Below are 288,358 nucleotides of genomic sequence, written 5' to 3' on the forward strand. Positions count from 1 at the left end.
GATATAATCCTGGAAATAATATTCACATTTATGCAAAGCAGAGTAAAAATACTGATACATTCAGGATGTTCTCTCTGTTTTGTCGTCAAGACCGAAAGCATTTTGCATGACACACATTGAAAACACATTGTAACTCGGAAGCCACACAAAGCAGGTGACCAGATTAAATAACAGTAAGTAGTGAAAACATAATACTTTCATTTTTGACAACATTTGTCACGATTTAGGTGTAGACAAACCCATTTACAAGATAATGTACATGAACCCTACAGTGGCTCACATAGGCTACCGTACATCACGCCATGCAGACGCGTCCCTCTGTTTGAGAGAGAGACTGGTTTTGCGTGGTACGAAGGCTTTTGCTGAATAAAACAACAGACCCTGTTCCATGGGTTGATCCTTGAGACAAAATAACATTTTGTGGGTTTTGTTACTTGTAAACAGTTCCAGCGGTTGCCCACGGCGATGTCTGAAGTATTTCTGCCACTACCCGGAGCCACCAAGATGCTAAACTGTCAGCAGTGATCTCCTGGCTTTGTTGCACTAAGCCATTAATATTAAGCCACAAAACAATTGTTACAGGATATCCAGCAAATAGGTGTGTTCCGTCCTGTAGCTTTTATATTCGGTTATATTATGTTTATGGATGAATGTACGCAAAAGAGGATGGGTGGGTGGAGTGACAGGGGAAGGGTTTGTAGGATAGGGTTCAGGGATGGACAGCAACATCGCACTATTAGTCTACCTTTGCTTTACAGTTTATATGCATGTATGCATGTATGCGTGAATGGGTGGATGGGTGGATGGAGCGACAGAGGAAGGGTTTGTAGGACAGGGTTCAGTGGTTCGACAATTGGCAGCGCACCGTTGATTTTACCATCACTTTGCAGTTGTGGATGAGTGCATGAATGCATGGATGCATGGGTGTATGGGTGAGTGGGTGGAATGACAGACAAGGAAAGGGTTGTTAGGGCGCGGTTCAGTGAATGGACATTTTACAATGCAGTTTTGCTTTTCCTTTGATAACCAGGAACATGTCTACTCGCGAATGTGAGCATTTGTTTCATTGGCTTAAAGCACCACCAAATAATATTCTTTGAGGTATTGCTTTCAAGCTGATGTTTCACTTAGTAAGACTTAGTGTCAATCAATATTCCACATCTGTATGAAATCAAACCTTTGAGTAAAATGGGTGATTAAATTACAACTGGTTGTCTTATTGCTTCGCCGTGGCTGGAATATCAGGTTAAAGAGCTCTGATTGGTCATTGTTTTCAACACTGGAGCGGTCCAAAAGCATATTCCTCATATGCCAATACTATCACTGAAGTCGTATATACCATTGTTATCTAAATATTTGTCATGCGCGCTTTGGAACTTGTAATCACCTCGCCATCTTAACACCACCAGGGTGTTCCAAGTCCACTTTTTTCATGAAAAAGAACCCGAGTTACTAACACTGAGGCGCTAATCTAGGTTCAGGTTAAGATTCTAAAGAAAATATGCACTAGAAGTATCATTTTCAGATTTCTAAATTGTTTTACCTCCTCTAAATCAATGTTTCTGTAAGGACCACGCTGTTCTCAGCAATGGACCAATCACTGATGATTGTTTAATCATATGATCTGGAGATAAAACAGTCTGGTATTGACAATACCGATGGTGGTCAGCGTGCTCGTTGTCACTTAATTTGGAGACAATGGACTCCAAACATTCAAATCCCATTTTCGTATTTCATATAGAACATTGAAACGAGTTCCGTCAGTCCGTCCATTACACTTTATCCGGCGCACATCTCTTAACCTATACATGCTAGCTTCATCACGCTTGGTACACATATCAAGCCTGATCCCTAGATGCGCCTTTTGGTTTTTAGACCCAGATATGAATCTTAGATTTTGATGTTTCCATGGAGACATGCCTAAGCTTTGACTGTGAGGATGTCATCTTGTCCGGGGCAGATCTCCTAAACTACACATGAAAGCTTCACAAGGCTTGGTTCACATATCAAGCATGATCCCCAACTGTGCCTTTTGGTGGGTATACCCAGATATGATTATTTTTTTAGTGCAACGTGAGGGCTAAAGTTCCGATTTTCCATGTCAATGCTTCGTCTCTCACCTCTTGGCAAAGTCTGCAGTACATCAATGTGGCTTCGAAGAACTTCCTCATCCTTCATATTCACCTCACCTGGCCCCAAGCAACTTTCACCTATTACCTATATTGAAGGAACATCTCCGAGGAAAACGCTATGCAGGAAATGACGAGCTCAAATCTGCTGTACTCGTATGCCTGTTGCTTGCGAACTAGTTGATCTATTTGAATAAAACAACTGGAAATGCTGATGAAGAACACAATGTCGGAAACACTCCAAAGATTAGTTGGTGATACCAGTCCAGAAGTTATGTTAGCTTAGAACCTTTTGACCAACCCTCGTGTACTCAGGTCAATCTTGGCTCCTGCTACGTACGGTGGAACGACATATATTGGCGATATTTCATTTTGCATTAAATATAATTTCGAACGGAAGCGAGGGAAGTGCGTGGCCATCATTTGTCCATTATAAAGACTGGTCTTTTTTCTCTGTTGCGCAACTCTATTTCCGCTGTGATTTGCATGTGGTCGGCCATGAGAAGAAGTTTTGGTTTTCCAGTTAGAAGTGCTCAGTAATAATAGTAACAATGCGAGTATTGTGTGCCCATACGTTGTTTATCCTGAAACACAAAACAAGGTCCAAATCTGGGAACAAATGGCAACACCTTGTCACGGGGTGAGTGAGTGAGTTTATTTGCACTCCGCAATATTCCGGCAATATGGCCGCCGTAGGTAAATAAATGGACCAGACAATCCAGTGCAACTGGGACAAGATGACATTTGTCAACCAAGTCAGCAAGCCTGGCCACCCGATCCTGTTAGTCTTCTCTTCCAACAAGCATGGGACCTATTCCAACCCAGACGCACAGAGCCAGTGTATAATTGTATCACAGACACGACACCCATACATTTCGAATATGTTAAAAAATGGCAATTTTTCTTGTATGATATGATGTATAATTTAGTTATGTGGGTCTGTACTGTCCGCAGCTCCTGTACTTGAATAAAAAAAAATTAATCAAGGAGCCAAATCCAAGAACATAAAATGATTTATTAGGATGGAAATGCAAAATAACATACATCCTGGAAAAGTAAGACAGTTGGTTAAAAATACATGCTCACTTACATACACATTCCATCAGGTCTTTTAACATGGATAGCAAAGTTCTGGATTAATGAATAACAATGATGACACAACTTAAAGGCTCAATTTTATCAATACCAAAGTATAATAGAATAATACTCCAAAATACCCCAAAATATCCAACAACCACCCGCTCAGGTAAGAGGGTGCAACTCCAAGAATGTTCTCTCAACACAATTACATGTCTCATGTTGAGATACATTGTAACTTTGATATGAAACCAAGCATCCAGTGTCAAGTAAGACATGGAATATGGTAACAATTAATACAACACTGGCCCTAAAGCTAGATATAAAAAAGTGAAATGTATCTCGGGCATAGGCGCATATCTTTTATGCCATTAAAAGAACTAATTTTGACTTTGCCACATCCAGATCCATTTGTCCACAATAAGGGTGAGTGTCTGTAAGAACGAGTATGACTGAATCATCAACTCCTCAACATGTGGCTAAACTTCCCAAGCCGTGTTTCTGAGAGAGAAAAAAATAAAAATGTGTTCCTCCCTCATCACATTTTTCTTTAAAAATTTATTTTAAAAAGTCACACTACCCTCGTCACTTTTGGAAAAAAATGTGCCTGAGAAACATTTAATTTTTTTTATGCTGTCTAAAGGAACATACATTGATATAAATTAACAGAAATATGATATTTACAATGTCCTGTACAGAGTACAACCTAAGTCCAAAGGAAACCTCAGACTAACATACTCAGTATCTCTCAACAGATATTGTCCTGAGGTGCATGACATATAAGAAGTTTTAGTCTCAACCTGTTTGTGAAGAGTCTGGAATGTTGGCACACGAAATATACAATACTGGTAAAGCTGAACATAATACATGAATATGTATGCACTGAGGAGCAATAATTCAAGCAAATCATAAAGGAATTTGCACAAGTTGTTGACATAATATGACTTTAGACCACCTTAAGCTGTTTGTTTGCACATAATCAGCTATCAGTAAGCAATGCAACAGTAAACAATTGAATGGGTTCATTTTTAAAAAAAATATATTTATAGATGTCACTCTTCTTTGCCAAATGAATGAGGTTTTTCCATCTATGACAGTGTCCTAATATCTTAATTTCAGGAGTGAAATCTTGGACAAAATTTTGAGCATCAATCACAGTGTTGTAGCTGGGGCAGTATGACAGAGGTTTTCTTCAGCCTTCATCTTCTCCTCCTTCTTCATCCCGAATCACAGGAACACCTACAAACAGATGGTCTCAAATGTAGCCTCAGTGGCAGATATCTCAGATGCATCACTAATCAAATATCAGATCAGAGCAATTGTTGTTTAGTTGGTTCGCTATTTAAAGCCGCACCCAAACAATATTCCAGTTATATGGTGGTAGTCTGTAAATTACAGAGTTGGGACCAGACAATCCAGTGATTAACAGCAGGGCAATGATCTTGGCAATTGAGATAGGATGACACGTTATCCAAGTCAGCAAGTCTGACCACTTGATCTGACCGCCACTTACAATGGGCATGGTTTGCTGTTGACCAATTCTAACTCGGAATCTTCTAAGAACACACTGAGCCAGTGTATGACTGTATTACAGGCAAGTCACCCAAACATTTCAGGTAAGTCCAAAAATGGCTATATTTCTTGTATTTTGCATCTGACATTTAAAATAACACTTATTTTTCAAATAGTTCTTATTGTGTTTCCTTCTTGGAAATTATCCTTTTCTTTCCAACTGGAAATGAAAAATATAAATTGATCCAAGAAAAAACAATGATCTGCCCTTTTAGGTATACCTAGAGGAATAGGTATTTATATTTTCATATAAACAGAAGAAAACATTGCGTCCAAAGCATTGCAAACATTTTGTAATGAGAAATCATGTACACCTCTCAAAGTGTCTCCGGACAGAAACAGTTATAAATGTTATCAAAGGGAAATAATCCAAACATCATATGTCACACAATCATGATATGTGTTTCATAGCATAACAATGTTTTCAACAGGGAAAGATAAATAAGTTTTCCATCACAGTGTACTCACTTCATATGTACCCTTCAGAGGGTCTAAACATGTGTAATATTTAACACTGCACTCCAGTTAAAAAATGACAGTCTCTAAATAATCTGCTCCAGGTCCAGATAATCATATTGTCACCAAGTCCAACCACCTACTCCACTGTTACCTATGCTATGAACAACTGAGGTTGCTGGGAATGAGTGAGTTTAGTTTTATGCCGCACTCAGCAATATTCCAGCTATATGGTGGCATGACTTACTGAAGATCAATTGTAACTGAACTTCATGGGTCCATTGAACCAGAGTCACACAGCAGACACTGTACTGTGACTGGCAAAGTACAGGAATTATGATCATCTCAGCAAATCTCAGGAGACGAATCCGAGAATAGGTCTGACTAAACTGATCAATAATTGGAAATATTGTTGATAACAAAATTTTATTGATGAATATCGATGTGAAAATTGTGTTATTGATAATATCGTACATTTGCTTTTGTAATAGAAAAATTTTATGATTTTCTCCTACAATATGCAATTTCAGGACTTTATTCATGGTCTGCTACATCTAAACTATGGATGCTGTTTTGCTGATAATCCAAGACAAACATGTCATCACTTGCCAGTGATGTGAAATATATTTACGTCTTTCAGACATTTTTAGGCATTTTTTTCAAAGTTGCATCTTGGATAATCATTGAAATTCGATCAATAATTAGCTAACAATCATCAGTCTCTGTGATCAAAATCAATACCTAGGCCTATCCAAGAAACTGGGTTACCAGCATCCTCAATTATTTCCAGGGTACACATATCATTAAATATCCATTAGTATCCTGGATGCATCAACGGCTCAGCCTGAAAATTTATTACCTCCCTTTGCCAGATTTTTATCCAATCAGGTGTCTATGCTGGGAAGTTGAGCCTACCAACCACAAGGCTTCTATCCTAAATCTTTTCCACATTTTCGGTAAATAGTAATGTTAAGAGCTAGAGGGTTTCTTGCACATATTTTCTTAAGGTTTCAGACCTGTCCATTTGTCTGCATGATCTTTTCCGCTAAGTCTGAGTCGCACAGAGACCAAACCATTACGGCTGCAGCTGCCATCTTTGTTGACACTGGCAAGCTTGGTTGGAATGGCTTATTGGAGACAGCGGACCCAACAAAGGGAACTAACCGTAGATGTAACCAGGGTACTAGTGGAAATTTATCAGAACATATACCAAGGAGATTATCAAGGATGGGTTACCAGAGCTCAGATGACTTTTTGCAGATGATTTTGATGAGCAAGCAATACTCACCATCCAGTTTCTTCAGTTTGGGCAGCCTCTTTGATGCCAAGTCCCTCCAATCTCCTTCAGCAGAATGCTTCTCTTCAAGGGGATTCCCTAAAAATGGAAAATTCTCTCAAGTTTAAACTTGCAGTGTTTGCCATGACACAAAGAACATGTGTGTTTTGACTCCCCAAAACATGTCTATTACTCCCTCTCATGACATCAGGATGTCATGATGACTCCTAAATTATTCTGTCAAAGGCAAAGACCGACCTTGCAGTGGGCACGATGAGCAAATGGTATGGACACCCATTTACCCAACTACCTATTTACACTGTTGAAGGACTGTTTATTATTTTCAGATATTTCAAAAGATCTGTTTGTGTTGATCAGCATGTACACATAACACGATAATCTCCAGTGATGGGTGTAAAAATAGCACACACCGGCTATTGTATTGTACAAAGTATTCATTGTTGTGTACAGTATTGACATTTAATAGACTACTCCCAATTAGGAACCAAAATGCAATTCATAGTTCTCATGTGCACACAAATGAACTTTAATTGTCACAAATTATTGGATGGACAATATCATGACAATTTCCCCAGTAAATTTGTCAAGTCATCACATTCATGCAAAGTCACAATTTATAGCCCTAGTCTTGAACAGGAATGATTTACTATGGGTAGACATCTTTATTGCAACATATATGTTACCAAAAAGTTGCATTCATTAGTTTGTCTACCCATAAAAAACTCTTCCTGTTGGTCCTACTTGCTAAATAAGTCTTCCATGAAATTTGAGGTAAATGCTGGCAATGATCAAATTTTTCCAGCATCTGTCCACTTGCCCAGCATTGTTTGTTGGGCCCAATAAAACATTTTACTCACCAACCATCAAAAGATCCTCGAGACAAGGGAGGTCACTCTGAAATTAATAGAATACGATGAACTTCCTTACTGACTCATAGCTTCTGAATTACATACTCAAAGCCAAAGCAAACAGTATGAAAGGAAACATCCAACTTTTTATGAATTCCAGCAACAGCGCAACTCCCTGACTCCCCAGGTTAATACTGTTCCAATGTTGCCAGTATACTCTTTGCAACATCTTACTCTCAGTATGCGAAATTTGCACTGGTTCTGTGTCCCCTGTCTAGTAAAATTCATCAGGACCACTAAATAGTAAGTTTGCACAGGTCCTGGTGGCCATTGAATTTTGTCTGCCCGATAGTCAAGTAAATCTACGAATGTTAGTTTGGACCAGTGAAGTTCAGACAGGACCACTAATTACTGTCCACTAACTGGTCTTGTGGTCAAGTGGGAAATTATGAATACACATACAGTTGTAGTTTCTTCCCCAGTACTCCCTGTTCAATATAGGTGCGTCTCTGTCCACTATCTGTGTACAAAGAGTTTTTCAACATGATGTTACTCTATGATTCATTAAAATGCATTTCTTTGGTTCCAGTGAGGGAACAATTATAACTGAGTGTATAATTATCAGTTATGACATGTAGTTGTGGTCCCTACAATTTTTAAAATGTGAATAACAGTGAGGATTGTATTGAAAACATGATAGAAAATCATCAAAGCGATTGTATTTCAAGTTTATTTCAGTGAGTAAAAATATGTTTGTTGTTTTTTCTAATTAGAGTATAACATGTTTTGCATCACAGTGAACATGCAACATGGTTTCGATGTCTGATATATGTCATGGATTTGACATGAATAATGGCATGAACTTACACACCATCATAATTTGTTTCAAGGCAGATGTAGATGATTCTATCATTCAGAACAATCATCTACACTATGATTACAACTCGTGCAACTTCACTTACCAACATCTACTCTTCCTGTTGTACAGGGGTGGTAGTGGTTAAAATGTTTGTCTTCGTGAAAACCCAAGTTTGACTCTCCACATGGGTACAAATTACAATGTGTGAGCCCATTTATGGAGTCCCCCACCATAATATTGCTGGAATATTGCTGAAAGTGGCATAAAACTAAACTTATTCTCTCCTGTTCTACAAAGTCAGGTCCCAATTCAGAGTTTTAGAGTGGTCAAATCTACAGGTGCATGAGTTTAGTTTCACGCAGCTCTAAGCTACATTCCAGCTATATGGCAGCAACTGTAAATAATTGAGCCTGACAATCCAGTGATCAACAGCATGAGAGTCAATCTATACAAATGGGATAAGATGAAATGTTTCAAATAAGTCAACATGCCTGATTACCCAATCCTGTTAGTTGCCTCTTACGAGTAGCATGAGGTACTGAAGATCAATTTTAACAAGATTCTTCACAGGTTTAAATCTACAGATAACCCTTTCATGTTTCTTTTCATTCCACCTGTATTGTTTAGGAGATGCGCATGCTGTGTTTCTGAATGTAGATCAGGGGAAAATACTGATAGCCTAACTCTACATCTGAAGCACAGATGTGCATCTCCTAAATAATATAGGTAAAAAAAAGACTAACACCAGATGTTCAGTGAACACGTTGAATACTACCAACTACATATGAGAACACTCAAACATTATTCATACTTACCAGTTTGCCAAATTCTCCCCAATCCTTCACAAGATTGTTTGAGAGATACAACACCTGAAATCATAAACATTTGCTAGGTCAACAATTACCAGTGTCATGTGGACACAACAGGGTTAGTTATTTCATTGACGAAAAACTTCCTAAAACAGGATTGGACTATTACGTTGCTGCTTATATTATGATATGGGAGTTATGGTGGATGAGCTGTCTACAGTGCCAGGCTAGTGATCCAGGTACTTTAAGGAGCCATGCTCTAGCCCACCTGTGACTGGGTGTAAAAATGTTGGAGTCAAGTTCGTGTGCACACTCTTTCAGTGTTGTAAAAACCTCTAATATAGAGTATATAACACTGACAACTGCATCCACATATCTGTTGATAAAGGCATCAACATTATCTGTGGATAAATGACCAGATGGTGGCCACATGAAGTACTGTTTCCCGTCCACCCAGCTGTGAATGGGTACCTTGTAAGGATGGGAAAGCCACATTAACTTGGCGTGCCTAAATGGCTGCAAGAGTTGAGTGATCCCCAAGAAGTTGAGATTGAAAAATATGATGTGCCATTCAGATTGACATCCAATGATTGAGGAAAACACAGAGCTTTGAGCATGCATGTAGATAAGATCAACTATAGCGTGAACTATATAGTCCTTGACTTCAATACAAGATTTCATTTTCATAAAATTACTTGTCTGGAAGGTATTCTTTCAATACATTTAACCAACTGATGAGCTGAAAACGTCACATTCAGCATAAGAAATCAAATCAATAACACAGTTAATTTACATGCCAAAAACAACAAATCTGAGGTATAGATGTATACCTGACAATGGGTGGACAGGGTGCTTTACTGACCTTTAACTTTTTCAAAACATTGATGCCTTTGAGTTTCTCGATGAGATTGTATGATATCCAGAGTTCTTGAAGAGTGTCTCCCACTGCTTCCTGTTGGTGGCAAAAAGAATGACTTTACTCAAACAGTGCACAGAGGTAGATAGATGGTTGACAGGGATAAACAGATATTGCCCTGCAATGCACTGATAGGGATGCATGGATAGTGACTATGGTTGAAAAAGGATGAACAGATAGTGGACAAGGATGAACAGGTAGTGGATATGGATGGTTAGGGGACAAGGGTGAACAGACAGTGGACATGGAGGAACAGATAGTGGATGGGGATTAGGGAAAGAAACTATTAAAAATTTCCCACTAGACCCCAGGACCAGCAATTGGGCAATGATAGCCATCCTGTCTGAACTTCACTGGTCCAAAATAACATTCGTAGATTTACTTAACTATCAATACAAAATTCACTGGCTACCAGAACCACTGCAACCTAATCATTTAGTCGTCATGATGAACTTTTACTAGATAGGGTCCACAGGACCAGCATAAATCATGCACAGTGAGGGAAGCACAGACAGTGTACAGAGATGAACAGACATTGGACAGGGTTGCAGAGACCATGCATAAGGAAGAACAGATGGTGGGGATATAAGCAGTGTTGAGGTTTCCTTGAGGATGTCATTCTGGTACAGGACCTCTCATCTCTCAAAACTAAGCCACTAGTCTGTAACCTATTATAGTTCCTGTTCTTCAGATCGAGTGTTTTAAGTTAAAGCTTGTACTAGTTCACATATTCGACAATAACCTCATAAAAATAATGCCAGAATACAACTTCAGGAGAAAAGACATGCGAACAATTTAGCAAGAAGCAACAACAGCTACAGAACATGAAGATACATACCAAACCTGTCAAGCTTTTGATGTTATTTCTTCCAAGTGATAAAATTTGCAGGTGTTCTGAAATAAAAATAAAGACATTTCAGAAAATGTAGGAGCAAACAGTCATATTTCAATTAAGTCTAGCCATCCTACACACCAGAGCTCAAATAGGATCAGTTTCTATTTCCACATTTCATATTATTTGATTGTTTGTTGTTTTAAACTTCTGTAAGAGTGAGTGACTCAGTCAGTTTAGTTTAAAGCCACAGGCAGCAATATTCCAGCTATATGGCCGCGGTCCCTAAATAATCGATCCTGGATCAGACAATCCAGTGATCAACAGCATGAACATCAATCTGTGCAACTGGGAACTGATGACACGTGTCAGTCAAGTCAGCAAGCCTGACCGCTCGATCCTGTAAGTCACCTCTCACGACAAGCATGGTGGCCTTTTATGGCAAGCTGGGTGCTGAAGGCCTTTTCTACCCCAGACCTTCACAAGTCACTTCTGTATGAAATATTCCTTTGATATCACAAAGTCAGTGTTAACTTACTCAGTCCATTAAGATTTGCAATCTTCTCAATACAGTTTGTGGATAAGCTGAGTTTTCTGAAAAATATAAAGGTCTGGTCAGAATGAGTGAGTATTGTTTTGCGCTGGCTCTAGCAATATTCCAGCAATATCAGGGGCATCAGAAATGGGCTTCGCACACTGTTCCCTTATGAGGAATTGATCCATGACTTCGGCGTAACAAGCAACACTTTAACCACTAGGCTACCTCATCACCCGTCCTGGTGAGAAAACATGTTCATCGTCAAATAAACTGAAAGAGATGCTTTTCGTATTTCTACTATTTGATTAATTTGTTAATGAACATAAATATTTATCTTACCTCACACATGAATGTTGCTTTCTGATTGGCTAAGCTTTATTCTATTAATTTTTAAATGTACCCCGCTTACAGGCGATGTATTATTTTCAGTGTACATCGCTGGGAATTCCAAACTCCTCTGGTGCTTCATGGTAGTTCTTTCTTATTTCAAATAACATTGAATCATGCATCAAGCACGGAAATTAGCGATGTTTTGTGATTGAAAATCGATGGAAGGGAGATAACTCTAAATCTGTTCACCTTGTGTCATCTGTAAAATGGTGATTCGACCTGGATTCAACAGAAGTGCTTCAAACAGTTCAAAATTAAAATTCAGGTGTACGGTAAGATAAATACGTTTTTCACTGGTCACGACAGGGCCATGGGCTTATGTACCCTCGACGTCTGTTTATGTTCCATGAGCCCGCAGGGCAAGGGGAACATTTTAAAGCAGACCTCGAGGGTACATGAGCCCATGGCCCCCTCGTGACCAGTGAACAACTTATAATATGTGTTAGAGTATTACAACAACACTTCCAGTTGCTGACTTAATGAGTGAGAGAGTTAGTTTTATGCCACACTCAACAACATTACAGCTATCTTGTGGCATGGTGTAAACAATCAAGTCTGGACCAGACGATCCAGTATACAACAGCATGAGTACCAACACAAATAGGATACGATGACATGTTATCCAAGTCAGTGGGCCTGACCACCCAATCCTGCAAGTTGCCTCTTCCAACAAGCATGTCAGTTACTCATATTACACCTGATGTATTAACAACTGTGGAAAAACAGTTAGTAAAAGACCTTTCAGGAAACAAATATGACAAAGGTCTGTATATTTAATATAGCCAATCTTTTTTTTATGTTTACAATGTCTAAAATAATTGTTAATGTTATTCATTTATGACAGAAGTTTCAAAACCCTAATGCAAACATGTATGACCAGATTTAGATTTATCCTATCCTTCTGGAAGCTTATGAAATACTACCATTTTGACAGAAAGTAGCATTTATTTAAATGGATCTGTAATATGACTGCATTTTATTACCCAAAAATATCAGGGTTCATATTCTTCATACAATGTCATAGGTCAAAATAAAACTTTGTCACGGTGACATGACATCATGTCATGTTTCTTCTATGACTTTGTGTTCTACATGCGGTGACGGCGGGTAGCCAGTGTAATTGTTTGAAAGTAGAATTGGGTTGATTTACCTCTATTTGACAACGGTAATAAATAAAATATTATATCTATACCCATATCATACTATGTTTACAACACTTGTGCCTATATATCGCTATATCCCTTGCTCTCACTCGTACAATATCAACATTCAGGACTTGGTTGACACACGTCATCGTATCCCAAAGGTGTAGAGCAATGCTCACTGATTGATCACTGGATCATCTGGTCCAGACTCAATTATTTACAGACTGTGCCGCCATATAGCTGGAATAGTCACATATATGTGCACGCCACCTTATCCGATCTGCATAATTTCATGCAGCTATTCTGCAAACTGGTTTTACTTACGAACAGCAGGTTAGGGTGGACAGAGAAGCATCCATTTTCTCGATGGGTGGCATCTGTCCATACAACTTCACCTCCTGTGCCTCTGAGGCCTTTTGTTCATTTTTCTCCTCCTGAAATAACCAACGCAACATGTCATAACCATAATAATGAAAAATCTAAAATGACCATTAAGAATAAAATATTTGAGACAAAACTATCAGTGTTAACGAATGGTGTTTCACAGTAACAGGACACTGGGTCCTGTAAGCTTCAGATGTCTGTCTGACCCACTGAAAATTCACAGGACTCACAGAATAAAATTAAACACACATTTCAGATTCAACATTTCTCATCATTGACTTTGAAATTTTTATCATTATATAATGACAAACATTATAAACATAAATTTAGAAACAGTGAACAAATGTCACATGCCACAAATAACAACTTGACACAAAGTTACTGTGATATAATCAGTCAGACACTGGGGCCAGCAGGTTGGGGACTTCTGTCTGACCGTTGGCAAATCTGCCGGATTTGTCAGAAGGTCAGACACTATTCGTGAACACTGAACTATATGCAGCATAATGCCACATTTGAACAGAGATCATATTATTTGTAAATACTGGAAATGTATATAAAGCAAGGTGAGTCACTGATCTGACATGGGTTTCATAACGTTTCATAAAACCTTCTTAAAACCAGATATCTTGTGTTCAATATTCTGCAGAAATAACTTTGATACATTCTTCATAACTGAAGGTATTTATACAACTATTGGTCAGCAGTTAAAGCAATAAAATGCAAAAGTTCTACTCACCCACTTAGCAAGTGCCTCCTTGATCGTTGTGCCTTTTGCCTGAACAAAGAAATTCATAACTTTACTGGGGCTGCTAGGCATTCAGTGAATCATACCTGCATGAATTTAGTTCATTATTCATGATCATTTTTCTCACCTCTGTAATTTACCAAAACATGATAAAAACTGAATACATCCAGACTAGGCTGCATAATTGTCAACACCCTTATATACACACAGGCAAAAGTTAGTGTGATCAACACATTTGTTGATATAAATGACAGAAATCTTAACATGCATTTTAATATTCCTAGCAATACACTTAACCCATAACACAAACAGGGCCCTGTTGGTAGCTTTTGTTTTGCTGGTGTTTTTCATGCTTTCAAGAAGTTCATGGAAAAAAGGCATAAAACGTACCCTAAAGTGTGGCTCTAAACCTCAGATCATTGTCATCTAAATTATTAAGAGGTCAGAAAAACACAAATTAATGGTAGAATCTGCTTGCATTTCTCTATGCCATGGCAAAAGGATAATAAAGAAGGCGAGCCACTGGAATGATTGAACAAGAGATGCAAGCTGTACAAGAGATGTATGTGTTGGCGGGATGGCATGTTTTGAATGTTCTTGCAAGCATTACAACATCAGCAGCTATTGCTTGTAACATAATCTTTTCATGGCCATGTTTTGCAGCATGAACAACATGAAGAATGACGAGAACATTGGTTTCACCTTGAAGTATACCACGAATATCAGTTTCTTAATAACTGCCAGAGAAAAGTGAAGGCATATTCATCAAATGTGTCGGCAGTACCTGAGGTTTCAACTTTTGAACAGTGAGAGCTCAGTCAATAATAAAATGGTAATAGCTGGCTCTTTTGAAAATGCTGTAACATATTCGGTGAATCGAACTGCAGCTCTTCATGAACACAATTCGTTATTTGTGTACACCAGAACCAAATATGAATATTTATTTTTTTTAATCTGAGCATGCTTTACTGCAGCCCTTATTAAAGTGAGATATGCAAGAATGGAATATGTACTAGCATTGCAGTAGTGCACGTCATGTTAGTTTGCAATGGCTGCATATGGTACTGTGGACTACAACTATTAGTCTAATACATACCAAATTTGAGGTTGTGTCAGATCACTAGTTATTACTACAACAAATTAACAGTAAACATGGGGGTTCCATATAGTGCATGAGCCACTTAACTACAATAATATGTTCCTGAATAATTATTCGTATTCGTTACCCAATGTTCATGATACATATTATATTCATCACACAGGGATGGACCACTGTTCGTGCTGATCGGAGTCATCTAAATTATCCCAAATGACTCATGCATAATGTATATTCTAAAAATGGTTCTACTTCACTCTTCATTATTTTCAGCTCCTCTTTACCCCTGTTACAGATTTTTTTTAATCAGTCAAAATTACAAGAATACATAAAAGACGAATACTTTTCGTCAGTTTTGTACTGTCCACAAAATTTCTTTTGTAAAGGTCTTATGACTGCTCTTTCCCTTGTGTCCCATATTTACAATACGACTGTCACAAACAAAGTGAAGCATAATACAAAATTGCATGTATATGATTATATTGAATGTAACAATGTAACAAGGAAATAACATAATCAACATAACTGGCTAGGCAGTAAGCTGATGAGGCCAGTGAGTTATACAAAAGAAAGGCATGGAAGCCCATGATGTACAAGTTGTGAGACCCAGATGTTAAAGTAATATTTTAATCTGTGTAATTGTGTTTTTCAAAGCATATGCGCCAACATGCATCTTCGTACTCATCTTAAAAAGAGTGTTATTGGGTGATTAATGCTCATGGATATATATTTCATCATGGTCTTGACCATGAAGTCCAAATTCAATATTGTAACTTGTCATTTGTGGCATAACTGCCACGGTTCTTGGAAGCTAAGTCAATTAATGTTTCACCATGACTTTTCAACTTCTAATAAAATATTTTGTGAACAGACGATTAGTGCATTATCATCAGTCATCCTTGAAAACAAATCTCGCAACTAAACTTTGCTGAAATGGTATTTTCTAAATGAAACCGTATGGGAAATATCTAATCTGACATTTTTAAAATCGAATGAGGCAAAATTGTCAATGAGTTGAAATAACTTAACTGACCTGCCATTTTGGATAGAGGGTGCATTAATATTTGGGGAATTTTGAAATTAATGTAAATTGCCACTATTCCGGCCCCACTATTCCTTCTCTTTTCTTGTATCTGTAAATCATTAATCATGAAATTATTGGTTCGAAATGATTGCCTACGCAGATATGTAGGAGTAAAATAGTATGGCATATCGCAGGGTTCATGAAGACTGCACCTGTTACATCCTAATAACTTAGTTTTAAAATATGCATGCATCATAAAGGCAATATTGTTTTGACGAGATACTTCAGCGTGGAGTAGGAATTGTGAATCATCTGAGACCTAAATATCATTGGAAAGCATTTGTTTTCAAGAGCAATAATCAATCAGAACAGGTTACAAGTATGCAGTGACACAAAAGGACAAATATACATAAGTAACAACACATTTGAGGAAGAAAAAAGAGGGCCGAAGTCAACACGTCCACCTACCGCCATCGCTGTGCGTCGAGTAGCTTAGCAACGCGATCTGCGAGGCATTTTAGATGCGTTATGGTCCCGCAGAAACGGCGACTAAATTTCTTATGATTTTCTTATTTCGCCAAAATATGTTTGTAATGGGTTGGACATTTTGTAATATACAAATTTCCATCACGATGAAATACAAACTTTCAATTTTGTTCTCATAGCACATTCGCAGAAACTCATGCCTTCTAAACAAAATGGCTACCAGAGCCGTGGGAAGGGTGATCTTCCAGACTAAAATTTTAAATAATCGCGTAAGTACATCGTTTTTCCGGTAACAGTAATTATGTCGGCCGTGTATCCTTACAGTTAGTTATCATGAGTTAGTTATTATGGCTTGACGCACGCATAAGTTGACTGTATTTCGGTTTCAGATTTTACCGAGTGTATGTATTCAATGTGCAAAGAGAGTCGCACAGATACACCATCAACGTTGTGTTTGGAGTACAAGGTACTGTCAGCGTATTGAAAACATGGAAGCGAAAATATGCGCTAAGATTATCTTCGTCTGGTTTGGATTTTGTCGCCAGCTATATTATTCTTTTTGACTTTGTTTAGGGTACATTTCTGTTTGAATGTACGTCAGTGCAGAAAATGATTCCATGATTGTCTTGCCAAAAAGGTGTAAGTCTGCTCAGTATAAACTGGCACTTCTCATTACTTGGCTCCGGGTTTCTCAGCATGTACAACAGTACAACATCAGCTATTTAAAGTCTTTGAGTCAAGTGGAGTATGTCACTTTTTGTATAGATGAACATTCCATTCCCATCACAAATCTGAATCGACAAATCTAATGCTATGATTCCAATAGACTCGAAACCCTAGACCCAGTGAATCTCAAATAATAACAATCTGACCTTTTCATTGTGTAATGTCATTTTACTTGCAGACTGCCTCATGTGTCATCAGTGAAACACTTCAGCGCAGAGTCCCAGAGCATCAAGACACAAACAGAGGCCCAGTGCATCAAGACAGAGGTGAATTGTCAGGGCTTGATTTAAGCATTTTGAATAGGACTGTAACAATGCATTAAACTATTGATGGGTTGCAATTGTTGTGTCTGGGATAGCAAGTAATCGATGGTAGAAAGTAGAAACTCTTGATGCACCAATAGTGTGCATGTGTGACTATTGATAGTTTAGTAGTTGATTTATGTTGATAAATGTGCATCACAAAATTTTATTAAATATTTATGTTGTTTTTGTCTTGTTATTGCTTGGGTGCAGACTTGCAGATTCATTGAATTTATGTTTTAACTGTTTACTTGATCTAGATTTTAAGTTTCTTGTCAGTTATTAAAACTATCTATAATAAAAGAGACTGAAACTATTTCAACTTGTTTCTGTTTCATGTAAACTATACACTCATTTTGGAAATGACTTCAGATGAGGCATTCAAGGAGAAAAAATGACTATGCATTTTGCAATAGCTGGTCGCAGTAGTATGTAGGAACAGACTGTCACCATCGCAAGAGTTGTTGTCCCCTCAAAAGTCCCGTAATTTAGAGCCTGCACTGGTATAACCAGAAACTGCTAAATGAAGTCGCATATTTATAACAACTTGCAATATGAAATGTGAACATTAACATAATCATTTTGTGTAGGTTTTAACCTTTAACTGAAGCATTAAGTGTTTTCTTCAACATACTGAATGCTTTGAATACAAGTAATAAATGGTACATCAATCTTGGAATTTATCTTATTAAAATAATGTATTACAAAACAGATAAGACATCAAAAAGCAGAAAATGTTCGAAAAAATATGACTTTTTGGCATGAGCAGAGATGAAAAGCTGGAAACTAAGCAGCAGTACTGCCTGACTTTTGCGTATGAAAAACAGTATAATATTCTGTTCTGGTGACCACGAATAATGAATTGAATTCATGAAGGGCTGCAGTTTGAGTCAGTGAATGCGAGTGAATCGTAACAGCTTTAACAAATGTACTTACCAGTTTGTACTAAAACTGTCATATGCTAAACTGTTCTAAGATATATTAATTTTTCAAGGTTGAGGATACAGATGAAGTAGATGATCTGTACAAGCGAATCATCATTGAAGTCAAGGGTCATGATCCTGAGATCATCAACAGTTACACAAAATTTTTTGTGATGGCGGCACGGGAACTTGATATTCCGATTCATAATATGTAAGTATACAGTGATAATGAGATCATACTGCTATGTTTACATGCATTTGATAATTCGTCTCAAACTAAGGGATAAGGTTGCAAATCAGTGACTCCCAACCAGTGGAACCTTTTCGTGAGAAATACAGAAAAGTTAGATACAGGAAAGTTGGTGGTTACACTGTCTGATATAGTGCTGCGGCATTCTTATTTATACTTGGGGTAGTGGGGCAACTTTGTGTGTAAAGTGTTAGCTCGTCATGCCAAAGACCCCGGTTACATGCCCCACATGGGTACAGTGTGTGGAGCCCATTCCTGGTGTCCCCTTCTGTGATATTGCTGGAATATTGCTAAAAGCTGCCAAATTCCAAACTTAATCATATTTTAGCTTGTCAGGGGCTGTGGGGTATCCTCTTGGTTTATCAAATCAAGGACAGAGGTTCAGTGCTCCAAAGGCTACAACGTGTGAAGCTCATTTCTGGTGTTCCCCCTGTTGTGATATTGCTGGTATATTACCAAGAATGTGGTAAAACCATACACACTTGCTCACTTTAATATTGCTATATATAGGATGCTGCAGAACTGTAAAGCTGACAGTCGAGATTTATTAACTTAAAATGATTCTATCTTCAGACAAACTCCTGAGAAAGACATCGAAAGGCTAACACTCCTCAAGTCTGTTCATATCTACAAGAAACACCGAGTACAGTATGAAACAAGGACTCACTACAAACAATTTGAGGTTAGTACACAAGACAGGTAACTAGGTTCAGCATTTTCTAGAGAATCAAAATGTTTCGTTCAGAAGGGATCATATTAGCAATTGTGTAAGAGTCAGATTCTTATGGTCAAAGGGAGGTAAATCTGTATACTTGCCGTGAGTGGGGAAATTCTAATTTTGCTAAGTAATAGGGAAGTAGTCGTCACTGATGAGTTATTTGGTACATGTTGCTGGCTTTTTATCCAATCAGGTGTTTACGCTAGGAAGCTGAGCATACGAATCACAACTCATGTTCATTTTTTAAATTATCTGATTGATAAAACTTGGCAACACAAATGATTCAGGGGTACCTTGAAAGAGGTAGGAGTTCTTGCATATTTTGTAAAAGTTGTGGGACCTGTCAATTTGTTTGTATGATTTCCCCCCCAAATCTGAGTTGCACTGTAAATAAACCTTCGCGGCTGTGGCTGCAACTGCCATCTTCGTTGACACTGACAAGCTCTTTTGTAAGAAAGGTTTGGCAGATTGGCTACTGTGAGAATGCAGAGCCAGCAAAGGAAGGTAATGAAATTATCAGGCTGTAGATGCATCCAGGGTTTAGTATAGATATATCAGAACTTATACTCTGGAGATATTGAGGATAGGTGTATAATGATTTGAACTATTAAAAATCATTGCAGCAAGGTGAAGATGGCATGGTCTTTGGAGTGTTCTTGGATATTGGAATATGTTCATCAATACACATGCAGGTGACAAGAGATACCCAGCTGTCTTTTACAAGTATTTATCAGTGGTCTGGCTTTATGGCCTTGGTGGATTGAGTCATTGTTCTCCGATGGTGTGGATAGTTGCTTGCAGTAATAATTACTGGAATGTCTGCTCCAGACTCAACCATGGAAAATATACCATGATGTTGCTGTTTCTGTCTCCAGGTGCAGTGAAAATTGTTGAGAGAAGTGATAGTGTTGATCTTTCTAGTTCAATGGGGATGATTTCACTATGGAAGGGTGTTGTTTTTGTTAATGATACATGGTACAACGATATACAAGGAACCAGGTCTCTATGGTTAACCACCCGATCCACTTGTGGCACCTTATGACCAGAAGACATTCTTGGGGATTAGTTTTAACCAAGACTTCCCAATGATGGGAATGTCACTGACAGAGATGCCAACCCAAACGTGTTGCAAATAGTAGTTTCAGGCATCAAAACTTGTAGTTTGACCATAACATTAGTAGTCAACTAAATACTTAAAATCATGATGAATTCTGATAAAGATGACACTTATCAATGGAGAAGCTTTAATTTCACTTACCGCTACCAGCAGATTTCCATATTATCAGCATTACATTTCCTCTTGATGTCTCTTTTTGGCCCAAATGTATATAACTGACAAAAATATGATTGGTCTGTATATCCTAATTTTAATGAACTTCCTTCAAATTTTGCAGAATTTGCAATCATAATATTGTAGTTTGAGGCTAACATTTGTTGTGACTACAATAAAATCATAGAAGTTGGTGCCTCTGCAGTGGTTGTCCTGATAATCAGTGTTTCAGTAAAAGGTGACTGATGTTTTACTCTACAGCTTCAGAAGCTCACTGGCTCCACTGCTGACACTCTGCTGGAATATGTACAGAGGAACCTTCCTGAAGGAATGGCTATGAAAGTAACCAAGGTAAAAACCGGACACTTTACTTGTTTTCCACTTTCAGTTACACAATCCCTGATGTAAACCATCCTTCATCTTTCAGAGTAACAAGCTTTTCCAACACAATTTGAAGGACAGAGTTCTAGAAACAGCTGTTCCCTAACTGATCTTAAGTTACAGCGATTATTATGGCTATACTGGCATCCTGAATCATCTTGTTTCCAAGGTTACATCTTACATATGCAACACAAGGGCATAAATACTCCTTTGTTTTTGTAGTCCTAATCATTGCCAACTAATGTATCATTTTCAATTAAACGCAGTTCCTTTGTATGGTAGTTCAGGCAAGTTCTTGTTCATAAGGAATTCTGCTTGAAATCAAACGTGGGAAAATGGGTGGAGAGTATTCAGCAAATGAATGGAGTTGTAATTCAATAGTGATTGCTTAGGATGACTAGTCATCTGTTGCACATAGTCAAGGAGGCTTGTAACCTGAAAATGATTACAGACTAAATTGTGCACAGTTGCCTCCCCTGACAAAGGATCTGTCTATTTTTCTTCAATCCCTGATTCTGAACTGCCCGTATGCTCATGGGTGTTCCTAACATGTCTTAGTTGTAAACATCACAAAGTCTTCCACCTACTGCACATATACTGAAATTGTGTTCAAAGTTCAAATATGAACATCCTGTTCATCATCTGCATGTAGATTGTTGGCTTACATTTGACCTTGATTTTCAGGAACGTCTTGAGAGGTTGCCAGATCATCTTCAAAGCCCACTGAAAGGTTCCACATCAACACCAGACGCTGCAGAGTTACAGTCAGAAGAAAGTTGATGTGCGTCAGGCAGTTTGTGTGATAGTGTGTGATAAAATAGTTAATAAAATGCATTTATTGTTAAATTCTAGTTTTCTAAATTAATGACTATTAATATGTTGTGTTAGATTTTGCACCACTTAAGCAATATTTCATTACAGTACTGAATAGACTACACACATTGAGGAGTATCGAATCTGTGCCTTTGGCTCTAACCACTAGGCTGGCCCACCGTCCAGGCCCACTTTCCATCAGTGAGTGGAAGCTTGTATGGAAAGAGGGATAATCTTGGGAGCTGACGAACAGATGCTGAATGCATCATTTCTAAGCATTTCTAAGCACCTGGGAATCATTATATGCTCCAAACTAACTTTAGAGGATACATCGAGCAAGGGAGTATGGTTTTACACTGCTTTAAGAAATATTTCAGCAATATCACAGCGAGGACGCCAGAAGTAGGTGTCACATATTGTACCCATATGGGGAATTAAACCGGCCTTTGGTGTGATGAGCAACCACTTAGCTTCCCCACTGCCCACTTAGGGATGCAGGAAATCTGAAGCAGCAATTGTAAAGTTTTGTACCCTCTGTTCCCAGAAATCTTGGTACGAAAAGAAATAATATGCAACATTTTGACAGGTAGAACTCTATTGTCATCTGAGTGAGGTTCACTGAAATTCAATTTCACTGCTTGTCAGCTCATTTTTTCAACCAAAATTGATTGTTTTGATGCCACACTCAGCAATATTCAAGTTATGACAGTGGTCTATAAATAATGAAGTCTGAAACTAACATTGGTTAGTTAATCCCATGGTTGAAATGAGCATCGATCATAGGATGACATGCATCACAGAATTCAGCAGTCCATTCTCGTTCAAATGAGAATGACAAATGATATAATGACTCTAAATAAGAACAAGTACACAAAACATAAATAAGATACATGGTCCTGAAACCTCTGTACCCAACAACATCTGAAATCTGGCATTCTATTATCGATCATGGACACGTTTAAGAAACTATTATTGTGCCATTTTCTCACTTCATACAGTGGGGTGACAAATGGCTGATGGAATAGCACAGGCACACTAGACACAACCAGATGTAACTCTCAACATGTGATATTCAGCTGTTCAACCAGGCGTTAGTCACCCCTCCATGTGAAGCATGAAAAAAGAATGGGATTATGAGGAGATATCAAAAAGTATTGAGCGTCATCCGGATGATGATATGAATGCAACTGTTTTTATGTTTTATTTTTCTACATAACATATGTCAACCTCAAGCAAATTGGTTTGCTATGTTCTAGCTTCGCGATCAACATTTTGTTCGATTTTTATGTGGGTATCATCCCAAAACACAAAATCTGCAATAAATGCATCACAAACTTCAGGAAACAAAATATGCAAAATATTTGTGTGTATAAAATGGCAGTATGAAACTACAAAGTGTGAGCTCCCAATATATTGTAAACAGTGCCAACTTGAATATCTGAACACAATGTTTTTGAAAGATCATAATGGGGGTGTCCTTGAAAAACAGCCTGACTAAATGTAAATCAAGCAATCCAAATCTTTAGCTGTTGATTATAGGGGAATTCTTCCAATACCATTCTGAACATATTTTATATATCTGAGGACATACCATTATCCAAGAGTTACCAAATGACATTGTTTTCATTTTCTGCAATTATTTTACAAATATTATACCCCAATGTGTTGTGATGATGTATCTATCATGAATCACATTACCCACATGTGAAACTTTGGACATGGCTTTGCTAATGATCCCTTCAAAACAAAATGAAAACTTTCCAAATATTAGACATAAAAAATATAGTGAGGATCACTACTTTTTGATATCCCCTCTTAGGTGGTCAGGCTCACTGACTTGGTTGACACGTCATCAGTTCCCAGTTGTGTAGATCAATGTTCATGCTGTTGATCACTGAACTGACTGATCACTGATATTGCTAAGGGCACTGTAAAGCTCAACTCACTCACTGGTGTCCTCCCACAGCATGATATTGCCATACTGACATATAATTCCCGATACATATAAGTCACAACAACTGTCTTAATTAGACAAGCCCATGGTCAACATCATGAGCATCAATCTACGCAGTCAGTCACCTCTAGTAACAAGCACTGAGAACCAAAGGTAATCTGCATCTTTACAGATATCAGAATTTGTTGAGCCTGTTCTTGATATCATCAAAAGATACCTGGTAAACTTGCAAATCGCACATATAAAGAATGTTTTCTTTTGTGTAACTTTATTTCAGAGGTGCTGGACAGCTTGTAATACACAAATGAATTTTTAAGTTAGAAATCAAGCAGCATCAAATGTCCAGTGGTCACCAAATGTTCTTGTTCATGCAAGGTCTTCCTTCATAAAGCACTTGTCCATCATTCAGTAGCCAGTAGTTGTATAGCTCCATACTTGACAGTCTGCAAGAAAAAAGCATCACTAAATAACAATGGAGACAATGATTATGCAAGCTACGATCCAAGGATAGACATGCCCTGCTCCAGTGGTCCAAGAGCGCAGGCACTTTTGAAATAATTTAATATCAAGTTTGATACATTCAAACCTGTGCCTGGACAAAAACAAAGTAAGTCAGGTTTTAGGCGTCACACATTGTACGCATGTGGGGAATTGATCCTGGTCTTCACTGTGACGAGTGAACACTTTATCCACTTGGGTATCTACCAGCCCAAAACAACCATATAAACCACAAAAATCTGAGCTTAAGATTGAAACAGAACCTATATATAATGTAAAAGCATTTGTCATCACACAAATGAGAGGATACCTCCTTGGAGATACCATTTTGACAGTAGATTTTACATAATGCCCTGACAATGCAATGACGCCATGAAGTCACAATGCGATTACATTGCTGCACTGCAAATCTAATGGCAGCACTGTGTTCACAGATGTAAAGTTTTCTTTGAAAACTAATGAAGAATGACTTTGGATGATAAATAGAATCTCACTCTTGTGTCTAATGATATTAACTAACACTTATTGATAAAGGTAAAAATTTCCTCAGCAAGCCTCAGATATTTGTTACTTCATTAAATCATGTTGATTTATTTAATATCAGGTGACACCTGGGTGAGATTCTCTATACCTAAGGAGCAGCATGGTATAGCACCTGACTATATGGCACAACTAATCAGTGACTATATGCCAGCAAAACTAACATTTTCTTCAAAAACCAAACTCTGTTTAGTCACTAGGTTCAAACTAAAATTATTTCAGCTTGCTCAACAATAACATTTCCCTTGTTACTTTGACTGAACTAATAGTCTGAGTAAAATTTGGCTCAGTATTATTCGTTACACTGCTATATGTAGTCGAACAAACCCTAGAAGGCTGCGTCAGTTAACCTTTGAGTGACCTGTGAGTGAGAGAGCGAATTTAGTTTTACACCGCACTCAGCAACATTCCAGCTGTATGGTGGCAGTCTGTAAATAATCGAGTCTGGACCAGACAAGCCAGTGATCAACAACATGAGCACTGATTTGCGCAACTGGGAACCGATGACATGTGTCAACCAAGTCAGCAAGGCTGACCACCCGATCCTGTTAGTTGCTTCTTACGACAAGCATAGTCACCTTTTCGGGCAAGCATGGGTTGCTGAAGGCGAGTTCTACCCTGGACCTTCACGGGTCGAGTGACCTGTGACCGTCCAATCAAATGCGAGGGGGACGACCAGATTTAACCAATCTGAGAACGACTACTGGTTAGCATTTCGCGGGACTTCCTTCAACCTTGACAAAAACACCATTTTCAATTTCTGTTTACTCACGGTTGTGGCATGATCCATGTGTATCATAAGGAAGTGATGGTGGACGCAAATACCATTTGGAATCATTTGGGTACTATTTTTTTTTAGGTAAAAGTTCAAAAGGTTTGTAATAGTTTCACCATTTGGTAAGCTTTGTTCTGATTGGTCAACTGAAAAGTTTAGCCGACACAACCTTCTACAAAGGTTTGTTAGACTCAGTATAAGCAGTGTACCGAATAATACTGAGACTAGGTTTACTCAGACTGAATAAGCTAAATAATTTGCAGAACATGGATTTCTTCACTACACAACATAGTGAGCATTATTTCCTGATCTTTTACTGTTTGACAAGGAGATTTCAAAGACATTCCAAGTCTAGTGGAAATTACCATTCTGGAATTTTGTATTGCACCAAAGGGACACCAGAGGACTGCAGCTTGTTGAACTCTAGTTGACCATCTTCAGTGATCACGTTTATTCCACTTCATCGTCAACACCTGAAGCACAATTCAACAAAACAAACAGGGTAAGCTCAAAGCTCAGACACAGGCAAACTGTAGTGCAAACACGGTTGTGCAAGAGAGAGAAAATGTCAAGATTTCTTATATGCGAGCAAAGCAAGCTAAGGTTAGGACTGTACATCCCTTGCTTTGTTTCGCAAAATATTTTTCATGTCAAAATACAATATCGCCACCATCAAAGGTATACACCTATTTCTTCACGGGGTTGTGCTCTCAGATTTCCAACCCCATGTTGAATACTTACATTTATATTTTATTTAACATTTTAAGGGCACTGTGGCATATCATATCATTCTTCGCCTCCATTCCCAATGCCAGCTTCCAGTTCAACGACAAAGACAACCAGTATTTTGATACGTTTTTTGAATACCTGTTTAAATTATTTCCACACAGCCAGTAGGTAATTTTGACTTCAACTAGTGCAGTTCGGGCGCTAAAATATGGCGCAATGTGATGTGATTTGCCCAGCGGAATATCCAGTGAGATGTGTGGTTAATAGACATTGCCAAGTTAATGATGGGTTTCACACACACAAAAAAGCTGACTCTTGAGAGTTAAAGTTCACATGCAACGTAATACACATCTTTGCAGATTCGGTATGCACTTACCAAAACAAATCATTAAAACTGCCAATACAACCTATGAAGTTGGAAAATGTGAAGAAAAAAAAAAATTGCAGTTCTACTGATTCACTAATTTTCACCAAGCACTGGGGGGGAAAAAGTGGTTTCAACAAATATACTGCACTACACTCATAATGCATGTGCAGTGAATAGGTTCACGGAGCTTAAAATAGTATGCCTGCCCGAAGTATGAAGTAGAGAGCAGTAGTCTGTCTTGGTTGTGTACACAAACAAGTAAATAATGTACTCGTTACATTGATAAAAACCATGTTGATTGTGATAAGCAGAGTCTGTCATAGAGAAAACTCTAGTTTATTGACACTTATATGTACATAGTCTGCATGTCTGTCTGCTAATGACAAAATGCAATGCACAACTTCAATCACTCGCCATATGCGATTAACACCTATCAGGCTTATAAGCCATGAACGAAGAGCCGGCTAAGCGTATCAGCAAAGGAAACAGTGGCCAGTGTAAAAGCTTTATTACACTTGAGTGCACACTCACTGGCTCTGACTGGGTTCGGTAATGCGGCTGTTTCGTTTCGAGGGAGGTAAACCCATTAACAAAATATTGCACTTTTGATTTGTGATTATAATGCTTATAATTGTATTATTTGTCTTTTCTTAATCAGTAATGCATTTTATATATCATGAACAAGTGATAACTGTGTTTTAATTATGCTTGATTTTTTGGTTGCATGTGACCTTTAAATGACATCTGATGTTTTCATTTGTTTGAAGAATCGAATCGAAAATGATTGAATTGAGGTCTGGGTGAATCGTTACAGCCCTAGGCATATGACAACCCTACATAATGAATAGGATGCTGTAACATTCTGGGCATTGCCATATTTTGATAGTCAGTGAGTTGAGTTTTATGCCACTTTTAGCAATCTTACACCAATATTACAGCAGGGTTGCCAGAAATGATATTCACACATTATACCAATGTGGGAAATAGAGTTCGAGTCTGCAGTGTGACTAGCCAACACCTTATCCACGGGGCTATCCCACAGCCTCTTTGAACAGTATGTCAGCACAGAAAGTGCAAGGGAGACAGGTGAAAGAGAAAAGGCCTCTGAACAAATTAAACACACATACCACACTGTTATGTCTCCCTCTTGAAGTCCACTTCATTCTTTTCACACAGGATTTGCGATGTTTTCAGCTACAAAACAAAGTCACAGTTACAATGTTATATCAATAATGGGTCTCTCTTGCACAAATGTCTATTACAGGTCTTCTGCAAATGAAATTCTTGATGCAAAACATGTAAAAAGGCAACTGGTCTTCCAGTGGGTGGCTCTTTTCCAAGAATTGCCAAATAAAGGCAGAAAGTAATGAATGCTTTGTCCGTACTGTCTGCATCATTTGAAAAAAATAATCTTCAGCGAAGCTTTGTAAGCATTATCAGGTAACTCAGATGAAACAGATATTGACACTGTTCATCTAAGAATGTGCATGTTTGTGAATCACCCCAATCTAAATGACACATGTAATGCCCAAATACAAATTTTGGTCTCACGGTAGTTTTTAGTATAAATGAACGAAGTCTGGTTTGTTGTTTGACGCTGCATTAAGTGATATTCCACCTATATGGCAGCAGTCTGTAAATAATCCAGTCTGGACCAGACAATCCAGTGATTAACAGCATGAACATTGATCTACGCTACTGGGATACAATGTGTCAACCAAATCACCAAGTCTGACCATATTAGTTGCGTCTTATAAAAAGCACTGGTTTCTGCAACTAATTCTAACTCAGATCTTCACGGGTATGACATTCGGCGATTTCATTTTGAAAGGTACATATAGAAAGCACAAGATTATGGGAATAATCTCCCTATCGTATCTTCAAAACTTTACATATCAAACAACCTCAATATCTCCTGGGTATATGTTCTGATAAATCTCCACTATACCCTGGATGCATCGGCCCTTTGAATTTATAACCTCCCTTGGATGGATTTTTATCCAATCCGGTGTCTACACTGGGAAGTTGAGCGTACTAACAACAATTCATAAATTACCTAACTGATTAAACTAGGGAAGACAAAAGATAGAAGTTCTTGCATATTTTTAAAAGGTTTCGGACCTGTCCATTAGTCGGTATGAGTTCCCCAAAATCTGAGTCGCACTGTGACTGGAAACCTTCGCAGCTGCAACCGTTATCTTTGTTGACACGGGCAAGCTCGGTCGTAACTTGGCTCATTAGTTACTGTGAGAATTAATGAAGCTAGCAAAGGTAAGTAGTAAAATTATCGGGATGAACTGTAGATGCATCAAGCATATAATGGAGGATCATCGGAATGTATATCCTGGAGATATTGTTGATGCATATATCCAGTAGACAGACATGGACCTGCATCCTCTTCCTTTCATTAACCAATGTGAGAGTTTTAATCCAGCAAACTAATTTGGGGTCAAACAAGATTTCACAGTGGTTTATAGAAAACCACTGTCCCATGGAGTGGAGATACTTAAGTCAAGCAAGTATGGCTCAGCACAGTCAAAGAACCTTAACCCTAACCCACAATAAATCTACGTCTGAATCACCTCAATTCTCACACCCAAAAGTAATGTTTTACTTGTTATCAGGAAACATAAGAAATACTGTGAAAATGTCAAAGTGAGCTGAAACCACTGAATATAGAAAAGCTTTGGTTTTGAAAAATTCCCCAAACAGTATTCTGGATGACTTGCCTATCCTTCACAAAGGAGACTACTACCCACCTGAGAACATTAAGTTGGACATCCTCGGATTCTTGCATCTGAGCATTGCTGAAATCTTTCTTTCAACCCTACACGTCTTTACATTTGTAATATTCCAGCCTGTCTGTAAACAATTTAATATGAACCAGACAATCTACAGATTGACATAATGAACATCATTCTACTATTGGGTTAATTCAGTAAAAGAGTCATGCAATCAGTGATTCGGTGAGTTTGACTGTACAGTCTATTTAATTAAGGTACCGGGGTACCAATTTCTTTTACATGGAAATCCCACAGGCAGATACGAGTAAGTTTCTCAGGATGAATGTATTCATACCTCACATAAACCACAAAGAGACAAGCATATATGACTCGGGACCTATGTTATTACTAAGGACAGTAAGGGTGACTATTGAAGAGGAGACAACTCTGTTACAATAACTGACATGCAACTTGAAACCCAGATCAAGTAAATACATAAAGCATAAACTTATTGCCATTTACACTTTCAAATGCTGAGTCACACACCCTGTTGGGTCACCATGTTGGTTTAAGAGGTAACAGGGACAAATAACTCTAAACCAAAGTGAACAAATCATGTACTTCATGTAGTTTGCAATGCCCATTTTTCAACGGAAGTTAATTTCTAAACTATCAACAGTCACACATACTACTGATGCATCAGTAGCTTTTTGCTTCAACCATCGATTAAGTGTCATCAGAGACTCAACAAATACAATTCATCAATAGTTCGATGGTTTATTACAACACTAGTTATTACCAAAACTCCCCACACAGTGTCATGCATAGGATGCCAGAGAACAAGTCTCTCCTCAAACTTGTGTCTTCCAATCCTAGCCAAACATCTATCAACCTACAACATTGCCGTGCAACAATGTCAAGAAGAAGCACCTTACTCACAATGTACATTTAATTTGGCCCTAATATGCAGTGAATTATCAAATGTCATGTGAAGAGTTTGGATGTGAAATGCTGCCTAGTCTCACACAATTATCTAGGATACTTACTGCCCTCGGCAGGCAAAATTGAGAAACCTTCAATCCCATGCAGAGGCTGGTCGTCGAAATGCTAACTTTGGAATTGAATTTTTTTAAGTTTTCAAGTGCTCAAATATAACTACAATATTTCTTCTTGCCATCAATTTTTGAAGCTATTCACTACACCTCAGTGGTCTCTGAACTATCTGACCACAACGTCATTAAGTTGACCATACAATCCAGTATTTTGAGTGGATATTGGAGATTAGGACCAGTACTGTGTGTTGGTATCTGAAGTAGACAGGTGTTTTTTCCTTGACTGGGAATAAATGCTGGGACTGATGGAATACTTGGATGAGTGTTTAGAAAGAGTCCACTTTATACAACAGACATCCTCTTAAATCTTCACACTCACGCATGTCACGCATGTGAGAAGTTAATGAAGTTACTCTCTGTGGTAAGCACACAAAGCAGAAAACTGATTTGGACCTTTAGACCAGGTGAGCTGAAAGTCTGGACCATTGATCTTGAAGAGCTTAAATTCTACTGACCACTGTACAGAAAATTTTGTTAATTATAAGAGAAACAATTCCACCAGTTATAGCCCGTTTGGTCGAAAAGAGGAAGGGACAGCCAGGTGCTCAAGAAGCATGTGTACAATTGCCGACAAAGTTATTTATTCATTAAACTGTGCTGTGCCGTCACTATCCTTTCTTGCACACCTGGCTGTTCCTTTCTTAGCACTCCTCCCTCATAACAAATAGTGAACTGTATCAATATTTTAACGATTGTTTGTAAAACAACTTTCTAATTTTTGCCACAAAAATTCTGTAAAAGCCTCACAGAGTTGGTATGATGTTTTGATTATGATCAGTGTTTCATTGAGTATATTATGTTCATTAGTTTCCGAGTTAGACTGTAATTCATGGATATGTTTTTGAGCCAAACGGACTATACCAAAGGCCTGTTAGCATATGGTTAAACAGATGTGACTAATTTAAAGACCATACAGAGAAATTCTACCCATGTTGAGGCATCTAGGTTATAAGGGAACTAACTATCTAGAAAAAAGCAATCGAAACAGTTCACTTGAAACCAGAACTTTTCAAATATGGTATAAACTTCATCATGGCAAAAACAAGTAAAGTTTAATAAAGCAAAACAGTATCTGGTAACTTGTTCTACATGGCAAAGAGGTAGCTGTTTCAAAACATGTTTCATTTTGCTTTTTTCCATCAAAATGCTGCAATATTTTCTTCTCATCAGTATAGATGATATGAAACAATGATCTTAAATGCAAATGAGTCACGGTCGTTGTAGGTTAAGTTTAGCAATATTCCACCAATATCACACCAAGGACTCCAGTAATGGACTTCATATATTGTACACATGTGGGGAATCAAACCTGGGTCTTTGGCATGAACGTTTTAACCACTAGGCTACCTTCTGCATAAGAGTCAAATGAAGTACACAAAGACCTACACTCTTGAGGAATGTAGGCACGTGTAGTCTTGAAACGGATGGTATCACGAACCGCTTTGAAATGTACCCTTGAAGAAGGTCCGTGTAAGAAGCAAACGTATGCTTAAATATTAAACATCACACATATAACAATCGCAGATATTCTCAAATATCAATGGTGTCCGATTTATTACAGAAAAAACGCAGCGAATTTAATACATAACTATGAAAAGTAGTCAACACGATTGGTATGAAATATATAATTATAATGAGGACAACACTGGCGACTTGTAACAACATGAAAGTAATGAAAGGCGAGTTTATGAATCTACCGAAATTATTACCACGACCGCCATTGCTAAAAAGCATGAAGTAATAATTGTTCATGGGTACTGGTGTCAAGAGCTAGCTGTGCGAGACGCAATATGTCCGTATTGAAGAGTTTAAGTATTTTATCACTCGGAGCTCCTTTCTGCAAAGTCCTGATGCATTCATCGCAAATTCTTCGTCACGTTAAATCTTTGCGCCCGACTATGTCAGTATGGACCAGGCACGCGACTTCTCGGAGGAGATGACCGACTCGCTTCTGACGGGTGATGTGGTGGGAAACTGCACGTGCAAATCAAGAAAAGACCATTGGAACGCTTGTATGACAGCATCACAGGGGGCATACATATTACGGTCCTAGAACTTCAAGGAATTTGTAATAGAAAATTTCTTTCTAGGGCTAAATGCAACAATACTGATAAACCTTTCACTTCAACTGAGCAAGAGTTGAGATGAAACCTCACTTACTTCCTTAGGGAAAGTCAACTCAAAAAGCATGAAACTAGATCAGTGAAAACCACCACACTTCTTCATTATTGAAGCCAAATAAAAAACTATGATACAATCTAGAAACTGAACCAAATGAAATTTAGGACTGGTTATGTGGTACTAGACTAACATAATAATGAATGTTCTTCTTTGCCAACTTAAAAGACAATTCAAATTTTATGTAACGGCCGATCCCTGTCTGCATCCAGATCTTTAAGTTGAAGACAAATTTATCATCAGCAGTGCAACAATATGACCATTTCCATACCTTCATCAAATTGGATTTCATGAGGTTTCATGTGAGAAGAACATATTTTTGAAACTAGCAGGAACATTTTTACGAGTTTAAAATATCATAAAGCGTAAACTATCTAGTCATGATTTTCCAGCTATAAATTAGTGCTTGGGATCTGTTTTTTTCAAAAGTTTCAATGACCACAAAGCAAGAAATGACTCATACTATCAATAGCTCAGATACATACAGGTAATAATGCCACTTTGAAATAAATTTGCAAATCAACCAACAAATAAAAAGAATGAGAATTCAATAAAGATTTGCATAACTGAAGCCTTAAAACTACTGAATTTAATCAAAGCAAGTTTGTAAACTGAAAAATTAAAAAATTCCATAAACCAATATGGCAGCCAAGGCCAATATCAAAGAAGAACAAGTGAGTGAGGATGGGAGTCTGGCTTGATGCACCTTTGTATTTCAGTTCTTGCAAAACATGTCAGGTTGATGTTGACATGCATCCTTGATAATCTCCAGGGTATAAGTTACAAAACTCTAAATAATACTCTGGATGCATCTACGGCTGAGTACGATTTTATTACCTCTTGGCTGAATCCAGGGTGCTTGTGGAGATTTATCGGAACCTGGAGATTATTGAGGATGGTTGATATGCAACTTTTAGGAAATTCTTGCACAGGTTTGTTGGCAGACCAGGTAAAGTAATAAAAGCAATCTGTGTCTTTAACACGGGTAAATTGGCACAGCTAAGGGACAAAACTCTGAACAGAAAAATATGCCACCTTCAACAGCCATGCTAACCTAAGATGTCAACTTAACATGTAAATAAGGTTGCAAAATGGTTTTAAACTGAATTTTATTTTCATCAATACAACCCAAAATTACTTCACAATTCCAAAATCTGATCAAACGTATATATGCATGGGAAAGCGAATACGTGAACACATGAGAGTACAAGTGTTCTTTTATTTCTTGCCAGAATTTCACACACAGTACAATACAAACCTTGTGCAGAAACCTTTGAAATATATGGGAACACTTGTACTTCCATGTATTCCCTTATTCATTTCTATGAGTATATCTACTATGAACAATGGACTAAGCCTTTCACAAATTTGATTGTAAAGTTCATAAACTGCCGGGAATGAAATTAAGTTTTTTTCAAACGTGCCTCATGGGCACTGTCATGATAATGCAAGTGTGCCATTTTAGTTTCAGGTGTGCCATAAATTCATGGTCTATTCAACTGAACTTCAAATCATTATATGACTTGAAGTGAATAAATCATAGGTAACAGTGGTAGGTATGTATATTTGATTCTTTACTGGTCTCAAACTTTGAAAAGACATTGATCATTATTAGCTGTCTGTCTGATGTGTATATTTATCACTAGTCATTGTTCATAATGTCACTTTAAACCATCTAAAGATAATACGGTGAAAACAAGCTTTAATGCACTTTCGAAAACATCAAGTGTGCCATAAAGGCACGCTGGTAAGAAATTAACTGTGCCATTTCAATTTTAGATGTGCCATCAGAGGGATGGCACCAATAATTTCCATCCCTGAACTGGAAAGTCTCAGTGTCCATTATTTGAAAAGCTCTTGTTAAATTCATTAAGGATGGCAGCTCTGCCAAACCAATGGCACAGGTTTCATTTTCTGAGACAAGGAACCATTCCTTAAAATCAGATGGAAAAAGCCAACTTTGCAAGTTTGATCTTTCGCATCAAAAACAATAAACGCAAGATTAAATCATAAAAAATAAATTGGACTTAAAAAGAACATCCAAGAAATTTAGATCAAAGCAGTTTAGAAACCATGTGTACATCAGGTACTGGGAAAGGCAAGGGCCATGGGCCATTTTGCACATTAGAATGAAAAATGGCCCATCAAAATTTTGAAGTTTACAATTGATACAAAGGCAGTGGCCCATTCTAATTCAGAAAATGGCTTATATTCCTGAAAATTGCAAATTGTCAAAGCTTTCTATCCCAATCACTGGTACATTACAATCAAACTGCTAAAAAAGGACTATTTTGTATCAAAAGCCGTAAGTGATTACTGTGTTGGTTAGCTGTAAGCTGATTAGTAATTTCTTCAATTTAATTACACCACTACATTTTAAGGAAAGAAACTACTGATGTCCTTTTACTAGACCAGACCAATTTTGTTATTTTTTGGTTTACTGATCCGTCAGTCATATTTTTTTCAAGAATAAGAAAAAGAAAATCTTCAAGTTTCCATTGGCTAAAACTACGGAACCACTGAAGGGACTTGAGGATATAAAATTTATCTTGAGTTAGTATGTTGAACGCACAAGTTAGAACCTTGAGCGCTTACGTTAGTATGTTGTCCCTTCAGTGCTTCCATACAAACTGTAAACTTACAAGTAAACAACTCGTAAGAATATAGATTGTGTTTTGCCTCATATACACACTTCATAAATTGCCTTTTCAAAACCAATATTAGTATTGAAAAGGAATATTACTTTAACTGTCGATTATTAACCCTCCTACTGCCTTTCTGTTTTCTGTGAACAAAACTTTGTAAAATAAGAAATATAATTGGTCTGGCTTTATTACTGCAAAACATTATTTACTAGAACCAAGACATCTCTTTTGCTTTCAAAAATTCCCAAAAGAGTAGTCACTTAGGCACAGTGCCTGGTCAAGTGCTGCATTCTTTCTTGTATTTTATTCTCCTGGCAATAAGATCTAGTCTAATTTGCATGACACATCAGTTTGGTAACTAAGAATTCCCATATTTTCAACTTCCATATTCTCAGACATGGAAAACACAATTATTGTTTCCATGATATCTGCAGTGTGTAGAAGCTGGACATTACAACACTCAAACTGAAGCAATAATGCGGCAAAATGTCTCAAACATAACAAACAGGTCATAAAAGTCGCACTTACTTTGGAGACTGGCCTATTTTGGAAACATTGCTACCAAAATAATGAAAACAAAATATTGTCAAAAAACATTTGTTTATCACTTAATGCACAGTCATTCTTCTGTGCATGACTGATAGAATTTTTATCGACTTGAATTTGGGCTGGATAGGCAACACTTTGAGTGTTGATACACACGGTCAAAGAGGTCCATTAGACACAAAGGCTCCTGCAATAAGTAGAGAAATACTTACCGACTCCGGGCATAGTAGTTGTCATAATAGGTATTCCTGAAACAGCAAGTAACGACATACGTTTGGTCAAGAGGTGGGAGGAAGGGAGGGAGGGAAACAATCAATTTTTTACAAATGATCTTTGTTTCCAAAAGTGGCAATAATAATAACAGTGAGTGAGTGGGTTTACTTCAACGCCACGCTCAACTATATTTGAGCTATATGGCGGCGATCTGTAAATAACTGATTTACTGACCAGACCATCCAGTCATCAACAGAATGAACATCAATCAGAGCAATTGGGAACCTATCAAATCCTATGGTGGCGTGGGGCCCTGTGCATAAAGCTCAAGTCACAATCAGGTGAATTTAAGCAACAATGGGAGCAGGTAAAGTGTTCGGATGGGTGACTGGAACTGGAAGCTTAACGTCTGAGAGTTTCTAGGACTCCAGTCCTGCCCCACAACGAAGCACATGATGCATGTGGTCTCACCTTAGGCAAGTGAGTTTGTTCAAAATTGCCTCTGTTCCCCCAGCAGAAAATGAGTACCCGGAGGAATAAGTCATGTGACTATAACCTTGTAGTGCCTAGCAGGCAGCTTGGGTTATCTGGGGTAATAAAATGCCTGCTTTGACTGTTAACACTATGAGCATTCACCTCGAGAGTGGAGTTTGGTGCATTATAAATGTACATATTATTATTATTATTATTTTTTTTTTTTACAGATTAGAATGAAAATGCAGCAGAGAGGGTTCGGGTGATCCTGGCACAGTCAGGCTGGTCAAGCTCATCATCAGCTCAGGGCCCTCGCCCCCTCTACACGCAGCCCAGACAGCGAATGGGACTTCTCCCAGGAAACACTGCCTAGTCGAACCCACCAAGAACTTTCCGGAGAATATGGAGGCTCCCCAACACTGCAGCCTTCTGCATTACCCAGATTGTCAGAAGGGCTGTGCTCCCGGTGGAGAACCCGGGCACTCTCCTGATCTGCGCCAAGAGATCAGGAGGTACCAAACCAAGGGCACCGAGAACAATGGGGAGCCTGACGACAGTGTACTTGGGATGCAAGCGAGACATTTCAAAGGCGAGGTCCGCATATTTATCATGCTTTTCCTGAATCTTGCCAATCACATTGCTGTCAAAAGGGACAGAAAATTCAATGATATAAATAATTTCATTGGTTTTATCAAAAAGGACAAGATCAGGTTTGTTGGCTGGAATTCGTCTCAGGCTGTATATTGGCCTATTCCAGAGAAGTTTAAAAGCATCATTTTCCAGGACGGCTTGGACATGTTCAGGGTCATACCATGGATGGACCTCGGAGTCAAAGCCACAGGCATGGCGGAGACGATAATAAAAGCAGCGAGCCATGCCATCATGTCTTTTAAGATATGCTGTTTGTGCCAAGGAAGGGCATCCACTGACAAGGTGTTGGACAGTCTCTGTAAATTGATTGCAAAGACGACATTTCATATTGATGTTTTCTTTAAGAATCACATTCTGGCGATTTCGAGTGGGAAGTGACTGGTCCTGAGCAGCAAAAAGGAAGCCCTCAGTTTCACATTTGAGACCAGCCGACTTCATCCAGGCGAAGGAGTCGCTTGGATTGCTGTTCTGTTCCACACACTGCATATACACACACGATGCAATGGCTTCTCAGACAGCTTCTCCACAAAGGACCGACTCTGGGCAGACTTGGTGAAAGACTTCACCTGGTTTACTCCCATCACTGTACCGTCCAGCAGTACATCGCCATCAACAAAATCAACTTCAAATTTCGAATTGTGTCCAACAACCTTGGAATGCATTATTATTATTATTATTATTATTATTATTATTATTATTATTATTATTATTATCCTTGGCAACATCATATGTGATTCACTGTGGGTGGGACCTAAAGTTGATCATGTAAACATGATGCCATTTCATAATCTTTAACAGAGTCCTCTAACCATGTTGACAATGCCACTAATTTTGCCATCTTCAACAAGATGGACAGAGGCTTACCTTTGGGGTGGTGACCTCCTGCCATAGTATTCTGGTGGGGGCCTCTCATAGGGATCTCTGGCTCTGTAGTATGGATCCCTTAGGGGTGGGGGAAGTGGACGTCGATCATATGGGTCAGCATACGGCCTGTATCGATCTATTGGTGGAGGTGGTGGTAGGTAACGGTCTCGATAGTATGGATCTGCATAAGGATCCCTGTAGGGCCTTTCATATGGGTCAAAACCTCGTCTTGGTCCAAGAGGGGGCCTTCCACGACCTCTAACACTGAAACATACTGTCACGGTTATTTGAGGTAAACAGACATATTAACTGCTAATAAGTGGTGTCAAAGATTGGAATGAGTGGGTGAGTTTAGTTTCATGCCACACTAAGCAATATTCCGGCAATGGTTTGTACATAATCGAGTCTGGATCAAACAATCCAGTGATCAACAGTATGAGCATTGATCTACACAATATTTGAAATGAAGCCCCAGATTAAAAAAATATGACAGGTAAAAAGAACTATAAACACCCACTTGAAATTTGAAATACAGACTTAGTTTCAAAACTATGGGCATCAAACCCTCACGATCAAAGCTTATCTGGAGCTCTGGACTTTCTCCGTAAAGTACTATTCTAGTACTCAAGTCAGGTTGAGTCCAATCTTGATGGGACGAAATAATCAACAATATATAAAATCTTAAAAAAACGTAGGGGATCTTCATTTTCAATGTATGATTGATATCAATAATAATACATGTCCATGTGCACTTCCTTAATACCGTAGTTGTTTGTAGTACTTGTACAGTAATTAACAGATTAGTGTGTGGAGTACTTGTACAGTAATTGGTGTGTCATGTGGAATTTGCATGTGTACAATCTTCACTAAAAAATATAAATAAATACAAAAAAAATAAAATGGCTAGAACCAACACTAACAACTGTGTAGTGCAAGATGACTGTAAAACAATTAATGCATAAACATCATATAGCATCATGTTTAGGAGTGGTGAAAAGGAGAAATGGTGGTGTGTTCATATGTCTGCTTTTGAAAAGTTTGTCAAGACAGTGTTCGCGTTAACACAAAAACCTGCATTTTCATGCAAGAAAAATAATAAAACCACGCAAAACATATTTTGCATGCATGTTTTGGACGCATAGATTCTGATCTACATAATTTTTAAAAGTACCTTAAAACCGCAACATATGGACAAACAATAAATTTTAACATGATTCAGGATTCTACTGAAAATTTCACGCGCAAAACATCTGGACTACATATTTATAACTTTATTTCTGCACACACTCGTACAGAATCTACCACAATCACTTATACTTCCTATCCAAATTGAAACTTTGAGTTCCATAACTTTTTTGTGGGAGTATAAATGGCTTGGTGACACCAATGAGCAAGGTATAATGCAAACACACTACTGTTCCAAGAATACATTGGGTGAGTAACTCTGAACAACTGAAGCAATGTGAGAGGAGAATTATTAAAGAGTGAGTTTAGAATCAGAGTCACAACTAAACAAAACATGGACTTGGTTAATGAATAGACACTGCCATTAGAAAGTGATCAAATGTAACATATTATATCTGGGATAACACTTGCTCAGTAAAGTACAGATTCTGAAACTTGAAAAAGTACTAGAATCTGTACTTTACAAAAAAAACTGTTATCCCAAAGATTATATATGTTTCATAAATGGAGAAGGTATACTGCTAAACAAGTACATTTTGTCACAATTTCATTTTCAGATATTGATATGGCTTGATCAAAACAATGTCACTCAAGGTGCCTGTTAGTACTTACGGTCCTCTTGGACAGTCTTTCGACCTGAAACGGAAAAGAATTCAGAGGCATGATTTCATGTAATATTTACCAGTTCAACCAAACTCAAAGAAAAACAACAAACATGTTAAAATGAGTGTTTGCCTCTAATATTGCAATTTTCACCCGAAATTACTGGCGTTTGCGAAATCACCCAATGTAGGCTGTTGACATAACTAAAGTCACTGGGTGATATGTTTTATTAGACAATGTGTTAACACAAGTTTTGAAAAGTGGTCGAAACGTTGTCATGACCATGAATTACATGGTAAAGGTCACCCAAACTAACTGGTGTCTGTGTAATTGCCTAATGTAGGCTGTCACCAAATTTGAATATACTGGGTACTACAGTTCATGAGATACCACAGTAACAAGAATCAGGATGTGTGTACAAACACTGCTGAATACATAGTTTAGCAGAGGGCAGTAAGTGGAGAATACAAAACTATTTTGTGTTTAAGATGATTAAGATTATCATCTCCATCTGGCAAGACAAGGGGAGGTAACAATGCACAGGGAATTGGAAACTAAGCCTCTGATGTCCCATGTTGTGCAGGGAAATATTTGTTAGTTTATGCCAGCAAGACAAGTAAACAGTCTCCCAGAAAGATGTTTTATCATGCTTTCAATAAACTGGCTAAAAAATGTAGAAATACCCTTACCAGTGTCCTTCCTTCCCACATCTGTAGCAGTCTCCCTTGCCTCCCATCCCAGCTTTCTGTCGGACCTTGCTATGAGACAGCTGTAACAAGAAGAAATCAGTGAGGGAGGGAGGGAGGGAGTGAACGAACAGTCTGTAAATAATTGAGTGTGGACAAGACAATCCAGTGATCAACAGCATGAGCATTGATCGACACAAGTGGATTATGATAGCATGTGTCAACCATGTCAGCAAGTCTGGCCACCCAATCCTGTTAGTCACCTCTTATGACAAGCATGGGGTACTGAAAATTAGTACTATCCCGTACCTTCATGGGTTGAGTTAATGAGAGAAAGAATGAAGACAGTAATATTCAATCAACATCCTGATCACTGCAAATACTGGTCATGGAGGCTACCCATGCCAGCCATGTACACAGAGAGCCAGTGATGGTCTGACATTGCAAGTGATGGTATGTCCAACCATTCATGACCAAAATCAGCAGGGACATTTTCTGACCCACAGAAATTACAGATCAGTGAGTGAGTGAGTATGATTTTATGTCACATTAAGCAATATTGCAGCAATATCACTGTGGGCAACACTTGAAATGGGCTTCACACTTTGTACTAAAGTGGGGAATCGGGGAATCAAACCCAGGTTTTAAGCAATAACGAGAGGACACTTTAACCATTAGGCTACATCACTGCCCCTCTATAGGAACAGAGACGAAATATACCTGATACTGATATGAACTCAATATCAAGGTTTTGATAACAGTAGCAACGGAGCTTGTAGTTGAAAACACGACAGGAGTGAGTGGGTGAGTTTAGTTTTACGCCACACTCAGAAATTTCCAGCTATATGGCGGCGGTTGGTTAATAATCGAGTCTGGATCAGACAATCCAATGATCAACATCAGAAGCATCAATCTGCACAATTGGTAACCGATGATATGTGTCAACCAAGTCAGCGAGTCTGACCACCAGATTCCATTAGTTGCCTCTTACGACAAGCAGAGTCGCCTTGTATGGCAAGCATGGGTTGCTGAAGGCCTATTCTACCCCGGACCTTCACAGGTAAACATTCGTCTCTACAAAGTATAGCTAGCTCCTACCCTCATTATGACTTTACAACTCTCTTTATCTCTTTACGACTAGAAAAGGTAGAATTATATCATTCTAAGGTCACAATGAAATTATGATAGAAGACACAAATGAATGTGTTACTGGGAACAGTTCAAATTCAAATGTTCATCAATCTGCTTTAGAAGGAAAGAATGACCTGCCTCAACTTTCAGGGCACTGCCACTTAAATCAAAGCCATTGATCATCTCCACGGCAGTCTTTGCTTCATCTGGATTTTCATAATGCTGAAACAGATGAACATACTTGCAGCCTACAAACACAAAAATCTGTCAATCAATACAATACATGATGCTCACTTGCAATGAAGATGATTAAAAGATGACAGCTTTGATAACATGCAGAACCCACAACAATTTTACAAAGGACATCTTTCATCTATTTTTATCTTTTGTTTCTTTAATATTTTTACTTCTACACTAGAGGCACTGCAATGCATTAGTTCCAAAATGTTAACAACTTCCTGTTCAAACATTAACCTAGATTCCTTGACCTAACTAAAGTTATCTCCTTAACATGCTGCAGTAAGAGAGTGAGTTTAGTTTTATGCCACACTCTGCAATATTCCAGCTGTATAGTGGCATATGTATATAATCTGGACCAGACAATACAGTGATGAACAGCAGAGCATTGATCTGAACAAATGGGAACCGACAACATCTGTCAGCCAAGTTAGCAAGCCCAACCACACTCTACCCTAAGTCACCTCTTAGGACAAGTATAGGTTACAGAAGCCAAATTCTAAAACAGATCTTCATGAGTATTTCGGCTGGTAAACATGGTCACCACTGGAATAATGTTGACCATTTGAAAGCATAGCATCTTACCACAAACGCGTAGTTCTGTACAATGTCACACTCCACAACAGTTCCATACTTTGCAAACACAGTCTCCAGATCTATCTTACGACATGTCTCAGGTAGATTGCCAACATACAGCTTTGTACTCATTTTCAACAGACCTGGAAAGAAAGTTTTAACATTAAGAACAAAAAAAAATAACATAAAACGGAAAAAATAATGTATAGAAATAATATGACAATGAACATTGTGATAAATTGTACTGGACAAGCCACATCCATAGTACAAACTGTTTCCATGGTTATCTGGAAAAGTAAAATGACAAAAATTAGTTAAAACCCACTTCAGGACCTGTTTGAGATATCTGAGAGGGCAAGAGTTCCACCTTGTAACACCATTTGAAATGTATTCTATTTATTTGGATTATTTCGAGGGTTTAGGCTTTTCGTTGAAAAAAAAAACATCTGTTGATAAGAATAAAACGATAATAAAAAAGCGGGATTTGACAGCCGAAATCCGTGCTCTGAGAGTTATTGTATGAAACAATGTACATTTGTGCTACAGAGTTGTGCGATGGAAACGACAATCAAACATACAGACATGTCTTGCATTGATCAGTGTTGATGTAACGATTACAATATAATTTTCCTGTTGATATTATTTCCGTTCATGCGGTCTATGTTGTGTCGACAAAAGAACACCAGTTAAAACTGGAGAGCAAAAATAACGCGCGCAAATAAAGATGAGTCCCATAAACAGCAGAAGTGTGAACATCGAAAACTTGTCCCAGCAACACTTGAGCTTCGCAGTGAGACAGCTTTGATATTTATTTTTCAGATATTATGTTCTATATCTGGTCTCCATTATATAAAAGACACATACACAAACACGTCTGCTGTCCCTCGTTCTAACTTCGTCTTTCTCCTATCTTTCTTTCGTACCACGCTGAATTAGTTTTCAGCGCCACCTAATCATGTTCAAGGGAACCAACTCCCGTTTACCAAAATATTTGGTTATTCCATGGATGGTAAAGGATAACAAAGGTCTGCGAGCATTAGATAGGTCAACAACAACATTTGTCCCTGGGAATAATTACTGTAGTCATGCGACTGTGAGCATAAAATCTGAACAGAACTAACATTAAAACATATGTATAACTAATGTGTTGAATAACTTGAATAAGCCTTGTAATATTGTTAGCTCCCTTGCTCTTCCAACAGGAGGCGCTATCAAACAAAGCGTCAGTATCGATCGAGAAGCCAAGACAGAAGTGTAAATATTATGATTTCAATTATTTCCATTCACATATGATTTATTTATGTTATTGTTAAACGCAAGGAGTGTGTTTGGATAACTTGATAATGTATGTGGAAGGGTACGTGCTCGATGATCACGAATTACGAGAATTTAACGAAATTTGTCACATGCCGATTTCAAAATGGAGGGTTTGGTGCACATGCAAGAGAGAGTTGACGAAGCGAAATAGTATTATCAATAAGGGAAGCATGACTTGTCGATGAAAGCTCAAAACTTCTAATTGTGGTAAAGTTGCTTGTACATAAGAAGAGCTCTCTCAGTGATTTGGGGAAAGAAAGTCGCACGCCTCACAGACAAAAAAAAAAAGATCACGGAAGAAAAACCGCAATATAATACACTAAGATATGTATGTGTGGGTTGTAAGAAACGCTATTCTACTTTTTCTCAACTACATCCATTGCTTAGTATATTACATTGACCCTACATTGATTATGCTATGTCTATATTGTAGTTACTTGGGCTGAGGGGGTCGTCAGCACAGGTACTACAGAAATGTACCCCAGGTACCTCTCTGTAAACAGAAGTGTACCCTAACCATGGTAATTGTAAAGAATCGTACCCTAGGACGATCCCATTCTGCATCGCAATCAGCGCTGAACCAGTTTCTGGAACACATATTGTCTGTCAAAAATTATGCATGGCAGTGACCATTGTGACTTTTCGTCACGAACAACAATATACCTTTCTTTGGTTGTCAGCATGGTCAGTTGTAAAATATCAGCTCCATATTCGATTTTGTTTGAAATAAGGCGAATAAAACAATTTTTAATGCCCAGAAACCGCTCAAAGTCAGGCGATCTGGAACAATGCCACAAACTGGCTTTGGTTTGGGCTTGAGAAAAGTGTACTCGTCTGCTATTTAGGGTACTGGGTACGTTTCTGTACATTTACTTCGGCTAGGATACATTTCTGTATAAAGAAAAGCACCTGGGGAACATTTCTGTAGTACCTGTACTGACAACAACCCCTTCATCATTACTTGGTGGATGGCTTTTCAGAACGTTGGTGAAGGCACACACCCAGTCCTCTCGAAATGAATATGTAGTGTCAACTATCATAGTGCATTTTAAACATTTGAGGATCTATGTAAACCACAGTTAGCTATAATCTTTTGTATGTGACAATTGTCTGTTTATTTACCAAATAAGAAAACATAGCATTAGCTGCTGATTCTGACTGAGTGATAGAACCAGTACACCATATTTCGTTACTAAAATGTTCTTTTACATCTGTCGCATCAATTTTTTCCTTTCACATTTCCATCATGGATTTTATTAGGAGCACAAGAAAGACGGTTTGAAAGTAATATTGGAATGACACATTTACAGTAAGCATAAATTTAGTTAATGTGACTATGTTTCCTATCCAAAATTATGACTCGCTCGGGCAGACTCATAACTGCATCCAAACAATCAGGCAGTGGAAGAAATGTGTTCCTCACTAACTCATTTTACACGTGAATGATATTTAGAAATCCGTTCTGACATACAACAATGAGTGAAAGTGCTGTATATTGACAAATATGTCAAAAGGAGGCAAAGTATTGCCATTCTGAAACCATAATCATGATTATTGCCATTAGTATTGTGCACATTTGAACGTAAACATTTTGAAATTGAGTGGCACAACAGTTCATGCAGGTCCTATTTTCTACTGCATACTGAGGGTCTAGGAAATGTTAAGGCAGCTGATAGTAACAATCTCAAAATACTATTGGTTATTTAAGAGTACTATCCTATTTCTTTGTCTTATACTATGTATAATAGACCATATGAAGTAGGCCATTTTGTCAATGAATTGCAAATTTACATGTTGGGAAATAAAGTGAGAATGTATTGTGACTTACGCTCTAGAAGTAATCATTAAACATTTTGTGTCGAATATACGTTACCAGAAGAAAATATAGCAATGCATATTGTTTATAAAGAGCATTAGGTAAATAGAGGATACTAAACGAGCTTCCGTGTAGTACCATTTTAATTAAACGAGTTCATGATTTGGTATCAAACGAGTGAAAGCGAGTTTGATACTAAATCTTTAACGAGTTTAATTAAAGTGATATTTCACGGAAGCGAGTTTAGTATTCTGTTTATTACTCGCCAACATAAATTGACAGAAACTGCCGTGAAATTCCGTACAATGTGATTACTCTCAGCTTTCCGCGAGTCAAGCAAGGTCTAGTAAAATTGGGACATCGGCATTAGCATTGTGACGTCACAACTTTGAACCATTCTGACGTCATACGTCAAGCGGTATTACACTAGTGCAATATTGCCGTAAAAGTATTACACTGCAGTATCTTAAACAGGCGGTAATAAACTGGTAATATTGTGCATTCCATTTGTATCATCGTTTTGTGAGCTTTGGATCAAACTCAGCATATATAAGGAGACAAAACTCAAGATTGATGTGTTTGTGTTGGAATGTTATGTACAAATGTTTGGGTTTGGAGGCCATTTTGCTTTTTACTTATTTCTTATTTTACTTATTTTCAGATGTCAAGCAAAGTACCTACAAAGGTGTTTGTTGGTAACCTCACAGAATCATGCTCCAAAATCCATTTACAGAGAATCTTTGAGGCATATGGAAGTGTCGTGGAGTGTGACATCATCAGAAATTATGCATTTATCGTAAGTAACTGGAATAACACTATTCACTTGATCACCTGAATCACTGACAAAGCGTTTACAGTGTCATCAACAGTTTTATGTATTGAACAGGTTGCATATTAAAATGAAGGTAACTTTTCTTTAAATTATAACTCTTGACTTATGTATAGAGTGGACTTCAGTATTGAAGGGAAATCCTGGTGTAAATCCATGGACCTACAGAGTGTAGACACCAATTTATGCCTAAGATATAGTTGAAGTCATTTCTGAAACTACTAAGTTTGAAACTAACACTACTGCCATAGTCCCTTCCCATGAAGGTACCAGGGTACAATAGGCCTTCAGCAACCCATGCCATAAAAGGTGACTGTGCTTGTCATAAGAGGCAACTAACGGGATCAGGTGGTCAGGCTCGCTGACTTGGTTGACACATGTTATCGGCTCCCAATTGTGCAGATTGATGCTCCTGATGTTGGTCACTGGATTGACTGGTCCAGACTCGGTTATTTAGACACTGCTGCCATATAGCTGGAATATTGCTGTGTGCGGCTTGGAACTAAACTCACTCACTCACTCACCCCATGCATGTGTCCAGTACCAGTGATGATCATGATGATACAGCTTATGCCTGGTCTTCAATATCCCCATGCTGGTCATAACAGGTGATTACCTGGTTCAGGTGGTCAGACTTGCTTACTTAGTAGACATGTATGCCTATACTAAAGTTATACCCCAGTTTCATATGTTAATTTTATGCTCATGATGTCAGTCATTGGATTGTCTGGTCCATATTCAGTTATTTAAAAGAAAAGCACTGTCATATGAGTGAAAACTTACTGAATTCAACATTTACCAGCAGACAAAACAAATTTTCTTACCTCACACGTAAATGACGCTGTCTGATTGGCTGAGCACTCTTCTATTATTTTCAATGCACCCCATGTAGAAGCGAGGTGTGTTACAATACACCCTGCTGCCAATAGCAACTCATTCGTGGTAGTTATCTCGAATAACATTGCATTACGCATGATGCATGGAAATTACCGATGTTTTACCAATTTATTACCAATGTTTTACAAATGCAAATTGATGGAAGGGTGATAGCTCTAAATCTGTTTTTCTTGTGTCCACCGTGTCTAGTGCTGGCTGTGAAAAAGTTTGCCTCGCATTCCAATAAATTTTGGCAAACGTTCAAATGTAGTCCCTATGAATATTATGAATGGGAATTACATCATGGTGACTTTACTAAGACAGTACAGGAAAAAACTGCAAGATATGAATCGTTTGATTCACACAGGTTGGCTGAAGTGTACAATCCAATACCCATGCTTCAAACAGTTCAAAATTCACATCATAATAATAATACTTTATTGCCTGACAAGGGAATTCCTTTCACAACAGTGAGGCATACAGCATGGTTAAAACAATTCAAGCAAAGAGACTCGATCACATTAAAGAGACACAAATGAATAAACGGCATGAGAAAGATAACCAGTGTATATTGTAAGAGACTGGTAGGCAGATGCCTTTACCGTTGTGGCTAGGTCTAACCTTCATTTAAAAGTTTAATGCTAGCGGGTATAAAAGATGTTTGGGACCTCTTTGTGCGCACTTTAGGGACGAGGTATCTATGTCCAGAAGGTAAAAGCTTAAAACAAGAATGTAGGTCATGAGACGGGTTGGATAAGATTTTGTTCGCAGACATTAAAACACGCTTCTCATACATATAACAAAAGGGGTGCAAATTCATGCCGACAATTTTTGAACAGGTGGTTACAACTGTTTGCAGTTTGTTTTTGTTTTGAAGAGAGAGGGCACCGAACCAACACTGAACAGAGAACAATAAAACAGATTGGATACAGCAGTTATAGAAGATATTCAAAATGGTGTTGTCAATGTTAAAAGATCTGAGCCTTCTCATAAAATACATCCGTTGTTGACATTTCTTGTATGTAGCCTCGGCATTGTGGGAGAAGGTGAGTTTACTGTCTATGATAGTTCCGAGATACTTGTATTCAGTTACAGTCTCTATCGTTTCACTGTGGATTAGCAAAGGGGCACAGTATGAATTTTGCCTAAAGTCAATTACCATGTCTTGGGTTTTTCTAGTGTTGAGCTGAAGGAAGTTTCTGCTACACCATGTTGTAAATGCCGTGATTTCGGAGCGATAGCCTTCTTCAGAGTCTGTTAGGAGAGCAACTAGTGCAGTATCATCAGCGAACTTGACTGCTGAACAGTTATCTGTAGCGCTCCTGCAGTCGTTGGTGTACAGAATGAACAGTACTGGGGAGAGTACACAACCTTGTGGGGCGCAAGTGTTGATAGGGGTGACGTCAGAAAGCACGTTGTTGACTTTAACACGTTGGGTTCTATGGGAAAGGAAGCTGGAGATCCACCTGATGATAGTAATGTTCACGGAGAGATCAAGAAGTTTCTGAAGGAGAATATTTTACTGTATGGTATTGAATGCAGAGGAGAAATCAACGAACAAGATGCGAACGTAGGAGCGTGGTTTCTCAAGGTGTTCATACACTCTGTGAAGGAGACTCAGTGTGGCGTCCTCTACTCCATGCCGTGACTGGTAGGCACACTGGAGAGGATCCAGTTTGTGGCTAACGTCACTGAGGAGGAAGCTGAGAACGATTCTTTCAAAACACTTCATCAACACGGACGTAAGTGCTACAGGTCTATAATCATTCAAACAGGATGGCTTGGATTTCTTTGGCACGGGGATTATTTCGGATAGTTTCCACATCTTAGGGATACAATGGTTATCCATGGAGCGTTGAAATAATGTGCAGATGATGTAAGCCAGTTGATCGCGGCACTCTTTGAGAACAATACTGTCCACTTTATCTGGCCCTGCCGACTTCCGAATGTTAATTTTCCGTAGACAACGGGTGACGTCACGCTCTGAAATGATGATGTCATTGCTCTCCTGCGGCAACTGATTAAGTATGCTGTTTGTTTCTTCGGAGAAGTCATGACAGTCAAATCTGGAGTAGAAGGAGTTCAGATCACTGGCAAAGGTCTTGTCATCATCTCCACATATTAGTTGTTTAGTACTGTCGCATCCTATCATCTTCTTGACACCTTGCCACACTTGCCGTGTGTCGTTCTGTTTCAACTGAGACTCAAGCTTGTTCTTAAAGTCATTCTTGCACTGATAAACTTTCCGATTAATATCCTTTTGGACGTTCTTCACCCTGATTTTATTGTTTTCTTCAAAGGCTCTCTTTTTTTCATTTAGTAGGTTTTTTAGTTCTTTTGACACCCAACGCTTATTATTCGGATAGGTCTTGATTTCCTTGACAGGTATTACAAGATCCACACAAAAATTAATGTAAGAGGTTACGGTGTCCGCTAATTCATCAATAGTTTCTGCATTCTCCAAGAACACAGCCCAATTTGTGCACTCGAAGCAGCCTTTCAACCGTTCGAGTGAATCCTCTGTCCACATCTTTATAATTTTCTTCGTTTAAGGTGTTTGGTAAGATAAGTACATTGTTCACTGGTCCCTCGGGTGAAGGGAGCATAAACAAACATGGAGGGTACCTCAACTCATAGTCCCAGAGGGACCAGTAAACAACTTATATAATGTTTCCTTAGAATTAGAATTGATTGCTTAGACCTAAAAGAAAAAAATGTGATTCTGACCCTTGAATTCTGGTGCCGACCATATTTTTTTAAGTGGTTTGAATAAAATAAGGTTTTAGGTACCAGTCTTTTGCCCGGCATGGAGAGACATCTGTCATTCTGGTGCCAAGAGATAGAGAAAATCACAATGATAACCGTAGGCTTGATTGAATAAACAATTACACATTGACATGTGTGTCACTAGTTTGTACTTGACTTTTTAAAAAAAATGTGAATAAAATGATTTGGTATATCGTAACGGAATCCAAGAATTTGGTATTTTCACATTTCGTTCTGTCATTTCATTAACCTTTTTAAACCTTTCTAAAATGGCTAGAAATTGAGTCATTGTGTCAGAATATGTCTAGGTTTGGCTCTTCTATTTATTTTCTGCATTATGATCTCATATACCAAATCAAAGGCCTTATATCACAATGCCTCTCATACCATGGTAAAAGCACACTGTTTCATCCCTAATACAATATGGCAATAATTCCGTGTCATTTTCACTGGATAATGTACATTTGATTATACAGGCAGCGATGCTGTTAAAAGACCTCCAAATATATGAGTTCATTTCTGCTGTTTGGTTATGTTATTAGTTGTGTACTCTTTCAGCTTAAGTTTTATATTTTTTTTGTAAGTGTTGTAACAACTTGTGTGTTTGTTGTAGCACTTCGCTGATGCAGATGAAGCTAGAACTGCTGTTGAAAACCTAGATGGATCAAACTTTGAAGGATCAAACATTAAGGTTGAAGTGAGTTGAATGTTATTTCATAATTTGACTGTCGTGTTCTTCCACCCTTCTGCAATATTTGATGATTAAAAAAAGAAAGGATTTCTAGACTTCTATGCTTGTTGTAAGAGTCTGAAGAGACTAGGTGGGTTTGTTTGTGAGTGTAATCATTATTCAAGGTTTAGTCATCTGGACAACATTTTGGCTGTTATTCAGATGGAATATAAACAGTGTTTCCACATCTGGTATATGCCTGAATTTGACTGGCACAAAGTTGGAATGTCCATTACTTTCAGTGATTGTCAATCATTATGACAGGCTAATTCTTAAATCAATATTACAGTTACCTCTGTCAGTTTTATTGCTCATCAAAGAAGATGACGTTTTCACAGTATCATCAAGGTGTTGTCAAATAGAAAATGGCAGCTTTAGAATAGAAATTAAAATGGCCGAAAATAGCTGCATTGATCCATTGCAGTATCCTGTAAAGGCTTCATGCACTATGAAAAGCATGATCACTTGACCAGTAAAAGTAACAAATGACCAGTATTTATAATATTCGCCGGTGACAATGTCCAGCTTTGAAAAAGTGCCAGCGGTCAAACTGATAAGGTCTCACTAGAAATGACGTCATGGCCAAAGACAGTTGGTCGTTGAAGGGAACCCAATATGATTGATAGAGAAAAGGGGTGCTAAATGACTACACTGTCATGTGTCATACTGTGTTTGTGTCAACTCGCCTGTGCCAAGGAAACTAAAAAAAATGTGAAACTTTCATAAGATCAGGATGAGATACATGCTTTAGCAATCTGTATGTTTGCTGACAGTGACTGTTTGAATATGTTTCAGCTGTCACATAGCAAGGTTCGACAGAAGCCAGGCATGGGAAGGAAGGGTGACTGCTATAGATGTGGCAAAGAAGGACACTGGTATGTATGTCAGTGGTCATGATTTGGATTATGCTGTGATACTTCCTGTGTTAGGGCAGTAGGGTAGCTTAATGATTCAAGCGTTGGCACATCATGCCAAAGACCTGAATTTGATTCCCCACATGGGTACAATATGTGATTCGGAGGCCCATTTCTGGTATCCCACACCATGATGTCTCTCTCTCTCTCCCGACCCGTGAAGGTCCCGGGGTAGAATAGGCCTTCAGCAACCCATGCTTGCCATAAAAGGTGACTATGCTTGTCGTAAGAGGCGACTAACGGGATCGGGTGGTCAGACTAGCTGACTTGGTTGACACATGTCATCGGTTCCCCATTGCGCTGATCGATGCTCATGTTGTTGATCACTGGATTGTCTGGTCCAGACTCGATTATTTACAGACTGTCGCCATATAGCTGGAATATTGCTAAGCGTGACGTAAAACTAAACTAAACTCACTCACTCACTCTCTCTCTCCCTCTCTCTCGCTCACTCACTCACTCTTGCTCACTCACTCACTCACTCATTGTGTTTTGCAAAGCATTCATTATGTTTCACAAATCATCTAATATGATGGAGCAATGTTTCAGAATGTTCCCACTGTCATATTTTGAAATCCTCAGCCACTCGTAAGTCAAATACACAATCCTATATTCATGTATATTCATATTGATTTGTATGAATAATCATGATAATGCTTATATGTGTTTCAGGTCAAAAGATTGCCCTAAAGGACCGTAAGTAGAACACTTTTCATCTGTTTATCATCGATGTAAATTTGTCATCCAGAGAAATATGCATCTTTATTTTTGTATGGCCTAATGGTACTGTTATTTGCAATTTATTGCAAGACCAGCTCTCTGATATGTCATGTGTTTAGATAGAGTTGTTACAAAAAACAAATTCTGTGATATACAAATTTAGGTGCCATTCATCTGACTTGGATTATTATGTAAAACTACATTGCTTAACAAACTACTGGATTTTGAGGCACCCAAACTTAGTTTACGACAACACCACAAGAGGATGTGCAAATGCATGAATTTGCCCCTGTCCTATAATGATAGGTTTGAATCCCACATTTATCATGATTATAATTTGTGGTTTGTCTTGACCAACCTTGTCAGAGCTCCAGATAAGGCGCATATTTGCGCATTTTACTCAACAAAAATCACATTTACTCAATTAATTACAAACACAGGAGTACAAAACTCAGAAGAACCACCTAAAACCCAATAGCTCTATTATAGCTTGCATACTTTACTCAATTAACTAAACTGGCTTTCGTGTGATAGTTTGTTGTGTCGCCCAAACTCTATAATAGTGTTAGCAAATGTTAAGTGATGATTATATGTTATACATATACCATTGTGGGCGTAATCACCCTCCAGAGTTTACTGTAGTACTCACGTGACTTCCATGTTAAGTGTTTGAAAATACCTTCCAACTATTTGGCAACACAAGAATTACTAAAATCTTAGGCCTATTCAGAAGCATTTGTATTTATGTATTTATTAGTGTTAATTACCCAATAAGGATAAAAGTACTCAATTCTTTAAAATAGTGGGAGTACACAAAATATTAGTTACGGCTTAAAACATGCAATTACTCATACATAAACCGAAATGGGAGTAAATACTCAATTGCGTGAAAAAGTGTCAGGAGCCCTGCTTGTCATTGTAAGTTCCACCAAAGTGGTGGGACCTAAGTCAAGGCAGACTTTGTTCCCAGATGACCGTGAATCTCCTAAATAACCATGGTGTAAAATACACAGGTAATGTTTGTTTACTGTAATGTTACAGTTTGTAATAGTGTTAGCATAATTTTCCATTTCAGATCCCGACCTCCTCGCAAACCTTCTCGTGATGATCCATACAAGTCTCCCTACAGAGATCCCAGAGATCTAAGAGATCCTTACTACAGAGATCCATATGATGACCCCTACTACAGAGACCGTTACTTGCCTCCTCCCCCGATTGATAGATACAGGCCGTATGCTGACCCGTATGATCGACGCCCCCTTCCCCCACCCCCAAGAGATCCATACTACAGGGAGAGGGACCCCTATGCCAGACCCCCGCCTGAATACTATGGCCGAAGGTCACCACCCCCAAGGTAGGTAGCAGTACACGTTGCAAAATAAAAAAAGTTCTAGACACTGTTTCATATGAATGGAGTGAGTGAGTGAGTTTAGTTTTACACCACACTCAGCAATATGAGTGGTCTGTAAATAATCAAGCCTGGACCAGACAATCCAGTGACCAACAACATGAGCATCGATCTATTGGAAACCGATGACGTGTCAACCAAGTCCGCAAGCTTGACCACCCGATTCGGTTAGCCACCTCTTACGACAAGCATATGAATTGAGACTTTATTGGATAACATTGGACGGAAACTTTTGCAGAAGTCACATAATTTAAGGTAGTTTTTATTGTCTGTACCAATTTTGACATTATTGCCAGGACTGTATTAATTGTCATGTATGTTTTAATAGAAGAACCCGTTAAGATATGAGTGGAAATTGTTCTTCAGCATCCCTTGCTTGTTGTAATATTCAAGGACTTTACAGTCAAGTGGTCGCTGACTTTGATGACACGTCTTTGTATCAAAACGAGTAGATCAATGCTCAAAATATCAGTGGATTGGCTGGTTCAGACTTGATCTTCACTGACCACTAGGCGGTTGTGTAGTCTTGTGGTTAAAGCGTTCACTCATGATGCCAAAGATAAAGCTTTGTTTCTCCTCACGTGTATGATGTGTGAAACCCATTTCTGGTGTCCCGTGTCAAGATATTGCTGGAATATTGCTAAAAGTGATGTAAAATCATGCTCACTCACTCACTCACAGACCGCTGCCACATAGCAGAAATATGCGGAGTGCAGTGTTGGAAAACAAACTGTATACAGAGATGTTGTTCAGTTACGATCAAGTGATAATCCTCAAGTGCAAAACACCCCTATGTATCAATAAACATGTCAAATGCACATTTTCCTTGCCATGTGAGTCAGTCTTTGTCTAGTTCGTAGTGTTGTAAAACTATGAATGTATATTTTGTTTTTCAGAGATCCATACTTCGACTACTATGCAAGAGAGAGACCGTGAGGAGATTTCTAGTCTTTCATGTTTGTTAAAGAATGTCTAAGGCAACATTTAAAAGAATGTTACATTAAACAATTACACCAGTTTGAATAAATGGCAATATTGTATTTGTAGTAACAGGATAAATATCTGTTGTGTACATTGGCAGATCATAAGTAACAGTATTTTGAAATGATCCTGACTGGTCTTTTAGGTATGAAATTGTTTTACTTGTTCTTGTTCGAAACTGATGTTACAAGTGTTCACTTGTTTCCCATCTGTTTATTTTTTAGAGAGATAAAACAGATATTTTAGCAAACTTTGTAGATAACATTTTTGATATTCCTCTATGTAATATGAATGATACAAAATACAAAGAAAGACGACATTTTGAAAATGAGTTTTGCATGACGTCATGATACATTTTTTCGTAACTGTTACAAGAGAAACGTGGGGCATCGTGTTAATCAAATCCACCACTTTAGCAAGTATGATAATTGTTGAGGCAAGTCGTTCAGCCACTTGACTTTCTGATCGGATACCAAATTTTTCGCTCATAAAAATTCTGAATGTGCCAAATTCATATCGCTTTGAACGCTTTACTGGAGCTCTGTAATATACAGTGGAAGTATAAATCCTGTTTTTATTTGCATATACAGCTACCCGCCGCCGCCACCAAAGGCAAATCGTGCTTCGCCAGCGATTGCCCGCGTGCCTGCGCCCTACTGAATCGAGTGCGAGGATAAATGACGTGCGAGGGGAATGGTTTCGTCATGGAATCGATCTTAACACAGAATTTTTTGTTGTCATACAAGAGTTTAAAGACTTTGTTTCTTCATGATCCCACAAATTATGAAATAATTCGCTGACGTGGCTGTCCCCTGAAGCGTTGCAGCATTCTCGTGTGTCAAGAGATTTTTAGTGTTCCATCAGTCTTCATTGTCTTTTAAGTTACATTAATGTACTTTGTATTCTCATATTTTATTGTCTCAGTATATTATTGTTATAAATAAATCGGTTGCGTCACAACAGTTGCATCTTTGTAGAATACTTTCAAAGACGTCAGCAGACAGTGTACGTTTTGAAGGAAACAGGAGAGCTGATGTAAGAAAATTTGGTTCGGAATATTTTTTTTCTAAATACAATAATGATATTTATGACTGGCATTTGAGCATTCTGTTTCCTTCTTGATGTTATTGCCGTGTAGATTTGACACACATCTGTGTAAAGAATCGCGAACGGCATCTTCATATGACTTTCCTCCGCTTGAGCTTCTTTGAGTAATTACCGCAGTTTTCGCTGATAATCCAATGGGGATTGCAATGGTTATTTTCGATGATAGCAGTAATATTGCTACGTTTCTAGAATTTTTATGGTAAGAACCTCTTGAATTTATGTTTTCTATATTTGGACAAATAAATTTCTAAATTTTTCACAATCTCGAACCCTCGTAGCAATATGTTTCCTTTTGGAGGAACGGAAACGCGATGCGTCGTGTTGCGTATCATTGCACCCTGGTGTTGCTTCTTTTTGCTCCTTGTTTATTTCATGATTAAACGTTGCAACAATAGGCAGTATTCTGAATCTGTTTACAGAACTGCATCAGGAGGCAGGAAAGGGACAAGGAGGTTCTTTATTAATCTTGTGTTTTGCCATGCACCAGGTCAAGGATGCCTTGGTTTTTTTTTTTAATTTGTTATTTGTAAGTTGCACACATCTGTCAGTATTAGGGTTTGAACTGGCACTCAGACCTCACTGACTGAAACAAACGTTCTTGATCCGAATATGAAGACATATATACTTGAACATGTTAAAGAATGGCATTTTTTGGCTACAAACATATGATGCACATAATATGGTGTTTTTCATATTGCATCATCAGTGTCTTGGCTAATTTGTAGCTAGTTCATAATTATACTCACACGCAAAAGAAACGCAAGTTTCTATCTGAACTGAAGAACCAAATTTGGACCCCTAATTTCATAATACCTTCTGTACATAGTGATGCTTGGCGATGCTTGGAACATTTTCTGTATCATTTTATAAGATCAATGTGATCACAACAAGACGAAAACGAATCGCCAAAATGCACCACTCAAATGAAGATGTGGACATGATGCACATTTCCCACGTGGAATTGAATATGCACGATTTTTCACTACCCGTAGTGGTTTTAAAACCGCCAATTAAAACCGCGTATCCTTCATTGTTCAACAATGCCGCGACTAAACCAACATGAGAGGAATCAGGCTATCGGACGTTTACACGCTGGAGAGTCTGTCCAACACATTGCTCGGCACTTTAACGTCAACATAACGACAATCTACCGTCTCCAGCATTGCTATAACAACGCAGTCAACGAAGCGGCCGACCAAGGGTCACGACCCCTAGGCAGGATCGTCTATGACACGGCAACACCAGCGTGATCCTTTCTTAACAGCAAGCCAAACTGCTCGGGATACTGTCGGGACACATAATCGACGCATCAGCCGTGACACCGACCTACGATGTCACCGACCAGCACGTCGTCCAATACTCCGACCACACCATAGACAAGCACGACTTCAATGGGCACAGGGTCATCAAAATTGGCGTCAGCGTGAGTGGAGACGTGTCATCTTCTCTGATGAGAGTCGCTTTTGTGTGTCACATGCAGATGGACGGGTCAGGGTTTGGAGACGTCAACGAGAGCGTTTTGCTGACCGAAACGTGTTGGAAAGGGATGCATGGGGTGGTCCTAGTGTCATGATTTGGGCCGGAATTGGACTTAATGCTAGGCTTGGACCAATGTGCTTCCAGAATGTGGGTCAAGGTCGAGGACGCGGCATCACAGCTCAGCATTACATTGACCAAGTCATCAGACCTCATGTTGCTCCATTTTTTGCCCGACATCGGAATCACATTTTCCAGCATGATAATGCTTGTCCGCATGTTGCAAGACTTACCATGGCCTTTCTTCAACAGCACAACATAAACGTCATGCAATGGCCGGCCCTTAGCCCTGACCTTAACCCCATCGAGCACTTGTGGGATGAGATTCAGAGGCGTCTCCACCAAGTGCAACCGGCGCCTGCAACTGCTGATGACCTGCGTACAGCTGTACTGGAAGTGTGCAGAATGATCCCAAGGGCCTTCACAAATCGTCTGATCAACTCTATGTACAGGAGATGTGTGGCAGTGATCAATGCTAATGGTGGGCACACCAGGTATTGAATGACGTAATTCAAATCATCGAAATCGGAAAATGCAATTGCTGACACAAATTGTAAAGACCTTATTGAGTATGGATACCAATGAACTGTGTTTGCTCAAATTTCTGTACATCTGACTCCACTTGTATTTGTATACTTAACTGTTGAAAAAGAACTACAGTGATGCTACATGTCAGACTTGCGTTTCTTTTGCGTGTGAGTTTAGTTCATCAAAATATGACCGACATAACAAACAGTCCTTCAATAAGTACAAGGATGAAAGGTTAATAAAATGTGTAAGAAGATCTATTGAAGGTTGGTATAACTGTTAATGAGTCCTTTTGTCGATATGTTTTGCACTTAAACATTTGTTTTTAACAATTACACCTTTAAATAAGCTCATTTAAGTGCATTCAGAGGCATCGCATTAAGGTGCCATTTTGTGTTTTTGTAGGGTTAGGCTTACCTAGTTGACATGTGAAGGATGCTATTTTTTGCATCATGTTCTACATCATGAAGGTATAAATATTTGTTTTCTTTTTCCTCAGTTCTTGAGACTGAACTAGCATGTGGCAGACTCCCATTCCTGTCCATGGAACCTTGACTGTGTCCTTACTGGATGGAACCAATTCTTGCTGTGTAAGTGATGTATGAATTATTCTTTCATTGTGCATGGGTAGGGAAAAATGTACATTGTTTTGAGCCAAAGAATTTTGCAAGGTATGTTTTGTGTTTTATGATTTGTGCTCATTGAGGGGCCATTCATTATTTATAGCTTGGGGTGTGATGATGATTTTTATGGAGAAGCCTGTACAATGTTCAATACCTCCCGCCCTAAAATTTATCTACAAAGTATACTGGCATCTCCTATTCTCGCGGTACTTACGGATATTCCCTGAAAAAAATAATACAAACAGTTCTTTTCATATGTATGCATGTTGTTTTTAAATGAAGAGATTCCCCCTCTAACATGTGCATCTATGAACTGCTTGATCCATCAGGTGTATTATCCCACTTTAGCTCGATGAAAAACATGGTCGTCCGCCGCCGAGTTTTTGAGGCGTCTCCCATTCTCGCGGCATAACGGGAAAGTAACGTTATTAGGTGTAAGGAAGGGGAATCTTATCGGAAAGAGCAGGAAAAAGTTAAAGGTTAAAACTCATGAATATTTGTTACATTGCAAAAATTTGATAATTCACAGACTTGGTAAATTTCCTTGTTACCGGTCAATGATGTAAACAACCGCTAAGTATCAAGCTTGGCGATCTTGGTAGAAAATGTGTTTATCGCGAGAATAGGAAACCTGCGAGAATAGGAGACGGTCCTGTAAGTGTGTCATGTAATCTAAATCAATTCTGAAGATCTAATGTACAGTGGAAACTGTCTAAACCGGCACTCACTTGGACTGAAGAAATAATCCAGTTCGACAATGTGCCAGATTATGGAGCTGATGATATGTGTACCGGCCACTGATGGGACTGAGATTATTTGCCAGTGTTGACAACTTGCCGGATTGGACAGATGCCTGTTGTGACAGCTTCCACTTTATTACATTCATTGACACATTTAAGTTCTAAAGGCCATATCTAAAACATCTTTCTGACTGCTTTGTGACATTGTTGATAAAAAATCTATTTTTCGTTATCTACTGTGCACACTTCTCAGTTAATTAACTCAAATGTAACATATTTTAGAAACGTCTACAAATGTAGAGAAACAACTGGTTATTACATTGACACAGAAAAGAGGTCTACGTAGGTATTGAAAAGGTAGTATATGTGCAATTGGTATACAATGACGTGTCATCCAAGCCTGACCACCTGACTTCTTTAGTCAGCTATTAGAAGCATATGTTCCTGAAGACCAATTCTGACTTAGATCCTCACATGTCTTTGTAACTCAAAGGCACAGAATGACTGGATTATTCATATGCCTCGATAATGAAGCTGTAAGTTTGTGCAGCCTTGAACAAACACACCTTTAGATTTATGTCTACATGGTCAGTTAAGAACTGTTCAGTGAATTTGGGTGTCACCTTCTTGACTGTGTTATGCTGTCGCAATAAACGGTTAAATATTGGTGTTTATCTTTGTCGGACAGGTTACCACAAGGGGACAAGTGTCTCAAGAGTGACATGCCTGGCTACAGTACTGTGCATTCGTGACACAAGCAAGCCTCAGCATTTGTGTCTTCGTTTGGGGAAAATCAGCTCACTATTGCCATTATGGATCAGCAAGGTGTTAAGAATGAAGTCTGGACTTTCAAGACTTATGACCGACACTAGCAAGACTCTAATATCTGCCTCCCAGCAGAATTACAGATCATAATACTGATGTCAGTCATTACCTTGTACCATTCAACTGTTTTAAAATATTAGGTTTTGAAGGTTCTTCACATGGTGACAAATATTCACATCTTATGGTGGAATAGAAAAGTTCCGACTGACATGATTAGAGGTTTATTGAAAGTGTGGATGTAGATGACTACTAATCGTAAGTCATTTCTTGTAAAAGTCATGAAATAAAATATGACAAAATTATTTGCTTTCAGACTATGTTGTTACTTTAAAGCTAGCCACAGATCCTAAATTTAATCTATTTCACAATGCATTCTCTCAGTCAGGAGGAGATAGTGACATCGTAGCAACGATCCATACACCATCAGGATACAATGACCAAGTCATAGTCTCTCAGACTTGTCCTATAAGCCACCAGCAGGTGCGAGGATACTTTACAACCCATCAAAAGTTCAGATTGGCTCTAAGCATTCACTGTATGTTATGTATATATATGTGGTAACATCAGAGATTGATTTCCAGACTAACCTTGGGAGTATCAACTGCTCAATGATCATGCTTCAAATTACCGAAAAACGTGCAAATATCATGCATGTGAACAGCAGCGTTTTGCTGTAACATTTTGTTTAAAATTTGCCAGTTTTTACTCATTTTCATCATTTATTGTGTTTTACAATATATCTACAAAATCTAGTTTAGAACTGCAGTCATTTTTTAACCTAAACGTGGTGAGGTAATTTGTACTCAAAGGTCAATGCAACTTTAATTGTCACTTAATTGGTACTTATTGGCACTTTAAACGACATCATGTTAGAACATGCAGTGAAGCAACAGATTCAATATACCTTGAGCTTGAGTGCAATCGCCTCAAACAGCGAAAAATAAGGGTGCTGAAACACCAGGACAATGATTCATTCCAAAGCCCAAACACAACAGTCTAGTGCATGCGAAGACAGACTAACCACGTTTCCTTTAAAGAAGCTGCAGACAGTAGTTAAGCCCCACAACCATGTCACAACGGAGACCGTTGAGCGCCCACGACAGAAGCAGGGCCATTGCATGGTTACAGGGTGGTGAAAGCGTAAGAGGCTTTGCTCACCGTCTTCAGGTGTCTCCCTCTGTCATCCACGTACTGAAGGACAGGTTCCAGGCGACTGGTAGAGTACAGGACAGACTTCGCCCTGGAAGACGCATAAAACATCAAGGGAAGATGACCGACATGTTGTGCTCCAAGCCCTTCGGAGCCGATTCACGACAGCCAGTTCCGAGGTTTCCGCAGACTGTTGGACATTTTCTCCTCCACATGCACTGGGCTGTTGTGTCTGAATCGAACACGATGCTGGTGTTTTTCGCTGTTTTTGACAGCGTTTATTTCACTGAAACTCAACGAACATTGAATCAGTTGCATCACTGCATGTTCCAACATGCAACATGTTGTTTAAGCACCCACTGAGCACACATAAAGTCGCCCTTACCTTAGAGAGTAGTTGACCTCACCATGTTTAAATTTGGTCATGATTATCAACTTTTAGGGTGTTCGCATGCTTTTTATTCGCTATATATTTTAGGTTTCATTAAACAATATTATCCCACGAATCCTACCGGTTTTGGGTCAAAAACGATCTTTCAGAAGACCTGTACGTGATTTATGACGGTTCCTGTTAAAATGATGACATTAGCACAAAAAAGAATAATATTTCGTATTTATTTGAAGCATGCATGATAAAGGCTGCATAGCTCAAATGGGTCATTTTATGTGCTGTAGTTTTGCCTTGTAGACCATCATCTTGTTGCACTGAAACTCAATACTCGTGGGTATAAATCTGCTATTTGCAAAGATTTTGATTCTTGCTATATCTGCACAGTGTCAACGAATGTCTTCCCAATGTTGTAATCATTTGGGTGCTCTTCACACACCAAGTGTAAAACTGTGAAATACTGTTGAATGCGCACCTTCTAGCTTGTGGGGGTTGGATGTGTGTGTGTGTGTGTGCGTGCGTGCGTGCGCGTGCGTGCGTGCGCGTGCGTGCGCGTGAAATCCCCATTATAGTTGTCCTGCACTGCGTAAAATGTTACGACCAATGTCAGCGAACAGCCCTTCAGCTGTACGCAAAGTTTCAAAATCGTTCATTTCTAAGGGTGGTTTCGGCCATGTACAATGAACTGAAAATGTTTCTGTTTGCCAGTCAAACTCTCTACCGGGCACGTCGCCATCCAGAGGCTGAATGTATTCAGGAAGCCAGCTTGGGTGGCATTTCCCAAGCCAACAGATCACTTGAAGATGGCGCTCTGTTTTCAGACTTGCTGGATGCTGCTCAAATGTTTTGTACGGGAGCCTCATTGCTAAATGATGCACAGTGTCATCACGGTAATCCTTCATTTCGTTTAGCAAAGCCTTGAAAAAGAAAGCATTAGGTTTCCCAATCAGAACGCCTAGGTTGAACACTTCCGGAAATTCTCCATGTTCTGGCCAATCAAAACTCACGACACTGTCGTAAGCAAGAAGATCGTCGCTGATTCGCTGTGTCCAGAAGACATCCGAATCCTGTGCAACACCTCCGTACCGTGACAATACGTACAGTTTACCTATATCAGCGTTGTGCGTCGTGAACCTCAGCTGATGATTGTAAATGTTATTTAATTCAGGCATCATCACATGCGTCACGTTTTCCTCCCGAATGAGTTTTTCGAAGAGATAATGATTCGGCCGTACTCCATGAAAATAAATCTGCTCAAGGCCAGCAACATACAAGGCGCTGAGAACACTCAGATAATTTCCGTACGAAAACTTTTTTATACCAAACCAAAAGAAATGTCCAATCCGTGGGACTAGTGTGTCATAGTTTTGGAGAGGCGTGATAACATTTGGATACTGATAAACGAGTTTCCGTGCTAATCTTCCAAACGGGGAGTCCATGGTCCAGATATCTTTAGGGGCAAGATCTGATTCCAGTACAAGACAAATAACATCGTTGCTTGTGTCGAAGTTTTCTTTAGTAGCACAATTGCTAACGTCAGAGTTTGTGTACACTGGGTCATTTTGTTGTCTTTTGATGTAAAGAAATCCTTCGTCGTTTAATGTCTTTGCAGATCCAATTGGGGAACTACTTTGGCGCAGATGAACCGGGAACTCGGCCATAATTGTGTTTGCACCAATGTAAATTGCAGACTGGGATTTCTCAAAGATGGCTTTCTCTATATCCATATTGCATGAAAATGTAGTATCAACTTTCTTTGTTGCCAAATTTGGTACCGTATCGAATAACAATTGAAGCCATGTATTGTAGCGATGATCGTCAATTTCGAATTCGTGCGTATGAAGTAAAATGATCTTGGTTGGTTTTACTACATAGATGGCGCTAAGTACACTTAAGTAGTTCCGAAACCTAAACACACGTGGGCCGCACCAAACGAAGTAAGCGTCAATAGTTTCAGCTAAAGACAGGTCGGAACCGGAAGTGACAAGATGGATACCCGGATGTGGAATCATTGCTGGGACTGCCCCAGAGTGTGGGTTTTGCTCAGTGCTGCTCTTTGCTTGGTCGTGGTTTCCAGACTGTAGGTGCTTAAAAGTGCGATGATTGCCAAGCCCAACCTTTTGGCATGGTGGATCCCGCCTGAGAAGGTAATTCAGGAGGATTAAGACTAGCACCATGTAGGTTAGACTACTCTTGATTGACCTAAATAATCCGCATCGTGGGTATCTGAAGGCCATGTCGTTATCTTGTTGATGAATCTGTCCCTCTGCAAAACCCAAAACGGATGTTAGTTTACATTTACTAGTTCCTGCTGAATACTTTACTGGAAGTTCGAAAATTGGACAACCATATTTCTGCATATTGTAATTGTTATTTAACGCTGTAATCCCTCGAAGTCTGATCAACAGGTAATATACTAATGTATATATAGTAACAAAGGAACATGATTTAATGGAACCTAATACTGTATTCAAGAATTTCATCAAATAAATGAAGTTGAATTTATTCTTCAAGATCACTATAGTGTTCTCGTAAAGATCAGGGTCAGAACTGGTCTTCAACAATCTATGCTTGTCGTAAGAGGCTACTAACGGGATCGGGTGGTCAGGCTGGCTGACACATGTCATCGTATCCCATTTGCTTAGATCGATGCTCATGATGTACATCACTGGATTGTATGGTCCAGATTTGATATCGAACGGTGGAAGAGACTACTGGCTAAGTCATTTGATCGTCACGCCGAAGATCCGGGCTCGATTCCCCACATGGGTACAAAGTGTGAAACCCATTTCTGCTGTCCTTGCGAAAAGCAGCGGAAAGCCATATCACTCACTCACTCACTCACTCACTCACTCACTCACTCAGGACACCATTATTCACATACCGCCGCCATTCAGCTGCAGCATTAATTTATTTGAACAGTAAAGCCAAAGTAAATGGTCTGTTCCATGCCCCATGAGCATCAGACAGTCTAAGTGAAGGTCTAAATGAAGTTCACGTCCACGCGCTTGGCTGATGGAGGGACCCCTTGCCGTACAATTTGGTACCATTTTCATCTGAATGTTTGTTTCTTTGAGTTTTGTTTGAGCCGCCTCAGCGATGTTCCAGTTATTCAGCGACGTTCTGCAATATTCGAGTCTGTACCAGAAATCAACTGATCAAGTGGTCAAGGTTCTCTACTCTGTTGACACGTGTTCTCATTTCTAACTTGCGTAGATTGATGCTCATGCTGTAGACCACTGGATTGTCTGAACAAAATGAACAAAAAGACAAATTCCTGTTGCAGAGTGAAGTCGTTCCTCAGTTCTGGTGTGAACATAATGATCATTCCTTGGAGTAATACCCACCATAACCTAAAACCCTATCAGCATTCCGTTCCAAGGAACTCACAGGTGTCACTTTCCAGAGCAGAAAATGCCTAAAGTCAAACTGAACACACGGGTACGTGTTAAGCCTTAAAGAAAAGATTTGCATGATGTAATGATGAAGAATATAACTGATGATTGGGTTGGATGTGGAAGCGAGGTACGTCAATGTCATGACATCTGTTAAAATCATCTATTTCCCATATTAAAAAAAAATCATACACACTTTTGTATCTGCCCGAGAGTCCACGATCACCACATCGTATCTGCAGTAGAAGCTCGGCTGCACTGATAGACCGATGGAAGCTTACGGTGTGTTACCTCCTATTTCCTGTCAGATATCATCAATTAATAGCAATAGTCCAGCGTTATCTCGACGGGGGTCATCAGGAATGGGTGTCACACATTGTATCCACGTGGGTAAATGAGCCGCGATCTTCAAGCATGACGTGCGGACGCTGTAAGCTCTTGGCTACCTTACCGCCCCTTTATGCTGTTACAGTGAGTGAGTGAGTTTAATTTTACGCCGCACTCAGCAATATTCCAGCCAGTCTGGACCAGACGATCCTGTGACCAACAACATGAGCATCGATCTGCGCAATTGGGAACCCGTGACTTGTGTCAACCAAGTCAGCGAGCCTGACCACCCGATCCCGTTAGTCGCCTCTTACGACAAGCATAGTCACCTTTTATGGCAAACATGGGTTACTGAAGGCATATTCTATAAGAGCAAAAGAATTCCTTCAAAACTTCCGTTGTAATCTACTGAATGAAGAAACTTGACTGTGATGAGGATGTGGAGATGTAACGAGCTTGGGGGAGGGGTGGGGGGGACCTCTTTTTGCACTCTGGAACATTCTGATATACTTGCTCCTGTCAAGGTACGTAGTGTTGCTCTACCGATGCCGTGGTAGCATTAATTGTGTCGGTTTGATAAACAAATATGCAATTAATGCTTTGAACGACCGCAAGACTGTGGCAAGAGTGTTATTGTTAGATTACCACAACTGCAGCAGTGACAACAATATTCACCCTTGATGCTGTGAACGTGTTCGGCGACCCATGCCAGCTGACACGAAATTATGGAGAGTAGGTATATTTCACAGACAAGAATAATCATTTTTCAAAAATAAAGGCAGAATATTATTATCATATTGAACACAATTTCCCCCACCTCTCAGTTCCCAATGTTTTTCATGTACACGTGTGTTTGTTCTTGTCCAGATGTAATTATTCGATATTTTACTTATTGTCACAGCAACTGTAAAACGGGAAATATTTATTTGCGAAAATCGTGTAAACTCGAATCTAAAAAATGGGCTCAAAAGTGTTCCTTTATAATTTTTTCCGTGATGTACAAAGCTTGTGAAAATACTTTGGAAAAAATTAATGAACATTTGTGCCTCATGTGATCCCTTATTATTTTCACTCAGTATATATCGAGTTTGACCATCGCTTCACTGCTGGTACTTAGGTTGGGTCCCATCCCGCATATCGCAAGGTGGCGCAATGTGTTAGGCGCGGGAACCAGCACTCTCCTACTCCTTCCTTGCGGCGGGCCAGCATAGTACCTCTCCCACAGAGCAGAGAGATGTGACGATACACAGTTCAAACAATATAATATGCAGATTTCATGACTGTTTTATTTTTAATGAGTCTACACATCTAATTAAACATCTTTGTTAGAATGATTCAGTTTCACTGAGAAATTATCATAAAACGTGTAACACTATGTTATGCTAAGTCATCGCTGCGCCGGAAGGGGGAAGGGAACCAGCTTATGCTGGCACTACACTTCAGTGAAGTGTCAGCGCTGCATACGCAGGGAACCAGTGTACCCGTTCCGTAGTTCAAGACCCACGGTGTGCCGATACCATTCCTCAAACTGTTGTCCGAAGCGACTTGACAAAGACCCCCGTGACCAATCATGATAGCAGCAGCTGTGAATCAGCAATTAATCAGTTTGGCGAAGCATCAAAATGGTAATCTTTCAGTTCTCCCTTTCAATCTGGCACTAAGATCGATCAGTTTACTATCTCTTCATCGGAGAACAGACTTTGATAAGGATGATGAACCACCTCCAGCGACATGGTTATGCTACTTGGAAACAGATGTCACAGTGATCCTTGAAATCAATACTACAGTTTATGTAACAGTCGAAAAGTTCATACAGTCAAGCAAAATATGCTTGATGGTGAACACTTCATCGGAAGAGACACACATTGGAGGTCCATGCCCATCCGTCTTCAAAAGATAGTCATGAGTAAAACGGTTGTGGCCAATACATTAACTTGATATTCCTTAACTACGGACACCTGTACTGCACATTATCCTCACCTTTGACGGCCGTCTGTAAATACATAAATACATTCATCCTTGAATCCTTTGTGCCATTATCGGGGCGGTAGGGTAGTAGCTAAAGCGTTTGCCGAAAAGCCAGGTTCGATCCCTTACATGGGTGCAACGTGCAAAGTCCGTTTCTGGTGCAACCGCCATGATGCTGCTGGATTGGTGCTAAACCCACAGGCCTTCGTGTCATTGCGAGGATTAAAGATTTTTGTTACATATATAAATTTTGAGATGACCCCGGACTTGAAACGTTTGACAGTACACTATTGCGAAGCGTTTCAAGTTGGGGGCATCTCAAAATGTTTATATTTTTTAAAAAATCCTCTCAGTGATACGAGGGTCTGTGGCTAAAACGGCCTGAACCCACGTTACTCCAGTTTGCAGCAATACCCTGTAAGCGCTCGTAAAATCTGTCGAACTTGTGTGTATCCACTGATCGAAGAACACAATCGTGAAGAGTTTCTTGTTTATTCGGTGACATCTGTTCCTTAGGATACATGAAAGAGACTGCAACACGAGCTTTGACGGAACGAGCTGGAACTGTACTAACTGACTTCTGTATTGCGTTTTGTAACATCAGAATGACATGATGACATGTCACATTATCCATTGCTGCTATATAACTGTTAAGAAGAAGCTGTTTTTTGTTTAACTTTGGCTGTAACGATGTATCGAACTATAGATGGATTGCAATTACTGAGTCGCTGATAGGAATTCATCGATGGTAGAAACGAAAAACTATCGATCCAACGATAGTTCCGTTGAAAAATGTTTAGCATACAGGAGATATTAGGTTCGTTCGCTCTGATTTAGAGTTATTTCCAGCCTGGTTCCCTGGGTCTGTTGCGCCTGTGCAAACGCTTCAGACCCAGGGACCCAGGCTTGAGTTATTACAAGCGACAGAAACTATTCATTGTTATTTCATATAAACTATACATTCACGACAGAGTAAGTCTAGTGATGGTGGAGACCACTATATCCAGTACAGCCCCACCCCCAACTGGCAAAGCGTCGCCCTGAATATTTGCATTGTCATAGTTCTATGATAAAGACCCGTGAAGGTCCCGGGGTAGAACAGGCCTTCAGCAACCCATGCTTGCCATAAAAGGCGACTATGCTTGTCGTCAGAGGTGACTGATGGGATTGGGTGGTCAGGCTCGCTGACTTGGTGACACATGTCATCGGTTCCCAATTGCGCAGATCGATGCTCATGTTGTTGATCACTGAATTGTCTGTTCCACTCTCGATTATTTACAGACAGCCGCCATATAGCTGGAATAAAACTAAAGGCACTCTCTCACTTTGATAAAACACGTCTCAATTCAAAGTCATGTGTTTTAGGATACTTTGTACATAAAAAACTCGTGTTCTTGCTGTATGACTTGTAGTATTCAATAAGCGAAGCTTGCCATGAAAGCATGTCTGATTTCTTCGATATACTTTTTTATGTAAACGTCAGATTAGCAAACACATCAAAATAAGAACTAACAAATCTCCGGTTTACAAAATCATTATTCCAGAAAGAATCAGTTGTATCCATCAGCATTTTCGTTGATATTACGCGAAACCTCCCACATTTTGTATCCCCGAGTCGAGTCTCCCTTTAATTAACCTGCTGATTAACATGCAGTGTTAGAATATGGGTTCCACAGTAGGGAGAGAATATGAGAGAGAACGAGTCACACAACCTATCTCCTCTGTGCCATGAAATATCTCTTCCTGTTTACAACCCAGGCAAGATGAATATAGTCTGTGTGTAACGGATCTGCAACAACAGCCGTTCTTGGCGCCACAAACATGTATTTTACACAAGCGCGGCATCAAGATGAAACCTCATCTTGTGCACGGGAGGTCTCGCTTTGTATGCAATGAGCATCCAATATGAATGATGCGCGATTTTAATTTGGAACAAATGGAGGACTGTCAGTGCATGAGTCGGTCATGGGTGAAGCGGTTACTTCAGTATTGCTGATTGTTTTTCTTTCAATTAACTATGCAGGGTACACTAAAGCGTTGTTAAGTCCCGGTGGTATCATAATAAAGATGTTGGAAGTGTTGCGTGTACCTTACCTAAAGTGCATCATGGTTTGATGTTAGATGGACTTGTTAGAATAGGAGTCTGCACACACTGTGGATGTGTGGCGTGTGTGTGTGTGTGTGTGTGTGTGTGTGTGTGTGTGTGTGTGTGTGTGTGTGTGTGTGTGTGTGTGTGTGTGTGTGTGTGTGTGTGTGTAGTTAGCGGACGGGTGAGTGAGTGGATGGGTGGGTGCGTTAGTGAGTGGGTGGACGGATGTGTTAGTGTGCGGACGGGTGAGTGGATGTGTGGGTGCGTTAGTGAGTAGGTGGATGGATGTGTTAGTGAGCGGACGGGTGAGTGGATGGGTGGATGTGTTAGTGAGTGGCTGGATGGATGTGTTAGTGAGCATATGGGTGAGTGAGTGGGTGGATGGATGAGTTAGTGAGCGTACGGGTGAGTGAGTGGATGAGTGGATGCGTTAGTGAGTGGGTGGATCGATGTGTTAATGAGTGGGTGGATAGATGTGTTTGTGAGCGGACGGAGGAGTGAATGGGTGGATGCGTTAGTGAGTGGGTGGATCGATGTGTTAGTGAGCGGACAGGTGAGTGGATGGGTGGATGTGTTAGTGAGTGGGTGGATCGATGCGTTAGTGAGCGGACGGGTGAGTGGATGTGTGGATGTGTTAGAGAGTGGGTGGATCGATGTGTTAGTATGTGGTTGGATAGATGTGTTAGCGGACGGGTGAGTGAGTGGATGGGTGGATGCGTTAGTGAGTGGGTTGATAGATGTGTTAGTGGACGGACGAGTCAGTGAGTCAGTGAATGTGTAGGGCACTGGATGGATGTGTGATTGAGTGGACGGGTGAATGCGTGGACGGCAGAGAGTGAGTGCCATGGATGGATGCGTGAGCAAGAGGGAGGGTGAGTCACTGAGTGGAAGGATAGGTGAGTGAGTGGGTGCATGTGTGAGTAAGTGGACGTATGAGTGAGTAGCTATTAGAGTGGAAGGATGCGTGGGTTACTGGACGGACAAGTGTGTGCGTGGACGGGTGAGTGGGTGGGTGCAACAGTGCGTGGACAGACGAGTGTGTGAGTGGACGCCTGAGTGAGTCGATGGGTTCGGTATTTGAGTGATTGTACGGGTAAATAAATGTTGGATACATGAGTGAGTGGGTGCATATATGAGTGAGTTCACAGTGCATAAGTCAGTAGCTGAATGTTGGGTTAGTGAGTTGATGGGTATCTAAGTGGCTGGATACGTGTTTAAAGTGATTCGTATCTCAACAGCGCCCTGTGACCCAAGTCAGACCCATGGCTACATTACTTTGGTGTGAGTGAATGAGTTTAGTTGTACGCCGCTTTTAACTATATTCCAGCAATATCACGGCGGAGGGCACAAGAAATGGGCTTCACATACATCTTAAAGAATGCAAATGAGTGAGGGTCGTTTTAGGTCGAGTTTAGCAATGTTCCAGCAATATCACTCCAAGGACTCCAGTAATGGACTTCACATATTGTACACATGTGGGGAATCAAACCTGGGTCTTCGTCATGCCGAACGCACCATTTCACCACTAGGCTACCCCACTACATTTCGACACGTCTGGTCGCAACAACCTTCATTTGACATTGATTCAAGTAGATGTTTGTAATGTAAACGTGTAGCTGATGTCCACACTGAGGTGTATTTGTGATGGAACTGAAGATACCACGGGGAATAAAGACAGTGCCTACTAAATTAAACCAGGTTTAGATAACCGGAACTGACTGTGTCGATGGCCCCAACGGGGCCCGTGTCTAAGGAAGTATCAGCTGTATACACTAGGCTGAACGTAGAACACAGAACTCCCTATTCATCGCTCTGTTCCGATCAGGTAGATGTAGGTCCGTATGACAGAGTATAATGTCTTGTCAACGATTATCTCTCTATTGCTATAATTACTGACCTCACTTTCTGTTTGCCTATTTATTTATTCACCCACTCACTCACTGGACAGGATTGCCTCAAACCATTGTCAGTCGACTAACACGACCTTCACATTAGAAAGGAACGGTAAAACTGGGTGACTGGCGGAAGAAGTCTATTTATGCATTTATCCATCCATCTATCCATCCATCGGTGAATTTACTTATTCATGTATCCACCACCCACCCACACTGCCATCCAACTATCCATCCGTCTATTTTTTCATTTGTTAATTTATTTATCTATTCAATCATTCATTGTGCATTTTATGTACATTGTATGTGTTCCAATACTTCATTGATTTATCGCCTTTTCAAAGTAATCTTTTCAGTGGGGTCTTAAAATGCAAAGCCAAAACCAATGCAATACTGCATGCAAGAGGACATGCTTCATTACATAAATATCCTATAATGATAATAATTACAATATCAAAGCATTGTCCAACCAGGACTTCCTCACGTTTGAGGCCCGTGAAGATCCGAGCTGGAATATAGGCCTTCAGTAACCCATGCTTGTAGTACCCGTGAAGATCCGGGTTAGAATATAGGCCTTCGGTAACCCATGCTTGTAGTACCCGTGAAGATCCGGGTTAGAATATAGGCCTTCACTAACCCGTGAAGATTCGGATAAGAATATAGGCTTTCAGTAACCCATGTTTGTAGTACCCGTGAAGATCCGGGTTAGAATATAGGCCCTCAGTAACCCGTGAACATCCGGATAAGAATATAGGCTTTCAGTACCCATGCCTGTAGTACCCGTGAAGATCCGGGTAAGAATATAAGCCTTCACTAACCCGTGAAGATCCGGTTTTGAATGTTAGCCTTAAGTAACGCATGACAGACGTAAGAGACGACTAATGGGATCGGCAAATGGGAAGGCTCGCTGACATGGTTGACATTGGGTCACAGTTATGCAGATCGATACTCTTGCTGTTGATTGTCTGGTCTAGACTCGTTTATTTACAGGCCGCCGCCATACAGCTGGAATACTGCGGTGTGCGACGTAAACCTAAACTCACTCACTTGCTCACTCCTCACATTCGAAATATAACTGTCAAAATAGATTGATTTGGTGCAAGGAAGCGTCACCTTGCATATGATTTCTTCAAGGATTACGAATGGAGTCAAACACCTTCCTTTGTTTCGTGGTTTGATGGTTCGAGCTTAAGGTTGTTTCGAAGTAACTGGTACTTGCACATTACTTCTGTAGTCATCATTTTTTATGTGTCGAACATTTGATAACTCGAAGTATTTTCGTCCCTTCAATTTCGACACATGGGTATCATTATTAACAATCTTCACAGTGATACAAAAACGGGTCGTGAAGTTCGTAACTCTGTCAACGAGTTCCTCTAGTCATCGGCTCGGGGTGAATTAGCTCATGATTTTGATGAACATTACGTTGACGAAGACAAATGAATACGTTGATGAAGACGAAGGCATAGTTTAGTTCGAACTTCTTTAGTTGGTTTCACAAGACATGACAAACAAGTATACATGAATGAGGTGAGCGGACTTCCAGCTCAACCCCAGGGGCCTTTCCTGCGAGCGGCATAATCCTGCGAGCGGTCGTCCCTACTAAGACAGTCGGAATGCCTGTCTCCACACTCACATCTCACCTGCAGTATAGATGTGAGCATACATATGTATAGTTTTTAACAATAGACAGGCAAAGATTCAACAATGGACAGATAGCGAAACTAATAGCACTTTCTTCCACAGTTGATGTGATGACAGACACAGCCAAGGGGGGTGACCAGTAAACTGATAAAGGCCATAAATGTCATATACAGTAATTAATTTAAGAGACAAAGAGGAGCAAGGTAGCTGACAAAACAATGTACTCTGCGGTAGTGATAAAGATTAAGATTGTAGATTGAATAATAATAATAACTAAATATCATACAGCCTGGCTGCAAAGTTTTTGGTCTGTAGAAATATTTGGACATGGCTGTCCTGAAGTAGACACTATAAAAACTCTATGGATATGACATATGGAGGACTACATTTAATAATTTGAGCCTGCCAGCAATTGGTAGCACCTGTACAGTAGTGCTATGAAAGAAGCGCAAAATGTCGTTGTTATTTCGTGATGAGGAGTAATAAAATATATCGTAAGCACACACAAACCGTGGTCGCACAAAATGTAGTTGAGAAATAAAGAGAGAGATAGAGAGAGGGAGACACACACACACACGCACACATCAGAACTGCTGATAACCCAGCTTTCTACAGCTCTAAAATCTCTCTAAAACATCATACAAAGTACCCTATCAAATCGGCTACGTATATTAAAACCTTCGCCCCCAAAGAAAAAAAAGGCTTAGATTCGTGAGATCGAAGACCGAAATTGCTTCCCTTCCAAGTTCAGCGTTGCAAATTGATAGCTTTGTGTCTTGCTAGGACAACCGTATCAGATTTACATTAGAATTGCTTGATGAAGATAATCACTACACAAACCACGATGCTCATCGTGGATACTGTCAAGGTTATTGTCCTAAGACGCTGTATTAGTGGAGCACTTGTTTATCCCGCCATGCCTTGAAGTGCATGTCGTTGCCGGGATCGTGTCAAAAGCTGCGTGACTTTTTTATTGATCGACGGTCAGTGCTTTGCTAATGAGGCATCACCTACAAACGCAACCTTCCAGCTAACTGCTGGAGAATCGTGCTGCATCTGTGTATAAGGATACCGTAATGTCTTAAACATGTTTCCGTTGGAAAATGTCTGCTGTGTTGATCGAGGAGAATAGAGTAATTTTTAGAATGTACTCAAGCACGAAAGGAAAAAAATATTATCACGTATGATCTTGTTTAAGCCACGAACACAATTTCCTTTTTTTCTTTGAAGAGTTTTATGGTAATAACGACTCAATATTCATCTTTATAAAGACACCAGTGATATGTTTTCTGAAGCTTTAAATAATGATAAATAAGCATAAATAAAAACGAACTAGTCAGGTATTTTGTTGGGTGGGTAGCCTAGTGGTTAAAGCATTTGCTCGTCTCGCGGAAGACCCTGGTTTGATTCCCCGTATTGGCGAGATCTGTGAGGCCCATTTCTGTTGTTCCCCGCTAATATTGCTGGAATGTTTCTAAAAGCGACTTAAAACCATACTCACTCACCCAGCCTTGTGTAACTGGTGTCATATGAATTAAAGATATATAGCAGATTGAAAGAAATAGACCATTTGGGCGATTCTCGTGATGGCATCGATCATGTCCTCGTCCATCACGACTGACGCACTGTGACGTAACTAAAATGTGTTGCCTAACGGCGTTTAACCAAACCACTCATTAACTCACTTAGAATTCATGGAAGAGATAGTGAATCTGCTCAAGGTCTGTGGAGGTCAAGGTCATTGGAAAATCGGAGCGCGCGGTGTAAAAGTTCTTTGTTGCACGAGACGACCTCGAACCGAGAACCTATATGAGTTAAATGGACAGAACATCAGATGTTTAGGTCATGCCTTATCAATTTCTAAAATCAACACGAGCTCCGCACATCGAAGAGAACATGCCAAGCACAAGATTAATCTGGAATCACTCAATGTTTTCATTAGAGGCAAACTAAAGAAAAAGCTTATAAGAGTGTTTTCTAGTGTTTTATCTACAAAGTACTACTTAATAACCAGTTTGATTAGTTTAGAAGCCAGTGTTAACCAAAGCCTGGACTGCAGTAGCAATCTGTCTTGGTCTAATGAAGCCAGTCTCCCATTATTAATAAAAGTAGATTATGTTAATGAAAATATGTCACAGGTATTGTATTATACATATATTCAGATAGATGAATAGTTTAACAGTGTAGCATAGCTATTTGAACGTCAGGTGATGACGTTTCATTGGGCGGTGAGGCAGCCTTGTGGTCCCAGCGTTCGTCCAAAATCCGGATTCGATTGCCCACACACCACGCCCACACACACGCACGTACGCACGCACGCACGCACAGTTTGTATTTAAAGTTGCTTACAAACAGGAGGAAGGTCAGGTTACGTCACAAGCCTTCATTCGCGGTGTTGTCACATGACCGGAAACCTCTTTCGGGGAGTAAGGCGATCAGAGTCCAATAATCACCATGGATATCAGCCATTGTTTACAAAAAAAAAAAAACATTTCCAAATGGCCCTGACCCTTTGAACAGTACTTGATAGTCTTCATGTGTATCCCTCCATGAAACCCATGTGCTTTAATACTATCGGGCCAAGAGACACAACTCTGTCACCATTTATATAGAGCGTGCGTGTTGTTACTTTAGGTTGTTGATTCAAGTAATGTAAGTTAACTCACTTTGCGACGGGGTAGACCACATGTTAAACCGTTTGCTGGTTATGCCGAAGACTTGGGTTTGATTCCCCACATGCTTTCAAAGTGTGAAGTCCATTTTTTTGTGTCTCTGGAATATTGCATTCTGGAATATTGCTAAAAGCAGCGTAAAACTAATTTCAAAGAGATACGCCCCCTACAGCCATTGTGGTAAAGAGTTCGAATCACCACCGCATTTACCCCATCTTGTGTTATCCAAATGACAAACATCTTTGACCCGAGTCACCTCATAGAAACCATATTTTACTCACTCACTCTTTATTTCCGATCGCTATTCCCCATCGACGTGATTTGACCGTGATCGCGTGACGCTTTATAGTGCCATACACAGGAATATTGAAATATTTACTAATTACCCCCATAATTGTCAATATTCATGCTCTCCCTGCCCCACATGGCTTAATTTTAATACTTTTTCAAATGACAGTTAATCAGCAGAAATCACATTAACGTCGTTTGAAGGACGAAAAAAACTGAGCACTGAGAAATTCTAGATAATTACACTTAACGCAGACAGAACGAATTATATTGATTTTATTTAGCTCGTGGTATGTTTTAATGGATATTTACGTGATGTATGGCAAGTCAAAACACCTTGTACTTGCTGTGTTTCCTTTCGCTCGGGCAACTCCATTTCTGGATGTAGGGGTGGCAGGTCTACGTCTTTAAGTTGTTATTTTACGGCGCTCCGGCAATGTTAAAGACATGTCCACCAGACACTGAATGATTAATAAAGATAAAGCAATATGAGAACATTTTCTCAATACACTTTTATTTGACAAGCAAAAATGCAATCATTAATGCAAAATTGCGATTGAAGACTTGCAAAAATCTTGTAACTTTTATAATGGAAGTTTAATGTCACTCAGTGTCATTACCCTACAGTTGTATTGAAGTAGCTATGGTGTATCTTTTGGTTATAAATAAGGAACAATAGCCGAAAATAAACCCGTCTAGTTTATGTTATTTAAACTGCGACGCAGATGATGTCTTGCACATGCACCGATGTATAAATCAATTACCATCTATCAGTGTGGTTCGGACAAGGTTTTACCCACGTTTTACATAATAAAATGAATTACGTTTTAACTGTACGGAATTTATGTAATAAATCTAAATTCTAAGAGTCCAAACCACATCAGTGAAAGTGACATGTTACTAATTCTAACGTTTCCGACACATGTACCTGCGTTAAATCCTTCAGTGAAGTAGTTCCTGCATGCACACGCCATTCATCTCAAAACAATGAAAGTACATGACTGGTCATGTTATAAATCTATCTTTCTTGTACACAAATACAAACATCAAATCCTTCAGTGAAGTAGTTCCTGAAGGCACATGCCTGTATATTATCATGTATTGAATCATTAAGTTTCACTGAACATCTTATCAAAAGAATTACATATCAGTACATCCGTGTACAAACTAGAAACTCAAGATAAAACCACACTTCTCAAGTGAAATGATCACAAAAAATCAGAAACCGTTGATGATGAACCGTTATCCCAATGCAGTCACAACTGCTGATTCACTGATAAGCAACGCTATTGATAAGTCACTACTGCTCACAAGAGCGTTGGTTGTGTCTAACAACTTGGCACTTGGCACATCTCCTATCAGAGACCCTTCTTTTTGATCTTGTCAAGTATTCAAGTCTGTTTTGTTTAAGCATTACCTATTAATCTTCTCTTGGTTGCACAGTCATTCAGTTTCCCAAAACCTTGCTGAGAGACAGAAATAAGATTGCCATGCAGTTTAATCATTTCAGGGACATGGAAAGCTTACATATGCATGTAGGGAGTGACATCCTTACTTTGACACACATGTGAAAAGGTTCTGACCCAGCTCCTATATTTATGCCCTATTACTTGATATTCACTTGGCTGGAATGATTCTTGTAAGAGAAGCTGAGATATCTGAGACAACTCAGACCACAAAAAAGCAATATCACATATCTTAGGGTGACCCAGTGTGAACTCTGACACCTTCAGACTTTCAGAAATCCTTCTATGCTCTGGTCCCGTGAAGTCTCTGAAACAAATTTGATCACTAAAGTTCGTACAAAATTCTCAAACTTAAACACATTTCCACATTTGGACCTACCTATCTTATTTTACATTGCACCTTTGAATGTTGTCCCTCTTTCTGAGCTCAGTGATCAGATGTTTCACTAGCTGGTCAGGTAATCGAAGGTACAAATGCAGCAAATCAGGCACTACTCTGGTTAAGAAAATAAAACTGAACAGGGGTGGATAAAGACAGTTGAAATTCTGACTTTGTTTGTGGGACATTGCTGTAATTTCCTCTACTGTCCTGGCTCTTTTCTGATCATCAATAAGTGAGCACTCTCAACTCATATCATGTCTGTCATAGTAAGGACATTTGCACCAAACACAGCTGTAAGTGCAGGAACATGATGCAATACCACACACCATGTTTAGAAACTTTAAATCTCCACCTAGGAAATATATAACATGAACCAGAGTACGTAGAATGTTCCCAGTGTTTAAATCTCCACTTAGGAAATATATAACATGAATGAGAGTACCTAAAATGTTCTGGGTGTTTTATGCCTTCGCCTCTGTGACTTTATCTTCTAGGGCTTTTCTGATATTGTCATACGTTCCATTACCTGTAAACATGGTCAACATATAGTTTCCCCTGACTGAAGTATATAGATCGTCATCCAATATATTAAAATCAAAATTTATCACCTTTTTTCTCCGCCCTAGTTCAGTGCCATCACCCTTGATTGTAACACTGACACACCGCTTTGAAGCATGGCCTGACCCTTCCCTGATGCAACAATGTTAGATACACAGTTAATAAGTCGATCCCTCAGGGACTGCTGTACGCCAACAGTATCATTTGGCGTGTCCCTGATCTTCACAACAACGTTGAATTCCTTAGCTCTTTTGACAGCTAAGCGTGGCATGCCTGGTACAACCATGGATAATTCATGATAAGCTTTGTTTGATAGGTTTTCAGAATCCTTAACATACAATAGTCCATCTAAATCAATGGAGGGATCATTCTCTTTAACCTCTGAAACTGAATTTTTATCCAGAGATAAACGTAACTGTTTGCCATCTTCCTGTCTCACATCTACAGAGACTGCTTCCATGCTGTACCTCCCGACAAAAGCCAAAGACAACCTACGGTCACTCACTTTCTTTTATGTATCTTAGATCTAGACAAACATGCATTCGGTTCTTAAACCTAAACGGTCCGACTGATTTACTGTTCTGATTTTGCAATAACACGCACTATGATTTTTGAGTCTTTTTCTGCAAAACATGTTTTTGAGTCTGGAGTTTCTTTGCCTGGTGAACAACTGAACATCATCTTTTAATCATACTCTTCCTCGGCTTTCTTCCCTGTAACACTTCTGCATAGCTGGAAGATGTCCATAAGAGACATCAACGGTCCAAATGTACTTTCCAATCTTCAAGTAATTGCCTATACTGTATGACCAATTTTTTCTGACTTTGTCATGCTTTGAAATGAACTTTTTCAAATAACTTTTAATTTTGGGTAAACGTTTGTCTAAAATGACATTGTCTTTTAAACATACTCTTCCTCGTTTTTCTTTCCTGTAACTCTTCTGCATAGCTGGAAGATGTCCCTAAGAGACATCAACGGTCCAAATGTACTTTCCAATCTTGAAGCAATTGCCTATACTGTATGACCAATTTCTTCTGACTTTGTCATGCTTTGAAATGAACTTTTTCAAATAACTTTTAATTTTGGGTAAACGTTTGTCTAAAATGACATACTGAAAGTTATGTTGACACACAGTCGACAAGATTGCCTGACATATATCTCACTTAAATGACTTAACTTTGGTATGTTTTCTAAACACTTTATACAATTTTGATTTTGTGATGTTGACAGATATTTCCAAATTACCAGACATACCTAGTTGAAAAGGGGACAACAGAATAAGTATCAAAGTTAGCCAAAGGTTAAACAGTATCATCATATTTGAAACAAAACGTAAGCAAAAGCTGAAAAGCAGCTGTCAGACAGAGGACATCACATCTTAGTGCCTTAGGGCAACCCTGAGAAGTTTTAGATCAAATCTGTTTCCCCTCTCTCGAACAAATTTGATTTTGAACATAAAACCTCTATGACAAAGTCTCTTTCTCATGTCTATTATATATTCCTCTCGTGGCTTTCTTTCGTAGTACCTGAAAATGATGGTCTCATGGTTAATGTATGCGAAGTCACCAGTCTGGTTTATTATCCTGACCCAACACTCATCACCAAACAAAATATCTGGACTGTGCACGTCACGGAACTTGAACTCTGCTCCTGGGGTGGACCCATTCCATGACCTAACCTCTCTTGACAGATCCAGAATGTCCCTGGCTATCTCGGGCGAAGATATTGGGACCTTTATAGTAACCAGAGAGTCTACCCCTCCCCAGCTGTGCAGCTAATCTCTTACGATAATAACAGCTGAAATTTGAACATGTCATTTGGACAAGAACCAACCAGACACGACCTTGTAACGATGCTACTATCACTGACCCATTGGTCATATTCCTTAGTCCACCCTACAAAGTGGACCAGACTTTGCTGTACCCCATCTACTACCCTCGTTGCCAACACTTCCACATCAAACAACTGCCGGTCATTCCAACTGAGCGATCTAGTCCGCAACTGTGAACGTTTCTGGAGGAGGTCTGTAGTCTGGCCTACGTCCACTGCTACTGCTGCTAAAGCGTAAAATAGGTGGCATCCTGTCTACACATAACCCACTGTATCAAGAAAAGGGCACTATCAATAACACCACCAATTAACACCATCTAAACTTGCTAGCTTTAGCTTTATTTCTACCTCATCTGGGTAGATATTATTTATTTCTACCTCATGAAATTTGACTAATTTCAGGCAATGTAATTTATTGATTTCGGGTCATGTTTTCTGTGGTATGTGCTTTAGGAAGAAATGTGTGGTAGAATACTCAAACTGTGATAACACGCCTGTGAGCAAATATGGTGTGTTTTGTAAATATGATAACGGACCAGCCCAGAGACAATAATAAAGTCGAGAATGACATTAAAACCCCAGTATATTAAAACTGAAGGCAGCTGGATCATTATAAACAAGCCTGTAATCAGACGGTAATCAATATATGATTTATTGTGTGTTTTTATGCACAGTGCACTGACTGACCTTTCTACCAATGTTCAAAGTGAACTAATAATAGGTAACTTTCAGTTTCAAATTCTAGCAGTAAAAGTGTTCAAGCTCTCGAGTTTATTTGAAAGAATGTGATGAAATTAATATAAACCAATGAAAAGCCTTGTGTGAAGGTGGTTGAAATAAACTACAGCTATCAAGGGTAGTCCTCCTGGTAATTCATAACAAGTTGACATTATAATATAATAGAACTGACCACCTTTAGACAACAGTGGCGAACCATGTCTTGAAAGACATGAACAGTATAGCTTAAATTAATGACAAACCGATTTCATTCAAAACTATTAAAAATCAGAGATAAACACATAGTAAGCTGCATAACTGAAAGTTTTAATTTTCACAAGCCCAGAAGCAAAACACAAATTTCATTAGCCACAGATAATTTTGACTAGCCTCAGGACTATGGTCTAGTATATTTATTTCTAGCACTGAAACTACAGAGTGCGCACACTTTACAGTTTCCTGAGTATGTTCCAACTTTTAAATCACAAATATCTTTAAAATTTAAATTCTCATTTAAATTAATTATATACATTTGCAAGTAAACATATTCAATAAGCATATACAAAAATGAAGTCATTTCTGAATATACTAAAGTACAAATGTATCTTGATACTATTTATCATAATGATACTAGAGTCGTTTGAAAATTAAAAAAAACATCATGAATGTATCTTTTTATCATTTTTATTACTTTGGTATATTTGCTATTGATGAAAACACACCACTTATAGAAAAAATTGTACTGCACTAGTCACAAGACAGCAAGCTGAAATAAGCAATAAATCAAATTGTATTCTGCAGAGTATACAAGCCGAATGACCCTGAAATTAATTAAAATTACCTCCCTTTCATTCACCTCTTCTAGTAAAACAGACGAGCCCCACGTTTTGAGAGAAAATTTCCTGCTTTTATTAATGATTTACATAAAAGTCAACGTATTTTGAAGATCATATTTGTATTCTAGACCTTTTATTTAACAACAAAAACAATAACTTTATGCTCTTAACATACCTGTTCGTGTCGTTTTCGTCGACAGAATGTTGAGACGGTGTTGACGTCACGTGCTGGGTATAACGTCAGGAAAGGGGCTTGTGAAAGCTTCATGGTGACTAACGAATTTCCTATTACGGCGCTAATAACTGACCAGTGAAACAATACTTCATATTTGACGACAGGAAACGACGCGTTAAACGTGAAACAGGTGTAACCAGACAATCACGTCTTCCTGTGGCATTATATGAGCGCTTCGAAGTGAGCAGTCGAGGAGTCGTAACCTGTTACACATCACAACTGCACCAAAACTTACTGCGAAACCAATATTAATTTGTATTATGACGTGTAAGTAAAAAACACACCAAAACGTTATTTTAAACCAGTTTTCAGTGTAACCAGCAGCCTAATATATTTTCAAAAGTTTTAAGTAGAGAGGATAATACGAGATTCGTGAAAGTATGTCACGCTTCAAATATGGCGAATGAAACGTGTGATTTGGTTTGATTGTCACGTCAATACTGCAACAGAGTCACCTCTAAGCTTTTGCTGTCGTTGAATTATTGACAAAAGTGCACTAGTGCACACCGCAATATTCCAGTTATATGGCTGCGGTCTGTAAATAATCGAGCCTAGACAAGACAATTCAGTGATCAACAGCATGAACATCGATCTACACAACTGGGATACGATGACATGTGTCAACCGAGTCAGTTAGCGTGACCACCCAATCCCTTTAGTCGCCTCTTACGACAAGCATGGGTTATGAAGGTCAATTCTAACCCGGATCGTAACCATTTTTTCATGGAAGTAACGAGACGTACGCTCCTGTACCTAATGAGTGAGTGGGTTTAGAATTACGCTGCATTTGGAAATATTCCATCAGTGTGACGTCGGGGAACATAAAAATAGGGTTCACACACTCTACCTTACCTACTTCTCTTCCCACATAGGTTTTCTTGTCATCTCTTCCTACGTAACCTCTGTTCTAATATGGTCCTTTCGTTGCGAGTATTCTGGATTCATGATTGGCTGCAATCAGATTTAGTTGTGCAATCAGTGACGTTGTTTCAGGAGTGATCATTCGCAAACTGTCGGTAATTTCCGTATGCTTTGGGAAAACAAGAACCTATACCCCAGCTCTGTTTGCAAACGTTTCGTCTAGACAGAACCCAGTCATATAATCAATAGCGTCTCGACTCCACTCTTTGACAAAGGACACGCTGGCCATTAAATATCTTAAGTGTCACATCAACAAAAACATCTTGTCGATTGATTTCTGCACTTTAAACTGAGCTAGTTTCTGTTTTTCAGTTAAACATGAAATACCGAATATATCCTTCCCACGTTGATCAACTAACTCCATGTTGGGTTTAAGTCGATGTAACACGTGATCGGATTGGATGGAAAGAAGGAAGATAATTCGTGTGGCCATTTTTGGACGCTAGGGGATTTTTACGAGTAACGGGATACATGGATATATTGCAGGAGTAACCTATGTGGGAAGAAAATGACTGTACCTATTTCGAGAATGGAACTCGGTGTTTTTAGAATTAGGAGTGAACACTTTCACCATCAGAATACTCCTTCTAAGGTGTGCAGTCAAAACGTTTTGTCGTGATGGGTTCGATTCTCCACATGGTTTTAATGTGTGAAGCTCATTTCGTTTCAGGCGCGTAGACAACCATATTTTCCAGTATAGGCCCGATAGGTTGCAAAGCTTTATACGATAGTATTGCTAGCTTGCCCAACCTGTATAGCCAAAACATGTCATGTGTAAGCCCGGGCTTTTTATTATGGTAGGTCAATGCTTTTGTTCGACTCCGTGATATTGCTGGAACATTGCAAAAAGCCGCATGAAACTAAACTCACTGAGTCACACCTTTTATACAGTGTATAAAAGCATGTATGCTTGTGTGACATTGTGGACGAAAACGTTTAAAACTCCATTATATATCAGCCTTAATTACAGTATGACCAGAAATTATTGAGATTTTCAGGAATATCTTTAACTGGATTTCTAGTATAAACAACCTTGACATCTATCAAGTGTTGGGTTACATTCAAGAGAGACAACTCCGTTAATCCTTTTTCATTTGTTTGTGAAGAGTTATCCCCCTGTGTTTACTTGCGAGCAGACGACATTTTCAGAGATCTCTAGTATGGATGATTTACAGAAGAAGAAGTAGAGTGATTTCAAGTAGAACTCTTGAAGTGGTCGGCTTGGTATTCTTGTTCCTAAAGACAAACGAAGGAGTTTAGAAAACGTAAGGCTGGATATGATTGATAGAGGAACTGTGGCTCTATGTAAATGAACAATCATAACTGAGCTGCATGCAATGGGTTGGCTGAAAAGTCAAGGTATTCCATCATCAATCATGAAACCTAAAGGGTTGAACTGGTGCTTACAGCATAGAAATCGTATCTGGGACAATGTGATTTCCCCAGATGAAAGTTCTGTAAGGCTGTTTCCCAATACACTGAAATGCCGGAAAAAATAAACTGGGAAACTTTTGCACTAGCGCCTGACAATTCATCACGTGGAGTGGCGTATCTCTGTTAGGGGCAACGTCCCTCTGTATTTGAAGAGAATATGTACAGTGAGTGATACACATATATTCTCGAGGGACATTTACACCCATATGCTCTCGTGATCTATGGAAATTTTGGATTTTCCAGCAGGACAAAGCCTCAAACATCGTCTAAAGCATTCGCAGGCCTGATTTCGGACCCAAAATATGCTTCATTCAAGCCTGCATTGCTGGCAATGGTGACTTGACAAAATACTATCTGTTTTCCTGTCTTTGAATCTGGAGTTATGTTCTGCTAATATTCACATTTAATACGTGAAGTAAAGTAAAGGAATTGCGATCTTTGAATTCTCGATGATTTTTTGGTCTTACTGTGCATAACCGGATTATTGCTAAACATGACTTTGGGCAAACGCAACTAACCCACGCAACATGGTACCCACGCAACATGGTACAATCAGTTCGTCAACTGCAACATCGCGGAGCGGTGGGGTAGCCATGTAGTTAAAGCGTTCCCTTGTCACGCCGATGACCCGGGTTCAGTTGTCCTCATGGATACAATGTGTGAAGTACATTTTTTCTGTCCACCGCCATGGATTTGCTGACGTTATACGTGAGAGAAACGGATCGTACGTAGAGGACTTGGTCATACGTGAGAGAAACAAATCATACGTAGAAGACCTGGTCATACGTGAGAGAAACGGATCATACGTAGGAGACCTGGTCATACGTGAGAGAAACGGATCATACGTAGAAGACCTGGTCATACGTGAGAGAAACGGATCATACGTAGGAGACCTGGTCATACGTGAGAGAAACGGATCATACGTAGAAGACTTGGTCATACGTGAGAGAAACAGATCATACGTAGGAGACCTGGTCATACGTGAGAGAAACAGATCATACGTAGGAGACCTGGTCATACGTGAGAGAAACAGATCATACGTAGGAGACCTGGTCATACGTGAGAGAAACGGATCATACGTAGAAGACTTGGTCATACGTGAGAGAAACAGATCATACGTAGGAGACCTGGTCATACGTGAGAGAAACAGATCATACGTAGGAGACCTGGTCATACGTGAGAGAAATACGTCGTACGTAGGAGACTTGGTCATACGTAAGTCCTTGTTGTATCCATTAAATGCCGAGAGCCAGGCAGGGAACAACACGTACCATATTTTAACATCGTTTGGATGTTATCGGACCCGCGACCTTTCGCTCTCCAGGCGGACGCTCTAACCACTACACCAGGCAGTCGTCTACGTGAAAGACACACAATGACACGTAATAGTATTTCAGAAAAAAAAACGTATGCAGCTGATTACTTATATATCACCGCATGTAAAAAAACGGCCTGTAGATAAAAACGTTTGCAAATTTGATCAAAGATAGACAGCTGCAATCAACGCTTCAGCATGACACCTTCCCCCAACAAAGTCCCATCGGACTGCCGGAATGATTGGAACCATATCTCTCAGGATCGGGATTGGAAATCGGGCCGTCCAACACATGCCATTTGTGAAACTGATTCCTTTCTCTTTTTTGATAAGGGTCAGAGTATAAAGACTGAGAAAAAGTACTCGGAGATACTTTCCGATAAAATACAGAGGTCAAAATAAGGTCTTTGTGGGATAGCCGTTTTCATCTGGACCGAAATCAATGATTGGATGAGCGCAATTGTGGAATCTCGGAAGCAATTTTTGAGCTAGTATTGTCAATAAGGGCAAAAGTCACACGAGAGTCTGAGTCACTTGATTTTTTAGCGAAATGATCAGAAATATGAATTATAATACGCCTGTGAGTCATCGGCGTTATGTTAGACTGTGACGTAAAATGCGAAAGTGAAATTACCTCTATTTCCTCTTAGAGGTTTAGCAGAAGCCGATGCACACAACTGGAATTCATTTTCAGGCTATTTAGTCTCTGTAATAGCATTTGTCATAATAATGTATATATATATGTCGTGTATAATATCGGTAAAGAGATTCACAAATCTGCTTTTTAAAATAAATATGTTTTAATGGGTATCGAAAAGTAAAATTAAAGCGTATTATCTTGACCGCCATCCGTTTTCTGAACACCGTACGTTTAGGAAGGGCTTGGTATCCTGGACAACGATCAGAACCCGAGAATGGCCATTCCCTGAAATGGTACTTTCTAAATTCCACTAAATTTCACTTTGCATCATTTGTTTTCGATTTCATATAAAACTCTAACCGAGACAATCGTGTTCCCCCATAATGTGCGAGTAATTTAACAGCCATTGGCTTCATTTCCATTTCTGCTTTTCAACTCTCATAAAAATTAGCAGATTTGTCCGACAAGTTGGCGCGCTCATCACCAAAATCCTCAAACTGTGATGGATGATTGGGGGATCTCAGGTTACCCGTAACATCGGTACGTACAGACTGGGTTCAAATAAAACATCATGTCAGTCTGAATAATTTCCCAGTCTGGTTCGGAGACGCAGTTGGTACATGTGATGCAGTCCCGTCACTTAAATGATCACTTTGCTCATAAGTAATTTAGTAGCGTCCTAACGGGACGCTTCGTTCAACGCGTGTATCTAGATATGTTTACAGCACTTTAGTGTCCAGCTATGAAAAACATGATTCAATATAACACAGATTTTGATTATTGCTTTCCATCACTGATTGGACCGGATGTATCTCGGTTTATGTCGTTTTGGGGACGTTTCAGGACGCCAGCTTGTCCTGGTATTAATGATATTTGCAAACAATAAATATTTGGGTTTTTTAATATTTTTAGACAAGAACGTTTTATTTTATTTGATATGCTTGGTTGACAAATGAAACTTTGCGCTGGATGTTTTTTGGATACCAATCGTACCCCTGTCTCTATTTCTTTCCCTCCCCAAAGCTTTTGATAATCTCCAAATTGTAATGCAATATCATTTCAGATACCTAAAGCTCTGATAATCCAACTGTGCGCCCGTGTTGCTTGCGAGGTTAGCACGTCATACGAGACAATCCTTGCTAGTGGTTGACAAGTCTCTGTCTACTCTTCTTCACACCAACTACAGGTAATACGGTAATGTTTCCCCAACAAAGTCTCTGCGAACTCTTCTTCACACCAACTATAGGGAATACGGTAATGTTTACCCAACAAAGTCTCTGTGAACCCTTCTTCACAAAAAACTACAGGTAATTACTGAAACCCAATAAGAAGGTCCATTTGAATGTGAGAAAACCTGAAAAAATAAATCTCCTGAAGTTGAAAGATTACCAATTCATTTCGTAATATGGTATTTTGGGATTACAAAACTAAAATATAAAGTTAAGTTCAGTTGTATATATATTGCACGATCCATGCAATATGACTGTCTGGCAACTCACGAAGTCAGCTTGGAAATGTACGTTGCCAGACTCTGTGAACTCTGAAAATGTTCTTTATTTATAGAAACAGATCATAAACAATTTGTAGGGCTTCACTAGTTTTAACTCACTCACAGAAAAGCAATAAAAGCAAAAAAAAAAGCAAAAGGCGAAGGAAGTAATCCGCAGAACATGATTGCCACACTCTATCATGGACGAAAAAGAAAATAATAATAATAATCATTCGAACTCCAAGGCTTAAAAACAAATAATGACTCAATATTTAAAGACGTTTCATGTCCATCCCAATGCAGTGGTTGATCCTACTTCGGATGAAAATGGACAGTGTGGTAAAACAGTCTCTCTTGTAAGTCCACCACACTGTAACTCATAATAAATGTATCGTACATTTCGTAAATGGCAATGCTGTAATGATTTGTGCTCTCCTGTACAAGGTGCATGGTGTCTACCGTGACTAAACACTTTTTGTACTAGTGACAAAGCAGACAGCAAAACTAACCTAGAAATAGAGACTTTTTCATTGAAATTGTTTTTCAGTTCGGTCTTTTCAACTGCCCTCCTTCGTCGGGCAGTTAATGAAAGACCTCGGGCTTCTGCAAATGATAATGCCCTGAAAAACAGCGTTACCCTTATAATGTCGATAAACACATGATGTTTATCTCCTAATTTCAAATCAAGTGCTTTTCTAATTTAATTTGTTTACGCCAAGTAAATACTAAGGTAGCAATGAGGGGGCAACAAAACAACAGACAATTGTAAATTCCAACTTTAAAACGATAAAACAGTGAGAACTATCAAGGCTTTTTACCACGATCACGAGATTTTCAGATGGTAACGGACACTCCACTTGAAATGTTCAAACTTCTCTGTCGCTAGGCTTTGGTCTCCCTGACTCAGTTTGAACATACGCTGTGACTTGTTACATGGTGCTGTTCCTGAACCTTGCACAGAACCAACCTTCCTGCAGTTTCTTCAGTTAGGGTTGCACTAACTGGTAACGTACATTTCGGTCACGTCACGTACATTTCGGTCACGTATATTTCGGCCACGTTCATTTCGGTCACGTCACGTACATTTCGGTCACGTCACGTATATTTCGGCCACGTTCATTTCGATCACGTCACGTACATTTCGGTCACGTTCATTTCGGTCACGTCACGTATATTTCGGTCACGTAAATTTCGGTCACGTCGCGTACATTTCGGTCACGTCACATACATTTCGGTCACGTCACGTACATTTCGGTCACGTACATTTCGGTCACGTACATTTCGGTAACGTTCATTTCGGTCACGTCACGTACATTTCGGTCGCGTCCATTTCATATGTACCAGTTTAGTCCTTCTCTCACTAGCTAAAATCAATTTCGAATCGAAACTTGTAATTTAGATAATCCATGTAAGTAACTTAAAGACAATTAGTCTTACAATAATTGTTTGATTATTCTTGAGAAGAAAGAGGCTGTAACGTACATTTCATTGTTAAAATTACTCTCGGATTTGATTGTTTGTACTCTGTGTAACTGTATACAGCTGTTTGGAAAGTATGTGAATTTGTGAATATCCTTAAAGAACAGTCACCTTTATACTTAACATACAAATGAGTTTGATAGATAGCTAATTTGGCTGTAAGGGAATCGCAATGTGAGGCTAACGAGCATTTCTGCAGATTTTGGGACATATAAGAACTGGCGTCTCTCTCAGAAGGAAGAACTTTGGAAGAAATTCACCAAGACATAAAACAATTGCTTGTATGTGAAGCATACATGATATTAATACAGGAAAACATCACAATCAACTACATTACGACTAGATCATGGTGAAGTTGGTGTACCTCCAAGTTGGGACAGTAACGAACATTTCATCTTCACCTACTCCAAGCCTCATTTCAGAATTACATTTGTACTTGTGAAGCTGAAAGTTTTGGTATAAGTTGCATAGATCCAACCTTTTATTTAGTTCATGTTTTTACATATGACAGTGGGACATCATTTGGACCTTCTTATTGGGTTTCAGTGAATACGGTAATGTCTTCCCAGCAAGTCTCAGGCAACTATCCGTCACACTAACAACAGGTAATGCGGTACTGTCTCACCCAACAAGTCTCTGTCAACTCTCCTTCCCATCAACAACAGGTAACACGGTAATGTCTCCCAAACAAGTCTCTGTCAACTCTCCTTCCCATCAACAACAGGTAACACGGTAATGTCTCCCAAACAAGTCTCTGTCAAATCTCCTTCCCATCAACAACAGGGAATACGGTAATGTCTTCCCAACAAATCTCTGTCAACTCTCCTTCCCATCAACAACAGGTAACACGGTAATGTCTCCCAAACAAGTCTCTGTCAACTCTCCTTTACACTAACTACAGGTAATGCGGTACTGTCTCACCCAACAAGTCTCTGTCAAATCTCCTTCCCATCAACAACAGGTAATTCGGTTATGTCTCCCTAACAAGTCTCTGTCAACTATCCGTCACACTAACAACCGGTAATACGGTAATGTCTGCCCATCACGTCTCTGTCAACTATCCGTCACACCAACAACAGGTAATACGGTAATGTCTCCCCATTACGTCTCTGTCATTTTTCCGTCACACCAAACAACAGATAATACGGTAATGTCTCCCCAACAAGTCTCTGTCAACTATCCGTCACAAGAACTACAGGTAATGCGGTACTGCCTCCATACGCCCGTTTTGCTTGCGAGGTTAGCACGCCACTCTGAGAAATTCCTTGCTAGTGCTTAATCAATGCCGATTGCTGCTACAGCGGGCCGTGTTGCGAGTGTCTTTAAGCATTGCCTGGCAGCAAACCCGAGATTATTCCCAAGCTTGTTTATATATTTGAGGTATTCAGCCTGATAGGAGAAGCTCCGTTCACCTCCGCAGCGGTCTGATAAATGGATTACACACCGTGAAGAAATTCCTCCTAGACTAACCCAGGCTCCTCAAAGACTCTAATTCCTAAACTTTGGCACTTTTTTCTTTTGGGGTAAACCTGGCATATTTTCACCTGCACAGCGTAAAACCCACCATCCGCTTCCTCAATCACTGGATAACAATTTGGTCATACCGTCGTCCACGCCGTTTAGGAGTTGTTTGTTGAGAGAATCAGCACCAGCGGTATCCACTGTGTTGTTGTGGAAGCCAGTTATCTCGGTGTTAGGAGTTCACAGTGATACTCAGCGGCCGAGAAGGACTGAACATAGCTGTGGAACGCTGTTGTGGAGTTTTTATGCTACCAGTTCCCCTTTGGCTTCAACGCGTCATGGAGTAACTCAGCGTACTTTAGCGAACGATATTTGGAAAAAGTTGCTCTCACAGGTTTGGATTCTATAATTACGATGGCCACACCGCAAGACGACGTTAAAACATCCCTTACTGGACCACAGCGGAAAAATGTACATATAAGCGACGAGAAAGCCGAGATTATTGAAATAGCGGAAAAACACGGGCCTCTGTACAATGCTATACCGTGTATGCCATTACCAGTAGCTGTCATGTGCTGCGTTCTCAATATCATCATCCCAGGACTAGGTAAGTACTTTATCATCATCATCATCATCATCATCATCATTACAGAACTCGTGTCCTAATTATCATCATCGCCTTCACACTTAAGCATGACAAAATTACACTAGGAATGTTTACAGATTTCAACGAAAGATTTAATTTTCAGATCAGTCTTACAACAATATACAGTAGAAGAAAAGTAAAAGCTGTTCTGGAGATATTACTATGCAAGTAAATGCTGAGAAGTCAAAACGAAGTCATTTATGCAAATATCAATTAAATGATATTCTCAAATTTCATTTTCGAAGTCGTTGCTTAATATGATTTTTTCGGTCAATTACGTCCAATAAGCATATAAGAGTGTTCCAAACCATACTCACTTATGTAATTAATGTGTGCAGCATTGAGCGTTCCCTTCGTCTCAACGGCGAACCTTGTGTAACATGATTAAAAAAAAACCAAAACGTTTAACTTTCACCGATATATGTTATTGACATGTCAACCCCATAAATGTTCAACCAACTGACGACATTTCATGAACATGTTAGGTAAATAAATCTATTTCAGCTCAACGACCACAGAAGCGTCTAATTAGAAAAATGTAAACTGTAAACATAGCCTAACGTCAGTGGGTGAGATCCGCCTATCGTGATGTGTTCATTGCAGAGATTGTCATGTCAATTTTAATCTTAGCTTGGGCGTCTGAGCCGCTGCGTGTTGTAAATAGCATAGCGATTTCCCTGTTTAATATACCATGATGCACCTGCTGTGAGACTTAACCCTTTCAGCTGTGGTTCCACCTGCTGGAGTTAAATGTCATCGATTGTCTTCGCTGAGATTGTTGATGTATTAATAAACGATTACCCAGGAACACGTCTTAAAGAGACACCATATTTCTTGAGCTGATGGCTATTTCCTGTTCAGGACAAGACTTTGTGCTTGGGGATCTTCGGGAAAAATAGCAGTTCTACCTTGAACATAAGGACCATTCTTATTAAGAGCCAATCTTGTTGGTAAACATTGAGGTGTTAAAATGGTTACGAAACTTCTAATCTAGACAATTTGTTCGAATCTACCCCCATTAAATGTTTATCAATTACTTTATGTTGCCAAAACGAGTTCTATTTATTGTGTGTTACATATAAGGTAAGTATTAAACTGCTTACCTATCATGAAAATCTGAAACATCGTCTCCGCATAAATATAATCCTAATACACTCTGGGTTGTTAGTTTGGCGACCTGTGTGTTGGTCTGCACAGTGACATCAGTTTGAGGTTGGTTTGTTTCAGTGTAACGCTGGTATGCTTTAGGTGTTGTCCTGCCCGTTGTCGACACATATGTATGGTCTTATTGTGTATCGTAGTGTATAAATTGTTCTCGTCATAATCTGGCCGACATTTTGCCGACGTGACGTTACATTTTAACGCTGACTCTTTTACGCCGCTGTAAACATATACGCCTTTTCTCCCGTTGTATACTTCAAGGTCTAATTCGGCTGATAAGAAAATCTCGGTCTTATGGTGAATCATAATGTATGAATTGGTCATGTCATAATATGCCTGACACATTGCCGATGTGACGTTAAATGTTAACGCCTAAAGCTTTTAGCGCTTTAAACAAGTACTTTTCATCACCACGCTGTAGACTTCAAAGAAGAATCACAAAACCCCGTGCCACTTGCTTGTGTACGCGGGAAGTACTCCTTTAACGCCAGACAGCTGTGGTACCATTTTACAGCATCACTGCAAGTGGTAACAGCCATTGTATTCCTTTATGCTAACATTTCCTCGTCAGGATTCTCTTGTTACTAGGTATCGCGTATCAGCGACTACAGGCGAAATACGTTTGGCAGAAATTCCAAAGCGATTCCTTCACGGAACGGTATCCCATGTAGTGCATGTGTTGAGTCCGGTTCTTACCATTTGTCCCCCTCGCCCCTTCCGTAACCTGATATGGAAGACGGTCAAATTCGTCCCTACTCGCCCCTACTCGCCCCATCTGTCTGACAAAGACATCCCGTTCCATTTGGTCCGGTCCATCCCCACTCGCCCCTTTCCGTCACCTTATATTGAAGACTAGGTCAATTTCGTCCCCATTCGCTTCATCCGTCTGAGAAAGACATCTCGGTCCCAAATGGTCCCACTTTGTCCCCGTTCTTCCCTTTTCGAAACTGAAGATTCAGATCTATTCTTCTCGCTTATTAGAACTGAATCCTACTGGCGACATTTGACGTTTTTGCACCTGTACCGGAATGATAGATGTCACGCGCACATGCGCAGAGGACACAAGTGATGAGTTGTAAATATGCAAATGTGCTAGCGTGCTATATCTACCACACAGATCGATATACCTGTTGCAAGTGTTGTGAATTGTGATCGATCTGCAGCTAATGAACTGTATCTATTAATGATTGTTTGATCAGGGCACTTCATCATGATAGAGGTTAATTACTTATGCATTAATTATACAGTCACGAACTGTCTCACTAACTAGCCTTTTCATTTGACTTAAGACATTTTGTCAGACAGAAATACGGATTATTATTCCTGGATTGTCTCGAATCTCAGAAATATTTGAATGTCACGACACCAATTTCTGGTATAATGATTGTGAAAACACACATTGCTATGACGTTCCTGCGACGAGTTTATAAATACTGCCTGATATTGGTGAAAAACTAGACAATATTTCCGAAGACATCACGCCGGTGTTTACACATGGTGAATCCCAGCGGAATCCGGCAGCCAGGGCTTGAGACATTGTGTTGACATTAACATTGACATTAACAGAGTAAAACAAATGTACATTAAACTGGAATTAACTTATGGCTTGTTCAGATCACTACCATTGTACAGATCATTATAGATTGATTTTGTATCTATTGTGCATTAAGATGTGTCTATGAGGGGTGGGGTGGGGTTGGAGCTGGCGAGGAGGTAGTCAGGTGGTGTGGAGGGGGTAAGGAAGGTGGAGAGAGAAAAAGAATGCGGAGGATGTGGAGAGACAGAGTGTAGGGCGAGGAAGGTGGAGAGAGAGAGAAAGAGAGGATGGCGAGAGAAAAATAGTGTGGAGGCGGTGGAGAGAGAGAGAATGGAGGGGTGAGGAAGGTGGGGGTGGAGACAGAAACAGAGGATGATGGAGAGAGAAAATAAGTGTGGAGGCGGTGGAGAGAGAGTGGAGGGGTGAGGAAGGTGGAGGAGTTGGAGAGAGGGAGTGGATGGATGAGGAAGGCGGAGAGAGTGGAGGAGACGGGGAGAGAGACGGAGAGATAGGGGATGGAGAGAGACATAGCGATAATGGAGGGGGACGGAGGTTGAGAGAGTGAGAGAAAAAGTGTGTGTGGAGGGGGATGAGAGTGAATAGGGGGCGTGTGTGCAGAGAGAGAGAGAGAATCAGAGAGACAGAGACTTTAGGATACCCTTTCAAAACACGACGCCCGTTGTTAAACTTGGATACAAATTAAACCTTCTATTCGTCAGTTCTATTAGTCAATGCATTTGACTTGCTATTCTCACCGTGGCCATTTCCGAGCAATTATTACAAGTATGTCCTTGGCATTTCTGAATCCAATATGTCTTTGTCAGATACCGCATATTCTGGTCTCTTCGGCCTCAGAGTTCTTGCGTTACACACTGTAAAAACATTTTAGGCGTTTTGATAAAAAAGGCAACCGACCATACTCAGTTTCATTATATTTTGTCACTGCGACGACGTAAAAGGCAAGTTATTAACTGGAACGACTCACGTTCGCCCCATGATCACCCGGCATTGTCACAACTAGATACTGATGTATACCACTCAAAACATATTAACGAACACCCTTAACCATAGCCACTGGGTGTACATCACATGCTCCTCAGCATTTTAAGTAGTATATTTTATCAGTGTCAGATAATGTCACGGTTTCCATGGTTTCTGTCAGTGTTTCACTGTCATGGATTATTAAAAGTGGCTTGGTGCTGCTCATATTATCATTTCTTATAGGTGGGAAAAGGTCGACATGTGGGTGGTACGATAATTCGTCCCAGGTGACGCAAAATGTAAATCAATTTGGCCATGAACCTTCCTTCATAATAAGAATCATACGATGCTGACGCGTTGAAGGTTGCTTTTTGTTGCATGGGGTGAGTAAGTCAGTTTAGTTTTACGCCGCTTTTAGCATTATTTCAGCATTATCATGGCGGGGTCACCAGAAATAGGCTTCAAGTACTGTATCCGTATTGACACAATCGAACCCGGGTCTTCGGCGTCACGAGCGAGAGCTTTAGCCATAAGGCTACCTCACCGCCTCCATGCAGCATGGACGAATATGAAGTTGTAACATGGAGTCCAAAACATTCAGTATTGAATATTTAATAGTGTCACGCACACGCGCGAATGAGCACACTAACAGTCACGAAAACAATCATCGATGCATGCACGTCGTTATTTAAATGCATTATTTAACCCCCATTTACACCCACCTCACCCTGTAGAAATGGACCCTAGAAGGTCCGGGTTTGAAGTGATCTTCACCTAGTAACCCATGCTTGTCGTATTAGGCGACTAACGGGTCGGGATGGTCAGACTCGCTGACTTTTTGACACATGTCAGCGGTTCCCAAATGCGTAAATCGATGCATATGATGTTGATCACTGGATTGTCTGGTCCACTCTCGATTATCTACAGACTGCCGCCAATATTGCTGCATTTGGCGTAAAACTCACTCACTAACTTGTAGCCATGGAAAGCATTTTGTTGCTTCAGCCTCAGGGAAACAAACTGTTTGAAATTCGTTGATAAGGGCAATAATATATTAGCGCAAGAGTTGCTCTTTAGGGTTTGGCATTTAAGAAAGCGCTTGACGGCAGGGAAAGTAATGTGGTGCCAGAATAGTAATACAACTGTTTCACTGCGAACTGTTTGGTCCGGATTATTTGGCCAGACTAGGAGTCCACCTGAAAGCAACGCCAATATTGTTGAGAGAGATTATGAACCGAACAAAACCCATTAAACCACAAAGCACACATCCTTCATCCAATCAATGGAATGATTGTAATACGGAAGGCTAGATGGTCGCTGTGCTGGCCATTAGCTTGTGTTATAACACGATAACACAATCCAACTTCTATAGCGACTGGTGGATATCAGTCAAAGTACCACCAGCATCAACGTCATTTATTCCCCTTATTTCCTCTCACAGGAAACCAACAACTTGTTTCTGTCTTCAATACCGGAAGTAGCCAGACTAGATGGCCATTGATTTAGCGACTGCGGTCAGCGGTGAGGTCAAGGGAATTGTATCAACAATATTGATTAGGTGAGGGTCATTGACCGGAAGCTGGCTTGTGAAAATATGTAAACAATGGCCATACCATGTTCCCCAGGGAGTTGAGATTGACAATACGATCTGTCGTTGAGACAGACATCCAGTGATGGAGGGACAAAATGCCAGCGCCTTGTGCATGTACTAGTTGTTGGGTGGATATGTACGCTATATAAATATTCAGTTAAAATGCTACTAACAATTATCGATATTTTCTGTCTTGAAGTCATGTTTTGTAAATGTTGTCACGGTGAATTCCAGTGGGATGATCTGATATCAGAGAATTGTTGTGAGATTTGTGAAAATGTTTCGATCGTTTGTACTTTAGGAAATCCTTCGTGAAAACATACAGTCAACACACGACAACGGTCGGTTTCATACTGTAGGTTTTTACTCAATCATTTCCGATTAGAGACATGTAAAGGCGGCAATTTAAGACGACCTATGGAAACAGTAGGATGTTTATCATGTAACTTTCTTATCGAGAAATACAGCTCCTTGTCCAGTGTTTGTGGTTGACATGTTTTCGTAGGTTCGAATTCAGGCTTGTCGGAGTATTTCCCTTGATGTCTGAAAGTGTCATAAACCACCCTCATTCACTGACTCACTCACAAAGCGAGCCATTATGAGGATCGTGTGGTCACAACACCAAGGATGGTAATTTATGTACACGGTATTACACGGTATGTAATATGGTAAACATCCTAAACACGTACCGCAGTGATCTTCACATGACGTCCGTTTTAACTAGGAGAGAGGAAGGCTTTCACTGGATCACTAAAGGGTAAAAAAAAAATTTCACTTGAGGGCAATGAAAGGTCGCCCCCTCCACCTCCCCAACGCACATGGGATTTACTGCATTTAAAATGCACGTCTGGATTGATTTTACTTCCTTTTCCTTTTGTTATTGTTGTTGTCTTTGTTTGTTTATTTATTGATCTTTTTGGCGTTTTGGGTTTGGGTTTCAGAGAACAAATACTTCATTGCAGCATAGGTGTTTTTAACTGATATGAATAGATGGTCATGCAGGGGTACAAATAATAAACTGTAAATGAGAACAAATCAGGTATTAAAACGAAACCTAGTCGTAATATCCTCTTTTTTACCTGAGGAAGAAGTGATCTTAAATGTTTCGTGATTTTTGAGAAGACGACTTAAATTGTGAGTGTCTTTGTTACTTGACGAATTTCACATCATCGGTCGGTGAGGTCGAGGCTGTTCATGCTATCAACCATTATTCCGGGTGGTCCGGATTCGGTTATTCACAGGTCTACATGACATATTTAGACTACTGCTGGCTACGGTGTACTTATTGGGTTTTGTTAACGTGATATGTAACGTTACTTCAGCAACGCCGTACTCACAAAATGTCTAGGTCTTTGAATCTAACGAGTGTTTCAGCAACTTTAAAAATGGGGGATCTGGCGGTAATCGCTACTTGGCGCTGATAAGCTTAACAAACGATATAATTGTTTTTAGTCCTAACACATAAAACGGAAGAAGGGCATTCTAAACAAAACGTGTTATAAATAACGCCAGGTTTCCTTGTCTAAATCTCCTGCTAAGTACAATATTGATGCAATTAGTTTAGATAGTAAACAGTTGAATAAATATTTATTCATTAAAAAACGTGGTTGTATTCTTGCCCAGAAGTTGTTTGCTTTTAGTGTGTAGGTGCCTCAACTTAACGCGTCTCACAAAACAGGTAAACAGTCGGTTTTAGATGGGAATTGTGTTCTGGAGATCGAAACCTCGGTTGTCGGAACGGAAGCTTCTCTTTTGCAAATGAGTGAGTTCAGTTTTACGCCGCTTTTATTCCAGGAATATCGAGGTGGAGGCCGCCAGAAATGGTCTCCACATATTGTACCCATGTGGGGAATCGAACCATGAGCTTCGCATGACGAGTGAACATTTAACAATAAGGCTACCCCACCGCCCCCTTTTGCAAACATACTAATCATCAGCAAAAAGTAAGAGTGTGATTTGGGTTGTTGTAATGGTTGTTGTTGTGACCGTTGTTTACCTGGCACACAGCAAAGGTCCCGTTCAGTGACGTCGGCCTGTATATGGCCGAGTGCTGACCATGCAATCCAGTGATTGACATCATGAGTGAGGCGTCTCCTAGACAAGCCATGACTACACGATCCATTAAATCGCTGGTGCTGATGGTGTCCGTAACTGGATTGTCTGGTCAGTTCTCACGTACATGTTTTACAGACTGCTTTACACAGCTAGAATGCTGTTCACTCTATAAGTGACCTCCCATAAGGTTTTGTCAGACTCAGTGGGGGAGTGTAACGAAAACGCTGAGACTAAGTTTACTTAGACTGCTGTTCAGCAGAACCTTAAACAACCCGCAATAACCAAGTAAGAAAGGAACAATTAGTCTGTCGTACAGACCCTGAAGTACATATATCCAGGAAAGCCCTCGCAAGTCTAGAAAATGTGGCAAGTCTAGATTTCCATAGCTTCAGAGAAAGGAAGAAAGTCTCAGGGCTCCATTTCATTATATTATTTGTTTTTCACTATGAACGTTTTTTTCAGTAACTAGCTGCTAGTCTAAGGAACAATGTCCAGAGATTTAACGTGTTATTGCTGGAATATTGCTCAAAGTGGCGTAAAACTAAACTCACACACTGCAGCGTTAAAAATATGCACTCACTGTCTCATTAAAAAAAAATAATCTTAAAGCTTAAACCCCTCAAAAAGTATATTGCTTTCTTTCTGTAATTCTAATACATGAGAACGATTTGAAATATTCTATACAAGCGTTGCAGGCAGTTCCCATCCATAGATTCAAACCTGATAAAATGCATCAGCAGGTTGTTTTCGTGAGAAACACACTCAACTATAATTGCACTGATCTCGTTAAAATATTTGTTGATTAAAAATACGTAATCACATAAACGTGTTGATGGGTTTATGAGAATGGTGCACTAATTGGCACCCGTAGGGAGCCAGATGAAGGAACGCCCAAGTTCGTCAGATCTTTTTCAGGTTTTTTTTCAATCTCACTTTTTAAATACACCGTTTGGAGTTTCAAGAAACCTTAAACTGCATAATGGCCGCTTTGTTGATGTATTCCACGGGAATGCGCGCGTTTAAGGTATGCATTCAGCGTCTTTCTTGACGTGGCTTAAACGTAGGGTAATGAGCCCTCTCAAGTTCCCGTCAAGTAATCCATCACGGTCGACACTTCTATGAGTCGGAGGGAGTACTTGGGGCAGTGAGTCACCCCTCCCTTTTTTCGGACAGTCTTAGAGTTGGTCTTCGTCAACCCGTGTTTGTCTGTCTTAAGAGGCGACTAACGGGGTGGTGAAAGAGTGCTTAATGTGTCATCGTATCCTAATTTCGTAGATCGATGCTCATGATGTTGATCCCCTGAATGTCTGACACAGACTCGATTAATTACAGACCGAAATCATTAAGTTGGAATATTTCTGAGTACGGCGTTGAACAACAAACAAAATAAACATTACACAGAGAGTTTTTTTCTGCTGAAAACGTGATCATTCTATACAGAACTGTTAAAATGAAGGTTTCAGTCTCAAAATGGGTAGTCTAGCTGTTCGTTGTTACATGCTGTAACATCACTTAAAGTTACGAAAAAACTCTACTACGACCAGTTATCGCCGCGTAACAGTTATCACCAACACCTGACTGTAGCGCTTGTAAAGAAACAAATATTTTAACGAGATCAGTGCAATTATAGTTGAGTGTGTTTCTCACGTTATCACCAACACCTGACTGTAGCGCTTGTAAAGACAGTATGGTTTTAACTCTCGTAGCCCATCTATCGTTTTAGTGAGGTGTCAGTGTGTGAAATGCAAATCAAACTGTTTTCTGAAGCGCTACAGTCAGGTGTTGGCAATATCTGGTACGCGTCGATAACTGGTCGCTAGCCAGTACTTCAAAGACGAATGCTTTTATCTCACATTGATAATTACATGGAGAGCAAAACATAACTTAAAAACTGCTCGAAACAGCATTAATCCTCACTCACACTACTTTCTATATTTACAAATTCTGCTGTAGGTGACCAAGCTGTTAAATTAAGCGGCCGTGATGTGGCCATGCCGACATGCCGGGTTCGAGTCGTCATGTGAGACACATTTCTGATATTGCTGAAATATTGCTAAGAGCTAAGAGCAAAACTAAACTCGTTCACTCCTTACACTATATTCATAAAAAGGAAGGCATCGAGAAGGATGCATTCCAAGACGATACGCACTTTCATAAACATCCCCTCATGTTTAGTTACAAATAGAGATAGCACAACACACCGCGAGGGGTATTCTCGTCGGCAATCGTGCACTTCCGCCAGATAGTCCCAAGAGGCCCTGTTAAGGATGTTCTGTTTACACTGTTATTTGCAAAGCCTCGTCGGCTTACTGATTACATGGATTGACGTGGCGCGTGTGGTTGCTATGTTCAGTTTCTTGTCACGATGTAAGTCGGAACAACCCGAACATATGCGAAAATACCCGAACTCAACAACATTGTACAGAATTTGTCTTGTGATAATGTAACTTCGTTGCCGAATTGAAATAAAAAAAAAATGAACAACATTTGGCTATCTGGTGTCGGCCTGACTTGGCCGTTATGTTTGTTTTGGTTTAATATAAACACAAAGAGCTTGTGGTTATCCTGGGAACACAGTGTCAAGAACACTGCCGTCTGTAGTGATAAGACGAGCTAGCAAAAGAGAGATATCGCTCTAACATAATCATTTCCTACTTATGATTAAGGTAGGCATACGTAGATGCGATAGTGTTTGTATTCATCGTTCTGTGATGTTCCATTCAAACAAACTTCTCTCTGTTTTCCACACAGGCATTTGATACTGGACAACTGTTCTGTAATCTCCACAGGGGACCTGCTCTGATCTGCAAAATCACCTGTGTGGGGAGACACGCATTGGGCAGAGGAGACCTGTTCTGAAAAATTATTTGTATGGGGAGACAGACTTTGGGTACAGGAGACCTGTTCTACAAGCTAATCTGTATGGGGTGTCACGCAGTGGGCAGAGGAGACCTGTTCTGCAAAATAATTTGTATGGGGAGACAGACTTTGGGTACAGGAGACCTGTTCTACAAGCTAATCTGTATGGGGTGTCACGCAGTGGGCAGAGGAGACCTGTTCTGCAAAATAATTTGTATGGGGGAGACAGACTTTGGGTACAGGAGACCTGTTCTACAAACTAATCTGTATGGGGTGTCACGCTTTGGGCAGAGGAGACCTGTTCTGCAAAATAATTTGTATGGGGGAGACAGACTTTGGGTACAGGAGACCTGTTCTACAAACTAATCTGTATGGGGTGTCACGCAGTGGGTAGAGGAGACCTGTTCTGCAAAATAATTTGTATGGGGAGACAGACTTTGGGTACAGGAGACCTGTTCTACCAGCTAATCTGTATGGGGTGTCACGCAGTGGGTAGAGGAGACCTTTTCTGTCATTACGTATGGGGAGACACGCATCGGTTAAAGGGGACCTGTTCTGAAATCTCGACAGGAGAGCTGTTCTGCAAAATAGTCTGTATGGGAGACACATTTAAATTAAAAATTAGCCTCAGTTAGTTGGGAGATTCAGAGCTAAGGGCTATCTAGACTTGCTCCCATTAGACATTAAAAATTGCAGGAAGGGCTCTCTTGATCGTCACGCCGAAGACCCGGGTTCGATTCCCCAAATGAGTGCAATGTGTGAAGCCCATTCCTGGTGTCCACTGTCGTGATATTGCAAGGATATTGCTAAAAGCGGCTTAAAACTAAACTCATTCCCTCCCTCACTCGTTGAGGAAGGCGTGGGGTAACCGGAACCGGTTCTGCCCTCTCAACTCAACCGGAATTTTATTGTAAAGTATAAAAGTATTCAAGGACACCATCCAATACCCGTCCCATAGTCTCATGCTGCAAGACGACTGCCATCGATTTGAACACAGTCATCTAATGATGTATGTGTACACGGTTTATTGAGCTGAATCGTAGATTAAACAAACAGGTGATTTGATCAGCTCTGTCTGCTTTCAAACTATCCCGGGCGGTGTTTTTCCATGTTCGAGTGTTGCGTAAGATGCACGCATGGGAGACTCGGTATTAATTACAATCAATGTGACAGCGTGGATGCGCTGAATCCGCCACTCGATGAGACAGCAAAGATCGAACGGGGACATATGAGTAGGAAGTCCTTGAAGATTCATCGCCTTAGTGCATGCTAACTGTCTTCTACTGATTATTTTTACGCGGATTTTTTTTGTTTGTTTGGGTCAGGATGCTCCAGTGGGTACGCGGTTTATCGTCGTCAGTGATGAGTGAGTTTGGCGAAGCATCATAGATTGCAGTGACCTAGTTTAGAGTACAGTTCTCGTATTTGACTAACGCTTAACGTTTGAATGTGTATTTTTTCATAGAAACAAGTAATTCATTTTAAATTCTAAAGGAGCCCCAGTGAGAAGTGTGATTCAGAACTTCATTTGGGGTTTTAGCTTTACAGAATGGGTTCGACGAGAGGGATTTTGAGACAGACTCTCTTCCTCTCCCATCCTGCCGGAGATCGAACTCGCGACATTCCATTCTCCGAGCGGACGCTCTAACCACTGCATCTCGGAGCTCGGAGGCGGTTTCGTTGACATGAATAGTTTACTGTAGGCTTGTTATGCATTTCTGCATTTTTACCTCTCAAATTAGTCTGTGTTTTGGGAGGCACGTGTCTGTCTTTTGGAAGTGAACGGTATGCGTAAGCGAGATGATGCACAAGCAATTAAAACTGAAACGGGGACAAGCAAGACACAAATGGAAATGGGGAATTACATTGGACATTTTTTGTCACTGATGACACATTAAGAAATGCCTACCCTAATTATTTTCAAATGTTCTATACCAAACAATCTGTATATTGTAGGCACCAAACGATCGAGCTGCCTGAATATTGCACGAGCTGAGTATTGAAAAGTGCGAGTCATATGTATTGATACATGTCTGCAATAAGAATTGTTTCGTTTGTCCCATTGTGACCATCAACAGCAACACCAAACGCTACTGACGATTTCAGTTGCTGCAAACATGACTGAAATATATGTGCTGTGCACGCCATATTCTTCAAGTATCTTCTCAAGATACCTCTTCTCTCCACAGATCCCCACGTCTTGAATGCCACGTTGTTTACCATACCTCATTCTACACGCGATACGTTTTATTGCTTTCATTCAAGTATGCTTACACTACACCGAAATATGATATAGAATAACAGCCCTGTAAGTTGGCTCTGCTGGCGCGGCGATGACGTCATGGACTGACTTTCTGCAAGTGCCGATTCCAGGACCAGATACGTCAGCTGCAATCTCCTTGCTTCTTATAAAACAAACCCTTCATAAATACCCATGTGAAGTTCGCTATGTGATATCATCGCGTGATCTTCTAAACATGTCTTTATGCATATTAACATTTCATTTCTGAAACAGCGGGAATTAAAACGATTGTTTTTTCGCCCTGGAGCACTGCCAATATCCACGATTTTATGGTTTAAATGTTATAGATCGCTGATAATATTTCCCGGTTCAGTTCCGTTTGCAATATACATGATAATGTTCATTTCAGTTTTCATTTCTGAACTCGAGCCATGGACCAAATACAAAAATATTGTAACATAACAGCAGTCTTCAGTCGGTTGGTTCTTTTTGTTGTTAAACGTTGCAGTTAACCATGAATACCCCAGTGGCACTCAGAAACATCATACGGACTCCGAGCCCACCAGTCCTTGTTTCACCCATTAATACCGTGTGCCAGGCAGGGACCAACATGTGCTATTATTTCAATTTGTTATGGTGGGACGCGGCCAGGGATCGAACCCGGCTGTCCGAGCAGACGCTGTAACTACAGCGGAAGCTTTCTAATCCAGCACTCATTGGGACTGAGGAAATAATCCGCTTTAGGCAATGTGCCGGATTGCAGAGCTGATGATAAATGTACAAGCCACGGAATGGACTCGCATATTATGCCGGTGTTGACAACTTGCTGTGTCAGACAGATGCCGGTTTTTACAGCTTTTTCCTGTCCTACTCTTCGTAGAAAGTATCGTTGACATAATGTGTTAGTCATTTGGTGTATGTTTGTTCTGCTTTACTAATATGTTTTGTTAGCTTGTGTTAACGCCACACTCCAGAAATATGGCGGTTTACCAATATGATAAAAATCTTTTACCCATCTGTACAAATATGAACGGTGGTAAAACATTTTGATCATGTTAAAAAACCCCACATATTCCCAGTACTACCAAATCTTGATTATTTTCACGTTATTAGTAGGGAGAACGTCTAACTTTGAAGTATCATAACCAACTTATAGTTAAAACACCCGAAACACACACAAAAATTCTAAATCTCATCCTTTTACGTTTTAATATTACACCCGTCCCCTCCATTATGAACTGAGGTACGTTGGGTTAGCCAAGTGGTTAAAGTGTTCGCTTCTCACGTCGAAGACCCGGGTTTGATTCCACGTATGGGTACAGAGTGGTTACAGAAACCCATTTTATTGTTGTCCCCAGCCGTGATATTTATGGATGGTTGCTAAAAGCGGCGTAAAGCCATTCTCACTCACTTAAGCGATTCCACGTATGGGTACAGAGTGGTTACAGAAACCCATTTTTTTGTTGTCCCCAGCCGTGATATTTATGGATGGTTGCTAAAAGCGGCGTAAAGCCATTCTCACTCACTTAAGCGATTCCACACATGGGCATTCCTGGTGTCCCACGCAATGATATTGCTGGAATATTGCTAAAAGCGGCATAAAACGTGACTCCCTCACGGTGCAATTCTACTGACACACCTTGACATTATTGAGAGATGCCATACAGTTAACCAGCATCAAATACCATGACAACCAAACTTGTGGCACGGGATTCTAAAGGCAAGGGCTTTCACACTGCAAAGGTCGTTTCTAAATAAAAACTGTTGTTTCGGCAGCATGTCGATATCTATTCGGTGATCTTTTCTAACCGTGCGTATTGTGTATATATAATATATTTCAGATGGCTATCTGGTAGCAATGTCGGTTACAATGTGTCAGTCTAATAACACCGACTGGAGTGTTATGACTGTGTGCATATCATATGTATGTCATGTTATATGTCAGTGAATGTTGCCTGTAACATTCGTGTCAGAGATTTCCCAACAAGCGTATCACTGAGTGAGTTTACTTTTACGACGAATTTAGAGTGAGTTAGAGAGTGGATTTACCGTGACTCCGCACTCAGCAATATTCCAGCTATAAGGCGGCAGTCTGTAAATAATGGAGTCTGGGCCAGACAATCCAACAGGAACATCGATCAGCGCAATTGGGAACCGATGACATATGACTCATTTGATTTTGTTTTCTAATAAATCGATCCTATATCAATTAATACCACTTTCCCCCGTTGTTTTACTTTTCGGGTCTTTGCTGAGGACCGAACTCATCAGAGCTAAGTCTGGACCACGCAATCCAGTGACTGACATCATGAACATCGATCTACGCCGTTCTGACACAGTTGCATGTGTCAGCAAAGTCGGCGTCCGCGGTGCATTCTCTTCCGAACCTTCTCTGTGACTGTTCTTGTGCTGTCAGACGGACGGATAACTTTAACAGCGACTTTCAATCCAAAATCACTCATCAGTGATTTGATCGTACAGTTAGACGGTCCTGAACATCTTTGTGCACGAACAAGATCGACAAATAAAATTAAATGTCTACCTTTGTTACGTATTCAACCCAAGCAATCACTATTTAAGACCTTCATAGGTTTCTGCATCACGATCTAAGATATTATCTATCAAAATAATTCTTCTAGTGTGCAAAACTATTCCAAGCACATCCGGTGGGTTTTCAATGGTGTCCGGGGAATTATGTCCTATTGATTGATAAAACACATCTCCCAAAATCCTGGCCTTTTCCAGGAAGGTGAAAAGAGATCGATGTAAATATATTACGTCCATCGGCCCAGAGGCTTCTCTCTGGTATATTAGGAACAGCTGGAGACATTGATTGATTGACAGGTGCGTGACAGTCCATTGGGAGGTAATTTCACGAGACAAAGCCAGTAAATCCCGCAGCCGTTCACACAGACGAGTTCTGCATCCGCCTTCCACCCTCAACCGGAAGTTCTCAGATCTTCAGACTTGCGCAGTGGCGTCACAGCGTAGCCGAGTCGGTGCTTCGCTATTTTTAGAACTGTGAATGATGTGTTTGAAGTTGAGTTTGGGTGGCATAGTCGCGAGATGTTGCTGACTAGAGAAAAAATTGTCTGGAAGGATAAAACAGTTTATATTTGATCATAGAAAGTCATGTTCATGGTTTGTTTGTTGTTTAGCACTTAGCAATATCCCAACTGAATAAAGGCGGTCTGTAAATAATCGAGTCTGGGCCAGACAGTCCAGTGATAACAGCATGAGCGTCGATGTACGCAACTGGGATACGCAGTCAGCGAGCCTGACAACCCGATCTCGTTAGTCGTTTCTTACGACAAGTATGGGCTGATGAGGACCAATTCTAACACGGATTATGTTCATGGGCCAAGACTCCTGATTACCTCTCAAAAATATTACATTCGTGGACCATGATATCTCGGTCATCAGAGACGTGGTCATTTAAAATGAATTCTCGAAAATATGGGGAGGAAATATGCATATGTTAATGCGCTTCCTTGATTGTCTTTTGCCGTATTTTTAGCTTTTAGTTCTTTGAGGAGCCAACAATTCCATATTCAGAATTGTGTCCCTTAGATGAATCATAAACTTAAGTTTCTTCGGTTCGAATCCCCCATTTGCCGTATATCAGGTTTGACAAAACTATGTCGTACATCTTCGTGTCAGACCTGCGACCTTTCTGACATTCGTTTCGCACATGGATACAACGTGTGAAGCTCATTTCTTGTGTCTCCCCCCCGTGATATTGCTGGAGTATTGCTGATCGTGATATTGCTGAAATATTGCTAATCGCGATATTGCTGGAATATTGCTGATCGTGATATTGCTGGAGTATTGCTGATCGCGATATTGCTGGAATATTGCTGATCGTGATATTGCTGATCGTGATATTGCTGGAATATTGCTGATCATGATATTGCTGGAATATCGCTGATCGTGATATTGCTGGAGCATTGCTAATCGTGATATTGCTGGTGTATTGCTAATCGTGATATTGCTAGAGTATTGCTGATCGTGATATTGCTGGAATATTGCTAATCGTGATATTGCTGGAGTATTGCTGATCGTGATATTGCTGGAATATTGCTAATCGCGATATTGCTGGAATATTGCTAATCGTGATATTGCTGGAGTATTGCTGATCGCGATATTGCTGGAGTATTGCTGATCGTGATATTGCTGAAATATTGCTAATCGTGATATTGCTGGAGTATTGCTAATCGTGATATTGCTGGAATATTATCAAAAGCGACCTAAAACCACACTCTTCCTGACGTTCCTTTTGTCATCAGACTGACACGCCGTATTAAAACTGCAGTCTAGTGGTCAAAGTTCCAGAAGATTTCTAACTTTCATACATTTCGCCTCCTCTGCAGACCTTGTGAATGACGCATACAATATATCCTGCTTTAAACCGCCAAGCGGACACCTAACAATGCACTGGGCTAGATTGCCTTTGAACACGACCACTTCCACAAACACCTGGGGTCGTTCAAACAGTTTCTTCGCTTTATCAGTGTGCGTGTGTGTGTGCTAAATGCTTCAACTGCCGTTCTCTGAATTTGCTGTATCGTGTTTTGATGTGGAAATATGACTAGTCCTGTAATGTAGTTCGTCATTTGAGACCCAAGGTATCTCGTTAGTCCGCGAGAAGATAGACACCATATGAGAAATAGGACTCCCGTGTTTGATGATGATTAACATGGAATAAACTGTGGTTTAAAGACGTTGTATTCGATACCCGCATCACCATTGCACTTGCGGCTGTGTTTCGGAAACTGTTTTCAAGGTTGAAAACGTGTTTAATGATTTGTTGAAAAATTATTTTTAAGTTTATGTTTCCATTGGCCCAGACGATCACGAAAGTACCCACAAAATACACACAGAGTGTATTGTAAACAGTCGGAATAGTTAAACATTCATTGACGCCCCTTTTACTGATTAGTTGAATAAAGCAGTTATTCAACATCCACAAATTAAATTAAGTATGTCTATTTTCACAAATCGATCCTGCTTCTTTTACGTTAGGAATGACAATAATTATCAAGACGAACTAATGTCACGTTCACCGTGACATGTAATTGTTCACCGTGACTCTGTAGTCACCCCTTTAAAAATGTATATCTCGTCTAGTAAAACAATCTCAAGTGTAAATGAAACAAAAGGGCGCTTAGTGCAGACTTCAAAGAGTCTGTCCGGAATTCAACAAACTAATCAAACGTCCAGATAGCGTGAAGGTCACAACTGATTTGCGCTTCGGTTCAGAATTGGAAATATTAAAATAACTCGAACATGCGTTGTGTATGTGACGTCTGTGATATTAGTCACGGGATGATTTTGAAAATCTAACAGGCTTACATTCCCGCGCAGTGACTGCAAGATTAAGTGCAAGAGTAAGATTAAGAGTGAAATTAAGATTAACTGTAAGTGTAGGTGGAGGTGTAAGACTAAGCTTAAGTGTAATCGTACGGAAAGGTGTAGGTGTAGGTGTAAGACTAAGCTTAAGTGTGATCGTAAGGAAAGGTGTTGGTGTAGGTGTAAGACTAAGCTTAAGTGTAATCGTAAGGAAAGGTGTAGGTGTAGGTGTAAGACTAAGCTTAAGTGTAATCGTAAGGAAAGGTGTAGGTGGAGGTGTAAGACTAAGCTTAAGTGTAATCGTAAGGAAAGGTGTAGGTGTAGGTGTAAGAGTAAAATTAGGTGTAAAGGTAAGACGAAACGTGTAGGTGTAGGTTTAAGAGGATAACTAAGTGTGCGTGTAAGTGTACGTGTACGTGTAAGTGTAAGTGTTGATGTAAGAGAAAAGAATAAGCGTACGTGTAGGTGTAAGAGTAAATGTAAGGGTAGGAGTACTTTTATGTGTAAGTACAAAGGGAAGTGTAGGTGTAAGTGTAAGTGTAAGTGTAAGTGTAGATATAAGTGCAAGTGCAGGTACAAGTGTAAGAGTAAGTGTAAGTGTACCTTAAATGTAAGATCGGGGATCGTGTAGGTGTAGGTGTAAGTGTAAGTGTACGTTAAATGTAAGATCGGGGACCGTGCAGGTGTAGGTGTAGATGTAATTGTAAGTGTACCTTAAATGTAAGATCGGGGACCGTGTAGGTGTAGGTGTAAGTGTAAGTTTACGTCGTTAAATGTAAGATCGGGGACCGTGTAGGTGTAGGTATAAGTGTAAGTTTACGTCGTTAAATGTAAGATCGGGGACCGTGCAGGTGTAGGTGTAGATGGATGTGTAAGTGTACGTGTAAATCTACATGTAAGAGTAAGTGTAAAATCAGGAAATGGTGTAGGTGAAGCTGTAAATGTAAGTGTAGGATTAAGTGTAAGTGTAACACTAGGAGATGTTGTAGGTTTTAGTATAATTAAAATAATATATTGATATAATATAATAAGTGTAATTAAGTGTCGCCGTAAGAGTGTATGTAGCTGTCAGAGATAGCGAAAGCGTTTTCTCTTTAGAGTGGTCAGTATTTATAAAAATATATAATTATCTTTATTCCCCATTCAGATGAAACTATCATCATCATCATCATCATCAAAATCTGCAAGCCAATATACATATTGTATACTTATTCTAAATAGGTATGAACACGTGAACGAAAAAAGGAAACAATTTCTTTAAAAGAAATCATAGCATGAAAATATACAAGGCATATTCATGGCAAGTATTCTCGTTATAATGCGCCTCGCTTAGGAACAAAATATCATTATAACGTCATTCTGTTAAGGAGAAATTTCAGTAAACCATATGACTCGAACATGACATCTCGCAATATCTCGTTCACGCGAGATGATTCAAGTAATAGCTCGTTCGTTCGAGAATATTTAAGGAAAGCATTCGTTTACGGATTTATCCAAACCGGATTCTCCTAAGGCAAAGGCTGTAATTTCTTTGCTTTTCCCTGCACATATCTTGTCCACAAGGGGAATTGAACCAATTGCCTTTCAATTGATCAAAGAACGCCTTAAGCGCTATGCTACTCCACCGGCCCTCAAAACAAGACACCTGACCATGGAAGAAACCCTCAAAGCCCCTCTAACATCCCATAAAACAGCCAACATACCGTATTCTGTATTCATACCTTATTAGACCGTATCATATCTATTTATTGCACTTTTGGCTTTCTTTCCCCTCTGCTCCTCTTATCACCGTCAGTTACAGCGCTATGTCGGCATCGTTTGTGGGAACGCGATGGTTTACATTCACAAGATGAGTCTGTTAGAAACATCGGCACAAACTGTGTCTGAATGAACAGACAGCGATACCATTGGGACATCAGTGATAAGAGTAAGTATACATCAAAGATAAATCACAAGCTACTTTACTATCACGGAATCTCCAAATCAAGAAAGAAACATTACAAAAATCCAGCAAAAAAAACCCGTCTATATACCAAGAGATCCACTGTTTCAGCACCATTTGTGCCCAATGCCTTGCAAATGGTGTAGCTGTGGTGCCCAGAAGAGCAGAGCAACGTACAGAACATTGGTTCTAGCCTTGATCCAATGGTGTACTGAATGCTATAAGCCCATGCATGCATATTAATTCTATCCTTTAAAGAAGCAAGTCTGGATAAGCAAACACCAAAGACGTCAGACTGTTATTTATATACAGAACAGCAAAAGAAACACAACTCTGTTTTTGTCACGTTTTTGAATAGTAGACATAAACATGCGTTTCTTTTCCTGTTCAGTATATTTTTTAGAAATATTCTTTTAAAGAATTAAGTGTTACCTTAGAGACTTACGCAAGTCTGCATTGATTCCACACTTCACCATTTCAAAAGAGAAGAAGAACTTCTCCATCTGGCATACTAACATTAACACCCTCTTTGGCTCTGTTCCAAACATTGGTAAGGAATGTCCACTGAAGGGTCAAGTGGTTCCTGATGATTACCAGATACCTGAAGGGTGGCATCAGAAATAAACATAACGCTAGATATGTCTTGGAACAAGCCAGAAACCAAACATTTACAGCGTTTTGTTGATGGTGTTGAAGAGGAATTCCCCTGTTATGGAGAGAAGAAATGAGTCTGGGGTTCGCTTTGAACGGTATTGCAGTTATGTCAGACCGCGAGATGGGAAGGAATCTTGTGTGAGTGAGTGAGTTTAGTTTCATGCCGCACTCAGCAATATTCCAGTTATTGGTCGGCAGTTTGCGAAAAGCGAATCTGGATCAGACAGTCTACTGATCAACGACATGAACATCGATCTACGTATTGAAATTCGATGACATAAGTCGACCAAATCAGCGTGTCTGACCATCCGATGCCGCTAGTCGCCAGTTACGACAAGTATGGGTTACTGAAGATCAATTCTAACCCGGATCCTCACAGGTTTAGGGTAAACGAAACACTGTACAAACAAAAATACTGAAAAGATATTACAGTTAGTAATTTGTACGAAGTTTACACCATGGCGTATGGTGAGGATTTATTTGGAAAAGTAAAAACAACATAGGAATGATGGAACTGAAAGATGTTACAGCGACAGCTGTTGGAAGATGTGAAAAGGTATTTGCAGTTATCTACGGTTAATGGCGGACACCTTTTATACGACTTTTCGTGATTACCCTCGAGATGTATGTTGTTCAGCTGACAGCTCCAAGAGTCTTATTCTTCTTCAAAAAGAATGTTTCTTATTAGTGTTTTGCAATTTTCTTGTGATATTTTATATACTCTGTATTTTATAATGTATGAAATTTCGATTTAATGAAATGCTAACAGAAAACCAAGGCTCTGGAATGGTACTATTATTGGTATTACTGGGAAAGACGAGATGCGTACTCTGTGTTAGTTTCTAAAGACATAATCGAGTATCTCTTTCCATGCCGTTTAAACTGCGATGAAACATATATTTTTTGCGAGAATCTATATTTCTATCGTAAGGTTCTAAAACTTGACATCTGCGCTTTAAATGGGAACATTTTACAGCAGCATTGGTTGATGAAAATTCAAGATTTCTTTGCGGTGAAAGCGAAGAGGGTGGGGGATTCCAGTATGGATCAATAAGGAGATGAATTACCGGAGGATAGAACCTGTCTACTCTGAGGGGCGGTGGGGTAGCCTAGTGGTTAAAGCGTTCGCTCGTCACGCCGAAGACCCTGGTTCGAATCCCCACATGGGTACAATGTGTGTATGGTGTCCCTGTCGTGATATTATTCACTCACTCTACTGTGATATGCTAGGACTCTAGACCTTTCGATATTCGCCGGATTCTCTTAAACCTCCACTAAACCCTCTACGTTAAAGGTCCATACAAAGGTAGTGAAATTAAGTCCCCATGGTCCCTAGTATGGTGACCTTCCTTCAGTTGTAGTTGTTGACGATCTGTAGTATGTATTTATACTGTATCGTCCATATAGTGATATTAGTTTTAACTTTCCACGCTAGTTTTAATGTTAATTGTGATATTCTAGTTGTTTTACTGTCCTTCACAATACACACACATTCCATTTCAGTGTTAAATGTTCTCGTCACGATATGGCTGAAGTATTGGCGATGTGACGTTAAATATCAACTCAGTCACTCACTCTACAATTAAAGAGTTCTACCACAGTTTCAATGACTTCTCGTTTACATTTGCAGATCATATATTGATGGGTCAATATGTCATTGGTTTGTTTGATTTTAATGTCATTTAAAAATCCCAGCTATATGACGTTGGTTAATGTCGTAAGCATCGATCAGCTCGGAGACGTTAATGTGTCAACCAAGTCAACGAGTCGCACCACTGGTTACAGTACAACCAACGGTATCTTCACACATTCAGTCTTTCCTAAATCAAACGACCCGTGAAGGTCCCGGGGTAGAATAGGTCTGTGAAAGGCGACTATGCTTGCCATAAGAGGCGACTAACAGGATCTGGTGGTCAGGCTCGCTGTCTTGGTTGACACATGTCATCGGTTCCCAATTGTGCAGATCGATACTCATGTTTTTGGCCACTGGGTTGTCTGGTCCAGTTCGACCATTTACAGACCACTGTCATATATAGCTGGAATATTGCTGAGTGCGGCGTAAAACTAGACTCGCTCAAACACACTCTTAAACCAAACGTGCAAAGTATATGATGATGAGTGCCTTAAATGACTAGGGTGTTCTTTGTTCCAAATGTTACTATTGCCTCTGTTATCAGCTTTCACATGTTCCTTCTGAATTTCGAGGCGATTGATGGCCTTGTGGTTAAAGCGTTCGCTCTTCACGCCAAAGACACGGGTTCGATTTATCACATATATATATATATATATATATATATATATATATATATATATATATATATATATATATATATATATATATATATATATATATATATATATGCTATTTGGCGGAAGCCGTTATTTACCCATAAGTAATTGTGAAAAATGTTTAGTGTAATTCTCTGTATTAAGGAGATACTGAAAGGGACATTACACTTAAAGTGGAAGTTGTTGTTGGAAGTTAATTGACCATGGCGTGCAATTCATTTTAATGCTGTCCTTAACTATTGAACCATTTGTCATTAAAGACGTACTGTCAGTTGATGCTTGTAACCTGATCGCTCACCGGTAATTATTTAACTAGTTGGCGTTGTTGCACCCATCTGTTCATGCTACGGACCTGATCATTGACTATTTGGTATTAATGCGACATCAACTGATGCTGGTTACCTGGCCACTTGTTGTTATGACTTGACCCATTTAGCATGAATATATGCATTGGTCAACGCTAGTTACCTTATCACTGATCATCCGTTATTGAACTATTTCGTGTTGATGTACCCATTTGACAATGCTAGTTACCTGATCTCTGATCATCGGCTGCTGAACTATTTCGCATTAACGTAATCATTTGACAATGCTAGCTACCTGACCACTGGCTATCAACCACTGAACCGTTTGGTATTGGTGTACCAACTTGACAGTGCTAGTTACCTGATCACTGATAACCATCTGTTGAACTTCGCATTAATGGAATACTACCTACTTGACCACTGGTGATCAACCATTGAACTATTTCGCATTGATGGAACCATTTGACAATGTTACTGACTTCTGACCACCAACCATTGAGCCAACCGGTGTTGGTGTGCCCAATACTAGTTACCTGTTGAACTGTTGAACCATTTGACAACGACTTTTCAATACATGCTACTGACCTAACCACTCACCATATCATTTGGAACCAAAAGATTTGGAATGATAATCTTGTTCTTTCCTTTTTGACTGTGACTGAATAATGTTGTATACTGTAGAAAACGATTTGTCCCTACGTTTATCAAACCTTGTTATACGTTTTGCAAACGGAAACATGAAATAGTCTGTGTTCATTGCAACGAATATGCAAAAAATCAATATCAGTAATTTGCGCGCATTTGCAACCGCCGATTGCATGATTGCTACAATTAAAACGTGTTCAGTCTGAGACCCGTGAAGCTGTTCTCCATCTAATCCCTATGAAATTTTATTTTTTAAATGACCCCGCTGCGTAACAGCCGTTGGCAACGTCATTACGCCGACAACACATGCCCATTGAAACTGAACGCAGGAAATTTATTTTGAAGAAGAATTCTACATCTGAACCCAAATAAGCATTCCCAGCATGCCTATTTCCAGAAGCCTGGAGTTCCGATTTCCGGTGTAGGTTGAAATGTACTCGCTTTGCCGAAATGTCTTGTCTTTAGGTGAAATTAGTGTTATTTTCGCCTGAGTTCATGAAAGTTATCACGCTTTCACTCTGTGTGTGTTTTATTCGGGCAAATAGCGTCACTGTTCAGCTTCTTCTCGCGTGTCAAGTTTATTAAAGGCAGAGTCAAGATGATGAATGATTGCACCAGTAGGAGGAACGTATGGTGAAAGGTTTGTAATTGTTAGTGGATTGTCTGCCGCATGAACCCCTTGCCTCTCACGTACAAGCCCCACAACATACACACAAGCAGACAGATGAATGTCACTCCCCCACCTTCCGCCAGCCTCAATTCCAACATGGCCGCTCGAATTCGTAGCTAGAAGGAGACATTCCGGCCCAAACTACACTGCACGTACGCACGTACGCACGTACGCACGTACGCAGAAGCTAATTGGATGAACCGCCCGTTGTACGAGTGTGAGGGTTATTCACTGCAGATTATTTGAGCCAGTGTATTCAAGATATTTTCTGTTTCCCGAGTAACATTGTAAATTCAAATATTCATTACAACAAAAAAAAAAAAAAACCCCACACAAATCCGACGTAACGTTTTTGGATACTAGTAACATTTGGACTTGCACGATGTCCATATTTCGGCTGATCGGTTGTCTCGAAGTCGATAGGTCGATCCGTCGATTAGTCGAACGATAACTTATGTGGTTTGTTGTCTAAAATAATGCAGATTGACAGCTAAGATTATGTTCCAATGCATCTTGACCGGATCATATATATCATGAAATATCAAGATTGGATCACATGCATCATAACATATCAAGACTGGATCATATACATCATGGCATATCAAGACTGGATCATATACATCATGACATTTCAAGACTGGGCTACACCAGAAATGGGTCTTTACACATTGTACCCATGATCACATACATCATGACATATCAAGACTGGATCATATACATCATGACATATCAAGACTGGATCACATACATCATGACATATCAAGACTGGATCATATACATCATGACATATCAAGACTGGATCACATACATCATGACATATCAAGACTGGATCATATACATCATGACATATCAAGACTGGATCATATACATCATGACATATCAAGACTGGATCACATACATCATGACATATCAAGACTGGATCACATACATCATGACATATCAAGACTGGATCACATACATCATGACATATCAAGACTGGATCACATACATCATGACATATCAAGACTGGATCACATACATCATGACATATTAAGATTGGATCACATACATCATGACATTTCAAGACTGGATCATATACATCATGACATTTCAAGACTGGGCTACACCAGAAATTAGATCATTCACATTATGTCGTGTCAAGATTGGACGGTATAGTTTGTGGCATGTCAGTATTGGATCATATGCATCATGACACGGCAAACTGGTTCATGGGTTACAAAGCAGGTTTTAATGGCGGTCAGGAATAAAATGACCATAATGAGCGCCCTCGGAATATTCTGGTTTCATGGTTGATGTGAAGGGTGTTAAAGGTTCGTACATAAATGGTTCTTGTGTATGGTAGACAATGCATGTAATGACTCACTGTGATTCTGTTAAATAGCCCAGTAGTGTTGAAAGATTACTTTCACATCATCCAGGCATTTGCCAGACCCAGACTCGAATATACATATATAATACCTTTTGAATATTACACCCCAACACTTCACACCCAGCAACGGACTCCAACCAGTCCGGCGAGAGGTCATCTTAGGGATAGAGTGGTGAGGCGAGTTGGTTTATGTCTGGCATCTTCATCTTAAACTGATTCCAACACGTGAAGATCCCGGGGTAGAATAGATCTTCAGCAACTCATGCTTGCCACAAAAGGCGACTATGCTTGTCGTAAGAGGCGACTAATGGGATAGGGTGGTCAGGCTCGCTGAGTTGGTCAACTCATGTCATTGGTTCCCAATTGCGCATATCGATGGCCAGGCTGTTGATCACGGGATTGTCTGATACACACTCGATTATTTACAAACTAAAACGCAAAACTAAAACCACTGTAATAGTTTGTCAAACTTGTTTATTCACAGAACTTTCTTATACATGGGTGATATTGCAGGGTGCGGTGTTATACAACAAACAAGCACAAACAAAGTATGTTTCATTTTTGCACCAAACACGCACTATAAAATACAATATTAACAGCAATAATTCACCGCCACGGGGGAAGCTTTGAACTGACTACATGTTCAATGCTTTTTTGTTCAGGTGGTGCTTTTACATGTCGATTATGAGATTAATTTACGAAAAAGCCTAATCCGTTGCCACACGAAACACTGTTCGTAATTGGGAATTCGGATTTGTTTTACAATCTCAAAAACACTTTTCAATAATTAGATTAAAGAAAATGCCAAAGAAATATCCTGTTTACGGTTCCTGATAATGCTTCTAATTCCCAAACAGGGGCGGATGAAAACTCCGATTGATTTGGAAATACCAAAGGTAGACCCGTCTCTTATTCCCTCGGTCCTGGAAACAGAGCAAAAGAGACGTGACATTTTGAGAACGTTCGGGTATAGCAGTGTGCGTTGAGCGGTTGGCAACACGTGTTTTGCGTTTCAAAGCTCGTATTCGTGAGTGTTTGTTGCTTCTATTACCACAGCATTTTCAGCAGCCGGCATAGAATACTCTCGGCATCTGCATACTCATCCTCCGTTGTCAAGGGTAGTATCTCCATTCCGCTTGGATAAATACCCTGAGCTGCCCTTCGTACAGGACCCGTAAAGGTCCCGGGTAGAATAGGCCTTCAGCAACCCATGCTTGCCATAAAAGGCGACTATGCTTGTCGTAAGAGGCGACTAACGGGATCGGGTGGTCAAGCTTGCTGACATGGTTGACACATGTCATCGGTTCCCAATTGCGCAGATCGATGTTCATGTTGTTGACCACTGGATTGTCTGGTCCAGCCTCGATTATTTACAGACCGCCACCATATAGCTGGAATATTGCTGAGTGCGGCATAAAACTAAACTCACTCACTCACCCTTCTTACAGTACAATGATTGTGAGTGAATTTAGTTTTACGCTGCTTTGAGCAATATTCCATTCCAGCAATATCCCGGTCAGATATGGGTTTCACATGGCGTTACGAGCAAACACATTAACCACTAGATTATCCCACCGTCCCCACAAGGGTGAAACAAAATGTTTCTGCGAAAAGACTGTTCTTTTTAGAAAATGATATTTAAAACATGTCGTGATTCTATTTTCTGTTAAATGTAGTTTACAATACTGTTTAGGGTCCAAACCAAGATTTGAACAAACGCTAATTGCCAGTACGCAACGTTATCATAGCAACGGAAGTGGTGGCCACAAAGTACAGTAACCTACACAAATATCACTCAAAAAAGAAAAACAAAACAAGAACAAGAACAAGAACAAAACCAACCAACAACCAACAACTGCGAATATGTAAAACAATACGGTCGGTTGTTACCAATTATCAGTGATACAATACAGCAGTGCGTCTGTACTCAAACAATCTTAGGGATCGAAAAGACGTCGTTCTGGAAAGCAACGTTGTCCTCCAACAAGGGATGACTTCATATGTTTCTATGGCAACCGAACCGCCTGGGTTACTAGAATGCGCAGAAGACCTTATCCGATTGTGTTTTGCCACGTGCTAATCAAACTGAAAATAAGAACACATGTTGACAAGGTTTTAAGCAAGTCAAATGGGTAATTTGAAACATGACCACTGGCCGTCAATTTTCGTCGCAATTCGCTCTCTGATCTTGAGTCTGATTTTTTTCAAAGTTTACAGTTACACGTGTGGATTTCATTGCAGTATGAAGCATCTGACGTCCGGGTTAGAATTGGTCTTCCGCAAACCATGCTGTCTAAGGGGGCGAATAACGGGATCGGGTGGTCAGGGTCGCTGACATTGTGGACACATGTCGTGGAATGCTTTGGAATGTCAGAGAGCGTGAAAACTCACTCACTCACTCACTCACAACCTCCTGCAAAAACTGTTGTCGAGTTATTTTTGGAATGTCTGAATGCATAAATATGCGTGGAAATTGACAAACACAAGCACATGTGTGTGTCTGTTGCTGCTGGGAATCTTGGCTTATGCACGTGGCAATATCACGCGCTATCCCGGTTTGTTTTGAAATGCGTTCTCCAGAGTGATTGACAGCTATCTACACTCCGCACTTCAGCTCCCCGTGCGATAAAGGATATGTATAGTGCTTAGGCTTACACCACAGACACATGTTACAACACGTAAGGGTCGGATATCAGGGCAAACGGGAGCACCGTCGGACACAGGGGAGGACTTACTTGGCGATCATCCCTCTCCAACTTCATTATCAGCTACGTTTGGGGGAGATACCGGTTATTTGTGTATATGTTCATAGACGTTTTTTAGATGTATTTACAGATGATATTCATTTGAATGCCGCCTTTAGCGGGTTGATATTTCAGTGTTACAAATTTCACGATCGATATTAGTTTCCAGTTACTTGTTTATAAAAACACTTCTTAGAGATTAGAAATATTACGTCATTCCGAAAACTGTCACGTCAGTTCTTTTAGATTGTTGCTTTTGCATAAATGGCTCCCAAATACTTTTTATGTTTATGAGAAATCTGCACTAAAAGCAGTCGGAAGCATGACCGTTTCTCGAGCATACGTCCATGAATCATCATCAGATACTAATGACACCAGACGTAAGGTAAAATAAGCTTATCATGCCCCGCTTGTTACACTCGAATCTAGTGCTCTACCAATGCATCGACCTATCGATCAGTTGCAATAAGTGAGTCTCCGACAGCAATTAAAAACTATCGATGCATCGATAGTATCTGTGACTATTGACAGTTTAGTTATTGACCTCCGTTGAAAATGGACACTGCAAAATACAGGAAGTACCAGATTCCTTCACTTTGATGTAGAGTTACCCGCCCCTGTTACCTCTTAAACAAACAAGGCGGCAAACACGACATGCGACTCAGGCAATAAGATTATGTTATGACTGTTTTGATCTTGGTGTCAAGTTGATTGTCCGTTATTAAAAGAGACTGAAACTTCTTCAGTTTTTTTTTATATTTCATATAAACTATACATTCATTTGGGAAGGACCTCCAATGAAAATGAAATTATGAGCAATGATGCATGTTGTCACGGGGAAATCATACTCCAGATCAAACCATTGAACATGTAGTTTCAGCGTTAGCTTGAGGTGGAAATTGCTCGTTACCTCTATGACGTTAGATTTCAGATTAAGCAATCGAAAACAATATACTGGTAGATAGAAAATAGAGAACGGATATGAGAATATCATACACAATCCAGATCCAGAGCGGTCGAGCACGCTGAGTAGATGTTTGATCCTCACGAACATAGGGCCTCTCGGTAAGTTATGTTTGCTGCGGTTATGCGTGTAGGGAGCAATGTACGTCTTTGCCGGAGGGTCTGTATCGCTAGTGTAGCGGCTATAGGCAGACATCGCACCCGCATACACCATTTTAGCAATGTTTTGACGCGATGCTATACGTCATTTCAAAACAGGAAGTTACCTCATTTTCCTCGCAGTGAGGTTTTAGAGTGAAAGAACTCATTTTAATGAGATAGACGGGGGCGGATGGCATTGAAGAGAAAAGTAAACATTTCTGATACGTGCTTTTGCCGCTTTTTAAACTAGACTAATGCTTAGTCTCTGGGTGTATATAATTTTGATAGTAGGAAACTAACCCATATAAACGATCCCAAGGGAGACCAGAGATTCAGAACCTGAGGAAATCTAGACTTGCTTTTAGCATTGCAGAGAGGGGTTGGCAGTAGGAAAATTGATGTGATTCAGGACTGTGAGGCAGACTACTTTTTAACTTACACCGTTAGTTTAGTTTAGAACTTCCCATTCACTGCAGGCTGAGCAAAGCAATTTTGAACTCACTCGCCTGAAATGAGACCATGTGAGTCACTGAAGTCCTAGAAGTTCAAAACGCAATTGGTTATGACTGTAATATGACTGAACGAGTTTAGTTTTACGCCGCTTTTAGCAAATATTCCAGTAATACCACGGCGGGAGACAAGAGGAAGGCGCTTCACGCTTTGAACCCACGTGTGGAATGTAACCTGGGTCTTCGGTGAACGTTTTAATCATTGGACTACCCTACCACCACGATGCATAAAGCGATCCTTAAGTGATTTAAAATGGTTAATCGCCGATTTTTATTCGAGACCATATTCAGGCATTGTTACGGCAGAGGGAAGGTGGAGCTCGGTTTTGAAGAATAGGCGTGGGTTCCTCAATCTGCACCCATGTGGGACTTGAACCCAGGTCATCGGTGCGACGAGCGAACACTTTGACCACTTGGTTCCTTCGCCGCTAATCTGGACTGCAGCGATTCTTCGACTTGGTTTTGTTCAGAACCGGTCGCTGACAATCCCTTCAAGGCTTTCTTGTGTATTTATAAACGCTGCCAACATGCCCCACTTGTTGCCCTGGAGAATACTGTAACAGACATGCCATCTGGTAAGAAGATAATTAGGTAAATGAGTTGTCTCCCTTGCACGCTCATCAGGGCTGAATTCCGTTCTGGTATTTGATTGCATAACTATTTAGTGACTAGAAACTGAGGCGGACTTCCGTTTTCATCTCCAGCCGGGATTCTGGGAACATACTTATCTTGTCTCGGAAGCATTTTTTTCTTGTGCAGCGTGTCTAACAACTAGACTTAGGAAGATACACGTCTTCGGTGACCTTTCTATCATTGAATCGAAGAAACAATATTGTTGTTCGACCTTTCGACGGAGTAATCACCATGATCCGGACGTTTCCATTACTGATGCCATCTATAGGTCTTTGTTTCTTCAGCTTAAATCTCGGGAGAGAAAAGGGCCTCTATTTTCCAAATGAAATGGCAAATTGTTAGGTTTGAAAAAAAAGAGAATTTTGGAGTTGTGCCGTTTCTGAACGGACTGAGTTTCGAGAGTTGGCGATATTTTCACGGTGGATCGAAGGGCTGGGTGAGTGACTGGATAGACGGCTAAGTGGATGAGAGGGTCGCTGAATGGGTTGAAGGCTGAACTGTTTTGATGGGGAAGAAACGCAAAAGCGATTTCTGGATAACACATATCCTAGTCAGCGGGCTGTTTGTGTGAGTGGGGAAATACTTCTGAGGGTGTGTGACTTAGTGCGACAGAAGAATTGAGCAAGTGGCTGAGTGACATGGAGCGAGTTACACGCTGAACAAGTGATTTGGCGAGTGTGAGTAAGCGACTGAATAAGCGAGTGGCTGGCTACGAGACTGAGAAACTATACCTCAGCGTGAATGACTCAACAGACGACTGACTTATGAACGCATGGTTGTTGAAGAGGCATGCCAGCAGTTACTGTGAAAAATGCATATACTGGGAAAAAATACGGATCGCGAATATATGATAATATATGTTAATTAAAGCAATTATTTTAAACCCTCCCAATTGTTCTATATATATAAATACCTAGGTTTACAAGTTTTAGAATATGTGAAGTAGTGATCCAAAATAAATAATTCTTCTCAAGTTGAAAGGGCCGCGGTGAGATGGGAGATTCTGAATATTGGGAAATCTAGACTTGCTTCATTTAGATTTGCCGAAAGGGCTGGGCGGAAGGGAATATATTGAGTCCAGGAAGACACTGTGAGATACACCAATAAAGCCAAGAGTGCCATCGTCCAAAGCGATTTCAGCGCTAAGGTGACCGTAACTCCCATATTGACTGAACGTAATCATAGCTCTAAAGTGTTTTTGTACAACAGCATTCCAGGAAGCTATCTAGACATAAGTGTGTTCATAGCACTTCGTCATTTGTAAGTCAATGACGTAGCATAGAGTTACAATAGGTCGTAACCATAAGAACGCTTGGCACACATATACACATGCAGCGGAGTTCTGCCTTGACCATTCCATGTGTGTTCCAATCAAATTTGACATTGCCCGATCTTGACTAAATCACAAATATTTTTTATTTCCAATCATCACGTCAGCAATATGTTAGCCGTGAATATTCCCCGAGACAGTCATCTGTCAATTCGTTTGAACTCCGAGAACCTAATTATCCATTAACAACGGATATGGATCCCAGTCTGTCACAGAAACATCAAAGACAGCAGAATAACTACAGTATTTACGGAATCTGATAGGTCTTTTTCTATACAACCGACATTGATCAAGAATGCATAGTCTATTCCCATCTTCCCTCTTATTCAGTCAGACTCGTGAAAGTCCGTGGTAGAATAGGCCTTCAGCAACTCAGGCTTGCCATAATAAGGCGACTAACGGGATCGAGTGGTCAGACTCGCTGACAATTCAGCAGATCGATGCTCATTCTGTTGATCACTGGATTGTCTGGTCCAGACACGATTATTTACGGACCGCCGCCATATAGCTGGAATTTTGCTGAGTGCGGCGTAAAACTAAACTCACTCACTCACTCACTCACTCTTAGTCTGTTTGTTATTGTGTGGAGTTCAATGCCACTTTTAACGGTGTTTCATATTATGTTATATGTGTGTTAATACCAAACTGCACTGTCGTTATTGAAACTTGATGCACGATTCACTACAGGCAGTGAACACATTTTATGGACAATGAACATGGACAATGTGTCGGATCGAAATTTCGTCTGATTCCGAGAACATCTCCCAAACTCACATATCCTTACATATTATCCTTACACTGCTACCCTTAATACAGAACCACACAAGTGACTCAGTTTGTAGCAACGTATATCATTGTTTCTCGTATTCGCAGTACTGTCTGCATGTAGGTGGCACCACTTCGCAAGACCCTTGTACTTCCGGTGACGTTCGAGAGGCTCGTGGTTGATAATATTTGCAGAAATAACGCATTTCCGATCTAACTATCTCCAAGTTACGCAGCTGTTACGACTGTCAACAGATGTGACAGTCAAACATGGTTGTATACTTGGTTCGGTCTTGTAAAGTCATATTTGGTGGTCAACGGAAATCTGATACAGGTAGTAAACTGGCCCCGTCTCGCATATCTCAAGTAGGTCGGGGATCAGCTTAGAACCTGAAGTAACGACAAACAGCCCGCATTCACAAACACCAGCAAAACCACACCTTTCTGGCTTAACCATGTTGACATATTCGCCTTATAATTTTGTGATAAAAACACTTCAGTGTCCGTTTCCTCCTCCACAATATACATGTATACCGATATCTTGTTGACGACGACTCAGGGACCACAGGGAATTCCTCCCCTAATATTCAGGCCGTCACATCCGCTATTCTAACGACCTTTACCTTCATCGACTCACAGTAATCTCTGACACTTCGAGGATTTACGTTTGACGCAGGATTAGGTGCGACAATTCGTCCCATTAACTCGGATTAACTCCAAGCCAAGTGACTTCAAGGAAGCCCCTCGCGTCTCACTGTGGCTCGTTAGAGGTGTTTCTTGATGCCATAAGCAACTGAAAACCAACGTAGGTGTATTTACTTGCTGCTTGTCAGCAACTATCAAGTTGCGAATGTATCTGTGTTTTTGAAATGTATAAGGGAAAATGTCGTTACTGCTTGTATACTGAACCAAAAAAGTTAAGGACCACCCCAATATTCAACGTTCAAGTATAATAATTATATGGATGATATAATTAGTAAATAGTTGATTTTGAAATTTGGGGTGATCCTTTATTTGTTTGTTGAGTATATATTTAGAACCAGCTGTTATTATATGTGACAAAACCCTCAACGCGGTTATAATGTATTTACAAAGAGATTAATCAGCTGTACGTTTACAGCTATATGGTTAGCATGTGTTTATGAATCACTATGAAACTGTGGAGATAACAGATGTTCCCACTAAGGCATTTACAGACTCACCTGGCTCCTTGCAATGGCAAGTCAACTGATCACAAAACAACAAAACACGAGAGCATATACACGTGAACTGTGTAATTGCATCGGACACAGATTTTCACAGATGCCTGAGATACAGATATATCCTCCCCGTGTCCCCAGGAATCCTTTTGGAAAGTTTGACATATGTTTTGAATGTTGTCACAGTTCTCAAACAATGTTTGCACGGAATCGTATGGCTGTTTGAAACATCGTGGTAAGGACATTCATGACTGTATCTGGAACACTGCGAAACGTAGGTACCACTGGCTGGAGCTCTAGACATCATGGCAAGATGACTATTGTAAAGTTGAAGCAATCACCCTTTTTCAAACTTTCAAAATCGTCCATAGAATCCGGAAGTGACACAATCGTGTTTCCCTTTTGTTAGTGAGTGAGTGAGTTCAGCTTTACCCCGCACTCAGCAATATTCCATCTGTATGGCGGCGGTCTGTAAATCTTTTGTGAATCTGGCGAACAAGTGAATGATACTGACAAAAGATGGATCAGAACAATTCCGGGATTCGATCCAGTGTGCGCAATTGCCACTGGCCCGCTAGCTCGTGGCTAGTTAAAATCCAGTCGGACCAGTATATCTCCACAGTCACTGGGCCGACTGGCTTTTGAATTTTCATAGTCATTTTGTGAATGCGTCACGACTTATTAAGTTATGATATATTAAAATCATGCAATATAATGACCTGATAATAATGTACATTATATCAGCCGCTTAATGATGAAGCTCGTGCCATGCCAACAAGGAACACACTATTTGATTGGTTGTTTATCGTTGCCACGGACCATTCATTCATTCAAATTTTGGGTTAGTGGACTAGCACTTTAAAGCATGGCTAGCCCAATCGGCAAGCAAAATTTGGACGTTATTTCGCACACCGGTTCGAACTCAGTGGTAACTCACATCGTTAGTTTTGTGAACTTTCGAGTTTCTGTATCAAAAAATACTATTATAGTTTGATTCCAATGCAAAACCGTCTTTCCTTTTTGTGTTTAAAAATAAAAATGCCTTTGGTCATCGCATTGGTTTACCATCATCCACCAGCAGACTATTGTGTCGCATATTCGTATAACATTGTCTGATAAGAGAGTAATCCATGAGTTAACACTTAATGTACAGTAACAGCCGTACCTCATTGGTAAAGTCAAGGCTGGTGTTCCCGATGCTGATTTTTTTTCACATTTTGGTTTACAGATTTTCTGGAAAGAAAATTGTGTGTAATGACTTTTGTCTGTAATGATTCAAACTATTAGAAAAACTATTAATCTTGTCCCGAGATAGAAATTCCAACTATTCTTTTTATCTTCGGAGAGAAATCCAAACTGTTCATTTTGTCTTCGGAGAGAAATCCAAACTATTCATTTTGTCTTTGAATAGAAATTCAAACTATACGTTTTGTCATCAGATAGAATGTTGTAACTATTAGAAAAACTATTCATTTAGTCCCCACATAGAACTTCCATTTATTCATTTTGTCCTCGGATAGAAATTCGTTGGATAGAAATAAAAAGAAATCATTTTGTCTTTGGATAGAAATTCAAACTATCCATTTTGTCTTCTTATAGACATTCAAACTATTCCTAAATGCGTCGTCTCAGTGTAGCAACTCGATGCTGTCATATGTTTGTCGTTAGTTGGAAACTCAGATTTGGTTGTTTTGACCGTGAGATACATAGGCAATGTTTCATTCACGTGTCTCTCAGACTCCAATCTTTGCTTGGACAGACAATATGACTTGCTTGCAAATAAGATATCTAGTTTTTCACCGCTTTACGAGATGTTAAAGACATACACCTCCGTATGTTATATCCATGATGACACAGAGTCGGAACTGTGTTCGGCTGCTAGTAAACCCATCCCGCTAAATACCTTGGAGCTTATGATATAACTGATGCTTTTAAAAACATAGCGATTCTTCAGCAGATGATTATCTTGAAAGCATGTGTGATCTTTAATTGAGTTTGGCAATACGTTAATCCCATTCATGGTCATATGAATGAAAGTATGGCTTGTACTGAGATGAAACATTCAAACGACTGCTGTCATGTCAATGCAGATTTGTACCTTTGACTTCAACATCGCTGGCTGTCCCAAATTTCTGTGATGAACCTAACTATTTTTTGCCATGCTTTGATAACGGAACATTTGCACATTTATAGGATAATTTGTCAACCTCGTCAGAATTTCCATTCCTATCTTACGTGACTTCTCTGTGGAAAATATGCTATGCATGGAATATTTTAACCAAAGCTATTTATGCATGGCTGTTGAACCAACGGGCTTCAAACGTGGTTCTTCCTTTCAACTAGAATCTTCGCAAGGATGCTTTTTATAGTTTGGTGTGGCATAGTTGCCGACTTGGAAATAAACGGTGCCGTTTCCTTACATAAATTAGTCGTGCTTTTTTTGTATAACTGATTTGTTGGTCCATATCTGACCAATGGTTTTGTCTAAGCAAATTCTCCCTTCGTCTCTGTCCCTGTGAAAGACATAGCTGAAAACTATGAAATAAACGGCTCCGTTTCTTTACACAAATTAATCTCGATGTTTTAATAACTTCCTCTTTTCTGAAGCTCCCAGAACAAATGCCTTCTTAAAGACAACATGCAGCATATGGTGTCAAGTACACTTTAATGACAATGCTATTTTGGATATCACTACTGCTAATGTGTCATTATATGGCATTTTAGCTAACATCATATGAAAGCATGGTTGGATATAAATGTTTTCAGTCTTTTTCATTGGTCCATATCTCACGACGACTTTGTCTAGGCACATTCTTTAAGCACCTTGTGCTGTATTCTCCAAATAGCAAGTTTCAGGAATGTAGCCACATGACGCCTTTGAGACCACGTTGATGCAAGATGGCTTTCATTGAGTGGATGAGGATTACAAACAAACCGTCGATAACATCAACAATGAGGTAGTCCTTCCTGTTCTGTTCGCTCAAAACAGCCACCATCGTTACTGCTACCAGCTTAAACTTTATACACATCACTCCTGTTAGAGGCTTTCTGTTGTTCTACTTCTTTGTGCTGGAATAACTTCTCGGATGCCAAACGGTTCCTGCAGTTATCTAGTAATTCACAGGCAATAACTTACATATTGATGAGGAAACGGACCACCCTCCCGAAGGATCACCTCTCTCCACTTAAACGGTTTTCGTTTTGTGCTCTGTTTCTTATGAAAGAAGGTAGTAAAATTATACGCGTGCATTTCTTTGCCTGTTGAACCGTTATCGTCGTATTTGGCAGAAGTATCTGTGGAATAATAATTTGTGTCATTCATTATGGATGAATGTTAGGGTTTGTGCTGTTTTTTTCTTCTTTTCTGTCTTTTTTTGTGAAAACCGGAATCGGTAATTTTCAAACGACTTTGACATTAAATCTTCATCAGACATCTAATGACTTGACATCGTGTATATAATAATGTGTTTGTTTGTTTGTTTGTTGTTTAATGCCTCGCTATTCCAGCTACTAATGAATATCGGCGGCCTGTACATGATCGAGCACGGACCAGTCAGCCCAATGGTTAACAGCATGAGCTTTGTTTAACGCAGTTTGGACACAATGACATATGTCAGCCAAGTCACCGTGACTGACCACCGATCCCATTAGTCGCCTCTCACGAAAATCATGGCCATGAAGATCTGTTGTAGCTCGGATCTTCACGGAACTCAATAGAACTGGGGGTTTTTGCATTTATTCGTAAATATATACACCACTGCGTCTGCCATGCATGAGGCTTTGACTCTGATGTCCATGGAGTGACTAGCAGTATATAGAAAGGACTATCCTAAAATTGTTCGGAACAGGCTGGTGCACATATCATAATCATATCCAATCCAACAAACCCGACCATGTCGGGTCTTTTATTGTGTATATTATTGGCTACTGCATACTGTAAAACTAACATGGCTGACGGATTCAGGAAATATAAGGCAAATAAGCCGACTTTACTTACAAAATAAGAACCTTGCATGCTAAGAACAACGTTGTCCGATTCCCCATTCTTCAGAGTGCCTTCGCATTTGTACCTCCTCATCCCTTAATTGACAGCGGGAGAAGTACTTTGGTTTCTGCATGGAACACAAACCATCTGACACTCCGTGTAATGCAGAAGCTGTCTTTTTGGCATTCCTCGAAAGGTTCCTTTAGGTTCTACTATTCAGCTCTTCCTTTCAAAAGACCCATTCACTGTGTGGACAAGATTCGTAAGCAGAGCCTAACCAACCTGACCTTGGAAAGACTACCCGAACCCTCTTTGCTGCTATTGTTTGTATTCGTTGTTTACAAGTAAATCTACAAACAGCAAGAAATACATCACAAGAAAGCCCTGGCAACAGAAGTTTGTTTGTAATAAGCAATAAAAAAGCTTTTAAAATAAGAATATATGAAACAATGAAAAACGTGTTTCAGTGATCACAGAAGTAATACTGTTCCATTTCACCTCAAACCCTTTTTTCACAAATTAAACGTACTGACGTTCTTTCTGCCTCCAATGTGACAACTGTCTCTCTTATATTACTTGAGCATATGTCTCCACAGCTTTGTGAGCAATGACAAAGAGAAACCTAATTGAGGTCATTACTTGACTGTAAGTGGTCGATGTCGTTGAGATCTGTCTACGGCGTTACTTGCCGTTACTGAAGCATTCATCAGACATCTGTGACTTGACAAAGCCACACAAATCACGTCAAGCATCCCAAGGGAAATGGAACAACACAGAACATCACGGCTTCTTGTCTGTATTGGTCCTAATAGTCTAATATCCCTAGCACATAGCACCCTTTCGTGTCTGAGACTTTGGTAGACTCTCTTCCTGTTAAGCTCTGAGTCGATTTACCAGTTTGTCTATTTAATGTTAAAGGATTTGTATGTTCTTGTTTGATTACATTCCTTGAACATAACATGCTCTTGGAGCAGATGGCTGCGTGAAATGCGTTTCAGGGTAATTGGTGTGTGATTTCAAGAGTGATTTTGTGTGGTTTCAAGCATGATTGTTCTTCAATATCACAGCATTCCGTTCATAGCAGGATTGAGTGTATCATTACGCAAGGATTCACTTTTTGTTTCTGCACAAGCGGTGATGTTTTTTCTTCATCTGCAAAACCAACATTGTTTGATATGACCTTGTCCTTTTTGCATGAACGTCCTTCCGGTAATCCATCTTTTTCCCATACACATTTTCCCATTGTAGTCATTTGTTTACGATTTCCAATCTCAACAGTTGCATTCAAATATTTTCTTGCCAAGATTTAAAACTGCTTCCTAACTAGCTTTCAGCAATACTATTACATACTGGTTTGAACAGTATTTTTAAACTACTGATATGAGCTACACTGTAAACTACTGGTTTCAGTAATACTGTAAACTACTGGTTTCAGTAATACTGTAAACTACTGGTTTCAGTAATACTGTAAACTACTGGTTTCAGTAATAACAGTAAAATACTGATTTTAGCAATGCTGTAAAATACCGGTATCAACAATACTGTAAAATACTGGTTTCAACAATACTGTAAAATACTGGTTTGAGCAATACTGTGAAATATTGGTTACAGCAATATTGTATGATACTGGTTTTAACCAATACTGTTAACTTCTGCTTTCAGCAATCCTATAAAATACTAGTTTCAGCAATGTAAAATTTTGTTTTCAACAATCCTGTGAAACACTGGTTTCAGCAATCGTGTAAAATACTAGTTTCAGCAATACTGTAAAATACTAGTTTCAGCAATCCTGTAAAATACTGTTTTCAACAATCCTGTAAAATACCGGCTTCAGCAATGGTGCAAATGGCCAAACTTCCCAATTTGAAGTCCACTTTCGTTGATACGTATCTTTGATTCAAGACTCAGTCATATGATACTGATTTGTTAAAAAATATACCAGAGTTCAATCCAGGAACAGTGACGTTTTGCCAAATACATATGTCAGGCGTGTGCTGAACCGTATGTTCTTTTCCGATTGAAGTACTTCACTATATAAACGTGAGTGAGTGAGTTTAGTTTTACGCCGCACTCAGCAATATTCCAGCTATATGGCGGCGGTCTGTAAATAATTGAGTCTGGACCAGACAATCCAGTAATCAACAACATGAGCAACGATTTCATCTGCGCAATTTGGAACCGATGACATCTGTCAACCAAGTCAGCGAGTCTGACCACCCGATCCCGTTAGTCGCCTCTTACAACAAGCGTAATCGCCTTTTATGGCAAGCATGAGTCTACATAAACGAATTATTAATATTCTTTTACAGATTAAGATAGATATGCAGCAGAGAGGGTTCAGGTGATCCTGGCACAGTCAGGCCGGTAAGGCTCATCATCAGCTCAGGGCCCTCGCCCCCTCTACACGCAGCCCAGACAGCGAATGGGACTTCTCCCAGGAAATACTGCCTAGTCGAACCCACCAAGAACTTTCCGGAGAATATGGAGGCTCCCCAACACTGCAGCCTTCTGCATTACACAGATTGTCAGAAGGGCTGTGCTCCCGGTGGAGAACCCGGGCTCTCTCCTGATCTGCGCTACCAAACCCAGGGCACCGAGAGCAATGGGGAGCCTGACGACAGTGTACTTGGGATGCAAACGAGACATTTCAACGGCGAGGTCCGCATATTTATCATGCTTTTCCTGAATCTTGCCAATCACATTGCTGTCAAAAGAGACAGAAAATTCAATGATATAAATAATTTTATTATGATTATTATTGTGAATGTCTGATGAAGAGAAACACGAAGAGAAATGAGAAATAGCCCTGGAATGTCTTTTGAAGTAATGTGGAAGTGTTTTGTGTCATTTATTCAAGTAGTGTCAAAATCACCGGTGGTCAAGTTCTATAGCTAATTGACAAGTGCATTGCCACGTTTGTTTACAAAAACTAGTAGTAAAAAACTAAAGTAGAACAGATCCAATCTTGGCAATACGAGAGACCTTGAATTATTCGTTTAAAGCGTTCATTTGTATCTTAAGCGTGTTTAAAAATGTGACACAAAATGATTTCGCTACTTGGACAGCGTTCGAAATAAAGGAAACGTTGTGTCGGAATATTGAAGCCACTCCTGTTCATTAGGAGGGTTCTTTTTGTCACTCTGAACTTTACCGTGGATTAGGCATTGAACAGATGGGACAGTTTCTCATGAGTTCTATGTCTTCAGTTCGGGCGGTTTGGGGGTGAGTGTTAAATCAAGGGGGGGGATAGGCTTTGTGATTGTTACTGAATGATATCAGATTATCGATAGACCTCAAGCCATACATTTAGGCCAAATTCCTTTGATTTGATACTGTCATTCTGATCAGAAACTGCCATTCATTTTCCTTGAGGGACAGTAAATAATTAATGGTTGGGAATTTGGGGCTTTGGGGCTGGGTGATGATAATGATTTTTATGGAGTTGCATGTACAATGTGAATGTCCCAACAAACACACAGACACACACACTCCTAAACTTTATGTACAAAGTAAGTGCCCCCACCCCCAACCTTGTGCGACATGTACAATTACCCCCCCACCCTCCAATCTCCAATTACCCCCCTCCCCTCCAGAACATGTGTACAAAATTTCATCACACACACACACACACACACACACACACACACACACACACACACACACACACACACACACACACACACACACACACACACGGTCATTCCAATCAGAAATTCCGATTCACATGCTTCAAGAGAGTGAGTATTGTTTTACGCCGCTTTTAGCAATATTCCAGCAATATCACGTTGGAGACACCAGAAATGGGCTTCACAGATTGTACCCTTGTGAGGAGTCGAACCCGGGCCTTCGTCGTGACGAGGGAACGCTTTAACCTTTAGACTACCCAGCCTCCCCTCTTGAAGAGAGAACCACAGGAAGGGGACCACACTCTAGGGATGTGATGATGCCCGCTGTGAATCTAGTATTTCATAATCACCACACATTGTTTTCTCAGTGAACAGAAAATTACATGGATTTTCATTTTCGACAAACAGTTCCCAACCTCTCAAGATGAATATATGTGTAAATGCCAGATGGATCAAATGAACAGACCGCAGTGGGGCAGTGGTACACCAAGTTGAAAAATGAAATTTGTTGATTGATTTGAATTTTTCATTTTCTTAGAATGCAAACATTTAGGCAAATCCTCGTGTTTTTGAGAAATCATATGGAATTAGCCCCACATCTCAAATTCTCTTAATGGATAGACATGTTCCTTGATTGTATTTGGTTCATCTTGGAGACAGACATTTGGTGGAACACTGACACTGGAATGTATACGTATTTTCCGTTTTGGATTAAATTTTGAATGCTTTTCACAAGAAGAATGAAATAGTCTTCAGTTTTAAGAGTCAAACATTGATGTGCTGAGCAAGGTTTCTGGTACTAATTCGGTTCACAAGAAGAATGAAATAGTCTTCAGTTTTAAGAGTCAAACATTGATGTGCTGAGCAAGGTTTCTGGTACTACATGATTCGTCACTTTTACAAAGTTTATATTTACAACATTATGTTTGTCAGCTAGGCCAAACTTAATATTTAACCATTTTAGTCCTTGTTGAAGGTAGACATGGAGAATATGCTTCTACACGCCCTAACTAACGGTTCTCTTTCTGTGCTCCGAGTCGAACCATGCACGTCCCAAGGTTGCGCATCGATCGTGCGTCAGCCACGAACCCACTCAACACGATACGATAAATCTCCAGCCAATTTGACGCAAGAGAGAGCCACTTAAATTCCTCGAAGCTGTATCTGATTTTCACGATAACGTGAAAGACATGTAGGCAGGTGCACCGTTTAGCACGAGCATCACTGTTTACGAGCCTTCTCGAACATAACTTCCAGTTCTTAACTGAAAATCTCTAGTGATGATGGGTGCCCTTGGCCAGATGCGGTATCAAAGTTATTGAGGTTCTTGAACTAGTTTACTCAATTATTTAGGGTAGAAAAATTGAATCCTGAAAACATCAGCTTTCCACGGCGGCAATGGAACACAAGAACACTTAATTATGTTACGCCATGGAACACAAGAACACTTAATTATGTTACGCCATGGAACACAAGAACACTTGATTATGTTACGCCACTGGTAATACAATGTTGATTGTCATCAAGACTGCCATTTACACTTTCATAGTCGTTTATCTGTAAGCATTCTGTTAAAATGATTCCGGGAATAAGTTAGTGGTCACAGGTGCCTCAATTAACCATACAGAGTAGTGTCCCTTGGCCGTTTCAGAAACACGAAATAGTAAGTTCGAGTCCCAGTTTTATAGGTTTGTTACGTGTAGTTGTAAATGTGCCTCAATTCTGTCCCTACAATATCAAATAACACGCCGTGTTTTAAGTAAGTTATTATTCAAAGTAAGTTATTATTCAAAGAGACTGAAATAATGAAACCGTGGTGCCTGGTAACCGTTTTTATCCTGGAAACATAGGAACCGTTTTTATCCATTTTGGTTTTCCTGATTATACCATCAGTTCTTATCGTCTGCTTTACGCAATGTCTGTTTGTGTGTTTTGCATACGTGATTAACAATACCTTGAAATTATAAACAAACAAACAAATAGATAAATAAACAGCAAAGGAAAGCTTTGAAAAGATGAAATCTCATAAAAATAGGCTTTCATGTTTATGTCTTCTGTCTAGAAACGTGACAAGAAAGTCAGAGTTGCGTTTCTTATTTCCTTTAGGCTAAGAACTAGTCTCTGAAATGAACATATTTTATTGAAAAATACTTCACTGTAAATAAATAATATAATGAAATGGCGCCTTGAGACTTTCTTCATTTCAAGGAAATCTATCTTGGATATAATGGCATGAAGATATATTTGGATATATTTGCTTGGACATCATTTCTTTTGCTGTTCGATGTGTATGTATGTATATATGTATATATGTATGTATGTATGTATATAGTGCGTTACTCGCCGACTCTACGGCAATCACAGCGTTTGATCGTCGATCAGCATCACCCTGGCAATATCACAGCTATATATGTCAAATAATCCTACCAATCTCGTTAGTCGCCTCTTGCGACAAGCATAGTTTGCTTAGGATCCGTTCTGACCCTGATCTCACCTTGTGACGGCGTGCAATATAGACGAAACAGGCAGCAACCTAATCCTTCATCAAAACCCTTCATTTGTGCATCGGTCACATTAAGTTACCCCCGCGGTCATGTTGTTTTCGTTCATATTGTTATTGTGAAAGTAATGGGTAACGCACCAGAGTGGAACTTAAAGTTTTCCCAAGACTGACTGACTGAATTTAGTTTTACGCCGCTTTTAGCAACATTCTAGCAATATCACTGCGGGAGACACCAGAAATGGGCTTCACACAATGTGTCCATATGGGGAATCAAACCCGAGACTTCAGCATGACGAGCGAACGCTTTAACCACAACGCTACCCCACCGCCCCCGATTTCCCAGTCTGTTTCAGTACGGGTTCCATCTCCTTGGCTTCCGATCCTCATCATGTCCCCTATTGTTATGCAAACTGATACACGTTATTCTAATAATGGACATGTTTCTATTTTCAAACGTAGCAATAGGAAATGACAAAGAAAAGACACAAATGTAAAGTAAAGGTTAATGGTGAGTTGCAATTTGTTTATGGACACTGATTGCTATGTCGTGTCATTATGCATGCCGAAATCCAATGATCGTGTATTTGAATGATCAAGATTGTAATTCTTGATTCCATCATCAAGGTTATAACAACCTCATCACTCTGGATCGCTAAACACGTAGCTGATGCAGCTAACATACTACTCAGAGCTACACAGCTCACGTCTATCATGTATTTCTCACATTCAAAATCCACGAAAACAATCCAGGTTATCACTACCTGTCACGAAACGCTACCTTTACCGTATTCAAAGCTGTCATCGTTTTTTATGTTACCGACAAATACAGCACAAATTCCTCTCTAATTACCATAGTGCGGATATGTGATTGTCTTATCTGTTCTGCGAGAGAAATAACACATTCTTTAAACCAAATGATAATTTCGCCAGACGCGTCAAGTTAAACTAAAATAAAACCCTTTTACTTTATTACTCTTTTCCCGATGATAGATCGTCCCTTGTACCCAGTCAGTCAGTTCGTATCAAGCCAACCTGGCTACGTTCCTCCTCGCAGACCTAAATTGAGTGAGAACAGATTCCGTCAAAGAAATCACCTGCTTACGAAAATTGGGGAGCTAACCCATGATGGAATGTGACAAGCTGATTATAATCATACGGTGTGTTTGGAGAAGGCCTCTACGACCATCGATTATTACCACAAAGAGTCTTTTGACAATCAGGAATTTTACCGACTGACCCAGATAGCTTGGCATGAAGTAAAGATTCGGCAATTATCGGATGCTTTAAGAGGAATTCGTGTATCTCGTTACTTTTGACAGAGCTGTACCAATTTATACTTTATCGGTTTCCGATGTTGATTATGCAACGCATTCTTTGTTTTATTCTGCAGATCTTTGACAGATCGCCATTTGGGTTATGTGAAAGGACAGCTTTTAAACTTTTAAGCTTTTAAACGAAGAAAGCATGTTTATAATTATCTCAGCATGTCGGTGTTTATCGTGATATACTTTACTTACGCATCACGATTTTCTTTAATTCAATTTAATACTTTTTTTACTTTAATTTATTATTTAAACACACTGTGAGGTTTTTGTATAATCCAAATGTAGATGTACTCAACAAACTGAATCGGGATCATTGATATTATCTGGTATATTTATGGCACTGAAGACTGAATATCTTTGGATAGATATCGTATAAGGATATTCTATGATCCCGTGTTTCCTTTTAGATTAACGCTTAGTCTCTGAATATGTAATTTTGATTGTAAGACTTGTTTCATTAAGGGCTTTAGCATTGCAGGGAGGTCTAGGCATCAGGGGAAATAATATGGTTCATGGACTGTGAGACAGACTAATTTTCTGTGTTTGGTTGATGTTACTTGTATTTCGATAATGCTCTTGTTTTCAGATGAGTTCATTTATGACCATGTCCTTTTTTATTTGTTTACACAAACAAGCTTGTGGATGTTTTAAATATAGAGGTACATAATCAATTAGAACTTGGCCAAAAGATGTATAGGAATTCCATCATTTGAGAAGGCAGTTCTGGTTAAGGACACAAGGATGCTAGTCTGTTAGAGGACAATAAGTCTGTCATGACTTCTTTGGGTGTCATTGTAGAAGTTCGGATATACAATATGGAACAAATTTAATGGATAAACACGAATAATAGAAGTTGTTATCTATAAAGTTTGTTCTATAAAGTCTGTCGTACAGACTCTGAAACAAACATCCATGAAAACTCACGCAAGTCTAGATTATGTGGCAAGTCTAGATTATGTGGCAAGTCTGCATTTCAAAGTTTCAGGGCTCCTTTTCATTATAAGTTTTTACTTTATGAATTGCTTTCTGTAAATATATTCTTTTCAAAGACTAGGTGTTAGTCTACAGGACAAGGTGTTCTTGGTATTTTAGAAGTTGTCATTTGAACAAGTAATCATTGTCACACAGACTTGTGCAAGTCTAATAGTCAATGTCTAATTTGGTATGGGGGTCATTATTTTAGATACACCATGGTAACAAACACAAGTCGGATTTCGTTGACTGTTACAAGACGCCATTCATTCTGACAGAGACCTGTTAATATTTCTAGAGTCATAGTCTAGAGGACAATGTGTTTTTGGACTTTTTCAAACCAGCATTTGTTCTATTTATTATCATTATGAAAATGGTAGGCTTGTCAAGCCTAATAATCAATGTCTAATTTGCTCGGGTGTCATTATTTTAGATACACCATGCAAACAAACACCAGACGGAATTCATGCTTCTCAGTCTGTCAGAGGTCCTGTTTTTTGTTTTGTTTTTGTTTTTATTTCTATATTCAAGAAAAAAAGCACGAGAACCTCCCCGCATCGACGTGTTTATATGTTCGCCAGAGGACACAAGGTCGCACAATCTCGTTCCATGTTAACGAGATCTCATTAAGCGAGAGAAGAGCTAATCAGCCGAAGACGGTGGGGTTTGACATGAATTGGCCCACAGCTTAACTTGAAATAGCGGAGACCCTTGCTAGAAGGAGGAAGAGAATATAACTCATGGCGTGAATGGTCCTTGACTGGGTGTATGTTGTTTTACGGCAGTGAGTATAGTATACTAGTATTAACCAAGAGAACCAGTGATTAACACAATGAACAACGTACTCGGGTTTCGATTTGATGACAACCAATCGATCTAGCATTGTGGCCATCCGATTCCCACATTACACACGCCTGGGATGCTGGGATTATTTTCTAACCCCGCAGTATCATTGTGTTGGAGATGTGAGCTGTACGATTAGATTACACCTAGTCTCTCAAAAGAATATTTATAAAAAGCAAAACATTTTCTAAATTATACCTTAAAAAGACATGCCCTTACAGACCCCCCTCCTCCTTACAGAATCGAACATGGGCCTTCGGCACATGACGTGCGAACCTTTGAACCCCCCCCCTCTCTCTCTCTCTCTCTCGCTCTCTCACTCTCACTACCTACCTACCTACCTACCTACCTACCTACCTACCTACATCCTGTGACGATGACTTGTGATAGCGGTATAAGGGTTAATGTGCGCTGAAATAAAAACATCCATGGGCGTATTGACCTTTTCGGGACTTGTTTCAAATATAAAGATTAATAACATTGGGCGACTGAATTACAATTAATGTCAAAACGAAGTTCCAAATGGTATCCGCAAACAATTAGAGAAACCTTAAAACCGCTCACAAAACACAAGGAACATGTGTTTACAGTTTATGAACCATTAAGTGTACATAAACCGAGAGCATGATGCCGGTCTAAACTCGGCCTTGAGCATAAGAGTCATAATGCGAAACCCGGAAGAGGACGTGGTATTGCCCAGTATTCATCATAAAGATGAAAGACCCATATGTTTGTTTCGCTAATCGCCGCTGACAGTATTGCACGAACCGAGAGCGTCAGATTTCAACGTTGATCATGGTCTGGATCTGGCCAAAGGTTCTGCACAGAGCTATACTGTCACCTCGTCTGTTCGATAGTCGGTGCCATTAGCAACAGCAATTAGATTAAATGGATCACAACAGGCTATTGAATCGGCGTGGGTTATCAGGTTTCTTGGGGGTTGCGTGAAAACATCAATTCGTTTGATGTTCGGTCAAAAACAACATCTAATAACAGTCATAAAAAACGTACTTGATTTTTAAAATGTATTCGTTCAACTAATATTTGTTATTGCAAGAACGTAAAACTTGAAAACACTAATTTGCTAAAAAAGATAGCAGTTTTACCTTGTTATAAATAATATCCTTGTTTGTACAACAATAATCAGCTGTTTGTAAGACCATTATATATGCTCTAAATAACACGAGCCGACTCCGTCATCTAGAGAATATAGTGCTTTCCCGGTATGCGTTCTGTGGTTCTGTCCCTGTCGTCGTCATAGTAAACGACACAATTCATAAATGGTATTTGTTGTTTTCCTGCCTTGCGCTCGTCATTTATCGACTGGAACAAAGACTGATCAACTCAGCGCCTGTATACTGTGAGTGAGCGAATGAGTCAGTTTATGCCGTTGTAAGCAGTGTTACAGCAACATCACCGCTGTTTACATCAGTAATGGGAATTCACACATTGCACCTACGTGGTGAATCGAACCCGGGCCTTCGGCGTGACGAGCGAACGATTTAACCACTAGCCCATTGCATCAGTATAATGGGTCTAAGTTGGGGTATACATCCTAACTTCGACATGTTACAGAGACGGTGAGGTAGACTAGTGGTAAAAGTGTTCGCTCGTCACGCCGAAGGACCGGGTTCGATTCCCCACATGAGTACAATGGGTGAAGTCCATTTCTGGTGTCAACAGCAGTGATATTGCTAGAATATTGCTAAAACCAGACTCACTTACTCACTCCACATGTTATGGATTTTCAGACAATGAACCAATAAACGGAACAGAGCTATCACACACACTAACACACTCACGCACCCGTACCCGCACAAAAAACGTGCAATAATCTTGAATATGGCATTAAACCAGTTTACCTCGCCGTGTTATGTGACGTGATACGGCACGCGTTTCACCAATATGTTCAGCGTGTTTACCGAGGGGCATTTGAGAGTGATGAATGGCCGTACATGACATGTTATCAATATGGGAGATGCCGAGTTAATCACATAGTGAACTGAACAAAGGCGACACGTAGAGATCCATTTGTCTATTTTGGAGCAAACACACGCGCACTATTTTTAACCCACGTGACGATAATATACAGAACAGCAAAAGAAACGCAAATTTCGTAAGAAATGAAATCTCAAAATTAGCGTTCACGTTTATGTAACCTATTCAAAAACTTCACCCAAAACAGAGTTGCGTTTCTTTTGCTATTTAGTATACATATGCAGCTCCAGTAACGCCTTTTAGAGATTAATGTCTACATTGGAGAGCGATTTGGCACATAAATTAGTTGAGTGAAATACATTACGAAATACAGATCACGCAAGCATGCACAAACACATGTTTTCAAGTATAGAACATGGTATGCAAACTCTGAGTAAACCTTTGGTTAACGCTTATGAAGAGTTTCAGTCTAGGAAATATCAAGTACGGTCTTTTTAATATGGGGCGGCCTGAAATCGAGCGCCTCTCTGGGGAGGCACTCAGTTGTGGGTGTTGTTTCTTTCCAAAAGGATTATCGGCACTTGGGTTCGAGAGCTGGCATGCCACAGATTTGTTTAGTGTTGAATGTCCGTCTAATTATTAGAAAGTCATTCCAAGCATTTTGTATTCAGGCCACTTTCTTTGTCTCGGATGTCATGTCGTATACAGAACCTGGCGGTGCCCTGATTATATGTGTCAAACATGTTTTATTTCCACACAGGCACTAGTGGGCCATCTTTGTGGAGTTACCTCCCAAACGTTTCCACACAGGCACTGGTGGACCATCTTTGTGGAGTTACGTCCCAAACGTTTCCACACAGGCACTAGTGGGCTATCCTTTTGGAGTTACCTCCCAAACCTAACCCGCTAGGTGGCACTGTGCCGCACGGTCCGCCCCTCCAGTTCCGCTCGTCTGTTTACATTGGCAACACATAGCAATCGTCAGTTTTCGATACACAGCCATCACCAATATTCACCATGCCTGGATCATGCTGTGTTCCGATGTGTTCTAACGGAGGGGGATTTATTTTCCCATTGGATCAATCAATTCTAAATAAATGGATTGTAGCTGTCAAAAGAGATGTACATTTATGGCAACCACCGAATAACTCTGTTATGTGTGCGGCACACTTTAGGGATGACGTTGGACCATCCCTTACAACAATGCAAAATGAGAGTTGTCGCCCCTTCATCCAAAAGATCGTCTATACGAAAGTCTCGACCTACACCAGTCTCTATGCCAGATCCTAGAGTATACAGGTCTCGACCTACACCAGTCTGCATCCCAGATCCTAGAGAATATATACAGTATAGGTCTCGACCTACACCAGCCTGCATCCCAGGTCCTAGAGACTATATCAACAATAGAAGTCAAACTTAAGTCTAGAATAACGCCGCAAGTCTATATTTACTCCGCATTCATCGGGATTTCATTAGGAATTTTTACTTGTTAGAAGCTAAATTTGTTTAACTGCTTTGAGGGGCATTTAGAAGCTGAGGAACCAAGGGTAGTTCTATGAATGTGCAATTACTGCAGTCAATTCAATGGATATGCAGTTATTACGATCAAATGCGATGTTTTGGTGTAGACATTTGTTTGATCGGCACTCTAAAACATACAATTTTATGGATGACAACTTCTTGTTTATTGCATACAGAGATTTCTCGATGTAATTTCTTACATCGTTAAAGCTAAAGGCGAGTGCAGCAAGGTGATGAGATACATATGATATGTGAGTTTAGTTTTATTTGGGCAATATTCCAACACAACGGACATGGTATTATATATTATTCGAAATTGCATATCCATAGAACTACCCACCTTGTAAATGTTTTCAGATAAGATACATTTTGTCCTGAGACTTAATGGTAGCCTTGACATACACTTGAAGTGAGTAGCAGGCCGTGGACAGTGTTCAAATCATGGTGACCCCCACTGTTGGGCGTCCATCGATCCCAGTGCGGAAGTGTACCTGTGCTACTAATCGGACGGAACCAGCTGGTGACACGTCAATAGCTCAGCTGACAATGCATGGACAGAGTATGTCGTCAACAGGTGCCACTTAATCAATAGTGTACCTTGACAAAATGAACTTAACGGTTTATGTGAAACGAAATCTAGAATTCAGCTTCCGTTTTTCAAAACAACATTGTCACTACCACTTTCTGTCACTTTAGAAATAAGATTGCTTTGTATAACCTCAATCTGGTTTACAGACACCGAAGTCTAGTCTCAGTGTGTGAGTTATTACAATTTTAATTATTATGATAGAGTATAAATTTCGGCTATGCTGAAGATATTTCAAGGTCGTCGACATCAAGAGTTCTTTTTAACTTTAATTTACATTTATTACTTATCGTTTAACAGTCTGTCCAATACGATTGTAGTCCCTCTCCTCCTCGAAAGACAGTCCATCCCAAATTGAAATCGAAATTCCACACCCACCTCCAACATCAACATCCACCAATGTACCTAACTCTACGCCACATCAATCACTTTTAAATCTCACACCTTCACATTCTCCCAACTCCAACTGACAATCACTTCAGTCCCCAAACCCTCCATTATACGTCCAGTTGTGAGGTCATGAGAAAGAAGATTTTCATTACCCCCAACCCTCCCCCAACCGCCATCACGGCCATCACACCCTCTCAGTACCTAGCGTCTGATGAAACCCTACAATCCTGGTCCTGCTTGCAGGCGATTTGGACGAGGACAGGTCTGGCGCCAGAGCTTGATGCAATCAATGGTTCATTTATGCCCTACTTTCTATGTGTAGGCAACGTACCCAGCATCACTTCCACTGAAAACTCTATCAGCACCTGCATCAGAATCCGTCTCTTAACACATAACCATTATCTATGGAAGCTGAAAACCGTGATCCCTTAAAATGTATAAACATTTCGTGACTTTTTTCATACCGACTTATCGCTTGAGATGAGGATCAGAACCCAGGGCTCCTTTCACAAAACACTGAGGGTATCGTGAGTCACTAGGGTAACATTAAAGCAATGTTAAAGAATGGGAGTCGAGGTTAACCTTGGTAAGGTTGCTTCGTGAAGGGATCCCTTCTTCCATAAAGTGATGATAGTGCGAAGGTCATCTTAAATCCGATACATTAACATCGATTTATTACTGTTAAATGGATACGAACATTTTGCCGACAGGGACGAGGCCAAAGCAAAAATGTCAGATATGTAGTCCTTGAAGTAGCGTCATCTTATTTAAAAATGATTTTACAAAACAAATCCTAACTGAGCCCCGAAAGATCCTTAATTTCAGATCTTAAGCAGTCAAGGCTAACCTGACCCTTGAAGATAATTAGAATTCATCTTCGGTAACCCAGTAGAGAAGATTAACGAGATCGAGTGGTCGGGTGGTCGGATTGGTTGACACGTATCGCAAATACGTAGATCGATGCCCAAGCTGTTGATCCCTGGTTTGTCAGGTCCAGACGCTATTATTTGCATGCCTCCGCCATACAAAAATAAGGGAACTGATGAAAGACAGTGAATGTGAAACTGCTCTAAATGTCCACTAAATCAAATCTGGGCGTGAAGTTCAATATCTGGTGCGTCCTCCATGGTGGGCAACACATTCACGACACCTCGATGGCATACTGTTGACTAATATCCGGAAAGTTGCTCGTGGTATTTCCCGCCATTCCTCCTGAAAAGCTGCATCAGCATGGGCCAGGTTGATGGGTGCGGGGTCCATTCGACAGAGAATGTCCCATAGATGTTCGATTGGGGACAGGTTTGGGGACTTAGAGGACCAGTCCAATGTATGTATGCCCTCTCGTCGGAGATAAGCTGTGACAGTTTAGGCCCGTTGTGGTCTGGCATTATCATCATAAAATTCAAAATTCCTGCTGATGATTCTAGCCAGTGGAGCCACGACAGGACGCAAATTTTCGTCAACATATCGCTGACCAGTCAAGGACCCACTAACGATGACCAAATCCGATCGTCTGATCGCCCCACACCATGACACTACCACCCCCATGTCGATCATGGTCAGTAATTGCCGCTCTGGCATACCGCTCACCTCTACGGCTCCAACGTTTTCTGCCATCTGTGAATCTGAGGCAAAACCTTGACTCATCTGAGAACATGGTGTAACGCCAATGGCGCAATACCCGTCCCTGATGCTGCCAAGTCCATTCGAAACTTTGGCGCCTATGGTGAGCTGTAAGGGTAACACCCTTGAAAGGCCGCCTTGCTTTCAGACAGGCTTGATAGAGCCGATTTTTAACGGTTGAGTGTGAAATCCGTCGCCCAGTGAGTACGGAATTCCCTATTTATAACAAGTGCTGATTTGAACCTAATGCGTTGGGCCATTAATGTAATGAAACGATCCTGCCGTGGTATCTTGATTTTGGTCTACCAAGCCCAGGTCTCATTGTAACCCCACCCTGTTTGACGGCACTTGTCCGACAGGCGTGAAATTACACTTTTTGAATTACCCAACATTCAGGTAACTTGACACAGTGATGCCCCCTCTATTGGTTTCTCATCAGTTGTGTCCCTTTGGGTATGTCAGGATTTGATGGCCATGTGTGAGTCCTTAGCCATGTTCATGAGTCGAACCCCCACATGGGTACAATGTGTGAGGCCCATTCTCTGGTGTCCCCCGCCGTGATATTGCTGGAATATTGCTAAAAGCGGTGTAAAACCAAACTCACTCACTCACTCATGAGTCGAACACGTGAATCAAGGTTACACGTGAGGTTCCACAGTGAGTGAGTAAGACCGCAATTCCAGCAATATTACGTCGAGGTGACGTATAAACAGAGATGGGCTTCATACATTGTACCAAAATGTGGAATCGAACCCGGGTCTTAGACCTGACGAGCATTAACCACTTAGCTATCCTCGCCATCCCTTGTACTCATAGTATAACACGACAGAATGATCCCTATCGCTTTTCGCGGATGAAGATATTTTAAAATTGACAAATGTGCCCTTCGGCCATTGGTGATAAAAATGTAGTTCCTGTGGAATTATTGTGAACATCAGTGATCTGATTCGAATGGCCTTCACATCTTTGAAGCTTGTTGCAAACTTATAATTTTGCGTATAGTTTAACATCTGGGTCAAGATTGTACTATCGATCGGAACATTTAGACGGTATCATAGATTGCCATACTTAGAATGGCACATCTCTGGTTTATTACCGTTCCACCTGGGGGCTTATGACGTCACTCGGTATTAGACGCTTTTGATGAGCGCCAAGGAAACAATCATATAATTCATAGAATCAATTGCCATTAAGTGCTTTGCTTAAGGGGCTAGGTTATAAAAGGGATATGAATTCAGAGCTAGACATGGAGCACATTTTCTATGAAAAATGCAAAAATATTAACATTCTCAATCCCTCTAAAATTATAAACTTTCTTCTCAAAATAGAACAGGTGTTCTCTTACAGGTTGTAATATGATACATCAAAGGAAATGAAATCTGCGTGATCTAGAGAAGGTGGTAATAAAGTCCCACGCTCTTGTTGGTGGTCCAGCCTGCTCTTTGTACATTCAGCCCACAGGGAAGACACTCACTTACTCACTGTAGGTAGTCTAGAGAACTTTGCAATAAAGCCACACGTCCTGGTCGGTGTTTTAGATTGTTGCTTGTACATTCAACCCGTAGGGGAAGATTCTCACTCACTGTCGGGGATGACGTGTGTAGTGACAGAATGAGTATACTGCAAACATTAGATACTAAATTAATGCATGGCACCGTTTCTCCATTCAAGTGGTTCTTGAGAGACTATTTGGCGTTACGATGAGGATATAACAGTAAAGCGGTTCAGTTGGCAGATAGCGGTAAAACATTCAACTATGCGTTGTCAATTATATGCTTCAATGCTGCTTAGGGGATTTACGCGCGTATTTTGCCCCAAATACTCTTGATTGAACTAATAATGGGATAATAGTGGGTATTGCGTGGCTAGAATGGCTTCAGCGTGTGGCAGTTACATAAAAATAAGACCGCCAAGGATGTTGGTAGTTCTGAGATGAAGGCATAATTTTCAGATTTGATTATACCAACTTTGATCGGAAAATACCAACTTTGATCGGAAAGACTAATATCCAACAACGCCCAACGACCAGGGCATAGATTTTCGAAGCTCTCTTAGTGCTAAGATAAGTCGTAAGTGCCATACATTAACATGAACTTACGACTATCTACGAAAATCTACGCCCAGGCTGCCGTTGTACAAAACGATCTTAGCCCCAAAGTGACGTAACTCCCATACCTTAACATAGACTTAGGACAGTCTTAGCGCTGAGGTTGTTTTGTACAACTGCGTCCTAGACTAACTGTCGTTCCAAAAGGGTACAGGTGAATTAGTGTCTGCTGTACCAATATTGCATGTGACGAGCCAATTAGACTAATTAGTCTGATATTACTTTAGCCCTCCTCCTGCCGTACACCGTCACGTTACGTACAGATGTTCAAAGCGGCGTTAAACCTCACCTCCATATCCAACCTCACTAACCTCACTAACCTGAGGGAACCTCAACCCCTTCATATAGACTAACGCTCAGTCCCTGAATATATATGATTTCCATAGTTACGAATAGACCCCTATGAACTTGAAAATAAGACCCAGTGAATCAGGAGATTCATCCCGAACCTCCGGAAATATACAGTTACCAAATGTAACAATGAAAGTTCTATGTTAAAAAAATGTGAAAACGCCACCTCAAAAAACATCAACACAAAACAATGCGGTACGTTCAATTAAATACTGAAATGACTTTCAGCGCAGTGATAAAAACTTTTACTCGTTCGTTTCATATGACATGTCTGACATTACTGGCACAAAGCAAGGAATATATAATCCCAATAAAACTAAATGATTTATTCCCGAATTCATCCAAAATATTACGCTATCTAAATTACACATGACTGCGTAGTTAGTTACCTTTGTTATCTACTGTAGACCTGACATTTCAGGCTAGTACTGATACAATCCATGATTCGGGCGTTTCCGAGAGTTACAGGGATAACTGACGAAAGCACGTTCCTTCTGACATTGAATTCCGATACCCTAATTCTGAGAGTAGACATTTCCTCTACGTAATTGCCTTTATATGTCCCAATACAAAACGTCATTAATCAATTGTGAATGTTTCGTACGTCATTCCAAGCACCTCATCAGTTCAAAGACAGTACATGTATCCTGCACCTTGTGTCATACATTCCTAGGAAATAACTGTGTGAAATATAAACTCGTTATTACCACCTGTTTGATTCGAGACCTCAGATGCTTGAAGAGCATTTAGAAGTTGGAAGTTAACATGATTACGTTGTTATGGGTTTACAACTTCTGTAATATTTACAGCACAACATTTGTTCATATTAAAGAAGTTGGAAATAAATACCACACGTTGTAGGTTTTGACATAAAACTAAACACTCATGCCGGTAAATGAAGTTGACGATGTGTAATGCCGATTGCTCACGATACTCCATGTTGAACTTATCTTGGTTACGGAAACATGCGAATGGTGACGAATGATAGCGAAAGTTAATTTGGCAGGAGAAGAACGCCATTTATTCATTAATCAAACAAGCTGTGCACGAAACCCTTGTTTTGGAAGTCGGAATTTTTCTCTGGCGCGAGGTTTCCATGAAAGAAACTTGATGGCAGCACATGGTTTTCTGATTCGACTTTGAGTCTATCTCAACCACCGAACAGACTGTTCTTGTGTGTTGTTATATACGATGTCTGCACAACGTCTTCACCGCCCAGGCGCACGTTGCCAGACGCGCAGGAACAATTCCTTACCGTTATGTATTAACAAGGATCAGACTCTATTTGGGGATGGAGATGTAATCTGTCGGATACGGCAATACGCTACGACATCGTCATAACTTTCATTTATCAATTTCACACAATGTTGCACAAACGCACGATGGTCATATTGTGTACACACACGTTGGTATTCATCTGCTGGCGACTTGTATCGCCTCAGTATTGGAAATGTAACATGTAAATCAGTACATCACAGGTTCAATATCATTGTTACACAACCCCGCTCCAAGATTGGAAAGCGGTCGGTGGCAAAGATTACTGAAGTTGATTTTGTATTGGCGTCATTGCCGTGATGACTGACGTCATGTCTCTTTCAGATGTGTTTCAGAATAAAACGAACGAGAGTGTATTGGAAAACGTGAGCTAAGTTTCTTAGCATTAATCAGGGGCGTAGCTACCACTATAAAAAGACAATCCGGCTTACACATGTATGATTGTTCCTTAGAAGGTTGGGTAAACCCTCAGTACTATCTAAACGTAAGGCTGTGCAATCTATCGGGCCTACACGAAAAAACGCGTCAGTTTATTACACGTTAACACACTTGTTGAAATATTCCCATGAATTTAGTTCTCTCGAGAATGATTAACAATAATATTTAATAGTAGTCTCAAACCCGTAATACGGTAAAAATCCCAGCACCTTGAGGTTTTTGGAGCTTACAGTTAGCTTTACAAAATTTTCGTAATTATTATATTTACTGTGTAGACGTATTTACGAACTCCTTTTTCTCTGCTGCCAAAGATAATATAAAAGAGTATAAATATTTTCGCATAAGGTGACATTTCTCGTTAATCTGAAATCGGTAACATCAGCGTTCTATTCTAATGATGAATGTGTGTTTAGAATTTCAGTGTGCTCTATAATGAACAGAACGACAGCGTTCATCCGTCAAGCTGCCAAATAGTCATTCATTAAACAGCTTGAGCAGCAATCAGATTTTAATTCCATCACAACACTGTTTAGTAAAGTCTAAATTATAAACACTGAACTCGACTATAATACTTATTTTATATAATGGAAACTTGAAATTAATCAAAACGCATCCTTCTTTAGAATTTCTGTTTGAACGTCTTAATAGAATACACCTGTGGCATGATTAATTGGTTCCAAAATCTGATAACACAGGATTCGCGAAAGTTGCAATTGTCAAATTGCACTTCGCAAAAAGAAAATAACAATGCATTTCTCTCAATAATACTAACTATCAGCCTCCAGGGAAGCTACCGTATAATTTATTCAAATGATTTTAAATAATTACGTATTCAGATGATAGTATTAAACCATAAATTTCAAATGAATTAATGCAACATTACGTTAATTCGACTCTTACGCCCCTTACCGACCGAACACTGTTTCAAGCAAACCCCTTCGTTATGTCCTTTGGAGCGCATGTGCACTTTACGAATATCTTAAGCACAACTTGTGACTGAAACCAGTCTGGCAAACACAGACAACACCGCGTGTGAATACGGTGGGAAAGTTTTCGATGTACGGAGCAATTGTGTACTTGTTATCTGTTTGGGAGCTGTTCCCCTCGAAGTTTCAATTATCGATTTCAGGCAGATTGTAAGTGATAATAAATCTGCATCAATATGAAGTTAAAGTGGGTGCATATGCCCCAATATGTATAATATAGACCAACATATTGTCGAAAATGTGTGACAATGTGCCTTTACGTTATTTGGACTCGAACGGTAATCAAATAAAGGAAATTAAAGAACACGACACTCGATGATGACAGCATTCGTATATTAGAGTAATGTATAGCATACGTTCCTCACTCGTCTCTTAAGTCTGAAACCACTCCCAAGCTGTTGTCTGTCAGCTCCAAATCAGTTCCTATTTATTTTACAGTGAGCATTCCTCACAGTTCACGTTAACATGGTGGGCCCACCTTGATAACATTCCTCGCATGGCGTTTCAGGTTCACCTTGATGAACCCAAGCCATTCCACTTTCAATAATGACTCCCCAACCAGACGTATGTCAAAACAGGAAGTTGTCGTTCCCTGGCTCATTAAAGCTCCTTATGATTATAAACGACCAATAACACGCGGGTTAGTAATGACCACTCATTATTCGAACACTCTCAAACCTCTCATGCACACCGTATCTGGGTCCTGATTCCATACGAGTGGTTTCCTAATGCAATTACACCCGCAGCTGTCAAATGCAAGATGGCGACCGGAAGAAGCCAGTCACGCTTGTTCTTTGAAGAGCCGGCAAGTTGACCATTCAACGTATTGCGCGTATTCAATTGGCTGTTCATTTCACCTTGTCGTCTATGATCATCCTCAAGGCGACAAAATTCGATGACAGGAGATTACATTCCGTCGCTGAATCTACTCTCAGAGAAAGAAACCCTGGATGCGTATTTCCTAGGATTCGAAACGCTTATCTTGCAGAAAGCATCACCATATACATTGAAAACCCACGTCCAGACGTCCTCGTTCCAAATATAATTGCCAAGAATACTAAGAATCTAAATAAACGAAACGTTCATTGTATATAAAACTCGTCTTCCCTTAGCGTTATCACCGGGAAAGCCAGACTAACGCTCAGTCTCTGAATGTATGTAATTTTGATAGAAACAAACAAACAAACAAACAAACAAACATAACGTGAAATGGAACCCCGGGGAGATCAGATATTCTAGGGAAATCTAACCTTGCGTCATTTCGATGTTTAGCTTTTGAGGGCGGCTAGGAGCGGGGGAAATAATGTGGTTCCGGGACTGTGAGACAGACCCAAGGAAAGGCAGTTAATTAAGGGGTTTCATTGAAAGGGTAATTACATGTGGCTGACCTTCAAATTGAAACAGAAAAAAAGTTTTGATACATTTAACTGCCAGTCACAATAGGTAAATTCTGTCATTTTGTATGTAATTCCCCGCGATAAAAAAAATTGGATCAGGAAAGACGGATTTTCACCCAAGGAATTCCATATAACGGAACAATACAAAATGATCGAGTTTTAAATGACAGCAGGAAAGAGTGTTTTGCTAGGAAAGGTAAGATTTTGACATGTCTTAGCCCTCTGCATCCATAGGTCCTGTGTACTCTAATGACAATGCAGATCAAGGCTGAATCAGTACAAACGTCCCTACCGCTAATATGAAGACGAAGACTAACGACCCTGCAGAAATTGGATTTGAGGAGGATTCATATCAAGGTTAATCATAATCTTTCGTAATCGCTCACGCGATGAAAGGCACAGCTGAAGACATATACTGAATAAATTATAACATTTGTAAAAATATTAGGTTTTATAAACAATTTATTGCATTAACATTTTAAAATATATAGCAAAGAGTTCTGCAATGTAAATATCAGTTCATTACAAATTCGTTAAAAAAATATTCATTTACAAAAGTTGATCATGTTTAAGATTTCAGATTTGGTAAGTCGTGATAACAATAATCGCGTCTATAGTCATTTCTAAAGAATGTTAGTAGAATTGCTTATCACATGAAATAGCGTATTACCTGTACATACAGTAACGTCTGTTAAATCAAGACAGTTGGAGTCATTTGTGGAAGATCTTATGCTCTTTCCCCAATGTTGTCTCTGTGGGCTCTCCATTAAACCTTGCTGCCAGGGAACATAGATCTTTATAGTCTCCCGTCTCATTCTGCCCCTGGCAAAGAAGACGTTCTATATCTTCTGAGGGGAATGGCGTTCCTGCCTAGCACAGTCCGAGCTGTACCAAGGAGGGACTCCTTTGCACGAATACCTTGGTTATTTGTTGGGGTTGCCTGGGGCGTTTCAGCAACCCTTTTGGTGTCATTACACGCAGACATGCAACATTTACTCTTTTGGTAGGTGTGGGCAGATTTGTAGGAAGCGGTTGTGGCCTCACCCGGCATACAGGTGGGATGGATGTGTCGGATCTGAGAGCAGCAGAAGGACTGAGGTATCTGTTTGTTGTTGTACGATGTGGAGATGTGAGATGGGACTCCGATTGTTTGCGATGGGGGATTTCACTGTAGGTAACCGTGGTGTGTGGTGCCTATGTTGCCACTGTTTGACCTGATTAGATGGCGGTCAAGACACTGGGCCGTGGGGTAGCCTAGTGGTAAAGCGTCTGCTCGTCACACCGATGAACACGGGTTCGATTCCCCACATGGGTACAGTGTGTAAAGCTCATTTCTGGTGTCTCCATCCGTGATATTGCTGAAATATTTGTAGTGGCCACAAAATTTCCGAGTCGAGTGCCGATATTAGAACGACGGACGTTCCGATTCGAAGTCTGACGCCTTGTCCACATGACCAAAGAGGTTAACCCCGTCAGCAAGCTGATAAGGTAAAGGTGACATCTGTGGGATGACTCCACGCCCTACTACATATTGCTAAACGCTGAGGAAAAGTATACGCACTCACGCAATCGCGTAAAGACCGCCTCCGTATTTTGTCCATCTTTTAATTGACAGTCTGAGAGCAGTTGATCAGGTTCAAATGTAAGGCAAATAAGTTCCCAACCCAAATTGAACAAACAAAAGAAAATCAAATCCCCTAATGGGGAAAACAGCATATCATTGATTTAAAACAAAACACGCGTTATCGTAATAAATTGAATCGTTGCATGTCCACAATAATATATTGTTCTCATTGATTTATAACGGTTTATAATGCTTTTTGAAACAGCGGCCTTCAAGGACAACCTCCCTAGTTGTCAGTGATAAAACTAACGATTGGCAGATCTGTTTGATTGGATGTAATTTGAAACCAGCATCAGATAGTTTCATATGATGCACCGATCTGACTGACTTATTTGAGCGCCGTGACTCGTGTCAACGTTCACTAATCATATTGTGGTCGGTTTTGTCAATCAGTACTGTTTGCTGATACCATCGTGTCTTTATCACGGGTAAAATTGAATGAAACACATTGGACGAATGTTTGCAGTGCTTAGAACAATTAAATATTTGCTATGCATGCATTTGTCATTAATGCTTACTTGTGTATGACCCAACTGTGTCACCCGTGAAGGTCTGGGCTTGAATGTATCTTTAGTAACCTAATGTCCTTGTCCTAATGGGTTTCAATGATGAAAGGAATCCGATTAGTCCGATTAATGATTAAAAGAATCCGGTGGTCAGGCTCGCTGACTTGTTTGACACATTTCATCACTGGATTGTCTGGAATCCGGTGTTCAGACTCGTTGACATCTTTGACTCGTGTCATCGGTCCCCATCGATTCCAGATCGATGCTCATGATGTTGAGCACTGAACTAGTCTAGGATATTTAGATATTTACAGACCGCCGCGGGGGTGTGGGGAGAACTAGTCCCCGATCCTTTTCACTTTCTGTGAATAAAATATGTTTAAACTTAACCGGTGTCAGAATACATGATGGACCTTTAATTCCATCTGGATACCATTCCATCTGGATACCATAACATTCTCAGAGACGTTTGCTCGTCTCGCCAAAGTTCCGAGTTCGATTCCCCATTTTGGAATAATTTGTAAACCCCATTTCTGGTGTCCTTTTCCTGATATTGCTGGAATGTTGCTAAAAGAGGCGTAGAACTCGACTCACTCACTAAGTCCTTTCAGTTACGAGGCTCGGTGGATGTTCACGTCGTCTTGGCTGAGTTTAGGTCAAGAAACACCTACCATTATGGGTTCAAATCCTGGGTTTATAGGTATGTCGGCATCACACCTTCGCCCGCGGTTAAAATCTGTACGACTAGCACCCCTCTGAACTCTTTTACATGTAGTAAATCACCAAAAGTAATCACCGAAACACAGTTAAATTGACTCACCGACCAATGAAATCGTTCCTTTGCCACTGACCCTTGGAGATCTGGGTTAGAATAGATCTTCAGCAACCCATGATTGTCGTAAAAGGTAACTAAGGAATCAATTTGTCACGGGGCTCGTTGATGACTCATTTCATCGTACCCCAATTTCGTGGGTCGATGCTCATGTTGTTGATCGCTGGTTGTCTGGTCCGTAGTCGATTATTTACAGAACATTGCCATATTGTTGAGTGCGGCGTTGAACAACAACCGACTTATTCCTGTGTCACATGATTCTGTGCGGTCAACTTCAGCGCCATGCGTGGAAAACTCGGAATGCAAATACTGATTCCATATTCCTTTTTCCGGAAAAGAATCCATATTACGAAAATAAAAGTATGTACGAGAGGATTGTGCTTCCTTCTGTCAGGCGACCCGTGAAGGTCCCGGGTAGAATAGGCCTTCAGCAACCCATGCTTGACATGAAAGGCGACTGTGCTTGTCGTAAGAGGCTAATGACGGGATCGGGTGGTCAGGCTCACTGACTTGGTTGACACATGTCATCGGTTCCCAAATGGGCAAATCGATGCACATGCTGTTGACCACTGGATTGTCATGTCCAGACTCGATTATTTACAGACCGCAGCCACATAGCTAGAATATTGCCAAGTGTGGCGTAAAACTAAACTCATTCACTCCTTCTGTCAGGCAGATGGTGGGGGCAGTATAACGATTAAAACGCCAAAGACCACGGTTTGATTTCCCAGCTGGTTACAATATGTGACGTCCATTCCTGGTGTTCCCCGCCGTGATATGTTGCTATGTCCGATCTTTTCACTAAGCATATCCGGATCAAAACCATGTTTATATGTTGTGTTACTTGCTATCTTCAGTATAAACAGACAAATCAATGCATGTCTGTTGCATTTTAATGACTTATTTAATCGATCAGGAAAACATATCGTTTGTTCGCAATCATATAAATCAATATCGCAACTGTTTTCTCAGATTACGTAAGGCTTAATCATCCGGTAATAAGGATTCCAATAGTATGAAAAACATGACAACAGATTTCTTTTAATGACACACATAATTTGGACGAACGTCAATAAAAAGATAGCTTCTGCGCTGTAGTCTAATTTGTGAAACCCCTACAAGATTAGATCCTCGCACTTCGATTAGTAGCAAGTTCAAATTTAATCATGTCATTTCGCCAATATACTGATCCTGGTTGACCTATATCACATGAAACTGACAAACCTAACGACGATCAGAAAACCTGTACCTGCTGGTATCGTTTAGAGTTCAAGGCCAACTTGGAAAACAATTGTTAGCTCTGAGCGTAGAAGAAAGGTTGAGTGCACTACTTGACGTCCGGGAGAGTCTCCGAGCTCTGACATGCGCTTAGGGGAATAGGTTATGAAATAAACATGCTTAGGACAGCGGTGATGTTTGCTTGGTATCCTGTGGGAATATGATTACAAACGAATCGAATATTTTAACACAGGCACGATATGGTGTATGATTCTGTTTATTTATTGAATAAATGGTTGATGATGTCGCATTGCATTATTCACTCTCATTAATAGGGTACCAGACATGAAGTGAGTGAGTTTAGTTTTACGCCATACTCAGCAATATTCCAGCTATATGACAACGGTCTGTAAATAATCGAGTCTGGATAGGACAATCCAGTAATTAACAGCATTAGCATCGATCTGCGCAATTGGTAATTGACATGTGTCAACCAAGTCATCGTGCCTGACCACCCGATCCCGTTAGTCGCCTCTTACGACAAGCATAGTCGCCTTGGGTTGCTGGAGGCCTATTCTATTCCCTACCTTCACGAGTCACCAGACATGAAAATTGGGGCAATTCAGTAAAGTACGTTTATAATAATCACGGAGGTGGTAGGGTAAATCTTGAATACACATGTGTATAATAATCCGGAAATGTAACTACGAATGGTGCCGTCTTGGTTTGTACAGGTTTCGATGTTGGCCTCACGGTACGAGAGTGAATTTTGTTTTAGCCCAGTTTTAGAAATATTCTGGCAACATCACGGAGGTTAGACACCAAAAATGGGCTTCACATAGTGTACCCATGTGGGGAATCGAACCCGGGTCTTCGGCGTGACGAGCGAACGCTTTAACCACTAGTCTACCCCACCGCCCCTCACAGTGCGAGAGGACACCAAACGAGCAAGAATAGTGCCAAACCTGATTTGAAAACGCAATTATTCAGCGGATCGTCGAATTACTGCCAGGATGTTGAACTCATTTTCCAGCTTTCCTGCCAACTCCCCCGCTACACCGAGTCTTAAGAGCTACGCTTGTAATCATGGAAACATCATGAATATCCCCTTGGCGCCACGGGATGCATAAAGAATGTATTATATCAGGAGACGGTGTTTCATTTATACGACCTGCCGTTTCCTCAGAAGGTGTGGCAAAAGGTGCACCTTCCGAGTAGGCCACCACCAATGTTCCTTTATACAAAAGTATCAAATACAGATGTTTTGTCGCAATAATGAGAATGTATTGCGTGTAGGCCAGAGGTCTATGATCTATGCCAGAGGGTATTTGCACGTCGAGGGTCAATAAGATAAGTTTGGATTCTACGCAGGTTTTTGTTTGATACGAGACGGTTTTTCGTGAAGATTAGAACTTCAAAGGCGGGGTAGTTATTGCAGATAACATGCTCTCTAAGCTGGCACTGATGTATAAGAGCTTGAACCTGCTTGGCGTGTGCCAGTTTTTGTACACGGCATTGAAGTGGTGTTGTAATGCAGAAAATATTTAGCATTTTGTCAGCTTTAAAAAAGACCACATAAATATGGATGCGTATTTTGGTGATAGAACACAAAATCTTTGTGATATAACAAAAAGATCAAACTAACTGCATGAGAATTTTTATGTCACAAAAGATTTAACAAGAAAACGTTAGTTTAATAGAAGAAAATATGCAACAGTGTAGTGTTTGTGTAACCCAACAAAACAGCCTGGAAATATAAAAAGAACAATGACTTTTTTTGTAATACAACACAGTATGTGACACTGTAGAAGCAATGTGATATAACAAAACATTCATCACTGTGGCAACTATGTAACAAAACAAAACATGTCACTGTTTAAACAATGTGATATAACTAAACATTCATCACTGTGGCAACTATGTAATACGACAAAACGTGTCACTGTAGAGGCAATATGAAATAACAAAACATTCAGCACTGTGGCAATTTTGTAATCTAACAAAACATGTCACTGTTTAAACAATGTGATATAACAAAACATTCAGCACTGTGGCAACTTTGTAATCTAACAAAACATGTCGCAATGGAGCGGCTTATCTATATAAGAAATATGTATCACTGCAGCAGCACTGTGATGTAACAAAACATTTCACACTGCAGCAGGATTGAGATATAACAAAACAATTCACAGTGCAGCAGCTCTGAGATATAAGAAAACATTTAACACTTTAACAGGATTAAGAAATAATAAAACTGTTTGCAATGTGGTAGCATTGAGTATCAACTGTCCTACAGACCCTGATGCAAATAAATGTATATTCAAGAAAGCCCATGCAAGTCTAGAAATGTGGCAAGTCTCAGGGCTCCATTTCATTATATTATTTTCAGTAAAATATGTTTATTTCAGACTGGTTGTTAGTCGAACATTAGCAGTATCGAGGTATAACAAGACATTTCACATTGTACATAGCAGTACTGAGGTATAGCAAAACAATTAACACTAGCAGCATTGGCATGCGACAAAACATTTAACGCTTTAAGCCTTTGAGATTTAACATAAGGCTGAAGGCGTCGACGCCAATGAGGTTTAACATATTAACATTTAACGCTTTAGCACCATTGCGATTTAACATATTACACTTAACACTTCAGCACCTCTAAGTCCTAAAGGTTTCATGTTCCCAGTTACACATCAGCCACTGTAGTGTTAAGTACACATATCGTCATTTATATGAAACACTGTTAAGTACAGTCACCATTCCACCAAAATCCCACACCGCTCGTAATTGATACGGGGTATCGGTCCCTTAAGAGTATATTCAGAGAGTCTACCATCTTGTGTTTTATCTTCATCAAACCATCGCCGTATCTCGAACAAGGAAGCTTTTTTTCACCCAGCAAGATCTCACATGCAGAGTGCACGTTTGCAAGGACGTGTGTTTCATATGAATAGCCCTCTGCCCTCAGTCTACTCAATAAATTGTGAAAATCGATAGCCTTGATTTTTTTATCCTGGCCAAATTATCTTGGCGTCTCCTTCAGAGTGTAAGATCCCGTTTGCCTAACATCATTTAGATATTTACATACTAATCTGGTGAAATATCTGACTTGGCCCAAAACGTGCTAAACATGGAGATGTGTTCACAGATTTGCTTTCAATGAAGAGAAGCTAGGTATTCTTTGCCTAAAATGATGTCAGTGTTTGTTTGTAAAAAAATAAATTATGCCGGGTCGTGTTATGTTGTAGTTCCGTTGGAGGTACAATGTGTTAGGAATAGAACTGGCAGAGAGGTTTATTACCATCAAGAATATAATTATTATGTCGTTGGTAGAATAAACACACACACACACACACACACACAGAGAGAGAGAGAGAGAGAGAGAGAGAGGGAGAGAGAGAGAGAGAAAAAAAAAAAGAGAGTAGCTCATGAATAAATCCGGTATATAACCCAATGTAAAACAGAGTACACCATCCTCGACTATTTAGTCAATTTCCAATGAGTAAGTGAGTTTAGTTTTAAACCACACTTAGCAATATTCCAGCTATATGGTGGAGTCGAATCTGAAACAGACAATCGAGTGATGAAAAGCATGAGCTTCGATCTACGTAATTGGGATATGATGCCATGTGTCAACCAAGTCATCAAGCCTATTCACTCTATCCTGTTAGTCACCTCTTCCGACAAGCATGGGAGACTGAAGAGCAACTCTGGTACTACGATATGCTTTCTAAAGCGACGTTAACATCTTCAAATCTCGATCGCTATGTATACCACCCATCAAAAGTTTAGACTCACTTGTGTAAAGGTACCCCCTTACTTCAGTCAACTGTCCTAAGCTAGGCTTTTCAAACATTGTTAACAGGAACTGGTGTATTATAAAACAAATCCGTAACGTTGAAAAGATTATTGTCATGAATTCAATAAATGGTGAAACTCATTGCGAATTCTTAAAAACACTTCACACCAAAACACAGCTGTTTACAAACACCATATCTGCCCATGGTTTTCAGCAATTTTATACATGATCCTTGTGCAATTCATCTCCAGTAGGGTTGCAATTGGTTCCCCGAAGTTAGTGGAGAAAATGATCTTCGATTTAACCATACACATAACATATAGCGAGTGCGTAAGAGAGTTGAAACGCTTGACAGATACATTGCATGACGTGTTTTTCGCTGACGTGAGATAATCCTCGATCTGATGTATTACGAGGCTGTAATGGAGAACCCATGATACTATCTAGCTCCGGAAGAAGTATCATCCAGTAGGACAAGAAATAGAAATGCAAGATTCTGATCTCAGTATCAAAACCTTCGAGCTGTCTTCATAGAAACGAATAAATTCATTCCATGTTTATCAGAAATCTCTGCTAAAAACTGTGTATGATGTTGTTTGTGAACCTGGAACCTAAATTATCAAATCAATTGAGATATTCAACTCTTTTTCATAGATGCATTTCTTTGAACAACTCCAGTATATGTAAATATATATTCCCCCATCTTCCCATCCCCAAAACGACTGGAGCAGAGCACCATATTCATTGTCCTACGTGGTTCCGTGCACACGAATAAAAAAGATGGAATCCATTTTTAAAAGTTGTTAAGGAAGGCTGTGAATGCGGTTTCGTATCGTAAATTACCCCCTCATGTCGAATTACATAGTATCAGATTATATGATTTATTCTTGTAAACAACCGAGTCTGGACCAGACAATCCAATCATTGTCACCATCATGTGGCACTAACCTAACATGTTCAAAATTTTAAATCATCAGCTGCACTTTCGTCCATGTTGCATTTACCAGAATGGCCTCTTTGAATCCACTGCAAGAACCATAACGTGACGTCATCGCAATAATTTGTTCATCTTATAATGTCAGTCTTAAAATAATTTATATTTAATACGTAATTTCGCTCAAGAACAGTTACATGACTGATATTCGAGAAGATTAGTTTCAAATCAGACATTGACATTCTTCAAGAAATTAAATAAAAGCCTGAAATGATAACAAGAATAAACCAACCTATTGATCGGATGATGTACAATCGTATGATTCATCAATCAATGCCTCATACTGGCTGAAATGACTAATTAGCTGTAAGAATGGCTAACATCTACATATGTAAGTAAGTATTGTCAAATATTTGCGAATTTACAATGCCAAACAGCTCAAAAAGGAATCTAGATCCCACTTGCTGATATACGTATTCCATAGACGAGTATTAGCTCAGAAGTCAAGCCTGAACTTTGGTGTATCCCTACGCGCACACCGGAAGTCAGAATACATCAATGTGCAAAGGCTACACGGTTACTTCCGGTCCTATTTCATGAGAACGTCAACGAGTACATACCTTCTGTTCCATTAGCACAATTACAATGTGGATTTTGTTGTTCAGATCCATCGGTCAGAGTATAGGGTTCCTCGTAATGGCTGTTGTCAGTAGACTTGACTATCGACATCTCGTTATATGAGTAGTATAAAAAAGACTTTTAAGATGAGACATTTTAATGGCATATATTAGAAGGTGACTTATCTCATTTGAAACAATTCCGTTTAAGTTTATCTTCTCCTTTATCTGTAAAACTGGGCATGCTTGAATGTCAAATATTCTATTTGGGGTTGGCCTTTCGTAATTCAGTTAACTCTAAAAAGTAGAATTTGCATTTTACTAAGAAAGTATAATCCCCAAATCACCTGAGTTACATTTGATTACTTTCTTAAAAACATTGTGCATCCGTGGTTATATGAAACTCTGACAGCATGATTAGGCTGTAAAGCTTTAGTATTTGCATGATCCTAACGTCTCTACAAAAAGGAATTCATGATAGAATTCGCCGTGTGCATGATTTAAGTTGACGTCATACAACTAGGACAATGGTGAGTTGAGTTGAGCGAGTGACTTCACACATTTGTACCCATGTAGAAAATTGAACATGGGTCTTCGGCATGACAAGCAAACGCTTTAACCACTTCTCTCTCTCCAAGGTATTGACACGCCAACCTTGCAAGTGTGTCAGTCAATATATGCGCACGTTTAAACTTCAATACGGTTCCGCCATGTTCATCAATTGACAAAATCCCCTCCTGTGGCCAACGTTCTACTAGAACTTTTACCGTCATCAAAGACGTAGGACGGGTGTCTAACAGTGTGAGACCTGCTATTATTATTTTGGGCCCTGTTTTCCATGGCATCAGGCCCACAAACTAAGCTAATAGGAAACGGTAATGAAGATCTTGGTAGTGGTATTTTCCAGAAGCACCACGTTGACCGATGGACAGAACACTGCTTGAACCCCTCCTCTGTGTTCAACTCGGGGAATGTAATGGCTCGCGGGGAAATGTCCCAGAGTGGATAGGGGAGGTGTTTTGTAACATAACAAATGAGTTTTCTTAAACGGGTGTTGTCTCCATGCTGCAGGATATAACCGTGGACGTGTTTTGTTCGGCTGTCTTTATACACAGATCTGGGGACCGGAGAAAGTAGATGACATGCGGCTTAATGTATCAACACTGTCTGGGAAATCGATGGTAAATTGTTTACCAATTTACCAAGTATTCGTGAGAAGTAATGTGGCTTAATGTATCAACATTGTCTGGGAAATCGATGGTAAATTGTTTACCAATTTACCAAGTATTCGTGAGAAGTAATGTGGCTTAATGTATCAACATTGTCTGGGAAATCGATGGTAAATTGTTTACCAATTTACCAAGTATTCGTGAGAAGTAATGTGGCTTAATGTATCAACATTGTCTGGGAAATCGATGGTAAATTGTTTACCAATTTACCAAGTATTCGTGAGAAGTAAGGGTCATTTTTTCTGCAAAAATACAGAAAAGCTTGAAAAATGTAACATGCCAACTGTTGCATTGCGATAATGATCCGGTGAGGTCTGCCCGCTACCATACTTATATAACCACACAACTAATGTACAGGGCTTGTTAAACTGAGATCTAAAAACATTACGGTGAAAATAGGCTGCATTTCCACGTGATTAGGATTCCAGCCCCTACTCTCAGCACAGACTAAACAAACACCTTTCTTTGAATGAGCCTTTTTCTTGTGATGATTGTGCCATCACTAACTTCCGTCCATTAAACTGCTGAATCTCTACCGGCCGTGTCTCGTCGCGTGTTATCACTTCCCAAACTGCTCATTGCTCTTGAATGGAAAAAAGGGCCTACAGTCTACACACTAAAATAACGACGTTCTTCATGTAACAGCCCGACGTAATAAAATGTCAAACAGTACTACAACGAGAACAGAGACAAAACAATGATAGCTTTGATGTTTTTCCTCTGTGGAAGACACATGGGAAACCATTGCCTTTAATGTTTCGTTATGGTTTACTGATGGTCTGTGTTTGGACGTTAACGTCATACTTAAACGTTAACGCTTTGTGGAATGTCGTAATAGTCGAATCTCGTCTACAGCCTGTATATCAGTTAACACGATGTAACTTTATAGTCAGGGTGAAACATGAATATAGAATAAACAGATGAACTGTTGCTTTATGTTTGGACTTAAACGTCGTCCTTAAACCTTAACGCTTTGTGGAATGTCGTAATAGTCGAATCTCGTCTACAGCCTGTTTATCAGTTAACACGATGCAACTTTATAGCCAAGATGGAACATAAATATAAAATAAACAGATAAACCATGACTCATTTAACCCTGATATATCAAGTTTATGGTCGTTGTAGCTTGTCTAGTACAACGGATAACTCGAGGTTTGAAGTACCACGATGAAGGGTGGATCATGCGGACACACAGAGATAATGGTAATTAGTATTTTCAAGCAAATAGTTTTAGGATCACGTTTTGTCCATCCATAGGTGGCTCTGAAGAGGACGAACTTCCAGCCATGATCGTGACAAATAACCTTGAGAAACTAACTGTAAAGTAAGACAAACATGTATCCAAGAACAGCTTTTGTTTGCCTACAACCAAGTATCCAAGAACAGCTTTTGTTTGCCTACAACCAAGTATCCAAGAACAGCTTTTGTTTGCCTACAACCAAGTATCCAAGAACAGCTTTTGTTTGCCTACAACCAAGTATCCAAGTACATCTTTTGTTTGCCTACAACCATGTGTCCAAGTACATATTTTGTTTGCATACTCATTGCTCATCCCAAGTACGCAGAACCATACTTGTGTGACAGGATTAATCCTAGTAGTAAGATGGTAAATTCAACAAAAAAGATAATGTAATTGTCATACAGGTCCCAATAACATTCAAAATTAGAAAAAATATCAGGAACGTTAAATGGCATGAAATGCTTGTTATGTTTATAGATTGAGGAGCTACCGAAGGCATCTGTCTCAGGAAAATCGAACCGTTGGGAACATTTGTTTGCTGATTTTATTCAACGCATTATCATGAGTGAGTGAGTGTAGTTTTACGTCGCACTCAGCAATATTCCAGCTATATGGCGGCGGTCTGTAAATAATCGAGTCTGGACCAGACATTCCGGTGATCAACAACATGAGCATCGATATTCGCAACTGGGAACCGATGACACGTGTCAACCAAGTCAGCGAGCCTGACCACTTGATACCGTTACTCGCCTCTTACGACAAGCATGTGGCAAGCATGGGTTGCTGATGGCCTATTCTACCCCGGGACCTTCACGCGTCTCATTATCATGTGTCGTAGGATACACATACATGGCTTGTGGTCATTACCATATAACCACTAGAGCTGAATCACGTCTTCGTATCTCAACAGCGTAGATCATTGTTCATGATCTTGATCACTGGATTGTCTGATCCAGACTCGATTTTTTAACGACCGCCACCATGTGGCTGGAAACATTAATTTAATATTGAACATTAAACGACTTTAAACAGCAACCAATCAAACAACAAATAAACATCTATGATTTTGTGCCAACAAAGAAACAAAAAGAAACAATAATTCCCATTAATCACTAAGTGTACACTTTTTCTCCAATGTCCAAGAAAATGACTTCCTTTCTAGTGTGATCAATAAAGTTTTCATCTGAAAACGACGGACATTATTTTCTATGCCTCTCAAACTCTGCCATAGTCTGTCGTACAGACCCTGAAGTATATATATCCAAGAAAGCCCACGCAAGTCTAGAAAATGTGGCAAGTCTAGATTTCCTTAGCTTCGAATGAAGAAAGTCTCAGGGCTCCATTTCATTGTATTATTCATTACAGTATTTTTTTTCACTATGAACGTTTTTTCAGTAAAATATGTTCATTTCAGAGACTAGCTGTCAGTCTAACTCTGCCAGTCTCCCTGTCCTCTTCTTTTCAGAACCCATGAAGACACGGTTTAGAACTCGTCTTCATGTCAGAGGCGACTAACAGATCCTGACTTGTTTGGCACAAGTCATCGTACCTCAGTTGGGTAGACTGAAACTGATGGTGTTGATCGCTGGATTAAGAAAAATCATGTGCATTTACATTGTGCCAGACTGCATTCACGAAGTGAATGCTCATAGCGCTAACAGTCAAAACAGGCATATTGTTACTCCAGATAACCCAAGCTGCTTGCTAGGGACTAGAAGGTTATAGTCACATGAATTATTCCACCGGGTACCCACTTTCTGCTTTGTGAACAGCGGCAATTCTGAACAACATAATTCCCTGTGGTGAGACCACATGTATCACATGTGCTTCGTTGTGGGGTAGGTGCCATATAGCTGGAATATTGCTGAGTGTGACATTGATTTCTTATTGTCACTGCACCGTTATCACACCTGCCGTACAAACACAAATGATAACAGGTGCTTTACCTGTTCACAAATAACACAAATAAACCCAGAGATAAATGCCTGTTCGCGTGGAGCAACATTATCGATTTCACCTGAATTTCACTCTGCGTACGTGACAAGTAAGACACAGAATGTGTTTTGTCCTGAAATCGACATGAATTGCCTGGCAAACGAAGATATCCAAAGGTTTAATAGAGGATAAACATGATGCAGACAAGATACCGCCATTCAGTGGTCATATGTGTTACACATTTGAGAATACACAAAGCCATTCAGAAAAGCCATTTAGTGGAAACCGTGGTAGCTGAATGGGTTAGACTTTGCGCGCTGGCGATTAGGTGCTTGACTCAGAAGGTGTGGGTTCGAATCCCAGCAAAAGAACTATAATCTTACTGAGAAAGTGCAATTCCAAACATAAAATGACTAACTGCATTTGTGTTTCGGACATTTTGTGAGACCTGAATCTAAATCGTATGAGTTTTAGTGACCGTCTTCAGCCTGGTACCGTTGTGATGCTGATATTGGATGTCGACATGTAAATGTTTGGGTTACTATATAGTTTGCTTGTTATCATATTGTCAGTCACCTAAAGTAGCCAAGAAACATCATGTTGTAAATATACTCTTTAAAAAAGTGGGGGAATCTTAACTTTGAAGTTTGGTGGAAAGAAAACACAATGAATGGGGTGTCATTACGAATCGTGACGTTTTTCAGGCAGGTCGATAAATCGGTGCAGACCATAATATTATGTAGACCGATAATATTCTTACATCTGTTCATGTTCCGGGTTTTCAGGGTCAGATCATACACTACTGATTAAAAATTGTAAACCTGAAACTTTTCATACTCCAATCACCTAACAATGGGGATAACTGAACGAACAGCTTTACTTTGAATGAAATCCATGTGGTCATGCATTCTCAAAATATCCATTGTTATTGTATCAACATTGACTCAATTCCATATATCTCCCAATTTCGACAATCGTACATTGAAAATACAGTTCCCCTACTTTTTTAAAAGAGTATATTAAAGATGTAAAATCATACTATTCGGGTGTATTTTCTAATAAACACAAGAGCTTTTTTCAGCTTTAGACAATCCCTGGATAGGATGTAAAGAATATACACTGACTAATATCCCATCATGTTATTGTGAATAAATGGTTCATAAAATATTTGCCATTTATATAGACATGAAACTAATGATAAATCAGTGTAACAAAAGAACGTTTCATTTTGAGATATAGCTGATATTAACATTGATGTCCCTCATTTTATTCCATTGTCTGTGGAGACAATAACGTCGCTTTGACATGAAAGCAACTCATGATGGTGGGTGCCATCTCACATTCCCTTTGATGGTGCACCTAGGTCCCTCAATATCTGTTTCTTCCCACCCACGACATGTGTCAACTGCGTCACTTCCGGTTGTCCTCCCAGATCAAGGTGAAACTCCACGTTATAACCGAAATACCTTTAAATATGTCTCAATCAAACTATCTCATTTGACTTCTTTGTTACACATCGGAAATAAAAATGTCAAAAGTAGTGAGTGAGTATGGTAAAGGTGTATCTACTGGTTATTTGAAAAACTTTGCGCATGCTAGTTTACTACTTGATATTCACGTTTCTACGTGAGTGAGTATTGTTCAAAGTCGCTTTTAACAACATTCCAACCATATCACGACGGAGCCACCAGAAATGGGCTTGACACATTAGAACTCGTGTTTTCAGCGCTTCAACCTTTAGCTAGGCTACCCCTCCGCCCGCAACAAAAGTAAAATGTGGAGCATCATTACTTAAAAGATGGGGACGAGGGGGAATCCAGTCTGTCTCACAGTCCCTGAACCTCAGTCCTGCAGCCACTTAGCTACCCCACATGCAGTTCCTGAACCACAGTCCTGCAGCCACTTAGCTACCCCACATGCAGTTCCTGAACCACAGTCCTGCAGCCACTTAGCTACCCCACATGCAGTTCCTGAACCACAGTCCTGTTACCACTTAGCTACCCCACATGCAGTTCCTGAACCACAGTCCTGCAGCCACTTAGCTACCCCACATGCAGTTCCTGAACCACAGTCCTGCAGCCACTTAGCTACCCCACATGCAGTTCCTGAACCACAGTCCTGCAGCCACTTAGCTGTCCCACATGCCGTTCCTGAACCACAGTCCTGCAGCCACTTAGCTACCCCACATGCAGTTCCTGAACCACAGTTCTGTAACCACTTAGCTGTCCCACATGCAGTTCCTGAACCACAGTCCTGTAACCACATAGCTACCCCACATGCAGTTCCTGAACCACAGTCCTGCAGCCACTTAGCTGCCCCACATGCAGTTCCTGAACCACAGTCATGCAGCCACTTAGCTACCCCACATGCCGTTCCTGAACCACAGTCCTGCAGCCACTTAGCTACCCCACATGCAGTTCCTGAACCACAGTCCTGCAGCCACTTACCTACCCCACATGCAGTTCCTGAACCACAGTCCTGTAACCACTTAGCTGTCCCACATGCAGTTCCTGAACCACAGTTCTGTAACCACTTAGCTGTCCCACATGCCGTTCCTGAACCACAGTCCTGTAACCACATAGCTACCCCACATGCAGTTCCTGAACCACAGTCCTGCAGCCACTTAGCTACCCCACATGCCGTTCCTGAACCACAGTCCTGTAACCACTTAGCTGTCCCACATGCCGTTCCTGAACCACAGTCCTGTAACCACATAGCTACCCCACATGCAGTTCCTGAACCACAGTCCTGCAGCCACTTAGCTACCCCACATGCCGTTCCTGAACCACAGTCCTGTAACCACATAGCTACCCCACATGCAGTTCCTGAACCACAGTCCTGCAGCCACTTAGCTACCCCACATGCAGTTCCTGAACCACAGTCCTGTAACCACTTAGCTGTCCCACATGCAGTTCCTGAACCACAGTCCTGTAACCACTTAGCTGTCCCACATGCAGTTCCTGAACCACAGTTCTGTAACCACTTAGCTGTCCCACATGCCGTTCCTGAACCACAGTCCTGTAACCACATAGCTACCCTATATGCAGTTCCTGAACCACAGTCCTGTAATCACTTAGCTGTCCCACATGCAGTTCCTGAACCACAGTCCTGCAGCCACTTAGCTACCCCACATGCAGTTCCTGAACCACAGTCCTGTAACCACATAGCTACCCCACATGCAGTTCCTGAACCACAGTCCTGCAGCCACTTAGCTACCCCACATGCAGTTCCTGAACCACAGTCCTGTAACCACTTAGCTGTCCCACATGCAGTTCCTGAACCACAGTCCTGTAACCACTTAGCTGTCCCACATGCAGTTCCTGAACCACAGTTCTGTAACCACTTAGCTGTCCCACATGCCGTTCCTGAACCACAGTCCTGTAATCACTTAGCTACCCTACATGCAGTTCCTGAACCACAGTCCTGCAGCCACTTAGCTACCCTACATGCAGTTCCTGAACCACAGTCCTGTAATCACTTAGCTACCCTACATGCAGTTCCTGAACCACAGTCCTGCAGCCACATAGCTACCCTACATGCAGTTCCTGAACCACAGTCCTGTAATCACTTAGCTGTCCCACATGCAGTTCCTGAACCACAGTCCTGTAACCACTTAGCTACCCCACATGCAGTTCCTGAACCACAGTCCTGTAACCACTTAGCTACCCTACATGCAGTTCCTGAACCACAGTCCTGTAACCACTTAGCTGTCCCACATGCAGTTCCTGAACCACAGTCCTGTAACCACTTACTTACCCCACATGCAGTTCCTGAACCACAGTCCTGTAACCACTTAGCTACCCTATATGCAGTTCCTGAACCACAGTCCTGTAACCATTTAGCTACCCCACATGCCGTTCCTGAACCACAGTCCTGTAACCACTTACCTACCCCACATGCAGTTCCTGAACCACAGTCCTGCAGCCACTTAGCTACTTAGCTACCCCACATGCAGTTCCTGAACCACAGTCCTGCAGCGACTTAGCTACCCTATATGCAGTTCCTGAACCACAGTCCTGTAACCACTTAGCTACCCTATATGCAGTTCCTGAACCACAGTCCTGTTACCACTTAGCTACCCCACATGCCGTTCCTGAACCACAGTCCTGTAACCACTTACCTACCCCACATGCAGTTCCTGAACCACAGTCCTGCAGCCACTTAGCTACCTAGCTACCCCACATGCCGATCCTGAACCACAGTCCTGCAGCCACTTAGCTACCCCACATGCAGTTCCTGAACCACAGTCCTGCAGCCACTTAGCTACACTATATGCAGTTCCTGAACCACAGTCCTGTAACCACTTAGCTACCCCACATGCAGTTCCTGAACCACAGTCCTGTAACCACTTACCTACCCCACATGCAGTTCCTGAACCACAGTCCTGCAGCCACTTAGCTACCTAGCTACCCCACATGCAGTTCCTGAACCACAGTCCTGCAGCCACTTAGCTACCCCACATGCCGTTCCTTAACCACAGTCCTCCAGCCACTTAGCTACACTATATGCAGTTCCAGAACCACAGTCCTGTAACCACTTAGCTACCCCACATGCAGTTCCTGAACCACAGTCCTGCAGCCACTTAGCTACCCCACATGCAGTTCCTGAACCACAGTCCTGCAGCCACTTAGCTACCCTATATGCAGTTCCTGAACCACAGTCCTGCAGCCACTTAGCTACCCCACATGCAGTTCCTGAACCTCAGTCCTGCAGCCACTTAGCTACCCCACATGCAGTTCCTGAACCACAGTCCTGCAGCCACTTAGCTGTCCCACATGCAGTTCCTGAACCACAGTCCTGCAGCCACTTAGCTACCCCACATGCAGTTCCTGAACCACAGTCCTGCAGCCACTTAGCTACCCTACATGCAGTTCCTGAACCACAGTCTTGTAACCACTTAGCTGCCCCACATGCAGTTCCTGAACCACAGTCCTGCAGCCACTTACCTACCCCACATGCAGTTCCTGAACCACAGTCCTGTAACCACTTAGCTACCCCACATGCCGTTCCTGAACCACAGTCCTGCAGCCACTTAGCTGTCCCACATGCAGTTCCTGAACAACAGTCCTGCAGCCACTTAGCTACCCCACATGCAGTTCCTGAACCACAGTCCTGCAGCCACTTAGCTGTCCCACATGCAGTTCCTGAACCACAGTCCTGCAGCCACTTAGCTGTCCCACATGCCGTTCCCGAACCACAGTCCTGCAGCCACTTAGCTACCCTACATGCAGTTCCTGAACCACAGTCCTGCAGCCACTTACCTACCCCACATGCAGTTCCTGAACCACAGTCCTGCAGCCACTTAGCTGTCCCACATGCCGTTCCTGAACCACAGTCCTGTAACCACTTAGCTACCCTATATGCAGTTCCTGAACCACAGTCCTGTAACCACTTAGCTACCCCACATGCAGTTCCTGAACCACAGTCCTGCAGCCACTTAGCTACCCCACATGCAGTTCCTGAACCACAGTCCTGCAGCCACTTAGCTACCCAACATGCAGTTCCTGAACCACAGTCCTGTAACCACTTAGCTACCCCACATGCAGTTCCTGAACCACAGTCCTGCAGCCACTTAGCTGTCCCACATGCAGTTCCTGAACCACAGTCCTGTAACCACTTAGCTACCCCACATGCAGTTCCTGAACCACAGTCCACTACCTTATCGGCCACCGCACCACCCCATATACTGTATGAATCATGGTACGCATGAGAGACTTAAGGCTGCATAAAAAATGAAATGTTCCATTTTTTTCTAAAGTGACGAGGGCGGTAGGACTTTTATTTTAATGTTTGATAGAATAAAAATTACGAGTGAGGAACACGTTTTTTTTCTCTGTCGGAAATACAGCTTGGAGAGTTGAGCACGTGTTAGTAAGATGTAATTCACTCACACTGGTTGTTTCAGACACTTATTCCTATCGTAGACTAATTGATGATCGGGATGCGGCAAAATTATTTTTTTCTAAATGGTAATAAAAAATTGTTACGTGCACAAATAAACATGAGGCGCCGATGCCCAAGAAACATTTCACTGTTTTTATTTCGCCTAAGTAGGAGTTTGTGACCTGTCAGATTGTTATTATTATTTTGTATGGTAAAATCATGAAATCTAATTTAAATTCAGAGGTATTTGTCAATATCAAGTTTTGTTTTTATTTAAGTACATTATTTTGACATAATTTGCAGATTTTCTCAACATTACACGGGAGATTACTGAAGTTGTGATGAGTCAATTTCAAAGAGCAACAAACACTTTCGAAAATATGCGTGTCTATTGACTGAAGACATCCCCAACTGTCAATCCTTTTTGAGGTTGTAATCATTAAACCATTTTGTGTTAAATGTCTCGAAGGACATTTGTTTTAGACGAGGACCGTTCATCATACAGTCACTGAATTGCAATGAAAACCTTTTCATCCGCCCCTACAAACCTCGCGTGCATGGCAGCCATCGGACTGAACTAAGTCTTCCTAACGCTAATGCCCTTGCTGAGACGTCACATTGTGTTATGTTTCCGAGTATCACTTGATTCTGCGCATGCTCAAACGAACATATATTCTTCGCCGGAAGTAAGAAGTCGTATTTGCAATCCCGACCTTGTTCGCTGTTTGAAAGCTCCATGGATTAGCATTCATCACATTTGCGAGATCTCCGCGAGATCTCTGCCAGAGCCTTTGGGTCGGGGACGACTTCAGTAGAGTCATCTACATCGGTCAGGTTTCTGGTTCCATTAACGGAGATATTTGGCATTTATAGCTTGTATTGGAAAGGTCATCGACACTTGTTGGCATGGCTGAGGCGTGATTAGTGTCCGGCTTTGTGCTTGATTCCGGCCTTGGGCCGTCTCAAAGAGAGGGACATTACTCGTTGTTTGATGAGGACAATTTGAGGAATGGAATGGACACGGATTTAGAGCATTTGCATTAAATACGGAACGAAAGGATAGTAAAGATATGCTAGGAGGTGAAACATTTTCAGTTTCTTTTCATGCACACTGTGTTCTGTGTCAGAGTAAATGTAGGTTACACACTTCAACCTAGTTTCACCTTACTAATGTACTCTGCACTACATTCTAATAAATTGTGCCTACATCCACAACACAGTGTAATTCGCTTACACCGTCACACACCTCGACGCCACGCACCGCAACGCATTGCGCCACATCCCACATCTCACCTCATCCCACATACAAACCACAACAGATCACAACAAAAAGAACTCAGTAACACCACGTCGCCCCTCAGCATTCCACTCCTCTCCTCTTCTGTCAGTTCCACTCCACTACTCTCCACCGCACCGCACCGCACCGCACCGCACCGCACCGCACCGCACCGCACCGCACCTCCATACCGCACACCACACCACATACCACTCAACAATTAAATCATTATCAGTATTATTACCTATTCTCAAACAAATTACCCACACCTTGCCATGCCAGTATAGAATTCCCAAACACAACAACAATCCTCTATTACATTAGTTTACCATACGTCTCAATAAGCCAACACCCACGATGCGTTCGACATTTTTTGTTTGGCGCCTCCGGTATATCTCATCATATCCACTCATCATGTCTGCAAGTATGTTCGTTAATCACTAGATTTGTTATCTCATGTTCCAGGTACAATCATCTCGGCCTTCTCTGTGTTATGTGGAGCTAAGACGAGGATAGACAAGCCAATTAAAGCATTCGGATTAAACATCTTGTCAGCACTTCTTCAAATGGCATCCTTCATAATCATAGTCGGCTGGGTGTGGAGCATTATCTGGGGGATGAACTTTGTCCAGATCGCAAGTATGTAGACATCCTGATTGCATATACATGCACTTCTGTGCTGCAGCAGATGCATTTGTAGTGACCGTTATAGTAGCAGCAGTGAAGATCTGGGCGTTAGAATTGGCCTTCAGCACCCCATGCTTGGCGTAACAGGCGACAAATGGGATCGGGTGGTCGGGCTGCTAACATGGTTGACGCATGTAATCGTATCCCATTTGCGTAGATCGATGCTTATGCTGTTGATCACTGGGTTGTCTAGTCCAGACTCGATTATTTATAGACCGAAACTGTTTTCATGGAATATTGGTAAGTGCGATGTTAAACAACCAACCAACCAATCATCAATAAGAGTAAGGCCATATAAAATGCATTTCTTGTTTCTTATCACTTTTTAAAAAAAATGTTTAGGTAGAACAGGTTTTAGTTTTAGTTTTTAGTTTTTTATCTGATTTCCTATGCAATGTTAGTCGATTATACAGTTAAACGTGCATATTAATTATCCGCTATGCGTCTCTGTACAAAATATGCAATTGTTATATAATATCAATTTAAGTGTTCTTTTCAAGGCAATTGCGTCCTTGTGCCATAAATAACCAGTTATACTGTATTAACGTCAACTTTATTTAACATATCATTGTGTCTATGATGATGACAGCTTAATGTGTCTTCATTTACCTTGTTTGAACTTTGATTTTGCAAAAAATTCCGAAAAGGAGTGTGTGGTTCATAAATTGGTCCGTGCAGCTGAAGCCCCAAGATGTCCAATCAATCAAACCCCACCCCAGCTCTCCATATTGCTGAAATATTGCTGAAAGAGTCATGACACTTGTTCCCAACCAACTTTCGATCAGCAGTGCGGTAGCCTCGTGGTTAAAAGCGTTCGTGCGTAAGGCCGAATTCACGGGTTCGAATCCCAACAGCCACAAAACAACACTCAACAGATTATGGAGAAGATTTCTGCAATGGACTACCTCAATAACGAACTCGACAGGACTACTATGTCCGTTATTAGCACAGTTTTTTCTTCTGCCTATTTCGACTTGTAATCATACAACGTGTGGCTGGGACACAAAAACAGTTCGTTATACCAGTCACTTCGTTATGTGCGTGGTCTTTAGAAATGATGTTTACTGAAAGTTAACATCATGCAGAAATTTCTTATCGACAACCCTCGATGCCACGGGCCTCGTTTAACCAAGCGATCATACCGTTAGGGTGATCGTAACTCTCATACTTTAACATAGACTTGCGACTGACGAAGCGCGACGATCGCTTTGTTAAACGGATCCTTGGATAGCATTATATATACTGAGGGAAAAAACACATGAAAGGACAAGTGTTCCTTTATTTTTGTCAAGGATTTCTTCACATGCTATGGAAAAAATAAAGGAACACTAGTCCTTTCATATGATACCTCAGTTTTTTCACCCGGTATATTTCAGAGATATTTGCATTTTGAATTATTATGAATGTTTAATAATTTTCAGTCGTCACGTCAATACCATCTCCAGTTAGATTGCATTTTGAAATGTTTAGTTATGTAGTGACCTGGTGACCTAGTGACCTAGTGACTTATATCGTAGGACGTATTAAGTGGGGAAAAATATACAAAGTCATGCATTTCTAATAGCTTTTTTTTATATAAAATTCATGTTGGAAATATATGTTTTTATCAAACAAAATAAAATCGTGTCAACAAGTCACGTATATAGAAAATCCAACAGATGTGGTGTATTTCTTTTATCCGTGAAATCATGTTAACTGGAAGTCCTCGACAGTCTCTTGTATCGACTTGACCCATATAGACAGGGATATTTTATCATACCCAAGTCAATTTTCCAATCAACTTGATTTTGCTTTCTTTGCTCAGAAGATGATTCTAAAGAGACAGGCGGAGGAGAAACCACTATGGTTTAAAGCAACGTGCAATATGTTGCGGAAATGCGTAGGTGTATGCCCCTTTAAGACCAAGCATGTCCTGACTAACGAACTCTTCAGTGATCTGTAACCGACCCTCTCCAGCTCCCTGCTGGGCAGACTGGGCTTCTTCCTCTACATCTTCTCTTGACAGAACAACACGTGTGGCTTAACAAGATTGGCATTCGTTTCATTCTTACACTTTGCGTTAAAAGAAAGAGCTTGTTTGAGTTTCTGTACTTCTTTACAAGGTAGGGGGAAACTATTTGATGATTCAACATCTTTGAATTGAATTAAACGTCAGTATGTCAGTAGTACTTTAACTCACTTTTTCTCGAGTGTAATTTTCTTTGTGTGAAGAGTGAGTGAGTGAGTGAGTGAGTTTAGTTTTGCGCCGCTTTTAGCAATATTCCAGCAATGCCACGGCGGGGGACACCAGAAATGGACTTCACACATTGCATGTGGCACACGTGTGCCTTTTTAATTTCTACGGATAGCTGGAAGCGAATCTTTCGAGCACTTATGTGCTGCTGGCACATCAGGTCAAACAAAATCAAGTTTAACCGAGATTCGGGCTCTTAAATGACATTTGCGAACACGTGTGTTGGGGTTCAGGCTTCCAAGAGAAACATATTCAGGATTAACTTGGATATGAGCGTTACTTTGGGTAAAACAACATTGCACAGCAGTGCCACTTATGCCTGCCCATGTTTATCATGCTTCGTCAAACCAAAGGCATGTGCTCTATGATTGATATAGTGGAAGCCAGTCCTTTTCTCAAGCGGCTTCATAGTTAGACATTATTGGAAACACACGGCATGAATTTAAGCATCATTCGTGACGCAATGAACCTGGGTTCGATTCCCCACTTGGGTACATTGTGTGAAGGCAATATTCTTACTGTTCACCGGTGTGATATTGCTGGAATATGGCTAAAAACGGCGTAAAACTCACTCAATCACTCTGGGCTTAGAAGATATGTGTGGCTATCTCTACTCATACACGAGTACTTCTGAATGAGTATATCCGCGAAGATGCGGAAGAGGATTGATCTTCAGTAACCCAAATCGGTCGTAAGAGGCGACCAACGGGATCTGGGGGTCGGGTTCGCTAACATGGTTGACACATGCAATCGTATTCCACTTACGTAAATCGATGCTGATGCTGATGCTGTTGATCACTGGACTATCTGGTCCAGTCTTCATTCCTGACATACCACCGCCATATAGCTGGAATACTGCTGAATGCGACGTTAAACAACAACCAACCAACCATTGTCGGCACCTTCAACATGACAGATGTTACCCCACGTTCACCAGTCTATCTAGACCTGGCTTACCCTCTGTGTCCGCAACATAAAACACAGCCGAAATCTAACATCCCCATCGAGATTATATTAAATCCTTCAGATAAGCCGCAATGCATTTTTTTCCGGTAACGTTCGTGGAAATCGGCACGTAATGCCTGCCAAGCATAAAACTATCGACTGGATCTCCTCCGGGTTAGAGTGATGACAGTGTATAGAACATGGGATATTTATCAGGTTAACGTAAACATTCTACATTTTGTTAGCCTCATAAATATTCGAAAACATCAGTGTTGCCATTAACCGAATTAAGTCACAGTCGTGGGTAATAGTCATTGTTATTATCATTATTATTATGAGCATCATTAGTAACAGAAGTAGTAGACGTAGTAGTAGTAGTAGATGTAGTAGTAGTAGTAGCCGTAGTAGCAATAGTAGTAGACGTTGTAGTAGTAGACGTTGTAGCCGTAGTAGCAGTAGCAGTAGTAGAAAAAGTAGTGGCAATAGTGGACGTAGTGGTAGCAGTAGCAGTAGTAGTAGTAGCAGCAGCAGTAGTAGTAGTAGTAGTAGCAGCAGCAGCAGCAGCAGCAGCAGTAGTAGTAGTAGTAGTAGTAGTAGTAGTAGTAGTAGTAGTAGCAGCAGCAGCAGCATTGGTAGTAGTGGTGTTCCCCGCCATTTCTGGTGTTCCCCTCCTTGATATTGCTGGAAACAACAGGGGCGTAATAACTAAACTCACTTTATCTGCTTCTCCACGAGGGAATTTTAATAACCCCACAACTCTATATTCAACAAATAATTGCATGTATGTTTGCACTGGTAGGAGGAATACATATATTTTTAACGACGCGTTGTTTTGCCGTTTGCTAAAACTGGTAACAACAGTGTGGAGTGGTGTGAAGTGTTACTAAAGACATGCATTTTTAACCTACACCGTTAACCTTGTCGAAAATTTTATTTATCTACCCTCTAGAATATTTTAAACAGGCTATTGTTTCAGAAAAAATAATAATCCTTTAGCATGTTTGCTTTAGCACTGTAATCTGTGCCGTCCTATAATTTTTTAGTCTGTCAGATTTAATGTTTCGTAACATTTTCAAATATGCATGTACAGATCAGTTCTATATTTTTTCACTGAATTTTAACACTTCCGTTTCCAGTGGCATCGGGCGAATCCCAAAGGATACCTTACTATGTCAGAAGGCAAAGCAGTGTAGAGTGATCTGCCCTTTGAGACCTTCAAACACATTGACCTATCGTCGGTGGTACGCGAGTGCCATCTAGTTATGCCAAGCCGTCAAGAAGCGCCAACCAGAGCTGAGAAAGAGGGAAATATCTAAGATTACACTCAGGAATGCGTGGATACAAGCCCCTCAGTTACTCTCTGGATGAAGGTTTTAGTTATCGTCTACAGAAACGTCTGTCGCTGGCATGTGTGGTGTCCTGTGTTGAGTGCATCGTGTCACGTGATCTGCAACTCGGTAGAACTCGGGCATTTCCGATTTTTGCGAACTGTATGTCCATGTAATTTTTGTACATTTTCAAACGATGTGACATTCATTTTGATCATGTTCTGTGTGAATCTCCGCCAGAGTGGTTTATATTCATGTTTAATGTTCTCATGTCAGATGAACGGTAACATATTTGTTCTATTTTGAGACCCGTTCCGATGCGCCATTCATATGCTTATTAGTTCATATTTCGTTTCGTCCTCAATATACGACTGTAAATTTTGATGCTTGAGATTGAATCAATATTCCTCTCTAAAATATTTCTATGACTTGAACAAAATAACTTCGTTTGATTAACCTAAAATTTATGTAAATGTCAGGGTCATTTTCCTTAGAGAGAGGAAGGTGATGTATATTTAGATCTAACTTCATCGTTTCGTGTAAATACTACACTGCTCGGTAGAAGTTAAGATAAACACGCACAAATTAAAGGTTGTGCTATACCTACTGTCGAACAGATTCAGTGTCGCCATAATCGTATTTTCTGTAACATCTCTGTATTAGTGTATATACTGGAAATGTGCCACTATACTGAGTCCGCCTTTCGTCCGAGTTTAACATACTCACCCACGTTTAAAATTCGACAAATACATATTTTTTTAGCTTCAAGGATATTCTGCTGTAGTCATCAACACTGGCAGCCTTCACTTTGTGGTCTTTTCATAATAACTTCCAGACGAAGTGTTCACCGTAGGTCTGGGCCCTGTCACGTTGACCTTGACACGCACACCAGCCGCAAACGCACACCAGCCGCAAGTGGCACAGTGGGTGGTTATCCTTTGTTTGTCCAAAATGATCTGAAATGTGTCTGATGTAGAGCTTTATAGGGTTAATGTCTTTTTTTTTCTTTTTCTTTCTTTCTTCTTCTTTTATTTTTTTTTATTTATTTATTTATTTATTTGATAGCTTTTCCTTCAGTATTTTCCAGTATTAGTGTTTCAATGTTAATCATAAGACAGGCCTCTGCAAAACAATCCTGTCTGTTTCAAATCATAAAAATATGAATGAATTCTTATGTCAGTGATAATACCCATCAGATGATAATGATGTTGATCATGATGTGATGATTATATCATTCAGATAATAAAGCGATGATAATGATAAGATGATAATGATAATATTCAAAGAATAGTGATGATATTGATGTGATGATAACGATGGTAATGGTAATTATCCGCGATGATGATGTTGTTATCACACTGAATAAGAATATCTTGATTATATGTTTTTATTAATATCACAAGCGGAATCGACAATAACGAGACCATTAAAAATAGTCGGTTTATTTCAGCATTCATCTTGCCGAAACATTCTTACCGCAATCAGTGAGCATTCATTGTCATTCTCCACTCCATTGGGAGAATGCTACTAGGCTGGTTCGAATCCTTTGTCCGCGGTTGCATAACTTTAATTACAGCTTCAGTCCCTTGGTAAAGCGGAATAGTACACTCATACAGTATAGTACATCACAGAAATCGGTACCTCCACGTACTTCATGTGTCAGGAATACGTGCAATACGACGTCAAGAGTTATTTCCCTTTGATAGATCATCGTCAAATCGCTGGCATTGCAGGTTCAGCCTGGTTCCCGGGGACTGTTGCGCACTATGCCTAACCGTTAGCGCAGGGACAACAGACCCCGGGAACCAGGCTGCTTCACGTTCTTCGTTCGTAGTTCGTATTCTTGGCTTTTTCCGTTTTTAATTCTCTTAATGACTTTTTTAAGTCCCTTAATGACCTTCATTAGGAGACTTCATAAATGATATTATGAAGGTAATGAAATACAGGTCTGTGAATTTGCATATCCTAGCATACATTACATTTGTCAGCTTCAAACCATTAACTACCACAAAAACTCACTGATGATGCTCAGTTTTTAGTTCGCTCACTCAATAGTGAGTATGCTTTTACGCCGCTTTAGGAATAATCCAGCAATATCACGGCGGACTTCACAGAGTGAACTCATATCGGGAATCGAACCCATATCTTCGCACGACGAGCGAACGCTTCACCCATTAGGCTACCCCTTTGCCCCCCTCACTCCAGATGAAAGCTATGGAAACAATCACCTTATGGTGGCCTTGCATTAATTGGGTAATCTTGAATCTTGTCCAAAGTCTTATATACAAGGCATGAATCATAAGTGACAGTCTGATATGAGTGAGTGAGTTTGGTTTTACGCCGCTGTTAGCAATATTCCAGCTATATCACGGCTCGGGACACAAGAAAATGGGCCTCACACAGTGTAAGATGTAAGGGGGATCGAACCCGGGTCTTCGGCGTGACGAGCGAACGCTTTAACCACTAGGCCACTCCACCGCCCCCAGTCTGATATGCATTTGCGGGGCACATGGTAGTCTCATACCGCCTGTGATTACCAAGTGTATTTTATCTATCGCTGTTTACTCCAGTTCACCATCAGTCATTACCATCGCCCTGTACCCGTTTATAGCACAACTGTTTGTATATATTGAATGTATTTCATAACAGTACAATGCATTTTGTATATTGCATTCTGTATATTGTTTATTTGATGTGTGTACATACAGACAGCCTGAAGATCCGCAGGAAGGGATTACTTACAGTAGCATATCCTTGCATATTATAATATGTTTTTTAAAAAATAAAATACAATATAAAACATTGATTGGATGCATGCACAGGTCTTGATGTACCAAAACACTGGAACCTTATTACAGGAACCATGTAAAACACAAATACACCATAATCCAAGCTCGGATTACTAAAACATGGCTCCATCTATCTAACATAATCAGCTTTACTGGCATGACTATATCAATGTAATATACTGAAAAGCAAAAGAAACGCAAATTTAACCCAAAAAATCTTATAAAAGCGTTTATGTTAGGTCTATATAAAAACTTGACAAAAAGCCAGATACGTTTCTTTTGCTGTTTAGTATATAATCCGTGTTACTGACCGAACGCTGAATTGTTAATCCACAGTCCCGTTGATAGGCTAATGATGAATTAGTCTCGTTAAGCTTGTAAGATAAACCTAATCTAATGGCACTTTTGTAATGCGAAAAACGCACACGTTAATTCATTGCATCTTATATTTGTACTTGAATAATGCTACTAATGTTTGCTTGTAATGTCGGTCAAATAAAGGCATTGTAATGTGTAATTGTATTGCTTGATTAGTGAAAGGCAATAGTGATTTGTGATTGTATTGCTTGATCAGTGAAAGGCAATAGTGATTTGTGATTCTATTGCTTGATCTGTAATGGTAACGTACAATACCTTTGCTTGAATAACTGAACCTAGTGCTGGTTTATAATTCAGTCGTTGAAAGTAATAGTACGTTTGCGTCATTCATGTTTCATAAGTTAAGACTTAATGGTATGTTAGTAAGTTAATGAAATGTTATTAATTGGTCATATGTGATACCTTTCATTTTGTTATTTTTGTTTGATGGCATTTGCATATCTCGGGTTGTGTAACCTCCACCACAAATAGGTAAATATCTTATGTGACAATATTTTTTATTTTTGCACGTATGGGCAATATCGTGTATGTCTAACATTATCTAATTATTTATCGACCAGCAGGTTTGTATTTAGCATCACATCTACAACTGTCATTCAGATGTACTGTCAAATGTATTTTGTTTCGACGTTGACGACTTTTTTTACGTTTTTGTCAGATTCGTTTTTTACATATTACGTGATCGTGACGAGTGGCGGAGTATTTCAGAGAATAAAAGCTTCAAAACTAGTTTATGTTGGGTGTTTGTTTTGTCAATGTATTTTGGTTGTTTATAATTTCTGTATGTTAAACAATGGTCCAGAACGATTGGAGATAGATTCGTGTCTACAGCGTTGTCACACGTATGTTACTGAAGACCCCACGTACACGTGCTGCTTACATTGATGAAACCAGGTGTTCTAGATATACGAAGTCAATACCTTCAGTGATGCAACCAGGTGTCAGTGATGAGGAAACCAATATACACTTAATACCTACAATAATCACACAGCTTGTTCCTGATAAAAGAACCCACTTACTCGCAATGCCTACAGTCATAAAACTAGGTGCTCTTGATTAAGAAATCCACTAGCCACGTATTCTTAATGACTAAATCCACATAATTATAGGTAATGCCTACATTGATGAAACCACATATTCTTGATTACAACTCCCATACATAGATAATGCCTACATTGATGAAACCACATACCCTTGGTTACAAAGCCCACACATACGTAATGCCAATGGTGAAACCATGAGTTCTTGATTACAAAACCCACGTGCAGGTAATGCCTACATTGACGAAAGTAGGTGTTCATTATTCAGTAAAAAATACCTAGGTTATGGAACTTGGTGGGTGTGTCTCAAGAGATTAAATTCATGCCTACGGTTATAACATGATTCAAGAAGCCCGGACTCACTAAATGACAACAGTACTGTTCATTATTCAGTAAACAATACCTAGGTTATGAAACTTGGTGTGTGTGTGGGTGTTCATTATTCAGTAAACAATACCTAGGTTATGAAACTTGAAGGGTGGGTGTAGGTGTTCATTATTCAGTAAACAATACCTAGGTTATGAAACTTGGTGGGTGTGTCTCAAGAGATTAAATTCATGCCTACGGTTATAACATGATTCAAGAAGCCTGGACTCACTAAATGACAACAGTACTGTTCATTATTCAGTAAACAATACCTAGCTTATGAAACTTGGTGTGTGTGTGTGTGTGTGTGTGTGTGTGTGTGTGTGTGTGTGTGTGTAGGTGTTCATTATTCAGTAAACAATACCTAGCTTATGAAACTTGGTGTGTGTGTGTGTGTGTGTGTGTGTGTGTGTGTGTGTGTGTGTGTGTGTGTGTGTGTGTGTGTAGGTGTTCATTATTCAGTAAACAATACCTAGGTTATGAAACTTGAAGGGTGGGTGTAGGTGTTCATTATTCAGTAAACAATACCTAGGTTATGAAACTTGAAGGGTGGGTGTAGGTGTTCATTATTCAGTAAACAATACCTAGGTTATGAAACTTGGTGTGTGTGTTTCAAGAGATTAAATGCATGCCTACTGTTATAACATGATTCAAGAAGCCTGGACTCACCAAATGACAACAGTAATTCCAGTGAGATTTAAGACTACACTCGGGTAATACCAGTAGCACTAGACGGTGCAGCATTTAAGAACCTATGCCCAAGTAATTCAAACAGTGATAACACTAGGAGTTCGTGATTCGAAAACAAACCAGCGTGGAATGCCTAGTTTTGCATTCAAGAGTGAGTGAGTTTAGTTTTACGCCCCTGTTAGCAATATTCCAGCAATATCATGGTGGCGGACACCAGAAATGGGCTGTGTACGTTTTACCCATGGGGGGTATCGAAAACTTCTGCGGGAGGATCAAATGCGAAAACCAGAAGGCTACCCCACCGTCCTTGGAACTCAAGACCCCCTACACTCAAGTGATGGGTACTTTGATAGCATGCAAGTCTTAGAAGGAGCCGGTAACTCCTGACCATTCCTTCCAAGGTAGACCGATCCAACTGAATTATTGAATCCATGCTTATCGTCTGTTATGGTTTCTGGTATACTCTAAGTCATGCCGACCACACCACGCAGCGCAGACACAACTGCTTAAAGCTCTGAGAGACCCCACTCATTCACTCACTCACTCACTCACTCACTCACTCACTCACTCACTCACTCACTCACTCACTCACTCACTCACTCACCCACCCACCTATTCACTCACATCAAGCTTACGCATTTCACGTGTGATGGGTGAGTTTTGAAAAAGATTAGTCGTATGTTCTCTTGAGTTACAGCGACGAAAACCTTTTCGCTTTGAATTTATTAAGAGGAGGAGGAGCAGAGTATAACAAGTTGTTGGGGAGGCAGCCACAGATGAACTACAATAATGTCAGTGATAATACGATGCTTGTCATTAAGCTAAATATGCAGGTTAACTCCGAGGGGTTTTGCACAAATTATCCCTTCAAAGGCAAGATCCACGTTAGAATTCCATTTTGTGAGACAATACAAACATGACAGATGTTCGAAATGGGACCGCTCTGCATAATCAGTGGTTCGATTCCGTTATAATGAACTAAGAACTTTCGATGTTTACTTGGACGGTAACGATGAAAAGAAATTGCAGCAGTATTGCAATGGTTGGTCGCAATATTATGTTTCAATGGACTGTCGCTATCGGATTAGTTGTTTCTTCCTCAAAAGTCGCCCCTGGTGCTCACCCGGTGTGTGAATTGTGGTAGAGCCGCACCAATTCACACACAATTACCGGCATTCTTCGGACTGGCGAGGGGATGACTGCGGAGAGACAACGGGGGTTAACTCCTGTTGGCCTCTAGGTTCCAGGCATCCCATCAACTCTTAATGTGTGCGAAGGGTTTTAAAATGTGCATAGTTCTCCATTGTTCATTTGAGACTGAGAGAGTGAGGTAGTTCATCACACCTGGGGACCCATGAAGGTCCTGCGTAGAATAGGCCTTCAACAAACCCATGCTTGCCATAAAAGGCGACTATGCTTGTCGTAAAAGGCAAGCTCGGGCTCGATGACTTGGTTGACACATGTTATCGATTCCCACTTGCGCAGATGGATGCTCATGCTGTTGATCACCGGATTGTCTCGTTCAGATTTGATTATTTACAGACCGCCGATATACAGTTGGAATATTTCTGAGTGCGTCGTAAAACTAAACTCACTCACTGGAATCCAATTTCAACTGTGTTCAGTCCTGACAGATGCACTGGAATAATTCATCATAGGTGTCTGAAGAAAGACATTCTTGTTTCACGTATTTTACAGTCAGTCAGTAAAGTATCAATTACTTTAAACATTACTCATATTAATGGTAATTATAGCAAATTATTAACAGGTAATGTTTAGCCTCACAATGTGAAAAACTGGATCAGTTCTTCGTTTCGCTTCGTTGTCAAGGGGAACCAAATCTGTCGACGACCGTTCGTCTTTCTTTAGCGCTGTCCATTTTTTTTAATAAAAAGTAAAAGGTCATGGTGAATGGTAATATTCTTTTCGTCCGTATGTGAGATGTGGGATTTGAAGTCAGTACCTACGGTTGAAAAACTGGCTTCCCGGCAAATGTTCTCGCGCTGCCCTCTACTCACAGCATGCAGCGGTCGCCCTAATATACTGAGACAATGAACTTTGGAGCATCACATTTCAAGATAAAAAATCATGTACAGTAAATTATTCATACAGGACGGAAGGACGTTGCTTGAGAATCTGTTTGAAGATTGTAATCGAAAGAAATATTCAGAGGGAAAAAGTTGAAGATTAACCAGTTAAAAAATATCAATCATATCTGATGAAAGCCAAAGTAGGTTCCTTATATATCTTATGGTTATAAGATAACGGCACAGATGGTTATCAGGTATTGTAGATTTTTCAACCTTAAAGGTGTTGTAAAGGCAACGACAACTAGTGCGAAAATTTCCACTGTACCATAATCTTTCACAGAAACAGATTTATTGTTGACAGAAGTACGGACATGAACGTTATTTATTTATCATTATTAAAGAAAAGACACGTTCAGAATCAAGGTGGGATTTATATACCTTGCTAATGAAGCAGCCTGTATGTTCCAGTATTGGGGTGGTGGGGTGGCCTAGTTATGCCGAAGTTCCGGGTTCGATTGCTCTCATGGGCATAATGTTTGAAGTCTATCTCTGTTGTCCATCGCCGTGATATTACTGGAATGTTGCGGGGTAAAACCATACTCACTCGTCACACGTCAGATCCAATATGGAACAGAGGTCAGAGGTCAAGGGGAATAAATTTCTGAGTTTTCAATGTGTCTTCTTGCGCATTCTCGATTTGGCAATGTCATGTACTGGAAAGGTCAAGGTCTGCGTCAAACAGCTACGGGAGCAAACTGACGTTATATGCATTTCAAATATATTCATGTACCTTTATGGTGGTGTCTCAGTGGTGTCTCAGTCGTCATTGTTCCTTGTGGCCATCCTTGTGGAGATTCAGGATCCAGTGGGTTCGAATCCACCATCACCCCGATAAACATCCACCGTATTTCCTCATCCTACACGCAAAGTTAAAGACGTGTACTTTTTGATAGAATCCATCAACAAAGTTACGGAACTGAAAGTACAAACGCTCATACGACGTCGATTAGCTTCTCAAAATAACGTGATCGTGGGTTCGAATCATATGTTATGATTGTATGGTTTGTAAGCGCAATGTCCACCAAAGCAGAAGAACGTAACTACTTGCATTACACCGGGTTTTCCTCCCATACAAAACCGACACGCCGTGATGTATCAGTATTTAATCTTGATAACATCGTCATACCCAGGTTTTAACCATCTTGAGTCAACAACTTTAAAATGCTGTTGCTTTTTCAGATAAAAAAGAACACAAGACGCGTTATTTCTAGAACATGGGAAAGGTTTATTTTGAAATGTGTACTTTCCAGAAACAAGAGATATTCTCCATGGCTGGAAAGAGAGACAGAGCTCCGAACTCACATGGTAGGATTCGCATGGTTCATAATAACGCGTGGCATTATGTTTTCTTTATTATAAAGGGTTGAAGCCGTTGTTCCACATATATGACAGTTTATCCACGAGTAAGGATCAGTGAGTGAGTCTAGTTTTACGCCGCTTTAGCAATATTCCAGCAATATCACGGCAGAGGATACCAGAAATTGGCTTCATACTTTGTATCCATATCGGGAATCGAACCCAGGTCTTTGGCGTGACGAGCGAACGCTTTAGCCACTGGGCTGCCCCATTGCCCCCATAAAGATGAGGATGCCGGACAGTCCAAGTATTAACATACATCCCATACATTCAGTCACAAGTATTTTACCTCACAGATGATAGGAATGCTTAGTGAAAATATATATTTATGTACATATAGAACAAGTGGGTTATACATACATCATTTCACTGACGCCACAAAGTCAAAAACACTTATACAAATAGTTATCTTTGCAAAATGTAATATAAATGCATGTTCACTGTCGTCAAGTTTATGGTAGAATATGTATTTTAACAGATAGGCAGCGACGGTGAATCTTCGACGAAAATTGATGTTTTTTCAGATTACCTTATTTGTTTTTACATAACAATGATATTTTAAACACGTGTCACATTCCTACAAAAAATATCTCTGTCTATTTCTTCACAACCAACATTTCTGCATATTTAAAAATGGGACGTTACGCTGGCAATCATTCGGAACTACTCGCCCCTTTCCGTGATCAAGAAGACGACTCGTACCTCTATAGTACGCCATTATTGCCAAGAAACATTGCAAAGCAAATCAAATCCCGTTTAGTAAAATGTGAAATGTGTCAAATAGATTTTAGCGCTTCTCAATTTTCAATATTATTTCCGTGGTTATCAAATTATATTGTTATTTATATTTGTTAAAGAAATTAGAAACTTACTTAAAGTGACTGTCGTGTTGTGTTATAAATTTCCAGGAGTAGCCATGCTTGAAAGTGTAGATTTGTCTGAGTATCGTTATCTCCGTGCCGGTTTGCGTTAAGACAAGGGCCAGGCGTTAACATGGCCTCAAGAGGGCTACGAGTCGCCATCCGGCTTGCCTTGTCGGAATGTTACGAGGAGTTACAAATGTCTGCCAATGCGTTTTCTGGACAGACAACTCTTTTGTCACAACAATGCCTCTGTACTCAACACAAGATAAACAAAACAAACAGATCACATCTTACGTACATTCCTGTTACAGCTCAGAAACATGTCAGTATGACAAAAACATTCATATCGATCGACTTCATTCCACGACAAAAGGTTAATGTTGAACAATATTCTACAAACATGCACTTGTATTTGGTAAGAGTCGAACATTTGTATGGCGATTCTGCTTTCTATATTTATCAACAGATTTAACGGTCTAAATCTCACCAAGGCACTCGCTATACTGTTGTTCTGAAGATAATAAGGTCCGAGCTCACATTGCACCAGTACTTCAGCCAATTAACGTGCCAACTGCCTTCAGCTGAGATAGAAACAGAAGACACGAAGGAAGCCTTCCCATCTGTTTCATACTAAGATCTCATTACAAAAATTTAGAGTGACAAAACATGTGCACAAGACATAAGGGATTCAACCTCATCTTACCATCAGAAACTTTTCAGCATTTCACTTTTCAAACTGGTATGATCAAAACCTTGTTGTTTTACAAGATCTTCCTTTAAGTCAAACTGTTGAAATTCAAGAAAAATTCAGTTTAAAAATAACGTAGCCTCATATATAAAACTTTATGGATTCAGTTTCTAAAGTTTCATTAGAAGAGCTGAAGAAGCAGACTGGTTTTGCGCTTTTGATTCACAGGACGTTGATCCTTGACTAAGGTTTGTCAAGCTGGATTATGCGAACAACACTACTCTTCCTAGTCTCCCTGTCTCAGTGATAAAGATAGGAGGCTTTCATGGTTTTGGATGTATTGTACTCGCCTTGTTACTAGCAGTGTTGCATCCAATATTTACAGTGATGCTGGAAATATGACTGTTGTGAATGTCTCTCCAAAGACAAAACACCCGGAATCATTAGATCACGTGAACTTTAAAACCTCAGGTTCAACCACACCCTTTACTTTATGCATCAAAACGTAGCGTAATTGCTGCAATCAAAGCTTCGGTTTCACACACTAAATCTTACCTTCAGGAAACTAAATGAAATCATGTCACATGTTGTGAACTAAATTTGTGGAGGCTTTTGTCGCCCACTTACACAATAGTTAATTACAGAACGTCACATTTGCATAAAATAACACGCATTAGATGCCGAATATGTCTGTTTTGCAAAAAAATGTATTTTTTTCACCAGAAGGAATGCTTGAAATTGACAAATACATTGGTCAATATCTACGGCCTCATCTCAAAGACAAGGTTTCTGTATTCATATGGTGACATCGATAATTATGCAAATCAGGAAATGAAGGCAACAAAGGGAGATTACTCTCATTCACTACCCATGCCAATCTGACTAGATGATAATAATAATCGCTGGTATTATGATTAAGCACACCACAAATATGTGACACACATATATACCTAGACAAAGACAAGTAATTATGCTGCACCGAGGGCCGACTTAGGGTACGCTTATGAAAAACGTTTACAAATAACATGGCGGATGAACGGGGTTACACTGATACATCTATTGGCGCCTAATGGCATATGAAAACATCCGAAATCTGATCTTAAAGCCGGGTACTTGTTAAGCTGCGAGAGTCAGTATGAGTCATGGACCACGCATGACATTGGTATCATTGGTATAACTCCTGATATTTACTAAAATACTGACGTAAGTCATGAAAGATCACTGCAAACGGATCTCAAATGCATTCTTCAACACCGATAACTGTTGATGCTTCAACACCTTATATTTTAAATAGGAAATGAATACATCTCGTTTTCATGATCTACGAGTGATAGAAACGTAGGGATATTAATTCATGTATGTTTACATAATATATTCATATATATGGTAAAATAACTGCCTTTATGGTAAACGCCCCATTCGTATTCGTGCATGTAGTTTTCATCTGTGTGTAATTCATGATAATATATGTACATATTAGTATAGTGATACGAAATTATGTGCAGATGTTTGTATGTTTATCATGCACCAATGGTGTAAGTTTGTAAACCGCGCTGTTACTGATACAGTCACTATAGCTCGCCTACAGGGTTAAGGCTAATGTATACTCTTCACAAAAGGCATGGGTGCCTGAGCTTTCAGTTTGGATAGATATGACAAGCGTTAACAAACGTTTGAATGTACGCACAATGATATGTTCGCACCATCATTTATCTTTATCACCACCCGTAGACACAACGCATGGGATGCACGTGCAGAACGTAGTAGCCTCTTACACGTGCATGGGATGTCATGGGAAGGTTCCTAAATCACCATTAGACCACTACTTTTGGCAGTCATCATACATCACATTATTGTTAGTGTTTGTTTCAGGAGGAATCGTATACATGCAAATTTCACCTCATACACCAATCATATTTCAAGAGCGATCACTGTGCAAACAGCTATGATTAACTCCGAAAAGTCATCATTATCATATCAGCACTGACTGATTCCCATATATCTCCCAATATTTTGATCGTAACTTAAAAATGAAGTTTCCCTACTTTTTAAAGAGTGTACATACGCTGAGTAAACGAAATTGTTAGTTGCTAAGAATGAAACAAAGAGGAAAAGGCGATTTAATGTATGGATAACGCTTGCAATTTTACAGTCAAATCCGTGTGTTTGCTACATCTGCCGTGACACAGTGAATGAAAGACGACAGCATATCCAGTATAAATAGGTGACACATAATACTACAATCATAATAATATCCTTTTTATCATGTAAGTATGAGATGTAGGTGATAATCAATACTTTTACAATACAATATCGGTACCGAAACTATATAGATGCAGGTAGAAGAATGATTCAGGGTAATTTTGACCGCGTACCCGAGGTCCATCTTCCATAGCTGTCATAGACATGCCAAGGCTGAGGGTATATGATGAGTGAGAGTTTCCGGCGCCTTTGGCAATATCATAGCACTATCACAGCAAGGAAAGACAGAACTGGGCTTCACACGTTGTATCATGAGAGGAATCAAACGGGGCTTCGATCGGACACTATAGCCACCGCCCGGTATTCACAACAGTGTCTCTGTCAATGGAGAAAGAATCACATAAAATGGAAGCGGGGAATCATAGAACATACATTCACAAGATATTGTAATGTGACAGCGCTGTAATGAGTTCACGACACAGTGAGAATGTCTTGACACATCAGCAGAGAGCGAGCACCTTTGGCGCACGTGAAGAGTGAGAAGCGTGTGAGCGTTTTAGTTACTTCAATAATAGCCCAGAAATATATTTTTAATAACCTTATGTCGTTAAAGCAATGCTGATAGACGAATAATACCATTTAGCGAACGCATTGTACCATTGTTTATTTTGTCAGTCATTAAAACATATTTCAGTCATTTTTTAATAAAAGACAGTCACCGTGGTCATAATAATAAAATGTTCCAACAATGTTCTTCTTCCCGTGCATTTAATCTGTGGCTGCTTTGATAAAGCAACGATCGCGCCATGTAAGGAGCGAACCAAAACGGTCCATCATATATGACTTCAGTTTGTCTCTACCATTCATCATCTGGATTTCTCAGGGTAACGAAAATATAATATTATATATATCATCGTACAAACATAGGCATATATCAAGATACAATTGAATAATATGTGAAAAAAACAGACCCCAATCCCTGGTAATGTTGAGAGTGAAAGGCCATGTAAATAATGTACATATATATCCATGCATCCAAACAGTGAGCAGGGAGGTACCACAATGGATAATGTCTGTGTACAACGCCAATTCCTCGTCACGACTTTCCTGCTGGATCTTCGGAATCAGAAACTGATTCAACACTTTCGACTGTCTCTGTCCTCTGAACAGCAGCGGCCCGAGATGGCCGAGGAACAATGTCATGAATCACTATAGCCTCCAGTTTCTCATTGGTCAAAGTAAAGGGAGACAACTGGTTTTCAGACATCTGACGTTGTAGAATTTTTTGGTGTCTTGTTCGGGCGTTCATTAATGGTCGCGAGGGCGAGACTCTCTCCACGGAATGGTTCAAAAGAGGTGGCTGCTGAAGCGTGATCATTGGCTGTGGATGGCTGGCTGCGCTGGGACTTAAATACATATCGTCTTCGTGTTTCACGATTCCGTTGCTATTGTGTGTCAAGGTGTCATGGCTTGTTGAGGCTTCCTGGTAGCTTCTTTCGTGCTTTGGAGAAATTTTTATTGTATGGGTGTGTTGCACTTCTTTTGATTTACCGTATTCTTCTGAAAGAATAAAGACGTATGTCAGTTACAGTGAAAACTGTTTAATACGTATTGATATTCATGCTCAGTGAATTAAATTGGCCCTAATAAATAAGAACAATGCATTCATTGTGGAAAGTGACTGAAATACTTTAGCCTAGAGGTCAAAACCATAACTTCGATACCCAGAAGAACATGCTTCATCAATAGCCATGTTTCTTGTTGTGGCCAAAAAGAAGTAATATCTCACAGATTACGGTCTTAAAGAGCTATGACTTACAAAGACAATTATCCTATATAATCTCAAACACAATTCATTAACAGGTTCGCTTATATCACATTTTCCCCACACGTCCTAAAATCCTTTAAAAACGAAAACAAAATAAATTTAACGAAGTAAAGATGATATAATCACAGAACAAAATACAACTTAGGACATGTAGATGTCTACTAATTCTAAGCCCGTTTTAGGTGTCCCCGCCGTGATGTTGCCGGAACATTACTAAATAGCGACGTTAAACATTATTCATTCACTGAATTCGGCTGGGTATCAATATCCATGTCTGGGTTGTACGTATGTTAAATGGCAGCATTGTATTTCAGCAGGATAGCTGTATAGAACGGTTTGCGTGTTTATTTGTTTGGTGCTTAATATCGCACTCAGCCATATTCCAGCTATATGGCTGCGGTCAGTAAATAATCGTGTCTGGACCAGGCAATCCAGTGATCAACAGCATGGTCATCGATCTACACAAATGGGATTAGATGACAGGCGTCAACCAAATCAGCGACCCTGACCACCCGATCTTTTTAGTCTGATTAGTACAACCACGCACGCACACGCACACGCATACGCACATATCTCTATGTAAATGATGTTTTAATCCAATTTCTTGCGGTTGAATCTAACGCATCGTTAAATGCTACTGCGGTAAATGTCAACCAAGTCAGCCAGGCTTACCATCGATCCTGTTAGTCTCAATTCCAACTCGTGCAAATTCCTTCCAGGTAATAAAATAATATTCACTCTTTTATTGCGATCCTCTACCGACTGACGTGGAGAGAAGCAATCTTACTGCACAAGTACAAGATCCCGATGATCAATTAAACTGCTCTGGCAAAGTAGAATCAGATACAATCGAACCGAACATTAACAAAATGGTAATGAATGTCAAGGAATGTGACATATATCAAATATTCTACAATCCATTTCTGCTGGAGTTTATCTAATGGTTAAGCATACCTGGTGCAACATACCAAATGCATAACTTAAATATGTATGAGTGAATATATATATATATATATATATATATATATATATATATATATATATATATATATATATATATATATTCACTCATACACTCATCTGTGTGTGTGTGTGTGTCTGTCTGTCTCTCTCTGCGTGTGTCTCTGTGTGTGTGAGAGAGTGTGTGTGTGTATGTGTGTGTGTGTCTATATATTTTTGAAACGGTAAAACGTTAATATTCCATTGACTTTTGTTTGGTTCAGACGAGTTGGCATCTGATAACATAAGACATGGAACATGTCATGGCGTCACACTGCCACGCCATTCGACATGTTAGAAAGCCAACTGATCACCACCAGTAGCTATAGTGAGTGAGTTTAGGTTTACGCCATTTTAAGCAATATTCCAACAATATCACGGCGGGGACATCAGAATGGGTTTCACACATTGTACCCATGTGAGGAATCGAACCCGGTTATCGGAGTGACGAGCCAACGCTTTAACCACGAAGTTACCCCACTGCCCTTCACCACCAATAGGGTGCATGGGATGTTAAAGTGCTCTACCAACATGTACAACACCTGGAAGACTGTTCTACCAACATGTACAACACCTGGCAGACTGTTCTACCAACATGTACAACACCTGACAGACTGCTCTACCAACATGTACAACACCTGACAGACTGTTCTACAAACATGTACAACTCTTAACAGACTGTTCTACCAACATGTACAACACCTGACAGACTGTTCTACCAATATGTACAACACGTGACAGACTGCTCCACAAACATGTACAATACCTGACAACCTGCTCTACCAACATCGACAACACCTGACAGACTGCTCTACAAACGTGTACAACACCTGACAGACTGCTCTACCAACATGTACAACACCTGACAGACTGCTCTACCAACATGTACAACACCTGACAGACTGTTCTACCAATATGTACAACACGTGACAGACTGCTCTACCAACATCGACAACACCTGACAGACTGCTTAACAAACATGTACAACACCTGACCGACTGCTCTACAAACATGCACAACTCCTGACAGACTGTTCTTCAATGTGTACGACACCTGACAGACTGCCCTACCACCACGCACAACACCTTGCCAAAACGGTAGTAAACATGTACACTTCGCAAGAAATCGAACAACATGTACAACATACAGCAAAATGCTCGGACAGCATGTGTAGAGTCACACAAAACAAATCGACCAACATGTTCAATTCTAGCGGAGTTTGAGAAAACTGTTCAATAACTAAATTCACCTCGGACAACCTGTTTCACAATGAATCTCCGCCATCATGTGCAGGACAGATTAGAATATCATCTACAGAAGGACAACGCTGAAATATGCTGTATGACAACATATCTCGGCCATAACGACGATACTCTACATGAGATATAGCTGAAATCTGCAGCAGTACATCAGATCTTGGCCATAACTGCTACATCACAACATATTGAGACCACAACGATGATTCTTTTCTACACATGTGAAATATGCTGCATCACAACATATCTAGACCACAACGATGATACTGTACTCAGCATGAGATATAGCTGAAATCTGCAGCAGTACATCAGATCTTAGCCATAACTGCTGCATCACAACATATTGAGACTACAACGATGATTCTCTTCTCCACATGTGAAATATGCTGCATCACAACATATCTAGACCACAACGATGATACTGTACTCAGCATGAGATATAACAGAAATATGCTGCATCACAACATATCTAGACCACAACGATGATACTGTACTCAGCATGAGATATAGCAGAAATATGCTGCATCACAACATATCTAGACCATAATCATGATACTGTATTTTTCATGCCATTGGGATATAGTTGAAATATGTTGCATCCCAACATATTGAAACTACAACGATGATACTGTACTCAGCATGAGATATGGCAGAAATATGTTGCATCCCAACATATTGAGACTACAATGATGACACTATACCGTACATGGGATGTAGCAGAAATATGTTGCATCCCTACATGATACTGTACTCAGCATGAGATATAGCTGGAATATGCTGCATCCCAACATATTGAGACTACAATGATGACACTATACCGTACATGGGATGTAGCAGAAATATGTTGCATCCCTACATGATACTGTACTCAGCATGAGATATAGCAGAAATATGCTGCATCCCAACATATTGAGACTACAATGATGACACTATACCGTACATGGGATGTAGCAGAAATATGCTGCATCCCAACATATGTCATACAGACATTACTGTAAGCTTGCTGTAACGAAGGAAGGAATGCGTCTCGAGGGGATTGTATTGTACTCTATATTCGGAATCGGATAAAATAAGCTGCATTAATTGCGTTTACTTAACATAATCTGGCCACCACTGGTAATTACTTTAGAAGACTGCCAAGGGCAGCTTAGGCGAAAGACTATATCGGACCTGAAATCAACAAAGAGGTTGTCATTGCAGGATGTCGATCAGCAATCAATGACAGGCAAGTCAGCTTAGTGGACGTTTTCGACCAGGATTCAACCGTCAGGAAAACAAAGATGTTTCTCTTAGGCAGTGCGATACCACAGGTCTGAGAGAACGGTGTATTTTTTCAATGTCACGCATTCCTATATTGGTCTGAGTAATCACCAAGTGGCCGTCAATTTCGTTCACATTTAACTGTCGATTATCTGGAAGGTAATCTATGACCTCGCGGCAAATGTTTATGTCAAGTCAATTATTTTAGAGCTGTACCAATATTTTTGCTCAATTAGGTAATTTGTGAAATATTTGATTTCAGCAAAGGAAAACACATTAGCGTTAAGTACATCTTAAAGGTTAATTAGTTCATAAAGGAAATGTGTCCGTTTCGGCTTCATAAATTGAAGTTATTGGTTTACTATACGCACTTGCGCATTTTGCAGGGTCCTAAACCAGCATGATGACACAAGAGGGGTCCGCATATATCGTCATCGTTGACGTCATGGTTGCGCGCCAGATGTAGGCGTCTCTTCAGACAGCTGGTGGTTTCAGTGACGACTGACAGTATACCAGCAGGGAGTACGGTAAATATTTTACAGCTGATGAGATGTGATCCCAGAAACTACACAACCCTGGAGCTGCTCCTTTGCAGCATAAATTACGATTTTAATCCAGGTTTCTCGTTGCTCGGATTCTTTTCTCGACCCTTCGATTATTTTCGCTATTAAGTTATTTCAATTATTTTCGAAACGTCATTGGAAGCATGGATGTACAGCTTTTAATTAACCAAACAACATTGTTGGGTGGTGGCAGAGGTTGGTTGGGCGTTCAAAATTGAGCAGTTTAGTACGTACATGAACATATGCAGTATGCCAATGTGCTACTGATTCCTTACTTGCAATTGTCAGGAATGCAGCCCCCCATGTTATGCTCCATATCCAGCCCAGCAAGAACAAGAATGTCGTGAGAAACTGCAGCAGTGCAACACCGGCGTTCACCCACACCACGTTACGTCGACTGGCACCTTTAGGCCGAACTTCGGAACAGCATAACACGCTAACACCAGAAATGAACGTCCCTGCAAACAGAGCAAAATAATAATAATAATAATAAACATCAACCACGATTAGTATGAGTGAGTGAGTGAGTTTAGTTTTGCCCCGCTTTTAGCTATACTCTAGCAATGGTAGGAACGCCAGAAATAGACTCCACACATTGTACCCATGTGAGGTATCGAAGCCGGCACTTCTGCGTGACGATGTGGATATTTTCAAGAACTCATAAGAAATCGAACTCATGAATAGCGGATCCTGACTCAAGGGATGTCACTCTGCACTGTGGTACTGAAGGTTTGAAACGCGTCGCAGTAATATTTTTAATGCTCAACAGAAAGTCGTGACAAATATATATGCTGGTAATTGAAATGGCTATTACGCTGAAGCCACGAATTAACAAAAAAATAAATTTCATGAAATCCATGCACAACACTGTAAAGGGTATACGACGTGTTTTGGCAAAAAATATATGCGACTTGCAAGGCACAATCTAAACACTGTTTTACATTTCTATTTTTCTCATTTTGCGTATATTGATGTATCCCAAAGCACAGTGTGTGTGTAGTATCTTTTGTACGTCAGTTCAGTAGAAGTGAGTGAATTTAGTTTTACGCCTCAATGAAAAATATTCAAGCTAAATGACTATAAATAATCGAGTCTGTAAATAACTTGATGCGACTGGAAAGGATCTACGCAGTTGGGATACGATGACGTGTCAACCAAGTCGGCGAACCTGACCACCCTATCCCGTATTACACGCATGTGTTTTTGAAGATCATTTATAAAACATATCTATTTCACGGGTCGTTTAGCAGAGTAAGGATGGTACAAAACTGAAATCTGACACAGAATTTCTCCCTAGTCAAGTAAATAATCTCCCTCTGCGATCGAAGAAGTATTGACACGTTCTGTATAATTTCTAAACTAAGCCTGTCTTCGATCAGTTAACAATCAATTCTGTTCGGGAGCCTACTACAGAGTATATTACGCAATGTCATGACACGACATATAGATCAATTTGACACTGACAGATTAAATATGCACCCACCATCTTCAAGCTATGTGCATTTCCAGCATAGCATTGCAATGTGGATACGGGCATATCACTTATACATGTAAATATACCTGCTAATTGCACGGGGTATAGGGTCATCTGCACAGCAAACATAAACAACCTTGGCTAACGACTGTCAGTCTAGAATGATTGATTGCAATGTACAGCAAGTGATCAAGTACAATATCAATACCGAGTGCCGCTCGTGCCCCTGAGGTGAAATAAATTAGCGACTTTGTGTCACTAAGTGGTCCCTGCTGGCTTGGAGGTGTGATTAATAAGAAAGTATTTGAACTCCACGGTAACCTGTGAATGTGTATAGCTAATTAATCGATATCTGTACGATGTCAATTTCAAACTCACGGGGTGGTCTGTGCCTGTGAATATTTTCATGACTGAAGGGTATGAAGATGTTCCTTGGTTGTAATATGTCACGTAAATGTCAATATTGAGTTGACAATTGTGAATTTTACAGATAAATCGGTATAGCGATAAGTACTCTCTCTTTTCCTCTTTCTATCTCTCTGTTGCTTTCTCTCTCATCCTCTATCCCTCTCTCATTCTCTCTTAATCTCCCCTTCTCTCAATCTCCGTGTCTCTCCTTTCTTCCTTCCCTACCCTCTCTCTCTCTGTGTCTCTCTCTCTCTCTCCACTTATCTTTCCCCCCCCCCTCCCCCGTCTCTCTCCCCTCTCCCTCATCTCTCATATTCGTACAGTATGTGTTCCTGTAACTGAGATATTATCATCACACCAAATCAACTACACAGGATCTCGGTTCTGAAGGAGGTAAGAGGCTATTTGTGCTAAGCACTTATAGAAATATGGTGTATCGATTGCATTTTTAAAAACTGCCTTTAAGAAACGACGATTTCCTATGAGACTGTCTGACACGCAGTAGCCCAACAGACAAAGACAAAGAACTATTGTTTAATTTGTGTTATGATAAGATCGATATTTACCTCTACCTTAAGTTCAGATCGATATAGGTCTAGACTCACGCCTGGGAGCACAAACAATAACTGTTGTTCTTCTTTCCCCTTTTTCATAACAAATACATGCCTGAACAGGATCGGGGAACGCTGCCCGCCTCTTAGCGAGTTATGGTATTAAGCGGTGCTTGTTGTATCCTGACAACTGACGTAAACAACATGATCATGACATGTCCTGTTTGGATTCTGTGACGTAATGTTTTTGTGGGGTGCTGCAAAGGTTAATTTGAACACAGAAAGGTGGGCGTGGTCTTCAGTAAACTTCACGGAAACACCTGACATATGGAAGCAGGTAATGATTGATTTGTTGATGATTTACCTGATGAGTTTCTATTTTATGGTGGAACAGGAAGTAAGTGTTTAAAGAGTTAATGTGCTGAGAAGAATAAATAAAGACTGGGGGTGGGGGGGGTGGGGGTGGGGGTGGGGGTGGTGTTGGGCTTGTGGGGGGGTTATGATAGGCGTTGTTCTTCTGACTAAACTGTTGATTTTCTATTTTCTATCACTTAGCTTTCATTCACTCATTTTGATCTTAATGTGATCATATTAATTTCACTTTTCAATTTAACCTTCCACTGATGGTGTAGATATAACAACGAGTCTTTTGTTTCTGTCATTCTGGTGGAACCTTATTTCTGCAACATTATAACATTAAACGTTTATACATGCCAAACCCGTGAAGGTCCCGGGGTAGAATAGGCCTTCAGGAACCCATGCTTGCCATAAAAGGCCACTCAGCTTGTCGTAAGAGGCGACTAACGGGATCGGGTGGTCAGGCTCGCTGACTTGGTTGACACATGTCATCGGTTCCCAATTGCGCAGATCGATGCTCATGTTGTTGATCACTGGATTGTCTGGTCCAGACTCGATTATTTACAGACCGCCGCCATATAGCTGTAATATTGCTGAGTGCGGCGTAAAACTAAACTCACTCACACTCACTTATACATGCCAGCAATCTTGTCTACACAATTTGAACAGTCCTTTTGTTCTACCCCATGCCCACCCTTGTGCATGTACCAAGTCAGTTGTCTTACATATACTGGGCCAACGTTTTTCTTGGACATGTCAACTATGAGTATTTCAGTCTTTGGCGTCCAATTCTCCTATCTTCTCTACTGTTGTCTGGTCCATATTGTTATTTGTAATTCAATTTATTAATGTTTTACAGAATAAAAATATATAATTTGTTTCGGGTGATCCTGCCACAGGGAGGCAGGTCTGGCTGCCCACCATGACCACCTACATGACAAGATACCGAGTGGGACTACTGGAAGTGTTGCCTTACCGAGCCCATCCAAAGCATTTCGGAGAAGGTGCAGACTGCCCAACACTGCAGCCTCCTGAATTAGTATTCCTGGCAGTACACTAACTCTCCCGAAGTCATTCAAGCGATTGGAAGACAACAAACACAAGACATCAAAACGATTAGGGAGTCTAATCCGTTCTTTAAGGAATGCAAGTGAGACATTTCGTGATGGGGTCCAGATTATTACCATATTACCATAACTCTTGCGGGATCGTTTACGTGGTGTAGTGGTTACAGCGTTCGCCCAGAGAGCGGGAGGTCGCAGGTTCGATCCCCGGTCGCGTCGTACTAAAAGACGTTAAAAACGGTACTTGTTGGTCCCTGTCTGGCGCTCGGCAATAATGAGTACAAGGACTGATTGACTCCGTGTCAGTATAATGTTCCTGAATGGGTTATTCATGCTTCACTGAGCCATTGTATCTTAGCTGAAGTCTGGGCTAGTACAAGTAGCCACATATACACACGCATGCACGTCGTCAAATGAGCGAATTAACCCTAGTTGAAACTCATTTTACATCACCTTCACCTGAATCGTGTCAATCACATTAGACCCAGTTGTTATCATTAGCTGGGAAGTGCTGATATACCTCAGTATCTTCATCATGTAATTAAGCGCTGGCCTATTCTGTGATTCTCAGTATATATATGATATCCATTTCTGAAAACAGCCGGTAAAGTAAGCGTTACCGGTAAATGATCATACCGGCTTGTTTTTGTCGTAAGAATAACACGAATGTGGTTCCTCCACGTGTCGACGTATATTTATATAAGTTGTCCACTAAAATGATATGTAAATAACGCGAGCGTAACATTCCCAGATGCTAACCGTCGCCCGTGACCTACATTTGTGACGTTATATTTTTTCACTACTTCCTGACTTTCAACCGAGCTGATTGCACGTGCCAGACACTTGAAATGACAGGAATGTCACGTGACAGGTGCTACTGTTTCACTTGTGTAGAATGCTCTGTTCGTGCGCCACCCTGTCTATATTTAGATACTACGAGGTACAGACGTGCAGAAACGGCTAACCTGGAAAGAGGGATTGAGCGGTTCCATTTTCAGCAGCGTCGATCCATCATAACTAATCTGAGTTTGCTTTGATCGCGTCCCTGTGTACTACTGTATGCTTGCAAGCCATGTCAACTAAACGTGGACATTTGGAGTTCCTTTATTGTTATATGTCATTTTGAAATTCAAAATTGTCAAATCAGTTCATTTGATTTCTTTCACACAAGTTAATGTTAAATGTTTGTTAAAGCTACATCGGTGATTTGTGGAAACGTTTTCGGTGTGTACGCAGTTTTGAGATTTTCATTACATTCATTTCGAGGTTACATATTACATTCATTACAACGTAACACGTTACATCCTGCACAAGGTTACATATTACATCCCATTATAATTATTATTACGCACTACGTTCATTTCAACCTTGCAGGTTACATCCTTTACATCCGGGCGTTGGGATAGCCTACTGATTAAAACGTTCGGTCGTCACACCGAAAACCCAGGTCCGATTCCCCACATGGGTTCATTGTCTGCAGACCATTTCTGGTGTCTCCCGCTGTGATATTGCTCGAATATTACTAGAACCATACTCACTCATAAACAGCGTTAAACGTTATATCCATTACAACGTTACGAATTGCATCCATTACAACATTACAGATTACACCAATTACAACGTTACGAAATACACCGTTACGAATTACACCAATTACAACGTTACAGATTACACCAATTACACCGTTACGAATTACACCAATTACAACGTTACAGATTACACCAATTACACCGTTACGAATTACACCGTTACGAATTACACCAATTACAATGTTACAGATTACACCAATTACACCGTTACGAATTACACCAATTACAACATTACAGATTACACCAATTACACCGTTACGAATTACACCGTTACGAATTACACCAATTACAACGTTACAGATTACACCAATTACACCGTTACGAATTACACCGTTACGAATTACACCAATTACAACGTTACAGATTACACCAATTACACCGTTACGAATTACACCGTTACGAATTACACCAATTACAACGTTACAGATTACACCAATTACACCGTTACGAATTACACCGTTACGAATTACACCAATTACAACGTTACAGATTACACCAATTACAACGTTACGAATTACATCCAGTACAACGTTACGTCATAAAGATTCGTGTTGCTGACCAACATCTATGTGATATTCGACCAAGTGGACTAGTCAGGAGCGGTCATTGTGGATGGGCAGTTGCTGTTGATATCAATCACTATTACAGTGTTACACAGTGCTCTTAATACCAATCATCGGGTTGCCTGGTTCAGAGTTCATTTTATCAGATGCTGACGTCATATAATTTGAATATCGCCGGATAAGCCACCACACACATTCACACTCTCCTGGTGAGCTGTTCAACGTCCCAGGACTATAAAGACCTATAGGCCACATTAATGCTATCATAATGACATAATCAATACATTGATATACTGAATAATATCAGTCAATATATTGAACATTATGCCATAGGTTAACGAGAGGGTCTAACGAGTTAATGCTACGAAACGCATTTCGCTTGTATCCTTTCATTTGGAATGGGGTAGCCAAGCGGTTAAAGCGTTCGCTCGTCACGCCGCAGACCTGGGTTCGATTCGGCATAATGTGTGGAGCACCTAAAAGCGGTGTAAAACCCATCTCACTCACTCACGCAATTATAATTCCAAACATTTCCATCTTATATTATTTCAATAATAATCTCTCATGCCCATGTCAATGGAACGTCAGCTCAAAATGCATTTCTCTCGCTCCCCCTTCTACCACCAAGGACAGGAATCTATAAAAATGCAAGACTGATGTCGGATCACAAAAAGATTCTTCTCCTCAGACTTCTCGGTGTTTGCATTTAAAGATCAGACAGCGCGAGCCATACTGTATCTGTATCAATGAAATAACACTCTGAGTTTTTTTAGCTTTCTCTGAAAGAGCAACACAAAGGATTGGACCACGCGGTTCTGTTCGCATTCCTAAATGTATACAAGATATATCTAACAAGCTAGATTGTTTATTGTTTGATGTCAAGTTGCAGATGGGGCTGGTAATAGGATGTAATGTTGCCATGGTTTGCAAGCGTAAGCTATGGCTTTAAGAAATGGGCTAAATGCACTAAAAGAATTGTAAAATCGCGTTCTGAGTATTGTGGTTCAACACGAGCTCGTCATGAACAAAGACCGGGTTTGACTCTCAACAAATGTAAAGAAAAGTCTCCCAACAAAGGTATTTGGTTAGAATATTGGTAAATACGTCTAAGACTCCAGAAATCTAGATATCTGTGACTGATATTAGAGGCAATACACTCTAGAGTGGCAGTATTTTGAGCTAACATGAAGACAACGGTCCCAGATTTAGAGGAACGTTACCGCTCCCATAGCACACAGCAATGAGAACTGTTTCTTTAACTGCATCAGTAAAGGTTGTTAATATCACATGTTCTCTCAGAGCAGATGGTCGGTTTGAGGCACAAGTCCTTGCAGGCATGCTTCCAAAACAAACACCATTCTATCATCGGTGTGCCGTTCCGTGATTCGAAATATTCCTGACCCGTACTTTTAGAATCTCTCATTGCAGACAAACTCTGAATGAACACCCCTGAGAGTTCCAGTTACTTTCCACCAGCTGCTGCCTTGGAGGTGTAGTGTGTTGTCTTCAAGACGCGCCAACATCTGGCCTACAAGGTAAACTGCGAAGTATTTGGTTTACGCACACCTAGGGAAAAGAATATGTTGACCTACGTCAAATACAAAAGACGAACGCAGACAACCGTTACTTACTGAATGAACACTGAAGGGTCATATAGACATTGTTCCCAGGAGGGTGGTGGTATCGGTAGAACGGAATATGTTTACCAACTTCGATCGTGTCGTTGTTTGTATTAAAGCATTTGCAACATCGAAGGCATCAGTAAATCCTTCAAAGGTTTTACTGCAGGTATGAAGGAGTGAGTGAGTTTTACTTATATTTTCCCAATGTGGCAATCGAACCCGAGTCTTCAGCGTGACGAGCGAACGCTTTAACCAGTAGGCTACCCCAACGCCCATATGTGAATGACTCTTCGATTACTCACGTTCGATGCACATCCTTTGTACTTGAATTGTTTCAGGTAAACAATTGACTAGACTTGAGATTGGTAATACGACTAAAGCTGAGATTAATAATACGAAGTGCCGTTGATATTGGTTGGATTCGAAAGGCAGTGTTACCTGGGAGACGTCCTTTCGCTGTATGGGCTGCGTGTAGATGGGGTGGGGACCCAGAACTCTCATACTGCGCAAATGATTTACTTTGTTTTTTATATCATTTTTTCTCTCTACCTTATTTCATAATATCTCTGTGTGTGTGTGTGTGTGTGAGAGAGAGAGAGAGAGAATGAGAGAGACGTCGTTAAACGTTAAAGTCTTTTGCACTGAGCACTGCTCGAGGTTAGAAACCGTGTCAAGTTACCACATCCATCTTTCATGACATAAGCTGTCGTTTTCGTTTTTTTTAAAATTAGTACACCCTAATGGACATCCGTCAATACACATGTCATTAAGGAGACGCTACGTCTAACATAACCGACGTATCTGTCGATACGTTACGCCAACACATAGGCACAAATATACCGCGTGTCTTCATTCCACAAACCTAAAGCCTACGTCAAAATCAATAATCAGTCATGTATTACACGACTTGTTAATAAATGATAAACGCGTCCTCGCGCCTCCTTGGGATGTCAATAGTCCCTTAACACTCTTGTCTTGTATCACATCTTCCATCTTACGTCATACGCCATGTCATGAGTACTCGAACGCCTAACGAGCATCTACATAACGCCAGCTTTGACGTAGTGGGCTGTGATCAGGATGGGTGCCAACCAACCCAAATTCCTTATAAGGCAACCTTACAGTTTATACAAGGGAAAATGCATATTATTTATAATATACAACATATGATGAATCGTCGGACCTTTTGGACCTATTCTAAAGGGCCATTTGTATACGGACATGTTATTCTGTATACTCAAGACTTTGTGACAAAAGAGATGGCTTTAGTTTTCCTGTTGCCGAATTTCTCTTTTAATCGTGAAAGTGAGAGAGTTCAGTTTTATGCCGCACTCAGCAATATTCCCGCTATATGACAATGTTCGTTAAATAATCGGGTCTGGGCCAGACAATACAGTGACCGACAGCGTGAGCATCGATCTGCGTGTAAGGGAAGCGATGACATGGTCTTTCAAACGAGCAATATTGCAGGATTTTAAAACATGTATCAATTTTTCAGAAAAAGTGTCACTTGTTTTTATTTTGTTATTGGTGTTGTTTTTGCACCACTCAAGGCCAACAGGGTTTAAAAAACAAATTATGTTGAACATTTGGGGTACATTTCAAAATTTATCACCAACGAAGAAACGAGTGAGTGAGTGAGGTTGATAACAGTAACATTCCAGCCACATGACGGTTTGTTCAGGGGTGTTTGTACTAGACATCGTAGCGATGAATTATCTTATCAATGGGGGACACGAACCCGGATATGCGGCCATGACGATCGAACGCTTCAACCATTGTGCCTGTTTCTTAGCTAATGTGGTATCGATGACACGAATGTTTACCTGAGTACACACTCAGCTGAAACAGACATAATGAGGCAGTAAATGGCAGTTGTTCTGAACGGCAGTCTGATGACGTCAAGACAGTATAGTTTTACATGTAAGGCCCGGACATGACATCCTGTTTACATCTAATAGAAATCAAATATTTACTCGATCCTAGTCGTGCGCGTATGTAGATCTGACGTTTCGCCATTACATGGTATCAGGGATGTTATCACTCCAACAAAAGCTGGGCTATTAAGGTAGCAATGAGTATGGGTTACATTGCAAGAATGTTTGGAGAGGATCACAGTGTACACGACCTACTCAAATAGGATGGGCAGATGAATTTGCTGATTAAGCAATTCCCTAATGCCCATTAACATGGCTGTTTTTTTAACAAGCATGACTATTTTGTAATAGATACATGTGTTTTTACACAATTCAACATTGATCTGGAGATCGTCAAATTTGTTTATGATGTTCTCCTACGCAAATATTCCAACGGTATTACGACGGTCTGTTCTCATCTTTTCTGGTTTTTTTCTGGTGACCCTTTGCTCATGAGATCTATCATTTGTTTATCTGGACTTGATTATTTACAGACACAGGCAATACAGATGTACACACTGGCCAAAATATAACATTCGCTCACGTACAGTTCACTCATTGCATCACGATAACTCTGCAAGTATGATAACGGCATATTATATAGTTTAACTACATCATGAAAAACGATCAATTAAACTGGGTCTACGATAAGACATAAGGTGTCTTCGGTGGAGGTGCATCGCTTGTTCACGGAGGTAGGGTTAGGAGCAACCAAAATATCGATTAAATAGTCTATCAATAAACATATGGAAACTGTAAAATAAAGGTCAAAGTTAAACCTAAGTGGCACCATTATCCGTAAAGTGCCATGACAATCAGCGACTCAAGAGCTAAAACAGACCCCTAAATCCACGAGCCTGAAGTCAAATGGAAGAGTTCTCAACGGATAATGAAGGCCTCTCGCTCTGCTAATAAAGACAGACTGCAAGTAAATTGGAGACTCGCGGTGTGGTATGTTGACAGGCTAAGGTATACTAAAGCTGCACATAGCTGCATAGTGTTTCCTGTTGTGAGTACAAGGTATATCTGCTTTGAATGGTGGCTTTGTTTTGTGCAAAGCGTTGTACGGCTAGAACTTCAAGTATTGTGAGTACAATATATATCTGCTTGGAATGGTGAAATTGTTTTGTGCAGAGCGTGAACGGCTAGAACTTCAAGTAGGTCCCGGCAATAAAGAGTACCACCGGGCCGATTTTACTAAACTTTACTGAAATGGGGTTGTTTAGATTAAAATTCATTATTACTGTATTAACAAAGTTGTGAGTCCAAGCAAGAATGCAATGACGTCATCTCTGGGGAGATCGTTATTCCATCGGCAACATGGATATGGACATTTCTGTTGACGAGTGAGTGAGTGAGTGAGTGAGTGAGTGAGTTTAGTTTTAGCAATATCCAAGCACTATCACGGAAGGGTACACAAGAAATGGGCTTCTCACATTGTACCTATGTAGGAACCACTAGGCTACCTCACCGCCTCTTTTCCCAAGAACCGGTATGGTGAAGACCTCAAATGCATTTAATACATTGTCCAAAAGTCTTCATAAATTCATCCACAAAGCAAGAGCATTCTGACGACCGTCTGCTGCTCATATATGTGATTACGTCTCTTCTCTGACGTCATACCTACGTCATGTTCTACATATTTCACATCACACTATGAACACGAGAAATGCATGCTAGTCTGAAGACAATCACTCTGACGATTGGGAAAGAATCAATAAACAGCAACACAAATCAATAACAGCAACACGGATCAATAAACAGCAACACAAATCAATAAACAGCATCACGGATGAATAAACAGCAAATTTTACTTGCAAGGGATATTCCCTCAATATTTAACATTACCTATAAAAAAGACATATTTGAAAAGACTTTGGGAGGCAATTAAAAATAAAACTCGTCTGTGATATATGAAAATTATCGAACCTGTTTGCATCACCTCAAGACATCAACGCCAGAGAATAATGTCTCGATAACCCGTTGAACATCAAAACATCAACGCCAGGGAATAACGTCTCGATAACCCGTTAAAACATGACCCATTAACCTCTGAACCCCTATCAGTTGTGTCCGTAACTATACTGTTATAGATTATATCTTCATACGCTCAGGTGCGCCTTTTCTCAAACACCTGGTGTCGTCATTATTCGAGTCTGACAACTGTTACTGCTTTCAGGTATAATATTATGAATATGGAAATTGTTTTGTCGTTTTCATTAAACTGAATATCCGTTACCTGTGTTAGTCATCAAAAACACGCCCTAGTTTTTGTTTTCAGTGTAACACGTTTTGCCAACCACTGATGCCGGGCGGTGGGTTGATCATGAGTGACAGTGAGTGAGTGAGTGAGTGAGTGAGTGAGTGAGTGAGTGAGTGAGTGAGTGGGCGAGAGAGTACGTGGGTCATATTTATGTGCTATACCTATATGATTAGACCATATTGTTAAAAACTGTTACCTACATTTTTTTATTTACATAACATGCCCAGGTAATCCGAACACCTCTTGTTCAACGAAAAGTATATCGCAATATTGATTGATTACAGCCATTGCATAACGCCGCATGACTGCAGAGATCAGATTATCTGGCCCAGACTCGATTTACAGACCACTGCCATATAGCTGGAAATGTGCTGAGAGTGGCGTTAAACAACCACGAGAACGAAACAATGAGTTAATTGTGTCGATGTCCTAAATGTTGTTAAAACTAGCTCACGGCCATGTTCTCGTTCACACATACCCCCGAGCTATACACATTAACAGATAAGAGACAGAACCCAGTCTAGTTTGTACTGGTTTACGAATAATATTACCATCATTATCGTAATTATAACCATGTGGTTTGTTGCCAGGAACACAGCCATTCTGACACTCCGGCTAATGCAGAAGGCAGCAGCGTTGGGGAGACCATGTATTCAGTGAAACGTTCTTGGTTGGATTCGATAGGTAGCGCTACCTGGGAGAGGTTCCTTTCGCTGTATGGGCTGCTTATAAAGGGATTGAAGACCCAGGACTCTCTTACCTCGCAAATGATTTGCTTTGTTTATTATTTCATTTTATTTCGCTCTACCTCATTTCATATGTCTGTGTGTGTGAGAGATCGAGCGAGAGAGACGCAGAGAGAGAGAGAGAAGGGGAGAGAGAGAGAGAAGGGGAGAGAGAGAGAGTATGCATGGTCACACTACAAGCGAGCTCAGCTTACCAACCAAATCTCTAAAATCAGTGGCCCTTAAAATTGGCATGGTACTGATGGAGCTTCCTGTGATAATCAGAGGAAGTGTTAGTTACGCATACGGTCGTTGTGTCCCTAGGGATATATCGCGTCTGCAATTTATTCTGATGTATGGCCGACAGTGTAATATCGTGTGGTCCAGATGTGACAGGTGCAGTATTATCCACACGCGTAGCGTTACCTACTGGCAGATTATTATTCACAGATGCAGTATTACTCACAGGTACATTATTACTCACATGCGCAGCATTACTCATAGCCGCATTATTACTAACACGCGCATGATTTCTATTGGAGCATTAATATTCACACAGGCATTATTGTTCACAGGAGCGACATTACTTACTAGAGCATTATTACTACTGCGCATTATTACACACAGGCACGTCATTACTCACGGGCACATTATTACTCACGGGCACATTATTACTCACTGGCTCATTATAACTCACTGGCATGTCATTACCCACGGCATATTATGACTCACGATACATTATTACCCACTCGTGTATTATTACTCATTTGCACGTTATTGCTCACAGGGTAATTTTTCTGTGCAATAAACACAATTACAAGGATGGACAGATGTGGAGATACAGTAATTAAATACTAGTAGTGGGATCCTCGAAAGTATTACCGAATGGGCATAATTTAAAATGATTGGAGTGTTTTATTATAAAAGTCACAACGCAAGGTTTCAAAATACAGTTTAAATAGATACACACAATACAATTTCCGATTACTTATGATGGCACAAGTACATGTACTCATTTACAAGTTTGCCCTTTCGTCAACTCTCGGTCCCTTCCGTTTGCACTCGGGCAAACAAAGAATTCAAAGTAAAACAAGTTCATGTCTCTGCTATTTAAGAGAAGTGCAAGAATATGACAGGGATAATTCTCTCAAATAAGCCTTATCATTCATTTTAATCACCAATAAACATCTTACATGTATTTCTACTGGGACCTGACTGCACTCTGTAGGTTGCCAGTTGAGCTAACTTCGCAATGTTATTCTGATCAATACATACTACCTCGAAGCTATGGACAACTCAACTTTTCATATTACTATGGTCAATCAAAGATGGAATGACAATGTAACTGTAGTAAATTCTTAACTTCTTTTGAGCAGCATAAAACTCCAATTCCACTTCAAGAACTGATAAATGTGCTTTAGGTCAGAGCTATGATCCTGTCAGTCAATACTATCATTTATGGATTGTTGATTGAAAACTAGTCTGTGATGTTCGTTGCATGCAATAATATACTATGCTTAGTCAGTGAATGTATATAATTTTGATAGAAACATACAAAGCCATATAAACTGAAAAAGAGACCCAGGGAGATCAGAGATTCAGAACCTGAGGAAATCAAGACTTTTATGTAGGGCTATAGCACAGCAGAGAGGGCTAAACAGCAGGGAAAATACTGTGGTTTGTAGATTGTGGGACAAAGTATATGGAATGACCATGTCCTTAAGGAAACGTATGGTCAACGTACATGATTTAGTCGCGTTTTGTCGACCCCGACTTTAGGTAAACAATATCACATGTAGTAGGTTAAAACAAGAACACAGCATGGTGATTAGCACTGTTTTCAATACTGAGGTCAGGAAAATGGATTCCATCCATTACACATGGTTTGTTGACTAGAGTTAAGTTCACGAGATCCCGATGCTAAGTTTGTGGTGAAAGAGGTCTGATTGATGCATGATTCATGTCATCTCGTGACATAGGAAATTGTAAGTCTCTGACTTGATTAATTTGAATCTGGTAAATAAATAAAACATCACGATACCATGCCTCGAGGTGGGTTACCATGACAACTGTCAACAAATACAGTCAAGTACAATGACCAGCTTCCACAGCCTCCAGCGTATGTTCTTATCAGCGTTAGGTAATGAATGCATCATCATTTTTGCCTTTCATCCCCATAAGTCTATTTCATGAAATATTGAACGCCGTATTGCATAACAAAGGCCTTGCGTTGTGAATTGGATCACGAATAGGACTGACTAATCTTCTCTTCCGGTAGATAACCCAGGATTTATGTCCTGATTAACTTTGGCTTGTAACAAATTGACACAGGTCTTCATAAATTCCATAATGATGACTTTGTTAAGTATTTCTTTTTAAACGACAGGGTGAGAAGACTCCAGAGAAGACTCCAGAGAAGAGAAGACGTGTCTGACTTGTTTTCAGTATGTGCGGATTATACTTGATATCAGTTTCCGGAATGCTTTCAACCTCGTGTACGACAATGGTGTCTTCTATACTGTTTTGTATGTCCCTAGCGTCATATATGACTAGGACACTACGTTTGCAATTAGTGCATTGTATGACATCAGAGCATCGTGTGAAATTAGTGCATTGTATGACATCAGAGCATTGTGTGAAATTAGTGCATTGTATGACATCAGAGCATTGTGTGAAATTAATGCAGTGTGTGACATTAGTGCATTGTATGATATTTGCCCCCATGTGACTTTACTACATTGTATACCATTATTCCATTATGTGACATTACTCCGTTGTATGACATTATTCCATTATGTGACATTACCCCATTGTATGATAAAACTCCTTCATGTGACATTTCTCAATTGTTTGGTATTTCTTCATTGTATGACATTACCCAATTATGTGACATTTCTCCATTGTTTGGCATTTCTTCATTGTATGACATTACCCAATTATGTGACATTACTCCATTGTTTGGCATCACTCCATATTGTGACAATGACCCTAGGTGATATCGATGCTCCAAACTATATCGATGCCCTCTTTAAAATTAGTACCTCGTCTGCAATCAGTTGTCAGCGTGACTCAATTGTGATTTCAGGTGTTAAATGACAACCTTGACATCAATGCATCTGAAATCGGTCGCTTGTGTTAAATTAATGCCAATGTGCCGGGTCGGAAATTCATAGCTTTGAAACAGCCAGGGTTGAAATGTGTCTTCATAGCATAGAAACATAACTGTTACCCTTAAACAGATGACAATCGCCTTGATAAGGTTTATCTGGTACTGGAGCAATTGAACCTATTTGGCACTTACATTTTGTGCAAGGTTGATCATAGATGAGGGAGGGGGGTGGGTATTGTTCATATCAGCTGTGGTTAACGGCAGCCTAGAAAGACATTGTCTCCTTGTCGCGTTGTAGCCCTCACATAAACAAGCACAACGTGGCAAATGTATTTCACTGTGTCTCATTGTCGCGTTGTTGCGCATTTTAGAAGGTTTTGCATTATAAACGGGACACCATGGCCAGTGCCAGGCGGCATACTCTGACTTAGAAAACTGTAGCTAAGCCGCATCGTCGCCCTTTGGATGAATAAAAAAACACGTCACAATTTAATTCTGGACTCAATGAAAAGAATATCATTCTAAACGTAACAATGTCCCTTCCTGCATTCCTTTGTTAAATATTGCTCGGTTGATACATATATATACTTATATATGTATAACTCAGTAGGGGTCGTGGGGTAGCCTAGTTGTTAAAGCGTTCGCTCGTCACGCCGAAGACCCGGGTTCGATTCCCCACATGGGTACAATATGTGAAGTCCATTTCTGGTGTCCCACACCGTGATGTTGCTGGAATATTGCTAAACGCGGCGTAAAAATACATCCATTCACACAGTATAAATGATAAATAAGGTGACTCTATGGCACACTGAATACAAGACACATTTAGTCTAGAAGGTTCAGAGTAATTTGATGCGTTTGAACAGCTGTCGGATTAAGAACAGTGTTACAGGCAAATATTTCTTTCTTTTAAAGTGATATACATGACCATATCTAGCACTGGGTGATTGAGTGCGTTTGGTTTTACGCCGCAATCAACAATACTCCAAATATAAAGGCGGCAGTGTGTAAATATGTCGAGACTGGACCACATAATCCTGTGATCAACAGCAGGAGCATTGATCTACGTAACTGGGAACCAAGGGCTTGTGTCAACCAAGTCAGTGAGTCTGACCACCTGATCCTGTTAGTCGGCTCTTACGTCAAGCCCGGGTTATTGACGATCAATTCTACCCACAATCTTCACTTATCTCTGACACTGGGGATCAGACTTTAACCTTGAGATAAGAAAACACATTTTTTAAAGTTGTTATCTATTTTCCACTGCGAATTTGAGAGTGTACATGTCTGTAATCATCCTTCAAAAGCAGAAGTGAACAAATTGTTTTATACTTTGATTCTCAGGAATACCGATTGTAGATTACTGTGCATCTGAAATAACCCGAACTGATAATACAGAACACGATCACGTTTACTTCTGTCAGTGAGTGAATTTACTTAATTTAACGTTCGGAACGTAATGAACACTACCGAAACGATATTCCCATGGCCAGGTAAGACGTAATAAAATGGAGCATCCGTTCTTTCGTTGTGTCGCTCGGGGAAGTTCCAATTTATTACCCGGAAAACCAGACTGTATTCATGGACCTTAAAAGTCCACGCAAATATGCTCTCTTGAAGTGGGGTTCTCAGATGAACCTGCGTCGACACATCCTATTGACGAAGACGTAACAAGTAGAAGATCTGAATAGATTGAAACTTCATCAACTCCATGGCAAAGTCTTTTTCCATATCGCAAATACGATGGACCTGCCGTGACGTCATCGACACTGATCGAGAGCGCCTGATCGACCGGTGCCAAAGGAGTTGAGATTCTTATTGAAGACTCTTGAAATCCCTTGGGAGCCGAAAGACAATCGACGGGATATATCCGAGCGTTTGGAGCGCTGTGACGAACAAGGTTTCTCCATATGAATAACAGGTCCCAAAAGGTTGGAGAGCTATTGATCAGCTTCGTAAACTGCGAACCAAACAATTGACTGAGGAGAAATTACTGTGATTATACCGAGAGATCAATACATCCGATAGTGAACGGTTTGTTCTTGTGATCAGGCGGAATGGCGATCTTTGCAGGTTATTGGCGATTGACGGCTAAATCAATTATATCTTTATGCACCAAACTGGCTTCCTCAAGAACTTCTGATTTTCTGTAGAGGCAGCACTGGTTTCACGTTATACTAGGAGCTTGAATCGGGTATATTTCAGTTCAAGCGAACTTGAATAACGTGTTTTTAGGAAATTGTTCCGCCGATATATATGGTCGCAAACTGTTTCATATTTCATTGAGAAGAACATATGAGTTGAAGTTTGTGTCACGAAAAAGACATAATATCATTAATGCACAAAAACATAAAAGCAATACAAAATGTTGTAGAAGTAATATTTCTATGTGAGCTTATAGCTGAGTCAATTCTAGGATTCAGACAGTGCCACTGCGCCTGTTTATGAATCACTATGATATTGTGTTAATAACTGGTCTTTGCAAAAGTTTGAGCTCAGGACACATGACATTTAACGAGTGAGTGAGTGGATATAGTTTTACACCGCACTTAGCAATGTTCCAGCTATATGGCGGCGGTCTGTAAATAATCGAGTCTGGACCAGACAATCCAGTGATCAACAACATGAGCATCGATCTGCGCAATTGGGAACCGATGACATGTGCCAACCAAGTCTGTGAGTCTGACCACCCGATCTCTTTAGTCGCCTCTTACGACAAGCATAGTCGGCTTTTATGGCAAGCATTGGTTGCTGAAGGCTATTTTACCCCGGGACCTTCCCGGGTCGCCTTTTAACGGGACACCTCTACAGACATATGTTATGCTGACATTTAAAGATTCACGGAGTGTATACGTGACTTCAACCTAGAACTGATTATCATCTAAAGAAAATGTGTCTTGGGGTGTTCTTCCATTTCAAAATGATCCCCACCAAATTTTTCTTACGATATGGCTCTTCCCTGATAAGACTTAACAAGTTATAATCTATAGTAGATTAATAATTCAAAACCGCTCTATCAAAACGAAACACGTTATTATTGTATTATCATTGTAAGCATTAATTTTATCAGGCTATAATTTGTTTATCTTCCGTTAGCTTCAAAGTTAACCAGCAAATCCAAAATCGTCAAGAAACCATATAATATTCACATTCGTTCATGAACAGACTGAATGAATAATCCAAGCAGGCCAGACTAACACAATATTTATGCTACAACTGCATTTCGGGTAGAATAGGCCTTCAGCAACCTAGTATGCTTGCCACAAAAGACGGCTCTTCTTATCGTAAGAGGCGTCTAACGGGATCGGATGGTCAGGCTAGCAGATCGATGCTCATGTTGTTGATCACTGGATTGTCTGGTCCAGACTCGATTATTTATAGACCGCCGCCATATTGTTGAAATAATGCCGAGTGTGGCGTAAAACTAAATTCACTCTCTCACTGCAGTTGTATTTCCCTAGTTTAAATCCCTGGAACCCATAAAGATCCAGGTCAAATTAGAATTGATCTTCAGTAAGACATGCTTGCCGTAAGAGGCGACTGACGGGATCGGGTGGTCAGGCTCGTTGATTTGGCTGACACATGTCATCGGTTCGCAATTGCACAGATCGATGCTCATGCTGTTGGTCACTGGATTGTCTGATCCAGACTCGATTATTTACAGACCGTCGCCATATAGCTAGAATATTGTTTGCGGCGTAAAACCAAATTCACTCACTCACTCCATATCCTGGAGTTTTGGAACAAATGACTTTGATAATTACTATATAACTAAGGCCTCCTTATGCACAATGGGGAAAAAGATTAACATTGATTGTGCTATGGTGGTGAAATGTTCAAAAACTCCTCGGAGGAACTAAAGAAACATCCGATATTTTTATCTTGAAGTTGTAATTAGCTGTCCACGATAAAACATCGTTTCTATCAGGTCTACTACCAGGTTTCGTACATTATAATACAGATATTCACAAAAGGTGTGTGTACACAGCCTCACCGACGGCATCCTTACCAGACACACGCAACGGCAAGTAAACATTCGTTAACATATGGTACAAGCTGAACAGGTTACCAGCTAACACAACTTTTCGCAAGGTTGTAGATTAGTAACGATATGGTAACGTTAGAAATACGTCATTTCGTCACGCTATGTCACAACATAGTAACAACGCTACCGGTTTACGTTGCGGTTGTGCGTTGGGTTCCTAATGACGTACAGCAATGTTTCCTATAACATAGTGTCATGACAATGTTCTGTAAAACGTTTCACTCTGAGAGTTTTTCTTCACTATTCAGCGACAGCTTCAGAAATTACACTACACCCAAACCTGCTAACTGACGAATATATATTGAAGTGAATTTCTGCTTTGGGTGATATGTAGATACTGACTACTGGGAAAACTATTCAACTATTAACGTTTAATGCAGACAAGGTAAAATACGTTAGCATCGATTTCTATCAAATTACTTTAACCTTGTGTCGACGTAAAATGACGTCTCCCAACGTCAGGCCACAACGTTGTCACAATGTAAATGCGAGTCCACCAAATAACGTTGTAACAAGGAAAGCATAGCGTTGTCACAACGTGAAATTGTTATGTAGCCTTGATCACCAACGTTCGAGGTGTTTGGCGCTCTTTCAAATATGGCTGTTTTGTGCAATTGCAACAGTATTGTCGATTCTGTTTCCAGTTTTATCGGCGTGACATCTGCTGTGTAGAACAAATCAACCTTGAAACTGAAAAGTAGTTATTGATTATGACCTCGTAATTGTCCAAATGTACATAGCTCGTAGACTGTGTACTTGTCTGGGATATCTAATGTAAACATCAATACGTTGGGTATAGACTTTTAGGCTCTATATGGCCACAATGTACAGAAGGGCGTTTTCAATTTAGGTGGCGTTTTCACTTGTTATTTTCAACTGCAAAAGGTGTTGAATTAATAAAATTTGTTCTGAAATTTGAAAAAAGTGGTGTCCAAAGGCTTTCTGCATAATATGCTTTAGATAGTTACACCCAAAACTGTAACGTAACCTTCAGCTGCATTGAACGTCATATTCAGGTTAAAACCTTATCAGGTTTAGTTACAATGAAGTTCATCCTAAGATGTCACCTTACTGAGGCCTAAGGTATCTTTCCGTTACACCAAATACCATCTTAAGATCAGATTCATGCCACCACTGCATTGTCTTCAGAGATGATTTACCTCACCCTATCTTTGTCTTAGGTCACTCTCGGATACATTAAGCGTCATCTACAGATGACATACCTTTTCTAAGTTTCCTAGTTTCTAAGTCACACTAAGGTATAATACCATTTGACATGTTATTCGTCACCTTAACAAACGTCGTGCTTAGCGCAAGACGTCGCTCTAAAGTGATTAAAGTGACAGGATTCGAACCAACGGCACATCCAAGGGAAGCAATTCTGTACATCGAAGCTCTGCACCTTAATCTACTGTGCCACCTCTGCCGAATCTGTAATCCTGTAATTTGCTCTGTAAGCCTGTCTGTGAACAGAACAAAGAGGTTTACTGGAAGGTCAGTAAACTGTATGTCGTGGACACGTGCTCTAGATTGGTTTCCCGAGCAAAGATCAATGCCAGGGGGACAATGGCCAGCAATTATATGGACACAGCGATAATCTCCCTTGGCGTGTTGTCATCCGGCAAGCCAGTTTTCTTTCTCGCGAGCGCAGTCGCCTTGTGTGAAACGGGTCACAGAGGACACTCCTGGCCTTGGTGTGCCTACGGTTGTTATCGAAGAGTATATGAAAAGGCTTGGCACTAATTACCCCCTGACGAAAGTGATAAGAGATGAATTGGGATTTGGTATTGTTTTCCAGATTTTTGCATTTCTATACTAATGTATGCGCGAATAGTTATGAATACCGGCAGTTTTAGAGTAATAGCCCCTTCAGCTTCCCTGCACTATGCAGGCAAGTAAGTGACTGAGTATGGTTTTACGCCGCTTTTAGCAATATTCCAGCAATTTCACCGGGGGACACCAGATATGAGTGTCACACATAGCACCCATGTTTTAAATCGAACCCGGTCTTCGACGTGACGAGTGGACGCTTCAACTACTATGCCATCCCAACGTCACAAGGCAGGTAAACAGCAAGTACCACCTCACCATCTTGTACTATTTTGTCACACGTTTTGAATATACACGTCTGTATAAACCCGAAGTGGATTAAACCAGGAGGAATAGTTCGGTAGTCCAATAATACAATGAGTGAGTGAGTGAATGAATATTTTTTTAGCAATATTCCAGCAGTATCACGACACCAGAAATGACTTTACGCATTTTACCCATTGTATCCATGTGGGGAATCGAACCAATGTCTCCGGCGTGACGAGCGAGCACTTTAACCACTAGGCTACCCCACCGCCCCTGTTTATATACGAAATGTAATACACGCCCAAATAAACATGAAGCTATACACATTCATAAATGGCTAGACGATACATTTCGACAAACAAATTAGCAGTAACAGGGTTTCCATTGGCCTTTGGCGTTTCTCGTTTAACGCCGCCCCCTGGTGAGGCTGCTTGAGGCTGAGAGTTCTCAGACTGTTCTTTGTGTGACTAAGAGTGGAACGTGGCCTGTTCCCGTTTTATTGATACGTTATTATGCCTTTGTCAATAACACTTTTAATAAACACTGGCTACCCTTTCTATCAATGTTAACGTGTAATTTATAGCTGACCGTGGCGACTGAATGTGCTTGAGAAGGTCAATCAAATATATAATATATACAGTAGCTGTCAATTCTGAACATTGCCAGGGTTCGCATCAAACTGTATATATACAGAATGAGGGCACGTGCTTTATTTCAAGAGATCGGTCACGTGCAACATTTCAACAAGACTTATGCTTAGTCTCTTATTATATCTAATTTTGAAAGAAAAAAAATAATTTATTTAAATTGAGGAATTGGAAAAGATATTCAGAACCTGCTGGATTCAAGACTTAATGTATGGCTTTAGCGTTAACGAACGGGTTGAGTGGAAAGTAATGCGGTTGAGGGATTATGAAACACCCTATATTTCCACCGATAGAAACATTTTTAGTGAGCATGTGGGTATAGTTTTGCGCCGCTTCAACACTATTGCAGCGACATCACGGCGGGGGACACCGGGCGGGCTTCGAACCCAGATCTTCGGCGTGACTAGCAAGTGCTTTAATCACTGGGCTATCCCATAGCCCCGATATTTCTTTAAAATTCTAAAATAGAGAGTATGCTTGATAGGTAAGCCCAGTGTTTGATTTAAACAGACAGATCATGTTCTTGACTGTAACCGATGATGATATTTCCTTAAAGTCAAGAGATTTGATTTTGTGTTTGATTTCAACAAATTATGTGCTTAGTTTTAACAGATAAAGCGTGTACATGCTTTTAATTAACAGAGAATATGCTTGATTTCATTAGATCTAAATGATCGTTCCATTGCACTGACTCTACATACATAGGACATAACATAAAACAATAACTGATCAGTATCATGTTAAGCCAAGATCATTAACCAAGGTATCAAGCATGGCCACGCTCCACAAACGACAGTGTCGTTGAAAGGTGTGAAAACTCCCCGTAATGGCCCAAGCATGGATTACTATAGTCAAGATCACTACAGTCAAAATAACTGTATAAATAATACAGTCTAATACTGTGATATTCGACATGAAGGAGACATTTACAATAGGAGGGGCTGTAGTGAGCCTAATGGTTACAGTGTTTGAATACCCGGACTCGATTCCAAAAATGGGTACAATGTCATTTTTGGTATCCCGCGGGTCCGTTGTGATATTGCTGACATATTGCAAAAACCGGCTTAAAACCCAACTGACCCACTGCAGTTGGAAAGCATATTAGCTTCTTTGAGGGGCAATTTATAAACTGACGTGATGAAGAATGATGATCATTTTACCAAAGATATACAGTTTCTTTTTGCATCACAACGACGACGACAACGACAAAGACAACGACATCTATGTCCAAACGTCGCCTTTCGCAGAATAAAGACGTTGTATATCCGTAAAATTATCATCATTCAAGAAACTTCATGTGAATGGCCAAGACTCGATTGTTTACAAACAACATCGCGCGGCTGTAATACTGCTGAAACAAATATATATGATTATGATATAGTCAGAATTGTACAATCAACTTTCCTTTTTGCAGATATTTTCAAAAGGTTTTTGTAGCCTCTATATATTTTGGCAATGTGTTCTTTCTTTGGATTCATAGCTGTGTTAAAAATCATTCGGCTCGGGGATAACTATTACACGTCTAAATGTTCTGTCCCCAAATTTGAATGGACCACATCGAGTCATTTATGATAAAAATGCCCTTCCCAGCGTCTTCCTAGGACACATAAGTGTGCAAATGCATGTCTTTGAAAGGCTGTGAAAATAACATGAAAAATAATGCGTCGTTTTGTTCTCGAAGACAAGATAAATTACGTCAACAGTGTTCGTGTGTTATTTATTAATGAGCATCCCATCTCATCTTATAAATCACACATAACAAGGGTGTATTTTGCAGTCATTAGGGTGGCTATTTCAGTTATTATCTTTTAACCACCATTTTATAACATTATAAACATCGTATAAACAAAGGGTGTGTATTGCAGTCATTATCCTTGATGTAATGATGTAAATAATCCTAATGTGAGGTTGTTATCCTTGCACCAACTTCACATTAAGATTACGTCCATAACTTATAACAAAGGATGACTGACGCTGTCATAATCCCACCAACACCCTTTCAATAAGATTGTATATCACACGTAACAAGGGTTGTATATTGGAGTTATTATCCTGGTATCATCTCCTCACTGGGATTATACACATCACATTAAACAAAAGCAACGTATTTTTGTCTCACCATTCTCTAAATAGCTTTTCCGATCTTTTGCACCATCCTTATAATGAACTACTAAACATCACACTAGACGTCATATACAGTCAGATGTAACCCCACATGTTCTGTTAATGACTGTATTCACTACCATTATGGCATTATCAGAACATTCAATATATCGATGGGTTTTGGCGATAGCAGACAGCCTGCGGCCGTGCGTGATCTCAGACTGTTCTGTGATGGCATAGCCGGAGAAATGGCCATGTACATATTCCTGGAATTAAGGCTCAAAGATATTACTTTGGTAACATGTCACGCATAAGTGGCCTCAAGGGAGAAAGCGTCGTGGAGCTGTTAAGGAAGATGATCTAATTTTTCCTTTTTTTTCAGTGTTGTTCTTTCGTCTAGTAAAACAATGAATGCATTGGAATAGTATTATATCCACGCTGGACATAACTGACTTGGAGTAAATACGGTTTTACGACGATTTAAGGCTGACATCTCAGTATCACAGTAGCCGAGGCAAGATATGGAACTGCACGCTGTACCCACCTGAGCGATAGTACCACCGCCATATTACATATATCCTTGTGTTAGTGTCTCCCACTTCATCAAACTTGAGCTTATATTTCATTTACACCTATATCCATATTGCTTTGAAGAACATAGACTATATATATATACGTATATTCCTACCACGTACTTAACCTTAAACTATATACAGGCTTACATCCCTGTCGTATACTTGATTATAAACTTTATATAGACTCATATACCTACTTCATACTTAGCCATAAACGTTATATAGACTTAGTTATATGTCGTTGATCACAAACGTTATATAAACATATATCGTCTTAGTATTCTTAATCATAAACTTGATAATAACATGCATCCCTATCATATACTTCATCATAAACTTTATATCTCTATCGCTTACTTAACTATATACTTTATGTAGACTTCCACAAAGTGAAAAAGTGAAATACTATTAAGAAAAGCTGAAATATATATCAAAATCTTTTCATAAATATCCATGTGTTAAATCTGAAAGTTGATCCTTTCTCTGTTATCCTTTTCTTTTCCAATACAATTGTATTAATTAATTACAGTATTAATTAAGTAATGAGCAACTATTATACCTGGCATTTGAAAACATCGTTTCCAAACACTGATTCGACGCAAACCTTAATTTTTTCAAAACACAAATCATAGTTACTGATAGAACAGACTGTTAATACATTTATTGCACTAAACGTTTACAATGCTATCACTTGAAACAGTATGCTCGATGTGGCATGAGGAAATCAAATCATTTGCAAATACAGTTCAGTGCAGGGAAATGACTCGTTCCCAAATGCATTATGGCAGAAAGCTTGAAAAAGAAGGGGAAAGAGAACTGACAGATAAACTATAAGCTAAATGTCAGCTACTATTGAGCAGAATTATTGATCTTAATGTAACTATAAAATATATCTCGACAGAACACGATGATGTTTTATACTCCCATACCTAGATAACTCGGTTCAACGAATAGCGCATAATGCCAAACAATATTTGATGTTTTGCCAAACATAATTTGATGTTTTAATGCCAAACATAATTTGATGTTTTAAGGTCAAACATAATTTGATGTTTTAATGCCAAACAATATTTGATGTTTTGCCAAACATAATTTGATGTTTTAATGCCAAACATAATTTGATGTTTTAATGCCAAACATAATTTGACGTTTTAATGCCAAACAAAATTTGGTGTCAATATTCATGTGCAGAAAAACACCGTTGTATCGCAAATGAAGGGACGCCCCGAGTTATGCGTGGTTCGACCACGCAGCAACCAAGAATTTCACTTCGAAACAACCATACGTTTGACATAGACATCAATCAATGCCTTTGACAGACTTTATAAGGAGATGCATGTGTCCGAAACTCCGTTGAGATGACTATTTCGAATATGATGCATCATTAACAAAACAAACCCCAAATTCGACCATCTTTTTTGACCGGTAACCAACATGGATGCTTCTGTGTTCCTGTGGAGGAAAAATGGACATGCACTTGCAAGTGGTGATGACGGAAAGGCAGGTTGTGCTTGATGTTGTCACTGTTTAACACTAATTTAAAAACAGCTGTTCATTATAAAGCTGAAAACATCTTTGGTCTAATGTCTAATGTCGTTTCGGCTGAAATGCTGCAGTTGATATTTGAGACTTTAAATCCTCACTCACTCTTCTGCCGTGTCGTCTCGAAATTGGGATAACACTAAACATCGTCAACGATTTCATGAATTTTGAATTTGCAAGGGGAGTTTTTAGTCTGTTATGCAAATGCCTGTATGTGGGAATTGTTAATGAATAACCGAATGAGTAATTCAGTTTTGCCTAAGGTACCCCAGGGCAACAATATCGATTTCTTCAGTTCCATTGAACTAAGGTGTCGGTAGCGCTGATTGATTGCGCGATAGCGTGTTTGTGGAAATAAAGCTGAATTACATACTCAACAAGGACATATACCCTGCAGAAAATATTACCTTTTTGTGAATCGCCATGGCTACAAAGAGCCATTAGCATGAAGAACATGCTGGTTGTTTATGCTCCAACTGGCGCATAGACTCCCCAGGGAGCTGGGAATGTGTTTGAACATACAATATGGGCGCGGTAGGAATTGTGGCATGTGTTGTGAAAATAACTTTGGTGTGGAGTCTGTACGTTTTAACCGGCCTTACATCATCATCATCATCATCATCATCATCATCATCATCATCATCATCATGTTTGGGGCGGTGGAGTAGAGGTTAAAGCATTGGCTTGACCCGGTTTTTATTCCCCACATGGATGCAATGTGTGAAGCCCATTTCTGGTGTCTCCCGCCGTGATATTGGTAGAATAAGCGCGGAATTAAACCCTACTCACTCACTCACTCACTCACTTACAGATGGATGTCACGTAAGAGCCAAAGAACCCTTACTAACCGTGTCAGCATGCCCTAACGACATGAGTCATTGCTCATACCGTCAACCACTAGTTTGCTCAGATTCGATTACATGCACGCTGCTGTGGTTTCTACAGCTGGATAACTGTGGCTGTCAACATTGACTGACTCACTGATGTTTGCATCGTTAGGAGCTGGGGAAAGGCTAATTGGGTACTGAACTAATCTCTTATGTTCTGCGAGACGTTTGGTAGCGACCCCTGGAGCTAACTATTTTCTAGTCCGTCAGTGCCAGCGGTAACCCTGCTGCTTCGCAGTCTTCGACATCAGCAATGTCCCTAAGAGCGATCACGCTGGGAATTTGATGCAGTGATACCTCATTACACTCTTCTTGATGTTAAAAGTGGAGAAAGTTAAAAACAAAGTATAAACGGAATGTGTGTGGATGCACTTAATATAAACAACAAAATCCTTTTCATTTTCGTAGCAAATCGCAGAGTCAGGTGTACAATTTTGATTATACCGTGAGTATATGTTTGTTTGCCGTCGCATTCAGTGCTCACATCTGATGCATGAATATGAGAAAAACCGGGATACCTGCAAAACATAACTTCGCAAACGGTACTAGTGTATAAGATATAACATTTTACATGCAGTTATACATAAAATGTATGCATACATATCACCATGGTTCTTTTCGCTGTATTGGCTGTACAAAACGATAAAGAAACGAGACGTTGGAGACCCCGTCTGAAATTGTATTTGTCAACATAAACAAACCTGTTTTAAACAGCTTTTAAAACACAGGGAGCGGTTTTGCAACTGAACAGTCACAGAAATATTTCCGAGGGCTCAAAAACACACAAGTTTTAATCGCGTGATCCAGATTGTGGCATGGATTGGCGCCTTTTGTGGGACTACATTGTAGACAAGCGGTAATATCTCGTTTTCCAATCCACCGACTCAGCACTTCTGTGACAATGACTTCCACAATGTCGCTAACGAAGGTCGTGCTCGAGTTACAGACGTTGATAGTGCCTCGACGCTCGTGTTACAGCCTCTAATCCTGCCTCGTTTACGGGAAATATCATTCCGGAATCGACGGTCAATAACACATGAAGCAGACGACATTTGGCAGCCATATTAGATGTTGATGCAAACTTTCAATTTGTTGGTTTGTATAGGTTAGGTGTCCATGGGACCCTATAAAATGTTGTCAAAAGCTGTGAAGCCTATCAGGCTCTAGATTTCTGGCTCTTGTATTAGGTTATCTGCAATTTTGTTCGGGTTTAGTTCATGGTATAATAATAAGGAAACTGTGACAAAAATGAAAGCAATATGATTCGGCAAGGACAAGAGTGGCAAGAACAAATAACAACTATGATGCATACAAGAAAACAATCATCACGCTGGTTGTGTTATTACAATCACGCGCCGCTCTGGATAACTCGAAGTCGAGTGACGCGACCAGCCTAACTATATAGTGTTGGTAAGTGCCAAGGCCTACATTTTAGAAGGTCTCCTAGCGCTAAGATAGTCTTAATGTTAATGTATGGCACTTACGACTATCTTAGCGGTAAGAGAGTTTCGAAAATCAGGCCCAGTATACGTATAAATCGCAATTAGTTAACCTGATCTTTGTTTCGTCGCTTGAATCACTGTTTATCGAAGAGTTCGTCAAGCCGACAGACAATAGTATATCCTTGTGCTTCAGTTGATCCAATTGCTTCCTTCAGTGTGTAGGGCGGTGGGGTAGCCCAGTGGTTAAAGCGTTCGTTGTCAAGCCGAAGACCCGATTTGATTCTCAACATGAGTACAATTTGTGACGTCCATTTCTGGTGTCACCCGTCGTCATATTGCTGGGATATTGCTAAAAGCGGCATAAAACCATATTCACACACTCACACACTCCAACCGTGATTATATGCATAACCTTGGTAACGCCTGGCAAATGCGTCTTGTCCAGATCCGTCTTACAAGTGCAGATGGTATACAAGACCAAGGTTATGCATCGTATCCAGAAATCATTTCAAATCAATGACCAGCTAGCGTCCGGGCTGTGAATACAGAATGCTGACCAATCTCAAGATTTATTTTTGTTACTGTGTGTCCAGTTCATCGTCAGGATACAATAATAAAGGCTAACAAACAAACAGATCTAACGCATACAGGCCAATAACTGTAGAAAATTAGTCGTGTTTATCTGACATTTCCAACACTGACCATAGCAAGCTCACTACAAGTCAATTACCTAGCAAATGTCAAACGGCCATCTCATGGATATCAACCATTGCCACAGAACAAAGCAAAGTGAATCTATATTTGAATGTAAGGAACAACAAGTCAGGTTCTAGCCATTGTTTTATTGCAGGCACACTGCTGTCTTGCTTGCCAATTTGCTGATCGACATGGGGCTTGAATAGCCGTCTTGCTGAGGTAAGACCGTCTCAGGTCATCTGGTCATCTGGTTCGGACGCTTGACGCGGTGAAGGAAGGCTGCAACGGCTGGGGGAGGGGGACTGGAAGTGGGTGTGCGGAGGGGATTGTGGTGGAGTGAAAATGGATGAGGTTCGACAATGTTTGTATATGGTTAGGAAGGAAATGTGAGCGTCCTTTCAAGTGTCTGAAAACAATATTGTAAATAGTCTGTAAATAGTCAGGTCAGATGGCGATATATTGGGATACACAGACTTGTCAGCTGTCACCGCTCGATGCGTCGCTAAACAGCATTCATTCAGTTAATATGAGGGGTCCAATTATGGGAGCTATACGTAATACAGATGTCTAGATAACTGGAGTCGTCGTTCGTGATGACACAGGGCTACATTCGATGCCACTTTTGACTAAACGGTAAAAACACTTAACTGTGGACTAAACAGTATTGCCCACATAATGGGGTACCATGACTGTATTAGGGTACGATGACTACAATATGGTTCTATGATTGCATTAAGGTACTAGGACTGTATTAGAGGACCATGACTGCATTATGGTTCTATGACTGCATTAGGGTACCAGGACTGTATTAGGGTACCAGGACTGCATTAGGGCACTATGAGTGCATTATAGCACCATGACCACATTATGGTTCTATGACTGCATTAGGGTACCATGCATGTCTGCATTGATACACCATAACTGCATTCTTCAGAACCTGTTGGTAGTGACAAATGTCTTTGTGTCGTATTGATTAATGTGTACTGTGATTGACAAAATGCAATCAGCCCAGGTGCTTGTTTGTTCTATTTGCTGTAGCTTTCCAAGATGCCTTTGAGAAATAAGCATCCTGACAAGGTCAACGACTGATTGCATTTCTTTCTCTTGAATAATTCATATCGCCAGGGTTAAGACGGTCACGGTGGAACAGATCTGTGAGTGTGACTCTTCAAACATGCCATTCTTGCTCTAAAGGACCTATCAGATTTATACATTTGTTCATATTTTGTTTTACTACTATTTTAAAAGGGTTTTATGGTAGATATGTAGAATATGTTTCAAAATTTGGTGCAGCAAAATGCGATTTTGTTTTGCCTTTGCCATGTTGCACATGTCACCGTGCTTTAGGTGTCCTGACATTGCTTGTATTTGTAACGGGTACCAATACCAAGATACGCTCACATTAAGCAAACACCTTGTGCCATCACACTAGTCAGTCGTTTGGCTTTTGATACAGTTTAGGTCTTAGAATGGATAAGCTTTTGTTGTGATTGATTGGGTGTCTATATGCAAGTATGGGGATACGAAAATGAAAGATTGCAGTGGAATAGAACTCGAATGCCAATGATCCGCTACCTTACAACCTAAATGTACATACAAAGACAGACAGACTGTACATATCCACGGATAAGGGTTTGGTCGTCACGCCTGAGGTTTAGAAGCCCCTGAGGCCCCCATTCCTCAGTGTATTCTTCTTCATGACGGTGCTAGTCTAGACCATCGGCCCATGGTTACAATACGATAACCTGTTGTCAAGACGAGTTAGCATATATAACGATCATTAGATTATTTACGTTTAAGTTTGTTAATTTCAGTAGTTAGTAATGGTAACTTCTTGTCATCTATTTTAACGATTCGCGGTTAGTGAAAATTATTCTTGGAAACGTATGCTATCTACAAGGTATATGGCGTTGCCTTATGTCCTCATACGATTGACAGACCAGAAGAACATGAAACTTGTGCTCCACTTAGCCACGACCCGTGAAGGTCCGGGTTGGAATATTGGCCCTTGTAGCCTATGCTTGTCGAAAGAGGCGACTAACGGGATCGGGTGGTCAGGCTTGCTGACTTGGTTGACACATGTCATCGGTTCCCAATTGCGTAGATCGAGGCACATGTTGTTGATCACTGGATTGTCTGGTCCAGACTCGATTATTTACAGACCGTTGCCATATAGCTGGAGTACTGCTGAGTGCGGCGTAAAACTAAACTCACTCCAAATACCTAATATCCAACCTTACACGTGTTACATAACCTAGAATTGGACAACGTCCACTTTCAACGTGCAGCTGGGAAGAACATCTGAACTGAGCTAATGCATATTTAAACAGTTTTACATTGAGTCCTGTGTGGATACAACATGTGAAGCACATTTCTGTTATACCGCCATATAACTGGAATATTGCTGAGTGCGGCGTAAAACTCAACTCAACTCACTCACTCATTTCCGTTATTACTGCCGTGATATTTGTAACACAGATCTAATATGCAACTCGGCACTTTCGAACTCAATCACTTAACGCACTGATACAAATATCGACAAATCCTCCCGAGTGAAGGTTTCAGTAGGTCTGAAAAATATATTTGCCATACATTTTATTGAATTTTGTTCAAACAGTAACAATAGAGTTCTAAACCAAGAGTAATGACGACAAAATCAACAATTGATTTTCTTCGTACACAGCGGTTTGAAATAGCAGACTTATTCATCCCAGTTGAATTGTACCGGATGGCATTAGAACTCTTCCCATGGGGACCTTTTAAACCTCACGTTTCAATAAAATACGATCTTCAGTGTGCATGTATATTTAAGATGATGTTTGAAAATGACAGAGCAAAATATCCTCCATAGGAGTGAATGCAAACCTCTATATTTAACAATCGATATGAAATACAGTACGATATAATTATCAATAGATTTACTAACCCATCTAGTTGACATGGTACCAAGGAAATCAACACTTGGTGAATTCTACACTTTTCGTAAAACATTTGCCAGGCACAATTTAAAACATTAAACGCCTTATCCTTTTGATCCATGATTAAAAATACTTTGAAACCTGTTAATTGCGCACACGCCATCTTTAAGACACCTACTGTCAGTGATGTCTTCGTGAACACACATGTTTAGTAACCTACTGTCAGTGACTTCTTGAACACACAAATATAGTCAGTTACTGTCTGCGACGTATTCTTGAACACACAAATATAGTCACCTACACACAAGCATAGTCACCTACTGTCAGTGACTTCTTCAACACACAAGTATAGTCACCTTCACACAACTATAGTCACCTACACAAAGTATAGTCACCTACTGTCAGTGACGTCTTGAACACACAACTAGGCTACTGGGATGAATGAAATTCAACCCAACAAAAGTACCAGAATCTGTACGGGGAAAAAAGTGTAATCCCCAATAAAACGTATGCTGCCCTGCATACGTCAGTCAATCACTTTCTAAAATCATACTAAAGCTTGGAATATCGTAGTCCTTATCAATACGTGAGCAGCATATGGTGGCATATGACATATACGAAATGAATCATATGCTATGCATAAAGGGACCTTTAAAATACGTTTTCTTATAATATCAATACATTCATGATAAATCAATACTGAAATCGAAACTGATACACATTATTGATTCATAGCATCATAATGCGTACTCTTCATCACTGATTACAGGTAGGCGTGTATTGGGGTTCAGGCGACATCACTGATTACAGGTAGGCGTGTATTGGGGTTCAGGCGACAACACGACTCGGCAATACGGAGATCCGTCTCTTTTCTAAACCTACGCATGGGTTTATGTTAACTGAACGACATTGCTACATACGCTGGGATTGGAGATACCTGTAATTGATTTGTCCAACAGGTAAATCACATTAATCCTGCAATTCCATGTCATTCCATCACTTCTCATCTTTCTCTCACCCACATCTACTGCACAGAAAGAGATTTCTATCAATATCTCATGTTTCTATTCAAAGTAAAACAAGTGGTTCTCATGCGTTGAGAATGGTTCCAATTTGGTTTAACGGTATTGGAGGCACAAGGAATTATTCACAGAAATATGGAAGTATGGAATCTACAATTTTACTACCCTACGCAATACTAGTTTGCTAATGTTTAATAATTCTCTATAATGCTATTACATGCGGTGTTTCTTGTCAGGATACACTTCATAAACATAACACAATCTTTCTACATGCTAATATCATCATAACATATATTCATTGAATTATGGTTATGCTGTAATTTAGCTGTACGACAGCGTAAAATCGATTCCTAAAATGGTACCAGTCCGTGAATCTGTCGTAATAATCTGCATAGTTGTCGGAGCTGTGGTACTCCCTACGACTCCAAATGCTTTTACTTAAACATCGTTATGCCTATATACTACTCTACCCTATATTACTCTACCATAACACTGGCAAATGCATTAATCTGATTGGTTAAAGTATGTCATTTGTTTTGTCATCAGATCGGTTTTAATTATGTAGTCAAACCCTCGTCAGGGTCAAGGAAAAAGATCGACTTCTCCGAGTGTTTGGCAACACAGACATGATCAAGAGCCAGCACGATCAGACTCCCACAACATCGTTTTTCAACGACCGTGAGATGAGTTCGACACAACAGAATTCGTCTGAACCGAGTTCGAGACATCGGGGTGCGACTTTATCAGGACTTCTCACACTCATAAAGTGCTCGGCATATAGTAGGTATCTATTCTACATTAGGGCGGTATTAAATTAGGAAACGTTATATGTTTAACTGCACAGCTGCCTCATTTCATCATACTGTTTAGTCACCAACAGAAAAACGACGTATTTCCTTTTAGTTAACATGGAAGCGTTTGAGAGATAATATCACCCAGTGTCGCTTGAAGTCATATCCACGCAAGTTCATGAAGACAAATGTAGAGTTCAAAACAAGATTAATTTAGACTGTTAAAATTTGTTTGTTAATTTGTTTGTTTGACCATTAATATTGTCAGCGAGCATGACCACCCGAACCCGCTTGTCGCAACAAACATTGGTTGGTGAAGACCAATTCTAGCGCGAACTTGACACACAGACAGGTTTTATACAGTACATGAAGTTGAGGCCCCCCGAGCCAATGTCCAACTGAATTTGCTTACATACACCTATTAGTCACGTGACATGACGTTATGGTTTTACATGTGGCTTACAGATGGACATCAAATGTTTTCTTAAAACTGTCTCACAGCCCCTGAACTATAGTATCTCCCATACTGCCAAACCCTCTCTGCAAAGATAAGCCCTAATTAGAGCTAGTCTAGATTTGAATCTCTAGTCTCCCTGGGTCTGCTTTTCAATAAAAATGAGTTTGCTTGTTACTATCAACATTATAGAAGATTTTCAGAGACTAAGCATTGGTTTAATCGACTCAGTGTGGGATATGTGAAGACAAGGGTCATTTTACTGGCATTGGTACTTACTAAAATGGTTAAAATGATAAATAGTGCCAGTCTGATATTGATAACTTAGATTTATAGTACATGCATTGTTTTTGCTTTGTGGAAGGCACGGTTACCCGACGTCGGGCCATATACCCATGTTACTCGCTATACAATGAAATCCATTTTCAGAACTGCAGTTCTCCACCATTTGCGCTTCACTCTAACGTACAACTAATGTCCTGTTAATTATTTATCTGACTCCATTGTTAGTCTGACTCTGATAAAAAGAAATTACCAAAGCAACTTCAGATCCACGCATCAGGGATTGCCTGCCAGTCAAAGAGTTCCGTTCCTGGGAATCAATGCCTACATACCCGAAGACAATGTGATAAAAAATGGATTCGATTATAAAGGAAGTTAAAAAAAAGTTTGTCGTGCAGGTATATGACAATAAATGTTTTCTGTTATTAATTTCCTTTGTAGTGAGTTACAAAGACAAAATCTCTATCCGTGAAATACTTTGAGGAACTTCGGCCAATGAATACAATATTGCTGCCGTGAGTGATATTGAAGAAGTGATGGGATATATTGATCTAGTTCTCGTTTCATTATCTTACACATAGAACACACTCGCTATTCTTTTTAAAGGTATGTCGTACAAGATGGTTTTAGTTTAAGCAGGTATATTTTTAGAGGAATCTTCTTTGAACTATATATTTTCATCTGTGAATTAAACGCCCAACGTGGAAATGAAACCAAACAAGGAAATCCGTAAAAACGAGGAAGCTGAAGAAAAAACGTTTTCCTCTATGAATTATGAATTAATATATATGCATGCCTTCTGAAATTACTCTCCCGTTATTTATTCACCTCAGCCGTTGAGCTATTATGTATGCTGCTAAAAACAATTAAACGCCACTTGGTTGTGTATCATATTTTTATAGTTCATCCTTCATGACGTGACCCGATTCTTTCATATTTCCATGTTTAAACCGGTTATGTTAGATTAACCTTAGTAATACGATCGGGTGATCCTGACGTTTAAGTGAGCAGTATAATACACACATAAGATCATCATAAGATACCTGTACAAAAGACAGGTGAAAATGAACTGACAGGCGTAAATCTGGGACTCGTGAAGGTCCGGGGTAGAATGACCTTCAGCAACCAATGCTTGCCACAAAAGGCGACTATGTTTGTCGTAAGAGACGACTAACTGGATTGGATGGTCACGCTCGGTGAATTGGTTGACACGTGTCATCGGTTCCCAACTGTCCAGATCGATAATCATGCTGTTGATCACTGGATTGTCTGATCCAGAATCGATTATTCATAGCCATATAGCCGGAATGTTGCTGAGTGCTGCATAAAACTAAACCCACATGAATCTGGCTATAATAATCATATGATACAAAGCTATAAAACAGAAACTACACACACACAAACAAGCAAACACACACAGTTGTGTCGAAGTTGAATGTATCAGTGAAGTTGTTCAAGTTGAATATCATCACTAAGATATATCTAATTTTCTGAGGTTTCGCGCTAAAGTAAAATAATGAAACATGAATGGACCAAGCTTGGACAAATAGAAGTTCGACATATCCAACTTCGACACAGCGGAGACTGATTTATCGATTGATAAAGATTAGGAGCTTGCTTTGAAAACAAGGTGCATTGATCTAACGAGGTTCGGCTGCAGTTTGACAAGTGAAAGCAGCGCTATAACAAATTACTTTCACATATTGTACGTTCATTTTATCGATTGAATGTGAAAAATAGTACTGTCAAAGCTGTTCAGCTGTCGCGTTTCTGAATCAGGCTGTATCTGGGGATGATATTAAATATTTGCATAAGAGAACACATGCTACTAAATAAATGGTTGTTTTAAGAGTAATCGGAACGAGGTGTGTGGAACACAGTAACCAACTCACAGGACGTACAGTGGACTCCCTCTAAACCGACATAAATCTTAGCCGACATTCCTTGTAAACAGACATATTCATTTGGTCCCGAATTTGTCTCCATATAATATTATATAAGAAACTCTCTCTAATCCGACAGACCACTAAACCCACATTTTTCATCGGATCCGAGCGATGTCGAATGCTGATCTCAGTGATATAATATCTAGTTTACCGTAAGAAAATAGAAATCGGTTTGAATAAATAACGCTTAGATTCTAGTTCGGGGAATAGATGATGCTACTGTAAAAGGAAACCATTGATAGGTGTCTACGATAGACCATTGATAGGTGTCTACGATAGACCATTCATAGGTGTCTACGATAGACCATTGATAGGTGTCTACGATAGACCATTGATAGACCATTGATAGGTGTCTACGATAGACCATTGGTAGGTGTCTATGATAGACCATTGATAGGTGTCTACGATTGACAATTGATAGGTGTCTACGATAGACCATTGATAGGTGTCTACGATAGACCATTGATAGGTGTCTACGATAGACCATTGATAGGTGTCTACGATTGACAATTGATAGGTGTCTACGATAGACCATTGATAGGTGTCTTCGAGGTGTGGCAGCGTATCGAGGTTAGTCTCTGTAACTTTCTGTCTCTCTCGCTCAATCTCAATCTCTCTATCTCTCTCGCTCAGTCTTTCTCTCTCTCTCACACACACACACACACACACACACACACACACGCACCACACACATAGACACACGCTCAATATACACAAAACACATGAACACACACACACCACCGCGCACTGACACGTTTGACATCCTGACAAGTATCCCCTAAACAAACCGATCTCTCGTAATTACACAATATTAAGTTCACATTTTGCTCCTAAATCTGTAAACTGTCATGTCCAGCTACAATTAGTACGAGTGTCCTAACCGTCAGCTACGATAATTTGCTGCTACTTCAGCCACGGTAATCAATCATTTGGCGCAAACCTTCCGCAATAATAAATCAATACTAAATTTCACACGTACATGTGCACACAGCATTTACTTGAAACATACTGAACACTTCATGAATGCTTTAAACAACGACGACACAACAGCTGTTTTGTATCAGAGTCCACAGAGAAGTGTTAAAGATCTAGATCTACCCTCATAAACATACAAGTAATCTTGAGGAATCTATCGCAACAATCTGTTTCAGTGTTCTTTAGCAATAATATATCAGTGCATTTTATTTGGTACCTTTATCAGAAATCGATATGAATGATTTGTGTTTTTTAGATACTTTTATACGAGATCTGTTTCAAAGATCTCAAATTGTAATTGGTATCAGTTATGTAATATTGTATAATTTTGATGTAAAAATGATATATAATAGGTATCAGTACTGAGTCAGATATGAAACATTACTAATACTGGAAAAATATCCACATCAGTAATATATATCGGTAGTAAGCGTCAATCATCCAAACCAGTATATGAAATATATCATTAGTCTGTCAGAAGTCCATATCAGTTTTCTGCATCATTCATATGTCTGTTACCAATATCAGTAAATTATATTACAGGATATTAGGAACACACATACGCTGAAAGTGAGTCACTGAGTGAGTATGGTTTTACGCCGCTTTCAGCACTATTCCATCAATATCACAATGAAACCAGAATGGGCGTTACACATTATACCCATGTGGAGAGTCGAACCCGGGTCTTCGGCGTCACGAGCGGACGCTTTACGCACTGGGCTACATCACCACCCCTGTACCCTGAAAACTAGTAATTGCGGACGGAATTGTTCGCGGTGTTATCATATCCGATTTAAAGAAGGAATGAGTTTGCTGACCTTACATTAACAGTATCATTGGGTTCACCGTAAAGGTACGATAGTGTTGCCTTAGAATTGTTGCCACGTATGGAATCGAACATGAGCTTTCGGCATAGCTGGCAAACCCATGATCCATTTGAAAGCCTAACTGTCCTCAGTTGTGTGTAGAACGCCAGAATCCGATAGTATCCTTGTCACGTACTGACCTGAACGATTTTCTTATGGACAAATGGGTGGTGGATTAGCCCAGTGGTGAAAGTGTTCGCTCGTCGGGTTCAACCCCGCACATGGGTACATTTCAGGTGCTCCCATCCATATTATTGCAAGAATATTGCTAGAAGATTAGATAGATATTAAACCTTATACACTCAGTCTTCTTGACTGAATCCTTAGCTTAGTTAATATTCTAAAGAGGAATGGAAAGCAGCGCATAAGGCGAAAGTCCATGGTTACTTTTTGCGCAAACGTCTCACGACATAAAAGTGTTTGCTGGAGACTACATACCAATCAACTAATTGGAATAAAGGACTGAGACACACACGTTCATTAAACCAACTGGGTCCTTATGGAAAGAGCCCAGAAATCAAACACATAATCATCATGGGAGATAATCATAAGACATAAGTCAAGAAAATAAAGGCCACCAACCCGCCCGTGAAAACATGTAATAATCAGATATGTCTAAAAGACATCCGAAACCATGCTGACTGAAGAGAAGTGATCACGAGATATATGCTTCTAAAATAACAGAAACTACACAACTTGTTAAAAATGTAACTTAAAGCATTATACGTGTTTGATTTTGATAAATATAAGCACACATCAGCCATGTGTCTGGAACATGACAGCACAAAGATCTTGGCTAGGAAGTCAAGAAACTAAACTGACAGACCTGAATTCAGGTGCAATAATTATAGGAAACCCGGCCAAGAAACTGTGGAAACTAATCTGTTAGAGGTGAAGTTAGGTGGAATAATCATAAGACACCCAGCCAAGAAACTGTGGAAACTAATCTGTTAGAGGTGAAGTTAGGTGGCATAATCATAAGACACCCAGCCAAGAAACTGTGGAAACTAATCTGTTAGAGGTGAAGTTAGGTGGAATAATCATAAGACACCCAGCCATGAAACTGTGGAAACTAATCTGTTAGAGGTGAATTGAATTCAGGGGCAATGATCATAAGATACCTTGCCATGAAACGGATGAAAATGAACTGACAGATGTGAATCTGGTTACATTATTCATATTACACCAAGCTAAGAAACAGAAACTAACTTTATTTGCCTTCCATAGAAACGTGTCCGGCCTATACAGCTTGAGGCATCTTCAGACTGTCTCAGCCAATATTTCATCATTGCATCATGCGTGTATGACAACTGTCCTTATAATAACCATCGCCCACATGAGAACTTAGATTCCACTTCCTCCAGCCAGTCCATATCGGTGGACACTTTGATGATAATTGATAACAGACAACGTACTGTATGTGACGTCATACGTAATCCTTAAGTCGGAACGACACCGCCATGAGTATTATGTTCATAGAACAACACAACATGTGAGATACCACTACAATAGATTTAATACTGTGGATATTACTAGAGAGAAGCGTTCTAAACGTTCAAGCTGCTTGTACTGTAGTTCTGTAACAGGTCGACTGTTGTGGGAGGGAACCCCGGAGTAATGCGGGTGACAGATGTTTATTGCGTCGGTGATGTCCACGAGTATTGGTGAGAGAAAACCGTCGTAACCGAAATGAAACAGGGATTTGAACCGTGGGTTTATTCATTCAGATCATGTATAATTTATCCTCCAGAGTCACGGGAGGCAAGAGCTAACAGTGTATTTTGATAACATACATCCATCTCTTACTTATAGCCATAGCAGAAGAAAAAGAATTGGTTGTTTTTTCTAGGCGTAAGTCTTACACAGCCTGACAAATCCCTTTACATCTCAAACGATGGTACTGAAATCAACTCTCGGCATATCAACACGTATACATTTGCAAAGATGTATAAGAGAGCTTTTTTAACATCGAGGGCTGCTGTGGGATTATTGACTATCCATACTGTGTCATTTCGATGTATTGTGTAGAAGAGCTCACATCGACATAGCGACAATCGCGACGGATATGAATTTCATTGAATATGTAACCTAATATGAGCGATTTTGAATGGTGACTCACGGCAGTGTTGGCATCAGCGGCACATGCTTACAGAAACACAGCAACAGCCGTGACAGTGTGTCATCGTCAACAACCACTCGTTGTACAAACATAATTTGTAAACAAAAACAAAGGTACTCACCCATTCCAGGGATGAAGATATTCAGCACCAAACAGAAAACAGCAACTGGCTTCGACATGGCAGGAATTGAGTCTCTAAGACTGGTATCTCCTTCAGTTAATTTCTCCTTTGACCTGTGAAGCATAACGGACGGAGGGGGCCCCACAATATACCCCGGGAGTACAGGCCGTCCATAACCCCCTTGGTAAGCTTTCCTCTGCAGTCGTGGGGAGGGGGTGGGTGTTGATGATCCGCCACTGTAAACGACCTGCATGGCGTCCACAGGATGGGTATAGCTTGTAATTTATGGCTATTCAAGCGAGGAAGTAGCGCTTTACATAAAACGTCTTGATCCAGTCTCACACAAATACGACAGGGAATCCAGCTCCTTTTGTGTAGCGCTGCAGTATTGGTGGAGCGCCGGCCTTACCTTCCTCTCTGTCGCTTCATGCGTTCTATCGTTACTTAGGCGAGTTTTGTTTGGATGCCTCAAGCGATTGATCTGGCGGTAGCGGGTGCGAATCCTGGACAGGTAGATCTGGAACCCGATGGGGTGACGAGGAAATGGCGAGAGGGATCATTCACACTCAGCTGATGAGTGTAAACAGAAAGTAGGTTAGACTGTCTACGAGCTGTCCTCAGCTTCAACTGAGGGCTACAATATGTTGTCGCAGATGCTCCTTGATTTATGTTCGAGACGTTCACGCTGCAGATGTATCGAAGTGGTAATGTCCATTTGAATGACCATGCTGGTCAAATGTCCGTCCCGTACCCACATGGACGGTGTGACAGGCTGATTGAGTTAGGAATCCGACATCGATTTGTATTCCCGTTGTGGCTGCTGAACTGAGGCGCTTGGAAACAGCTGGTGGAGAGACGGCTTTGTCAATTAATAACTCAACGGTTGTTTCACGGACAGCTTCTCGCCACCCACGGCTGACCAAAATGAAACTACGAAGAGGACTGTCTTTCGCAAGAGTTCTCCGTTACATCCATACACCTTCGCAGGTAGAGAACACAGTATAATGAACACGAGTGTACCTTGTTCGTGTGTATGTGGGTTTAGGCCCAGAAATAGTCTCCGTCGCCCAACGTCTTGTCTCTGTTACAAGGACTTCTTCCAAAGATAACTGAGGTGGTGGTTGGGGGTTGATTGGGTTTGGAGGAGTAGGTTTATGTCATGTCCCCAGTTTAATTATAATGTGTTTATATTTGATATACAATTACGTAAGCTTATAAGGATTTTGAAGAGGTCATTTAATTTTAGTTTTCATAACCGCAGTTCGTAGTGCACATTTAGATTTAAATACACGGCAAGTCATCGGAACAAAAAACATTTCATTAAAGATATAATCAAAGAAGATTATGATACGTTTCCGTGAGATCAATTATCCCATTGGTCCTGAGTAGGTACCATAACGTGAAGGTGAGAGCCCTGTTTCGTTGGACATGTGTATGGTTTCGGGGTGTAGGACTTAACTTGGATGAGGAACAGAAGGGAGATTGATTGCTGGACTTTATATGTTTAGAAATGAGGTTGAAAATGTTACAGTGGGGTTTCACGTTTTGTTTTAAAGGATGGGTGTGAGATTTAGTCATATGAGGGAGTTGGACTTGACTGTGGGGATGTGAGTGTGAGGAAATGTTACGGCCTGGGGCTAAGGTTGTAGGATTTTGAGGTAGGTGGATGTTCGATAAGGGTGAAGGATGAAACGAAGGATGATTTAAGGGACGTATGGGGACGTATTGGATTGAGAGACTTGGTCCCGAGTTCTCGAAGTCTTAAGTCTTATTTTTTTACTTAATTTTGAGTTTTTAACTCAAATTTTAGAAAACGCAGGAATGACCTGAAATCAATATTAAACCCAAACACAGTAGACAATATGAGTTTGGTGGATAAATTAATTAAGTATGTATGTTTTTATTATTTTGAAAGTTAAGTATAACTGAGTTAAAAGTCAGCTGTTTCATTTTGTCAAACTCAGTTTGAAATTTGAGTAAAAACTTAAGTTTGTTTCAAGAAATCGCTGAGCCTGGTTTACGTGGTTGGTGCAAACATCCCCAAATGGGTATCGTATTAACATGATTGGGTTCAAGAAAGGATTAGTACATTCATGGCGCCGTTAAGCAGCATTGTGTCACACAGTGACGTCATGCAGACAATCATCTCTCCCTCATTGCTTAAGCCAACCTATCCAGGGATATCCAGAATCAACCGTATCAACCCAATAGTACCCGTGTCAAAAGAGCGTATGCACGTATGGCAATTAATTAGACAATACTCGAAAGAACTGGAACGGGAATGTGTTTGGTCTCCAGGTCTAAACTGCTTCCAGACGCGTCTGCCATAAAAGAGACGTAAACATCCTTGCGTATCCCCCCTCCCCCGCCACCTGCGCAGTTCACGTGATGTGGCGGTCCGGTATATCAAGAGTTGTCTTTTAACATCATCACAACACTGTGACAGAACACAATATGTTATATCCTTTGAAAAGGAGTTAATTTTTTATTTGTTTAATAGGTGGAAACCATGTCTTCGAACGCCTAATCTGAGACTTCGTTGTCGTCGAATTATGCATAACTCGAAGTAAAGTCGATCTCGAGGTGAGAGAGTCATTGTGTCAGCTGTGTGCGAATGTGATTTTACATGGTCCCGTGATGATGTTGGTGGTGATGTTGAAGCTGTTGCTGCTGCTGCTGATTTTGATAAGCAGAATCAGGATGATGCTGGTAGTCATGATGATGATGATGATGATGATGATGATGACGATGAAGAAGGAGAAGAAGAGACTCCATGTCAGCAGTCAGCTATGACCAAATAATCAAATTCATCGTGCGGTCAGACCCAGTCGAAGGGACTGAGCCCGACCGCGTGGGTCGTTGTTTACACAATCCATCACCGAATTGTCTGGTCCATTTTCGATCATAAACTGACCGTCGCCACACAGGAACGCATAAATCCAGTCCATGTGTAATATCTTTGATGTCGCTATTGGGCGCCACAGATCTGATAAAAACAAGGAATCAATTTGTTATCCTATCGTCTTCCTTTGTCGACCCGAGGCTGCACTACACGACTGAACTCCCTCTAACGGTAAGGATGCTCTTTACTGACGTCATGCATTCGCTGACAAAAGACATTTGCAGATTTAGAAAGATTAACCGAGCGGAGATACACATCGGTTGCGCCCAAACGTTTCGGTTCACCAGCCCCTAACGCGTATAAGTAACGTCCACGTCTACTCCGGTGGCACAATGAAAGCTCATATTCCATGCACGAAAGGCGTTATGTGATGTGCTGAGGGAATGGTATTTGGCGCCAAACCGTGGGGTTCCACCATGCTGGTCTTAATGTAACAGACGTGCATTCCGACTGACGACGACAGGCGACTACACGCTGTTAGTTCCTGGAATGTTGTTTGTGAATGTGTTACATGTAATTATACGGCGCCGCCATTTTGACGATGGTTGATCACGTCAGACGACAAACAAAAGCGTCCTTGACCTGTGACCTCTTTGACGAGTCTTGTAACGAGGTTATTAGTGTGTGGCAGTCGTAGCATATCTAGGGTATATTTACTTATATACCGTGAAATATATTTCAAAGACCAGGCTATTAGCTGACGAGTTAAGTCTATGAGGAGAGCATTGTGCTCTATAAGCATTCTAGAACCCTAAAAATATAAACAGTGCGAAACAAGCAAATAGGTTTCCGGCACAAATGTATAAACTGTTCAGAGTCCTTTGTTCAGGAGACCAGAATCACTTCCACATTCATCTCGTCACGTTATGGCTGCAATATTGCCGATGTGACGTTAAATTCTAATCACTCACTCACTCACTCTTCCACATTCCAAAGACTCGCTTGGAACGATTTGGCCGAAGATCTTTCAGTTATAACGCTGCTGTTCTATGGAGCAAACTCTCAACTGAACTTAAAGAACTCGAAACACGCCCGCTTTTCAAGCCTCAGTGAGAAGACATATCTCTTCCGACTGTCATGTCTGGGCTAAAATGTACTGTCTTGTATTTGTGTCCCACTGACAGATATTGTAGTATATTTGTAGCTCTTTTAGCATACACTTAGTGTATGGCATGCCAAAACTCTTCACAGAGATTGCGATGCATTAGACGGCTCGGTCACCCTCTGTCTCGGGCTATCAAAACTGAGCTTTCCAGCCATAAGGGGGATCAAACCGATGTCTTCGAGGCGAGAGTCTACTTGGCTACGTTAAAGAGAGGCCAGTTGTCATTACATGCGGAGTTACATCCATAGGTACTCCGGAACTGGTCGTCGTTTCGCGCAACGTTTGGTCCTGATTATGTCATGCCACTGTTTGAGAATAACCAATAAGCTACGAGACATTGCCAAACGAGGGTTGTTTCCGGATGCATTCTTTTAAAAATATTTATTCAAAATTCATAAAATACATAAAACTACATGTACCATTCTGAAGAACTTTATTTATTTGTCTATTTTCTTTGGTTACAATTGTTTACAGTACGTTTTTGTGACATGACGATTTTCTTTCTTTTATTTTTTCGGTTTGGTTGGTTGGTTTTGTTTTGTTTTTTATGTTGTTATTTTGTTTGTTTATTTGTCTTTTGTTCAATAGGGTCTTTTGGTTGGTTGTTTGCTGTTTTTTCCCCATGCGAGTGTAGTAGTTCACCTTTTTTTGCTGTATTTCGTTATAGTTTTGATCTTTCTATCTTAGAAAACAAGGACCATCGAATGGCGTCCATTATCTTCAGCGAAGACTTCCACTACCATGTCATATAAACTGTTACTTCTCAAAAGTTTCGAGTCACCACTGACTTTACCTATAAAGCATACGACATTTATAAAAACAGTTATTTCTAGCCGTGAGGATAATAAACGCAGTGGCGTGTGTAAAACCTCAGTTTCATCATAGCAGGTTTGAAAGACAATTCTGGATCAGACTGCTTGACAATAAAACTATAACTACAACATTATACAATCTATATTAACACTAGCTTTGACTGGTAGTAACTGCCAGCATTGTCAACTGAGTTACACATCACGCATTATGATGTCATGTTTGACGTAACGATACTTGCATGGAGTGGTCAACATTTTTCACTCACCGTAGGTTCAACACATCGCCAATCTCGTATCAATAGACGGAACACACCAGTGCTGTACTGGTTTTACGCGACAAGTGCTCGTATATTCTTTACCCAGAAATGACAATAGAGGTCAATGGGCAATGCTTGAATGCTGTCACTGTGGTAACATAGTAATACTGGCAAGATCTGAACCCTTTTCACAATGAACTGTAATAGCATCTTTAGTCTACCCGACACTCTTCGCTACACACTTTAAACTTTGAATGTTCTCTTAACCATGAACCCCCATGGTGAGAAACAAAGATGGTGTGTTCCACGTGCGTTCGTGTGGATATAATGCATTGATTCGTTGCTTTTTGCAAAAAAACAAAAGATCAATGAGAAAGTGTTTGTGAAAGTCAATAAATGCGTACCAAAGGATGGTTTCAAATGAAAGTACTGATTTCAACGCCCTTTAGCGATACAGCAATAGCGCTGTCGTATATGTCAATTAAATACACAACTAATTATTATCTGTGTATTGAGGTATCATTAAGCCCCGGTGTTTTGTGCTGCTGCTATTGTTGATGTACATGTAGTTATGCTTTTCTGAAAGATATCATTTCACAAAGAATTCCAATAATGAATACAATACCAAAGAGGCATTCGTTTGAATGTCATTGCAAGTGAAAGCGACAACTGTCTTCATTAAGGGTGAGTTAGTGTGTGAGTTTAGTTTTACGCCGCACTCAGCAATATTCCAGCTATATGGTGGCGGTCTGTAAATAATCGAGTCTGGACCAGACAATCAAGTGATCAGCAACATGAGCATCGATCTGCGCAATGGGGAACCGATGACATGTGTCAACCAAGTCAGCGATCCTGACCACCCGATCCCGTTAGTCGCCTCTTACGACAAGCATAGTCGCCTTTTGTGGCAAGCATGGGTTGCTGAAGGTCTGTTCTACCCCGGGACCTTCACGGGGTTCTTCATTAAGGAATCATTGGGAAAGAACACCCTATTGATGAATGAATATTGATGAGCACTTGTCCAGAGCACCGGGTGCTCTGACTGATACGTCGTCACTGTGTTTTGAAAAAAAAAAATCTTGCTTGTTCAATTTTGTGTTCATCTGTAATAGGTGATCGTTGATGCCTGAGTTTTATTTAGGGGTGTAATTAGCAGGCAAAGTAAATATAGTGGATGTCAGTCTCATTACAGTTAAGAGGTGCAGTTACATTTGAAGCTTTTGCTCGTCACGTCGACAACCCAGGTTCAGTGCCCCACATGGGCTGTAGGTACCATCTCCATTTCCGGTGTTCCCCGCCATGATATTGCTAAAACTGGTGCACAAAAAGAAGAGCTCTCGCATTACATGTTTTCGCCATTGTTATATTGATTGATGATATAAAGCTACAGAACGATGTTGTGCCTGAGTTAATGCTATGCGTTATCAATATCAGGTGTATACAGTATAGGAAACGACAATGCTATCTCCGAATATTCAGTTGACAAAAATCAATATAAAGAAATCAATCAAAACGGATACAATCCGTGTACATTCTTTCTTTCTTACGTAATCTGTAACAACTGTCAGATTGTAGTTTTATGGGTTAGTGTTATTTTGCGCCATAATTAGAGGGAGTGAGTATTGTTTTATGGTTTTAGCAATATTCCAGTAATACTACGGCGGGTGACGCCAGGATGGGTGTACACATTGTACATAGAACGCGGGTCTCCGGCGTGACGAGTGACGCTTTTAGTAACCACGAGTAACCACCACCCCCTCCCGTTTGAAATATTGCATATACAGCTCAAAGGATGTTAAAGAACTCCTAGAGTTATGATTCCGTTTTATCAGTCACGACATGTATACTGTAGTCATATGAACAATACGCGTGTCTATCGAGTTTTGCGCCAGGATAACCGATAAATGACAGCATGATCAACTATCAGTCGACATTGTGTTACTTAAGGTTATAATAAAACGTAAAAAAGAACTATTAACAATGGACGATGAAATGCAGGAATGCCACATTCAATCTCTTAATTATTATTTAATATTTCATGCATAACAGGAACCAGTTTCGGGAATCAAACCCACGTGAAGAGTCAGCGTTAACAAACGCACGCCTACTTCACCATCTGAAAAATTCTCAAAATGGACATAGGTAATTCGAATTTAGAAGATACAGCTAATTCATAACTCCTATCTTTTGTGCACCCAAACCATCCTTGAGGATTCGAATTTGAATTGATCTTCAGTAACCCACACTTGATACAAGAGGCCACTGACGGGATCGATGGTGTACCATCAGACATGGTTGACACATGTCATCGTATCACAATTGCTTAGATCGATGGTCATAATGCTGATCATTGGATTGTCTGGCCCATACTTGATTATTTGCAGAGCATCGCCATATAGCTGGAACAGTGGTGTGTGTCGCGTTAAACATCAAAACAACAAAAAATGGTGCCCTTTTCCTTTTTAATGCTGCGCACGTAGCCCCTGAATTTATCCTACTTGACGTGAACATCCATTTGAGACATCCATGAATTTATAATACACACGGTTCACTGAGGACGCCAGAAATACCCGCCAACATCCTTTGCCTCCAGCACATCGGAGCCAAGAAGACGTAAAAATCGATGTTTGGTGGTCGTTATCGATTAGGAAATATTGATTCTGTGTATGATTTATCTGATATTATTAATGTCTTGCAGTTGTGCAAGCGTTTATGGTTTTCTTCCGTTTGTTTGGTCACAGGTCCAGGTTTTTTTAGAAACTGCCCACTCCAAGCTTGCAACTGTGTTCTGGTTGATCGGTGGGTACGTTTGTTTGTAAGACACGCCTCATCGTCCATGTTCAATAATAGATAAAGGCGCCAACAGCCTTGTTGAATAATTAATAGAGAATCAATGTCTCCATGCTCAGCGCTAACAGCGTATAAACAGAAAACTAACCTGTTTATTGTTCACGAAAACAAATCGTTCGCTTGAAAAAGAATTTGTCTTATGAACACTGTTGTTATTTGCTCTTACGGCCATCCTAAAGAAGTCTTTGATCGGAATTTAGAAGGTGGAAAAACAGGAATGCATTAATCTTTTGTCATGGATAACAACGTATTTATTATCTGTAATGGCATCGTATACCGTGGTCCTACCTGTCACATGATACAAAGATTAGACAGGACACCAAAGTGTCATAAGAGATATGGTATAGTCGTGAGAATTCTAGCAGTAGAATAATAGTAAAACCTTGATGGTAGTTAAGTGAATTAGTGTATTTTCAATACTGAAGTGCACGTTGTAGAATATCATTAGTCGCTACAATGATTTGTTCTTGATTTCTAGACAATACTTTAAGACTTGATACTATTATTACTTTGTTACTTAATTACCATGAACCTTGAAGGTCCCGGGGTAGAACAGACCTTCAGCAACCCATGCTTGCCATAAAAAGGTGACTATGCTTGTCGTAAGAGGCGACTAACAGGATTAGGTGGTCAGACTAGCTGACTTGGTTGACACATGTCATCGGTTCCCAATTGCGCAGATCGATGCTCATGTTGTTGATCACTTGATTGTCTGGTCCAGACTCGATTATTTACAAACCGCCACCATATAGCGGGAATATTGCTGAGTGCGGCGTAAAACTAAACTCACTCACTCACTTAATTACCATAAGGGTGGTGGGGTAGCCTTGTGGTTAAAGCGTTAGCTCGTCACGCCGAAGATCTGGGTCCGATGTGCGAAGCCCATTCCTGGTGTCCTCCGCCATGATGTTGCCGGAATGTTGATGCATGCGGCGTAAAACTAAAACCACTCACAATGTGAAGGAAATGGGACAACGATGTCAGAGAAGACATGTACAGTTGCATGTCTGTGTGAATGAATGCAAAACAAGCCTGAATGCATTGCCTACTAGCGCAACATCTGCTGGAGATGCTAATATAGCGTATTGATTATCTCGAGATGGCAGTGTTCATGCCACGTCATTAGCAAGGAAGTATATGTGATAAAATATGCCCATAATCCTTTATGCGATCATTTCACAATGTTCATGTGTTGGAGACACTATCAACGTGATGGTATCCTGTGTTCGCTGTAAGGTGTCTCCTATCCCGCTGACATCACCAGTCATGAACACACGCAAAGGCACGTCACAGGTTCACTTGAAAATGCAAAGTGAGCGAACACATTGTCAGAGTCAGAAATAGGGAATCAAGATCACTCTTGCTGCAAACGGTGTAAACTTAAACTCACTCCAAGATATATAAATAGAGGGATACTTTTTTGTTTTTGTTTTTTTTTTGTTTACATTTTTCTATTTGTTTTTCCTTCCTTTCAACAAATCCAAACATCGGGTTAGAGGGTTAGAAGTAAGACTTGGTCCTTAGCAACCCAGGCTTCTCGTATGGTGCGAAACGCGTGAAGAATCGGGTTAGGATTGGGACACACGTCAGCGTATCCAAATTGGGTCGATCGGTGCTCATGATGTCAATCACTGGGCTATCTGGTCTAGTATTGATTATTTACAGACCGACGCAGTGAGCTATGATATTGCTGAGCGTGCAGCTAAACAACAACCAAACAAAACAAACAGTTTTTCAATGCTCACCTCTGCTTTCCATTTCCGCCTCTTTAAATCTGTTTTTCTAGCGTTAACGCTTTTTGTATTATATGTGCAAGATCAATGGCGTAGGTTCAGGGGAAGAATGCCTGATAAAACTATTAAATCACGTATAAATCCCTGTGTGGTCCGTGTTGAATATAGGGATCGAATTATCATCTCATTTACAAGAAATTATTCCCAGACATGTTCCATTTCTTCATTATACCGCCACATGCATGTATGTGCTTGTTAATATAAAACTGCATCTCCAAGATTTGCCGTCTCGCAAGAGGATTATTGAATAATTTGAATAATTGGTAACAGACACACGTTTTCATCGTGAAGAAATACAAAGTATCGATCATGTACAGACCAAATTGCATCCTGTGTATGTGTCGATGAATGCTGTAATGATATCAGGAAAGGCATGCAGTTGTACAGGTTCTGTGATATGAATCGTATTAGTTTTCATATAATATTTGTGCTTTTGCGCAGTTTCTCTTGCACGACTGTAGTGGGATCTCTCGGGGACACAACGAACCTCTTATTGCGTTACATCTCATGTAAAACATGCTTACTATGGTTATATCGAAGTCGGTGGGACACAAAAATAGTTACGTGTTAATCGTAATTCGACTTATGCAATTCAACTACCCTACACAAACCGGGGCAGTAGGTTAGCCTAGTAGTTAAATCGCTTGCTCTTCACGTTGAAGGTCCGGTTTCGAATCGCCACAAGGGTGCTCTGGGTGAAGCCCATCTCCGCAGTCCCCGCCGTGATATTGCTGGAATATTGCTAAAAGCGGCGTATAACTAAATTAGCCACTCACACTTTATATGTACAGAAGATGAGTCCAGATATATCTTCATGCACATACTCCTTTATATCTACGCTGGATCTTTCACCGCTCAACGGCTCTCAGGTGTACAACGTTTCCAGTTCCAGCTGCTTCGATGAAAATCTTCACTGAAATGGTTTGATGACTAGTCTCTTGCCAATTAGTCTGCACTTTTTACCACTGTATCAATTATTCATGATTTAATTTCGAGACAGAACGCCAGTGGTTCTGGCGATATTTGTAATTTCGTAATTGTAACCTTAACGCCAATAACGCTTTAACAATGCCTTCATGTAACCAATTCAGAATGTTAACACATTGTGTTCTTATTAGTGTTTTAGACAAGAAACATACAGAACGATACTCGATCACCACCATGCATTGGGTATCAGGAACTAATATTTCTCTTAATCAACTAAATAATGCATCGTGTAACTTTTACAACTTGGCTTTACTTAAGCTTGGTGCCACTCAAGGCTTTGCTGGTATTCAGATGCCAGGTAGTCAACGTCTTGATAAAATCGATTACAACGTTCATGTTAAATATGCATTGTGCAACATTTAGATTGTCCTTGAAAACAACATTAATATTTATGTGTCTTGTGACAATTTGAGATTTTGAGTTTGATTCATTGAAATACATACATATTTTATCATGCACACCTCCCCTATTTCTTTAGTGACGTGTCATGTGTGTGTATTATGAATGGCAGTGCGAGTACATAATAAATCACAGTGACGTGTCATGTGTGTGCATTATGAATGGCAGTGCGCGTACGTAATAAATCATTGTGACGTGTCATGTGTGTGCATTATGAATGGCAGTGCGCGTACGTAATAAATCATAGTGACGTGTCATGTGTGTGTATTATGAATGGCAGTGCGAGTACATAATAAATCATAGTGACGTGTCATGTGTGTGTATTATGAATGGCAGTGCGAGTACATAATAAATCATAGTGACGTGTCATGTGTGTGTATTATGAATGGCAGTGCGAGTACATAATAAATCATAGTGACGTGTCATGTGTGTGTATTATGAATGGCAGTGCGAGTACATAATAAATCATAGTGACGTGTCATGTGTGTGTATTATGAATGGCAGTGCGGGTACATAATAAATCATAGTGACGTGGCATGTGTGTGTATTATGAATGGCAGTGCGGGTACATAATAAATCACAGTGACGTGTCATGTGTGTGCATTATGAATGGCAGTGCGGGTACATAATAAATCATAGTGACGTGTCATGTGTGTGTATTATGAATGGCAGTGCGGGTACATAATAAATCATAGTGACGTGTCATGTGTGTGCATTATGAATGGCAGTGCGGGTACATAATAAATCATAGTGACGTGTCATGTGTGTGTATTATGAATGGCAGTGCGAGTACATAATAAATCATTGTGACGTGTCATGTGTGTGTATTATGAATGGCAGTGCGGGTACATAATAAATCATAGTGACGTGTCATGTGTGTGTATTATGAATGGCAGTGCGCGTACGTAATAAATCATAGTGACGTGTCATGTGTGTGTATTATGAATGGCAGTGCGCGTACATAATAAATCATCGAGACATCTCTGTCATATTACTGAATACATGGACGGTTTTGATTGAAGTGAGTGAGTTTAGTTTTACGCCGCACTCATCCCGTTTCCGGCTATATGGCGGCGATCTGTAAATAATCGTGTCTGGACCAGACAATCCAGTGATCAACAGCAACATGAGCATCTATCTGCGCAATTGGGAACCGTTGACATGGATCAACCAAGTCAGCAAGCCTGACCATCCGATCCCGTTAGTCGCCTCTTACAACAAGCATGGGTTGCTGAAGGTCAATATTCTAACCCAGATCTTCACGGGCCTGGCTGAAACACAGAACGACTAGGAGGCACCCCGCGCACACCACGGACTATGTACCGGGCTTTAATGATAATACCAAATATAGTGCTTTGAAAATAATAGGAGTGCTCAATATGGCTTGGTGTGGATTCTGGGGCGGTGGGGTAGTGAAGTGGTTAAAGCGTTCGTTTGTCACGCCGAAGACAAGGGTTCAGTTCCTCACATGGGTACAATGTGTGAAATCAATTTCTTGTGGCCAACGCTGTGGTGTTTTGTCGGAATATTTGCTAAAAGCGGCATAGAACCATACCCACTGTCGTGACGTAACAGAGACGGTTTGCAGGACTGTCAGGACAACCTGTATGATGTGAGGTCGAGGCTGTTGTCAGGATATTTAAGTCACGTGTTTATACTTGGAATTATTCATCACGAGTGTATACAGAAGGCATAACCGTGAGTACATACAGATCATCATGAATCACGGCTGAAAACAGGGCGAAATAAGTCACATCTCAAGACAGGGCCCTATATGTCATGATTGGAATTATTCATCACGAGTGTATACAAAAGGCATAACCGTGAGTACATACAGATCATCATGAATCACGGCTGAAAACAGGGCGAAATAAGTCACATCTCAAGACAGGGCCCTATATGTCATGATTGGAATTATTCATCACGAGTGTATACAAAAGGCATAACCGTGAGTACATACAGATCATCATGAATCACGGCTGAAAACAGGGCGAAATAAGTCACATCTCAAGACAGGGCCCTATATGTCATGATTGCGTGTAGGGCATCACATGTCAGGATTTTGTATACTTAAATGTCACTATTGTACATATGCAGGGCAACATCTGTCCTGCAGGGCATTATCACTCAAGATATGTTCAGGGCATCATAAGTCATGACGGTATGCAGGGCACGGTTGTACACGGGGCATTATAAGTCACAACTGTACACAAGGTGTTATAAATCACGACTGTACACAGGGCATTATAAATCACGACTGCGTGCAGGGCACAATGAGACACGATTGTACACAGGGGATTATAAATCACGACTGAACAGGGGGCACTATAAAACACTATTGTACACAAGGCATTATGAGACACGATTCTATACAGGGCATTATAAATTACGACTGTACACAGTCACGACTGTGTACAGGACACTTATAAGTTAAGACTGTACAGGGCATTAGAAGTCACGACTGTGTGCAAGGCATTATAAATCATCACTGTATGCAGGCTATTACAACGAGGAATGCAGGCATACGTGAAATTCACACATGAAATCAAAGTATGCTTTACAAACAAGACGTTTATATAAACAATGTTTTGTTACAAGTACCGCTTGTGACACTAACATTGAGAAACAGACGTAAAGCCAAAGACGAATGGAAGCTTCAGGTAAGACCTATTGCAAAAACTCTTCGTGCCCAGCTACCATAGTCAGTTCTCAACAGAAACACGATAAGATGATACAAAAATAACAGCAAAGACCGAGACACAGCAGAAGGCATTTCAGGCCAATCCTTAAACCAAAGAAATCAGAAGGCCCTAGACCTTGGAACCAAGACATCAAGAATTCATCCTGATTATGGGCAGAAACGTAAACGTCTCGTCTTGTCGCCGACCAGGTGTTTAATACACTTCTAGCGCTACCTGATGTATCATATTGATTTTCTTCAAGAATAAATGACGGCATATGGAGCCGGTTGTCAGTCGCTTTGGTAGAATTAACGCGCAGATTGTCAGTCCTAGATATTTATATCAGACCCTGAAATGCAATATTCATAATTAAGGCAAATTTCGCTTTTCTTCTTTACATCTAACAAGTTTATACCATTTGGGCCTGTATCTGAATGTTTATGTTCATCTATCGATCAAGTTAGATTCGGAATGAAGATTAACGCTCTTAGGTGCCTCGTCAGCTATTGCCGAGCAGTAATGTTTTATCCTTGACTTATGTTTATTGTCCAGCGTTGATATCTGTCAATGGAATGTCTTTAAAATAGAACAGAACTGTGGAGAGCACCATGCGCTCTGGCATCAAAATACCAGAATGGTCTAGATATGGCATCAGCGATGGGCTTAATGGAGCCATGTAGTTGGGGACTGGTGCATGTTTAGAGATTTTTTATTGACATTTCGTTTTGTGCAAAATTCGCTTTCACAATGAGTATGGCGTGACTTCCTAGGTTGATCAGAGAAGGTGTGCGCTCGTGCGCACATGTGTGAGCGTATGCGTGTGTGAGCGCATGTGTGTGAACGTATGTGTGAGCGTATGTGTGTGAGCGCATGTGTGTGTGAACGCATGCGTCTGTAAGCGCATGTGTGTGAGCGCATGTGTGTGAGCTTATGTGTGAGAGTATGTGTGAGTATGTGTGTGAGCGCATGTGTGCGGGCCCATGTGTGTGTGAGCGTAGGTGTGTGTGAGCGTAGGTATGTGTGAGCGTAGGTGTGGAGGAGAGGACTGTGTGTTCCAGGCATAAAAAAATATTGTCGCTTTTACTTTCCTTTAAACATATTTAAGGAAATAACTTAGCCCCTCATGTCAGGTTTTCACTTTAAAATATAATACATGACTTCTATATCTAGACGAGGTTCAACCGAATAATTTTAAACATCTATGTCTGATGCCGTGAATTAATCATATAGATAGATACCGTTAATGTGAAAACTCTCAGGTATGTTTCTATATCAGGCATTTGTTGGTATGTCACCTCCGTTACACGCCACACAAAACTTACTTTTTTATATCTTTTCTTTCTATCACAATATATATATACACACCAGCATTGATAAAGCATCGCCTGGTACCAAGGACATTTTTGTCCAAACAAGCGAACCACACTTCAGCATTCCGGAATGCATACACTAAACACCAAAAGAAATGTTAACCGCCTTTTGTATGAATTACTTAGAGGGGGAGGTATTAGTTTACAAGAAAGCTTAACAACCCACATTTACGCAAATGACGAAAAAAACTTCTCAAATGCTCTCATACTTAGGTGAAATGCATCTTTTGCAGAAAAGGTTCTTAGTCGAAAAAAAAGAAATCAGAAATCAGAAATCAGAAAGACCTTCAGTGAGTTTAGGTTTACACTCAGACAAGATCAGACAGATCAGGTAATCCAGTGATCAACAGCATGAACTTCCGTCTGCACTACTGGTAACCGATGACATGTCAGCGAGCCTGACCAACCGATACCCTTAGTCGCCTCTGTTATGAGAAAGTATTTTCTGTAATTTGTATTATTATTGACTAATTGATAGTTATTATGGGTCACGCTTCGAATCAGTAATATTTTTGCGCTTTACGCTTTAGAGTTGCCTCCGTTTGGTGTGTTTTGACTTTTGACTTTTGATAAACATGTGACAGATAGCGAAGCTCCAATACTTCGCTGGAATGCTCAAGAATCAGTAACTGTGTATATTTAAGGCTGGTTGGTGTTATGACGATACACACACGGACTTACCCACAGGTTATACAAGAATTGTGTCATTATTCGGCCTACATCTGTGTGCCTCTTCGTCAAGCTTGACGTACATTCAAGATCGTTCCTTATGAAAGATTTCGTAGAACTGTTTCTCCCTGAAAACCAAGACTTTGGTGAACTGATATTACATTTGTGAAAAATTACTCTGACTCAGTTGCATTGCACTAGAGACCTCTATTGTGAATCTTTGTATCGTGCTCTTGTCTGAATAATTGTCAGTGTCATAATTTGCCGGTGCTGAGTTGATTTTTACACATTTTGTCACGGCAAATTTGTAAACCTAACACCTCTTACAAGCATAGTCGCCTATTGTGGTGAGCAAGGGTTCTTGAAGATCTATTCTACTCCTGATCTTCATGGGCATGCAAGACCTTGAATCGCCGTGATCCCTAAGACTTAATTGTCTATTTAGACACATGTCGAAACCCACTTTCCTCCTCCTTCGTCACGTCTTAGACAGTCCAGTCAGTATAATGTACATATATTTTAACTCTTTGACTTTTGATGAGTATGCACATCTAATTAAACACTGTTGTTAAAGTGTCAGACAGAGATTGCAACTAGATTGATGCCAAATTTCAGCTGTTTTTTTGTTTGTTTTAATCTGAGTACAGTATGTTACAGTTACCAGTTTTAATTTGGTTTTCAAAGCATTTTTGTATTTATATACTAGAAAAATGGGTCACTGGTCAGATGTATTTTAACAGTATGCTTTGAATCATAATATGGTCGACATGGAAACACATCTGACATCCAGCATTTCCAGCTAATAGGATAAAAACCAACAGGATAAACACTAATGAACAGGGTAAACACAAATCAGGGTAAACACCAACTAAAAGGGTGAACACCAGCTAATCCATGATTAAAACTTAGACGATGATGAACATTCTTTGTCTATTGTTCAAAAGGAGATGAAATAGTCTAATGGTTAAAGTGTTCGATTGTCACGACGAAGACCCGGGTTCGATTCCCTATATAGATACAATGCAACAAGCCGTGTCATACAATGTGTCCCCAGCCGTGATAGTGCTGGAATACTGCTAAAAGCTGTGTAAAACAAAACTGCAAACGTTATACTGTCGGACAGACGAGAGAGACCGAGCGGCTTGGAGAAGACCCAAGATCACACACAGACAGGAAGACCTTCAGCATCTTTAAGGAAAACAGTTTCATTCTTTGCTTCTGGTAAGAGGCAGGCAACGAAGGTACTTCTGATGTGCTTCTGGTAAACTGGTAGCAACTGACTTCAAACAGGGACAGAAATCCTATAATGTGATCCATGATCAGCAAGACTCCGAACTGCCAACACTGAGGACGTACCATGAGAATGGACATTCGACTCTTCATCAATATCGGTAATACAGAGGACATGTGTCAGAGAGTTGGGAACAGTCGAAAGAGGAACTGGGGAGGTCCAGGATTTCAACTCTCTAGGTTTCACGCCGTCTGATATCAGGTAACGCTCCCATTGTTATTGAATGTTCTTTTTCGAGGAGACCCAGCTGATTGTGTTGAGCTGTTTCTCAATATGGATGAATCTGTTCATCACCACTGCTCATTGACAATAGAGGAAATTCGAAACATCTAACGTCACTTCCTTACAAGTTATTGTAAGGTATTAACAAGTGTTGAAACAGCTCAGAGTATAGCTGCTTCTGGTTTCTTGGATTTCAGATTAAGGTCATTTCTGGACCACCTACACATAGATCAGGTTCTTAAATGCTAATCTTGTCTTTATCTGCTTTGGTATCTGTGTGAGGAAATATGGTTAATCGACGTGGAAAATTCACTAAATGTGTCATTACATTTCTCCAAGTACACTCAACCATACTCTGTATTCAACAGTTCTGATGTCTTAAGATTAACACCTCTTCCCAAACACGGATAGAAACCATAGAGAAGCCCTCTTCAACAGTGGATTTCAGACAAACCGGGGGTCATGGGTTGAAAATATGATGTGATTGCTCACATGTACCAGAGCAATCCATAGCAATTCTCTGACCTTTACAGGTTTCAAAGTATGCTGTAGCGCAGCATCAAAGATTTCTTTCACAGCAGCGAATAAGCTGAAGGATTGCACTCTGCGGCGAAAAATATCAGTCACTTTCATCCACTGCGTGAGTCCAGCAGTCTGCAGTGAGGGGAAACAATCGATTTCTTGCCACAATTTATAGAGATGAAGAACGGAGTCGCTGGTTACTGGTCAACTGCAATGAGCAATCCCTGATACACCGACTGTCCAAATTGTTCCCCATGGCAAAAATAATTCACTGAAGACGCTTGTTGCAAGGAGGTCTATTTTTGGGTTTGTGTAAGGATCTGGGGCTGTTCCGGAATAGCACCGGAAGTGCGAGTGTATCACTGGAGTGTATCATTGGTTACTATGACGTTAAAGGGCGACTATAAGCCATAGAGGTTCTGACACAGAGAAGCAGTTGTGGCTGGAGGACGAGGGAATAATTGTCTGCTTGTCTCTCACGAGCATATAGTTTGGAATGAAAACATGCTAATGCAGTTAAATTAAGATCGCGAATCCTCATAATTCTAGATTGCCAATTCAACATTTAAATATCTAAATTTTATTCAACTCAGGATAAAAGTTAGTTAACAAACGGTGACAGTTTCAAATCGCTATTATTGATTTGTATTACAAGGAGTTATGCATATCAAATGGATTCGCAATATTAATTTCATTTTATTCGAGATTTGTTTAAAGTGTAATTCACCGGTAGGCCTATTTTTTCACTGCAGACAGACTATATGCCTGACTCGGACGCACATAATATCATTGGCAGAATCAGATATCAGTAATGCAAGGCTAGAGGGCGAGCCTAGTGGTTAAAGCGTTTGTTCACCAAGACGAAGACATGGGCTGGCGGGGACCGAGCTTACTAAGGTGCCAATCTAGCTATCCTGTGAGCTTGAGGTGCCGAGATCGAGCCCTCCTGTGACCGGATGTAAAAAGCTTGGCGTTTTACCTTGTGCGCAGACTCTTACAGTGTGTCGCAACCCCTAATTTAATGTACAATGCACAACCTTGCACACCTAAAAGAATCCATGAACCCGATGGTATATGACCAGAATACGAGCAAACACCTACTTGCGGGTACAGCGACATACTGTAAATCAAATGTCAACATAAGGATATTTGTAAAGAGTGTTCCAAGGAACATTACTCCATAGTGTTCGCTTGAAATAATGTTCGGCCAATAGAGCGCCCGAGAGTCGATTTAATGCAACGTTGCATTAATTCATTCGAACTTTTATTTGATATTGAAATGTAACACGCCTATCTTCAACATAAATTACATGGTAACTTCCCAGAGGTAATGCATTATTTTTTTTTAATCTGACAAAATATAAAAATTCATCATCGATTTCCGACATCATTATATTCTTGATTTATTTTTTTAACAGATTACGTTTTATACATCAAAGTATTGATATAACATTCCATTACGTTTTATACATCAAAGTATTGATATAACATTCCATTACGTTTTATACATCAAAGTATTGATATAACATTCCATTACGTTTTATGCATCAAAGGATTGATATAACATTCCATTACGTTTTATACATCAAAGTATTGATATAACATTCCATTACGTTTTATGCATCAAAGTATTGATATAACATTCCATTACGTTTTATACATCAAAGTATTGATATAACATTCCATTACGTTTTATACATCAAAGTATTGATATAACATTCCATTACGTTTTATACATCAAAGTATTGATATACCATTCCATTACGTTTTATGCATCAAAGTATTGATATAACATTCCATTACGTTTTATGCATCAAAGTATTGATATAACATTCCATTACGTTTTATACATCAAAGTATTGATATAACATTCCATTACGTTTTATGCATCAAAGTATTGATATAACATTCCATTACGTTTTATACATCAAAGTATTGATATAACATTCCATTACGTTTTATACATCAAAGTATTGATATAACATTCCATTACGTTTTATACATCAAAGTATTGATATAACATTCCATTACGTTTTATACATCAAAGTATTGATATAACATTCCATTACGTTTTATACATCAAAGTATTGATATAACATTCCATTACGTTTTATACATCAAAGTATTGATATAACATTCCATTACGTTTTATGCATCAAAGTATTGATATAACATTCCATTACGTTTTATACATCAAAGTATTGATATAACATTCCATTACGTTTTATGCATCAAAGTATTGATATAACATTCCATTACGTTTTATGCATCAAAGTATTGATATAACATTCCATTACGTTTTATGCATCAAAGTATTGATATAACATTCCATTACGTTTTATACATCAAAGTATTGATATAACATTCCATTACGTTTTATACATCAAAGTATTGATATAACATTCCATTACGTTTTATGCATCAAAGGATTGATATAACATTCCATTACGTTTTATGCATCAAAGGATTGATATAACATTCCATTACGTTTTATACATCAAAGTATTGATATAACATTCCATTACGTTTTATACATCAAAGTATTGATATAACATTCCATTACGTTTTATGCATCAAAGTATTGATATAACATTCCATTACGTTTTATGCATCAAAGTATTGATATAACATTCCATTACGTTTTATGCATCAAAGTATTGATATAACATTCCATTACGTTTTATACATCAAAGTATTGATATAACATTCCATTACGTTTTATACATCAAAGTATTGATATAACATTCCATTACGTTTTATGCATCAAAGTATTGATATAACATTCCATTACGTTTTATGCATCAAAGTATTGATATAACATTCCATTACGTTTTATACATCAAAGTATTGATATAACATTCCATTACGTTTTATACATCAAAGTATTGATATAACATTCCATTACGTTGATAGTGCATTGTATAGCTTTTGGGAAATTACAGAGGAAGGATTAAAAATTAAAGTACGATGGAGCATGTGTTTTGCAATCGCTTCACTCAGCGCAATAGGAATACAAACGTTTTTATTCGTTTTTAGGCCATCGGCCCATGTACATCTGTGAACATTAACATTGTGATATAGCATTAGTGACAATGATTATGCACTGCGGAGAGACAAACAATGTTTAACATATTTTGCTACATTGAGTATGGTTTGATGATCTTTACTACATACTAGTTGCTTATATGAGTAAGCAGTGGGGTTATCGGAAAATAGAGATGGTATATATCTAGCCCTTACCAAATTATACATTGGGCACACAAATAAGAAGTGCATAACATCTTCAACTATCTTATCATTACAATACTTACAGAAACACAATCGTTTATCAATACCATACCTTCGTCCAATGGTTGTTTGAATACGTACATGTGTTTATCTCCACCAGTTAAAACTAACATTTTCTTGGTTACTTTCCAGCCTTAGAATATGCAAAAAAAAATATATGAGATAGCATATGCATGTTGCTAATTCCTGATATCTTCCTAGTGACAATTGTAGTTTCCGACCTTAATCTGGGAAATGACATCGATCTTGACGACAGACAGCCGAACTTTCGTGCAGTGTAAGTAAAGGGGAGTAACTCTATCTACCTGTAAGGTTGCGTGACGGCATTCATTTCTTGCGTGTTAGCTCTTTCCTTGTCCGGAACGCCATGGTTACCTCCCGATGCCACAGCTCCTGACCCGTTAAGGGTCATTAAAACACACACACACACACACACACACACACACACACACACACACACACACACACACACACACACACACACACACACACACACACACACACACACACACACACACACACATACAGAGAAACAAACAAAATGCAACTGAAATTTGGTGAAATTTGTTTTCCAAGATAAAATGGTGTTCACTATTTATTTTTTATAAACCCACATAAATAAACCGTATTCGGTGTGTCGGTGGTCGGTGGGGTAGCCTAATGGTTAAAGTGTCCATTCGTCACTTTGAGGATGTGGGTTCGATTCCCTTCATAGGTACAATGTGTGGAGCCCATTTCTAGTGACCCCGTACGTGATATCGCTGCAACATTGCTAAAAGTGGCGTTAAACCTTTCACATTCCAACACTGTAGATGTTTTCGGTGTAGTCTTCGATAACTCTGTACATTTTCACCCGACGCTGCGAGAACTATTGAAAAATGAGCAAACAGGGGTTTACTCACTGGAGTTTATGGAAGCTGAAATATCGGTGTGGTTCAAGCGTCGACCCCCCGTCACGTTGATGCCCCGGTTTTGAATCCCCACACGAACACGATTTGTGAAAGCCCATGCCAGGTGTCCCAAACAGAGACATTGCAGAAGTATTAGTAAAAGCGCAGTAAGATCCAACGAATTTACTCATTCGCATGAGGTTAATGCTCCAGAATCCAATAGAGAATGACAGCTATATGTGTTTACGTCAGTATATATAGCTAGTTACAGATGAAGAGGTTTACGGTAACTATGTTTGCTTAGGTACGGCATTTGAACGATAAAATCTTCTCAAAGGATTTTCTGCTGCAGCTTTCTAGTTCTCTGTGAACTACTATTAATGAAAATATATTGTTGTTATAAATTGTGAAGAAGAGTGAATGAGTATGGTTTTGTCCGATTTTAGCAATATTCCAACATTATCTCGGTGGGGAACACCAGAACTGGGCTTCACAGATTGTACTTGTAGGGAACCGAACCCTGGTCTTAGGCGTGGTCATTTTAGTGCACATACGAATATGTGCGTCGTTGCGAGTTCGATTTCCCACATGGGTACAAGGTGTGGAGCCCATTTTTGCGTCCCTGCCCTGGTGTTTGTGAGATATTGCTAAAAAGAACGTATACCCATTCGCATACGCATGTGTTTGCTTCTGTTTTCACTCACGCAAGCAGGGTGATGGGGTAGCCTGGTTGTTAAAGCGTTCGCCAACCCGGGTTCGATTCCCCACACGGGTACAATGTGTAAAGCCCATTTCTGGTGTCCCGTGATATTGCTGTAATATTGCCAAAAGCGGCTTTGAGCGACACTCCCCCACTCACTTACTCACGTAGAAATACGTGACTGGGAACAATTGACATGCGCAAAGTGTCAGGCGCCAATGGTTACACTTTTACCAACTTTTGTTGCATTGAGCTTAATTACCTCCCAGATATTGTTATCTTAATAACGCCTCAACGGTGCCACTTTGTCAAAGATAATAGACAGGTGACTTCTTCACTATTCTTAGTTGTTTGAACGCTTCCGTATTGTTCGCTTTGGTATATATACAGTTAACCCATGCTGTATACATATGTGTCTGCACTGTTCTTATTTCACACTTGCTTGGTATAAGGATTTTTATCGAAATGTCATTACATTAATGAATAAAGAAGTTACGATCCACAAACAGGTTTGCCTTCACTCTCATACAATATCTTCTAAATTCCCATTCACAGCAGCAACACCATAGTCTCGTAATTTTGTGGTGATTTTACGTCCGCTTCTTTTTGAGTGAGGCGAACACTAGCAATTAATCTCACAAGGTTAGGCGAAATGGAGGTAACGTCGAATTTAAGACGACGTGCAGCAGTGTGTATGTGTGGCTACTTCTGCTAGCCCAGACATAAGCTGGTTTTATTGTGCTAGCTCTTTACAATGCTAGCCCTTTATAGTGCTAGTCAGTGAGCCTGACCACCCGATCCCGATAGTCACCTCTTACATCAACAAAGGCTGCTGAAGGCCAATGCAAACCGGTTTGCGTTCTTCTAAACTGAACATACCAGAGACCATGTAATCTATTATATTGTCTCTGAACATACGTATTGTTTTGTCAGTAAACAGCAAAGATAGAAAACATTTTCTATTCTGCAATAGGATATAGTACATTCTCATCAGTATGGGTAGGGTTTAATAGATGTTTAAATAGATGTGAGCAATTTGATTCAATATAGATTATAGATCTGCATGTACTGCGTCAAGTCAGACTCCTCAGATTTCACTTAAACGTTTACATGTCTTTCTTGAATATTTTGTAGATCTTATAACTTCACCCGTGGTTACCGTGCCTTTCAGATGCTTGGCTTCACTGAATATAAGCGATGTTGTGAAGGTAGTCTGATGCCGAGCGTTACCTTTGTAATGGTTAGTTGGGCACTCTGTGTCTCGTAGGTCGTCTGACCTTTATTGATTGATTGTATTGATTCGTCGTGCTCCAGCCCTAGCAAACAACCTCGATAGTACTGTTATACATGAAATACACGTGCGGCGTACAACGGTACATGCATCGGGTGTGATGTTGGTGTGCTGGTGAAGACCATACCACACAATGGATGCCATTGACGAGCGCTAGGAATCAATGGTAGTGTTTCTTCAGCTGTTGCTCAGTTCAGTCAGGTTTGCCTCACTAAATACACAATACTGTGTGGTATTTGAGACAGAGCTTTGCAACAGTGAGTGTGTGGGGTTTAAGGCCTCTTTGTACGCTTTTTCATTTGTAGTATAGAGTAGGACAATCGACATAGGATAGTGCATGCATCCTGGCAGCAATGACATACTGGCACCCAGTACATACAAGGTACTGGTATATTTTCCCCCTCGATCTTCGGATGTCCATCTCAACGGCACATCGTGTTATCAATCTCAACTCCCCGGGGAATATGCAACTCTTGTAGTCACAAAGCGCACCGAGTTAAAGCGGATTCTCATTACGCGGTACCCATTTACTGCTGAGTGGACTGGGACACATAGTCAGAGTGCTTTGTCCAAGGTTTACTGCACATTGCTGTACCTTCAACTAGGTGTTTGCACGTGTTCATGTGGCAACCATCTGGTCATGTACCAGCGGATTCGTGGGTACTTTTGAGTGCACAGGGCTGTGCACTAGAGGCTGTGACAACACTGAAAGAGTCTGCACACAAATTTGACTTCAGTGGTTTCACAGGTGGGCTCAATCCCGGCACTGGGTCATTAGCCTTGCCCCTTAGTCAGCTCGCACACAATGCCCCATTAGCTGCAGAGTTTAACGTTTCAGTGAAATTGACGAATGTATTAGTTTTCATAAGAATTATATGTTTCTCTCACATCAAAGGCACAAAACCCTTACAGAGTTAAGAGGATCCGAGTTGTTGCCGCCACCCCAACTCCACCTGAAAAAAGTCACACCTAGTTTCGCTGAAGGCGTCATCAGACGCTCTCATTGTCAACAGATTGTAACCTTCACGCCACTCTTGTCTGCACATGTATACCTGATGACAACGCACACCTGATGACTGTTTTAGTGTGACACTGAATTATGACATAACTCGGATCAAATCTAAGCATACACTTTCACCATAGGGAGGTATAAGGCGATTCTTAAGGGTCAAAATCTAGTTGATTCAGAAACGGATCTCTTGAGCTATATACTGCCGAAGAACTGCTGATATTTAATCACTTACTGAAAATGGTGAAATGTGTTTTTGTTGATATTAGTTTGTTTAGTGTGTAAATTGATACGCTTAGAAACAATCTTTGATGTGGTTCACAAAAATCCTCAGAAAATACTTTCTGTTATCAGAAAACCTTTATCTTCTTTTCGTGATGAAGTATTAATGAAGGTCCTTAAATTTAAAAGCCAAAGTACACCATGTTAGATTTTTGCAACTAGAAACGAAGTCAGTCAGCCTGTCCTAAGTGGTTTTCTCTTGTAAAAAATTAATTACCTAAATTAGACAAATACATTAGTCGAGCATGTGTAGTCTTTCGTGTAGACCGTGGAAACAAATATGTCCAAATAAGTCCATGCAAGTCTAGAAAATGTGGCAAGTCTAGATTACCATTCACTGGACTCCTTTCTCTTTTATCACAAATTTGGTCAGGAACCATTTTTGTTGGTAAAATATGTTCGTTTCAAGGGAATGGATGTAAGTTCAGTAGGAAGAGGGTGGGGGGAGGGGATCTGGTAGTCAGAATCGTTGACGTGGTTGATGCATGACGACCCAATTGCATACATCGATGCTCATAATGTCAGTCACTGGATTGTCAGCTCCACAGTCGATTATTTACTGACTGTCGTCATACATGACTGCGGTGTAAACAACAAACAAACAAAAAAAGGACACAAAAAAGTTCTGATCGTAAGACAGACACACGTGCCCAATGTTTGAAAACATTCCATATTTAATGGTTTATTTTAGGGAATGAAGCAAATACTGCTCTCGGTTTGTTCAGCGTTTTCACAGACATATCACACGTGGTGTAGGTTCTAAATAGAGAACTACACAGTGAAACATCACTGTGCCATTATAATTCGGGAAACCCTACAACTCTCAATCAGGACGATTATAGATCTACCTGTCCGTACATATACAAAGACTCTAACCCGTCACCATGTTTCGTTATTCCAGATAGTTGCTAATTACGACGATTTTAAGGGAATCCACCGTCCGGATAAATGACTGTTTACTTTACATAATTAGTTGGTAATCTGGGAATTGGATATGCCGGAATATTTCAATAGAAAACGGACGTGTTTTCCCTGCATTGCATTTTCCCATAGTCAGTACGTGCTGAACTAAAACCAGATCCCCGCCGGAATACTGTAGAGTGCGGCACAAACAACAAACAAACTAAAACTGAAAAGGGGATGACGTGTAAATTAACCCAGGTTACCGATATAAACTACAGTGAAATTCAGTTCTTATCAATCTATTCTGTATCGTCCAAGATGACATTGTCCTGTATAATAAATTCCGTATTAACAAAGCTTCGGAATAACATGGAAGACGTTCCTTTATTCATCGTCAAAACAGGCACTTGCCAGGAGTGATTGAATGTGGTTTTAGGCCGCTTTTAGCGATATCAGACAAAGAAATGAGCTTCACTCGTTGTACCCATGTGGGGAATTGAACCCGGATCATGGGCGTGACGAGCGAACGCTTTAACCACCAGGCTACACCATCGCACTCACGCACACAAGGAAGCCGTTGAATCAGCTGAAACACGAGGATAGTATTGTCTGTAACACAATCAACTCTCAGTCCAAGGCATAATTTCCAGGGTCATTCAGGGTGATATTGATTGTTTGCCTCTCAGCTACAATAATCATCTCCACAAAGACATCTCAGCGACGTTGTCTTGCGTGAAGTTATGACTCTGCACCGAAACGATCTTTGTCTACTGTAAATCTCTTTAAACGAATGGATAGATATTTATTTCGAATGAAAGTGTACGTGACGATAAAACTTGTGGTTGAGTGAACATTGAATTGTACGACTTGAGGCAGTTACATTGCGGCATGTCAGACAGAGCACCTTAAGGTGCAAACTCATTATCAGCGAATATTGGCAGGGAAAGGGCATTGTGGTAGTCGATGTATTGTTTCGGCGATTCTCCCTCTCTCATCCGACCTGACGTAATAAAACCCTTTCTGGTGTGAATTTTCATTCCGACGCCATGTTACTCTTGAAGATTAGCGTTAGAATTGGTCTACAGTAATCCATGTTACAAGAGGCGACATGGAATCAGGTGGTAAAGGCTCGCTGACTTGGTTGATACATGCCATCGTAACCCTGTGCTCATGGTGTTGATCACTTAATTGTCTGAACCAGACTCGGCAGACCGACTCAGGTGGGATAACTCCAAAACAGCTACTCCATCACTGCATACCACTATCTGACCCGTGAACGTCCCGGAGTAGAATAGGGCTTCAGAAACCCATGCTTGCCATAAAAGGCGACTGTGCTTGTCGTAAGAGGCGACTAAAGAGATCGGGTGGTCAGGCTCGCTGACTTGGTTGACACATGTTATCGGTTCCCAATTGCGCAGATCGATGCTCATGTTGTTGATCACTGGATTGTCTGGCCCAGACTCGATTATTTACAAAACAGCTATTCCATCATTGCATAAAGACATGAAAGACATTTTGCCAATGTTATTAACAGTCACCATAAATATATCATAGTGGAATGGAAAGGGATGTAGTCGTGCAGTTTCAGATCTGTCACTTGATGGACAAATACAACTATCGTCAACATTATCTCTCAAAACAACTTTATTTATCATAATGCATTTAAATAAGTGTACATTGTCTACTTGAAACACAAACAAGATATCAGAAAATAACAGATCGGACGGCAAGACAGCTGAGGTGCTAGGTTTAGAGCAGTCAAAATGTACCACAGTCCAACCGGTAACCGTGCTGGTGACAACAAATCAGTGTCAGCACAGTCCGAGACACGTCAGCAGTACATCACAAGATTATTTCAGAAATATATAGAATATTCTACGAAAATGGACGGCATGTCTGTTCATTATTTAAGAAAAATAGATGACGAAAGCATTCAAGGGTGCCTGACCACATAGAATCGCATTAATTCATGTCATGAACTGAATCAAAGTAACAATAGCCAATTGCTATACATAGTAAGTTTCGCTCACTATACTAATCATTTAAAGGTTTGCAACTAGTCTTACCTCACACAGAATTTGTCACGAAAAATGATGATAATAGTTTTAACATACAACTTTATTCTGTGAAAGGCGACGTTTCGACATAGATTCTGATGTTGTCAAGCAAATGATTTAACGTCGCCTTATATATACGAGTTGACGTCAAAAAGTAGTGGGCATCACCACAACAATGATATAAATGAAGCTGTTTTATGTTTTAGTTTTCTACATAATATCTGTCAGCAAATTGGTTCCGGCCTCACGATCCCCATTTTGTTTGACCTTTCATCTTGGTAAATGCATCACAAAAGATCAGGAAACAAAACATGCAGGTAACATTTATGTGTTTGAAGCAGGTAAAGTCCGGTAATACTTGTGTATTAAAGTACATACAAAATCAGTTTCAAACTACAATCGCTCCTTAAAATTATAACTGATTCTAATGTCGTCACTGTCCATATGCCAAGAGTTTAAGCTAAATACTGAAGTGTCAGCACCCAATATAGCGTAAACAGTGCCAGCTTGAATATCTGGACATAGTGTAAACAATCAAAGTGGGAGTGTCATAAAAAAATACATACCCTGTCTAATTTTGAATCAAGCAATCCATATCTTCGGCTGCTGATTGTTACTGAACACATTCAACACCACTCTAGACATATTTTATATGATATAATCTAAGTACATACCATTATCCCAAAGACATATCGTTTTCATTTTCCGTAATTATTTTACAAATATTAAACCCCAGTGTGTTTTGATGACGCATTTCTCGCGAACCACATTACCCACATATGAAATTATTAGCTTTGCTAATGGTCCCTTCACAGTGGCAAAGTGGCACCTTTACAAACATTGGACATCGAGAATATAGTTATGCTCACTACTTTTTGACATTCCCTCGTACCATTCCGAAAATAAGGGGATATAGGATTTACAAGATTGATAAAATACAAACGCTGACGCCCAGGAGGAAGCAGACGATGAGAAATTAAGGGAAAATGTGTTTATTCCATTTGTTTGGAAGTGTTTCATCTGTATGGATATACCTTATTGTTTCTCACTGGAACTGGCTAGTGATATGCTCGCAAAATGGAATATCCCCTCCTATTTTTGAATGGCATATCTATAAAAGTATCATCATTTGTCATCACTTGAACTTCTGAAACGTCATATGTACAATTAGCGAAGTGAGTTTCTGGTCCCTGTGCCGTTATGATATTGATTGGCTATTGCTGATAGCGGCATAAAACCATATTCACTCATTTACGGTACATGTGATTAAATAAACAGTGCATGCCAAGTCAAACCGAAAAAGATCAGGGTTAGAATTGATCTTCAAAAGCCCATACTCGTCGTTAGAGGCGACTAACGGTATCGGATTGTCAGACTCGGTTTACAAATTCATCGGTTTCCAATCGCGCATGGTCATACTGTTGATCACTGGACTGTCTGGTCCAGACTCGGTTATTTACAGGCTGCCGACATATAGCTGGGGTATTGCGGAGGGCGGCGTTAAACAACAAACAAACAATTTATAGACGTGGCATGTCGTGCTTAGGTTGTGCTCGGAACTAATGTAATTTCACGTGCCCGTGAGATACATATTTAAAGGTATTTTACAATTAATATGCGTCTGATATATAAGAACACCCTTACAGATTCAGTCAAGTTCAACTACCGTATCTGTAAATACAAGTATACAAATACAAAATACAACCATAATTTATCTACATGTATCATTATACAATATCATGTAATTCATCACAACGTAGTTGTATATGTTTTGTTGCTAAAGTAATCATTGTTTACAAGCTTTCCATATCATACTTACATGGACATATTTTTAAAAGTTCCTAAACTAACAACAAATAGAGGCTGGTGGGGTATCCCACTTGTTACAGCATTCGCTAGTAACACCAAAGACCCGTGTTAGATTCTTCAAGTGGGTACAATGTCTGGAGCCCATTTCTTGCGCCCAAAGCCGCAAGATTGCTGGAATATTGCTAGAAGCGGCGTAAAACCATACTCACTCACTACAGCAAATAATGCGAGATGTTTGAAAGACAAGTAGTCCTGCTGTGACAAAGTGCGATTTGTGTTATATTCGACTTGTGTGATATAACGTATAACAGATCCATGTGATATGTCGAATGACCTATGCCACATGGCATATAATCGAGCCGTACGCGATATGACGTAAACTAGAAACTCATATTCATGTGTCATATTCTAATCACTGTGTTAATGACTTACAGTGAAACCTCGGACGCCTCGGGGTATATGCCTAGAAACGTTGACGTATACTGTACGGCAAAAGAAACACAATTTTCGAAAAAAATGAAATTTCATAAAGTAAGAGTTCATGTTTGTCCTTACGTTCTGTAAACAAACTTGGGAATCAGAAAAGCCAGAGTTGCATTTCTTTTGCTGTTCAATATATTCACAAGCCTAAACTGCCCGGCACAATTAAGTGTACTCTTGAAAAATGGATTTGATCAAATAATTACAAATATTATTAAATCGTTTCTGGACCTAATGTACACTGAACAACAAATGATGACAGCAACCATCTTCAACCATGCTACCGGAATTCAGTAATCCGCATTTGTGTAAATTCATACCACTGGAAAGGCAATGGTTCTGTCTGGATAAAGCGGTTTCACTGTAAGCCACAATACTAAACAGCCTCGGTGTAGTTTTATGGTTGAGATCTTGACTGCAGTTTCCTCGTGCATGTTTCCTTAAATACTTTAAATAAAATGTTCCATACGCTGATTATCAAAATAGATTAAATTTTATAGAACCATCAAAATGAATAGTTGTAGCAATGGTTACTAGTCCTAAAGGAAGCATGTGTATATCATATTCTGCGTTTCCGTTTGCACTGCTCAGAACAACCAGATTATTCAGACTGGAGGTCTTCAAAGGCAAAGTTACTCCCATTCAAAATGGTAGTTCTGTCTCGAACTGTCATATGTCCCTTTTCATTCTCTATACATCGGCTTCTCCGGAATGACAAGAATGGTCGCCAATGAAAAGTAGCCATGTGCCACGAAATGTAGTAGCAACACCTACCTTTGATGGTTGCCAAGGCAAATGGTGTCGAGCTTGGTGTCCCTGTTTGAACTGGAAAGTATATCTGATACATATATCTTTGCATCGATATATCTTTCCCGGAGAATTCATACTTCGACTGGCACCTGTGAGGTCAATCTGTTTGAATTTACCCCCTGTTCGATTAGTCACATTTCTGCAAACTGGTAATCATATTTGAGGGTCAAGGACAAATCCGCATTTTTTTTTCATTGACAAAAAACATCCTAACGTCAGAGTCATATGCAATGTCAGAAAAAACACATCATTTATATCTTACACAAAGATAGGCTGGAGAGGTCTGAAATGAAGATCTAACAAAATCACATTGTCACACCCGTGTTGCACGTCCGGTTCACAGAGTGGCGAAACGACTTTTGATCAATAAGCCAAGTTCAGGTGACAGTGTTTCTTGACAGACACGCATCAGTGCCCGGAGTCTTTCAGGTGGTGACAGCCTGTTCACTCTGGTGAAGGCCTCAGATCCACATCGGGAGATACCTTTCGTACCCATGACAACCTTAAAGATCGAAAACTGGAGTATGGCACCGATCTGGCAGCAATGAGCTTCTATTTAGACACCAAACAGCCTATTAAGGCGTACTTAGACGATACAATGGCGACGTCAGGCGATACTTGTTCAACTTGAATTTGCGAAGTATTTGCATCATATTGTTGTATGTACAGTCCGGTCATTCGCTCATACGTGAGGTCCATCACTCGTAGTTTGGCACTTTCGAATGGTTCCTAAAGAACCCCCAAAACCCACTACCGGAGCGTTTCATACTGCAATGAAAACGCTTCTTCATAGAAAAAGTCCAGCTTTTTAATGAAAATTTGCATATATTACTTGCATCAATGGTCCTTCTGCGAATCAGCGTCAGATGCAATGCTATAACGTTTAGCTGTAGCCTCATTTCTGTCGGTTTATAATTTACAAGTCCAACCTTCACGAACGATTTGACACAATCGTTGAACGAGTTATCGTTCCTGATCTTGGCGGCGAAGGTGAAGGTGACGGGCCAACGCGCCATCTCGGCATTTTCCGTGGCTTTTGCTTTTCTTTACAGCAACAGCAGTGGCAGTTGTTGTTGCAGCATAAACAACAGACGACGCACAACACTATTATGATGCCGAAAAATAACCCAAATCCCAAGGCCAATCCTTTAACCATTTCCTGGCCCAAGTTGTCCTAGAGAATAGAACAAACAGATAATTGTTATTGTCAGACACTCTCAAAATAACCTGTTCAGTTTTATGTTGCATATGAGAAGGATTCAAAATATTTTCGTTAGGGTCCAGTCAGGAACAGACATACTTACAGATAAAATATTATTGACCGATGCATGATAGTGCACTCACTCACACAATCTCTCACTCACTCTCGCTCGTATTCGTCCATCTGTCTGGGAACTATCCTACTTTAAATGTTCGAACATTTACTTAAAAACAACGTACCTCCTCCGTGGCTTGAGTTGTCGTAGTGTCTGAAAAGAAAGAAAATAACTTTTACTAATTTCAACAAACAGCTAAAACTGCAACGAACAATGATAATACGTACATGTGAACTTGGTTTACGGTTCCTTTGAACAATGTGTTAATTATACACGGCGTGCAAGTGTAATGCTGAAAGAGATCACAAAGTGGTGTTGGTGAGATTACCGTTTCCCTGAGGCACATGCGAGACATTATGAAAATAATTCGAACATGACACCAAACTCGAATGGATAAGCACATTATCATAATGCACCTAAGGGAAGCAACTCGCTGTACAAGTTCACACGGATGTTCCCAGAGCCCTATGCTTACAGCGACGAATACTGTACAAAATATCCTTAATGTAGCCATGACTGGGAGCTGATTCATGTTGTAAGTATAACGCGTCAGAGAATAACCATGCCATTCCTGGGGCATGTTATGCCTTGCTACCTGCTTTAAAACGCGTGTTACGAACTACGGTTGTAACGAACTAATATTAGTGTAGCTTTGAAATCGTCGTTATAACTGTTGTTTATTGCATGCACAACCTATAACACACAAAGCGCATAGTTCATAGATAAGTGTCTACATTAACCTGATATATGCATATTACATCGCTCATCTGCATCTAGCACAAGTTTGTGTAGAGAAAATGTCCCATTGAGCATTATTCTATGTTTACCATGCTTTGCTCCACTCATATATGTGATGAATGACATCGATGAAAAATGAGAGGAATATCACTTCGTCACTGAATGATATATTCCATTACAATCATATATCTGTGGTTACAACCATATATCTGTGTTTACATCCATATATATGTGGTAGGTCACATAACTGTGGTTTCTGTCAAACCGAAAATCTGGCTTCTAGTACGACGTAAGTAAAGTATGTGTCGAATGGAAGTACACCGTTCCCTTCATTAGTGAAATGCGTGTCCTTAAATGAGAGCAAAATGTGTTCTCATCATTGCTCGAGTGTTTTCTCTACATGAGTAGGAAATATGGAAATATGCAGGTAGACAATGGTAGACAATGGTAGACAATGACTCATCCTCAAGATTATGACAGTGACGAAATAGAAATCAATACTTGTGAGAGACATGTGGAAGCAGCCATGGTTCCCCGCGACACAAGGAAGGCAGTACACTCAGTGGCTCCTTTGTTGCTCGGTAGACACATGCTTAAATGGCATCTGAAAGGTGGTCGTGAATCGAACCTAAAGGAGCATGTTCGTACTCCATCATCTCTGAATGTCGATATTGCCACATGAATGCTTTTGTACAATGAAAACGACTGTTGTATTTACCTGTGCTGTCGAGACCCATAAAGTGGCCGTACGATTGCATGAATCCAGACATGAAGCATGTCCAGCTATAATGACTACTGTTTTATTGACTTCAGTAAACGGATCAGCTCATTGTTTTCCCATGAAACTGGCGACGCGTTGCACAACATATTAGCCGCAGACATAACGCCCGTGTGTACAGTTATGTTGCTGTAACGGTACATAACGTGAAGAGAACGGCACAAATGGCACAGGGTGAACTATGATCCCAGGTTGCAATGCCTTGATTCGAGCTAGTGTTATGACAACTGGGGTTTTACCTCGTTATTAACCAAAACAAGCTGTATGACAGAAGATACAATTACCTTTGTAATCAAAGGAAACTCTGACGGGCATTTACGATCCCGAGCCACGCTAGAACAGTAGCAACGCCCCATTATTCAGATCATAAATATCGTGTATGTCAATAAGTATGCAGAAAATCGATAAAATAGGTCTATAAACAAGGATAAGGCGATTGCGGATACAATCGATAAGTGATGCGTTTCAATTTAATTAGAGTTGCAGTCGGTATGCCCGGTTACCATGTCGACCGTACATTGTAAAATAACGTTATCGCGTGTCGAAAGACATGAATCATGGGAGAATCGGCATGTAGTGTAATATATTGAACTTTAGTGTCTTTTAGTCCATTACTGAATGCCTAAACCTATTTATGCCGATTTGTTTGAACTGGTTATGTTGTTTGCTCGTATAACAAACATAAAACAAGATGATTAACTTATTTGTATGAACCGACAAGTTGGTTAATTATTGTTTTCGTATCTTTGGTGTTTAACGCCGCTACATTAAAGCTTTGTGACGGTTGTTTGTATAGTGTAAAGTTTCAGTCTGACAGTCCAGTGAACGACACCATGATGATCGCTCTACTCAAACTGGTAATGTGTTGTAATATATGTTATATTTGGCATTACCATCAACCAAATCAACCAAATCAACCAAATCACCCACACGCCCTCATGATTCCATTGGTTGAATCTTCTGATAAGCTTTAGTTGTAGAATATTAGTTCTACACAACATTCGTAAAATCCGGTTTGGAATTGCCCTTCAGCAGCCGACACTTGGTGTAAGACGCGACTACCGGTATCGGGTGATCGGATTAGCTGATATGATTGATAAATGTCATCGTATGTATCCCAACTGTCGTAAGTCGATTCTCATGCTGTTGATCATTGGGTTATCTGCTCCTCATTTTCGGATACATAGCAGGAATTTTAATGTGCTTTTCCTGGAAAATGAACACGGGTTGATGAGGACCATTTCTAAACAGCATCTTGAAGTTTACTTCATTATGTGCAATTTGGGTCTGCAATAATGTCTCCATTTGGTTAAGGAAATTAGAAAAATAACATATTTCGTGAATAAATAAGTTTTGTTAAGTGTTTCTATTTTCCCTGTATGATAGAGAGGGATATACGAGCTTGGTTATGATGTGCATCTAATCTCTAATCCATTGTGAAAAATACCCTGAAACCATTTGTATTTGTAACTTTGTATTGAGTGAATGTGACAATAGAAATAGCATTTTAATCAAAATGCTCTGTTGTCACATGATTGACACGATCGGAGTATCAGCATCACTCGGCTCAATCTACACTACAACCGGAAGCACCGTCTATCATTATAACATCAAGGGCATCTCTTCACTGAATCTATTAGCGGACAGACCCCAAGACCCTTCGAGCAGTATTTAATGATGTAAGGCTTTGCAATCAAGCTCTTCATTACGCTTCTCCTTAAAAGCTTTGGGGCGACACAGGTACTAACCGTTTGTGCTACAGCCGTTTATATTCGACAGGCGGGTAACTCCCATTTATAAGAGTTGACACGAAAACATGTAATCATAAACGTAAACGAAATATGATTAATATGATTAATTAATTGTCTGTGAGGCATATTTCCATGCAAACACTGGTGAAATATATTTCCTCAGGCTTCACACAAACATACACATAAACACGCACGAACGCACGAACGCACGAACGCAGGCACGCACGCACTAGCATCGATGTATGTATTGCTTCCACAGGTGCCACAGCTCTACATAGAAGAAATCTTTGATATATGCCAAATGCCCATCACTGACTATATGTACTTGAATTTAACAAGCCCGTGTGACGTGCACAAAACGTGATTGTTAGCGTGACTGACTGAACGTACCTAAAGAGAAAATATGTCCGAATTACTAAAAAGTATAATTTATGTTTTCAGCTCTCGGAACCTGTCAGGAAACACCTCTCAGTGACATGGGGACTCAGGTCGTTTTTTTTATCAATTTTCCAGCAATTGAAGTGAGGGACACTAGAAATGGGCTTTACACATTGTACGAGGGGATGTCAATACGTTTTGAGCCTTGAGCATTTTTCCTACCCAGGTGTCACAGCCTATGGTACGACATGGAACCTTGGGGTGTAGCTGATGTGATATATACGTTTTGGTATCCTACTCTCAGAAGTTATTGAACAGCTCACACTGACAGAAAGAGACCCCCCTCACAGCAGTGAAAATGAATAAAATTGAGTTTAGAGCAGTAATTAAGTTTTTAGGTCTTGAAGGAAACTCGGCGAAGAACATTGAAGAAAGGCTTTCAGCAGTTTATGGGAAGTCTTCCCTTCATCTGCTGCCATCAAACGATGGGTCAATGAATTTAAGCATGGTAGAGACAGTCTTGAAGATGACCCCCGTCCAGGTCGCCCAACAACAAGCACTAGTCAGGAAAACATTGACAGAGTGCATAGACTTGTGCTGGAAAATCGTCGAACCACACTCCACGAGTTAGAGGAGACCACAGGCATTTCACACGGATCCATCGAGACAATTCCTCATGAACATCTCGTCATCTCTAAGGTGTGCGCAAGATGGGTGCCAAGAAAGCTTACAGATGAAATGAAGCAAACAAGGGTCACCATAAGCAACTCCATGCTAACCAGATACAACAAGAATCCAGAAGATTTTCACTGTAGGCTAGGAACCTGTGATGAAACCTGGATCCACCACTATGATCCTGAGAGCAAACAAGAATCCATGGAATGGAAACATGTCACTTCTCCCATGACCCAAAAGTTCAAAGCCTCCAGATCAGTGCAGAAGGTAATGGCGACAGTCTTCTGGGATAGCAAAGGCGTCATCCACGTAGAGTACTTACCAAAAGGAAGAACAATGAATGGGGAATATTACGCTAACTTGTTGAGGCAAGTGCGACAGTCAATCAAGGAGAAACGCCGGGGCAACATCAGACGTGGTATTCTTCTACATCAAGACAATGCTCCAGTACACACCTCTCGCGTTGCAGCCGCTGCTGTCCAAGAATGCGGGTACGAAATCTTGCCGCATCCCCCCTACTCTCCAGACCTGGCACCAAGTGATTACCATCTGTTCCCAAATCTCAAGAAACACTTGAGAGGTCGTAGATTTCAGGATGATAATGAGTTTATTGCTGCTACTGAGGCTTGGTTTGAGGACCAAAATGGCGCCTTCTACAGAGATGGCATCAGCGCCTGACAGAAAAGATGGAACAAGTGTCTTGACTCACAAGGGGACTATGTTGAAAAATAAATGTGGTTCATACCAATATTTTGTGTTTTTCTATGCAAGGCTCAAAACTTGCATCCAATCCCTCGTATCCATGAGTTGCATCGAACCCGGATCTTCTGCACGGAGAGCGAAAGCTTTAAATACTAGGCTACCCAATCCCCACTTGACTGAAAATGTATCTGATACTGTAAAAGCCTATCAAAGCTGTACTTGATCGCTTAATGTCTCTGGTTCAAAGAAAATGATGACATATATACTTAAAACACGTTAAGGATCAGCCCATGCTTCAGGTAGAGTGACACCATGGATTGTAAACCTTAGTAATATCAAAGAATTTGATGATCCCATTCTTTACTGGAGTAGTATAATTGAATTATATATTTAAAATATTAATTCCTAAAATCCACATAAAATGCTACCTCTGCAATGTGAAACTATTTCAGGTTCTTATCTGCCTTTTCATCTTCTCCAGCTGATCGACAAATATAAAATATTCACTAGTTGATTGGGTTCTGGATACTTTTTCAGTCCGGTTCCCAGTATTCGTTATATCTTCAGGAGATAGAAATAGCAAATGTCAAGCAGAAATAGAATCATTTACGTCAAATCGTCCTATGTAAAATACATGATTACACATATTCCACTATCGCTGTCAAAGTCTCTTGCGGTTTATCAAGTGTGGAAAATCTCAGCTGATGTGATAAATATACAACCTCTTTATTATAGATGATGCTACGTTTGCGTATGTAATCTTATACCCTTAAGTCTTACAGTCCTTGTTTAGTATTGGAGGCAATGTGGCCCAGACTACAAACTGTGTTGAAATACAAATTTCTGTGTGGAATGCTTACTGAATACAAGTTTATTTCTGATTAGTGCAAAGGTAATACAAGCAGAAATGGTATTGTTGTACCGGAAATGATAAATCAGTTTATAAAACACATGAAAATATGTTACCTGCAAAACTTGGAGATAATTTTCCACCAAGATTTAATTTCAGATACCGAGCGAGATCCTCCAAAATATCAACATTTGTTGAAGACATAAGTTGCTGTATTTTTTCCCTGGAAGAATAGTGATGACGATATCTTGGAATGAATTTATAACTGCTAATATTACAGTAAGGATAATCCAAAACGAAATTAAACTCATCTTTGACAGCCATATTGTCACACTTAACACATTCTAGGTCAGATGGGTCAGGGCCTTCTTTACTTTTCTGATAACGCTGGTTCTGAACATTAGGAGAAAGTATACGAATGCCATAGATTCTTATAGCCGTTGTAAAGCTGGTGTGAAGTACTACAGCACAGAACGGACTTAAATACATCAACGGGGATTAAGTAAAGGCAACATTGGGTAATTTCTTTGAGCGGCATGTTTAGAAGTTGGTGAATCAGATAAGGACAAACTTTATGGACAAACATAAAGTTGGCACTTGCTTGACAACGATACGAGAATCTGTATGGAAATGTCGCTTCGTCCCAATAATGAAGTTGTTCATTTCTTAAGTTTGTCTGATCTGAACAAGGGGATTAACAACAACAGCAGCAACAACAACAACTGTCATTATGGATAGTGGTAATAATACAGTAACAATAGGAGGAAGCCAGTTATACATACGACAACAAGGTATAAATGGCTGATTAATTAGCAACGATAACTGAAAGGTTCCGCCCTGTTCTTTTTCATCAGTTCCATGGAATTTTATCAGATTCATCTTACTTTCCTATTACGGCCAACATCTAAAATGCCAGTGAAACAGATATTAACCCAAACTGCAACCATTCATCATCTGATACTAAACTTAGGATAATTTAAATATATTCCTGTCATGGGAAGATATGGGCCCTTTCCTCCTTTCATACTGGGGCGCTGTGTACCCTAGTGAGCCGCTAGTCACGTCGAAGACACGGGTGAGATTACCCATATGCATAGTTTGTGAAGTCCATTTCATTGATGAAGTATTGCTAAAGGCTGCGTAAAACTAAACTCACTCACTTCTTTCATATTACTATAGTCAATATGTGAACATGGTAACTTGTTGCCCTAAACGTTTTTTGAGTACCGAGGCCCTTATTCTCGAAACGTTCGTAGCCCTAAGAATTCTTAACGTCGTAGCTAATGTGTTAAGAATGGGCTTAAGAAGTTCGTAAGGCCTAGAGTTTCGAAGTTAATGTTAACGTACGGCACTTACGACTATCTTAGCGCTAAGAGAGTTTCGATATTCTCGGCGCAGGCTTTTAATGAAGTAAGTGATCTATTGATGATGCATGGCGAATGCTTATGGCCTGATGGCAATATGTCGATGATTAAACCAGTAATGGGGAGTGCTTTCACGCCTGCTCCATCAATAGCATGACAAGGGATACCCAGTGGGGGCCTCACGCATTGTGTGAGTGAGTTTAGTTTTACGTCGCTTTAAGGAATCTGACAATAATATCACCTGACACCAAAAATAGACTTCGCACATTGTACCCATGCGGGGGGGATTGAACCCGGGTCTTCGGCGTGACGAGTCGATACTTCGTTGACATGCAGTGTATATAGTACAGTAAAAAGACCCGCGATTTTCGAAATATAACCCGTCTAATTAAAGTAAGCGTTCATGATTATGTCTTCTATTTACAAACATGACAAAAAGAAAGTGTTGCGTTTCCTTTGCTGTACAGTATATTTTCACAGGACGGTACAGGGGTGGTTTGGAAGGGAACCATGGCAACAACTCGACCACGGTATCTGCTTAGTGATTAACTGAGTCACAAATATCATTTCTTACAGTAGACAATTAAACACCGTTGTGTCGAACATACGGTTTCTGTCGACTATGTCGAAACTCGGATAGCTCAAATTACCTATGAAGGTCCCAACAACCTCGACACAACGGTGTGTGCCTATATTGAGAAATGTCTCACATTATAATAAATAATACTTATTATTATTTTAGATATTATGATAAAACGCCACACAACTGACACAGACAATTGACACAGGCACAGACAGATGTGTATCTTATATCAATCTCAATGGGTCATGATATTAGTTGCGCAACACGAATAGCCCAGCTTCAAACGAACCTTTGCTTAATAAAATATTATCAAAGACAAAGACCCTTTTTATCTAACATCAAATTAATAGGCATCGAATTACCACCAGGGTTGTCTGCAAACCCGGCGGTGACAGTGCAACGTTCGTTTACTGTGCATGCCATAGCCTAGGATTTGCGTCCGATACTGTGAACATAACGCCAGCTCATTTCCCTACCACACAAAGCACTCCGTCATTTCGTAACTTTGACATTTTATGGATATCAGACACAGAATAAACCAAGCAGCAGCCTTTTAAGTAGTGACATTCAGCTTGAAGTGCGCTGGATTGGAACTTGCAAGATGGCTTACATAGTGATGTCTAAATGCCCTATGGTGTAGGATGGGCTGTATGTATACACATATAATCTCTAATGCTGTGGCACTGTCAGGGGTAAAGCGCGTTTCTGTCTTCCCAATAACATGTACATAATCTGAACATAAATTCGGGGGTTTTGTCTTTTCTGTCGTCTCACATCGTGATTTAGATATTCTGGTATAGAATTACCCCTCAGGCTATTTGATTTTGATTTGACACTTTGCCTAATATATGTATGATGTTCACAAAGAAGGATAAAGGCATATTTTCCACCTGATTTATTATAAATCAACAAATAACCTTACTCTGTACTGGAACGATGGAAACAGCGTGCTATATTATATGGAATGTATCGACCAGACTGATAACTTGTCTCTAAGAGAGACAAGCACATCTATTGGGTTTACTGATGTGGAGCAGTGGTACATTAAAGAACTGACGCTGTTATAAACCACGTGCAACGAGTCTTAACGAGACTCTTTCTAATGTGTATTTATGAATGGTTGTCACGAACGTGGTTGTCACAAACGTGGTTGTCACGAACGATGCGGTAGACCTGTAGTGATTAGTATCGGATTTTCAGTCTAACCACCACAATAATCTACACGAGAACGATCAAAACATCCAGGCACATTCTGTAACCAATAAAGGATCACATCATAGAGAAACAGGCACAGCAAAGATCAAAAAGAGACGCTTTGCAGAAACCCGCAAAAAAGCATATGATGGAATAACAGGTATTTTAGTGAACAAAAAGAGACGTTTTGCAGAAACCCGCAAAAAAGCATATGTACGGAATAACAGGTATGGTAGTGAGCAAAAAGAGACGTTTTGCAGAAACCGTAAAAAAGCAGATGACGGGTATACGGGTATGGAAAGGAAAAAGAAGAGACGTCTTGTAGTAACACAAAAAAAAGATCAGAGAAAGAAAACAGAGACCTGTAGTAGAAAAAATCAGAGAAAAAGATTACAGAGATACAGACATGGTAAGGAACTAAAAAGGACGTTTTACAGAGACAGCAAATACATACAGATCCTGCATAGACAAAACAGACATGGTAATGAACTAGAAGAGACGTTTAGCAGAAATAAAGAGAAACAGATCCCAAGAAACAGATATGGTACTGAACAAAAAGAGACGTTTTGCAGAGACAAAGAGAAACAGATCTCAAGAAACAGATATGGTATTGAACAAAAAGAGACGTTTTGCAGAAACAAGCATGGTAATGAAAAAGCAGAAAGTCAGACAATAAATACATCCCAGAGTAACAGACATGTTAATGAACTACATGAGTCGTTTTGCAGATACACAGAGGAATAATCAATATTTCATGGTATGCAAGTCAAGATCCAGTCAAAATCTAAATAGAGAAAATGTGACGATACCGTTGCTGGGTCACTTGTTTTTGCCATTGTGTTTACAAAAGAAAGCAATCGGAGGTCACTGAGTGGGCATTGCATGCTTATATACTGTCATATATAGATTTGTTGATTTTTATTCAGAACTGTTTTGATTTCCATGAGAAGCTTTTATCTCTGAGCACTATTCGCAAAATCTTAACACCGATTTAGACTGACAAGAAACACCCACTTCATCAGGACATTCTATTGCATAAAACCATACAAGACATTGATATTGTCATGTGTTGTGATGTGATGTGTTGGCAGATCGATCACTCACACGCAAAAGTAACTCAAGTCAAGAATAAACAATATATATCTATATAGCTTTCGATATTACATGCACAAATTACAAACAGGGTCAGATAGGCAAAACATTGAGTGAAGACATTTCGTTGGCTATCAAGACTGGTGACATTATTACTAGTTTTCGAAAGGTAACGGAGTTGACAAGAAAAGGTCGGAAATGTCCCGATCTTGTCGAGGAGTGGTAACCTTGGACGACCGCTCCGAGAAAGTCATCTATGGTCTGTATTGTATTATATCGATGGTGGAGAGGGTAAATCGTCGTTATGTTTACGTCGAAATGACGGGCAACACTTTGGACAGACACTCCAGCTTCCAACCGTCCGATAGTCTGGTTTCTTTCAATTTAAGTTAATCGTGGCATTATCAAAGAAGTGATAGACCCAACTTACACCCAGTCTTACACCCACCAAAGGTGGCAACAATTCGTGCATGTTCGATTTCACGAAAAGTGTGTGCATTATACCCACATGTTCATTGGCATGGCCCGTTTTGCTGATTCGCTCTATCAGTGTGGTTTACTCGGATATTCCTAAACGCAACACAAATTATTGATAACGCCTCCAGGCTTCACCATATGGCCCAAATTCATACTAATGTAGGGTTTCGAGTTTGTTTTCTGTTTGGATAAAAAAGCTTGCGTTTCTTATGCGTGTGAGTATATATATATCAAAGGTCAATATTTTCTCATTATCACTTTACTGGCAGGATATTAACGTCTCGAATATGAAGCTAATTTATCTGATTACATAATGCCACACCTACTGAAATCGGTTTTCTCGGATGATGTCAGTTCATCGATTTCAGACCGCATACATGTCTCGCAAATTATCTTGAGCTTGAGATCAAGGTTGCAATGTTTCACTTAAATATTTCTCTTTTACTGCACAAGTTTGATTTTAAGATATTTTCGGGCGATAATATTTAGATAATATTTTTTAAATCCACTTTGAAATGTCTTCACGTTTTACCTTTACTTCGATCAAGACAGTGTTTGGGGCAACCACATAGGCGTCTTTCTATCAGCACAGGTTGACACATGGTTTTATGTTTTGATTTTTGGATTCTTGTTACATATTGTAATATTCTTTAAACGTAATGTGGGATTGTGACTTTAAGTCGGGGTTTATAGTTCATACAATAACATGTTCATGAAATACAAGCTGTGTTTACTGCATGGCCCATAGCAGATATCCAGTTTAATTCCTTGAACTCTGAATTCATTAATTGCATGTGTAATTTTCAATTAAAAATTCAGTATATACTGAGAGACACAAATATAGGATCGCATGAAAATACAAGCGTTCGTGAATTCATACACATCATAGGTTTGATTATGAACGAAAAAGTTGCTATTTTCGGCACAAACTGACAATCTTGATTTTAAACATTGTTCGGGTCACGGTGTTGCAAAGTCACCTCTTTCCAGTTAATTTTGTGCTCAAAACAGAATATTTTTTATACAGTTTGTTGCATGAATAAGTGATGGTTATGGAAACAAGTTTAACAGCATTCCTTTCAGTAAGAATTAACACGCTCTTGTTTCCTCTATCGCTCGGTTTAGGTCGGGTGAATTTTAAAGCTGATACCCGAATAGAACAGAAATGAGTGACGATGACAAAGCTAAAGTTGACGAGATGGGATAGTCATACAGTTTGACTGGTCTGGACATTATCCTCTTGGTATTTTCAAAGGACCCATGAGGTTCAATATGCTTTGTATGTGCGAGGGACGGTCCATCACTGATGTACATTCAAACAGCATCGGGTATAATCACTGATTGGCAATGGATCCTCAAAACATGCTTCTGTTTGGCAAAGCCAGGGCATACTTATTTTTTGCAAAATACCTAGTGCCATCGATTTCAGTATCTATTCGCACAGTTTTCGATACAGTTTTGCCTCTCAGGCCTAAACGAATCGGACAGATGCAACTGTTGGATGTAACACGGGAGATCGTTTCTACAAACCAACCTTGGCGTTGAGAGAATCTACGGAGTTACTAGTACCGTACCGCTATCCTGGATAGAATTAGATTCTAGAAAGAATTGGTTGTTAATATAAATTTTCAACGCACCTACGATGTTATTATTTTGGTATCTTTCATTTTGTCTGTTTCATTCTGTCTCTTCTGTCTAGTTCTTTTGTGTTCTATTTATGCCATATTTGTACTGGTGAGCTATGCACAAAAGCGAAGCTTTGCTTGTTCACTAAAGAAAATTCTTTCAGGAATGAAAAAATATGTTTAAACCAACTGGTCTTCAGCAGCCCATGTTTAATGTAAGCGGTGGCTAACGATTGGGTTGTTACACTCGCTGACGCGGTTGACACATTTCTGCGTAAACCATGGACTGATGTTAATGTTGATTATCACTGGCTTGTCTGGTCCAGACTGGATTATTTACAGACCGCCTCAGATAGCTGGAATATTGCTGACAACAAACAAATAAACACCGCAGCTCTTTGTGCAAAGTGTGACCAACAAAGGGGGCGTCGCTGAGTGCAAATCTAACACTTCACAACACAAAAAACTCCAGAGACGCGATTAAGGTTCATACGAAAACTGACTACTCTCTGCACGCGATATATCTGAACTTCACTTAAACGTTTCACTATCTGCAAATCTTCAGACCGCATTAAAAACACATACTATCCCGCTTGACTGACGCCTACCATGCCAAAGGCAAATGATCAGGCCAAACTGAAACTGTTGATGGACTTTCGTTTGATACTGTCATCATCTAAATGTTTAACAAACGATCTGAAACAACTGAGGGAAGGTTGCAGCCATTCATACAATCACTTGACATAATAAGCTTGGTGCTCTTTACCGCTGTACTGTTTGGGGCAACCTTTCATCTGATGACGCAAGAGCCATTATGCAGCTGTTCTCTCTCGCTGTAGCCGATCGTTATCATGCGCCCACGGGCACTTGCACCGTATCTTACATCTACGTTTGATGTCATCTTTATGCCACGATGCTATCATAGGTTTACTGCCCACCTTATGGCATCGTATTCGTACATAAATTGAAAGTGAGTCTTTCGTATTTCGTGGTGAGGCGACAAGGGGTTGGGTTTTACGTCGCTGTCAACATCCGTGACATTATATGGCCACCTGCTTGTGCATATGGGTGGGCCTGTATCAATTTAATAGAGGAAAAATACCATGTCCCGCGTTCCACTCAGGTACAATATACTTGCCTGTAGACTAACGTTATGTAATGTAACGAGAAATACCACCTTATATTTTTCTTTCTTCATAACGCGGCTGTAATCTCATATCAAGGAAAAAGGGTGTAAAGAGTAAGATTTAACGATCAAGTAATTCTAAACCAACCCGTTATGGTTAACATGTTTTTCGAATAAGGAACCCTACATGTACATGTTACTGCTAAATATCCAAAGATACCGCATTGCAATACCGTACTGCTAAACCTTTACATCTCTATACGCCTAGTTTGATAATCAATTAGATTATGGTTTGTTTTCATCAAGTTAAAAGATCAAAACTACTTTCTACTCGTAGTTAAATATGTTTAGAATCATGACCAAAAAGATATTGATGACACCGATTGTAACAGAACGATTTCTATAACAACAAGTGATTTTGATAAAATGGTCTATGAAAACAAGTTATAACTCGGAAAATAAGCAAGCAAGTGACCAAATTAAATGGCAGTAGATTGTGCAAACATAAAGCTTCCATTTTTCAAAGCAAATAAACAAGATAATCCGCTCCCAGAAATGTAGATGAATCAACGTAGCCATGACAATACATCTACATCGACGCAAATAAGTATACCTCATATTAAGTCACGGAGTCGCGCCCCTCTGATTGGTTGAAATTTCGTTCGAGGGTGAGCATGGTGCATTGTTGTTAAAAGAGCCGATTTAGGGTAATTAAATGTCGAAATGATTAGTTTTAATGACGGGGTTTCATTTATAATATTCCCAGAAATTATTGAGAATCATGTTGCGTCATGTAACTCATTACGTTTATTAACTTCTGGCGTTTTACTTACATAAACATGTTAAAACATCATCTTTTTACAGTCTCAGTCTTGTTTTAGTACTTTGTTAGACCTCCTCGCTCAGCAATGCATGCCTGAATACGCCTAGGCACACTACCCATCAAAGTTTGTAGGTAATCGTGTGACAGGGTATCCCAATATTGGACCACCTCGGCCTTCATATCTTCAATATTTCTCAGTCCCTTTTGGTTTATTCTGTCCTTCATGACTACCCACACATTCTCAATTGGGTTTAGGTCTGGGCTGTAACTGGGCCAGTCTAAAACTTGAACATTTTCGCCCGACAACCACTGTTTTGTGTAGCGCGCAGTGTGTTTTGGGTCATTATCATGCTGGAAAATCCAATCATCTTCATGTTTGACAATGTTTGTGCTGTCGGAAGAAGGTGACCACTTAGAATGTCAACGTATCTTTCTTTTGTCAAGTTTCCCGTGAAAACACACAATGGCGTCACTCCGCGAGCCGATATGCCACCCCACATGTGAAACTTCGGGCTATGTTTTGGTCGCTGGTAGATAGGTTTGACGGTATCTTTTTTCCAAATTTTCACACAATTAGGGAAAAGCCAAACAGAACTTTCATCCGAAAAGAAAACATTATCCCAATCTTGATTTTCATGAGCCCGACACCAGTTTAAACGTTTTTCCTTTTGTGCATCTTTCATCAACGGCGAGGGAATTCCACGTTTTTTCACCCAATTAAGTCTCTGTAATTCCTGCCTAACTGTTTCATTGCATACCTGAGGACTTCCTCTGCTAATCATTTCATTTCTGATGTTCTCAACACTTTTCAATTTGCCCCTACTCACAATCTGCCCAAGTCTTCGGCGATCCACAACACTGAATTTCCTAGGCCGACCTGCCCCTGCTTTGTGCCCTATCCCGGTTCCTGTTTGAATATTCTTCAAAGTTTTGTATACTGTAGACAGAGGAATACCATGTCTACAAGCTAAGACTTTAGCATCAGCCTCACCCCTTTCAAAATCATCTAGAATGAGCTTTCCTTTCTCTCTTGCTGTAATTGCTGCCATGTCAGCACAGGAAGCCGTCTGCTCAGACAAGGGAGATAACTCTTGACGTAATGAGCTGCCTTCTAAGCCTTCAAGAGTTGTCTCCCTTATTTAGTATGCTTAGTGCATAGTGAAAGCCCTTTTTCTAATCTTAGCATCATTAGAAAAAAAACAAAGATTTTCTCAATAATTTCTGTGAACACTGTATAACGATGTCAATAAATGATTTATGTATGTGTAACCCCTAGAGTATATGTGACCTTTAAGACAACAGTTCATGGTCTGTTGACCACAGACTACGCAATGATAAGCGAGCGTCACCCCTATGATCTGAAACTGGACTCTATTTGAAAGAAGAAAAATAGGTCTACAGAATATAAAATGACTTTATTTGTTGATATTAAAAGATACTTAATGTCAAATTGGAAAGAAATATTAGGAAGGCGATTTCCCCAGAATGATTAGAATAGATACATCAATTGAAATATTTCAAATATATCAAATACATGTTTACTCAATATTTTCACAACCAGCAAATATTTACACAAGACTGGAATGAGAGTATAACCATTCTGCACATTTTGTAAACAGGTGCTAGAGTTTGCATGGTATCTACAGCGTGAGTGTAGTTTTCCAAGTCAGAGTGGCCCGAATTGTCCTCATGGCTTGGAGTATTGGGAAATGGACAAATTGAATCACACAAAAATAAAATTAATATAAGAAAATATATTATTTGGTTTTAAAGGGGAATTAACAACCATCTAAACATTATGTGCCTAATATATAGGTAGTACTTCAATTCTAATTTTATGCACTTTAAACCTGACTTCCGGGCACAAGCTGGCTTGTAGGTTTTCAGATATTATAAAATTTGCAATCTAAATTGTATCTCGCTCTACCTTAGCGTGAAGGTAAATAGAGTTTTTACATATTGGCTGCCAGGAGCCAGGAGCTGCTTCGTGTATAACTGTGATGGTTGGATTGAGTATATCAACAGCTGCATGTCAAAAGGTTTCCAAACCAGCGTGGTCCGATACCTGACAGGATTTCTAAACTAACAGAGTCCTATCTGAAGGCTTTCCAAAAGAACCAACTAATATCTCATAAGAGTTTCTAAACTAAAGGAGTCCTACCTCACTGGGTTTCTAAACTAACGTGTCCTTTATGACAGGGTTTCCCAACTATCAGGGTCTGTCTGACGGGGTTTTCAGGTGTTATTGTGTAACCTGTATGACGCACAAATATTACATGCAATCTCTCCCGCACAGCACCTGAACTCCAGAATAAAGGCAATAGTTATTCAAAGTAATTACGAATGATATTTGAAGGTACGAAAAATTGGCCAGTTGGATAATAATCCGCCCGCCCAGCAAGTACCTGCATTACATCCCAAATGCACTTTAGCAGCAACTTGACATCAAAGAGATGAAAAGTATTCGTCGGCTATGACTATTATTCTAAACTCTATGACACTGCCGACACTTTATAACATTTGAGAAGAAACAGTAGACTTGAATGCAGTCGCGATTTATCTCAAACCTAAACACGGTCCGGACGTAAGGGCTTAACCCATGTATTGTGTTGCATCAAAACACGACCAACATCAATACAAATCTTGATCGGTTATCGATCTGCTTGTTTTCCCCTCCCCTGGGCAATTATTGCTGTGAATTCTTAGTTACCCGGTTCACGTTAGTGCGAAAAGCTGATCTTTGTAACTGGACAGTCAAGTGATCGGACGTCAATGAACTTGAGAGGTGCCGACATGGTGGTCAGTTTGCGTCCCTGTTCGTCGGTGTTCAATAACACTACTGACAGGAAGGAATACGTGACAGATAAAGCATGTTAGATGTTGTTGTTAACTATCCTGGTCGGACACGAAGTAGTTGTAAGAGTCGTTGGTGAAATAGTTGTTGTCGTGGCTGTAGTAGGATATCTTGTTTTAAATATGCAGTCGTTGCATCTGCTCCACCTTATTTTCTCAAAGTGTATGTTGCTTACCACCCCACACAATCCAATGATTGACATCATGAGTATCGACCTACGCTCGAGATGTATAGCCATGTATCTGATTCCGTCACACTGCACTTAAGACAACTGTTGCTGAAGAGCAATTTTAACGTAAATATACGGTTGACTTCTACCGCTCTTGTGACAATACTGAACAATTGCCATTAGATTGGCCAATGCACATGTAATTACTGTAGAAGCCAGGGATGATTATCCATTTGTTTGTGGCTTAACTCAGCAATATTCCAGCTATATTGCCGCGGTTTGTTCCAATGATCAACAGCATCAGTATCGATCGCAATTGGGATATATGTCAACCAAGTAAGAATTGCATTTCTTTTGTTGTTCAGTACAGTAGTATAACCAATTTGAAATCTCACACCATTCGGCCACCATAACCGGAACTGCATTGTGCTATCGTACATTTGACAGCGCACAATACCAGCGGGTATGGCGAACAAGAAATAAGATACCCCTCTATCAACAAAACATCATAAATGTTACCATCAACACCCGGAAGTGAAGGTTTGCTGACGCATATTGCCATGGCTACGGAAGGCGGAAGTAGTAGAAAACGTGATATAACGACTCATTGATATCCGAGTTATGTCGATTAGATGGAAGGTAATACTATTTCTCCGTTATGTGAACGTCTACTAAACCTGCAGCCATTATATATGCTTACAATGGAGTATCACATCAGCCATCCATACCTGATTTTTATCGATGCAAGCGATAAACATGTTGATGGTGTCAGTATTTATGTGAAATAGATACGGCATTTGCACACAAAGCCTATGTTTATACTGAGTGGAATAGCCGCTGAAAAGGTCATCGATAGTTGTTGAATCATGGTTGTTCTATCATTCCCTCGACAGACGTGGGTTCGAATGTCCCTTCATCTCCGTCCCCATCACTAGCTTGGTCCCACGCAGCATCCATTAAATTCCAAATACAGTCAGATCATAATATACTGAACAACAAAAGAAACGTAACTATGGCTTTTTGTCAACTTTTCAAATAGAAGACATAAAAATGAACGCTTACTTTCATGAGATTTTCATTTTTTCAAAACTTGCGTTTATTTTGATGTTCAGTACATACTTTCACAACTAATGATCTTTTAACACCTGGCGAAATGATTGTTAACGCTACATTTTACTTGTTATCAGGTACCATCTATTCCGTGAATGATTAATAACCATTTATGTTATTATCCTTTGTTATTATCCATTAATCCATTATTATCAACATT

At 40.1% G+C, this 288,358-nt stretch overlaps 6 protein-coding genes across 10 annotated transcripts; 3 read left to right on the forward strand and 3 right to left on the reverse strand.

The window, feature by feature from the left end:
- Nucleotides 1-3,124: 3,124 nt before the first annotated feature.
- LOC137294571 (dynein axonemal light chain 1-like) lies at nucleotides 3,125-16,666 on the reverse strand. Its single transcript, XM_067825614.1, has 10 exons — nucleotides 16,589-16,666; nucleotides 13,992-14,030; nucleotides 13,193-13,302; nucleotides 11,334-11,389; nucleotides 10,802-10,857; nucleotides 9,910-9,999; nucleotides 9,054-9,107; nucleotides 7,389-7,425; nucleotides 6,523-6,609; nucleotides 3,125-4,445 (listed from the first exon to the last, which is right to left on the reverse strand). The coding sequence occupies exons 1-10, from the start codon at nucleotides 16,592-16,594 to the stop codon at nucleotides 4,399-4,401; spliced, it is 582 nt and encodes a 193-aa protein (XP_067681715.1). The 5' UTR covers nucleotides 16,595-16,666; the 3' UTR covers nucleotides 3,125-4,398.
- A 133-nt stretch (nucleotides 16,667-16,799) lies between these two features.
- Nucleotides 16,800-22,022, forward strand: LOC137294248 (small ribosomal subunit protein uS10m-like). Of its 2 annotated transcripts, none has more exons than XM_067825249.1 (7): nucleotides 16,800-16,875; nucleotides 16,996-17,072; nucleotides 17,511-17,598; nucleotides 18,629-18,768; nucleotides 19,381-19,489; nucleotides 21,057-21,146; nucleotides 21,861-22,022. In XM_067825249.1, exons 1-7 carry the CDS (start codon nucleotides 16,819-16,821, stop codon nucleotides 21,954-21,956), a joined length of 657 nt encoding a protein of 218 aa, XP_067681350.1. In that variant the 5' UTR covers nucleotides 16,800-16,818; the 3' UTR covers nucleotides 21,957-22,022. The 2 variants fall into 2 exon arrangements, with proteins under 2 accessions (XP_067681350.1, XP_067681351.1); XM_067825250.1 differs by having other exon boundaries at nucleotides 16,811-16,875; nucleotides 17,511-17,577.
- Nucleotides 22,023-24,194: 2,172 nt separating this feature from the next.
- LOC137295431 (RNA-binding protein lark-like) lies at nucleotides 24,195-43,645 on the reverse strand. 3 transcript variants are annotated; one of them, XR_010957565.1, is made up of 10 exons: nucleotides 43,541-43,619; nucleotides 42,686-42,819; nucleotides 42,002-42,085; nucleotides 40,736-40,815; nucleotides 40,056-40,079; nucleotides 38,259-38,522; nucleotides 36,269-36,304; nucleotides 27,980-28,046; nucleotides 26,122-26,229; nucleotides 24,195-24,386 (listed from the first exon to the last, which is right to left on the reverse strand). XR_010957565.1 is itself a non-coding variant. In XM_067826797.1 (9 exons), the coding sequence occupies exons 2-9, from the start codon at nucleotides 42,806-42,808 to the stop codon at nucleotides 32,589-32,591; spliced, it is 714 nt and encodes a 237-aa protein (XP_067682898.1). In that variant the 5' UTR covers nucleotides 42,809-42,819; nucleotides 43,541-43,645; the 3' UTR covers nucleotides 32,221-32,588. The 3 variants fall into 3 exon arrangements, 2 of the variants coding, with proteins under 2 accessions (XP_067682898.1, XP_067682899.1); XM_067826797.1 differs by lacking the exons at nucleotides 24,195-24,386; nucleotides 26,122-26,229; nucleotides 27,980-28,046 and adding exons at nucleotides 32,221-32,661; nucleotides 36,039-36,068 and having other exon boundaries at nucleotides 43,541-43,645; XM_067826798.1 differs by lacking the exons at nucleotides 24,195-24,386; nucleotides 26,122-26,229; nucleotides 27,980-28,046 and adding an exon at nucleotides 32,221-32,661 and having other exon boundaries at nucleotides 43,541-43,631.
- A 28-nt stretch (nucleotides 43,646-43,673) lies between these two features.
- LOC137295433 (RNA-binding protein lark-like) lies at nucleotides 43,674-55,995 on the forward strand. Its single transcript, XM_067826800.1, has 8 exons — nucleotides 43,674-43,930; nucleotides 46,471-46,605; nucleotides 50,894-50,977; nucleotides 51,806-51,885; nucleotides 52,597-52,620; nucleotides 53,720-53,998; nucleotides 54,949-54,984; nucleotides 55,624-55,995. Exons 2-8 carry the CDS (start codon nucleotides 46,471-46,473, stop codon nucleotides 55,691-55,693), a joined length of 708 nt encoding a protein of 235 aa, XP_067682901.1. The 5' UTR covers nucleotides 43,674-43,930; the 3' UTR covers nucleotides 55,694-55,995.
- Nucleotides 55,996-91,232: 35,237 nt separating this feature from the next.
- On the forward strand, nucleotides 91,233-181,594 carry LOC137295434 (protein stum homolog). 2 transcript variants are annotated; one of them, XM_067826802.1, is made up of 4 exons: nucleotides 91,233-91,574; nucleotides 172,971-173,144; nucleotides 174,997-175,071; nucleotides 177,507-177,545. In XM_067826802.1, exons 1-3 carry the CDS (start codon nucleotides 91,382-91,384, stop codon nucleotides 175,041-175,043), a joined length of 414 nt encoding a protein of 137 aa, XP_067682903.1. In that variant the 5' UTR covers nucleotides 91,233-91,381; the 3' UTR covers nucleotides 175,044-175,071; nucleotides 177,507-177,545. The 2 variants fall into 2 exon arrangements, with proteins under 2 accessions (XP_067682903.1, XP_067682902.1); XM_067826801.1 differs by lacking the exon at nucleotides 174,997-175,071 and having other exon boundaries at nucleotides 177,507-181,594.
- A 4,658-nt stretch (nucleotides 181,595-186,252) lies between these two features.
- LOC137295432 (uncharacterized) lies at nucleotides 186,253-238,321 on the reverse strand. Its single transcript, XM_067826799.1, has 3 exons — nucleotides 237,215-238,321; nucleotides 196,342-196,524; nucleotides 186,253-191,720 (listed from the first exon to the last, which is right to left on the reverse strand). Exons 1-3 carry the CDS (start codon nucleotides 237,465-237,467, stop codon nucleotides 191,257-191,259), a joined length of 900 nt encoding a protein of 299 aa, XP_067682900.1. The 5' UTR covers nucleotides 237,468-238,321; the 3' UTR covers nucleotides 186,253-191,256.
- Between the last annotated feature and the right edge of the window lie 50,037 nt (nucleotides 238,322-288,358).

This window comes from Haliotis asinina, chromosome 8 (genome assembly GCF_037392515.1).
Source record: "Haliotis asinina isolate JCU_RB_2024 chromosome 8, JCU_Hal_asi_v2, whole genome shotgun sequence".
Classification (NCBI taxonomy): Eukaryota; Metazoa; Mollusca; class Gastropoda; order Lepetellida; family Haliotidae; genus Haliotis; species Haliotis asinina.

Bases quoted from the DNA above. Each gene is read 5' to 3' on its own strand.
- LOC137294571 (XM_067825614.1), bottom strand. The intron at 7,426-9,053 runs GTAAGTATGAAT...TATTAATTTCAG, and splicing joins GGGGAGAATTTGGCAAACTG to AGTGACCTCCCTTGTCTCGA. The intron at 6,610-7,388 runs GTGAGTAAAATG...TTCCATTTTTAG, and splicing joins CGAGGATCTTTTGATGGTTG to GGAATCCCCTTGAAGAGAAG.
- LOC137295434 (XM_067826801.1), top strand. From the start codon at position 91,382: ATGGCCACACCGCAAGACGACGTTAAAACATCCCTTACTGGACCACAG. The intron at 91,575-172,970 runs GTAAGTACTTTA...CTCATGTTCCAG, and splicing joins TATCATCATCCCAGGACTAG to GTACAATCATCTCGGCCTTC. The intron at 173,145-177,506 runs GTATGTAGACAT...TTCCGTTTCCAG, and splicing joins GAACTTTGTCCAGATCGCAA to TGGCATCGGGCGAATCCCAA.
- LOC137295431 (XM_067826797.1), bottom strand. From the start codon at position 42,808: ATGAGTACAAAGCTGTATGTTGGCAATCTACCTGAGACATGTCGTAAG. The intron at 42,086-42,685 runs GTAAGATGCTAT...CATCTGTTTCAG, and splicing joins TACAGAACTACGCGTTTGTG to CATTATGAAAATCCAGATGA. The intron at 40,080-40,735 runs GTAAGGGTATTT...TTTCCGTTTCAG, and splicing joins TGTGGGAAGGAAGGACACTG to GTCGAAAGACTGTCCAAGAG.
- LOC137295433 (XM_067826800.1), top strand. From the start codon at position 46,471: ATGTCAAGCAAAGTACCTACAAAGGTGTTTGTTGGTAACCTCACAGAA. The intron at 52,621-53,719 runs GTAAGTAGAACA...TTTCCATTTCAG, and splicing joins AAAGATTGCCCTAAAGGACC to ATCCCGACCTCCTCGCAAAC. The intron at 53,999-54,948 runs GTAGGTAGCAGT...TTTGTTTTTCAG, and splicing joins CGAAGGTCACCACCCCCAAG to AGATCCATACTTCGACTACT.
- LOC137295432 (XM_067826799.1), bottom strand. From the start codon at position 237,467: ATGCAGGTCGTTTACAGTGGCGGATCATCAACACCCACCCCCTCCCCA. The intron at 196,525-237,214 runs GTGAGTACCTTT...CTCTGTTTGCAG, and splicing joins TATCTTCATCCCTGGAATGG to GGACGTTCATTTCTGGTGTT. The intron at 191,721-196,341 runs GTAAGGAATCAG...TTATTCTTTCAG, and splicing joins TGCATTCCTGACAATTGCAA to AAGAATACGGTAAATCAAAA.
- LOC137294248 (XM_067825249.1), top strand. From the start codon at position 16,819: ATGGCTACCAGAGCCGTGGGAAGGGTGATCTTCCAGACTAAAATTTTA. The intron at 16,876-16,995 runs GTAAGTACATCG...TTTCGGTTTCAG, and splicing joins CTAAAATTTTAAATAATCGC to ATTTTACCGAGTGTATGTAT. The intron at 17,073-17,510 runs GTACTGTCAGCG...TTTTACTTGCAG, and splicing joins CGTTGTGTTTGGAGTACAAG to ACTGCCTCATGTGTCATCAG.